Below are 219,883 nucleotides of genomic sequence, written 5' to 3'. Positions count from 1 at the left end.
GCGATATGAAGGGGATTGATGTGCCTATCCACACCCTTTTCTTATCATGTGATTAAGTGGAATTCCACTCGAAGGCCCAGGCGGGCTGTGAAGTCATTAACATCAGACCCTACATACCGAACCCAATCCATTGATACCAACGCCAGCATTATAACCATACTCGCATGTTATGAAAAAACTTAGCCAAATGCGTGACTTGTGGCAGTGATTTTCACGAGGGAGATTGCCCACCTCTTCCTCCGCACTGCATCAAGTACACTATCAACTATGCCACTTCATCTCTTGAATTGCCCGGTGTACCTCGATGAGTGAGTCGTTCAGGTGATCCATATGAAGGAAAAGGTACCTATCAATGTTGCTCGCAAAATGTTAGTTAGCCGAAAGCCTTGCATACCACTATGTGGCAGTTACAGTACCTTTGTTGCTATGTCACGTGAAAATTATGGCCATGCAGACATGCAACTTCCATTTCAGTGCTGCGGTTGTGAAATCACCTAGTGATAATGTGACGTCCTTATCTCCACCTACTACAGCTGTTCAACCCAATAAAAACTTTTGCCTACTCATATGTAGTCCCTTCTGATGCAACCAGGCAAAAAGAAATTCCAAAAGGAATACTCCAGAGATGACTTTTTCCACACCTCAAATCAGCAAACATCTGGGTCCGTGTCTGACAAACGCAGAGGTACTGGGAAGGCAAACGTTCTTCCCTTCTCCAACTCGGAGATCCTCTACAACAGTGAAACTGTGCGACATCTCTGTCCAGCCAACCTCCATTTCACTGGTGAAAGTTACCAACCGATCCTCCACCCTGGTGTCATGTGACCAACCCGGGTAGGTTACTTGTACCTCTGACAAAATTTGGAACAAGATCCTCCGGCCCCAGAACCCTATACTAGTATGCAACCAAAATGTGGGGCTCAGCAGCCACTGAAGTAATTAGCCATTGCAAGAGAAATATCTCCTAGTGTCTAATATGGCTGTTCTCCAACGGAACATTTGTGGCATCAGATCCCACAGGGCAGCAGGGAAGACTTACAGCTGCTATTGCGATTGTAATGCCCAGTTGTTTTATGCCTTCAAGAAGCAAAGTTACGCCCTCAAGATCCCTTTGACCTCTTCAATCCACTCCAGTCCGTTCCCAGAGGAGTCATGATGCACATTCTGGATGACATCCATAGCCAAAACATTTCATTGAACACAGAGCTACAGCTGTTGTGTCTATCTTTATTTCCCCAGTTATATCTATTCTCTTCGTAATATCTACATACCCCATCATTTTATCTCACCAGGACAGACATGATGCCTTACCGCTCAGCTCCCTCAACCCATATTGCCACGTGGAAACTGCAGTGCCCACCATCCCATTTGGGGCTCTATGAGAACCTGCCTGAGAGGCTCTCTGCTACCGGATATTCTCTGCCACCTTACTCTCTTTTCTCTTAACACTAGTGAACCACATTTCTTTCAGATTCCACACATACTTTCATGCATCTGGATCTCTTGTTCTGTATTGCACGGCTTGCACACCATCTAGAGTGGTCTGTACTCTCAAAACACATACTCAAGTGACCATTTCCCATGTGTAATTCATGTGCTAACTCGTGTCCCATCTGTGCGCAAGACCAACTAGCAGCTTTCTAAAGCTGATTGGAGGCTCTACTCTTCAGTGGCAACCTTTGATGAACATTTCCACAGCAGTGATGATCAGGTAGAGTACCTTACGAATGTTATCCTTTCTGCTGGAGAATGTTCCGTCCCCCAAACATTTTCGATACTGTGACGTGTCCCAGTCCCCAGGTGGACTCAGAAATGCCATGATGCCATTCGCATTCAAAGTGTCGTCACGTTATCAGAGGTAGCTAAAAACCTAGATGGATTTCTTTTACTAATTCTTTTAACCATTTTACTCTCTCACCTGTTTGCAGTAAACTACATTAGATTTCTGGAAACAAGGTACAGCTCCTCATTCCTGGATTGACTGCAGCAAATGATGCCCTTGTGGACCCTATTGATATTTCTAACACCTTGGGTCGATACTTTGCAGTGATTTCAAGCTCTGCCCATTACCATCCTGCCCTCCTACCTCGAAAATGAGTGGGGGAGATTTGGGAGATATTTTTCTTCCGTCAGAATCGTGAATGTTACCATACCGTTTTTACCATGATGGAGCTCAAACATGGTGTCACCTCGTCATGATCCTCTGCTCCAGGACTGGAGGATATTCACATTCAGATGTTGCAGCACCTACCTCTTGATGACATTGGTGTGAAACTAGTGTAATCTCCATACCCAAACCTGATAAGAACAAACATCTTCCATCCAGCTATCACCTAATTTTCCTCACCAGCAGTGTCTGCAAGTTGATGGAATGCATGATCAGTGGTCGGTCGGTATGGTGGCTTGAGTCTCGGAATTTGCTTACAGATGCTCAGTGCGGATTCGTAGGCATCACTATGCAATTGGTCATCTCATCAACCTTTGTAATGAAAAATTTTCTATGGAAATGCCGGACTGTAGCTTGGTTTTTTGATTTGGAGAAGGCTTACAGTAGCTGTGGAGATGGGGTCCTCCGTACAATGCACATGTAAGGCTTCCAAGCCTGCATGCCTCATTTTATTCAGGTGTTTTTTAAAAGACCGGGTTTTCAACGTACATGTTGAACTCTTTTATTCTGGCGAACGAATTGCCTCAGGGCTCTGTGCTTAGTGTAGTCCTATTTGCCATAGCAGTCATCCCTATCACGAACTGTCTTCTGTCCGGCATCTCAGGCTTCCTTTTCATCGATTACTTTACAGCCTTCTGCAACTCTCAACTGGTCCACTTACTTTGTTGACTGTCTTTACTCATGGAGTATCAACAAATGTTTCGATTTTTCCACATAAAAAGCTCTCTCTCTGAACTTCTGGTGGTGTAAGGAGTTTGTTCCACCGTCCTTACCGTATTTACTCGAATCTAAGCCACACTTTTTTTCCAGTTTTTGTAATTCAAAAAACCGCGTGCGGCTTAGAATCGAATGCAAAGTAAGCGGAAGTTCTGAAAAATGTTGGTAGGTGCCGCCACAACTAAATTCTGCCGTCGAATATATGTAGCGCTACACAGGCATGCTTTGCAGGCACAAAGATAAATACTGGCGCCAGAACCTCTGCCTCAGTAAATAAATTAAAAGAAGAGGTAGAAGAATGTAAACATTATGCCATGTATTCTTTCGTGTTTGCTGCTATCTCATTTAAATTCTGTCTGCCTAATAAACTACGAAACTAGAGTAAGACAACAGCAAATGTGGAAGAATATACATATCATGTCATGTTTACATTCGTATTATCCTTATGCTGAATAGTGATACAGTCAGAAATGAAGCATGGCAACTGACTAGATTTTTAAATCTAAGATGACTCTAATTTCTGTGCAGAATGTAATGTACTAAAGAGGCGTCTGCAAAGATTTTCAAACGGAGAAAATTTTTTGCTAAACTCTCGTTCAGAACGCCTTCAGCAGTCTATTATTTGGTTCTTGTTGGTCATTATCAAAGAAAGCAGCAGTGTAAGTAACAAAAAATAGCATTCTCTTGCCATTGTTTTGCTTATGAGACAATTCCTCTCTTTTTTTTTTTTAAATTGTAAGCCTTGGTAGCGTGCACAAAAGCAAGCCGTGCCGCAAGCGGCAACAGGTCGTAAACACTCATTATCAGAATGCGACAAACAATGCATGACACAGTACAATAATGCATTTTCATCTTAGAGTGACTTAAACACCTATAACAAAGAGAATGGCACTTATCAGATCAAAGCAAAATAAGCAATTGATTCAAACCAGACGAAGCACGTGAAAAAGGTAGGGTACCTGTATAAATACGGACGGAGCGCCTGACACATAGCAATGAATTTTTAGACAACATAGTTGCGTGGAGATAGCAGCGATTTCTTGTACATGATTACTTACTAATATCATAACTTTACAGTGTAAATTGCCCTGAAGATGACCCCATCGCAGGTTGAAACCGGTTGGCGACTAAATAAATAATGTGATTGTGACTGTCATTTTGATTAATTGACATAGAAATGGCTACTTGGTAAAGCTTAAGTGTTAAACTTATGACTCGGACCAAACTACTGTAGCTGTATCTTCATCCATTCGACCTCAATTGTGTCTCATGTTAGGGTGGTCTAAAACTTTTCTCTCCCCTTGAATTTTGAGTCTCAAATTTCAGGTGCGGCTTAGCTTCGGGAAAATTTTTTTCCCTTGATTTTGAGTCTCATTTTTCAGGTTCGGCTTAGATTCAAGTGTGGCTTGGATTCAAGTAAATACAGTACATCTTGGTCCTGCTGCTCTTCCATTTGTCGAAACTGCAAAGTTCTTGGGACTCACGCTCAGTGGAAAACCCTGTTGGTCCTTCCACATATCTTATCTGGCAGTACGCTGTAGCTGATCCCAAATTATCATAAAAGTTTTAAACGATACTTCATGGGGAGTGGTTCGGAAAATCCTCCTCCACTTATACAATTCATTGTCTGCTCAAAAATGTACTCAGGATGTCTCCTCCTCAGGGGCTCAGCATTCATTTGCTAAGTACGGGCTTGGTGACCCTGGGGTTCCTGAGCTGGGGATTGGTAAGCACCGCAAGTCCTCTGTCACCATAAGCTCTGGGCATGCTTCAGCGATCACCGTTTGGTACAGCAGTAGAACGTTGTGCGTCACAGGGAACAAGGATCTTGGCTTGACTGTCTGGATTGTAAGAATGATAAAAACCTCTTAAAAAAAAAAACCTCAATCCTAAGGTGTGTTGCGTGCTGACGGCATGTGTGGCTGTTGAGGCGGAACAGTCATTAGTGGGTGACTCTGGGGTACCTGCTGCACCTCAGTTGTACAAGGCTTATCCTGGCAAGGGGCACTCTATCTTGGTGGACATTTGTTCCCTAGCTGCACTTGGGACGACAATGGAGCCTCTTCATTCTTCAAAAACTTCTCAAAGTGGATCAAGTGGGCCACTGGTGAGCACTGTTACCTATCCCAACAAGAGAAGCTACGAGGGTACCTCTCCTGAGCATACTCCTCAGGAATGCAGAATCAGTTAAAGTAACAGAGACTTCTGTGTTGGGCGACTACCCTATTACTGTTGAACAGCATAAAACCTTAAATTCCAGCCGTGGGGTGGTAATGTGTGAAGACCTCATGGATGAGGATATCAGTGCCTTATAACAGGAATGGGCAGACGACAGTGTTACAGAATTTCAAAATGTGAAGAAGAGAGTGAATGGACAGCTTTTACCTTTCCATACGTAAGATCTGCCCAGCCACATTAAGGCAGGTTTGTTACACTTACTGGTTCACCCTTTTTTTGCAAATTGTATGTGATGTTTCAAGTGTCCAAGGTCGCTCATACAACCATTGTGTGTAAGGGTCGTGCTACCTCATGGAACTGTGGTCAAGCAGCTCATGAACCAGGTGTGCAATATTCATCTCCATCAGTGTGTGTGAATTGCTCTAACTCACATCCAGTCTGGAATAGAATGTGCCCCTCTGTAGGGACGACAAGAAAATTCAAGAACTTTAAAGAGTTACATGTCACAGGTCATATGTCGAAGCAAAGAAGCTTCTTAAATCAATGCGGCATTGATCATTCACTACCTCATTTGCATCAGCTGTGAAACAATCCATGTTAAAGTTAGTGTGATGACACAAACAGATGTGGCAGCTGCCACTACCAACAAGTGTTCCTGTTGCTGCACAAGCCAACAGCGAGGCTCCGGTAACATTGCTCTTGCCAAAGGCTCAGTCTCACAAACTTCTCAGAGTGACGCTGTGGAGCCATTGACCCCCACAGGAAATGTCACACTGGTGCCAACTGGTACACTCATTCAAGGATCTTCCCATGTTTCATCTCAACGAGAAAAAGCTACCACAAAGACCAAGTCAAAATTCAGTGGAACAGTCCCTAAAGCACCGGCAGTGAGACCAGCTGCTGCTATTGACGATTTGACAACGGATGTGGTTTCAATCGGCGACCCACCTAGTCCTACTAGTCCGCCACCAGTGACCTCACGTTCCCCACCAAGGTGCAAAGAGAAAGTGAAAACAAGCTTTCCCAATCGATAATGGACCTCTTGCAGTGGAATTTAAATGGTTTCAAAGTTCCCGTGCATGAACTAAAGTTCTTCACACAGACCAGACCCTTATATGTGTGTGTCTTCAAGAAACACATTTCAAGGAATCCGATACCCCTGTGTTTAGGGGTTATTGTCTGTATTGAAAAGATGATCTTCAAGGTGGGAGAGCTCAGGGAGGACTAGCAGTGTTTGTCAATAACACAGGTTACTCCTCCTCTGTAACCCTAATTGTGAGACTACAGGACGGTTGCTGTCACTGCATTTTGTGTCCTTTCAGGTAATCTGTTCCCACTACTTTCTACTACAGGCCCCACTAAATGGTGAGGCACTTTCCGAGCTGATCGGCCAGCTTCTGCCCCCCCCCCCCCCCCTTTCCTCTAAGGGGATTTTATTGCCCATAATATTCTATGTGGTAGTCTCTCCACCTGCCCAAGAGGACGAGCAGTTGAAAGTGTATTCCGATTTTTACACCCTGTGTCTCCTGAATATGAGGGCCATGACACATTTTTGCACAGTAACAGGGACATTCTCTGCCATTGATTTGACAGTTTGCTCTCCTGCTCCTGCGGACTCTGTTGAATGGAAGATTGGAGACAACCTCCAATCCAGTGAACCACATTCGTATTACAATCTACCTTTTATAATGAATGGAGTGTAGGGGAACTCCACCCTAGTTCCTGCTGTCCAAGGCGAAATGGATGCTTAATAGCCAGCTGGCTGTGCTTGAGCACAGGGACAGAGTGCACGACTGGGTGGGTCACATTACTGATATAATCCATGCTGCTGCTGACGCATCTATACCTAAATCATCAGGCTGTCACAGAAGGCAATCTGTTCCTTAGTGGAACGATCAGTATCATTGTGCTATAGGAGACAGGTGGACATCGCTGCGCAGGTTCCGGCATAGTCCAACAGCAGGGAACCTTTGAGCCTCTTGGTTAGCGAGAGCCGAAACCTGACGGACAGTGAAGGAGAGCAAGAAGCAATCGTGACACGAGCTTCTGAAGTCCATTAATCGGTCAACTTCCGCCACTGCAGTATGGGAATCTGTAAGGAAGATATTTGGGAAACAGATGACCTATCCATTTGGTGCCATAAAGGGCAATGGAGTCCTGAAAGTAACACCCGCCGGTATCGCTAACACCATGGCGTGATACTTTTATGATGTAACATCATCCATGAGTCCAGTTCTGGGTTTTCAAGCTTGTCTCAAAGTTCGAGAGAGGGAATGTCTTGCTTTTTTTTCTCCAACAATGATGAGGCCTATAACTTCTTGTTCTCCATGTGGGAATTGGACACAGCATTAGCTGCAATTTGCGAGACCGTTCCTGGAGCAGACTTTATACATTATAGTATGATACAGCATCTTAACCCTGCATCTAAAGAAACCTTACTTGCTCTATTTAATAAGATATGGGGAATATCCTGTCCTTTGTAGAGAATCCATAATGGTCCCCATTCTTAAACCAGGGAAGGAGCGCACACTGCTAGGCAGCTATCAGTGTGTCGCTCTTGCCAGTAGAGCGGATGATCAATTTCCGCCTAGTCTGGACTCTGGAATCTCGAAATCTCCTCAGTCGTTTCCGATGTGGATTTAGAAGATACTGTTCCACTCGTGGTAACCTCATCCTACTTGGAGATAGCTATACAGGAGGCATTCCTAAGTGAAAACAGCATTTAATACCCATCTTTTTTGACATTAAAAAAGCATACGACACTTCATGGAGACACAATATACTTTATCAGGTACACGAATGGGGCTTTCGTGGCTGCCTCCCCATTTTCCTGCGCTTCTTTCTTGCTGAACGTTACTTTCGGTACAGAGCCAGTAATACTCTTTCCGATAGACTTCCTCAAGTTCGTTGTGTCCCACAGGTGAGTGTTTTAAGTGTGACTTTGTTTGCAATTGCGATCAATGGCATATAGTCTGCAGTGAGAAGTCTTGTGCACTGCTGATTGTTTGTGGATGATTTTTCTGTTTTCTGTCCCACTTATAGTCTCATATCTTCCTCTCTTCAGTTACAGCTGACACTTCAAGCAACTGGAAGAATGGTCTACTCAGACAGGTTTCAATTTCTGCCCAGAGAAAGCCGCATGTTCTGATTTTAATCGATATTGTTCTCTTTTTACACCTCCAGGACTAAGGCAGTGGGACACTGTTTTACTTTTTAAGGAGGTGGTGTGATTTGTAGGTCTCTTATTTGATAGCAAACTTACTTGGCTGCCACATCTCAAGGAGCTCAAATAACGAGCCCTTAAAGTGCTTGATATCATGATGTGCTTGAATGGGAAGAACTGGGGTGCAGATATCCTGTTTGTTGCAGTTCTATAATGGTTTCGTGCAATCGTGTCTCGATTATGGCTGTACGGTCTACGGCTCGGCACGACCAACATATTTAAAGATGCTGGACCCGGACGCCACGAGGGCATCAGATTGGCCACAGGTGCCTATAGGATGAGCCTTATACCAAACTTGTGTGCAGGGGCAGGAGAGGCGCCATCAGCTGCTCAGCGGCGGTTCCTTGTGGCTAAACAGGCGCTCAAGCTCCGGTCATTTCCAACTTCACCCTGGTTGTTACTGAAACTAGAATGATTTTAGATTTGACAGAGTGCAACAAATTGTTCACTCCAGACTACAATTTTAGGAATAAATTTCTTATCATTATAAATGAGCCCCAGGACTGGAACGTGGTATACATAGGTGGGTCCAAAGTGGGGGATGCTGTCAGTTGTTCTGTCATTTTTCCTGCCTATGTCTTTCGATTTCATCTGCCTTGTGCGGTTACTATCTCTGATGCCAAACTTTACCAATTCCTCATCTGTTCTGACTCATTTAGTGTACTGCAGACAATCCGGTCTATGTACCCAGCAGATAGAAATGTCCAAAATATCTACGACACCATCCTGTACTTACGACTGCAAGGAAAGGAAGTCTCATTCTGCTTGGTACTAAGACATGTGGGAATGAGTTGGCCGATACCACGGCCGAGGGGGCATGTGTGCTTCCCGACTTAACTGACTGCCCTATCCCTCTGTACACTGCACTGTTATTTCTGCGGAGATCTGTCATGCGTGTTTGGGAGGAAGACTGGCTGGGCGTGACGGAAAGTAAGCTGCAATCAATAAAAGTGACTTTGAGGCCATGGTGCCCCTCCTTCCATCTAGTTAGAATTGACGAAGTCTGTTTAACGTATCTTCGGATAGGATACAACAGCCTGACCCATGGCTTCCTTCTCAGACGTGAAGAACCGCGTGTCTGTGGCACATGTGGTGTGCTGGTTAAGGTTCGCTACATTTGCACCGACTGTATTTTATATAATGACGAGAGGGTTCAAACTGGTTTACCGACAGACCTGCCCTCAGTTTTAGGTGATAATGAGCTGAATGTGGAATGAGTTTTACAATTTTCTGTTCATCTTCACTTCTACCTAAGCTCTTAGGTCAATGATTTTAGTATGTTGGAGAACAACTGGCTCATCCCGTTGCTTTTTTTATGATCCGCTGATCTTCTTTTCTGGACTTGCCTCTCAGTGGCCGTCCAGATCAGATGTCATTGTTTGTAATGGTCTTCCTTGACTCACTTGCTCCATTGTACTGTTCAGAGGAGTCGTGTGTGTTCGTGTACAAAAGGGTACAAGGGAGCGTATGCGGTCCAGTGTTGTGTTTTGGGCAATCCTCATTTTGTATGCTAAAGCCCCATTCACCTCAAACAGTCAGCATACGGGCGCTAATGAATGTGATGTTGAGTGCCCTCCAGATGCAGCCCCCCCCCCCCCCCCCCCCCCCGCCCTTACACACACACACACACACACACACACACACACACACACACACACTGGTGTCTCATCTGCACGACAGTCTACTTTACTCCGTCTCAACATAATCTACCACGAGGCATACATTTGCCCACTGGAGCTTTCTACACTAGCCCAATCATGTGTCTCTACACAGATGTTGCCGAACTACCTCTGTCATTCCAGCGTGATGTTCTCCTCAGCATCTGTCCTCTATGCCCAACCATGAATTCTAAGTGTCCTTACTTAATGGCTCCTTTGACCACCAATATGCGGTGAGCGCATCATCTTGTTTGCCTCGCAGAATTTGCTTCCATATGCTGTTTGGAAGTTTAACCTTACACAACTTGCCACATTCCCGATGGGTGGAGCCCTCCATTTCCTTGGCTTTGTGCAAAGGTCCATATTCATCTTGGACTTAGTCAACTTCCCAAAGACACTATTCTGGATTTGAACTACTGCTGTAAGTTTCTCGAACTAACACGCTTTTTGGAGGCAGCAAATTTGTCTACACTGATGACATGAAGACCGACTGTAGCCTCAGATGTGCCTTGTTCACTGGCAACAAGCATACTAGATATCCGCTTCTAGAACAATGCTCGAATTTTACTGCAGAGCTTTCCACCCTCTATCGGGCCACACAGTACATCGAGGACACAGGCTTCTCAATTATGTATTATGTTCTAATTTACTTGGTGCCCACCAGAGCCCGTGTCTACTACACGCATGCCACCCCTTAATACAATGAGTCCAAGAATGCCTTCACTGGCATGCTGACAATGGAGATAACGAGATTTTCACGTGGGTCCCTGGTCAGGAGAGTTTTAGGTACTAAAGCTGCGATGCTACTGCCAAAGCTGCAGTGAGATTACATAGGCCTCTTAGCTATTCGGTTCTGGCATGAAAACAGGTCTTCTCTATATGAGAGCAAACTGCTTGGATGACTTCCTCTGGCCCCTCTCAACAAGAGGAGATACTTTTAACTAGGCTGTGTGATGGGCACTGTCATTTCAGTCACCATTATTTGTTAAGTGGAGACCCCACACCACTCTGTGCTTACTGCAAACAACCATTAACAATGCACAGTTTTCTGAGCCATTGCCAATTTTATGAGATGGAATCAAAAATTTTCAGGACTGGTGCTGCATCTAGAAAGTAGGAGTAGTAGATTTTTGGACTGCTAGGTGGCGAAAGCTGCTTATCTGATGGGTCAGTGTGCGGAGTGGCATTCAGCTGGGAGGACATGTTGCATGTCCACAGAGATTTCCATAATACTCTATGTTTGGTGTGTGGCGATTTTATGATGGATCCACGAACAGAACAGCGCGTGTGTGTCAAATTCTGTGCGAATCTCCAACCTTCTTGTGATGGGTTATCACGAGGGACAAGAGCTGGATTTACGGTTATGACCCAGAGACAAAGCAGCAACGTCCCAGTGGAAGAGCCCAGGCTCTCTAAGACCCAAAAAAGTGAGACAGGTGAAGAACATTGATCATCGTTTTCTTTGATACCAAGGGAATAGCGCACAAAGAATTCATCCCACCTAACCAAACAGTGAGTTCTGCATACTACTGTGACATTTTGTGATGGCTCTGTGAAAACATGCGGCGACGACGGCCCGAACTTTGGCGTCAAGGGAACTGGCTGCTGTATTACGACGACACGCCCTGTCACACATCCTTGGTCACCAGGACTTTTCTGGCAAAAAAACAACATTGCAGTTGTACCCCACCCACCGTACTTGCCAGATTTGGCACCTTGCGACTTCGCGCTATTCCCAAAACTAAAACTCAAGTTGAAAAGCCATCAGTTCGACACTCTAGAGAGGATTCAAGAACCATCGCTGGCTGTGATAAACACACTCAAAGTACAGGACTTCCAGAACAACATTTGACCAGTGGTAGAAGCACTGGGACTGGTGTGTACGAGGGGATGGGAACTACTTTGAGGGTGATGGTTAGCATTAGTCCAAAGATAAGGTTTTCAACAGATGGCTGCACCAGTCCCGAAAATTTTGGATAGCACCTCGTATAACCATTTATGTTTTATTATTATTATTATTATTATTCGTTACAGTCAACTTTGGACTACGCTAAGCATCAGTCATTTCTTGTGCTTTTTCTTGCGTTCTTCCCAGTACTTCTTCATTTTTTCTGAGTGGGCTTCTTTACGTTCTTGCGACCAGGTTGTTCCCGTCTTCTTTGATTGCGTTCGGTCTTTGAATCCCTGTATTTTGTTGATGGCATTCCTATATTCCATTCTGTTGTAAACTGTCTCTGGTATAATGTTCATTTCTGCAATGTCTTCTTTTACTTCTTTCAGCCAGTTAATTTGTGTCTTTCTGCTTTCCATGTATTCCAGGATTTTCTTTGCCGTTCTTTCTGGTGCCATTCTTTTGACATGCCCATAGAAACTCAGTCTTCTCTTTTTAAAGGATGTTGTCAGTTTTTCAATTTTCTCGTATAACTCTTTATTGGATCGCAATTTATAATCCTGTCCATCCTTTTTAGGTCCTAAGATCTTTCTCAGTATTTTTCTCTCTTTTATTTCCAATTTCTCCAACAGACGTTTTCTGTTCAGTGGGATGCATTCAATCGCATACAAACTTTCTGGTTTTATTACCGCATTGTAGTGCCTGAGCTTGGCATTGATGGAGATCGACTTTTTGTTGTATACATTTCGGCATAGCTGGTATGCCGTTTCCATCTTTATTGCTCTTTCCTGTAGTGAAACATTTGGTAACCCTGTCGGTGTAATCCATTCCCCTAGATACTTAAATTTATGAACTCTCTTAATTATTCCATATTTAGTTTGCAATGTCTGTGTTGGGTCTGTTTTGTCCTGTATCATCAGTTCTGTCTTTTCATACGATATTTGTAGACCTGTCTTCTCAGCGATCTCATGCAGCATTTCTATCTGAATCTTTGCTGTTTCGATGTCATCTGCCAATATTGCCATGTCATCAGCAAATGCCAGACATTCAATTTTTGTTTTATTTCTTCCTAACGTTATCCCATTTTTCACTCCAGCTTCTGCCATCTTCTTTCTCCATTCCCTGACCACTTTTTCAAGGACAATGTTAAACAACAGCGGGGAGAGCCCATCCCCTTGTCTAACACCTGTTCCAATTACAAACGGCTGTGACAATCTACCCAAAAACTTCACTTGCGATTTTGTTCCCGTAAGGGTTTCCTGGATTAGACTTCTGCTTTTATCATCAATCCCAAATTCTTCTAATGTGTTAATCAGAGTTGGTCTATCAATAGAATCATATGCTTTTTTGAAGTCTATGAATGTAATTACTAGATTTTTCGATGTGCGTGCGCGAAGTTGTATTATGGAGAGTAGACTGAATATCTGTTCACTGCATGATCTTCCTTTTCTAAACCCAGCCTGATATTCACCCAGTTCTTTCTCTACCTGATTTTCAATCCTGTTTTGTAGTGCCTTGGATAGGATCTTATAGGCCACTGATAACAATGAGATACCTCTGTAGTTATTTGCATTTGTCTTGGCACCCTTCTTATGTAACGGATGAATCAATGCTGTCTTCCATTCCTCCGGAATCTTCTCTGTATTCCAAATCTCTTCAAACAGCGCCTCGAAATTATTTATTAAGTTTTCTCCTGCGTATTTCAGTAGTTCCGCGACTAACGAATCTTTACCAGATGCTTTATTGTTTTTCAATCCTTTCAAGATCTCTTTAATTTCTTCTTTATTAGGTGGTTCAGAGTCTGGTAGCTTATTCTTAGGCTTCTCAAATGTCAAGGTTTCATCAGGTCTTTTGCAGCTTAGCAGCGTTTCAAAGTAGTTCGCTAGGTGTTGGCAATTTTGTTCCACGCTGGTGATCAGATTTCCTTTTTCATCTTTGAAGCAGAGTGTCGGTGGTTTATATCTTGTTATTGTAGTTCTGAATGTTTGAAAGAAATTGCGTGTATTATTCTTAGAAAATTCATCTTGTATTTTCTGTATTTGTTGTGTGTCATATTTCCTTCGTTCACTTTTAATGATTTTCGTCGTTTCACGTCTTTGCGTTTTGAACTGCTCCCAGTCAGTTGGCCTTTTGGTTGAGTTGTATTTCTCCCAAGTTCTGGCTCTTTTCTGTAGTGCTTTCTCACAGACCTCATTCCACCAGGGATGCTTTTTCTTTTTGGTTAGTAAAATTGTTTGTTCTGCTGCGTCTCGTATTGAGGTTGCAATTTCTTCCCATTTGTGACTTTTGATTTTATCTGTCTTTTCCTTGTAGTCGTCTAAGACTTGCTGATTGAGCATTAAGTCCTGTACTCTGTATTTGGCTATTTTTGTTTCGTCACTCTTGTGACTTCTTTCTGGTGTTAATTTCATCTTAATTTTGGTCAGATAATGGTCAGAATCAAAGTTGGCCCCTTTCACCACCTGTACATCTTGAATGTCCCTTGAATTATCATAACTTATTGCCACGTGATCAATCTGGAACTCGCCAAGTAATTTGTTCGGTGATTTCCATGTTGTTTGTTTTTTGGGATTCTTCTGGAATTTAGTTGTCATAATGTTCAATTTGAATTTCTCACAAAACTCTACTAATCTCTGGCCATTCATGTTAGTTTTAGTGTGTGCTGTAAACCTCCCTGTGCTTTTTGATAATTCGTTTCTTCCAATTTGTGCATTAAAGTCTCCTAACAGAATTGTGGTGTGTTGCTCAGGGATCTTCCCTATTGTTTCTTCCAGTTCCTCCCAAAATGTCTGCACTTTCTCTGGATTTTGTTGGTTGTCTTTATTTATTGGTGCATGGGCATTTATAAGTGTGTACTTTTTATTTTTATTTCTGAATGTTATCAATGATATTCTTGGTGATTTAGATTTAAATTCTAGTACCTTAGTAGAAAATGAGTTATGTATCACAAATGCTGTGCCATATACCTGAAGACCTTTTGTATTCTTTACTATCTGTGCTGGTTTCCCTTTATAAATCCTGTACTGGTCTGCCTGTACTGTATCCTCATCTGGGTATCTTGTTTCTTGTATAGCCAGAACTTTTAGTTTGTGTTCATCCATTAGTTTTGTCAGTTCTTTTTGTTTACCTGTTCTCAGCATTGAGTTCACGTTCAGTGTTCCTATGAACGTTTGATGTCTGTTCCTATGTTTAGCGTTAGGGATCCTAGGACCCTCCGACTGGTCTGTTGCGCAATGATGCTGGGCCCCCGGATCCGAATGCCCAGCTTCGGCGGTATTACCACCACGGGGAGGAAACTTTCTCATTGCACCTTCCATTTCTGATACTTGGTTAAAGCTGTTGTTTCCAGAGGTATACACCTCCTTCCACTAAGACTTAGTTCGCTACACTAAGAAGTTAATTCAGGCCGCTCCTCTGGAGTACAGACGCCTTTCGCAGCCGCTTCTCTGAAGTACAGACGCTGCTGATTGAAGATAACTCTTCTGCTCCAAAAGCCGTTGGGACATATAGTGTCTTCTTCCGCCTTCTGGACCGTTGGTTAATCTTCACCTCTTCCGCCAGTTCCGCCGTTCCGATGATCTTCATCTCCGCCTTCACTGCCGTTGAGGTCTTCACCGTTACCCTGGCAAGGGACCCTTACGAGGTACTATCACCCGGGCCAGGTGAACCAAGGTTTTTTAACGAGGTTGTTACTCCTCCCCCTCCTCCTTTTTCAACCGGGCTTGGGACCGGCTTTGGCGGAGTTCATTTATGTTTTAATATATATTAGGCATCTAAATTATCAGATATTTTGGCCGATACAGTGCGTGCTGTAAATCACATTTTACTTTTTATTCGTTGCACTAATATGGCAACGAAAATTTAACTCTCAACTGTTTAAGCAAACTCCTCAAGGAGGAAGTGATAGATTTTAGCTCTCCCTCTACTCTTAGTCAGTTAGTCTCTTGAGTACAGGATGTGATCAATAAGTAATAGGACTGAATTAATTTAAACCAACTGATACAAATCCTTAGTGTTCCTCAAAGTAGCACCTTTGCGCTTTGGCACAACACGTATAACGTGATTCTCACTGCACATATGCCTGTTCCAACACCTGCAGCATGCAGTGGCACAGCGCGTTGTCAAGGTGCAGCTTCCAACAAGTGATGATGTCTGGCTGTACTCGGAGGATGCGTTAGTGCAACCTTTCAAGCAGTTCCACATAAAATTCAGGATTCACAGTTTGTGCAGGGGGCACAAACTCCCGGTGAACCACAACGACGGCCAGAAAAGTAGATGAGCATAGTTTCGACCCTTGAGTTGCTCATTGTGGCTTTCTTCAGAGACAGAGAATTGGCGGTGAGCCACTCACCGCTCTGGAATTTGGTCTCCGCGTCGTACTCAAAACAACACAATTTGTCACCGGTAATCACATTGTGAAGAAAATTTGGGTTTTCTTGGAGGACACAGTTCAGAATTCCTTGGGAAATTTTCATACGATTCATTATTTGTTCGTAACTCAGAATTTTTGGCACAAACTTTGTGCACACCTTTTGCAAGACCAAATCCTCGGCAACAGTTTTTTGGATGGTACCGTACGAAATCTCCAACTCATCAACCATCAGATGAATATTTAAGTGCCATTTGGAGCTCAGGAGTGCCTTTACTTTGGCCACATTTTCATCAGTATTTGAAGTTGATGGGCGACCAGCGTGCTGGTCGTCTTGACGAGCTTCTGCCCCTCCCGGAACACCCTGTGCCACTAAAACAGTGTTGAACGCCTCACGGCCGCACCCTCATAGGCGTCCTTAATCAATCTGAGGGTCTCCGTTGGGGTTTTTCTGAGTTTCATGTAGAATTTGATGGCGTAGTGCTGCTCGAGATTTTTCCCCTTCTTGAATCTCATTCGGGAGGGCGACGATTCAATCCCGCGTCCAGCCATCCTAGTTAGGTTTTCCGTGATTTCCCTAAATCGCTTCAGGCAAATGCTGGGATGGTTGCTTTGAAAGGACATGGCTGGCTTCCTTCCCAATCCTTCCCAGATCCGATGAGACTTGATGACCTCGCTGTTTTGTGTCTACCACCAAATCAACCAACCCATCTTGAAACGCGACTGCACTACTGAATGGACGACCACAAAAATCGACTAGCTCACTCTCTGCTCCGCTGCAGGTGATTGGAAAAATGTCTGTCTCTCCGGAAGGCTCCCCACTATCACATGCAGGTGGTCCAACCCCCCTCCACCGCTCTGTTCATGCTACAGAAATTCAGTTCTTCCACTTATTGATCACACCCTGTATGATTACACAGTCAATTACAGGTGCTTATGACCTCATCTGGTTTGCCCTTTAAAGCAACAATAAATTAACCACAGTTTCCAGTTTTTGAGCCATGTTATAGTCAGTTTAATTGAAACTGCACTTCCCAGACATCTTGTAAAATTTATGGATCAACCACTTCAGTTTTCAGTATCTGAAATGAAAAGGCCATTAACAATAGGTTTGTAAAAAAATGTATTCATGGAAACCTGTTAATTACACTGCATGCAGTTGATCCGTGTGCAGTTAGCAGAGGGCTTAGGTTTAACCTGTCACCGCGTAAGCATGGAAAAATGAACAAGACTACAAATTCCATTTTAATGGAGAGGGATAACCCTTTCCCAGGAATAAAGTAATTACCATAAACTGGGGCTACTTTGGGACTAATGGGGTAATATTAGGACAGTGACACTGCAGTTCAATTTTAAATCTCCTGCGGCTGCCGCTTGCGAGATCCAGGGTCTCTGCAAGCTCTGATCTTTGCTGCCATCTATTGGCCATCTCTAAAGTTTCCACATACCAGTTGTGCTAGGCAGTGGCGATTTTCATATTCGTGCCAGTGGTGACAAGTGGTAAGTGTGCTGCAAACTTTCACACATGAAAGCGGAACCACATTTGGACCATGAGACACAGGTAAGTATAACAAATGATAAATGTTTTAGCTAACATTTCTATGAATGTGGAAAAAAATCTGATCCCTGTAACTGGTTTGTCTGCTTTTGTCAGTAATGAGATTTTCATGAGGGCAACTTACCCCACAGATATGTTTAACTAATTTTGATTATCTCTTTTGTTTTAGGAACCATCCAAGTATAGTACAGAAATATAGACAGGTTCTGGGGTTGAGAGAATACAGGAATTATACTGAGGAAAATGCAATTAAAGTGAAAACCCTGGTGTACTGGTAGGTGTCTCAAAGGTATGAAATCCAAAAGTACACAGTTCTAGTTAAAGTTAAAGAAAGGCATGGAGGAACAGTTGACAGGAATTGTGTATTTAGAGTCAGAAGAGGAACAGTGAGTGCTTTGAAGTTTGGTGTATCCGGTTACCACTGCCTACCTTGAGATCAGAAGGTGGTGTTAAGCTTATTATAGGCAACAACATGAGCTCACATATCAATCTTGAAGTGCAGCAGTTGTGTGAAGAGTACAGCTTTAAGCTCATTGCACTGCCACCAACAACTTTTGGATTTCCCATGCAGACATTCAACCTCCGGTGTGCAATAAAAGTGTACCTTGACGGATATGGCAGGAAGGAAGTCAGATTTAAAAGCAACTTCTCAGGAAGAGACTGGGTAAGACAATTTATACAAAAGCACAATGCTCATTTGACACACAGCGTGGCGAAAATATCACGTTTGCAAGAGTATCAAACGACAATGGAATTTTGAGTGCATTCTTTGACAATTTAGATGAAAGATGTTGCACCTGAGAATGTGTGGAATTACAATTAAACCAATTTTGTTGATGATCCAGGGTGTGCAAAAGTAATTGCTGAAAGGGGAACAAAGTACCCTGAACAAATACGGAAGTCGTCAAAAGTGTAAAATCCCCTAACTGTGTGTGGTACTTCAGTGAGAAAACTCGCCCACTTTCACGTAAATTACAAAACCAACCAATCGTGGGACACATGGATGGAAAACAGGCCACTGGGAGCCGGGGATGTATGTATTTGTCACATATGAAAGCAAGCTGTACCAAGGAGAAAAAAAAAAAAAAAAAAACAACAAAGGGTTACGTGGTGTCCGTCATGGAAAAATGTGGAAACAAGTGAAAGGATCATCCAGAATATGTTGCAGATGATGTCCAAATCATCATCCCACCAAAGCGGTATTTTTTATGTTAAGGAGTTTGGGCTGTATACTCTGGACTGTTCGTAGTTACTAATTTCTCAAATTCTGTAATGTGTTTAATCTATCAATTTTTCTCAGAATTTATATGTTGTTATTACTTTTATGCCAGTACTGGTCCAAACAAGTGTTAGTAGTCTAACAGTTGGACATTTTTTTAAAAAAAAAAAAAAAAAGCCTGAGGAATGACTTGTCCCAATGTTACTCCAACCCATGGGGTAAAATTGGGATAAAATCTGAGAGACTCATATTGCAAAGGAATAGTTAAAGAACAAAATTCACTTCATATTCAAAAAGAGGAAAGTTAAATCTATCAAACTAAGTTACATTTAATGTCATTTAATATCCAAAAACTTTTCAGAAATCCAGGAAAATTCTGTAACACATCCCAGAGCAGACCCAGTTTATGGTAAATAATACTTTTTTTTGTTATAGACACTGTTTTCACAGGATTTAGCCTATCAATGAGCATCAGTATGTCATAATGCCCTATGCCTGGATTATCAGAGTATCTTAAATTGCATAAACTCTGTACTGCCATTGCAGAGTACTGAATAATTAGTGAAATTATCAGCGAATTTTTTAAAGTGGTGGTGAAGGAACTTTTTGCAGCAACTATGAGGGTCGTTTGAAAAGTTCTCGGCATCACCACGAGAGGTCAGCACTAGCGCAATGATTTTTTCACGTGGTATTCATTGGATTGTTGTCTGTAAACACATGCCGTGTCAGTGCTCTTCGAAGAGAGCTGTGGCAGTGATGTGGCTCTGTTGTTCCCGCGCAGTGATTTGCAAAGATGTAAAAAATCAATATTCAAGCAGTGATAAGTACTTCTTAAAGAAAGGTATGAAAGCAAAGGACATTCATGCCGATCTCCAGAATAAACTGTGGTACTCTGCTCCCTCATATTCAGCTGTTGCCAAGTGGACAAATAAATTTAAATTTGGTCAGGAGAGCTTAGATGATGATCCGCGCAGTGGTCAGCCAAGACGTGTCACTACTTATTTCAAAAGTGCACAAAATGATCATGGAAGAATGCCGATTGAAAGTACATGAAATTACTCATGCTTCCCAGATGTCATCTGAAAAGATATATCACATTTTAACTGAAGTATTAGAAATGAGAAAATTATCTACATGATGCGTGCCGTGACTCTTGATGCTGGATCATAAACACATGAGAATGGACAGAGCGGAACATTGTTTTACCCATTTAAGGTGAAACAAACAAAATTTTTTGTGCCGGTTTGTGACCACAGATGCAACTTGGATGCAGTTCTATACCCTGGGGTAAACAACAGTCAAAGCAGTGGAAACATACTGATTCTCTGCCACCAAAGAAGAACCAAAGGCAATTCCTTCGGCGGGAAAGGTAATAGAGGATTCTGTTTGAAGAGTATTTCCCCACTGGGCAAATAATTGCTGGAGAACACATGATAACCTCCTGGACAAATTGCAACAAAAGATACACGAAAAAAGGCCAGGTTTAGCAAGGAAGAAAGTTATCTTCCGTCAAGACAGTGCGCGCACCCGTGTGCCAATGCCATGGAAAAATTACACAAACTAAGGTATGAATTGTTGCCACATCCACCTTATTCACCTCCGTCAGACTTCAGTCTCTTCCCAAAACTGAATATTTTTCTTGGTGGACAAAGATTCACTTCAAATGAAGAATTGATAACCAGACTTGACAACTATTTTGCAGGCCTGGAGGAAACTCATTTTGGAGATGGGATCGAGGCACTCGAACATTATTGGACCAAGTGCATTAATCTACAAGGAGACTACATTGAAAAATAAAGAGTGTTTCAGTGATGTAAGTACTTTTTTTCTATTCCGTTCCGAGAACTTTTCAAACCATCCTCATATTATCTCAAGTTTACCATCCATCATCCAGAATATTTTGACGCATAAAGTTTTTGTAGCATGGGGATTTTGGGTGGAAAGAATTTGGGACACACTTTGCATTGTATTCTTAAAAGGAAGCAAGATTGTTTCATAGGAACCATCCCAGCATTTTCAAGGGAAATCTAAGAAAATCTAAATGTGAACGGCTAGACATGAGTCCATTGATGGAGCTTTTTTTGTTGTATCGTTCTGCCAGGTTCTTGGTTTTTCTGGTTATCAACGTTGGTACACATCATTTATTTTGTATACAGTGTGTACCAAAAAGAATCATCCAATTTGGCTCATCTATGTTTCTGAAACTAATAAACAAATACAATGAATTTTGTTTTTTGATGAACAGAAAAAACTGTTGTATTTTTCCCCCCATAGGTGTTCAATGCACCCTCGCTTGAGATTCGCAGCATATGTCGCTGTGGTATTCAGATTGTTCCCACACTGCAGTGAGCATGTCTTGAGTTACAGCTTCCACAGCTGCTGTTATGTGATGTTTCAGTCCATCTTATATAAACCCCTACGAGGAATAATCACATACAGTCAGGTCCGGTGACTGGAGGCCAGTAATGTAAGACTGAATTGTTTGGTTCAGTACGACTGACCCATCATTCAGTAATTCTTTGATACAAAATTCCCGTACTTCGAATTGCCATTGTGGCGGTGCCCCATCCTGTAGGTAAATGAAGACGTTTGAACCAGTCTCCAACTATGGGAAAAGAAAGTTCTCAAGCATATCGAGATACATGCATTCTGTGAAGGCAGATGCATTCGACATCTGTGTCAGACACTCAGCCAACAAGCCACCTTCATAGATGTTGATATCCACCTCAAAGATGGCTACATCAGTACCTCCGTCCATATCAGACTTACTAACCACCGGCAATACCTTCACTTCGACAGCTGCCACCTGTTACATACTAAGAAGTCCCTTCCGAACAGACTAGCAGGGACGAGCAGTCCCTCTTGAAATATGCCGAGGGTCTCACTGAAGCCTTCACTGACTGTAATTATCCTCCCAACCTTGTACAAAAACAAATATCCCTTGCCTTATCTTTCCAGTCTCCCACCACCACCCAAAGTCCCACTGTCCGGCCACAGAGGAGCATTCCCCTCGGTAACTCAGTACCACCCAGGACTGGAGCAACTGAATTACATTCTCCACCAGGGTTTCGATTACCTCTTGTCGTGCCCAGAAATGGTAAATGTCCTGCCCACTATCCTTCCCACCCCTTCCACAGTGGTCTTCCGCCATCCACCGAACCTACACAATATATTTGCCCTTCCTTACACAACTCCTGCTCAAGGCTCATACCCCTGTAATAGACCTAGATGCAAGACCTGTCCCATACATCCTCCCACCACCACCTACTCCAGTCTGATCACTGACATCACCTATTCCATCAAAGGCAGGGCTACCTGTGAAAACAGTCACGTGATCTACAAGCAAAGCTGCAACTACTGTGCTGCATTCTATGTACGCATGACAACCAACAAGCTATCTGTCTGCATGAATGGCCACAAACTGTGGCCAAGAAACAAGTGGATCACCCTTTTGCTGAATATGCTCCCAAACACGATAGCCTTCATTTGAATGACTGCTTCACAGCCTGTACCATATGGATCCTTCCCACCAATACCAGGTTTTCTGAACTGCATGGGTGGGAACTTTCCCTGCAATACATCCTTAATTCCCGTAACCCTCCTGGCCTCAATCTTCAGTAGTCAGTGTCCTCAACCATCCAGCCCCTTCCCTGTTCCCATTCCAGCACTACACAGCCCTCTATTCCACCACCACAACCAGTCTTTTTGTTCCTCTCTTTTTCCACTGCTCCCCCCCCCCCCTTCCTCCCACCTCTCCCCTGTCCTTCGTCTGACCTGCAGCACTTCACTGTTTGCCTCCCCCGCCATCACCATACTATCCCTACTCACCCCAGTCTCTTCCTTACCCACACCCAGTCGCCACTCCCATGATGCATTGGTGCTGCTGCTCACAGTGTGGTTTCAGTTGCCTGAGACTGCGGTCGTGTGTATGAGTTGCATTTGCTTGAGCGTGTGTGTGTGTGTGTGTGTGTGTGTGTGTGTGTGTGTGTGTCTAGTGTTGACGAATGTCTTAATGGGCGAAAGCTTTAATTGCGAGAATCTTTTTCGTTGTGCCTATCTGCGACTTAGCATCTCCTCTGTATGGTGAGTAGCAACTTTCCTTCTCATAATATTGTTACATTCCATCCTCGATTTTCCGTTGTCTGATCATCCTTAATACCTTTTAAATGAAGTTAAAATTGCAACAGTTTTGTGTTACTAAAAATTTAAACAAAAATGCCTTTCCAAAAAATAATAGGGTTGGGGGTTAGAGAGATTTAAGTAGATGATGGGGTGAATAGAATTAATGTAACAGCTCTTCTAACTTTTACTGGAACCAATCTTTAACTGCTTCTTGCACCTTGTCATCTGTTGCAAAGCACTTGCTGCTGAGGAACTACTTTATATGTAGTGAAACAAGTGAAAATCACTCGGCTCCAAGTATGGACTATACAGTGGGTGGACAGTCAGTTCCCATTCAAAAGATCTGATCAGATTTTGGGTGTGAACGAAGAACGGGGCCTGACATTGTTATGCTAGAAGAAATCTCCAGACATTGGAGAAGGACATGTAGCTTATTCTGTATTGCCTGTCGAATGTTAGTCGTAATAGCATGGTAAGTAGCTGTGTTTATCGTTGTCTCTTGCTGCATAAACTCAACGAAAAAGACTCAATATCTGTTCCAATAAGTGCCATAACCATGCATGTTGAGACAGTTTGCATGTCCTCGATTTTTAACTGGTATTTTTGTGTGGTAGCATTCCATTGAATGACGTTTAGACTGTGGAGCTATGTGAGAAACTCACATCTCATCTCTTGTGATAATGTTCTCTAAAAATGGATCACCTGCCTTATGATATAGGTCCAAAAATCAAGAACACAAGCCATTCTTTCTGTTTCATGTTTCTGAGTAAGCAGCATGGGAACCCAGTGCGTGCACAGTTTGCAAAACTTCAGCTCTCTGGAGACAAAATTTTGGCAGTGGTGTTCTACCCACATTGGGCAATTCCAGGGCTAAAGTTGAAATTGTGTATTGCCATGTTCACCAATCGATTTGTCCATGGCGTTGACCAGCTCTTACATGATCACTGACGGTCAGCTTCATAAAAGTGGTCCATCATGGACATTTTGCTGTCCATCCTCGAAAGCCGCTTCTACACTTTGCTATCACTCATCACATTGGGGCCATATGCCTCATTTATCTGTCAATGAATTTCTGCTGGTGCACTTCTCTTGCTGTCAAAATCTGAACCACAGTCAGCAGGCTGATCAATTGTTTTAAACATTTTGAACTGAGACTGTGCTAGCTTTACAGGGGTTGGTGTGCATGCATGTTTTCAATGTTAGCACGATATTCAATTAGCTACAGTGATTCAGAGCTTATTTTCTGAATAACCCTTGTATAACCTCCTGAGGCCCATGGTCCAGTATACTGGACTTTGATTTATAATATTTTTTCCGCCAGATGTCACAACTGTACCATGCATTGCCTGTTGTGGCAAGGCAGACCTGACATCTAACGGTCAGGCAGTGAAGTTTATGGAACTCTGAAGTCACATTCTGGATTATTTTAGAGAAATAACATCACAAAGAAGGAAGTTGATGCATGAGCACATAAGAACTAAGTAAAATATAAGTTATTTCAGGTTGAAATTGTTATGTTACTGCACACACAATTACAAAATGTATATGCTTGTTTTGAGTTACTAAAACAATTTTTATATATGAAACATTGTCCCTGGTAACAGGCTACATGTCGAAATCCAACATCATCATCCTGTTATTCTTAAATGTTGTAAGTTATAGTTAGTAATTTATTTGGGGAATTTTGTAAACTGATTCCAATGTTCAGTAAACTTTCAGTTGATGATATTGAGAAAATGCATCTCAATAAATATTATATTTCACTTTTTGACAGAGAATAATTAATTGATCCAGATAACCCAGAATATAACACATCCATTATTGCTGACACTCCATTTCCTGTAGATGAAAGTGATTATGATGATGATGATGAAGAAGAAGAAGATACCTCTCACTGCATTAACAACACCAACACTGATCCGACAGCCAACACCATGAACATCAGCAACTTCTTAATTACAGTGGAAACGGAAGAGATGTTTCCCATTTGAAAATCCAGAGATTTCCCAGCCAACTTTATCTCCAATAGACACAAGTGAATTTAACTCTTTGTGAACAGTACATTGATGACACAATTTTGGAATTAATAGTTGAAAAATCAAATCAAACATACATATTAAAGAAAGACCACCCTCTTAAGTTAAACCTCACAGAACATAAAGTTTTCGTTGGCCTTAGTTGATAATGAGTTACTTACAATATTCCCACATCAGAATGTACTGGGAGAATAGCTGACGTGTTTGAGTGATTAGTGACAACTTGTCATGCACAAGATTTTTCACACCACAGACATCTCTGAAAGTGGTGTTTGATGAAACAGTTCCAGAGATTGAATGTAAAACGGATTGTCTTTTGGAAATTATGACCATTTTTTGACAGACTCAGGAATGGATGTCTGATGTGAACCAGGGAAAAATGTGAGTGTGTGTAGATGGGATGGTGCCTGTTTCTTATGTGTGCAATCTCAAACAAACTTTTTCTGAACAAACCCAATTGGGCTGAAAGTATTTGTTTTAACCAATCCAGATGGGATTGTATTAGATTTTATTTTCTACCAAGCCAAAAGAACTTTCCCTGAATTAATAGCTTCTGAGTTTTCATTGGGAGGTGCTTCTGTACTCAAACTTACTGAAGTCTGACACCTGGTCACAGTGTTTACCATGATCACTATTTCACAAATGAGAAACTAGTCAGTGAGTTTCTGAATTGAGGATGTTAATCTGCGGTACAATAAACAACCGTAGGTTTCCAAAAGAAGCATGACTAAAAAGTGATGAAGAAATGAGAAAAAAAGGTAAGAAGTTCCTGTGATATGTTGGGTTTGACAAGATGAGAAAATTGCGTTGTGAAGCGGCTGGATAGAAGAAGTGTGACCATGATGTTGTCAGTTCATGGAATTGAACCCGTGGATTCTTGCACAGGATATAATAAGAAAGAAAAAAAAGAACTGAAGTTAAAAGACCAGCTGTTATCAAGAAATGTAATAGAAATGTGGGTGGAGGGGACCTTGCTGACAGAATTGTCTCATTGTCCCACGCAAGCAAGAACTGGAAAAAAAAGAGGACAATTAGGACCATGTGACATCATCTGGATCTATGTATTGCCAGTTCACGGCTGCAACATTGACAGGACAAATGGCGTCTAGGAGTTTATAGAAAGAAGATTCCACAAATGAGAAAATACAAGCGTTCTTTGGGAGAAATGCTAGCTACTGCAATGAAGAAAACACCCTCGAACCAATTGAAGATCCAGAAAATGAAAATGGACTTCAAGAACCATCAGCCAGAAAGAGGTGTAATCCAGTTCCTGTGCCATGTGATAGCAAAGAAGTGGTATGGATCATGTGCCAGAAACATCCGATGTAAAGGACCCGAAAAAAAACAGGAAACCAGGCTATGAAGGAAAAACCTGACCATAATGCCAAAGGTGCAGAGTTTTTCTGGACTGGTATTTAAGTGAAACTTCTTTGCGGAATTCCACCTGGACAATTGAGTGTGATTTGAACTGCAATTGAAGTTCCAATAGTTTATATTGTAAGCATTTTTTCCTATGATATCATTTGTTCATGTAATATTTGAGTAGTTTTGATTAATTTAGATTCCAATATGGTAAAATGTTAAGAAAAATATGTTATTTAAGTGTACGTGTATAGAAATGTAACTGTCAGCATTTCTGATCATAAACAATAAATTTAGTACAAAAATATTTTTTCTGTGTAAATGGCATCTTATTCTCTATCATTGACTGGATGAATGTTACTTAAAAGGTAAAGACTTTATTTTGTACTTACCTGAATGTAAAATGTATGTGCACTATGTAGATATATTTCCTTAATACGCAGAGAAATATTGTTTGACTATTTAAAAGTTTCTTGCAGAGCTGAATAATAGTAAAGCGTTTGAATGGACATATCAACACTTGATATCTTGTTGTCTCTTGACTATTTTAGTTTTGAAGCTGAGGAAAAGGATATATTACCGTAAAGATGACACATTGAGTTGCAGACAGGCACAACTGAAAGACTGTTAAGATTTAGCTTTCGGCCATAACCTTCTTCAGAAAAGAAAACACACACACATTCTTTATTAGAAACATGCACCAGAATAGCTGCTTATAATAATTAATTTTTATTAACGATGGACTGTTTTGGCATTTATTGCCTTTGTCAAGCACATCTAGAATGACGTGACGTCTATTACATCATTAATGAACTGTCTTATAACTGTCAGTGTTTTGATTGGATTGCAAATGACGTGAATATATTGAAAGTAATACATTAATTGTAGTTTGACAAGGCAGTGGTGCACCCACATTCTGGACGATACCTCGGATCATATGTGGATGGATGTTGTAGTAGTTGTTGTTGTTGTTGTGGTCTTCAGTCCTGAGACTGGTTTGATGCAGCTCTCCATGCTACTCTATCCTGTGCAAGCTTCTTCATCTCCCAGTACCTACTGCAGCCTACATCCTTCTGAATCTGCTTAGTGTATTCATCTCTTGGTCTCCCTCTACGATTTTTACCCTCCACGCTGCCCTCCAATACTAAATTGGTGATCCCTCAATGCCTCAGAACATGTCCTACCAACCAATCCCTTCTTCTAGTCAAGTTGTGCCACAAGCTCCTCTTCTCTCCAATTCCATTCAATACCTCCTCATTAGTTACGTGATCTACCCATCTATGGATGGATGTACACAGAACATTAGGCAAGAACTTTCTTTTTGTATAGATGGATCTTCCCCAACCATTATCCTGGACTTTGCTCATGTGGATCGGCCCCAAAAAATATCCTGGACAATGTTCAATGCTGGATTCAGCCTGAACCATATTCCATGACGTACTGCATGCTGGATCCAGTTCATACAATATTCCTGTATATAGCACAGGCGGATCCACATTTCAGATGCTGCTCCGAACCCATCACGGGACACTGTAGCAGCTGCTGCTGCCTCTGGTGTTGGTGGAGGGAGGATCAGAGCACGCTTACCTCTATACTCATCGAGAAAAACTACGGACTCCAAGGGTGTTGTGGTATAAACAATTTTTACAAATAGATCACTGCATCTATATCTTGAGCCCTGGAAACAGCAATGTATTTACTACTACACTGATCACATGATCATTAACTTGAAATTCTGTAGGTGGCTCTGTACATGGGAGTGGCATCAGATGCCTCGCTTCTTTGCCCGCTTCACACCTAAGTTGCTACACCATTGGATACAATGGGTTGTACCAGCATGCCAGGATTAGATGTTTACTACCTATCGTTAACAGAGCATAGATTCAAATGGGTATGCTGGTTGCCTGACACATGACAGCTCTATGAGAAAATGACACACAGTAGTGCAATTAAGCTAGGAGTTTACAATTAGACTGCAAGTACAAGCAAATTTAGAAGGAATGAGCAGAAGATTGCACGATCAGAAGTGGTGCCGTTTGTGATAAAAAAGAATGTAAAAGGAGGCTTCTATGGTAGCGGAAAGTATTAACATGTCTTCCTACCATGTGCTAAATGCACCTCAGCTATTAGGGAGGAAGAAGGGACCAACTGAGCAATACTGGTTTGTGGTTATTACTCAAGAACATTAACAATCTTGTTACTGATATAGGTAGTATAAATTACACAAAAAGTGGCACACTTCTTAGCAAAAAGAATTTAAGGGTGTTTACAACTCTTACAGAACTGTTTTGTGCTAACATTATTGTGGTTAAAATCAACAGGACTTTAGAGAGCAATTGGAGGAGGAGCAGTCTGTAATGTTAAAGAAAGAGATGTGCAAATCATTTAACTGTTATCTCCAAGTTCGCAACTGCGATACATGGCGTTAAGGCGAAGCTACCTTACTGGAAACCTTTTTGAGGAAGTGACTGTATCATATAAAGTGGAATTAGGCGACATTAAAATGGGTGCTCTAAAGGAAGAACTGCCTAGAATATTGCAGCAGCTTAATGAAGATGACTATTACCGTTTGGATTTGAGAGGAGATTGTCAGGGAAACAGAGGTGCGATTGTGGACAACAATAAGACAGTGGGAATAGATTACTTAACTCGACTGACATCCAATTCTAGAGTCAAGATCTATAATAAACTTGTATGTCAAACTACAGGTCTGGGAGTAAACAAAGGTATTGGTAACCACCTTATAGGTTTTACGATGTATCTGTACACATGACTATCGGAAACTTTTACATCTTGTGTGGCTAAGGGGCACGTATTACCCAGACTGGTGACTACAGTATACAAGTACGGAATGGATTGTGTGTTTGACCCTGCAGTAGACTGTTTAAGTGTGCTGGTATTAGGCGCTAACAAACTGTGTTTACAATGTGGTCCCCTGCACTCTGTGCCAATCTGGTCCATGTGGTGCCAGCTAACTAATAACTTTCAGAACAGTGCTGAGTGGTGTTTAACAACGTTCTGCAGTTTGTCTACTGTGGTAATAAACATACCTGAAAATTGACTGGTGTACAAATAAGTTTTTCCTGATACTTGAGGCAGAAATAAGCATATAAATTATGCTCTGTTGGCATACAATTTTAATTATTTACCCGGAAAATACATGGAGATTCTTAATACTTGACTCCAACAAAGAAATTGGAAGTATTACACAGAAGTGCTATACTAAAGCAGGGGAAACGCATTTGTCTCAATTCAGGAAACTGTTCTCCACAAATACCGTCAGATATAGATATCACTCCATTAGGGGCAGAGCCTATAAACCATGTTATCCCCCAAGTCCTAAGAAAAAGAGTAAATACATTACAAAGATTAAATCATTCCCCATTATACAATTGAAAATAGAAGGGCTGTAGTCGAAAAACAAAAACTGGAGTATATGGTGAAGACAACTGCCGTAAAAGAAGAATATAAACTGGAATTGGAAAAAGAAAATGCTATTGCAAATCTGTAGGCAAGGGCTACACATTGCTTTAAACACTATATGAGGCTCTTTGCCTGCAACTGGGAAATATAAAATAACCGTATTTACTGTCAACAGCACAGGTAAGTGGTCGTATGTTGGAGTTCAAGCCGAAAATGATGGACTGGAGCATGTTTACTATATTAAAGGACACACCAAAAATCTGTTTACAAAGATCCATTCCTACATGTGTTTGCTTACAAAGTATGGTTACATTTGTGGCGTTGATGAAATCACGAAGGTAGAATTTTTACCTCCATGGATGAAATCGACACCAACATCGATTCATTCATCTTTGAACTAAGCTAAGATTATCTTTGTCCTCTTCCGCCATGTCAGTTCTTTGTGAGCCTTGCTTCTGTAAAGTGGTGAATAAATTAAATACTGCTAAATGGGGGTTGTTTGATGTAACTAACCCTAACTTCTCCCTCACTGGTGACCCCGAGTTGTAATGTCTTCCGTTTTTGCTGTTTTACTGTGTCCGCGACCTCTGCGTCATTTCTTTTCGCGTGTATTACATCGACACAGCATTCGAACAATGACTTCGGTCCACGCCTAACGCCGGATTTTGTGATCGACATGCATCGTGTTGCGGGCGATGAACACTCGCCAGGACTGCAACAAGATGCCTCTCACTCGACGATTACGCTGATTTCGCTGGACGTTTTCGAGCCTGCAACAATAAGTGAGGTTAGGAGTGCGCATGACTCCGGCTATCAAACGCCTTTGTTCCGACCACATGGGCCCTCCCTCTTCGACGGTCTCTTACGGGTCTCTGTGCAGTGCGGGATCAATGCCGATTTCTGCAAATGCTTCATTGGGCAAAGTACCACCACCAGGACAACGATTTTCCACGTCGCAATCTGTGCAGTACCACGCGGATACCTGCCATGTGGCCGGAACTACTTCGTTCACAAGTCAGCTCCTCAGCATCCGACCACGCCCGCGCCTGCCTCGGTTCAGTATCAGCACATGCCTTCCTACTTCGATACCTCGGCCTGCAACAGGAACAGTAACTTGTTATCTGTGCCTGACCTCCACCTCCGTCCCACTGCTAAGCCTCAGTGTTTTGTGCCATGACATTCACCTTATCTGCACACCGTTTTGAGTGGAGTGACTATGAACAGTGAACATTCACACATTACGTCCCACATTCGACATCATTTCCCACACCGTGCTTCTGGACAGCCCGCACCTCCGCAGCCTCCCTGCAACACAGGTGGCCCCGGATCTGATCATACGCTGAGCTTTCCACAGACTGACACATGTTCTCTAACTTTGAAGTTCTTCTCACCTGTCGCCCCCGCACCGGCTCCAGTCAACCTTCCGCTACCATTCTCGGCACATCTCGGTGCCTCATCTGTGTCGGTCATCCGTGACGTGTCAATCCGAACACTCGCAATGTGTAGAGCTTTCGCAACCGCAATCGACACATTACGGTGTCTCACCCGCGTGACAGATCGCGCTCAACCACAACATGTCACCTTCATGCTGCCACTCGACAGCCGTCGTTGCCACATCCCCTGGAGGCACACATTCCTGGAATACTACAGCAACAACAGCTTGTTTCAGGCAGTGCTCCAACCAACTCAACTCAACCTGTTCTTCCGAACATTCTACTACGCTTACCGACGCTGCCGCCGTTTAATCCCGACAGAGCTACAACCTGGTTCAAAATTGCGAAGTGTTTGACAATTACAAACTCGACGAGTCAACCAGGTTTCTGTGCCTCATCACCCACCTGCACGACCAGGAGGACTTGATTGCTGACCTGGTCGACGCTCCGGCCTCATCTACCGGGTACACTCTAGCCAAAACGACAGTCATGCGTCAGCTTGCACGCTCAACTAAGGCAGCAATACGACAAGTGCTCCACGTCGAGCAACTAGGCAACGACACACCTTCCCAGTTCTGGAGACGGCTACGTGCCCTGGTCAGAGCCGATCTACTCTCTGACACAGCTCTCCTCGCCATCTGGTCAGATAAACTATCTCCTCACATCCTCTTTGCTCTGGCTCAAAGGTCTCCTGAACCTATCGAGCAAAGAATGACATTTGCTGACAAGCTACACGATGCATCACTGTTCTATTTCGCCAGCTGCTGCCTATCTGACAAGTCTCAGGTTCAGGCTTATCGTCCTGCAGCCAGGGCAGCACTGCACCAACTGCTCTGCTCGCTCCAGGAAGTAGTAAACAAGCTACTGGGACGTCACCGGCTCCGCCCACAGTCATGGCCCCTCCTGCAACCGAACCTGCTGCAGCCACCGAACCTCGGCCACTGCCACTGACAACGAATGTTCCATAGGAAGTGCAACTGCACTACCCATACTGTTAGTTCCACACATGGTTTGGTGAAGTGGCATGGAACTGCAGACCACCCTGCTACTTCCCAAACGCCAATCGCAGGTAGGTCCGGGTGCCACCTCCTGCACACAACATGACAGGGAGCCCCCCAATGCTCCATTCTGTCTGGGAACGACCAGATAATTGCGGACGACTTTACATTAAAGACATTTCGTCGGGATACCTTTCCTAGTGGACACAGGCGCCAATGTTTCACTGCTGCCTACGTCCTTAGCGTCCTCAAACATCCGTTTTCATACTTCACTGCAGGCCGTTAATTCAGCTAAACTACAATGCTTGGGTTCAACTTCCCACGTTTTCTCACTATCCGCAAACTGCAAACTCGAGTGGACTTTTTTAGTGTGCGAAATTGACAAACCTATACTAGTCATTGACTTCTTGCGACACCACAAACTTTCACTGGACCTAGTGCGAAACACTGTTTCATCACCCATCGAAGACTAGCTTCCCCTGTGCTCTGTCGAGCATAAACCCACCCATGACACATCGGTTCGGGCTCATCTCATCGGTACATGCTCGTCTCTGTCGACGATGTTACAAGAAACAATGCACAAGTGCCTTTTCGAGCTTGAAAACGTCGCTCGCCTACACAAGGAAAACTTCGAGCTATCCCCCGGCTCCACGAAACTCAGCCCCAGCTCTCCGATGCAGCAAAGAAATTAGAGTCAGCCCCCAGCTCTCTGATGCAGCAAAGAAATTACAGACAAGGCAAGGTCAGTAAGTGCGCCGAATCTGCTTGCAGTCCCAGCAATCGAGCCTCCGTGTGTTTACCTCCCAGTACCCGTCGCAACTGTGCTGTCAAGACTGTCGTAACATGTACTGACAGCTCCGCAGGGTCACACCCTCCTAACACGGCAACGTTTGACACTCGGCCGGACGCAAGTGCACATGTGCGATGAGCGTTAGGTGTTCCTGAACTGACAGCTCCTACCCTACCCCTCGTGGACAGTACCTCAAACTATGCAACTTTGGCTGCTACTCGCTACCATGCAACTGCCACTGACAACACAAACAGTGCACTCATGCCAAATGTTTCGTCTGCAACCATGCTGCCACAGGCCACACTCTCGGACAATGGACTCACTAATGTCTACCGAGCTCACCCGACCACGGTGCCACTGCTTCGGGCTGGCGGCCATCTAGTCATGTTGACTCCGGGGACACAATGCCGCCTCGGCTCTCGTCGCATCCGCCGAGTGGCTTCGAACACGATGACTATGCCTCGCCTGCCCCACCCACCACACATTGTAAAAAAACCGCCTCCCGTGCTGCCGGCAACATTTCCGTCATCACCAACGGCACAGTTCACAAGCTTCGCCTCACGCCAGGTCCCCCAATCTCCAGTAAACCACTTCGACTTTGTTCCGAGCGCCTCTCTGATCTTAAAAAACAGATTTCGGAACCAGTAAGCTCCGTGTCATTGAACCCTCTGCCAGTAGCTGGTCTACGCCCAAACACGACACCCCAAGAAAGACGGGTCCTGGCGCATGTGCGAAGACTACCGTCAACTAAACGCACAAATAATTATGGACACCTACACCATACCCAACATTGCCGACTTTACCAGTTCCCTCGCAGGTGTGACCACGTTCTCTGTCACTGATTACAAATGGGCCTACCACCAGATCCCGATGGCTGCTGAAGACATCAAGAAGACAGCAATCACCACCCCAATTGGGTTATTTCAGTTTCGATTCATGCCCTTTGGTCTGAAAAACGCAACCCAGACCTGGCAACGCTTCATCAATGAAGTGCTATTCGAACTAAAATTCTGCTTTGCATATCTTGATGGCATTCTTGTGCAAACTGTTATGGACGCTCTCGGAGCAGCAGGCATCGAGACCAACCAAGACAAATTGCAGCTACATCAACCCGCTGTCACTTTTCTTGGTTTTCGGGTCTCTGCCGACAGCATTTCACCGCCCCCTGAGAAAGTACAAACAATACTAAACCTACCCAGACCTTCATAATTCAAAGAGCTCCGGCACTTTCTGGCGACGGTTAATTATTATTGCCATCATCTACCTCAGACTGTGGAGATTCTGGCTCCACTGACGGATGCCTTGGCAGGCACCAAGACTTCTGTATCTCGGCCTGTTCCATGGACCCCTGCTATGACTGACTCTTTCACTATTTCATCACCACAGATGTGAGCGATACTGCCATCGGCGCTGTCCTTAGCCAGGCGGTTGATGGCCAAACTTAGCATCTGCAGTTCTTCTCGCGCAAGCTCACCAATACACAACTGAAGTATTCCCCGTTTGACAGGGAGTTGCTCGCGGTCTACGAAGCGATCAAGCATTTTAAGACCGACATTGAGGGACGCCCTTTCTATGTTTTAACAGACCACAAACACCTGGCTGCGGCCATTTCAAACCCGACAGCTGACCCGCCTCCTCACTGTTTCAGATACATGGACTTCATATCTCAGTTCACCACCGATGTCAGACACATAAAGGGTGCTGACAATTTAGTTGCTGATTTCCTTTGATGAGTCGACGCTGTTTATTCGCTGTTAGACCTCTCTGAACTGCCTAGCCTCCAACCCGCTGACGAGGACACACAAAACCTGATTTCAGACTACCTCTTCACTACACTTCGTCCACACCACATCCCTGGCATTTCTGATGAGATCTGGTGGGACGACAGTAGGGACACGTTACACCCCCTCATCCCAACCACGCTCCGTCGAGCTGTCTTCAACGCACTGCATAATTTAGCCCACCCCGGTGTTCATGTGTCCGCCCGCCTCGTAGCGGAGCGCTTTGAGTGGAGAAATGTCAATGAGGACTGCCAGCAGTGGGCATGCTCGTGTTTCGCGTGCCAACACTGCAAAGTACACAATCACACTTCAGCCCCCATCGGCGCCTTTTCGATCCCTCCTGGACGTTTTCAGCATATTCACATTGACATTGTCAGCCATCTCCCCCCCCCCCCCCCTCTAATGGCTTTCGTTATGTTCACTCGTCTATTGACTGAACAACTCGCTGGGTCGAGGCTGTCCCCCTCCCTAATATCACAGCAGAAACTATTGCTCGAGCTTTCGTCGAGACATGGGTACTGCATTCCGGATGTCAAGCTATCATCACGACGGACCAGGGCAGACAATTTGAGTCGACCCTGTTCAATGATATTTGTAACATTTGCGGCATCCGGTGCATCCATAACACAGCACTGGCACCGCACTTTTCAGGCGGCTCTTCGATGCCATGACTCTCTTTGGACAGAGGCCCTTCCCCTTGTGCTACTCAGCATTCATGTGATCTATAAGGAAGACCTCTAAGGCATAATAGCTGAGTTTGTATATGGCCAGAACGTTGTTCTCCCTGGCGAACTTGAGCCCTTCCACTTCTCTCCCGCAGTCTAACTTACCTTCCTTCATGGACCGCATCAGACGCCACTTCATCAACCTCCACTTCCCTCTGCCTGCCAGCCATTCCCGCCCTAAGGTTCACGTCCCGAAATCTCTGAACAATTGCGAGTACGTCACGCTTCGAGATGACAATGTCCGTGCTCCCTTCCAACCTCCATATACCGACCTGTACCGAGTCCTCCGGAGCTCAGTCAACACCTATGACATGCAGATAAAAGATTCAGCTATTACAGTCTCTCTCATCAGACTTAAGCCTGCTCATGTCGAGCCCGCTTCAACCCCCCTTCAGGCCATGACCACGCCACCCACTGTCGTGGCTCACGACACTCCGACCATTCCCTCCATGTCGGACTTGCTCACTCAGTCGAGTGACTTCCAGTTCCAATCGTTGAGCTCTTCTCTGACCTCGCCCTCTACTCCGGTCTCACGCACTCCGTCGAATGATCAGAAGCTCCCCATGTTGAGCTTACCTACGATCACGCCCTCGCTACCGGGCCCTTCGCCGGTCCCCTTTGACCTCTGGCCCATCGCCTGCCTCACCCTGTCAAGGTTTCTCACGTCCCCCCATCTTGAACGTACCCTTGCTCGAGGTGTTTGTGCCTGTCCCCCCGGACATAATCCACGACATCTCTATTATACTATGCGATGACACACTGTTCGTTGTGTGTTTCCCTTCATCCAGTGCTCATGACACAACCTCCGCCATTCCCTGCCACCTGGTGAAATGTGTTCCCCTCTCGCCCGACGTCGACCTGGACATGCTTCGTGTGTTCGCCACACCCACCAGAGAGATTGTCGTCATCGCTCCGTTCCTCCCGCAAGCCCACCTGTCGCCGCACGAGCATCATGCCCAGTACGATGCCCAGCGCGCTTCAACGACTTCCAGGTTCGGTGGCCGGACCTTCCTTCACGACATCTACCCACAGAGCTCCTCGACGACGCTGTCGAGTTGACCGTGGTTCGGCTCCTGCGGACCACCCCTGCCGACGCCATAGTCATCCCCCCCCCCCCCCCCAGCCTCTCAGGAGTACTCCATCTATGTGGCGCTGATGAGATCAACACCAGTATCGATCTGAGCATCATCTTTGAACTGAGCAAAACATTATCTTTGTGTAGTTCCGCCATCCAGTTCTGTGTGAGCCTTACTTGTGTGAAGAGGTGAATAAATTAACTCCTGATTATAAGGTGTTGTTTGGTGTATCTTACCCGAGCATCCACCTCAGTGTGAAATAGAATGAGCACATCAGGTTCGTAGTATGGCAAGTGAATGCTAAACTTCATTTCATTTGGAGAACTTTGGGAAAGTTAGCTTTTATATAAAGGAGACAGCATATAAAATACTAGAGCAACCCATTCTTGAGTATTGCCCAAGTGTTTGGGATCCCTACCAGTTCTGATTAAAGGATTGAAGCAATTCAGAGGTCTGCATCTAGATTTGTTATTGGTAGGTTCAGTCAGCACACAAGTATTATAGAGATGGTTTGTGGAAACAAGACGACGCTCTTTTCATGAGGCACTATTGTGGAAATTCCCTCACTGTGTTTGCGAGTGTAACAGGGGAGGAAATGACTAGCAGTGGTACGTGGTACCCTCAGCCATGCACTGTACGATGGCTTCAGAGTATTTATGTACATGCATATGTAGAAGAAGATAAAACAAGTAATTTATGTACAGTCTATGATCTGAGCTTGTTGCTAAGTTAATATTAGTTATTACCACAAAAAGTAGCAAAATATGCATAAGAAATGAAGAAGCCAGTAGGCTCATAGGAGGTACAGCATTTGCTCTTGTGATTTCCATTTGAGAAATGCCTTTTCTATTACAGGAAATGCAATGTAGAGAGACCCATTGGACAGTGCTGAGATAGTGGTAACAGATGACTTTGTTGTGTTCCACTTTGGGAGTATCTTTTACATGGGAAAGACTTCCCTGCAGCCAGGCTGAGAGGGGCAGAAGCAGCCAGACACCAGTGACAGTGAACAGTTGTGGTTTTTGGTACGCTCCATAAAACGTGTCACTTTTTGCTAACATCTGCACAAAATATTGGAGGAAGACCTCTAATAATACTCCTGTATTAAACAAAGTTCTTTCTAGTAATTATTACTCATGGTTGCAAGAATAACAGGCTGAATTATGGGTTTGTAGGAGTTGCACAACTTTTCTTCAAACATGCCAAATATGTGTAGCCTTGATAATGCCACTGTCATATTGTTTTAACCAGAGATGTGAAGAATTTGCAGGAGTGTTTTGGCACATCATCATCAACTGCACTGCAATTAATAAGGCAAGCTACAAACTTTTTAACTGTCATTAATGTTAAGGAGAGTCAGACTTGATTCAACTCTTTATGTTATCAACTGTGTTTTGTTCGATACATTGTCATTTATAGCGATAGTATTACTGTTGGATTTCAAAATTGACTTTGTTTTCTTAAATCTTACTTTCAAATGTAAATTATAACAGCAGCTGCAGTGTTTTTAAAGTTAAAGCACTGGAACATTATGCATTTTTGTTGGTTTGCTTTGTTACATCACTTAAGTATAATTCATTGGCATAAAGACAGTTTCTTAAAGCTTCCAGAGTAAAATTTTATCCTGGTTCTCAAAAGCAAATTAACTTTATTTAAAAATAATTTGAATAACTGTTCTACATTGAATGAACATATTTAATTTCCAAATTAGTTCCTTCAGAATGTGGTGACTGTATACCATAAACTGAATCATTAATTTCAGGATTAATTTCACAAAGGTCAATATAGTCACAGTTCCTATTCCAGTAGTAATTGCAGTCACTATGTTTGGTGGAGAACTGAAATCAACGTGAGCAGTGAAGTGCATCAAATACTTCGTAGCTACTTTGTTTCTACTAAACACTTCAGAAGTTTGATAGACAAATTAAATTTCAGTTAGATAAACATGTGGTCAAAATTAGATGAAGAATGTAGTGTTGAAATACAGTTAAGTAGCCCTATAGTGTTCAAAGTTGTTTGGGTTTGTGATTATGCTTTTAGACCTTATGTCAAAGACCAAAGTTGTAGCAAGATTGTGCTGCTTCACAGTTGCAAAGTGACCTTCCATGAGTCCATCTATGCCCTGGAACGGTCCAATCGTTCAGTGGTGTTTGTCTGGACCCCAGATCATGTCGGAATCCCAGGCAACGAACTTGCCGACAGGCTGGCCAAACAGGCTACGCGGAAACCGCTTATGGAGATCGGCTTCTCTGCAACTGACCTGCATTCAGTACTATGCCACAAGGTTTTGAGGCTTTGGGAGACGGAATGACATAACCTCAGTATGCACAACAAACTGCTTAAGGATACTACGAATGTGTGGAAGACCTCCATGTGGGCCTCTCGCAGGGACTCTCTGGTTCTCTGTCGACTCTGAATTGGCCACCTTTGTGTGACACATGGCTACCTTTTGCGCCCTGCTGACCTACCTCAGTGTCGGTGTGGCACCCGGCTGACAGTGGCCCATATCTTGGTGAGCTGTCCTTTGGCTGCCCTGCAATGGACTCTTCAGTTGCTGAACTCGTTGCCATTACTTTTAGCTGACAATGCCTCATCGGCTAATTTAATTTTACGTTTTATGTGTGACGGTGGGTTTTATCATTCTATGTAAATTTTCGCGCATGTCCTTTGTCCCTTTGTGTTCTCCACTCTAATGCTTTTAGGCGGGACGTTTTAATGTGTTGCAGAGTGGCTGGCTTTTCCTTTTTATTCTCGTGGTCGGCCAGCCACGGTCATCTGCTGTCTTGTTTTTATCCCTTCTACGTGTTTCTTGCTTCTCTCTGTGGTTTTCTTTTCCTGTTTTATCCATAGTAGTCCTGTTATTGTGCTGTATGTCTCCTTTTTCTTCTTTCCCTTGTGTAATTATTTTACCGGGAACAAGAGACTGATGACCTCGCAGTTTGGTCCCTTCCCCCCCTCCCTTAAACCAACCAACCAACCAACTTATGCAATTTAGCAGTAGAAAACGTTTTATTATGGGAAGAGAATGATGTCTAAAATGACAATTTTTATCACTGTGTATACAAATAAGTGACATCTTGATAGACTTGGATACAGAAGCCCAAAGTTTTAGTCATGAACTCTTGGTGGTACTGGACTAAATCACGAAAATAATTTTGGGGATTATGTGTCTCATTAAACAACAAGTTGAAATTGACTGTGGTAGAAAATAAAAAACTTCTGTTGTAAAGAACCAGTCATTAAAGGCGTAATTCGGTGGAATAAATGAAAGGGACGTACATCAGAATGATCCAATAACGGTTATTCGTTATTCATTCTATTGTGAATGATGGTATAGGGAATGTTCAGAGCAAAACCATGTATGTAAGAACATCAAAAATGATATCTGAACTAAAGAAAATAGTCACACAATGCTTGGACTGTTGTCGATGGTTCATATAATCTGCCCAAAGAAACATCCAATAATTTTGCACACAGCAAGTTGGTTGCAGCCTGGCAACAGGCCAATGAATTATGATATTGTCAGTTGAAGATAAAACTATGCAGCATATTATGAACCGGAACATGTCAAAAGAAATGTGGGACAAGCTAGTGTATATTTATAAACAAAAATCCGGAGGCGTTGTTTACATATTACTGCAGATTGGCATAGCTTGCAAAAGAAACCAACTGATGGTGCAATGACACATATTGCTAAATTTGAAGATTTCACACATTGCTTCCAAATTGTAGGTGAGCAACTACCTGAGCAGATGGTTGTGACAAAAAATCTGATGACTCTTCCAGTGTATACAAATATTTTGTCAGTGCATGGGAATATATGCAGTCATGCTGAGGGGGATGTTCGGATTAGTTACACCAAACAACCCCCATTTAGCAGTAGTTCATTTATTCACCCAAACACAAGCAAGGCTCACAAAGAACTGGACATGGCCAAGGAGGCCAAAGGGCCAAAGATATTCTTAGCTTAGTTCCAAGATGGATGCATCGATGTTGGTGTCGATTTCATTGGTGCCACAATATCGATGGACGCTTAGCAATACACAAAGCTCCCCCCCCCCCCCCCCTCGCAGTACTAAGTACTCTTGAGAGGCCGGGGGAGGGGTGACTATGGCGTCAGCAGAAGTAGTCTGCTGGAGCCGGACCACAGTCAACTTGACTGCGTCGGCAGGGAGCTGTGTGGGCAGATGTCGTGAAGGAAGGTTCGGCCACTGAACCTGGAAGTTGTTGAAGCGAGCTGGGCATCATACTGAGCATGCTGCACATGCTGGTTGTGCGGAGACAGGTAGGCCGGCAGTCTGGGGGTGGAACGGAGCGACAACGACAATGTCTTCGGTGGGCGTGGCAAACAACTGAAGCATGTCCAGGTCAACGTCAGGCGCGAGGGAAACACATTTCACCAGGTGGCAGGAAATGGCGGAGGTTGTGTCATGAGCACTGGATGAAGAGAAACACACGACAAACAGTGTATAATCGTGCAGTATTATTGAGATGTTGTGGATTATGTCCGGGGGGACAGGCACAAACACCTCTAGCGAGGGCACGTTCAAGACGGGGGAGGGGGGGGGTGAGAAACCTCGACAGGGGGAGGCAGGCGATGGTGGAGAGGTCGAAGGGATCGGCAAAGGGCCCGCTGGCGAGGGCGCGATCATAGGTAAGCTCGACGTGGGAAGCATGTGGTCACTCAATGGAGTGTGTGAGACCGGAGTAGAGGGCGAGGTCAGAGGAGAGCTCGACGATTGGAGCTGGAAGTCACTCGATCGAGTGTGGAAGTCCGATGTGGAGGGAGTGGTCGGAGCGTCGTGAGCCACGACGGTGAGTGGCGTGGTCATGGCCTGAAGGGGGGTAGAAGGAGGCTCGACATGAGCAGGCTTAAGTCTGTTGAGAGAGACTGTAACAGCTGAATATTTCATTTGGATGTCATAGGTGTTGGCTGAGCGCCAGAGAACTCGATACGGGCCGGTATATGGAGGTTGAAGGGGAGCACGGACAGTGTCATCTCGGAGCATGACGTACTCGCAATTGTCCAGAGATTTCAGGACGTGAATCTTAGGGCGGGAGTGTCTGGCGGGCGGAGGGATATGGAGGTTGATGAAGTGGCGTCTGACGTGGTCCACGAAGGAAGGTAAGTCAGACTGAGGGAGAGAAGTGGAAGGGCTCACAAGTTCGCCAGGGAGAACAACGTTCTGGCCATATACGAACTCGGCTATTGTGCCTTTGAGGTCTTCCTTATAGATCGCACGAATGCTGAGTAGCACAAGGGGAAGGGCCTCCATCCATAGAGAGTTGTGGCATCGAAGAGCTGCCTTGAAAGTGCGGTGCCAGCGCTCGACTAGCCCGTTACTTTGCGGGTGATATGCTGTGGTACGGATGCACCAGATGCCGCAAATGTTACAAATCCCGTTGAACAGGGCCGACTCAAATTGTCTACCCTGGTCCGTCGTGATGATAGCTGGACATCCGAAAAGCGATACTCGTGACTCGACGAAAGCTCGAGCAACAGTTTCTGCCGTAATATTGGGGAGGGGGACAGCCTCGACCCAGCGACTTGTTCGGTCAATAGACGAGAGAACACAACGAAAGCCGTTAGAGGGGGAGAGAGGGCCGACAATGTCAATATGAATATGCTGGAGACGTCCAGGAGGGATAGAAAAGGCGCTGAGGGGGGGGGGGGGGGGGGGGTGAAGTCTTGTGTACTTTGCAGCATTGGCACGCGACGCAGAGGAGTGTGCCCATTTCTGGCAGTCCTTGTTCACATTCCTCTACAAAAGCGCTCCGCTACAAGGAGGACGGACGCACAAACACCAGGGCGGGCTAAATTATGCAAAACGTTGAACACAGCTCGACGGAGCATGGTTGGGATGAGGGGGCGTAACGTGCCCGTGCTGTCGTCGCACCAGATCGCATCAGAAAATCCAGGAAGGTGGTGCGGATGAAGTGTAGTGAAGAGGTTGTCTGAAATCAGGTTTTGTTTGTCCTCGTCAGTGGTTTGGAGGTTAGGCAGTTCAGAGAGGTCTAACAGCGAATGGACGGCATCGACTCATGAAAGGAAATGAGCAACTACATTGTCAGCACCCTTTATGTGTCTGACATTGGTGGTGAACTGAGATATGAAGTCCATGTATCTGAAACAGTGAGGAGGCGGGTCAGCTGGCAGGTTTGTAATGGCCGCAGCTATAGAGAGGGCGTCCCTCAACGCCAGTCTTAAAATGCTTGATCGCTTCAAAGACCGCAAGCAACTCCCTGTCAAACACGGAATATTTCAGTTGTGCATTGGTGAGCTTGCGCGAGAAGAACTGCAGAGGCGAAGTTTGCCCGTCGATTGTCTGGCTAAGGAGACCACCGATGGCAGTATTGCTCGCATCTGTGGTGATGAAATGCTGCACATTGGGATGGGGATGCACAATGGTGCAGGCCACAGAAAGAAGATTTTTGAGGGCAGTGAAAGAGTCAGTCATAGCAGGGGTCCATGGAATGAGCTGAGATCCAGAAGTGTTGGTGCCTGCCAAGGCGTCTGTCAGTGGAGCCTGAATCTCGGCAGCCCAAGGTAGATGTCAGTGATAATAATTAACCGTCCGCAGAAGGCACCGGAGGTCTTTGAATGACTAAGGTCCGGGTAGGTCTAGTATTGTTTGTACTTTCTCAGGGGGCGGTAAAATGCCGTAGGCAGATACCCAGAAACCAAGAAAAGTGACAGCGGGTTGATGTAGCTGCAATTTGTCGTAGTTGGTCTCGATGCCTGTTGCCGCGAGTGTGCTCATAACAGTTTGCACATGTCGTATGTTGGCCTTGACGGAGGAGTTGAACACAAAAATGTCATCAAGTTATGCAAAGCAGAATTTTAGGTGGAATAGCACTTTGTTGATGAATCGTTGCCAGGTATGGGTTGCGTTTTTCAGACTGAAGGGCAATAATCAAAACTGAAATAACCCAATTGGGGTGGTGATTGCTGTCTTCTCGACGACTTCAGGTGCCATGGGGATCTGGTGGTAGCCCTGTTTGCAATCAATGACAGAGAACGTGGTCTCACGTGCATGGGAACTGATAAAGTCAGCAATTTTGGGTATGGGGTACGTGTCCATAATTGTTCATGCGTTTAGTCGACGGTAGTCTCCGCAGATGCACAAGGACCCGTCTTTCTTGGGTGTCAAGAGGGTAGACTAGCTACTTGCAGAGGGTTCAATGACACCGGAGCTTAGTAGTTCAGATATCTGCTTTTTAAGGTCGGAGCGGCGCTCGAGACAAAGTCGACGTGGTTTACTGGAGATTGGGGGACGTGGCGTGAGGTGAAGGTTGTGAACCGTGGCATTGGTGATGACAGAAATGTTGCCGGTGGCACGGGAGGCGGTTTGTTTACAATATGTGGCAGGCAGGGCAGGCGAGCCGCGGTTGTGGTGTTCAGAGCCACTCGGCGGATCCAATGGGAGCTGAGGCAGCGAAGTCTCAGGAGTCAATGTGAGTAGATGGCCACCAGCCCGAAGCAGTGACACCGTGGTCAGGTGAGCTCGGTAGAGCGCATGCACGCACTTGTGTCTGGCTGAGTGTCAAATGCTGCCGTGTTAGGAGGGTGTGGCCCTGCGGAACTGTCAGTACATATTATGGCAGAATTTATAGCACAGTTGCGAGGGGTAGTGGGAGGTAAACACAAAGAGGCCCGATTGCTGGGACTGCAAGCTGATTCGGCACACTTACTGAACTTGCTTTGTCCTTGCTGTAGTGTCTGTAATTCCTTTCCTGCATCGGAGAGCTGGAGCTGAGATTCGTGGAGCCAGAAGGAGAACTCGCAGTTTTCCTTGCGTTGGCGAGCAACGTTTTCAAGCTCCACAAGGCACTTGTGCATTGTTTCTTGTAACGTCGTCGACAGAGACGAGCATGTATGGATGAGATGAACCCGGACCGATGTGTCACGGAGGGGTTTACTCGACGGAGCACAGGGGAAGTGAGTCTTGGACGGATGATGAAACACGGTGTTTCGCACTTGGTCCGGTGAAAGTTTATGGTGTTGCAAGAAGTCAATGCCTAGTATATGTTCGTCAATTTCGCCCACTAAAATATTCCACTCGAGATTGCAATTTGCGGAGAGTGAGACGACGTGGAAAGTTGAACCCGAGCATTGTAGATTAGTAGAATTCACAGCTGCTTGCAGTGAAGTATGAAGAGGGATGTTCAACGACACTAAGGACGTAGGTAGCAGTGAAACATCGGTGCCTGTGTCCGCTAGGAAAAGGTATCCCGACGAATTGTCTTTAATGTAAAGTCGTCCGCAATTATCCGGTCGTTTCCGGACAGAATGGAGCACGAGGGGGTGGATGTCATGTTGTGCGCAGGAGGTGGCACCTGGATCTACGTGCGATTGGCGTTTGGGAAGTAGCAGGGTGGTCTGCAGTTCTGTGCCAACTCACCAAACCGTGTGTGGAAGTAACAGTAAGGGTAGTGCGGTTGCATTTCCTGTGGAAATTTCGTTGCTAGTGATGGTGGCCGCAGCAGGTTCGGTTGCAGGAGGGGGCGTGACCGTGAGCAGAGTCGGTGATGTCCCAGCTACTACTTCTCGGAGCGATCGGAACGGTCAGCACAGTACAGTCCCGGCCGCAGGGCGATGAGCCTGAACCTGAGACTTGTCAGGTAGGCTGTGGCTGGCGAAATAGAGCAGTGATGCATCATGTAGCTTGTCAGCAATTGTCATTTTTTACTCGACAGGTTCAGGAGACCTCTTGAGCCAGAGCAAAGTGGATGTGAGGAGATAGTTTATCTGTCCAGATGGCGAGGAGAGCTGTGTCAGAGAGTAGATCGGCACTGACCAGGGCACGTAGCCATCTCCAGAGCTGGGAAGGTTTGTCGTAGCCTAGTTGCTCGACGTGGAGCACTTGCTGTATTGCTGCCTCAGTTGAGCATGCAAGCCAATGTAGAACTGTCTTTTTGGCTAGAGTGTACTGGTTAGATGAGTCCGGGGTGTCGACCAGGTCAGCAATCAAGTCCTCCTGGTCGTGCAGGTGGGTGATGAGGCACAGAAACCTGGTTGGCTCGTCGAGTTTGTAATGGTCGAACACTTCGTCCACAATTTTGATTCAGGTTGTTGCTCTGTCAGGATTAAATGGTGGCAGCATCTGTAAGCGTTGTAGAATGTTCGGAAGAACAGGTTGAGTTGAGTTTTTCGGGGCACTGCCTGAATCGAGCTGTTGTTGCTGTAGTATTCCAGGAGATTGTGCCTCCAGGGGATGTGACGAAGACGGCTGTTGGGGTGGCAGTGTGAAGGGGACACTTTGTGTTTGAGCGTGATCCGTCGTGACGCAGAAGGCCGACGCGGGTGAGACACCGTAATGTGTCGATTGCAGTTGCGGAAGCTCAACAAGTTGCGGGTGTGTTTGGATTGATGCGTTGCAGAAGACTGATGCGGATGAAGCACCGAGATGTGCCGAGAACGGTAGCGGAAGCTCGAATGGAGCTGGCGCGGGGGCGACAGGTGAGAAAAAGTTCGAAGTTTGAGAAAGCGTGTTAGTCCACAGAAAGCTCGACGTATGATCTGAGCCAGGGCCACCTGTGTTGCAGGTAGGCTGCAGAGGTGCGGGCTGTCCAGAAGCACAGTGTGGGAAATGATGTCGAACTTGGGTCGTAATGTGTGAATGTTCACTGTTCATAGTCACTCCACTCAAAATGGTGTGCGGATAAGGTGAATGTTGGGGCACAAAACACTGTGGCGTGGCGGGACGGAGGTGGAGGTCAGTTACAGATAACAAGTCATTGTTCCTGTTGCAGGCTGAGGTATCAAAGTAGGAAGGAATGTGCTGATGCTGAACCGAGGCAGGTGCGGGGTGGTTGGATGCTGAGGAGGTAGACCTGTGATTGAAGCAGTCCCAGCCGCGTGGCAGGTATCCGCATGGTACTGCCCGGATTGCGGTGTGGCAGATCATTGTCCTGGCAGTAGTACATTGTCCGATGAAGCATTTACAGAAATCGGCATTGGTCCCGCACTGCACGGAGATCCGTAAGAGGTAACTGCACAGTCGATGATGGAGGGCACATGTGGCGGGAACAAAGGCTCTTGATAGCCGGAGTCATGTGCACTCCTAACCTCACTTATTGTTGCAGGCTCAAAAACGTCGGCGGAATCATCGAGTGAGAGGCATCGTGTTACAGTCCTGGAGGGTGTACATCGCACGCAACACGATGCATGTCGATCACAAAATCCAGCGTTAGGCGCTGGGCCGAAGTGTTTGTTTGAATGCTGTGTCGATGTAATACACGCGAAAATAACAGACGCGGAGGTCGCGGACACACTAAAACGGCAAAAACGGAAGACGTTACAACTTGGGGTCACCAGTGAGGAGAATAACCAGGTTGGTTCCACCAATAATCACATCCATTCAGCAATAGTTCATTTATTAACCTTAACACATACAAGGATCACAAAGAACTGAACTGAACATGGCAGAACAGCCAAAGATAATGCTTAGAGTCCAAAGATGAATGCATATCGATGTTGGTGTCGATTTCATCGGCATCACATACCTTTCCTTTCAGGTCTGTCTTCTTTAATAAGCGTCCTTTCGTATGATCATTTTGTGATCAGTCTACTTTCTTATTATGTGCTTACTGCTTTGATGGACCTATGGGTTTTTAATAAGTTTCACTGCTCTTAAATTGTCAATTTTCAAAGTTCTCTCTATTTAGTTGAACAAATCACCCAAACAATTTCTCTCGCTATTTGATTGGCTGCAGTAAATACTGCCACAGTTGCAGAAAGCACTATCACTTTCTGCGTTGCTGAACCTCATGTAATAGTGAATTCACTGAGCTTTAACAGCACACCACTTGTGGATCTTCTGGTTTCCACATCACCAGTGTAATCTGCATCACTGTAGGCATGATGGTGATTTTCCAGCTTTAGGGAAAAAAGAAGTCCATAGTGCCTTTAACATATTTCTGGATCCTTTTTACAGCACACCAATGTGTTTTCATTGGTTTTTCAAGGTGCTGATTGGCACTGCTGACTGCAAAAGTAATGTCTGGCCATGTTCCTATCAACAGATACTTACTGGATACATCCTTCTCCCTCCTTTTATGCATATCAACACACATCTGATGGTGGTGATCTGCAGGTACTGTTATGGAGTTATTATCCTCCATCCTGAAGCAGCATAGAATCTTCATGGCTTAGGCATCGTTGCGTAGAAAAATAGAACCATCTGCTAATTGTTCTGCTTGCAGGCCCAAGTAGGTACCCAATTTTCTGTGTGTGATGCCAGATTCATTTTGTACTTCAAACAGCAAAAAGTTAATGGTAGCTGGATATTTAGCAGCCATCATACAATCAGCCACATGTACTAGCAAGAGTAACAGATTATTTGTGCTCTGAATGGTGAATACATATGGAACTGCATTCATTGGCTGAAATCCAGCCTTACATTAACTGCTGTGAAATGTTGGTTCCAACACCTGAAAGCTTGTTTTCAAGACATACAAGTTTTGATTTAGCTTACACACATGGTTAGTCCTCTCTTCAAAACCGTTTGATTGGTTCATACAAATGTTTCCCACTAAAATTACCATAAAGAAAAGGAGTCTGGACATAAAATTGTTCAAGACACATGTTTCTGGATGCTGCTTACAAACTGAGTCAGATCTAATCACTGGACTGTAAGTTTCCAGATAATCTATACTTCCAACTTGCTTGAAGTCTCTAGCCACAAGTCTAGCTATGAAATGTGGAGCATCATCACTTTAGAACAAATGAACGTAAACAATCTCACTTGCAATAAACCTTTATTTTTGTGATTACCAGTTTCAGTCAGTTGTTGCTGAGCTGTTGACATTCGTGGAGTTCATAATGCCACTCCGTTCACCACCACTGCCTACCAATATGTCTACATCTACATCTACATTGATACTCCGCAAGCCACCCAACGGTGTGTGGCGGAGGGCACTTTACGTGCCACTGTCATTACCTCCCTTTCCTGTTCCAGTCGCGTATGGTTCGCGGGAAGAACGACTGTCTGAAAGCCTCCGTGCGTGCTCTAATCTCTCTAATTTTACATTTGTGATCTCCTCGGGAGGTATAAGTAGGGGGAAGCAATATATTCGATACCTCATCCAGAAACGCACCCTCTCGAAACCTGGCGAGCAAGCTACACCGCGATGCAGAGCGCCTCTCTTGCAGAGTCTGCCACTTGAGTTTGCTAAACATCTCCGTAACGCTATCACGGTTACCAAATAACCCTGTGACGAAACGCACCGCTCTTCTTTGGATCTTCTCTGTCTCCTCCGTCAGACCGTTCTGGTACGGATCCCACACTGATGAGCAATACTCAAGTATAGGTCGAACGAGTGTTTTGTAAGCCACCTCCTTTGTTGATGGACTACATTTTCTAAGCACTCTCCCAATGAATCTCAACCTGGTACCCGCCTTACCAACAATTAATTTTATTGATCATTCCACTTCAAATCGTTCCGCACGCATACTCCCAGATATTTTACAGAAGTAACTGCTACCAGTGTATGTTCCGCTATCATATAATCATACAATAAAGGATCCTTCTTTCTATGTATTCGCAATACATTACATTTGTCTATGTTATCAGTTGCCACTCCCTGCACCAAGTGCCTATCCGCTGCAGATCTCCCTGCATCTCGCTACAATTTTCTAATGCTGCAACTTCTCTGTATACTACAGCATCATCCGCGAAAAGCCGCATGGAACTTCCGACACTATCTACTAAGTCATTTATATATATTGTGAAAAGCAATGGTCCCATAACACTCCCCTGTGGCACGCCAGAGGTTACTTTAACGTCTGTAGACGTCTCTCCATTGATGACAACATGCTGTGTTCTGTTTGCTAAAAACTCTTCAATCCAGCCACACAGCTGGTCTGATATTCCGTAGGCTCTTACTTTGTTTATCAGGCGACAGTGCGGAACTGTATCGAACGCCTTCCGGAAGTCAAGAAAAATAGCATCTACCTGGGAGCCTGTATCTAATATTTTCTGGGTCTCATGAACAAATAAGGCGAGTTGGGTCTCACATGATCGCTGTTTCCGGAATCTATATTGATTCCTACAAAGTAGATTCTGGGTTTCCAGAAATGACATGATACGCGAGCAAAAAACATGTTCTAAAATTCTACAAGAGACCGACGTAAGAGATATAGGTCTATAGTTTTGCGCATCTGCTCGACGACGCTTGTTGAAGACTGGGACTATCTGTGCTCTTTTCCAATCATTTGGAACCCTCCGTTCCTCTAGAGACTTGCGGTACACGGCTGTTAGAAGGGGGGCAAGTTCTTTCGCGTACTCTGTGTAGAATCGAATTGGTATCCCGTCAGGTCCAGTGGACTTTCCTCTATTGAGTGATTCCAGTTGCTTTTCTATTCCTTGGACACTTATTTCGATGTCAGCCATTTTTTCGTTTGTGCGAGGATTTAGAGAAGGAACTGCAGTGCGGTCTTCCTCTGTGAAACAGCTTTGGAAAAAGGTGTTTAGTATTTCAGCTTTACGCGTGTCATCCTCTGTTTCAATGCCATCATCATCCCGTAGTGTCTGGATATGCTGTTTCGAGCCACTTACTGATTTAACGTAAGACCAGAACTTCCTAGGATTTTCTGTCAAGTCGGTACATAGAATTTCACTTTCGAATTCAATGAACGCTTCACGCATAGCCCTCCTTACGCTAACTTTGACATCGTTTAGCTTCTGTTTGTCTGAGAGGTTTTGGCTGCGTTTAAACTTGGAGTGGAGCTCTCTTTGCTTTCGCAGTAGTTTCCTAACTTTGTTGTTGTACCACGGTGGGTTTTTCCCGTCCCTCACAGTTTTACTTGGCACGTACCTGTCTGAAACGCATTTTACGATATGGTAGGAGGTCTGAAGATATTCAGTAACAGACTGAAACTGGTAACCATAAAAATAATGGTTTCTTTTGGTCGAGCCTAAGAAACGTTCTCAGAAATTATTGTTAGAATACTTGATTTTGAACACCCAATGGTTACCAGTGACTTGGTGAAGTGCAGGTAGATCCACTAATGTCCAGGTTTGGTTAACTTGCAAGGAAGAAATCATCATTCACTGTAGTTTTCCATTTTTCTGCCTCATGTTTCTGGTTCAACAATATCTAAAACAGATACCTGACTCTCTTATCTTGCTGGGAGCCATAATGATCTTAACTATAAACTGACACAATCGAACAGTTTCATTAGCTACTGCCTACTGTTCACGGATATCATCAGAATGTACATAATTTTCTCTATCTTCACACACTTTTGTAGAATCCTGCATCACAGGAATATTCTGAAGGTTGCCTTCTACAGACGATAACTTATTTTCAGGTAGGAAAAAGTACACTGCCCTCGGTGTTGATGTTTCATGTGTGCTGCAGTTGTTGTTAAAGAATTTTCCTATAAAAGCATCATCTCTGTGGAGTTTTACTTCTCATTGGTCTAGAAATCACACACAATAACATTTTGTGTTTTGACCATAACCAACAAAATACCCCTTTTCTGCCTTTGCATCCCATTTTTCTCTCATCTCTTTAGGGACATGGGCATAAATTTCTTCACCAAATGTTGTGAGGATTTTTAAGCCTGGTTTCTTCCCTGGCTACACCTCATATGACACAAATTGCCCTTCTTTACTTGTTCCAGTCCAGTCCAGTTGAGTGTGAATACTGCATAATTCACAGCTTCTGCCCACATTTCAGCTGGTACACACTGCACTCTGTTATGGACTGCATGGCACTGTTTTCTGGTGAAAAATTCGAAGCTAGCTAGTGAAATTGTTAATTTTTTGATTCCAAAACTCTACTCCATTATCTGTTCTTAATGTTTTTATGTCTCTGCACAGATGTTCCTTATTCAGTTTAAAGAAATTTCTGAAATGTTCAGCTGTGTCTGATTTATTCTTGGTGAAGTACACCATTCTCCAGTGACTACAGTCACGTTTCAACATCACAAAATATTTGCATCACCCACAGAGTCTTCTTGCATTGTACCACAAAAATCTGCACATATAAGCTCACCTATTTGTTTTGAGTTTGTGTAACTGGATGGAAATGACAGTTTACAAATTTTACTGATAATACACTCCTCACACTGAAACTTCTGATGTCATAGCTTTTTAAAGGGCTGTACCCAAGGAGAAGAGATTGTAGGTTAACTCGAGATCACACAAAGTCATACTTCTTCTTCCATTAATTTCCAGTGTAGGCCAGAATTTTAACTGTCTTCAGATCCAAGATCATAAACGTATGTTCCATCACCTTTCATGAACAGGTTTCATCTCTGGAAATTCTGCATAGCCTGTGAACCAAGAATATGTATTGGACATGTGATCAGTTTCTTCTGAACCCATATGCCATGTGTCTCTAGTTTTATCTGAATCGGTTGCACTGAACATTGCTTCTCCAACAAGAGCTTCTCCGTTGGGTGAAGACTGGTTTGCAGGTGTTGTTTATCACTTTTTGCAGTCATGGATCCAGTGACCTAGCTTGTGACAACAGTGATAAATGCCTGATTTTGCAAAATGCTAGTGTTTTTTTACCACCATTTTAATGAAAGCTGTTGCATGTTGCATATGCTGACTTTTACCTTCATCACTATGTTCATTCTATTTTCCTTAGTGGCAAGTATGGAGATTGCTAAGCATTCATTGACATTGTGGCGCCAATGAAATCAACACCAACATCGATGCATCCACCTTTGAACTAAGCTAAGATTATCTTTGGTCTCTTCCGCCACGTCCAGTTCTTTGTGAGCCTTGCCTGTGTTTAGGTGAATAAATGAACTACTGCTAAATGGGGGTTGTTTGGTGTAACTAACCCAAACATCCCCCTCACTGGTGACCCCGAGTTGTAACGTCTTCCGTTTTCACCGTTTTACTGTGTCCGCGACCTCCGCGTCAGTTATTTTCACGTGTATTACATCGACACAGCATTCGAACAATAACTTCGGCCCAGCGCCTAACGCCGGATTTTGTGATCGACATGTGCATGGTGTTGCGGGCGATGTACACCCGTCAGAACTGCAACACGATGCCTCTCACTCGTCGATTACGCCGATTTCTCCGAACGTTTTCGAGCCTGCAACAATAAGTGAGGTTAGGAGTGCGCATGACTCAGGATATCAGACGCCTTTGTTCCCGCCACATGTGCCCTCCCTCTTCGACGGTGCAGTTACCTCTTACATATCTCTGTGCAGTACGGGATCAATGCCCATTTCTGCAAATGCTTCATTGGACAACCTGTCGAGTAAACAATGACAGTTGCTGACAAGCTACACGATGCATCACTGCTCTATTTCGCCAGCCACAGCCTACCTGACAAGTCTCAGGTTCAGGCTCATCGCCCTGCGGCCGGGACCGTACTGTGCTGACCGTTCTGATCGCTCCGGGAAGTAGTAGACAAGCAACTGGGACATCACCGACTCTGCTCACGGTCACGCCCCCTCCTGCAACCGAACCTGCTGCGGCCACCGTCACTAGCAACGAAGTTTCCACAGAAAATGCAACCGCACTACCCTTACTGTTACTTCCACACACGGTTTGGTGAGTTGGCACAGAACTGCAGACCACCCTGCTACTTCCCAAACTCCAATCGCACGTAGATCCAGGTGCCACCTCCTGCGCACAACATGACATTCACCCCCCAGTGCTCCTTTCTGTCCGGGAACGACCGGATAATTGCGGACGACTTTACATTAAAAACAATTCGTCGGGATACCTTTTCCTAGCGGACACTGGCACCGATGTTTCACTGCTACCTACGTCCTTAGTGTCGTTGAACATCCCTCTTCATACTTCACTGCAAGCAGCTGTGAATTCTACTAATCTACAATGCTCGGGTTCAACTTTCCACGTCGTCTCACTCTCCGCAAATTGCAATCTCGAGTGGAATATTTTAGTGGGCGAAATTGACGAACATATACTAGGCATTGACTTCTTGCAACACCATAAACTTTCACCGGACCTAGTGCGAAACACCGTGTTTCATCATCCGTCCAAGACTCACTTCCCCTGTGCTCCGTCGAGTAAACCCCTCCGTGACACATCAGTCCGGGTTCATCTCATCCGTACATGCTTGTCTCTGTCGACGACGTTACAAGAAACAATGCACAAGTCCCTTGTGGAGCTTGAAAACGTCGCTCGCCTACGCAAGGAAAACTGCGAGTTCTCCCTCTGGCTCCACAAAACTCAGCTCCAGCTCTCCGATGCAGGAAAGGAATTACAGACACTACAGCAAGGACAAAGCAAGTTCAGTAAGTGTGCCGAATCAGCTTGCAGTCCCAGCAATCGGGCCTCCGTGTGTTTACCTCCCACTACCCCTCGCAACTGTGCTATAAATTCTGCCATAATATGCACTGACAGTTCCGCAGGGCCACACCCTCCTAACACGGCAGCATTTGACACTCAGCCAGACACAAGTGCGTGCATGCGCGACGAGCGTTACATGTTCCTGAACTGACGACTCCTACCCCACCCGTCACGGACATCACCACAAACTATGCAACTTCGACTCCTGTGCATCGCCGTGTGACCGCAACTGACAACACAAACAGTGCACTCACCCCAAGCGTTTCACCCGTGACCGTGCTGCCACAGGCTGCACCCTCGGACAATGGACTCACTAACAGCTCACGAGCTCTACCGAGCTCACCTGACCACGGTGTCACTGCTTCGGGCTGGTGGCCATCTACTCACATTGACTCCTGAGACTTCGCTGCCTCAGCTCCCATTGGATCCGCCGAGTGGCTCTGAACACCACAACCGCGGCTCGCCTGCCCTGCCTGCCACATATTGTAAACAAACCGCCTCCCGTGCCACCGGCAACATTTCCGTCATCACCAATGCCGCGGTTCACAACCTTCACCTCACGCCACGTCCCCCAATCTCCAGTAAACCACGTCGACTTTGTCTTGAGCGCCTCTCCGACCTTAAAAAGCAGATTTCTGAACTACTAAGCTCCGGCGTCATTGAACCCTCTGCAAGTAGCTGGTCTACCCTCTTGACACCCAAGAAAGACGGGTCCTTGTGCATCTGCGGAGACTACCATCGACTAAACGCATGAACAATTATGGACACGTACCCCATACCCAAATTGCCGACTTTACCAGTTCCCATGCACGTGAGACCACGTTCTCTGTCATTGATTGCAAACAGGGCTACCACCAGATCCCCATGGCACCTGAAGTCGTCGAGAAGACAGCAATCACCACCCCAATTGGGTTATTCAAAGACCTCCGGTGCCTTCTGCGGACGGTTAATTATTATCACCGACATCTACCTTGGGCTGCCGAGATTCAGGCTCGACTGACAGACGCCTTGGCAGGCACCAACACTTCTGGATCTCAGCTCATTCAATGGACCTCTGCTATGACTGACTCTTTCACTGCCCTCAAAAATCTTCTTTCCGTGGCCTGCACCATTGTGCATCCCCATCCCAATGTGCAGCATTTCATCACCACAGATGCGAGCAATACTGCCATCGGTGGTCTCCTTAGCCAGACAATCGACGGGCAAACTTCGCCTCTGCAGTTCTTCTCGCGCAAGCTCACCAATGCACAACTGAAATATTCCGTGTTTGACAGGGAGTAGCTTGCGGTCTTTGAAGCGATCAAGCATTTTAAGACTGACGTTGAGGGACGCACTTTCTATGGCTGCGGCCATTACAAACCTGCCAGCTGACCCGCCTCCTCAACTGTTTCAGATACATGGACTTCATATCTCAGTTTACCACCAATGTCTGACACATAAAGGGTGCTGACAATGTAGTTGCTGATTTCCTTTCACGAGTCGACACCGTCCATTCGCTGTTATACCTCTCTGAACTGCCTAACCTCCAAACCGCTGACGAGGACAAACAAAACCTGATTTCAGACAACCTCTTCACTACACTTCGTCCGCACCACCTTCCTGGCATTTCTGATGAGATCTGGTGCAACGACAGCACGGGCACGTTACGGCCCCTCATCCCAGCCATGCTCCGTCGAGCTGTGTTCAACGTTTTGCATAATTTAGCCCACCCTGGTGTTTGTGCGTCCGTCCTCCTTGTAGCGAAGCGCTTTTGTAGAGGAATGTGAACAAGGACTGCCAGAAATGGGCACGCTCCTGCGTCGCGTGCCAATGCTGCAAAGTACACAAGCACACTTCACCCCCCCCCCCCACCCCCCCCCTCAGCGCCTTTTCTATCCCTCCTGGACGTTTCCAGCATATTCATATTGACATTGTCGGCCCTCTCTCCCCCTCCAACGGCTTTCGTTGTGTTCTCTCGTCTATTGACCGAACATCTTGCTGGGTCGAGGCTGTCCCCCTCCCCAATATTATGGCAGAAACTGTTGCTCGAGTTTTCGTCGAGCCACGAGTATCGCTTTTCGGATGTCCAGCTATCATCACGACGGACCAGGGTAGACAATTTGAGTCGGCCCTGTTCAACGTGATTTGTAACATTTGCGACATCTGGTGCATTCGTACCACAGCATATCACCCGCAAAGTAACGGGCTAGTCGAGCGCTGGCACCGCACTTTCAAGGCAGCTCTTTGATGCCACAACTCTCTATGGATGGAGGCCCTTCCCCTTGTGCTACTCAGCATTCGTGCGATCTATAAGGAAGACCTCAAAGGCACAATAGCCGAGTTTGTATATGGCCAGAACGTTGTTCTCCCTGGCGAACTTGTGAGCCCTTCCGCTTCTCTACCTCAGTCTGGCTTACCTTCCTTCGTGGACTGAATCAAACGCCACTTCATCAGCCTCCACTTCCCTCCGCCCGCCAGACACTCCCGCCCTAAGATTCACGTACCGAAATCTCTGGGCAATTGTGAGTACGTCATGCTCCGAGATGACACTGTCCGTGCTCCCCTCCAACCTCCATATACTGGCCCGTACCGAGTTCTCCGGCGCTCAGCCAACACCTATGACATCCAGATGAAAGATTCAGCTGTTACAGTCTCTCTCAACAGACTTAAGCCTGCTCATGTCGAGCCTCCTTCTACCCCCCTTCAGGCCATGACCACGCCACTCACCGTCGTGGCTCACGACGCTCCGACCATTCCCTCCACATCGGACTTACACACTCGATCGAGTGACTTCCAGCTCCAATCGTCGAGCTCTCCTCTGACCTCGCCCTCTACTCTGGTCTCACACACTCCATCGAGTGACCACATGCTTCCCACGTCGAGCTTACCTATGATCGCGCCCTCGCCAGCGGGCCCTTCGCCGGTCCCTTCGGCCTCTCCACCATCGCCTGCCTCCCCCTGTCGAGGTTTCTCACCCCCCCCTCCCTCCCCCGCCCTGAACGTGCCCTTTCTAGAGGTGTTTGTGCCTGTCCCCCCAGACATAATCCACGACATCTCAATAATACTGCGCAATTATACACCATTCGTTGGTGTTTCTCCTCATCCAGTGCTCATGACACAACCTCCGCCATTCCCTGCCACCTGGTGAAATGTGTTCCCCTCCCGCCTGACATCGACCTGGACATTCTTCGTGTGTTCGCCACACCCACCAGAGAGATTGTCGTCATCGCTCCGTTCCTCCCGCAAGCCCACCTGTCGCCGCACGACCAGCACACCCAGTATGACACCCGGCGCGCTTCAACGACTTCCAGGTTCAGTGGCCGAACCTTCCTTCACTACATCTTCCCACACAGCTCCTCAACGACGCTGTCAAGTTGACTGTGGTTCGGCTCCCGCGGACCACCCCTGCTGACGCCATAGTCATCCCACCCCCCTGTCCTCTCAAGAGTACTTAGTACTGCGAGGGGGGGGGGGGGGGTGTGGTTGCTATGTGGCGCCAACGAAATCGACACTAACATTGATATGCATTCATGTTTGGACTCTAAGCATTATCCTTGGCTGTTCTGCCATGTTCATTCTTTGTGATCCTTGTATGTGTTAAGGTTAATAAATGAACTATTGCTAAATGGGTGTGATTATTGGTGCAACCAACCCGGTATTCCTCCTCAGGTACATAGTTAAATTTGGGTTCAAGATGGGGCAACGTAATTAACAAAAACAGAGATGAGGTATATTATCATGCTGAAAAATGTAACTCTTTTTGTATAAATTTAACAAAGTGTTCATAGTTTTTATAAATGTCTAGTTAAGTAAGGTAATATGTAACTTTTAAGATAATTAAAGAAAATTAGTTATTTATGTGATTAATACAATGCAAGTTTACAAAATGTTACACTGAATAAAAAGAAAACACCTTCACCTCTGAATGTTGTGTACACAAAGATACTGATGTATAAAGTTTGTGCATTAATAATTAATGTCACAATTCTATCACAACACTACTATCAACATGAGAAAAACATTTTTTTGAAGCAAGCCTTATAGAATATTTCAAGAAAATAGGGGCATGTGTAACAGAATAGTGTTATTGTGCATGTAAGTAGAGTGCTTATTTAGTATACTTTGTGAAATTTTAATTACAGTGATAAACACACAATTATATTATTGTTCTAAATTTAAGACGGAAAAAAAATGATTTATAAATGGCCTGAGTTGTCTCTAACCTAATGATATTTATTATTGCAAAAAAGTAGCTAGACACGCATAAGAAAGAAGGACACCATTAGGCTTGCTGGAGAACCATCTTCTGCCTTGTTGTTTCCATTTGGGAAACACATTTTCTGTAAGAGAATAGGCAACCTAACATCTGCACAGAATATTGGAGGAAGATCATTATTAATACTTCTGTATTAAAAAGTTGTCTCTGGTAATTATTACTCTTGGTAGCAAAAATTACCAGGCTCAGTTATAGGTCTGTAGCAGTCACATCACTTTTCCTCAAACATACCGAATATGTGCAACCTTGACAATGCCATTGTCATGTTGTTTTAACCAGTGACATGAAGAATTTGGAGAAATGTCTTTTGGTACATCATCAACTGCATTGCAGTTAATAAGGCAAGCTACAAACTTTCGCACTTAAAGCTTTCGGCCAATAGCCTTTGTCAACAGTGAATGGGTGGGGGGAAAGGAGGAGGGTGGGGTGGGGAAGGGAGGGATAGTATGGTGGGGATGGCGGACAGTGAAGTGCTGCAGGTTAGGCAGCGGGGAGGGGAGAGGGGAGGAAGTAGCAGAAAAGAAGAGAAATATAGAGAAGCAAAAAAAATAAATAAATAAATAAAAATACAAGGGCTGGACAGGTGAAGACAGCAACTAACGAAGGTTGAGGCCAGTAGGCTTATGCCCGGTCCACACGCAATGATCTATCTGCGCAGACATCGGCGCAGATGTCTGTACATGCAAAAGATCGCTGCAAATGTGGTGTGTTTGCACGACACAAACCCCAATCTACTACTCGCCCGCCATCTGTCGGTGTAGAAAAGAAATATCAGTGGCAAGAGACTACGCTCCCCGTAAACGTCAAAAATTTAATTAACTTATTTTGAAATATAGAAATGCAGGAAGTTCTGTTGTGGTCTGTGTTCACAAATTGTGTTGCAAAAAACATTCAGGCCAACCGCAGGAAACAGGGAACGCGGTCAAAATGGTGTAGACAATGGCTGGTAAAGCGAAAGCAGTTTTCTCAGGTAAATTTACTGCGAGAGTTGCAGGGCGAACCTAACGACTGGCGAAATTATTATGGATGTCGATACTTATAATTATCTCTTTTAAGAAAGCCAAGCAGATCAAAATACCATAACGTTGGCTGGTATACTTGATTTACTCCTACACCAGATCTTCTAGATTTCTGAACTTTGGATAACTCTTTTCGGTAAACAGTTCGCAATGAATTTCTTTCTTTCTTTTTTCTTTTTTTTTTTTGCCGAGGTGTCAACTGCCCGCAATTTTTCAATTAGAGCATTGTATGCTGCTTTCTTTTTGTCTCAGTCACTATATTCTTTACTTTTAATCTTCCACAAACATGGGTGTTCCTATATATTTCAATGAATTCACTTACAAACTCTCGAGAACACTGACGAGTATCAGCCATTTTAATGCCCTGTGTGCACATATACAAACACTAGACTGAGCAAACAGCTGCTTCGTGCCAGATTTGTGGCGATCTCCTGTCCACACGCTCCAACTTGTCTGCGCAGATGTGGTTTGAACCCACAGATTTGAGAGGTTTCACTCAAACCTCCAACTCCAACTTCCAGGTTTGCACACACCTCAGGTTGGTGCAAATCTTCTGTCCACACGCAACAATCCATCTGCACAGATGTGATGTGTGTAGACATTTGCGCAGACAGGATCGTTGTGTGTGGACGGGCCCTTACGGGAATGTAGGATGTATTGCAGGGAAAGTTTCCACTTGTGCAAATCAGAAAAGCTGGTGTTGTTGGGAAGGATTCATATGGCACAGGCTGTGAAGCAGTCATTAAAATGAAGGATATCGTGTTTGGCAGTATGCTCAGCAACAGGATGGTCCACTCATTTCTTGGCCACAGTTTGTGGGTGGCCATTCATGCAAGCAGACTGTTGGTTGTCATGCCTACATAGAATGCAGCACAGTGGTTGCAGCTTAGCTTGTAGATCACATGACTAGTTTCACAGGTAGCCCTGCCTTTGATGGGATAGGTGATGTTAGTGACCGGACTGGAGTAGGTGGTGGTAGGAGGATGTATGGGACAGGTCTTGCATCTAGGTCTATTACAGGGCTATGAGCCATGAGGAAAGGGATTGGGAGCAGGGGTTGTGTAAGGATGGACGAGTATATTGTGTAGGTTCAGTGGATGGCAGAATACCACTGTGGGAGGGGTGGGAAGGATAGTGGGCATGACATTTCTCATTTCAGGGCATGACAAGAGGTAATTGAAACCCTGGCGGAGAATGTAATTCAGTTGCTCCAGTCCTGGGTGATACTGGGATTACGAGTGGAATGCTCCTCTGTGGCCGGACGGTGGTACTTTGAGAGCTGGTGGGAGACTGGAAAGATAAGGCACAGGGGATTTGTTTTTGTACAAGGTTGGGAGGATAATTACGGTCAGTGATGGCTTCAGTGAGACTCTCGGTATATTTCAAGAGGGACTGCTTGTCACTGCAGATGTGATGACCACGGGTGGCTAGGCTGTTTATAGGTAATACCTTAAAAGGAGAAGTAATTATGGGTGAGGATATAGTTGATCATGGTGACTAGGAAGGAGGTTGTTGGTTTGGAATCTATCGGGCGTTGGGAACTTCTCATTTGAAGGCATTACCTACAAACAAATTCAGGGAACGGCTATGGGTACTCGCATGGCACCATCCTATGCCAACCTATTCAAGAGCCATCTAGAGGAATCCTTCCTAAACACCCAGAATCATAAAACCCTGAGGTCCTCGCAAAAGCTCAGTCCCCACACTAGCTCAATTACATCAGGACCCAAATTCCGACCTTGTCCTTCAGCTCCACCAGGTCCCCGGCACAGACCTGCACACTTGATGTGACATGCTTTCTAACTCTGCGCACACTGACAGCATCTATCCTTACCACTCACTCCCCCCCCCCCTCCCCCCCCCCCCCCCTTTCCCTTTTCAGTGTCCCCTGCCCTTGTCCAGGAACATTCCTGGCCTGGAATTGAAGGAGAGTGTCACACTTGGGTCCTCACCTGCTGTGTACTGTGCCAGAGCACTAAATTGGGCAGTCATGGTCACACGCCCATTGTCCCAATTCTGCCTGTCGAGCACCAGTTCTTCTATGATCACATTGGCATTGTTAATCCTCTCCCGTCCTCAGATGGGTGCTGCTATCTTCTCACAATAATAGATCAGTTTATGTGCTGACTGGAAGCTATGTGACATTCCCCTACTTTATTTCCTCATTGATTGTCCTCAGTGTCAACGTACTGTGTGTAAATGGGAGGGGGGGGGGGGGGGGGGGGGGGAGTGGAAGTTCAACACTGACTACTTTAAATGATGTAGCCGACAGGTGCACATTTGTGTTTCACAGTTCTTTACTTTTACTGTTCACAACCTATCAATAACACATAGTTACGTGGCCAGCACACTATTGTTTAACTTTCGATAAGCCTCATTACTGCTACAAAGTTTACTGTTGAACATCTATGAGCAGTAAAAACCTAACCACACAATTCTTGCTGCATAATACAGTACGTATTGAACAAACACTGTCACTGTTTTAGCACAAGGTCTATTACACTTATTTCACATTTAAGTAGATACATTGTTGTTGATCTAATCAATATGGGTTCCTTGTCTGAAGCTTGGCTGTGGACAGAGTGCCTCGAGACCAAAAATCTGACCATTATATATCATCACAATGATAGGCACAGAAACTACACATTGTTTGATGTTTACTTTACAGAAATTACAATTAAAACATAACTCATTAAATTAGCAGAATACATCGAAAAATTCCTTCCTCCTTTTAACAGTTTCTTCTACTACAAGGGTTAGGACGAATTATTTGTTTGAATGATGAAATTAACAGATATAGTTACGTCAACAATACTTTTACAAAAATGGTAATTACTTTGGAATTAAGGAGGGGCTAGCTTTGCTAACATATTTTTGAATAGAGCCAAACAGATACCTTAAGATTACTAGTATTTCGTCTTCCACATGTTTAGAATTAGTACAGGATTTATATTTGTTTATAAGTCAACAATAGAATTTAAGTTACGTAACAATTACTGATTTCACCCTATAACAAAAGATATGAACTAGGCATAGTGAAAATAAATTAGAAAATCAATTACATACATAAAACTAAGCATAAAATTAGATATGGTGTTATCTTCTTTCAAACTGAGGGCCAACTTTTCTCTTTCATGAAAATGCAATGATATTCATGTATGTTAATGTTAATGAGTCAAACATGAAAAAATGAATTTTAAGGAGGCGGATGGCAAAACAAGAGGGGAAGTAAAAATATCCGAGCTTGCTTCGTCGCATGTCCCCATGCCGGACATTTTTGTCAAAACAGTTTCCGTCGCATTCATCAACACCAGGGTTTTGCGTTTTTTGCTGCCCCAGCCACATAACATCCAACTGCAGGCGCCAATTCAATTTCTGTTTATTCAAAACCCTGTCTCAGACCTGCTGCACCCCCATTTATTTTACCACCAGCTACCTCCCTGCAGCCAATGGCATGGTGGAACATTTCTGTCACAGCTCAAAATCTGGCCTTACCTGCTAACACACAAAATGGTCCACCATTCTGCCACTGGTTCTGTTAGGTTTGCAACTGGCCCACAAGGCCGACTTGGAAGCATCTGCCACTGACCCGGTATATGGGCAGCCCCTAGACCTAACAGGTGACTTTATTGAGCCGCAGCCTCTCCTCACTGCTCCCTGTGTCCCAGCTTTCATCCAGCAGCTTCAAGACTGTATGGACTGTCTCCAGCTTCAAGACTATGGACTGTCTCCAACCAATGCCATCACAGCACCATGGTGAGTGCAAGACTTTAGTGCACCGTGACCTTATGTCATGCACTCATGTAAAGCTACACATTGACACCTGCCAGCCTCCATTCCAACCCACAACACTTGGGTCCTCACTTAGTTTTACAATGAAATGACAAAACTTTTACTGTGTGTCTCCACGGTGCTCCATTGGTTGTGTCCATTGATAGGTTAAAGGCAGCTTACATCCACACCCTCGACAGCATCCAGATGCTGCTGATAGCTGAGGTCTCCCTGGCCTTTGCTGAGGCCACACCAACACCAGTGACACTGCAGACGCCACACCTGACGCCATCCCTGCCAGCACCGCAGAACGACAGGTTGGCCCCTGGGACACAGGCGCAGCCCCCATCACTTTCCCTCCTGCACCTACTTCTCAGCATTTGGAGCCCAACACTGAGCACGCATCACCTGACGCCGAGCCTAAGGCCTTATCTTGTCACCAGATGGAGTTGCAGGCAACGCTTCTCCAGCACCCTGTAGTCGACTTCACACCCTGCCACTACGCCACCTTCTCACTAGGGCATATGGCAGACAGCAGCAGGAGCACTCGAGGCAAGTGCACTCCGGTGTATGCTACATCAGATGTGTCAGCCACACAGTACACATCCATATGTGACCTGCCTGCCAGAGTGCCCATCCCCCATCCCGCACTCGGCGAGCCAGCGCTGCATCAGGATTCCTCATGCTTCTCGGCTCCTCCTCTGCACCTGTCGCTCTGCAATGCAGCAGTTTCTTTCCCAAGTTTCAACTCCAGCCATGTTGCACCTCACCAGGTGCTCCTTCGTCCATGCAGAACAGTGTGCTGCCCTGCCATATGTGTGTCAGTCACGTGTTCTGGACTGCCGCCTGCCTCCACACACAGACAAACCAGCATCATATGCCACCACTGATGCCGCACTACCCTTGCACAGCCAGCCATTTTCACCCACTGTACACTACACCCTGCTGTCAACACGGCGGCTGTTAGGCAATACGGACCTTGCTGCCCACGCCATTGCCACCAACACTCACCTCTGCAGCACCTCCGATAGAGTTGAGGGAGGAAGGGGCAGGGGCTGTGTGGTACCTCCCTAAATTCTAAAATTTTGTTAGTCCCACAGTCTGCCATGGCAGACAACTTTCCCCTTGCAGTTGCACCTAGACCATCTCCAAAGCACCTGTGCCACAGTGGACACCTATCGAATGGAATGTCTTTTCCCCCACTACTGCAATATGCCTACTGGTGCTTCTGCCTGGAATTCCTGTCTGTATGCGAGGTAAGCATTCTTTGGCATGTGCTAGTGATGAACAGTTGATGCAGCATCAGTGCAAGTGCTCCTCCTTTCATTTATGAACCAGTGCTTCCATTTTATGCTTTCAACAAGGACTTGTCGCACAATGCTTTTTTGAAGACAAATCTGCTGAATCGGCCTTGTGCACTGCTTCGGGCTGATAGCTTTTTGAGCAGGTCCAGTCACAATCCAGTGATTTATGGCATACGCTCCTTTCCCTGAGTCTGTCTGGAGATCTGCCTTCAGATTTCCGGAGGTATTTAATTCTACGTGCAGTGACACACACAAATGTAATGTACATTGTGTTGCTTTGTGTCAGTGCTGAGTACCCACATGGACCATCCCATTTAATTATCATACAGCTTTGCATCTTCCTTCATGCACGACAGTGCCTCATCACAGTGTCCCCGTTACTTTGTCATTATCTGCGGCCTCTGTTGAGGACAAACTTTTGAGCTTGTATGGTCCTTAGTGAAGGCTCCTGCTGAACAACTTTAAACATGTATTTGTTCCTGTACCGGAACTAATAAACTGAGAACTTTCGCTGTGCAAGTCGGACATACAGATTGTAAATTTCACTTTTTGGTTTTGTTAAATAAAATGTAGTAGTTTGTCAGCCTTAATAAATGAAAGCATAGGGAACAATGCCATCATCAAATTGAAGGTCAATGAATATGTTTAATTAACACATATTCCTATCTGATTTTCCCAATAAGTAGGTTGGGGAAAACTTCCTTTAGGATAGCTGAAACGTGGCATCTTCTCACCTGGCTCATCTTTCAAGTCTGAATTCATCACTTTTCTAATGAAATCATTCCATAATTTCATTCCTGATTTGCAGGTTGTCAATTGTACTATATCCATTTCTTAATAAATACTTTGCGTTGCCAAAAATTTATTGCTTTGCTTTTTTGTTGCTTCACTGGAACATGCGGTCCATGTCGTTTCCTGCCTTCTCATTCTTTTCTCTTTAACATCTCTTGCCCAAAAGCTGTGATGTGCATTGCGCAGTGAAATATTTATGGCGCTGCCAGTGTTACCACAGGCTTACCAATGGTATATTTTAAGTGCTATGTGATCATTATTCTAAAAAATCAAAGACTATTAAAAACTTGAGTTTGCACATACTGTTGACTGCACCAAGCATTTGGAAATGGTGTAAACACGAAACTTGTTTGGAAAATCTAGTCCTTTACTTGCTCTTAGGCCAAGTCAGTGGCAGCCAGAAACACTTTCATTTCAATATCATCTGTATCCCTCCACCTTGGGAGGAATTTTTTGACACTAGATTTAATAAATAAGTGAAGGAAAACATTTCTTTCAACTCTTCACAGTCGTTCAGGCAAACATCATAGCCAGACAAGTGATTCACCACATCTGCACTGATTATCTAGATATTATGATCAATCATCACTCTGGTTTCAGAATTTTAGCTGAGCTCCATTCAGCTATAATGGAAATGAAGTGGCATTGTTTTTTATGTTCTTTGGAAAGACACCAGATATATTATTTTGATTTCTGCTTCAGAGCCAAGAGACATTCTTTTTTGAGAAACGTACACCCACCACTTTTTCTCCTCGATGTGAGTCCTGAGAAATGCAGACCTTTATTTTTTTGATCACAGTTCACACTGACACCACCTCTAGGTGTTGATGACCTGCTACCAGCCTTCAGCAGGCCACAGGACACAAGGGCCCACAGTGCGCTTCTTGACGGCCTTCCCATTCTCATCTTCCTCTCTGTGACTTTTCAACAACTGGCTGGAGGGGTGATAGGATGTTCAGTGATGTCAGAACCATGATGGATGCCACACTGAGCCCACAATGCGGTTCTTGATGGCCTTCCCATTCTCATCTTCCTCTCTGTGACTTTTCATCAACTGGCTGGAGGGGTGCTAGGATGTTCAGTGATGTCAGAACCATGATGGATGCCACACTGAGCCAAGACTTCACTTTGGAGGCAGCAGCATGACATTGACAGTCTCGTTCAAACCATGACTGCAATACAGTGCACGTCACATTTTTGTGTTCCATTGCCTTTTGTCGTTTTTTTTCTGTTGTTCTTGTTATCATTGCTGCTTGTTCTATCTTCAATCAGGAAATAGGGCAATAATGTGTGGAAGAGTGAAGCTAACAACACAGGGGGTAGTGCAGCACCTGTTACACAAGGCAACAGGGATACCCACAACCCTTCTCGTCCCTCCCGAAGTGGTATTCCACAGTCCACTCAATCTATGCAATATCCTAATCCATCCTTGTGCCACACTCACTCCTAACCCTTTGCCACAAGGGACACAATCTCGTGGAAGATGTAGAGACAAGACCTATCAGATATTTCCATCCAGCACACCCCATCACAAACTTATTCTATCCTATCAGAGGCAAGTCAACCTGTGAAAGCAGACACGAAATACACCAGCTCTATTGCAAGAATTTTATTTGCGCATGACCACCAACTGTGTACCAGAATGAATGACCGCTGTCAAACTGTGGCCATCAGTTGACTGCAACATGCTCAATTTCAATGGTTGATTCACAACTCGTGTCTTCATTATCCATCTCCCCCATGACAGCCTCTTCGAATTACACAGATGCGAGTTGTTTTTGCAACATATCCTTTGATCCCATAATCCTCTTGGCCTTGATCTCTCATAGCCCTCTACCGCACACTCGTCTCCACCTTGCCCCAGGACCCTAACTTTACTCAGCCTGCACTCACACCCTTTTCCCTGAAGTCTCCCCTTCCTCTGTTCTGTCTCCTCTCCAAATCTATTCCTCCATGTCATTGTGTGCTCCACAAATTCACCTACTACAATGTCTGTTCTACATTTCTATCCTCTGTATTTGCTACCTCTTCCTTCCAGCAGCCGACCACCCTCCCCCAAGCCTCCCTCCCAGTCTTCACCTCACTTCTCCCCTTGCCCAAGCTAGTGAACATAACCCCTCACCCTAGTTGAGCTGCAGTGCCAAGTCAGCTAGCGTATTGCAGCCATACAGTCTGTTGTGTGTGTGTGTGTGTGTGTGTGTGTGTGTGTGTGTTTGTGTGAAGGGGGAGGGGGGGGGGGGAGAGAGAGAGAGAGAGAGAGAGAGAGAGAGAGAGAGAGAGAGAGAGAGAATTAACAGTGGCAGTGTGAAAAGTGAGGTGTTGGTCTCTGTTTACATTCTGGTGTACGATACCCAACAATCATACAAGCTGATATGTATTAAATCTGATTTCACGGCAACCAATAGGATATTTAAATACAATGCCATAAGGTTAATGCATAGATCTCCACTAAAATTATCACAAACTATGCAGAAGAAAAATTAAATTTTAATATAAAAAAAGGACAAGCTGGCCTTGGAAGTGGATATAATGCAATTGGCAATCTGCAAATGAGGAATGAAATTATGGAATGACTTCATTCGAAAAGTGATGAATTCAGACTTGAAAGATGAGCCAGGGGAGAAAATGCCACATCTCAGCTGCCCTAACGGAAGTTTTCCCAAACCTATGAATTGGGAAAATCAGGAAGAAATATGTGTTAATGAAATATATTCATCCACCTTCAATTTGATGATAGCATTGTTCCCTATGCTTTCAACCATGAATGAAAGATCTTAACAAAGTCAGAAGGAAGCCTGAAAATAAATTATACTAAGACTAAAATATTATATAACCACCATATCAAAAAGGAGATAGAACAAATTCATAAACGAGTCATAAGACCATAGCTGCTACCCTCGAAAACAGGCTGTCAGTAATCCCATTGCAAATATGGATGAGGATCTCGGTCGCCCTATTTCCACCCAGAAAATTTTAAAAGTTACATTTAGGCCTTTAAATGCTATATTTCAGACATTTTCTGACCCTAAGTACAGAAAATATACTTAATTGATCATATAATAATTTTTTCATATTAAAATTAATCCAAATTATTATTTTCAATGAAGTAAATGTCTTCGCCCTCAATGCCCCTCACACTTCCAATGAATATGAAATGGGAATGTGCAGTTGATGATCGCCTACTGACTGGTGCATCCTACACGAATTCATTTCTGCCTCACTGAAAGCCCCTTTTTTTCTTTTTTCTTTTCACCATCTGTTGATGTGGTGGGAACTCATTAACTTGCAGACAACAATTTTTTCCAAACTCAGATATTGACTTCTGTTGTTGCTGCGATGCTGAAAAATGAGGGACTTAATTGTTTAAATGTATTTCACTGCTGCTGGTGCAAAGCAACACAGCATTTTTTTGTAGACAGTCATGCTTCTGTTTAATATTTTTATAACTATGACTTTGAACATTCAAGAGGCAAGTTTATAAATTGTTCTTCTTATCCATTCCATTTTGTAAAGGAACTCACGTAGACAATGTACAATACTACAGAGACAGCAAAAACAAACACCACTGCTGCTACACAGTGATAGCAGGCTGGGAACAATGTTTGTTTGATCTGTACCTTCACAGCTGTGGAACACTGGTTTTGCATTGCCAAGATGTTGACAACATGTTTTGAATATTGGTAATCCAGTACTAGCTGTGAACAATGTTGCAAACAGTCTTACAGAACATGTTTCAAACTCAGTGAAACATGCCTTTAGTAAGCTGTGGTGACAAAATCATTCTTAGATGGGTTTACTGCATACTTGGGAAGGAAATCATTACAATTTGGGGGACATCAGTACTATTGATGTCACAGACCAAAGAGTCGCCGCTCTGAAGTAGGACTTCCGTGGGACTGGAGATCAAAGACAATCTAGTTTCAACCTATGTGTTATGTAGATGTCTTATAGGTGTTCTGTAGTAATAAAGTGGTGTTATCTATTGATAACCATGTCAACTGAATCATTGGTATGCACACCCACACCTGTAGATCGATCTACCACATTGGTGATGCAAATTTTTCTATCAAACCTTGTGTGACAAATGGAGTGGTTGTCGTAGAAATCTGAAGGAGGGGGTGTTACGGTTTCATTGAGGCAAATGTAGCGGTGAGGAAATGGGGGTAGATAATGAGGCTCTTCCATGGCAATGTAGGTTATGTAGAAAGGCCAGAAAACTCGCTGAACAGCAAGCAAAAATTTTTGCCCTTAAGGATGAATTAGAAAATGAAAATTTGGAATTATGTAGGCTAAGGGAGGAAAAAGGGTGAAAAAGGGAACTGTTGAAAAAACTTTTTAAATTGAAATTCAGTTAGTAAATCAGTTCGGCTTGCTATCTGAAATAGATTAGATTAGATTAGATTTACTTTCATTCCAATTGATCCGTAGTGAGGAGGTCCTCCAGGATGTGGAACATGTCAGAAAAACAACAATACATGACAAATATTTACAACTAAAACAAATAAGCTAATGTACCATTCCACAGGTCCCAAGTGGAATGATCGTCATTTTTTAATGAACACTAAGAGTCATTTTACAAATACTATTGCACTGAATTTAAAATAAAAAAGTTTTTTATTTATTTATAAGGTAAGAAACATGTAATACAACTACTGTAATACTTATTTACAATGAACACATTACTGCACTGAAATGGTGCAGAAGTTAGATTATACTTACACACTTACACACACACAAGCACACACACACACACACACACACACACACACACACACACACACACACACACACACATTTTCAGTGAACACATTACTGCACTGAAATTGTGCAGAAGTTATGTTGTACTTATATACAAATCAGTTGGTTTTCCTAAGAAATTCATCAATGGAGTAGAAGGAGTTGGCCACCAATAAATCCTTTAGGCTTCTCTTAAACTGAATTTCATTGGTTGTTAAGCTTTTTATGGCTGCTGGCAAGTTATTGAAAATGTGTGTTCCTGAATAATGCACACCTTTTTGTACAAGACTAAGTGACTTTAAATCCTTGTGAAGATTATTCTTATTTCTAGTATTGATTCCATGAATTGAGCTGTTGGTTTGAAAAAGTGATATATTTTTAATGACAAATTTCATTAAGGAATAAATATATTGGGAAGCTGTAGTTAGTATCCCTAGTTCCCTAAACAGGCTTCTGCAGGATGTTCTTGAGTTCACACCACATATAATTCTTACTGCACGTTTTTGTGCCCGGAAAACTTTAGCTTGGCTTGATGAATTACCCCAGAAAATAATCCCATATGACATTATGGAATGAAAGTAAGCATAGTATGCCAGCTTTTTCATTTTTATATCCCCTATGTCTGACAAAATTCGCATTGCAAACAGAGATTTGTTAAGACGCTTCAGCAGTTCTGTGGTGTGCTCCTCCCAGTTGAATTTATTATCAAGCTGTAATCCCAAGAATTTAACACCGTCCACTTCTTCTATCTTCTTGTCATCATATGTTAGACATATACTCTTGGGACACCCCTTACAAGTTCTGAACTGCATGTAGTGTGTTTTTTCAAAGTTTAGTGACAAAGAATTGGCTAGGAACCAGTGATTAATGTCCACAAATATTTTATTGGCTGATCTTTCTAAGACTACACTTGATTTGCTATTTATTGCAATGTTTGTATCATCAGCAAACAAAACAAACTTGGCATCTGGTAATGTTACTGATGACAGGTCATTGATATACACAAGAAAAAGTAAGGGCCCCAAAATGGAACCTTGTGGGACCCCACATGTAATTAGTTCCCAGTTGGATGATGCCTGATAGCTTGATACATGTCTCTTTCCTAATAACACCCTTTGTTTCCTGCCAGAGATATAAGATTTGAACCATTTTGCAGCATTTCCTGTTACACTATAATATTCTAGTTTACTTAAAAGGATATTGTGATTTACACAGTCAAATGCCTTTGACAGATCACAAAATATACCAGTTGCCTGCAATTTTTTGTCTAATGAATTAAGTACATTTTCACTGTAAGTGTAGATAGCCTTCTCAATATCAGAACCTTTTAGAAATCCAAACTGTGACTTTGACAGTATGTTATTTGAGATAAGATGGTTATAAAGACGACTGTACATTACTTTTTCGAAAATTTTTGAGAATGCTGGCAACAGTGAAATTGGACGGAAATTTGATGCTATTTCTTTATCTCCCTTCTTAAACAGTGGCTTAACTTCAGCATATTTCAGCCATTCGGGAAATATTCCACTGATAAACGACTGGTTACACAGATAGCTTAATATGTTCCTTAGCTCAGAATCACATTCTTTAATTAACTTTGTTGATATTTCATCATACCCACTAGATGTTTTTGATTTTAAAGATTTTATGATGGACGTTATTTCTGTTGGGGTAGTGAGGGTCAAATTCATATTATGGAAGTTACTTGAAATGTCTGGTCTAAGGTAATCCATAGCAGCATCTACCGAACCTGACAACCCCATCTTTTCAGTAACAGTTATAAAATGTTTGTTAAATAGTTCTGCAACACTATACACATCTGTCACCAATGCATCATTTACTCTTAATGCTATTTGTTCCTCTTCATGTCTGGTTCTACCGGTCTCCTCCTTCACTATATCCCATATTGTCTTTATTGTGTTATCTGATATGACTATCTTTTCCTTGTAATATATTTGCTTTGACATCCGTATTACAGTCTTTAATATTTTGCAGTATTTCTTATAATGTGCTATAGCATCAACATTGGAAATGTTTCGGATTGACAGATACAGTTTTCTTTTTGTTTTACAAGATACCCCTATTCCTCGAGTAATCCATGGCTTCTTTGTAGACTTTGCTCTAACCTTGGTAAGTTTTGGGGGAAAGCAGTGTTCAAATAAGGTAAGCACTTTATTAGCAAAAATGTTATATTTTTCATTCATGCCATGAGCACTGTAAACATCAGTCCAGTGAATGTCTCTGAGGAGTGTCCTAAAATAATCAATTTTTGGCTTACTGATTACCCTCTTGATCTCAGATTTAACAGATTTTATATCCTGTTCAGTATTAACATTTAACAGAAGGAACTGCATGTCATGGTCTGAGAGGCCATTGACTATTGGTTTTGTAATATAATTTTGTTCATTTGACTTTTCTATAAAGATATTATCAATGGCTGTTTGTGAGCAAGTGGTTATCCTAGTGGGGAACTTTACTGTGGGAATTAAGTTGAATGATAGTGTTACTAACTCAAATAGGTTCTTATTGGGAGAGTCTTTAAGGAAATCTACATTGAAATCACCAGCAACCACTATTTCTTTGTTTTTGGTTGTTAAATGGGCCAGTACAGCTTCAAGGTGGTTTACAAACAGATTAAAGTTACCTGCAGGTGCTCGATATACACTTAATATTATGAAAGATTTTTTGTGAAAATCTAATTCTGTTGCACATGCTTCCATATGCTGTTCTAGGCAAAATTTATGAATGTCTATGTTCTTAAATTTATGACCGTTCCTGATGAATGTGGCAACTCCTCCTTTCTCCATTTCTGATCTACAAAAATGAGATGCTAACCTAAACCCTGTAACACTTAAAAGTTCTATACCAGTGGTCACATGATGTTCAGAGAGGCAGATTATGTCAGCTGGGTTTGAAGACTCTAATTCATCTATGCAGATAGTTAATTCATTAATTTTATTTCTCAGTCCTCGAATATTTTGATGCAATAAAGATAGCTGACATTTCACATTGACTGACTTAAAATTGGGTGGAGTTAAAATATCTGCTGACAGTTGAAAATTCTTAACCAATGGCTGTTTATGTTGATGTAATAAGCTGGAATTATGTTTTTTGATTTCTTTCTCAAACTGAAGGTTTGTCTCAGTTCTAACCTCTCTTAAAATTTGTTTTCTTTCTGTCCTCCCTACCCTAAAAAAGGGTCTTTTCTGAATCCTATAACCACTGGTATTTTACCACTCATGACAGTGCCTCCCCCCTTTAACTTTCTTGCTATTTCCCCAGCCAATTTACCCTTCCCCTTCCTGTTGAGGTGAAGGCCATGCCTAGTATAGTGGAGGAAGAGACTCATCCAGATGTAGTTGAATGCAGAATATTAGCTTAAAGAAAAAAAGACAGGTCAGGGTCAAATCAGAATAGGAAAAGAAGAATTCTGCATCTAGGTAGCAGTCATGAGACGGGTATAGGCCAGCAGCTTCAGGAGGAACTACGTGCAGGGTACCAGGTCACATATTTTGTGAAACCAAGTGCTAGCCTTAGCCAGGTGACAGAAAACTTAGGTCAGCTATGCAGGGACGTTGAGAAGGAAGATCAGGTAATTATAGTCGGGGGAGCAGGAAACAGCCCAACTATGACTACAAGATAAGAGTATTAGTAGTGACCTGGATAAAATAGGAGCAGAAACTGGGCACACAAATGTGAGGTTTGTGGAGGTCTTTCAGTGCCACGATTGACCCACCGTAAACACTGCTGTAAGGCATGTTAACACTGAACGGGATGCTCCAAACATCGGCAAAATCCCACATAAGTGTTGTTCCACTTGATGCTATTGGTAGGTGGGGATACACTACACATGGCCTACACCTAAACAGAGAGGGGAAAGATAAGTTACTTCCTTTGTATGCTGCTAGCAAGGAAAGGCAGTTTTATTTACAAAAGAAGTATTTATAGGCTTACTTCCGAGGATGGCCAGACAAACAAACTTGTTAAAGATAAGTTAGCTTCTCTATTGGCAGATACTGTAAAGGGGACCACAGTCACACAAGGGATGATCCCTGTAGTTAATGGGACGAGGCGGATAGGATTTTTTAGGTTAAAGCCAAAGTCCAGTCATACAACAATCAAGAAAAAAAAAAAAAAAAAAGAATAAAAGAAGCTTCACATACAGTAAATTGGGATAAAGTTAAGACTGGTATCAGCTTACTTCATCAAAATGTCAAGGAAATAAGAAGTAAAGTAGATGAGCTATTAATGACTTTAGATGGTCTCAAAAATAAGAATGAGATTGATATACTTTGTCTGTCTGAACACCATGTACCTTTGGGGATGGAAAGTGTCAGTATAAATGGGTATAATTTAGCATCTTACATTTGCAGATCTAGCATGGATAATGGAATTGCCATTTACACAAAGCAAGGTTATAAATGCAACGTTGTAGAAGTAAGGCAAATTTTGGGACGATCAGCACTTTGAAGTTTGTGCTTGTGAGCAGTGTTGATATTAGCAACAGTGTACAGGTCCCTATTAGGAGACTGGGAGCTATTCACAAAAAAACTTTGACGCCCTATTATGCTGTCCGTCAGACAAAAAGAAGAAGTTATTAATCTGTGGTGATTTCAGTGTAGACTTTCTAAGCAATTATGATATGAAAAGTGGGCTAGAATTGTTATTAATGACATTAACTTAGAATTAGTGATCCATTTCCTTACACGTATAGCTCAAGACAGTAGCACTCTAATACAGCAAGAGGATGTAAAACTAACACATGCTTTCCCTGTGATAAATGGATCATCAGACCATTATGCACAATTGATTAACTTGCAAAACCTAATGGGATGTACAGTTCAGAAACCATTATGTAAAAGTGTAAGGTTGCTCAACCTGGTATCTATAGAGCACTTCCGAGAAAGTTTAAGAAATGTTAATTGGGGAGATGTATATAATGGACCAAATGCTAATCACAAATGCAACATATTTCTTGATAAATTTATATCCCTTTTTGAACATTGTTGCCTAAAAAAATTACTAAGTTAATACTAAACAGTTTTCAAAGAAACCTTGGGTTACTTCAGGTATTGGACTGCCTTCAGAAAGAAAAAGAAAACTGTATGAGATAGCAAGACCCAGAAATAATTTTACACTACAAAAATTATTGTAACATACTGAGAAAAGTTGTCAGAAAATCAAGAAATATGTATGTTAGAGATGAAATTAACAACTCGGCCAGTAAAATCAAATCAGTATGGAAAGTTGTTAGAAGGGAGACAGGAAAAGTAACTGCTGGGGTAGGTAGTATTACTATTAAAGAGAATGAAACCATCTTAACCAACAGTACACAAGCAGCTAATGTATTTAACAACCATTTATTGAGGGTAGGTGAAAAAATTGGTGAGAGCAGTTCAAAAGATGAAGCCAAGCAGTGCATGGAAGTGTCAGTTTTGATAAATCTTAGTCAGATTAATTTTCACCTAACAACCTCTTGTGAAATAAGGAAACTCGTTAAATCTTTGAAAAATAATTGTTCTGATGGGGTAGATGACATCTCTAACAAGATATTAAATCAACGTGGAGCAGTTACAGCTGATGTTCTGAGTCAAATATGTAATGCATCACTAACTCAAGGTATTTTCCCAGACAGGTTAAAATGTACCATTGTCAGGCCTCTCAACAAAAAAGGGGACACCACAGATGTCAATAATTGCCAGCCACTATCCTTGCTCACAGCATTTTCAGAAACCACTGAGGAAGTAATGTACTAAAGAGTGGTTAGCTATCTCAACAGTAATGGGATACTTAGTAAACCACAGTTCGGATTTCAGAAACTCTGTTCTGCTGAGACAACAATATACAATTTCACTGCCCACGTAAGAGAGTCTTTAAATAGTAAAATGTCACCACTAGGAATTTTCTGTACCTTATCCAAAGCATTTGATTGTGTGAACCATAACATTATGTTACAGAAATTACAATTCTATGGTATAAATGGAACAGCATATGAGTCATATCTACAGAACAAGAAGCAAAAAGTTTCTTTATTTGGTTTAAGTGATTTAAGGAAGTTTACCGCTTCATCTAACTGGGGTGAAATTAACATTAGGTGTTCCACAAGGTTCGATCATGGGTCCCCTTCTGGTCTTTATATATGTGAATGACCTTCCTTCTTATCTGAAACAGGAAGCTAAACTGACATGATGATACAAGCATCACTATCAATCCAGTAAAAGAACCTCCAATAGGAAATGATACAAATGGAAAAGTTGTTAATTGGTTTTCTGCAAATGGGCTTGCTCTGAACTTTTAAAAAACACAGCACACCCAATTTTCTGCTGCAAGGAATGCATTTTCTTTAATAAATATAACACATAAAACAGAAGTCAGTAGCCTGGGTAGAGGATACTACGTTTTTGGGTGTACATATAGATGAGAATGTTAATTGCAAAATTCATATTTTGGATCTCCTAAAGCAACTAGATTCAGCAACTTTTGCAGGATAATTGCCAATTTTGAGGATATAGAAATTAGTAAGCTAAAGTACTCTGCAAACCTTCACTCTCTGATGTCATATGGAATAATTTGGGGTAATTCAACTTTAGGCAAAAAGTATTCACTGCTCAAAAGAAAGTGGTTAGAATAATGTATGGGGCTCAAAGCTGCACGTCATGTAGGCATCTGTTTAAAAGGTTAGGAATTCCTACAACAGTCTCACAGTACATTTACTCAGTAACAAAATTTGTTCTTAACAACATGGATCAGTTTAAAAACAATAGTGACATTCATGATTATAATACCAGAAGAAGGACTTACAGTATCTCTTACTTAACCTCTCTCTGGCATAGAAAGGGGTAAAATATGCTGGTGTAAAATTCTCCGATAGATTACCAGATGAAATAAAATGTCTGACAGACAGCAGTAATAATTTCAAAAATAAACTGAAATCATATCTCCGTGACAACTCCTGTACCATAAATGAATTCTTTAATAGGAATAAATAAATCTGTAGGTATAATATATGCCTTCTGTGCCATTTAAGGGAATAATAATAATAATAATAGGGGTAGGTAATAATAATAATAATAATAATAATTAGCCTATAAATATCTAGGATACAGACAAAAAATAGAAATAGATAATACAAATATTAAAGAAGAAATAAAAGAAAAATATAGACAAAGACTAACAAAAATACTGAAAACAGAATTGACAGCAAGAAACAAGACAAAAGCTATAAATACCTATGCTATACCAATATTGACCTACTCATTTGGAGTAGTGAAATGGAGTAACACAGACCTAGAAGCACCCAATACACTTACTGTGGTGTCACCGCCAGACACCACACTTGCTAGGTGGTAGCTTTAAATCGGCCGCGATCCATTAGTACATGTCGGACCCGCGAGTCGCCACTGTCAGTGATCGCAGACCGAGCGCCACCACACGGCAGGTCTCGAGAGACGGACTAGCACTCGCCCCAGTTGTGCGGACGACTTTGCTAGCGACTACACTGACGAAGCCTCGCTCCTTTGCCGAGCAGAAAGTTAGAATAGCCTTCAGCTAAGTCAATGGCTACGACCTAGCAAGGCGCCATTAGTAGTTTATTGCCTGAATCTGCAGAGTCTCACTTGTATCGTCAATAGCGATGTACAACAAGGATGGATTAAAGTTAAGTATTCCAGCAGCTACGTACTTTTCTTTATAGCATTCATTACGTATCCTGTTTCAGACCTATCTCTAGCCTGCATGAGTTATAGCGTGCCTTTCGGCTACTTCCGAGTGGTGTGGCTGTTAACCTACGCCACAACAGTTGGCGACGAGGCTTAAAAGAGGATTTCGCTTTCGTATTGCACTACTTTACTTGTCATGGCTTCGCCACAATCTCCAGATGTACTGTCCGAATTTTATCGCTTGCAGAATCAGCAGACGCAGGCGTTATTGGATGCCCTTGGACAGCTCGTTCAGGGTCAACGTGCGATGCAAAACGATGCGGCAGCCGCCGCTCCACCGCTACCGCGGCCACAACATGCTGTTGCACCCCCGTTCCGGCCATTTGACCCAGCTATGGAAACATGGACATAGTGGTCAGGGTGCAAACGTACCGTGTGATAGTGAAATTATTTCCCCGACGCGACGTAGCAACTCTGTCCTACGACGAAATTTTGTCTGCTTTAGATGCCTATTTGAAGGAAACAGTTAATGTAGTTGCAAAAAGGTATACTTTCTTTCGTACAAAACATACGGCCGGTCAACCTAATCGGGAGTGGGTTGCAACTTTGCAAGGCCTTACAAGGGATTGTGCTTTTGAGTGTGAATGTGGACTCCCTTATTCAGATACTATGGTCCGTGATGCAATTGCACAGAACGTTTCTGATGTTCGTATACGGGAGCAAATTTTGAAACTTGTCAATCCCTCCCTTCAACAAGTGATAGACATATTGGATAGGAAAGACACACTTGACTTTGCTCAGGAAGCATTTGCAACTTCGCCAGCTGTGTGTCACATTAACCGGCCCGCCGGGCGAGCTGCACGGAACTGTAAACAGCCCTCGCGCACGTCCGTGCAGCCACGTGTGCCGCGCAAGCACGCAAATGCAGTGAAATCATGCCCGCGGTGTGCTACTAGACATTCGCGTGAGAATTGCCTGTCATGCCAAGCTATTTGCTTTTTCTGTCATAAAAAAGGACATGTTCAGAGTGTTTGCCAGAAAAAGCTCAGATCGGACACTAAAAACAACGATTCCAGGCCCTTTGCTTCGCGCCGGAATCGAACCACGAATACTCAGGCTCGTGAACCTTCGCCCATGGACATTCATGTAGTTAATTCCACTCCGTCCAGTGCCACTTTCTCTAACAGTGACTGTGTGCGTCCCACAAAAAGTGTGCGTCGACGTCGCCGGAAATCTCGTCAGGTCGCAAGTGCTTATGTACCTGTATCAGTTCAAATTGCACGAGAAGGTCGCTCTTGTCGTCGGCAGGACAATAAACTTTTTGTAGACTTGGACTTTGAAGGCAAAGTGATACAATTCCAGCTCGATACCGGAGCTGCAGTTTCATTGATCAATCACGACACGTACAAACAACTGGGCAAACCTCCGCTGCGTGCCGCAACTGTTAAGTTACATAGTTATTCAGGACAGCAGATCCCTGTGTTAGGACAGTGCACTCTCTTGCAACATACAAGGGACAAACAAAACTTGTGTCATTTTACGTTCTTCGTTCTTCTACTGCAGTGAACTTGTTTGGTTTAGATTTATTTCAGTTGTTTAACTTGTCAATAGTCAATCAGGTCCTCTCAGTGAACCAGACTGTGCCTTCCGCCAGTGTTTCTCGTCTATGTGAAGAATTTGCAGACATTTTTGCACCGGGCCTTGGTTGCGCTAAGAACTATGAAGCACATTTCGAACTGAAAGTAAACGCGCAACCGAAATTTTTCAGAGCGCGCAATGTTCCCCACGCATTGCGTGATGAGGTCGCAAGAACATTACACGATTTAGAATCACAAGGTGTGACTGAACGTGTGCAAGCTTCTCTCTGGGCATCACCCTTAGTGATTTTGCCGAAACCTTCCGGAATACTGCGACTTTGTGTGGACTTCAAGGCCACAGTGAATCCACGACTAGTGATTGCCACTTTTCCTTTACCCCGCCCGGAAGATCTTTTTGATAAACTGTGCCCGGGTAAATAATTTTCGAAGTTGGACCTAGCAGATGCGTACTTGCAAATACCGGTGGACGCCGAATCCCAGCGCGTCTTGGTGGTTAACACGCATCTTGGTTTGTACCGATTCAAAAGACTGCCATTCGGGTGTGCATCCATCCCTGAATTGTTTCAGCAATATTTACAAACTGTTTGTGCGTCGGTCCCTACTGCTGCGAACTATCTGGACGATATTGTGATCTCCGGAAAGACAGCAGATGAACATTTAGCAAATCTTCGAACATTATTTCAGGTATTGTGACAACATGGTCTTCGCTTGCGGAAGGACAAATGTGTGTTTTTTGCTCGTGACTTACCATATTTGGGACATGTAATTAATGCCCAAGGCATACATCCCAGTCCAGAGCACCTCCGTGCCATACAAGACTTGCCTTCGCCACAGAATTTGGAGCAGCTACAGAGTGTGCTGGGAAAAATTAACTATTATCATAACTTTGTCCTGCATGCCTCTTCCATTTCAGCTCCGCTTCATCGATTACGCCGTAAAGGTGTTCCATTCGTCTGGACGACGGAATGCGAACGCGGTTTTCGCCAGTTGAAATCGGCGTTGCTTTCAAATACTTGCCTTACGCCATTCGATCTCCATAAACCCCTTTTGTTGATGGTAGATGCATCGGATTTCGGGATCGGTGCTGTGCTTGCGCACAAAGATGGGTCGCATGATCGCCCTATTGCCTTTGGGTCAAAATTGCTCTCGTCAGCGCAAAGAAATTATTCACAAATCGAGAAGGAAGCTTTGGCTCTCGTGTTTGGTGTTACTAAGTTTCACGATTTCTTGTATGGTCGTCACTTTACCACCATCACAGACCACAAACCTTTGACGTCGCTTTTTCATCCGAACAAGCCTCTACCTCCGCGTACAGTGCAGAAATTCATTCGCTGGTCTATTTTCCTCTCGCAGTACCGCTACGATATCGTGTATCGGTCCATGGCTAAGCACGGAAACGCCGATGCGTTGTCCCGTTTGCCTGTTGCTGAGGATAGAGCATTCGATTCTTCTGAACTTGCTTGCATGTTCATTGATTCGGAAACCGATGACGTGGTCGAATCGTTTCCGATTGCTTTTCGTCGTGTAGCTACAGCCACAGCTGCTGACCCTGTCCTTGCTACCGTTTTGCGTTTTGTTGCTACGCAATGGCCTTCGTCAAAGTCTCGGATCGAGGATCCATTGGTTCGCCGATTTTTTGCTCACAAGGAGAGACTTATTGTTCGACGTGGTGTTTTGTTGTTGCGTTCTGATAATGATCAGTCCAGAGTCGTGGTCCCACGTTCGTTACAGTCCTCTGTCTTACGGCTTCTTCACCAAGGACATTGGGGTATAGTGCGAACGAAACAACTTGCTCGTCAGCACTGTACTTGGTTCAGACTCGATGCTGCGATTACGAATATGTGCTCTTCTTGCATGGCGTGTGCCGATCAACAATCCGCACCGCCGTGGAAATTCTTTGCATGCCCAAAAGCCACTTCCCCTTGGCAACGCTTGCACATCGATTTTGCTGGTCCATTCTGGAATGCTAGATGGTTGGTTGTGGTAGATGCCTTCAGTAATTTTCCTTTTGTTGTCCGGATGTCTTCCACGACGTCATCTGCCACCATCCAAGCGTTGTCTGCTATCTTTTGCATTGAAGGTCTTCCACAGACTATTGTTTCCGACAATGGCCCACAATTCATGTCCGCAGAATTTCAGTCATTCTGCAAGGCCAATGGTATTCAACATCTGATGTCCGCGCCGTTTTTGCCTCAGTCAAACGGTGCCGCTGAACGATTGGTCCGGACTTTCAAGTCACAGATGTTGAAGTTGAAAGAGTCGCATTCTCGGGAGGACGCATTGTTGCTCTTTTTGTCTTCGTATCGCTCTCAGCCCCGAGATGGTCGCTCGTCGGCTGAGTTGCTCCACGGTCGTCCTCATCGAACCTTGATGTCTTTGCTGCATCCGCCGCATCAGGTTCCTGTGCAGCAGCAGACTCCTGCTTTTGCTCCAGGCGACGTTGTATTCTATCGCGTTGGCTCGCAGGGCGCATTCTTCGCTGCCTCGGCCGTGCGATGTATTTGGTTTTGGGGGCCTCTGGTGAGGTGCGTCGGCACCTCCATCAGCTGCGCCTCTGTCGTCGCCTGGGTTCTGCCGCTCCCCATCTGCTTTCAGCGACGGTGCCGTCCGGTCAGCGCCCTGGGGACCCATCTACTGGCTCGCCTCATCCCCAGGTGTTACCGACGCTGCCTTCCATTTTGCCCCATGGTGACGCGTCACCGCCGCCTGTTCTCTCGCCGACGCCGCCCGCAGTGGACGCGTCGCTGCAGCCGCCGGGCGCCTCCCTGGGTCACGCGCCGCTGATCGCTTCCCGTGACCAGCTGTCCTCCGCCATGGAACTCTTGCCCGCTCTGGACCACAGGGCGTCTTCGCGCGTCGGGTACCCCGATGCAATGGAGGTCGACCCTTCAGCCCCTCCTGTCTCTTTATGGGCGCATACACCGCATGTTGATGTGCACCCTGGACTAGGTTTTCGGGCGTTTCCTAGCTCCCCTCGGACCGAATGGCCGGGTGCGGGTGGCACAGCCTCGCCTGTTGTTAGGCTCCCCACCTCATCGCATACGTCAACATGGGGTCCTCCCCACGGCGGGTGGAAGCCTTATAACACGACCGTTCGCCGATTTGCGGGGGAGGAATGTAGTGTCACCGCCAGACACCACACTTGCTAGGTGGTAGCTTTAAATCGGCCACGGTCCATTAGTACATGTCAGACTCGCGTGTCGCCACTGTCAGTGATCGCAGACTGAGCGCCACCACAGGGCAGGTCTCGAGATACGGACTAGCACTCGCCCAGTTGTACGGACGACGTAGCTAGCGATGCACACTGACGAAGCCTCGCTCATTTGCAGAGCAGATAGTTAGAATAGCCTTCAGCTAAGTCAATGGCTACGACCTAGCAAGGCGCCATTAGTAGTTTATTGCCTGAATCTACAGAGTCTCACTTGTATCGTCAATAGCGATGTACAACAAGGATGGATTAAAGTTAAGTATTCCAGCAGCTACGTACTTTTCTTTATAGCATTCATTACGTATCCTGTTTCAGACCTATCTCTAGCCTGCGTGAGTTAACGCGTGCCTTTCGGCTACTTCCGAGTGGCGTGGCTGTTAACCTACGCCACAACACTTACACGATCACAATGCCACAAATATAGAATACATCACATACATTCAGCAACAGAAAGATTCACATTAAGCAGAAAGGAAGGAGGAAGGGGATTTATTGACATAAAAAACCTACATTATGGACAGGTAGACAATTTAAGAAAATTCTTTATAGAACAAGCAGAAACTAGCAAAATACAAAAAGCAATTACTCATATAAATAGATCAGCAACACCATGGCAATTTCATAACAACTTCTACAACCCTTTAGATCACATAACATCAACAGATACGAAGAAAGTAAATTGGAAAAAGAAAACACTACATGGAAAGCACACGTATCACCTAACACAGCCACACATTGATCAAGACGCATCCAACACATGGCTAAGAAAATGCAATATATACAGTGAGACGGAAGGATTCATGATTGCAATACAGGATCAAACAATAAACACCAGATATTACAGCAAGCATATTATTAAAGATCCCAATACCACAACAGATAAATGCAGACTTTGCAAACAACAAATAGAAACAGTAGATCACATCACAAGCGAATGTACAATACTAGCAAATACAGAATACCCTAGAAGACATGACAATGTAGCAAAAATAATACATCAACAGCTTGCCATACAACATAAACTAATAAAACAACACGTTCCCACATACAAGTATGCACCACAAAATGTACTGGAGAATGATGAATACAAATTATACTGGAACAGAACCATTATAACAGATAAAACAACACCACATAACAAACCTGACATCATACTCACCAATAAAAAGAAGAAATTAACACAACTAATCGAAATATCCATACCCAATACAACAAATATACAGAATAAAACAGGAGAAAAAATTGAAAAATACATCCAACTGGCTGAGGAACTCAAAGACATGTGGCACCAGGATAAAGTTGACATCATACCAATTATACTATCAACTACAGGAGTCATACCACAGAATATCCACCAGTACATCAACGCAATACAGCTACATCCAAACGTATATATACAACTACAGAAATCTGTAATTATTGATACATGTTCAATTACCTGAAAGTTCCTAAATGCAATGTAACATATACTGTACAGTTAAAAGGAAGTTGCGCTTGATCAAGGTCCGTGTCATTTTCCATTTTTAACCAGACATAACGTCTGGGACAGGAAAGAGAAATAATAATAATAAAAGAAAAAGAGAACCTTGATTCATGCGTGCATTTCTTATGCAGTTGACATGTTCCACATTAGAATGGTCACTTAGAATGGTTACTGTGAGATTGATCAATGGAACATGTAACTAACTAACTATGCCAGATGTCGCACTTTTTTCTACTATGCACTAACAATGCAGCCATCTCCTGCTGAGCCATACACATCAGGTGCTCCACGAGAGGACACCGTATTGACTGTCTCCATATATGCGCTGTTAGTGCATGGAGTCCTTTCATCAACAAACAGTGATTAAATTGGAGCCATGTTTGTGCACGCAAATGATGCAGCCTCGAGCTCTTGCAGCTGCCACGCTACAACAGTGCCTGCCATCATCCAACTTATTATTATTAGACTTTGCACAAGAGCCAGTGCTGCACATGTTGCTTCTGGGACATGCTCTTTAATGTTCAAAAATTGTCCAATTCTGAGCCGACTGTGTCAACCATGCCAGCTGCACCGTGAATTTCATCCATGCACACTGCTGCACTGGACAATATATGACACCAGTGTTCTCATCTACCATACACTGTTAAGTGTTCTACTTCCACTCCGCTAGTGCTCCAGGATACTTACACAATCATTCTGCTTAATGTGTTTCATGGACAATCACAACTGGATGTCATAACTGCCATCCAAAGACTTTCTAACCAACCTAAACTGCCTCCATTCAACTCTGAGCAATCAGCCCTATAATTCGCGTTGGCAAAATGCATATTTGCATAACTAGGTATATTGGACGATATTTCTAAATTCATCACATTAATCTTACACCTTGCCAAACACGCTGACTTCATTAGCAGTGTCATCCTCATGCCCCCTGTGCATTATAAATAACCTAGAACAAAATCTGACTATGATTGACACGTACCCAGAACAGTAGTTGCGACAGACCGTATGCAATGAACATCTGGAAGATAAAAATTCATCACAGTTGTGGTGCTGACTGTGAACTTTTTACATGCAAACCTTATGCCACACAATACGTACACTCTGATAGACAGAAAATTTGCCCCAGTGGACAGGTTACATATCAACAGCAGCACTGTATGAAGTTTCCAGAAACTGTACCACCACAGCACATCAGAATGCCACAACGTAAGAAGACATGCTCCAGTCCGCCTCGAATGGAGCTGAGAACAGTCGACAGTGACATCACCACCACAACCTTGGGCATTCCCTGGCCAGCTGCAAACAGCACCACTGCTGCGGCTCACAACACTGTGACACCCAGTCTCACTGTCACTATTAACACAGCTGCGCTGGCACCACGCACAATTTGGTGACACTGTGCGCAATTGCTGAATTCCCTACTTGCACTCAAAATGCCACGTGCAGACTGCACTAGTCGCATTGCGCCACATCGTGGACAATAAGCTGACTTTGCACATATCGAACTTTGGCATGCATACTCAACAATGGATAAACTATCACACGGCCGACTTTATGTACTAGATCACATCTGGAGCACAACTTCCTCATGGATACTGGTTCAAATGTTGGAAAAGTTCCCATGGAAATTTTCACAAACTTTAATAACTCATCAGCAGTTCAACCTCCACCTACCAACGACCCTGTGATCTCAGTACACAGAATGGTTGATCATGCGTTCCAACTTGGCAAAAATATTCACTGGCCTTGGATATTCCTTGCTACCAACATAAATGAACCGGTATTAGGCATGGACTTTCTTTGACATTTTTGCCTGTCGAGCAGCGTGCCTCTACCAGTGCACTATCTCTCAGGTTCAGCTGGTCCAACTAACAACGTTAATGATGAACCCTCAGCTATTATCTAAGATTGTGAGACAGCCATCGACACGATCACGGTGACACAGCAACAATATCTCGACACTCATCAACAAGCAGAGATTCTCTGAGGTATAATGAAAACCTATTTCTTCATCTTCACAATGTTTCGTGAGATCTCATGCACGTTCTTGAGCAACAGAAGACGCTAGGGGTCAATCCACCCACATGATGTCCCCACCCTGCTGGATATCCCCACCAAGCAGATGTGCTGCCAATGCAAATAACTCACCATTACAAACACAAGATAGTCCGGTGCTTTTGGCCTCACCTTTCAGTTCACCAATGCTGCAGTCCACCTTCACCATCACGAGGACAAATGCTCACCTATGAGCCATTCACAATGGCAGAATGTATACCATCAGCACACCACAAGGCATGTCGATTAGCTCCTACTCTCCTGCAAGCAGGCAAGATGACAATCAGTGACCACTTTCAGTCAGAGATTATTCACCTTTCTGACAGCTTGTGGGCTTGCCCATTAAACTCATCCTGAAAAAGATCGGTTCTCTCTGACTTCGTGATGAATACAGATGGATTAATTCTCGAAATATACAAAATAGTTATCCCATCGCCAACATACAAGATTAAACACACTCCTCGCAGGTGTGATGGTCTTCAGATACTGATGCATCTAGAAGACATTGATAAAATAGTGATCATTACCTTGTTCAGCCTGTTAGAATTTCCGTTCATGCACTATGGTCTGCAAAATGCTGCACAAATTTGGCAGAGATTTGTTGATGGTATCCTCTTTAAATTAGACTATTGTTATGCATTATCTCAATGAGATCTTGATTTTCTCCCACTAAATGAAGACCATTAGCGTAACCTCGAACCAGTTGTTACTACTCTTCAAGGTACTGGGGTCATCATAAGTGAAGAAATGTTTCAATTGCAAAAATCAAAGGTAGCCTTTCTAGGATACACTCTAAACATTGACGACATTAAACCCACCCTAGAACAGACTGAATTAGGGCAACAGCTACAGCCTCCAAAAATGTATCAAGATTTACAATTCCTTGGTATTCTGAGTTTTTACCAATGCCATCTGTCACACACAGCAAAAATTCAAGCCCCATTCACCAATGCTCTTGCCAGACCGAACACACATGGCAAGAAGTCGGTATGGATACTGCAAATGCAAACTGCATTTGAGCAAGTAAAAGCTGATCTCACACAAGCAGCAGTGCTTGGCCACCCCCGCTCCCAGATGCACCCCTCACAGTCATGACATATGGGAGCAAGACAGCTATTGGTGCAGTCCTTCAGCAAGTAGTAGACAGTGAGATGCAACTCCTTTGTTTTCTTCAGAAAAAACTTAAAATCTCACAGTCAAAGTGGTCCACATTCGACCGAAAACTCTACACCGTGTACGAATCAGTATGATACTTCCGCGAAGACATCAAGGGAAGACAAGTAGCGCTATATGGAACATAAACCTGTAGCAGATGCAATATGCAGCCTGTCCAAGGACATCAGCCCCTGTTGTTTCTGTTACCTGGATCTGATCTCTCAGTATGCTACAGACATTTGATATCTGTAAGGAGCTGATAACATTGTTGCAGATTACTTATCATGCATTAACACTACACTACCCTCGCTCATGACCGTGTGCTCTAACAGCTGATTGCCAATCTCATCAACAACAAAACATCAAGCTTACACAGTGTGCAGCATATTTTGCCCGGCACCAACATTCGCTTACTGTGTTATGTCTCAGAAAATATAGTGCTATCCCTCATACCAGCCTCCATGCACTGTGCACTATTCAACCAAATTCACAACTTGGCTCACCCAAGTGTCTAATCAACAATGCGACTGATGACCAAATAATTCATGTGCCTAATATCAAACAGAACTGGGTGCAGGCCTGTCTGCCATGCCAACACAACAAGACAAGGTGTCATGTACAACTGAGACTCGGGTACTTCAAGATACCATGTGCCTGATTCCAGCATTTGGATCTGATATGCCCACTTCATGAATTGAAAAGCTATTATTACATACTCTCAGTATTGACTGTATATCTCACTGGGTTGAGCTGGTACCCATCAAAGATATTGTGACTGAATCCAAAGTCCATGCATTCATCAATATGTGGGTATCCCACTTTGGCTGTCCCTGAGACAATTATTACTGACGAAAGATGCCAATTTGAGTCACACACTTTGAAGCCCTGTCACCTCTGCGACATGACAGAAATGCTGAAGACCATACTCATGTGCCACATGGAAAATTGGACGGAAATACTACCCTGGGTCTTGCTTGGCACCCATACAGCCTTTAAGAAAGATCTTCAGTCTTGTCTGGCCAAAGTACTGTATGGGGAAACCTTCATCCTTCTAGCAGACTTTTGTACTAGCAGCAACTACATATGTGCTCTCCGAACTCCCAGCTCTGGTACAACATGTGAAACAACACATCTGTAACTCTCAAGTCCCATCCTCAAATGCACACACAATATCGAAAAAATTTGTGCACAAACTGCTGTCGGAGTGTGAATTTGTGATGTTCCATGATGATAGCGTTTGACCTTCATTACAACCTCCTTACATGGAACCATTCTGAGTCATCAGACAAGTGCCGCACGACACACCAAGGTAACTACAGTATCCCTCCACAGACTTAAGCCAACCTGGATGTTGTGGGAACTAGCTGACACTGACATGGAGAATGCAAATGTGCCATCACTTCACAATGTTCACACACTATCAAAATCTGCACATTTCAGCCAGAGGACCTCACTGTGAAAATAGTCAACAATGATCTCATTACTGATGCATGCCGAGATCTTCCAAGCACATTCTCGATTCACTGCAGTCATCTACTATCACAATGCTGTCAACAACCCTCTCATGTCAAGTGCAAGGCCCGCTTATTGCGCCAGTCCTTGAATGGCATCTTCACCTACCCACATCCGCAACACCACCAACATTGCTCTCCTCACCTGGAGTATCTCAAAAACCACAGCAACAACCACTGACATGAACTGCTCCACCGCATTTGAGGCTCGGCTGCACACTGTGACCACTGGCCCCTGTGGCTCTGTATCAAGTACATGCTGCCTCCATCACATCAAAGACACAGTGAGAAAAAGTCCTGATAGCACATCTGGTCGCGTGCAGCTGCACCCACAGTCAATGTGGGCCAGTCACCTCTCCCTTTAGTGCTTCGCCCTAGGGGAGGGAGGGAAGGGGGGCTCTGTGGGGACAACAGCACTATTGATGTCAGAGACTAAAGAGTCACAGCTTCAATGTTTGACTGGAGACCAAAGACAGTCTGGTTTTGGCATTTGTATTGTACAGATGTCTTGTATGTGTTCTCTAGTAATAAAGTGTTATCTATTCATAACCATGTTGACCGACTTATTGTTTCTTTCTCCCATATCCGCATCGGAGATCTACCACTCAATCTATAGCACATTCTAGCTGCATATGTTTAGTGAAATGTAAACAGTTACTTTTTCAATCTTTCTTTAAACATCAAATTGTTAAATGGCTGCTTGCATAATTTTTAGTAACTTCCTGTAACTCTGTAATTAAAGTGACACATCCGTAAAAATTATGGACAATCCTTAATAGTTGGCAGCCATGTAAGACCAGAGAAAGTCAGAACTGAAAGACAAGTCAGGTGACAAAATTTCACATCTCAAAAGTTCTAAAGAAAGTTTCTGACCATTAACACACATTTCATCCTGATTTTTCCAGTTCTAGGATGTGAAATAGGAAATGAGACACTTAAAGTAGTAAAGGAGTTTTGCTATTTGGGGAGCAAAATAACTGATGATGGTCGAAGTAGAGAGGATATAAAATGTAGACTGGCAATGGCAAGGAAAGCGTTTCTGTAGAAGAGAAATTTGTTAACATCGAGTATAGATTTAAGTGTCAGGAAGTCGTTTCTGAAAGTATTTGTATGGAGTGTAGCCATGTATGGAAGTGAAACATGGACGATAAACAGTTTGGACAAGAAGAGAATAGAAGCTTTCGAAATGTGGTGCTACAGAAGAATGCTGAAGATTAGATGGGTAGATCACGTAACTAATGAGGAGGTATTGAATAGAATTGGGGAGAAGAGGAGTTTGTGGCGCAACTTGACAAGAAGAAGGGACCGGTTGGTAGGACATGTTCTGAGGCATCAAGGGATCACAAATTTAGCATTGGAGGGCAGTGCGGAGGGTAAAAATCGTAGAGGGAGACCAAGAGATGAATACACTAAGCAGATTCAGAAGGATGTAGGTTGCAGTAAGTACTGGGAGATGAAGAAGCTCGCACAGGATAGAGTAGCATGGACAGCTGCATCAAACCAGTCTCACTACTGAAGACAACAACAACAGGATGTGAAACTTTCTATAGAACTGCTAAGATATGAAATTTTCTTGCTTAACTTGTCTTTCATTTCTGACTTTTTCTCTTTCCTAATGAGGTGATCTATACTTTCATTCATGTGTGTTGCCAGTTTTGGTGCACAGCAGTGAGATTTGGACATTGCGAAAACCATTTAAAAACTGGGTATTGGTCCATAAGGTATGGAGAGATGTGTTACAAATTACTAGGAGAGTTAGAAAAGCAAACAAACAGATCAAGGAATGTACATGAGTGGAAGGTATAATTATGACTCTAACAAAAATGGAGTGGAGATGGGCAGTGCATGCCATTTGAATGGATAGAATGGATGAAGAACATTATTTATGGCATTTCAAGGGATAAGAGAAGACTGAAATGGTGAACCAATTAAAGGTGAGCAGGTGACAGGAAATGTATGGGAGCAACAGAGATGCATATGACTGAACACTGTAAAACATGGATAATTCTAGAGGTAGATTTTGTACAGTAGTGGATATCAAATGGCCATTGCTGATTATGTTTCATAAGTGGACACACATCTTGCTGCCATTGATGACCATTTGTATAAATGCCCCACCAACTCAATGAAAAAGAAATTGCTTGTACAAGTAAGAGTTGTTTGTACTCAACCGAATTAAAATTTCAGTTTGAATTCCAAAATATGAATAATAATCAACATATTTTATAATGAACACATACTGCAATTATTAAGATAGCTTTCATCTGACAGGTATGTATCTTCTCTTTCAGAAACTTCTACCTTTTATTCTGGATCACTAGTGAAATATCATTGATTTCTGGTTCAGCTTACTGCTCACAATTTCAAAATCGTACAAAGCTGCAAAATATGTACAAAAGTATTACTACTTTTGCCATTCTGTGAACTGTGGACAGACTCAAGTGGCTTATTTGTGCTGTGATCTAATGGCATAACAAAATAGTTCTCAAGGCAGGCTTCCCCAAAAAGCCTATGAAGATGCAGTTGATATTTTACAACTTAACACCACAGATGAGAGTAGTCTTTATGTCTTACTCAAATGTATATAAGCCATATGCTTGTCTGGAATTCCAACGCATATTCACTCATATCAGCATCATGTTGTAAGTGATAAAGAACATATACAGACTCCAAGGACCAGTTTACAGTACAGTCACATTAAAGGAAACAGCAGACTGTAGTGCCTAATAATGCTGTGATAATCCACACACAGAAACTGAGATTTATAAAACATATCTTTTTATTTATTTATTACCAATGTAGCATGTTAGTTATTACCTGTAAATGTGATTAACTGTAAAAAGAAGCATAAAATAAGCCTTTAGTTATAATGACAGTTTATCCATAGCTCTGTTTGATGCTTTACCTAATATTTTGTTTTCTCCATCTTACCTCACAATTCATGCTCTCACTGTGATCAGTGCTGTGCATTCTGTTAAAATAATGAAAAAGAGGAAAGGCAATTTATATTAAGTATTGTTGGAAAGCAGTGTAGATTAGTGTGGACTAATATGACACTATTTTACAAAAGTCAAGACTAAGTCTAACATTATTTTATTAAAATGTCAAATATAAAACTACATGCACATTAAAAATTATACAGTATAAAACTTTACATTTTGCACATAAAATACAGTTAGTTCCTGAGAGATGCATGGAGAGACAATTTTATCTCAAAATGGGTTCCATCACTGAATTTTAAACATTGCATCTGTTGCATTTTTGTCGTGACTTCTCAGCTGAAGAAGGTTGAATTTTCTGGAAACCTGAGCAAAATTCCCATGTCAACAGTTTAACAAACAAACAAGCAAATGAAAAACAAGAAAATTTTATCTAATGTCTGAATGTGAAACTTACCATCAAGGTCTGTGCCACATGTAATCATCCTACTTCTCACAGACTCTTCAGACTTTACAGAATTCTCAAATGCCATACATGCTATCCTGTAGAATAACTCTTGAATACCTTCACCAGTGCTTGACGAAACTGCCCAAAATTCTGCTTTCAGATCCGTGGCCATTTTGATTGCATATTTCTCAACTTCCTTATATGCAATGGCTGACTGAAATAAAAAATAATAGCCCTGGATTAGTCAGAATGAAACTAAAAAAATAGTGATAGACCTCTAGGTAAGTGGAAGATATGACCGAAGTTAGTGGGTCATTTTTTCTAATAAAAAAATGGACCCACAGAGAGAGAGAGAGAGAAATATTTGTGGGACAAACAGAGTTTCACACCATTAGATTTTGGGAGAGGAACCAACAAAAAACATGGAGTCTGGTTCAGATTTTCAGCAGCAAATATGGTTCAGTACAGCTTATATGTCAGGCAAGAGGCAATGACAGCTTGTTTGAATCCTAGGGATGTGCTCTTGGGATGCTACATCCAGTATTCACTTTGCTGGATGGTGTACAGCATGCTCCATGCACTTCCTTCACTTGGGCATGTCCCTAGAGTTGACAGTGCATACACGAAGTTTCTATTCATTGCATAGTGGTTGTTCATGGAAGGTAGTTTGTAAAATAATTGAGGATGTAATTTATTAAATGTGTGATGTTATTCACTTTACAGAAAGTATAATTAAAGAAGCATTATGAAGTGATTTTTTTTCCTTCTTTCAAAAACAGCAAGCCGGTACTGTTCGGTTCAATGTAGATGTGACTGCAACTATATCTTCCAATTGGGCATATAAGGTGTGTATGCACAGTTTTCTGCCCCTAATTATAGGGAGAGGTGGTAATTCAAAGATCTACAACATAGGTACGATTGAGGGGCCTAGTGAAAGAGACAGCTATCCCACACATATGGGGGAAAATGTGTTTTTGGGACACTTAGCTCTTCATGTCATCAGTTAATAAATGTCAAAATACATAGTTAGTTCTATATCCCAGCTGCTATACATATCCAATTGTACTCATTTTGAGTTGGTATGACTCTCTGTCCCAGATGGACTTATCTCACCTCTAAGGGCCTGGATTGTAAACTGTATTTACAACGATGGACCAACATTTTGAGCTATGGTATTTATTATCAATTCTTTAACATTAAAATATACACAATATGTTACAATTTCTTCATTTCAACATTATTTTAGAGCCTTAATGTAATTTCCATAATTAATCATATCAGTGAAAGCTAGAATATGCACATGTTAGTTTGTGTGTATAAACTGGAAGTAAATGCTTTAGTAAAAATGCAAAGACAAGAAGTCTTACTCACAAGCAGGATACTGGTTATGTGTGTAAGATTTATGGAGCTAGTTCTAATGTCGACTGGTGCTGTTGTGCTTCATTAGATAACTGAATGGGTATAATACTCAGAAATAATTTTTATCAGGATTGATTTTACAGACAGAGGTACTCATGATCACAAATGTGACTGTAGTGGTCTTTCAGTAAGGGGACAATAGTATTCTTTTTGTGCGTAAGGAGAAACTACAAAATGATGAATATGAGACAGTCTCCGTGAAATATTTTGTATTTTCAGCATTTCAAAAAAGAAACTTTCCACAATTACCAGGTCGTGTGAAAATGATAGACAGGATGATAATCTTGGTAATGAATAATGAGGAAATTTCACATCACCTCACTTTTATCAGAAACATAAACACGCACACATAACAAAAGTGTCTTGGAATCTATATGGGATCGTGTAAAAAGTTCCCATTGCACATTGGTCATTATTCTTGAAGTGACATTACTAACAGTGTGTATACAAAAATACAATGAATTCTGTAACTGAGACGTATCGTCTATGGGAAATGGAATGCGAAGACAGGCATAAATACTGCATTATTGTATACAGCCCACAGTCTTTAGTACAGATTTCACTTAAATTATTTTTGTCTGAAACCTGCAAAGGATGCAATGAGTGGGCTGCTTCAAAAAATGAAGGCTGAAGCTAATGCAGCTCACGCCTTACTGAAGCAGTTGTAACTGGGTACAAAAAGTAATGAATATTGTTACTGCTTGGTAAGGTATGAGTTACAGCAAATATTACCCAAAATTACTGGCTGAAGCAGTTTATGATGCCCAACACTTTTGTGCATACAATCTTGGCATTCATGTATGAAAAACAGACATTGTGTATATTTGTATCTGCCCACAGAGTACAGACCCATATGGTCTTCTGACATGGTGTGGTGTTTGCAGCAGAAAATGTGTTTCATAAATGGAATCTGACTTTATTTCCAGATTCATGTTCAGGGCAAAACTAAAATAACTGTTTTCATCCTGTACTAAGAGCTTGTTGGCTTGGGTATGAATGATATGGGGCAATATTTCTTCATATTAGGGCACACCTGCCTTTCTAATGGGCAGTAATGTGTGTTTGGTGCTGCTGCGGTAGTGTACGGGAAAGTGTCATCACTGAATGACTGTAGGAGGATACAGAATGACTTGGATAGAATTTCTATTTGGTGTCATGAATGGTAGCTTGTTGTAATTGTGAAAAAATGCAAGTTAATGCAGATAAGTAGATGGTTAAAGTTTCAAACACATGAAACTGAAGAAAATGCCTTCAACCTAAAAAATGAAAGAAAAAAATTCACACAAAATATTAGAAGAATCAATAGAGGATTCCATAAAGATATTATAAACTCTATAGAAGGTAATTATCATTAAACCAACTCCAGGAACTACTATAAAATCTTTGGGGAACAACTACAACAAAATGAGGCCCCTACACTAATACTGAAAGACGAAGATGGAAGAATGACACACAGTAACAAGGAAAATGCAGAAATCATGGCAAAAGCATTTAACAAACTTTTGAATTGCGAGGAACCCAAAGAACCCTTACAAATCAACATAAATACACCAATAAAAACTTTCCAAGAAACAGAAAAAATTCTTAAAGAACAAAAAAATTATAAGGCATGTGGAGAAGATCAGATTTTTGTTGAAATGTGGAAATATGCAAGTCACACAGTCAAGACCTCCTTACACGTGGCTCTAACAAAAATTTGGGTAACAGAACGATTCCTCGAACACTGGACCACAGCTATCATCCACCCACTGCACAAAAAGGGAGATAAGAGCAACCCAGACAACTACAGAGGAATCTCTCTCCTAGATTGCACATACAAAATTCTATCCAAGATCCTATATGAAAGAATCAAGGAGCAATTAGAACAGGAGTTAGGGGAATATCAGGGAGGTTTCAGACCATGGAGAAGCTGTGCAGAGCAGATAATTGGTTTAAAATTGATTATGGCATACTACAAGAAATGGAGCAAACCTCTGGTAATAACATTTATAGAGTTTAAGAAGGCATATGACTGTCTCCACAGACCTTCAGTATTAAAATTTTTAAGAAATCTAGGACTCCATCCAAAACTAATTAAAATAATACAACTAACTCTAACCAACACCAAATCAAAAGTGAAGTTTAGAGGAGAAATTTCGGAACCATTCCTCATAAAAACAGGCTTAAGACAAGGTGACTGCCTATCACCATTACTGTTCAACTGTGCACTGGAATACATAATGAGAGAATGGTACAAGGACAATCCAAAGATGATAAGGATTGGAAGTGCAAAAGATGATATTAGCTTAAACTGCTTGGGATTCGCTGATGATCTTGCTCTCCTAGCCAACACCATTCAAGAAGCCAGGTAACAAGTGAAATCACTACAAGAAATAGCAGAGAAAGTAGGCCTTATAATTTCATTTGAAAAAACAGAGATTATGCTAATTGATCCACCACTTGCAAACAAAATTACAATAGGAGAACAGGAAATCAAAATTGTTGATAAATTTAAATATTTAGGTGAAATAATAACATACAATCTAAATGAGAAGTCATCATGGCAGAATAGAATAAAAAAATGAACTACACAAATTACATTACCAAAACTACATACAACAAAAAAAGCCTATCTATAGATGCAAAATTAAAACACTATAAAACAGTTACACAACCAGAAATAATGTATGCATCTTCAAAACAACTAATACAGCATAAACTGACAGAATACTAAAACAGAAAGAAGAATAATTAGGACATGTATAAATGAACAGTATAAAATAGATGGACATTGGAGAATAGCATCAAATGAAACAGTATATAAGAAAATAGAACCAGTCATGAGCACAATCAAGAAGAAACGCATCTCATTCTTTGAACATCTGATGAGAGCTCCAGAAAACAGAATTAGTAAAAAAATAATACAAAAATTGTGGAAAAGCAAGAGTGACATTAAATGGACCACAGAAATTAAGGATGGATACAAAATAACTCCAAATTACAGTAGATGACCTAAAAAACAAGACAGAGGAAACCAGAATACTGCAAGACCCGCAAACCAGACTACAACCGAAAATCAATAAAAGGAGTACAGAAAGAGTGGTCTCAGATGAAGAAAGAAAGAAAACATCTGAAAGAATGAAGAAATATTGGGCAAATAGAAGAGCAAAACACCTTTCATATAAGAATAGACTCTAATAATTATATTACCTAAATATCATATTATGTTATTGTTGAGCCAAATTGTATCACTGTGTAACAACTTGTTTACTACTTTGTATTTTTGACTAGAGTGGTCCAATGAAGGCCATAAAATAAATAATAATAATAATAATAATAATAATAATAATTAAAGTAGGAAAAACAATCTTGTAATGTTTGAATGCAGTATTTGTGGTGTTTGTTTAAAACAGTCACATCAATTAAATATCTAGACGTTGACTAGAGTGGTCCAATGAAGGCCATAAAATAAATAAATAATAATAAAAGTAGGAAAAACAATCTTGTAATGTTTGAATGCAGTACATGTGGTGTTTGTTTAAAACAGTCACATCAATTAAATATCTAGACGTAACACTGCAATTACATAAATTGGAATGAGTACCTAACATCAGCTGTAGTGAAAGTGAATGGTTGATGTTGGATTATTGGGTAAATTCCATGAAGGAGTAGTGCATTTATTAAGGAGACAATATACGGAACACTCATGCGACCTGTTCTTCAGTACTGCTCGAGTGCTTGGTATCTCCACCAGGTCAGACTGATGTAAAACATCCTGGCAGATTCCATTAACATGTGTGCATTACGGAAATGTTCCAGAAACTCAAATGAGAATTCCTGGAGGGAACAATTTACTTTTATGAAACAATTTTGACAGAATTTAGAGGACCAGCATTTGTGACATACTGCAGGAGAATCCTATTGCCAATGAAATACACCTCACCGAAGGCTGGAAGCATAGAGACAGTCATTTTTGTCTAGAGCCATCTGAGAGTGGAGCAAGAAAAGGAAAGACTAACAGTGGTGAAAGGTACCTTATGGTTGCCAGCAGAGTATATATGTATGTGGACGTAGAAAACTTCTTAAACAGTTTAATGATTTATTTTTGAAATTATCCATTTATAACACTAATTTGTTGTTTGTTGTTGTAGTTGTTGTTGTGGTCTTCAGTCCAGAGACTGGTTTGATGCAGCTCTCCATGCTACTCTATCCTGTGCAAGCCTCTTCATCTCTGAATAACTACTGCAACCTACATCCTTCTGAAACTGCTTAGTGTATTCATCTCTTGGTATACCTCTACGATTTTTGACCTCCACACTTCCCTCCAATACTAAACTGGTGATGCCTTGATGCCTCAGAACATATCCTGCCAACTGACCCCTTCTTCTAGTCACGATGTGCCACAAATTCCTCTTCTCCCCAATTCTATTCAGTACCTCCTCATTAGTTATGTGATCTACCCATCTAATCTTCAGCATTCTTCTGTAGCACCACATTTCAAAAGCTTCTAATCTATTCTTGTCTAAACTATTTATCATCCATACAAGTCTACACTCCATACAAATACTTTCAGAAAAGACTCCCTGACACTGTGGGGCAATGGATGGAAAATTTGTTCTATTGTTGCCATTCTCAACACAGGCTCTCTAACTACAATGTTGGCAACCAGAAAGTGATTAGCAAAAATGTGATGCCTGTAATTAAAGTTCACTGTGCCCACTCTGATGGTGAAATAAAGTTACTGATCATTGAAGTTCATTACACTGAGGATTTAGAATGATGTCTGGGATTCACAGAAAATGCAGTTTACTATAACAATTTTCACTATATTCTGAAAACGATAAAGTGTAAAATTTCAGACAAATGTTTACCCAAGCCATGCTACTATCAGCTATTGTACTATCAGAGCTGTTCAGAGTCTATTGCGCAGATCCTATTATCCCTAGGTAACGAAACTGTTCAATAATCGTTATCGATGTAAATGTTCAAAGTGAATGCTCGCCAAAATTTGATGTTAATACTCATCAAATGCCATGCTAGTAATGGTACAAGATCTGTCCTGCGGTGACACGATGAAAATACGACATACACAAACTAAGAATAAATCACTGAAGTCGTTTCGCAATTTACACTTTACCACAATACGAACTCATTGTTATGTGCATACCGAGTTACATAATACAGCATCCTAGGCTGTACCTTGCAACTGCAAAGATGCGACGCGGCTTCCGACATGGAGTGCGCGCTGATACGAATCTAGAAGAGAACTGGGGCCTGACTGTAGCTCGCAGCACTCTTATTTATACAGCTGCGCTGCAGACTGCCGAAGCCGCAACCGACAACATTTGCCTTCCTGACTAGCCGCTGGGGTTACTAGAGTACCACTTCAAGTTACTAAATAATTAATTGCTTCATTCGCTGAAGGCCAATGAAGCTCTCAATTTAATTCCGCTATCAGCACACAGGTAAGTATCTGTAATAAAACTTTGATGTGGCTAGGTTAAATACTTTTGGCGAGAGAATTATTTTAGTTGCACTGCAAGCAATAGATGAGCTCTGAACTTGCCCTTTGGAGAGACACTACAACTTCTCAAATCTTTGTTATTATAGCATATCTCCATTCTACCTAAATATAAACATCCTAGCTTTATTTAATCACTTACTTAATCTATCTTGCTTCTGTACTTTTAGGACACAAAAAAATCATGAATTTCAACCAAAATATTACTTTGAGATCCAGCATGCTGTTTCCGTTAACTTACAGTGAAAAAAGGAATCGGAATATAAATTTTGAAGTTGCACCGATGATTTTTACATAAAATGTCCAAATTTCGAAAACTGTTAAAGTTACTAAACTGAAACTTAACACATTATTATTTTAGCATCATTCCTGACATGCTATTAATTTTTCAGATCACTTACTTTACTTTTAAGGTATTGTGCAACATTCGTGACGTCATAGCTAGTTACAGCAGACTAGGCTGGCACACAATGGAATGCATATGAATTCTATATGGCATGAGTAGGCTGCTTCCATACAACACTTAAATCTACACTTTATGTTAACAAATTTCTCTTCTTCAGAAGTGCTTTCCATGACATAGCCAGTCTATATTTTATATCCTCTCTACTTTGACCATCATCATTTATTTTCTCCCCAAATGGCAAAACTTATTTACTACTTTAAGTGACTCATTTCCTAATCTAATACCATCAGCATCACCTGATTTAGTTCAAATACATTCCATTATCTTGTTTTGTTTTTGTTGATGTTCATCTTATATCCTCCTTTCAAGACACTGTCCATTCCATTCAACTGCTCTTCCAGGTCCTTTGCTGTCTCTGACAGTATTACAATGTCATCGGCAAAGTTTTTATTTCTGCTTCATGGATTTTAATTTCTACTCCAAATTTTTCTTTTGTTTCCTTTACTGCTTGCTCAATACACAGATTGAATAACATCGGGGGCAGACTACAACCCTGTCTCACTCCTTTCTCAACCACTGCTTCCCTTTCATGCCCCTCAATTCTTATAACTGCCATCTGGTTGCCGTAAAAGTTGTAAATGGCCTTTTACTCCCTGTCTTTTAACTCTGCCACCTTCAGAATTTTAAAGAGTGTATTCCAGTCAACATTGTCAAAAGTGTTTTTTAAGTCTACTAATGTTAGATACGTAGGTGTGCCTTTCCTCACCTTTCTTCTAAAATAAGTCGTAGGGTCAGTATTGCCTCGTGTGTTCCAACATTTCTATAGAATCCAAACTTATCTTCCCCAGGGACGGCTTCTACCAGTTTTTCCAGTTGTCTGTAAAGAATTTGTGTCAGTATTTTGCAACCATGGCTTATTAAACTGATAACTCAGTTATTTTCACGACTGTAAACACCTGCTCTCTTTGGGATTAAAATTATTACATTCTTCTTGAAATCTGAAGGTATTTCGCCTGTCTCATACATCTTGTTCACCAAATGGAAGAGTTTTGTCATGGCTGTCCGTCCTAAGACTACCTTATATTCTTAAAAAATCTCAAGCTTGTAGTACTACACCAGTTTTTTAATGAACAAATTTCCAGCAAAATGTAGTTTTTCTCACATTTAATAACATGTTGGGTATCTCCTTTTGGCACTAGCCCCCTCAATTTATGTCAAGAAAAAAATATTTTGACTATTAATAATATGTGAGATTATCTGTGGCTGTGCTGGCATATCAGCAGTTTGTTATGATGAGTGAAGGTACATTACTGGATTCCTCACTTGGTTTACAGTCTAGGAGCATCACTATTTTTTAATTTTATCCTGCATTTTCTCTTAATATCATCAGCGAACCTCAAAGTTTTTATTTCTTCTCCATGGATTTTAATTCCTAGTCCAAATTTTTCTTTTGTTTCCTTTACTGCTTGCTCAATATACAGATTGAATAAGATCGGGGAGAGGCTACAGCCCTGTCTCACTCCCTTCCCAACCACTGCTTCCCTTTCATACCTCTCGACTCTTATAACTGCCTTCTGGTTTCTGTACAAATTGTAAATAGCCTTTCACTTCCTATATTTTACCCCTGCCACCTTCAGAATTCGAAAGAGAGTATTCCAGTCAACATTGTCAAAAGCTTTCTCTATGTCTACAAAGACTAGAAATGTAGGTTTGCCTTTCCTTAATCTATTTTCTAAGATAAGTCATAGGGTAAGTACTGCCTCATGTGTTCCAATATTTCTGCAGAATCCAAACTGATCTTCCCCGAGGTCGGCTTCTACCAGTTTCTCCATTTGTCTGTAAAGAATTCGCATTAGTATTTTGTGGCTGTGACTTATTAAACTGATAGTTCGGTAATTTTCACATCTGTCAACACCTGCTTTCTATGGGATTGGAATTATTATGTTCTTCTTGAAGTCTGAGGGTATTTCGCCTGTATCATACATCTTGCTCACTACATGGTAGAGTTTTGTCATGACTGGCTCTCCCAAAGCCATCAGTAGTTCTAATGGAATGTTGTCTACTCCTGGGGCCTTGTTTCGACTTAGGTCTCTCAGTGCTCTGTCAAACTCTTCACGCAGTATATCTCCTATTTCATCTTCATCTACATTCTCTTCCATTTCCATAATATTGTCCTCAAGAACTTCGCCCTTGTATAGACCCTCTATATACTCCTTCCAGCTTTCTGCTTTCTCTTCTTTGCTTAGAACTGGGTTTCCATCTGAGCTCTTGATATTCATGCAAGTGGTTCTCTTTTCTCCAAAGGTCTCTTTAATTTTCCTGTAGGCAGTATCTACCTTACCCCTAGAAATATGCACCTCTACATCCTTACGTTTGTCCTCTAACCATTCCTGCTAAGCCATTTTGACTTCCTGTCGATCTCATTTTTGAGACGTTTGTATTCTTTTTTGCCTGCTTCATTTACTGCATTTTTGTATTTTCTCCTTTCATCAATTAAATTCAATATCTCTTCCAATACCCAAGGATTTCTACAAGCCCTCGTCTTTTTACCTACTTGATCCTCTGCTGCCTTCACTACTTCATCCCTCAAAGCTACCCATTCTTCTTCTACTGTATTTCTTTCCCCCATTCTTGTCAATTGTTCCCTAATGTTCTCCCTGAAACACTCTACAACCTCTGGTTCTTTCAGTTTATCCAGGTCCAATCTCCTCAAATTCCCACCTTTTTGCAGTTTCTTCAGTTTTAATCTACAGTTCATAACCAACAGATTGTGGTCAGAGTCCACGTCTGCCCCTGGAAATGTCTTACAATTTAAAACCTGGTTCCTGAATCCTGTCTTACCATTATATAATCTATCTGAAACCTTCTAGTATCTCCAGGCTTCTTCTATGTATACAACCTTCTTTCAAGATTCTTGAACCAAGTGTTAGCTATGATTAAGTTATGCTCTGTGCAAAATTCTAACAGGTGGCTTCCTCTTTCATTCCTTACTCCCATTGCATATTCACCTACTACGTTCCCTTCTCTTCCTTTTCCTACTATCGAGTTCCAGTCACTCATGACTATTAAATTTTCCTCTCCCTTCACTAACTGAATAATTTATTTCATCTCATCATACATTTCATCAATCTCTTCGTCATCTGCGGAGCTAGTTGGTATATAAACTTGTACTACTGTGGTAGGTGTGGGCTTCGTATCTATCCTGTCCACAATAATGCGTGCACTATGCTGTCAGTAGTAGCTTACCCGCACTCCTGTTTTTCATTCATTTTTAGACCTACTCCGCACTACCCCAATTTGATTATGTATTTATAACCCTGTATTCACCGGACCAGAAGTCTTGTTCCTCCTGCCACTGAACTTCACTAATTCCCACTATATCTAACTTTAAGCTATCCATTTCCCTTTTTAAATTTTCTAACCTACCTGCCTGATTAAGGGATCTGACATTCCACGCTCCAATCCATAGAATGCCATTTTTCTTTCTCCTGATAACAAAATCCTCTTGAGTAGTCCCCGCCCCGAGATCCAAATGCGGGACTATTTTACCTCCGGAATATGTTACCTAATAGGACGCCATCATAATTTAACCATACAGTAAAGCTGCATGCCCTCGGGAAAAATTACTGTGTAGTTTCCCCTTGCTTTCAACCATTCGCAGTACCGTTTTGGTTAGTGTTACAAGGCCAGGTCAGTCAATCATCCAGACTGTTGCCCCTGCAACTACTGAAAAGGCTGTTGCCCCTCTTCAGGAACCACACATTCGTCCGGCCTCTGAACAGATACCCCTCTATTGTGGTTACACCTACAGTACAGTACAGCTATCTGTATCGTTGAGGCACGCAAGCCTCCCCACCAATGGCAAGGTCTATGGTTCATGGTGGGATTTATCTCTTATGTTTATAAATTAACATACAGCATTATTTACAATGCACTGTATTAATACATATTAATTACAGTTTATCATAACAAAAGTATTTTTAATAAAACAAAGTATCCCAAACAGTCATGAATTAGCAGAATTATACACTTATGTCTTCAAAATAGACCGTATTATGTTCAGTCCACAGTAATACTGAAGTACTATATTTATTAAATTTCATGTGTGTTTTTCTGCTTAAGATGTTTAATCTCACATTTTTGTAAGTGTAAGCTCATTCACTCTATAGCACAGTAATTGCTCATTTGTTTTGTTTTGTTTTGAAGGCAACCGTCCATTTGTAAGCCAGTCAGTCAGGCTCCTGCTCTCAGCTGATATACATCTACAGAGCAGCAAATTAACTGTTTATCTGCAGCACTGTTCCCAGAGTTGTTTGGAGCCAAGTGAAGGGTCTCAGCCAAAGGCTTCATCAACTCTGTGACATTCTTGGCTGCAGATTTCTAGACCTGCGCTATCATGTGGGGATTTGTAGGACTCCTCTTGGTAGGTCAGGGGTGCACTACACAAAGGAAGCAGTTAATCAAGTACTTGTGGAGTGCAGTAATGTGAGATGCTCTGATGAGCACTTGCCAGTCAATGTGAAGCAAGGAAAGTCAGACAGTGTTCAGAATAAAGACACTTTGACTGAAAATTTTATTAGTAAACTGTCAAAGTACTCATAATAAAGTTCCACAATTTACTACCCTCCAAGAACGATCTATTGCCCAAAATATTTTTGGGACTGAGGGCTGGCTGAAACTCATGGTGGAGAGCTCTGAGATATTTAGCGAGTCATGGAACATATATTGGAAAGACAGATTAGAGGCCACAGGAGTGGGAGTGTTCATTGTGGCTGACAAATACACTACCTCATTGAGGTTGAAGTTGAGTGTGACAGTTCTAGAGTCATTCAAAGAAAGTCTAAAGTCAGTAAGCATGTAAATACCCATATCACGAACCACTACATGGAGGTGACTTCAATCTACTGAGTACAGGCTGTGTTGTCTATGCGAAATACTTTTGAACACTTTTCTGAAAACTGTCTTGAGCAGCTAGCCATTATAGCAACTATGTTTACGAAAGTTAATAAATCAGTAAAGATGGCTAGGACAGTGTTTCTGCTGGATAGAGCAGATAAGCACTTGTAAGTATCTCACTTAGAAATGAATTGACGTCACTTAGCTCCAGTAAGATGGATGCAGAGGAATAATGGACAAAGTTTTAAGCAGATTATAAATCATAGTCTGGAGACTTATGTGCCTAGTAAGTGGATAAAGGATGCAAAAGATCCACCACAGTTTAATGATGAAATCTGGAAGATGCTGAGGGAGCTGACGCTGTTGCCTTCTCAGTTCAAAAAACAACACAAAATGATGACAAGTGAAGGTTAATAGAGATTCGTGCATCTGTGAAAACATATGTGTACGAAGCATACAGCAGCTACCACCATCACACCTTAGCAAAAGATCTGGCAGAGCACCCTAGAAAATTCTGGTCCTATATAAAATCGCTAAGGAGACCTGAGGCTCCATTCAGTCCCTTGTTGACCAGTCTGGTGTGGCAGTTGGAGACAGCAAAACAAAAGCCAAAGTTTTAAATTTCACGTTCAAGAAATCGTTCACGCAGGGGAATTGTGCAAACACAGCATCATTTGACCATCGGACATACTCCTGTATGGAAGACATAGTAACAATCATCCCTTGTGTAGAGAAACAACTGAAAGATTTGAAAGCAAATAAATCTCCACGTCTGGATGGAATCTCAATTCAATTTTACAAACTATAATGTACAGCACTGGCCCTTTACCTAGCTTGCATTTAATGTGAATCTCTTGCCCAGCACAAAATCCCAAGTGACTGGAACAAACTGCAGGTGTCTCCAGTTTATAAAAAGGGTAAAAGAACTGACCTGCAAAATTACAGACCAATATCCCTAACTTCAGTTTGCTGCAGAATCTTTGAATGTATTCTCAGTTCAGTTATGATAAACTTTCTTGAGACTGAGAAGCTTATATCCACAAATCAGCATGGTTTTAGAAAGCATCACTCGTGTGAAACTCAGCTTGCCCCTTTCTCACATTATATATTGTGAACTATGGATGAAGGCAACAGGCAGATTCCATATTTCTAGATTTCTGGGAAGCATTTGACACGGTGCCCCATTACAGGCTGTTAACGGAGGTGTGAGCATATGAAATAAGCTCACCGGTATGTGACAGGCTCAAAGATGTCTTAAGTAATAGAACCCAGTATGCTGTCCTTGACATCGAGTGTTCATCAGAGACAAGGGTAGCCTGGAGTGCCCCAGGGAAGCGTGATAAGACCACTGTTGTTCTTTATATATAATCAGCAGCAATATAGTATCCCAAATTATATAAAACAGTCTGACAATGCTTAATTAGTTTTTTGACTTCATGCCTGTTGACAGAATGTTGGTTAGGTAGCACTTCATCGTCTTGCAAGTTATGCTGCATCAGAAACAGCAAAGTTGTGCATTTCAGCTTAATGACAAGGTGAGGGGTCTCACGAATTCCGTCAAGGACTGCACATTTTATGTTCTCCAATTTTATGTTTTTCGTGATTCCACTTCATAAATTTGTGGCGACGATGAAATTGACACCAACATTGATATGCATCCATCTTTGGACTCTAAGCATTATCTTTGGATCTTCCCCCCTGTTCAGTTCTTTGTGATCCTTGTATGTGTTAAGGTTAATAAATGAACTATTGCTGAATGGGTGTGATTATTGGAGCAACCAACCCGGTAATCCTCCTCACTGGTGACCCTGAGTTGTAACGTCTTCCATTTTCGCCGTTTTACCGTGTCCGCGACCTCCACGTCGGTTATTTTCGCGTGTATTACATCGACACAGCATTCAAACAATGACTTCAGCCCAGTGCCTAACGCCGGATTTTGTGATCAACATGCATCGTGTTGCGGGCGATGTACACCCACCAGGACTGCAACAAGATGCCTCTCACTCGATGATTCTGCTGATTTTGCCGGACGTTTTCGAGCCTGCAACAATAAGTGAGGTTAGGAGTGCGCATGACTCTGGCTATCAAACGCCTTTGTTCCCGCCACATGTGCCCTCCCTCATCGACTGTGCAGTCACCTCTTAACGGATTTCTGTGCAGTGGGGGACCAATGCCGATTTCTGCAAATGCTTTGTCAGACAACCTACTACCGCCAGGACAACAATTTGCCATGCTGCAATCAACGCAGTACCACGCGGATACCTGCTACGTGGCCAGAACTGCTTCGTTCACAGGTCTAACTCCTCAGCATCCGACCACGCCCACGCCTGCCTCGGTTCAGCATTAGCACATGCCTTCCTACTTCGATACCTCGGCCTGCAACAGGAACAATAACTTGTTATCTGTGCCTGACCTCCACTTCCGTCCCACTGCTACGCCTCAGTGTTTTGTGTCACGACATTCACCTTATCTGCACACCGTTTCGAGTGGAGTGACTATGAACAGTGAACATTCACACATTCCATCGCACGTTCGACACCATTTCCCACACTGTGCTTCTGGACAAGCCGCACCTCCGCAGCCTCCCTGCAACACAGGTGGCCCCGGCTCTGATCATACGTCGAGCTTTCTGCGCACTAACATATGTTCTCAAACTTTGAAGTTTTTCTCACTTGTCGCCCCTGTGTTGCCTCCAGTCAAACTTCCGCTACCGTTCTCGGCACATCTCGGTGCCTCTGCGACGCGTCAATCCGTACACAGCCGCAACGTGTTGAGCTTCTGCAACCGCAATCGACACATTACGGTGTCTCGCCCACGTTGGCCTTCTGGATCGCGACGGATCACACTCAACCACAACGTGTCGCCTTCATGCTGCCACCCGAACAGCCGTCGTTGCCACATCCCCTGGAGGCACAATCTCCTGGAATACTACAGGAACAACAGCTCGATTCTGGCAGTGCCCCGACAAACTCAACTCAACCTGTTCTTCCGAACATTTTACAATGCTTACTGACGCTGCCGCCATTTAATTCTGACAGAGCAACAACCTGGTTCAAAATTGTGGACGAGACCATTACAAACCATTACAAACTCGACGAGTCAACCAGGTTTCTGTGCCTCATCACCCACCTGCACGACCAGGAGGACTTGATTGCTGACCTGGTCGACACCCCAGACTAATCCACCCGGTACACTCTAGCCAAAAAGACAGTTCTACGTCGGCTTGCACTCTCAGCTGAGGCAGCAATACGGCAAGTGCTCCACGTCGAACAACTAGGCAACGATAAACCTTCTCAGCTCTGGAGACGGCTACGTGCCCTGGTCAGCGCCGATCTATTCTCTGACACAGCTCTCCTCGCCATCTGGACAGATAAACTATCTCCTCACATCCGCTTTGCTCTGGCTCAAAGGTCTCCTGAACCTGTCGAGCAAAGAATGACAATTGCTGACAAGCTACACGATGCATCACTGCTCCATTTCGCCAGCCACTGCCTACCTGACAAGACTCAGGTTCAGGCTCATCGCCCTAAGGCCGGGGACATACTGTGCTGACCTTTCTGCTCGCTCCAGGAAGCAGTAAACAAGCAACTGGGACAACACCGGCTCCGCCCACAGTCACGGCCCCTCCTGCAACCGAGCCTGCTGCAGCCACCGAACCTCGGACACCGCCACTGACAACGAATGTTCCACAGGAAGTGCAACCACACTACCCATACTGTTACTTCCACACACGGTTTGGTGAGGCGGCATGGAACTGCAGACCACCCTGCTACTTCCCAAATGCCAATCACAGGTAGGTCCGGGTGCCACCTCCTGCGCACAACATGATAGGCACCCCCCAGTGCTCCTTTCTGTCTGGGAACAACCAGATAATTGCAGACGACTTTACATTAAAGACATTTTGTCGGGATACCTTTTCCTAGTGGACACAGGCGCCGATGTTTCGCTGCTGCCTACGTCCTTAGCGTCATCGAATATCCGCCCTCATCATACTTCACTGCAAGCCGTGATTTCAACTAAACTACAACGCTCGGGTTCAACTTCCCATATCGTCTCTCTCTCCGGAAACTGCAAACTCGAGTGGACTTTTTTAGTGTGTGAAATTGACAGACCTATACTAGGCATTGACTTCTTGTGACACCACAAACTTTCACCGGACCTAGTGCGAAACACTGCATTTCACCACCCGTCCAAGACTCACTTCCCCTGTGCTCCGTCGAGCAACCCACCCATGACACATCGGTCCGGGCTCATCTCATCCGTACATGCTCGTCTATGTCGACGACGTTACAAGAAACCATGCACAAGTGCCTTTCGAGCTTGAACACGTCTCTCGCCTACGCAAGGAAAACTTTAAGCTCTCCCTCTGGCCCCACGAAACACAGCTCTATCTCTCCGTTGCAGCAAAGAAATTACAGACACTACAGCAAGGACAAAGCAAGGTCAGTAGGTGCGCCGAATCTGCTTGCAATCCCAGCAATCATGCCTCCATGTGTTTACCTCCCGCTACCCATCGCAACTGTGCTATTAAGACTGCCATAATATGTACTGACAGTTCTGCAGGGCCACACCCTCCTAACACGGCAGCATTTGACACTCAGCCAGACACAAGTGCGTGCATGCGCGACGAGCGTTACATGTTCCTGAACTGACGACTCCTACCCCACCCGTCATGGACGTCACCACAAACTATGCAACTTCGACTCCTGCGCGCCTCCGTGTGACCGCAACTGACAACACAAACATTGCACTCACCCCAAGCGTTTCACCCGTGACCGTGCTGCCACAGGCTGCACCCTCGGACAATGGACTCACTAACAGCTCACGAGCTCTACTGAGCTCACCCAACCACGGTGCCACTGCTTCGGGCTGGTGGCCATCTTCTCACATTGACTCCTGAGACTTCGCTGCCTCAGCTCCCGTTGGATCCGCCGAGTGGCTCTGAACACCACAACCGCGGCTCGCCTGCCCCGCCCACCACATATTGTAAACAAACCGCCTCCCGTGCCACCGGCAACATTTCTGTCATCACCAATGCCACGGTTCACAAGCTTCACCTCACACCAGGTCCCCCAATCTCCAGTAAACCATGTCGACTTTGTCCCGAGCGCCTCTCCGACCTTAAAAAGCAGATTTCTGAACTACTAAGCTCCGGCGTCATTGAACCCTCTGCAAGTAGCTGGTCTACCCTCATGACACCCAAGAAAGACGGATCCTGGTGCATCTGCGGAGACTACCGTCGACTAAACGCATGAACAATTATGGACACGTACCCCATACCCAAAATTGCCGACTTTACCAGTTCCCATGCACGTGAGACCACATTCTCTGTCATTGATTGCAAACAGGCCTACCACCAGATCCCCATGGCACCTGAAGACATTGAGAAGACAGCAATCACCACCCCATTCGGTTTATTTCAGTTTTGATTCATGCCCTTCGGTCTGAAAAACGCAACCCAGACCTGGCAACGCTTCATCAATGAAGTGCTATTCGACCTAAAATTCTGCTTTGCATATCTTGATGACATTCTTGTGTTCAGCTCCTCCATCAAGGACAACATTTGACATGTGCAAACTGTTATGAACACTCTGGCAGCAGCAGGAATCGAGACCAACCAGGACAAATTGCAGCTACATCAACCCGCTGTCACTTTTCTTGGTTTTTGGGTCTCTGCCGACGGCATTTCACCGCCCCCTGAGAAAGTACAAACAATACTAAACCTACCCAAACCTTCGTCATTCAAAGAGCTCCAGCGCTTTCTGGGGACGGCTAATTATTATCGCCGACATCTCCCTCGGGCTGCGGAGATTCAGGCTTCACTGATGGACATCTTGGCAGGCACCAACACTTCTGGATCTCGGCCCGTTCCATGGACCTTTCACTGCCCTCAAAAATCTTCTTCCCGAGGCCTGCACCATCGCTCATCCTCATCCCAATGCGTAGCTTTTCATCACCACAGACGTGAGCGATACTGCCATTGGCGCTGTCCTTAGACAGACAATCGACGGCCAAACTTCGCCTCTGCAGTTCTTCTCGCGCAAGATCACCAATGCACAACAGAAATATTCTGCGTTTGACAGGGAGTTGCTCGTGGTCTACGAAGCGATTAAGCATTTTAAGACTGACATTGAGGGACCCCTTTCTATGTTTTAATGGACCACAAACCCCTGGCTGCGGCCATTACAAACCCGCCAGCTGACCCGCCTCTTTGCTGCTTCAGATACATGACTCTTCATATCTCGCCGCTGGGCCCTTCGACCTCTCCACCGTCGTCTGCCTCGCCCTGCCGAGGTTTTCACGCCCCCCCCCCCCCCCATCTTGAACGTGCTCGCTCGAGGAGTTTGTGCCTGTTCCCCCCCCCCCCCCCCCCCGCCCCCCCAGACATAATCCATGACATTTCAATAATACTGCACAATTGTACACTGTTCATTGTGTGTTTCTCTTCATCCAGTGCTCATGACACAACCTCTGCCATTCCCTGCCACCTGGTGAAATGTTTTCCCCTCCCGCCCAGCGTCGACTTGGACATGCTTCGAGTGTTCACCACGCCCACCAGAGACATCGTCGTCGTCGCTCCGTTCCACTCGCAAACCGCCGGCCTACCTGTCGCCGCACGACCAGCATGTCCAGTACGACGCCCGGCTCGCTTTAACGACTTTCAGGTTCGGTTGCCAAACCTTCCATCACGATATCTACCCACACAGCTCCCCGACGAGGCTGTCGAGCTGACTGTGGTCCGGCTCCTGTGGACCACGCCATAGTCAACCCCCCCCCCCCCCCCAGCCTCTCAAGAGTATTCCGACAGTAGGGGGAGGGGGCGGCGGCGGCTATGTGGGGCCGATGAAATCAACACCAACATCATCGATATGCATCCATCTTTGGACTCTAAGCACTATCTTTGGCTCTTCCGCCATGTTCAGTGTTCAGTTCTTTGTGATCCGTGTATGTGTTAAGGTTAATAAATGAACTATTGTGAAATGGGTGTGATTATTGGTGCAATCAACCCGGCAATCCTCCTCAAATTCATAGCCTCTGTGAAAAACCCACAAGACCAGTGCTAAAAAAAATCCCCGATTTTAATTTCTTCCTAGCAAGGTTTACCTTGTTCTTACTCGATTCTTATTCGACTCTCACTTGAGTTTGTTCTGTTTTCTTCCTATTAACATTTTATGTGACTGAACAAGTTATAAGTGGCACAAAAGAAAGATGGTTTGTACCACGAGTGGTGGCGGTATTAAGGGAATAATTAGGCCATTGTGAGAGAGGAAATGCTGACATAATCCATGATAGACCGAATGATTTATCTGCTCCACTTTGCTTTGAGTTGTGCTTGCTGGTTGTTTCTTTTTCTTATTTTGAAATGAGTGTAGAGAGCAATCTTGTTCTGTCACAGGGTTTGAATACGACTTTCACAACACCAGATGGAATCAGTGATCCAAATGTCCTTTATTACATTGGTTCTGCCTTCCCAAGAGTAGAGCTTCAAAATAAGTAGCAGGAATGGTATGAGAAATCCATTCATTGCTCCTTTTTGTTGGCAAATAAATCTGTCACTCTCAAATTGAAATCTTCAATTTTACACATAAATGACTTTTCACAGGATAGCATCCCTAAGGCACTCAGTCGTTCTTCTTTCATGTTGCTTCATAGGAACTTTTTAATTCTCTTGAGCATTCGAAAGCACCGTGCTCAGATTCTGATGTCAAGATAGGCGTCGTGATCAGCAGTTTCAAAACTTTAACAGTCTCGTCGAATGTGTCACAAAGTTCATCCTCTAGAATTAGTGAAAGAAACGGAGCTGCAACAGAAACTGCTCTCAACTCAGGCCTAGCATAGAAGACGTGGAGCTCACCCTTCACCTTTCTTTTTTTCCAGATATATACATACGTCTGTAATTTCAAGGTATTTGTCTGGAAAACTTGTGATGTATTTGTCAAACTGATTTACATAAAATAAGTTGGCTGCAATGAGGTGTCCAGTGAACTTAAAACATAGTTTTATTTCAGAAAGGATGGCATTGCACACTTTCAAAGCATCTCTTTTTTTTGTTCATCGAGAATCCATGTCTTCTTGGCAAGCATCGTTTCGTCATTTTCTAAACAAATCTTGTTAAGGATGGAGTCAATGTCGCCTCTGTTGTTTTGCGTTACCACTTCAAATTTATGGTTGTCTTGCTTTGCTTTGGTTGGTTCAGTTATCTTCTCCTGAAGATGATTAAAAAGTATGTCTGCATGAGCCAATATCTTATAGAAAAATGAAAGCCAGAAAATTAATTAGTTATCTTGCAGTCTTTGTTTGTATGAACCAGCTTTTTCAATAGTAGAAGGTAGTTTTATGCTCTCACTTACTTCAATGACTTCCACAACAGTAATAAGATTTTCCCTGTTTTCAAAAGCATCTTTTACTACTCATGAATGGTAATTCCATCTTGTGACATACACATGGGGCAAGCTTTTTTGAATAAGGCTATCCAACACTTTTGACCACTGTGGCAAGTTTGAAAAGAAAGAAGAAATACCTGAAAGGTGTGCAAAAAAGATCCGGGCTTTGCGATTAACAGAGGCTGCCGTAGACATAACAATGGACGTAGTTTGCATTTGGGTATTTTTCTTTAGTTAATTTCTGAACCCCATTCGACTTGCCACTCAAAGAATTTGCACCGTCATAACTCTGAGCTTTTAGTTTTACTCGGTCATCACCAATTAATGGTTCAGTTTCTTTCAGGACACTGTCAGCATTAGTATGAGCATTCTGACTTTCTGGATAAATGAAGTTCCAAAATCTTTCAACAGGTTTTTCCTCAACGACATAACGCAAAACAATAACCAACTGAAATTCACAACACACATCTGTGGTTTCATCTGCAATTATTGCAACACAATCAGCACATTTTATTTCTTTAACAACTTCATCATGATATGCTTCCAACATGCATTGCAGTAGTTTGTTCTGAAGAGTATTAGAAATGCCTTTGAACACTGACGCTTGACTGAGATGAACTTGAAGATTTTTATCCAGTTCTTGTTGTGGCTGTCAATACTTTGTCTATATTGCAAATCTAATTTCCGGTGAATGTTGGTTTTGCCTACAAATGAAAGACTAAGCATGTTATCCATGTGTCACTTTGACATTTCATGTACTTTCATTTTAGACCACTTATGCCCGATATGAGTTAGTCTGGTCTTACACCAATGAACATATCCTCCAAATAACACACAAGGAAAACAAAAAACAGCATTGCTTTCTTCACGGCCACAAATACATTTGTTCTTCTGGTAAATTTCTGGACTGAAATCACGCCATCAATTTTTTGTTTGCTGCTGAAGATTCAGATTCGGGAATGGCCTACATAGTGTGTTTTGTCTGAATTTTTCCCCCGAGAGTCCTGTTGCTAAATGACGTTTTTAATAAATTATTTATTTTGTTCATGTCTGCTGTTTTCACAGTCAACTGAATTTTCCCTTACAGATAACACTATGCACACAGCTATATACGGTCATTTACCTTACCGCACTATAAGTACAATGTTTTACTGTATTACATGTACATAACGAGTATAAAGAGAAATACTACACTGCTGCTTGGAAAACAGGTGCTCAACACGTAGTGAACATGTTAGTTTTTTTGTTCTGTAGCAATAGCCTTGCTGTTGTGAAATATACCAATATTGAAATAATGCCTCTTACTTTCAAAATATAAGACCATAACTATATTTAAATTATATATAGCTCTTTGTAGCGATATTTATGTGTATTATTACTATATTCATTTAGGAATGCATTAGCATTAACTTGCAGAAAGATTGCAAAACTGGATTACACCGTTCTGTTAGTCGCGTCAAGGCTGCTGTGATGGCGTTGAGTGTAACAGAACGTAGCGCACAGTGCGAGTGGTGAAGCTAGTAAGTTTGTGTTAACGGTGTCGCACCCCTCAGTTGTAACACGCATCATGGTAGTTGGAATGAAGTCACAGACGATTGGTCGGAGACCATTGCTGCGTGGGATGTTTCTGCGGTGTGCCCAGAGAATTAGCAGTGTGTTGTGTAAGCATTGTCTGCCGGAAAAATTCATGGTAGATTGTCGGCCCACGTGGTGTGGGGTTCACTGCAGGCATGGCGGTGATGTCTGGCTCAAACTTGACGCACTTCATTGTCAGTGTGGGTGGTGTAGCAGTCATGGCATAATTCTGATACCCATTTTGTGGTCGTGGTGCTGTTGATGCATCTTTTGGTGGCATAATTGTAGCTGTTGATGTGTGGTCATGGTAAAAGTCGTGTCGTGCATCCGTACCAGCATGCGGTAGGCATCAGCATATCCTGGTGTGAGCTGGGGTGTGGGGAGTGGTGCAGCCGGTGGGGTCATGACACCATGCCAGAGGTGTACCGTGGTATGTGGTGTGGCTGCCGTGATGTCACCCGCGAGACGTGAGAGAGCAAAAGCCGTTTGCAGAAATATGCCATTCTGTTCAAAATCACTGTTAACTGGCATTATCTGTCCCTGAGACCACCAAATACACTGACCTGCACGTTTGTTTGTTTTCAGTGATTGTTCGGCATTTGTTATGTCACTGTGGTTGGTGTCTGTAATTAGCCTATCAATGCCTGAAATCTCAATCATGGTAGAGTCACTCGGTTGATAGGGAGACTTGTGAGTAGCTAGCTGAATGCATATCAATTGGAATATTGCATTCGAGGATTGTGGGGGTGGCAGGGTAGCGCCATTATTCATTACCGCTGATCATCATTGCCCCTTCGTTATGTAGTTTGACGAGGTTAGTGTACACATAAGCACTTGTAAGTTGTTACATAAACATTCACAACACTTGCTATCGTTGACTGTATCTGGCTGACTGCCGGTGTGTGTTGGAACAATGTTAGCAAAGCAAGGTGTTGGATTCTCATGTCAGATTGAGGTGGAGCAATGTGACACACAAAACGCGGCTCGTTTGTCAAAAAACTCTGGGTCACCAATATAGGAACTGGGTAAAGAACATGATGCTCTTGATCTGTAATGACTGTCAATGTTACCAACTGACATACACAATATTTATTAATGTGCATTATATGGACAGATAACACTTAAACACTTGGTGTCTCAGAACACACTTCCCTGGTCCAGAGATACTGTTCTTGCAGCAGTATTCTTGCGGACAGAAGTCCGTAAAGCTTGTGTCCCCACAATGTATTTTCCACAGTAATCTCCATCAGGGCTAAGTATATTTCAGTAAATCTCTTTTCATCACTATAATCTTTACTGAAGAGCTGCTGAACATAGATTCCTTAAGAATGAATTATATTTCCTTGGGATTACTCCAATAAATCTCAATCTGGTGTCTGCTTTTACTTTAACTAGTTTTATGTGGTTGTTCCACTTTACATCACTCCTGACACACATTTCTAAGTATTTTGCAGTTGTTAATGATTCCCATTATGTAATTGAAAAATAAAGGATCTCTCTGCCTATGTAATTACAGGGTGTTTATAAATGAATATCAGGGTTTTAACACTTTATAATATTTATTACATTAAACATACCATTATAAGTGATATGTCAAATGAAAGAGCAATCAAACAGTTGTGTTTGGCACCAGTGCGCACATGCAGCGCACAATGTTTCCGCTGCAATCCGCTAGATTGGTTTAACTTCACTATACCCAAGCACTGGATAGGCTGCAAGGGGCCCAATGACAGGGCTTGCTTTGCATGGCCTCCACGTTCACTCGACCATGTGATTTTTTACTTTGGGGCTTCATCAAGGATCGTGAGTATGTGCCTCCGCTACCAGCAGACCTTCCTAAATTAAGAAACCGGATTGAAGCAGCTGTTGCTACAATCACTGAAGACACACTTATCAACGTTTGGGAAGAACTCGGCTATAGACTTGATGTGTGCTGTGTGACAAATGGTGCTCACATTGAACATTTATAAGGTTCTTGGTAAAACTGTTTGAGTTGCTCTTTCATTTGACATATCATTTATAACTGTAGTTTAATATAATAAATATTATGAAGCATTAAAACTGCGATATTCATTTATAAACATCCTGTATATAACTTTACATTTTTTATGCTGTGTGGCAACTGCCTGCCCTGCCTCAATAATCAATTCTCTGCAGGTTGTCTTACATTTTGCTACAATTTTCTAGAGTTGGGACTTCCTTATATGAAGCAGCATCTTCTAAAAACAGCTGCATGATAGCCAATAACCAAAGATGTGAAGGAAGCAGTTAAAATGACATTCTTGATTGGGGGTTGTCAAGTGATCTTTGAGCTGCTGCAATAACGTTTTAGTTTTGATTAAGGAAACAATGGTCCATTAAGATTACTTGTAGAGATCAGATCAATGAGCACTATTAGTATTTCAGAGAGTTGATACAGGCCATTACAAGACATTCATACATATTATAAAAATGTATGAATGTGTGTGTGTGTGTGTGTGTGTGTGTGTGTGTGTGTGTGAGCGCGCGCGCATGTGTGTTTGTAGAAGACATTCATATATATATATATATATATATATATATATATGTGTGTGTGTGTGTGTGTGTGTGTGTGTGTGTTTTCCATATCTCCTCGTAAACCACTGGACCAATATCAACCAAACCATGTGCTACACACATGCCTTACTGTCAGGTAACAATTGCTGTTGGGGTAAGAACCACCTACCTTTCATAATCCAGAAGATATGATGTCATAAAAAATGAGATGCGTGAAAAACTACCACATCATCCATGACATTTAAATGTATTGCTTCCGTGTTACTAACTGCATTCACAATAAATTTCAGAGGTAATATCCACAAACGCTGCTCATTGGACCTACACAAATATAGCATTGTACAACGCATAGTTCAAGATGTGTAACATGATAAACACTGTATCTGGGAGGAGTGGGGGGGATGCTGCATCATACTTTAGGTTTTAATACGTTTATTCTTTACTGTTAAGACACTCCTACATTCAAGTCAACTTAAGAAAATCACTGACACGTGGCAGCACTTTTGACAGCTTCAACTGTGAAGTGCAAACAGCTGTAGGTGAAAACGATAGCCATCTATAGAGCTATGAAGAGGCGTTGCCATACAAAATCACATTGTGGACACGTGAAGCAGCTGTGCCCAGTATACAGATACTAGTCGGGATCATGTTCCTCAATTTGGATATTGTACTTATACACTTGTACATTATGCATCTCTCTTTGAATGACTGTTTCATAATTTCAAAGGTGTTCTCATGAATACAAGGAACTGAAATTTTTTCGATACTTCATTACAAAAACAGTTTTTTTTCCTTTCCTTATATAAAACTGGCAAAATGAATACCAGAGCAATGCTGGGTTTGTCAACTAGTCTTACACAAATTGGAATATTTAATATTTAAAATATCTGTCAATAGCAGATATGGTTATGAGTCACTGACAAATTTACCTGATCGACAAATGACAAAAGTATACAGCTTTTCTGGTAGACAATTAGAATATTATTCAGGTGATGTGAGGAAAGACTAACTGTAGGTCATTATTCAATCATTTTCAAAATGAAACTTTTAGGTTGGACAGACAGTTACTTATCCTGAACTGCGCACTCTCTCTACTGTTCTTCATGTTTGTAACTCAGTGTAAATGTGTCCTTTTACCAAAACTAGATTCAGAAAGTGATTGATAAGAGCCAAAATTTACACAATTAGCCAATAACCAAAAGAAGCAGGAAGTAAGGTGAGAGCTTCAACTTCCTGTTGTGGTTATCAGAGATCAAACATGATCATGTGTTGGATAAGTGGAGGCATGTTTGTTTTACCAAAGAAATTTTTGTTTGCCTGTTTTCAAGCTCATGACACTTAAGAAAAAGATAATAAAACAGATAATGAACATTCACAAATTCATTGAGTTTCCAATATTCCATAAAGTGGAGAGAAGATTTCTATTTCCCTAAAAGAGAAATAAAATTTCTAAATGAGTTCTGTGAAAAGAAAGAAAATAAAGATAGTGTTATAAAATGCAGAAGTTTGGCTACAACTCAGTTTGTTCATACAGCATCTTGTTGTGGGATATACATACACAGATCAAGTAATTTATTAAAATAACAAATGATTTTAAACATAGTTGTTACAGAAATAGTTCTTACCATCAGATCTCTCTTGGTTCCGACAAGGTATCTCTGTGGATTGCCTGAATTTACCTTTGTTGCTTCCTTGAGCCATTCAGGGCTATGTGATAGTGACATGAGACTTGTCAAATCAAATACAATGACAATAGCTGAAACACAATCAAAAGAGATGTAGTTCCGAAAAACCATTACAATTGGTTTATTTGATAAAATATGCATGTATTATCAATTATTGTGTAAGCATTTCGCTAATGTTATGTAACCTATTAATAGAAAAAACAGCTTATATTTATTGACAAATAAAATAATTTAGTGCAAGCATTTTTTTCATTTCCCTCATTGCATACTACAGAATGTGGAAGAAATATTTCCCTCTGTCTAACAACATGACTGTTTTGTCCTGAGTTGTGTAACCATTTGATTAATAACACGATAGCAAAAAGGTGACAGAAGCTACAGGATCACTAGTAACATGCCTATTCTAAATAGAATCAGTGTGAAAACACTTTTTCTATTAGTAGAATACTTCTGATTGTGAGGCTCTGAGTCAATAACTAAGCTGAATAACACAAAAATGATAGAATGTTTAATGCTGCACAGGAAAATTGAAAATCTATAACATAGTGACAGGAAAAAAAAAGCTACACCAGACACTGCTGTAACCTACAACAATAAATAAACACTTTTACTATTACAGTATTTACTGGCCATTTAATATTAATACAGATTAAATTGCTAGACTCCTGTATCTAGGAAAAATGAAAGTCAACAAGAAAATAAACAAAGTAGAAGTAACTGACACCTGAGGTTTCACAATTTTGGCATCTCTAATGGAGTGCAACTTGTGACACTTGGTAACAATAGCAAGTTCTATATATTCCACATGACATAGGCTGTAGTTGCACAGACATCTAAGCAAATGTTTCTGAGTCTATCACCTGTAGTCAGGCACAACTGGCAGAGTCAGAGGCCCCAGGCAGTACAGTTGGGTGGGACGACAAATCTGACGGAGTCTAGTGGAGAAGAGCAATGTCATACTTGGAGTCCAGTGGCAGCGGTAGAGAGAAGACAGCAGCTTAGTGTGGCTGGTGATAACCTGCATGAGTTGGCTGCATGAAGAGAACTAATGGAGGACATAGTGACAGACATCACTGGGGTTGTGAAGCAGCTGAATGGGTTGAAAGTAAATAAATTGTCAGGTCCTGATGGGATTCCAATTCGGTTTTACAGAGAGTATTCTACAGCATTGGCTCCTTACTTAGCTTGCATTTATCGCGAATCTCTTGCCCAATGTAAAGTCCCGAGCGACTGGAAAAAAAGCGCACGTGAAGGGTAGAAGGACAGATCCTCAAAATTACAGACCAATATCCTTAACATCGGTTTGTTGCAGTATTCTCGGACATATTCTCAGTTCGAATATAATGAATTTCCTTGAGACAGAGAAGTTGCTGTCCATGCATCAGCACGGCTTTAGAAAGCATTGCTCCTGCGAAACGCAACTCGCTCTTTTTTCACATGACATCTTGCAAACCATGGATGAAGGGTATCAGACGGATGCCATATTCCTTGACTTCCGGAAAGCGTTTGACTCGGTGCCCTACTGCAGACTCCTAACTAAGGTACGAATGTATGGGATTGGTTCCCAAGTATGTGAGTGGCTCGAAGACTTCTTAAGTAATAGAACCCAGTACGTTGTCCTCGATGGTGAGTGTTCATCGGAGGTGAGGGTATCATCTGGAGTGCCCCAGGGAAGTGTGGTAGGTCTGCTGTTGTTTTCTATCTACATAAATGATCTTTTGGATAGGGTGGATAGCAATGTGCAGCTGTTTGCTGATGATGCTGTGGTGTACGGGAAGGTGTCGTCCTCGAGTGACTGTAGGAGGATACAAGATGACTTGGACAGGATTTGTGATTGGTGTAAAGAATGGCAGCTAACTCTAAATATAGATAAATGTAAATTAATACAGATGAATAGGAAAAAGAATCCTGTAATGTTTGAATAGTCCATTAGTAGTGTAGTGCTTGACACAGTCACATAGATTAAATGTTTGGACGTAACATTGAAGAGCGATATGAGGTGGGATAAGCATGTAATGGCAGTTGTGGGGAAGGCGGATAGTTGTCTTCGGTTCATTGGCAGAATTTTGGGAAGATGTGGTTCATCTGTAAAGGAGACCGCTTATAAAATACTAATACGACCTATTCTTGAGTACTGCTCAAGTGTTTGGGATCCCTATCAGGTCGAATTGAGGGAGGACATAGAAGCAATTCAGAGGCGGGCTGCTAGATTTGTTACTGGTAGGTTTGACCATCACGCGAGTGTTATGGAAATGCTTCAGGAACTCGGGTGGGAGTCTCTAGAGGAAAAGAGGCGTTCTTTTCGTGAATCGCTACTGAGGAAATTTAGAGAGCCAGCATTTGAGGCTGACTGCAGTACCATTTTACTGCTGCCAACTTACATTTCGCAGAAAGACCACAAAGATAAGATAAGAGAGATTAGGGCTCGTACAGAGGTATATAGACAGTCATTTTTCCCTCCTTCTGTTTGGGAGTGGAACAGGGAGAGAAGATGCTAGTTGTGGTACGAGGTACCCTCCGCCACGCATCGTTTGGTGGATTGTGGAGTTTGTATGTAGATGTAGAACTTCCACCTCCCTGCAGCCAGTTGAATTGCAGATTTGATGACCAGCAGTCAAGTGGCATAGATAACGCTGCTTGTGGTAGAGCTGCTAAATCTGTGCTGTCCATAGTCCCTGCCACTGAAGCATCTTCATCCATTAATGGCAAAGATATAAGATCTCACAACCCCAATGATGCTGGCTATGGCTGGAACACTCATCATGTTGCATGTAGTTGATGCAGTCTGGAGTATGGAGGTACTGGCATTGGTATGGCTGCTGGTAATTAGTGTGTACTGCTGTTTTCCATTGATGCTAGTGTTGCTTTATCTTCCACTGGGAGTGGTTATGGATGGGTGCGGCTGCTTCTGCCATCCACGTCTGGACACATGAAAATCTCCCATGCTGCTGGAGCTGATGGGCTGGTTTCTAGGTCCAGTTGCAATAGTAATGGTGGTGGTTATCATGCTGTTGCTAGTAGGGACAGTGACTTGTCAGGCATGGAAACCCTTTGACAACACATCTGGTGATGGGTCTCCAAACCATTGCTGCCTCGGTTTGTACAATGACCAATCACTGTACCCTACAGCTTAATGACCATGCCCAGGGGACAAAGAGATTGACTCCCAAACCCATTGTCAAAGAATATATCTTGATTGGGGCTGAAATGCCATCACTTGTTGTCTACCACAAAGCTGGACTTCTCCATTAGTAGTTGCAGTATGATACATACTTAAAAATGTGGTCAATATTGTCCCCCAATTCTCCTCATACATGGTTTGGGCAACGTGTGTCTTGAACATTGAGATGGTTATTCCTTGTTGTGGGTTCACTTTAAGTGATAGATATGTTGCAAGATGCCTAGTCTTTACTTGTTCCCATGAAACAACAGTTACCTTCTTTTCCTAATTTACCAATCACCATCTTGTTTTCTCTTGATGTCGTGGTCATGCTATGGAGTGCAATGCACTTAACCATTGACTTCATCTCCAATTGTAGTGGAGCAAGGACTATAGGAGAGGTTCTACCTTTAAATAACTAACTTTGAAATCACAAAACACTGCTTCCATAATTCTTGTATATTCAAATAAGTTATCAGCTCACAACATCTCATAATTAACAAAGCTTTTTAGACAACATGTTCATTCATTATGCTTCACCAAAACCATGAGTTTGTATTTAAATCGAGATAGCATGGCATATAACAATTTTTTGGTGCTTGACCATTCTTGGCAGGTCCCTTTCTTCTTTGGAGTCCATAGCACTCTCAAAACATGATTGCAAAGTGCAAGTCCACATTATGCAGCTGTCGTCGCTTTCTGGGATGTGCCCGCATTTTTCTTCTCATATCTGCAAATAAATTCCAACAAACGTGGGAGCAGTAGGTGCTCTGTACTCTACTACCAATTAAAGCCACATTCTTCACATGCACATGTTTCATTGATCTAGTAAAAGGAAAGTGAAATATGTTGTTATGCTTTGTAGCAACCTCTACCACTATAACATCCGTACCCCATGTCCTACTGGGGCAATGGAAGGAGGTTGTAATGGAGCAAGTAGAAGGTCCTGTATGTCACTGACAACAGAAAAGTTTGAAAAGTTTTGGGATGGGAATTGGGGCTCATTGTCCTAGACAGTGACGTTAGGGAAGCCTTTTATTCCAAATATGCGGGCTTATGCCTGATTGGTGGCTTCTGCTGAGGTGAAGGACATTTGTCCCACACACGGGAGGTATGAATAGGCATCCGTTGCTACCATCCACATGCGTAATACATATAGTGCCACAAAGTCTATGTGGACATGGTCCCAGGGATCCTGTAGTGGTGGCCAGAAATGAAACTGCTGATACAATGCTGTCTGGAATATGATGCATACCTAAAAGCCTTCAAACATCTTAATGATGTGTTGATTTATACTACGCCAATATACATACTGAGATGTAAGTTGTTTGCATCATGTTACACCCGAATGACCTTGATGGAGGACTACTAGCACCTCTGACTTCAAGACTTTCAGAATAATCACCCAGATGCCTTCTGCAGCTGCTAATAAAAGAAGTACTCTCCTCGGTCCATTTTAAGATGGTGGTGGCCACCCAATTTGTTTGAAATCCCAAAAATGCAATAAAAGGGGCCTTTAGCCATCAAAGCTGTTAATGATACGACTGTTAGTAGAAAATTGGTTAAAGCTGGTGGTTATATATATATATATATATATATATATATATATATAGGGAAACATTCCACGTAGGAAATATATATCTAAAAACAAAGATGATGTGACTTACCAAATGAAAGTGCTGGCAGGTCGACAGACACACAAACAAACACAAACATACACACAAAATTCAAGCATTCGCAACAAACTGTTGCCTTATCAGGAAAGAGGGAAGGAGAGGGAAAGATGAAAGGATGTGGGTTTTAAGGGAGAGGGTAAGGAGTCATTCCAATCCCGGGAGCGGAAAGACTTACATTACGGGGAAAAAAGGACGGGTATACACTCGCACACACACACATATCCATCCACACATATACAGACACAAGCAGACATATTTAAAGACAAAGAGTTTGGGGAGAGATGTCAGTCGAGGCGGAAGTGCAGAGGCAAAGATGATGTTGAGTGACAGGTGAGGTATGAGTGGCGGCAACTTGAAATTAGCGGAGATTGATGCCTGGTGGGTAACGGGAAGAGAGGATATATTGAAGAGCAAGTTCCCATCTCCGGAGTCCTGAGAGGTTGATGTTAGTGGGAAGTATCCAGATAACCCGGACGGTGTAACACTGTGCCAAGATGTGCTGGCCGTGCACCAAGGCATGTTTAGCCACAGGGTGATCCTCATTACCAACAAACACTGTCTGCCTGTGTCCATTCATGCGAATGGACAGTTTGTTGCTGGTCATTCCCACATAGAATGCATCACAGTGTAGGCAGGTCAGTGGGTAAATCACGTGGGTGCTTTCACATGTGGCTCTGCCTTAGATCGTGTACACCTTCCGAGTTACAGGACTGGAGTAGGTGGTGGTGGGTGGGTGCATGGGACAGGTTTTACACTGGGGGTGGTTACAAGGATAGGAGCCAGAGGGTACGGAAGGTGGTTTGGGGATTTCATTGGGATGAACTAACAGGTTACGAAGGTTAGGTGGACGGTGGAAAGACACTCTTGGTGGAGTGGGGAGGATTTCATGAAGGATGGATCTCATTTCAGGGCAGGATTTGAGGAAGTTGTATCCCTGCTGGAGAACCACATTCAGAGTCTGTTCCAGTCCTGGAAAGTATCCTGTCACAAGTGGGGCACTTTTGGCTTCTGTGGGAGGTTCTCGGTTTGAGGGGATGAGGAAGTGGCTTTAGCTATTTGTTTCTGTACCAGGTTGGGAGAGTAGTTGCGGGATGCGAAAGCTGTTTTCAGGTTGTTGGTGTAATGGTTCAGGGATTCAGGACTGGAGCAGATTCGTTTGCCACAAAGACCTAAGCTGTAGGGAAGGGACCGCTTGATATGGAATGGGTGGCAGCTGTCATAATGGAGGTACTGTTGCTTGTTAGTGGGTTTGATGTGGACAGATGTGTGAAGCTGGCCATTGGACAGATGGAGGTCAACATCGAGGAAAGTGGCATGGGATTTGGAGTAGGACCAGGTGAATCTGATGGAACCAAAGTAGTTGAGGTTGGAGAGGAAATTCTGGAGTTCTTCTTCACTGTGAGTCCAGATTATGAAGATATCATCAATAAATCTGTACCAAACTTTGGGTTGGCAGGCCTGGGTAACCAAGAAGGCTTCCTCTAAGCGACCCATGAATAGGTTGGCGTACGAGGGGGCCATCCTGGTACCCATGGCTGTTCCCTTTAATTGTTGGTATGTCTGGCCTTCAAAAGTGAAGAAGTTGTGGTCAGGATGAAGCTGGCTAAGGTGATGAGGAAAGAGGTTTTAGGTAGGGTGGCAGGTGATCGGCGTGAAAGGAAATGTTCCATCGCAGCGAGGCCCTGGACGTGCGGAATATTTGTGTACAAGGAAGTGGCATCAATGGTTACAATGATGGTTTCCGGGGGTAACAGATTGGGTAAGGATTCCAGGCGTTCGAGAAAGTGGTTGGTGTCTTTGATGAAGGATGGGAGACTGCATGTAATGGGTTGAAGGTGTTGATCTACGTAGGCAGAGATACGTTCTGTGGGGGCTTGGTAACCAGCTACAATGGGGCGGCCGGGATGATTGGGTTTGTGGATTTTAGGAAGTAGGTAGAAGGTAGGGGTGCGGGGTGTCGGTGGGGTCAGGAGGTTGCAGGGGGCCTAAGGTTCTGAGGATTCCTTGAAGCTCCGCCTGGACATCGGGAATGGGGTTACCTTGGCAAACTTTGGATGTGGTGTTGCCTGAAAGCTGACGCAGTCCCTCAGCCACATACTCCCGACGATCAAGTACCACGGTCGTGGAACCCTTGTCAGCCAGAAGAATGATGATGGATCGGTCAGCCTTCAGATCATGGATAGCCTGGGCTTCAGCAGTGGTGATGTTGGGAGTAGGATTAAGGTTTTTTAAGAAGGATTGAGATGCAAGGCTGGAAGTCAGAAATTCCTGGAAGGTTTGGAGAAGGTGATTTTGAGGAAGAGGAGGTGGGTCCCGCTGCGACGGAGGACAGAACTGTTCCAGGCAGGGTTCAATTTGGATGGTGTCTTGGGGAGTTGGATCCTTAGGAGTAGGATTAGGATCATTTTTCTTCGTGGCAAAGTGATATTTCCAGCAGAGAGTACGAGTGTAGGACAGTAAATCTTTGACGAGGGCTGTTTGGTTGAATCTGGGAGTGGGGCTGAAGGTGAGGCCTTTGGATAGGACAGAGGTTTCGGATTGGGAGAGAGGTTTGGAGGAAAGGTTAACTACTGAATTAGGGTGTTGTGGTTCCAGATTGTGTTGACTGGAATTTTGAGGGTTTGGAGGGAGTGGAGCTGGAAGTGGGAGATTGAGTAGATGGGAGAGACTGGGTTTGTGTGCTATGAGAGGAGGTTGAGGTTTGCTGGAAAGGTTGTGAAGGGTGAGTGAGTTGCCTTTCCGGAGGTGGGAAACCAGGAGATTGGATAGTTTTTTGAGGTGGAGGGTGGCATGCTGTTCTAATTTACGGTTGGCCTGTAGGAGGATGCTCTGAACAACCGGTGTAGATGTGGGAGAGGAAAGATTAAGGACTTTTATTAAGGATAGGAGTTGACGGGTGTGTTCATTGGCTGAGTTGATGTGTAGGTGAAGGATTAGGTGGGTGAGGGCAATGGATTGTTCAGTTTGGAACTGGTATAGGGACTGATGGAAAGAAGGGTTGCAGCCCCACAGAAGAACCACAAAAGTGCCCCACTTGTGACAGGATACTTTCCAGGACTGGACCAGACTCTGAATGTGGCTCTCCAGCAGGGATACGACTTCCACAAATCCTGCCCTGAAATGAGATCCATCCTTCATGAAATCCTCCCCACTCCACCAAGAGTGTCTTTCCGCCGTCCACCTAACCTTCGTAACCTGTTAGTTCATCCCTATGAAATCCCCAAACCACCTTCCCTACCCTCTGGCTGCTACCCTTGTAACCACCCCCGGTGTAAAACCTGTCCCATGCACCCTCCCACCACCACCTACTCCAGTCCTGTAACCCGGAGGGTGTACACGATCAAAGGCAGAGCCACATGTGAAAGCACCCACGTGATCTACCAACTGACCTGCCTACACTGTGACGCATTCTATGTGGGAATGACCAGCAACAAACTGTCCATTCGCATGAATGGACACAGGCAGACAGTGTTTGTTGGTAATGAGGATCACCCTGTGGCTAAACATGCCTTGGTGCACGGCCAGCACATCTTGGCACAGTGTTACACCGTCCGGGTTATCTGGATACTTCCCACTAACACCAACCTATCCGAACTCCGGAGATGGGAACTTGCTCTTCAATATATCCTCTCTTCCCGTTATCCACCAGGCCTCAATCTCCACTAATTTCAAGTTGCCACCCCTCGTACCTCACCTGTCATTCAACAACATCTTTGCCTCTGTACTTCGGCCTCAACTGACATCTCTGCCCAATCTCTTTGCGTTTACATATGTCTGCCTGTGTCTGTATATGTGTGGATGGATATGCGTGTGTGTGTGCGCAAGTGTATACCTGTCCTTTTTTCCTCCTAAGGTAAGTCTTTCCGCTCCCGGGATTGGAATGACTCCTTACCCTCTCCCTTAAAACCCAAATCCTTTCGTCTTTCCCTCTCCTTTCCTCTTTCCTGACGAAGCAACCATATGTTGCGAAAGCTTGAATTTTGTGTGTATGTTTGTGTTTATTTGTGTGTCTATTGACCTGCCAGCACTTTTGTTTGGTAAGTCTCATCATCTTTGTTTTTAGATATATTTTTCCCACGTGGAATGTTTTCCTCTATTTTATATATATATATATGATCTCACAGTGGTAAGTACTGAGAGACAGTGACCAGCACTACAGACAATGGGCTGTGCGTTTTGGGATGTGGCACTCGGGTGCAAATATTGCTAGCAGTGGCTTTTGGACTGTGACCAACTCAAATACTCTTCTGAAAACATTCTTGAGAAATTTTTGTGTACCACAGATAATAGAGAGAGCTTCCTCTTCAAACTGTGATTAATTTTGTTGGCCATGTTATAGAGTTTTAGATGCACGCAGAATTGGATGTTCAAGCCCATTGTTTGTGCTGTGACAAAAATGGGAGGCATCGCTTGCTGGGATGGAGAGCATTCAGCATAAAAATGGGTGGGGCATGGAGCTTACACTAGACAGTGCTGGTGAGTGGAGAACATTTGCTTACATTCAGAAGTTCACATACTTGGAGGGAAGCCGACTTTCCAGAGTCTGTTCAACAGTGCACTTATCGTAATAGCATTTGGAATTATTCATCTGTAATATTTTACAAGTATTGACTGATGTTCTTTCAGATTGCTTGGTCCATATAGTTTCAGTAAGGCTTGTAGATGTGGTTCTACTGGTCTCTCACACTGTCTTATCCTATAATATGTCCAACATACTTTACTTCTGGCTGAAAAAATAAGCACTTTTGCAGGTTTCAATGGAGGCCTGTTTGCTCCAACGGTGTGACCACTGGCTGGAGGCCTTCTTTATCAATTTCAGTTATATGATGTTCAAATAATTTGAGCAATGGGATATATGTCTGCAAAAATTTCTCCATGAACCTATGAAATTGCTGGGGCACTTGATACACCAAATGACCACCTACAGTACTAGTGTCATACAAATGGTGTATTTCTGATAATGAAAGTCTGAGACTCAGTATCAAGGGGAAGCTTGAAGAATGCTTCAGAGATATCAAGCTTTGGGGTGCGACCACAGACTTGACAGAATTCAGTGCAGAGTATTCTGGGCCATGTGGCAACTGAATATGTTCTGTAGAGATTATTTGATGGCATAAGATATAGGACAAGCGTGTCTCAACATATGATGAAAACCATTTTGCATATCCTAAACCTTGCTGAAACAATAATGGAAGATTGTTAAAGATGTTGTTGATTTCTTGGAAGGGAATGATTTCTGATATCATGCGAATGGTGTCTATAATCATGAAAAGGAATTATTTAAGAGTCAATGCCAAATACATTTGGGACATACTTCAATATACAGCTGAAACAATAACTAGTAGCCAGCATTGTGAATGTGTTTTGGAACCCATCCTGCATCTTGTGGACACAGTCCATCTTATGGTTTTGTAACAGATGGCAATGCAGTCCATGTGAGCAAAAACTACTAAACAACCCTGCGATGGGGACAGGTGTTGTGGCTGTGGTGGCATAAACACTCTAGGCAGGAGGGCAGCTCTTTTCAAAGCTGGCGAGCCAGGCTAGCTACCTGGTGGATGGTGATGACAGTTGTAGTTTGAGTTGGGAAGGCTACACCCATCCAATACAATGTCGAATACTGCATTGTCTGTGTTATTTCAAATGATTGTGTAATGGCTAGGACTTCTTCCAAAGTAGCATCTGTTAACTTCAGAGTGTTGATCTGAACTTGATGACCTGATGCACCTTGAACTCATCTATTTTGTATGAGTTGAGCACAAGCCTCTGCTGTACAAGTGAATTATAGTGTTGACTAATGCCTTGGAGTTTTATGGTACATTGTAAGTATGTCTGCCCTCAATGTTTAGCACAGCGAAAGAAACACAGTCATTCTGATATTACATACACTTGGTGGTCATAATACTGGGTCAGTTTATCCAAGAGCTCATGCAGGTGAAGGCTAAAGGCCCTAGCAGAAAAGTGATCTTCTGTACCTTCTGAAACACTTTGAGGAAGTAGTCCTGGCATCAAACAGTGCCAGTAACTTGTGAGACAACGGAGCAGATGTGCTGCATATGAACACCATTCCTTGTGGCCATTGTTGGACACAGGAAATGGGTCACTGTGGGCTACACAAGTGGGGCCATCTTGGAGTGAAACAATAGTTGCTTAATACAATGCATTTTTTGCTGTTGGATTTGCTACTGCTGGTACTTCTGCAGCTAATATCATTTTGCATGTAGTTTCAGTTATTTTTGCTGTTGTTTTATGAGTTTAACAAATGTCACCTTCATCTTTGACACACTACCTTGTCCTAATGAACTGGCTATATCTAGATATTGCTCTACACAAATAGTGTTTGTGGTAACTGATATTGTAGCTGTCTTACACACATAATGTATTATTGCCATTTGCTGTAACTTATAGCAATAAATAGCTAAGTTACTTTTACAATTACAGTATATATTGGCCATTAAATATTAGTACAACTTAAACTGCAGGGTACTTGTATCAACAAGAAAATAACCAAAGTAGAAGGAACTGATACTGGAACTTCCAGAAGTTCAGCATCTATCACAGGATGTAATCAGTCATACCTGACAAGTTCAGAGTTTTCCACATGACATAGGCCACTGCAGCATAAACGTCCAGAGAAAATGTTCCCAAGCATATCACCTCCAGTCTGAAAGAGCTAAGGCCCCCACAGCACTGAGGAGTGATGAATTTGGCAGAATCTGGCAGAGTGGGGTGATGCACTAAGAGTTTGGTGACAGTGGCAGTGGTAATGAGAAGATGGTGGCTTAGTGTATCTGGTGATGTAAATGATTAATGGAAAATCTCATATAAAGATGTGAAACAAATACTAACAATGAGATAGAGGGGCTGGCCAGTACTTCCTCAGCTCAGTACAGCCGATAGATACACATAAAACAGAACCGAAAATTTACGTAAATTTTCGGTTCTGTTTTATGTGTATCTATCAGCTGTACTGAGCTGAGGTAAGTACTGGCCAGCCCCTCTATCTCTTTGTTAGTATTTGTATCTGGTGATGATCTGTTTGACATGGCTTCTGGAAGAGAACACACTTCTGCTTGCACTGTGATGTGATATACTGCATATTCATAGTTCCTCAGGTGGGCCAGTTGCATGGCCGGCAGTCAAGTGGCATAGTAACTGCCGGTTGTGGTGGAACTACTAAACCTGCACTGTACATGGACTTTGCCAGGGGTGCATTTTCATCCGTCAATAGCGAAGGTGTAAGACAGACATGATGAATGTATGTCTGAATTTGATAATGCAAAAGCTCATAGCAATAATTTCTTTTTCTAACACTGCATGATCTGAAATTTGGTACTAACCTATAAAGAACTGGACCACAAATTCTGGGAGGGAAAACAAATGGAATTAAGGTAAACTATCCAGGTTTTGCAGACAATTTTGCAATGTATTTAGGAAATCTGACAGATGAAATTGAGTCTTCTGGAAAGAGTAGCAAATAAAACTGGTCTCACAAATTCAGCTGAAAAAACCAAAAGTCCATGACAAATACGAAAAATGCACCAAAATACACAGAAACACAAACAGGTAAAATAGGGTGAGCTAGTAAATTTAAATATCTTGGAGAAAATATACAGCAGAAAAGACTAGAAAACTTTACATTAGCTGCAACAATTAGTAAGATCAAACAAGCAAACAGTTTGACATACCTGGAGAATCAAAACTAAAACACTATACCACAGTAGTAAGACCAGAATTTATATGCACGTAAATGCTTGAAAACTAACTATAAGATGAACAGAAACTGGAAGGATAGATTACTGGAAAAATAATGGATGCAAAACAAAATATAGATGTTGGGAAATTAGAAGTAATAAGAAGGCATATAAAAGTACAGAGAAAATTTGAGAAATAATGGCAAAGCAGAAATCTGTATTGTTTAGGAAAGTTGGAAGGAGTATATAGAATGTCTATACAAGGGAAATGTACTTGAGGAAAATTTATAGAAATGAAGAGGATGTAGATGAAGATGAGACGGGAGATATGATACTGCATGAAGAATTTGACAGAGCACTGAAAGACCTAAGTCGAAACAAGGCTCCAGGAACAGACAACATTCTGATAGAACTACAGATAGCCTTGGGAGAGCCAACCATGACAAAACTGTTCCATCTGATGAGCAACATGAATGAGACAGGTGAAATACCCTCAGACTTCAAGAAGAATATAATGATTCCAATTCCAAAGAAAGCAGGTGTTGACAGATGTGAAAATTACCCAACTATCAGTTTGGTAAGTCTTGGGTACAAAATACTACCACTAAATCTTTAGACAAATGGAAAAACTGGTAGAAGCTGACCTAGGGGAAGATCAGTTTGGATTGTGGAGAAATGTAGGAACATGTGAGGCAATACTAATCCTACGACTCCTCGTAGAAGATAGGTTAACGAGAGGCAAACTAACATTTATATCATTTGTAGACTTAGAAAAAACTTTTGACAATGTTGACTGGAATACTCTCTTTCAAATTCTGAAGGTGGCAGGGGTAAAATACAGGGAGCGAAAGGCTATTTACAACTTTTACAGCAACCAGACAGCAGTTATAAGAGTCAAGGGGCATGAAAGGCAAGCAGTGGTTGAGAAGGGAGTGAGACAGGGTTGTAGCCTATCCCCAATACTATTCAATCTGTATATTGAACAAGCAGTAAAGGAAACAAAAGAAAAATTTGGAGTAGGAATTAAAATCCACGGATAAGAAATAAAAACTTTAAAGTTTGCGAATGACATTGTAATTCTGTCAGAGATAGCAAAGGACCTGCTCAAAAGGAGGATATAAGACCAACATCAACAAAAGCAAAACGAAATTAATGGAATGTTGTCGAATTAAATCAGGCAATACTGAGGGAATTAGATTAGGAAATGAGACACTTAAAGCAGTAAATGAGGTTTGCCATTTGGGCAGCAAAATAACTGATAATGGTTGAAGTAGAGAGGATATAAATGTAGACTGGCTATGACAAGGAAAGAATTTCTGAAGTAGAGAAATTTGTTAACATCAAATACAGATTTAAGTGTCAGGAAGTCTTTCCTGAAAGTATTTGTATGGCATGTAGCCATGTATTGAAGTGAAACATGGGCAATAAACAGTTTAGACAAGAAGAGAATAGAAGCTTATGAAATGCAGTGCTACAGAAGAATGCTGAAGATTAGATGGGTAGATCACATAACTAATGAGGAGGTATTGAATAGAATTGGAGAGGAGAGAAATTTGTGGCCAACTTGACTAGCAGAAGGGATCGGTTGGTAGGGCATATTCTGAGGCATAAAGGGATCACCAATTTAGTATTGGAAGGAAGCATGGAGGGTAAAAATCGTAAAGGGAAACCAATAGATGAATACAGTAAGCAGATTCGGAAGCATGTAGATTGCAGTAGTTACTTGGAGAGAAAGAGGCTTGCACAGGATAGAGTAGCTTGAAGAGCTGCATCAAACCAGCCTTTGGACTGAAGATAACAACAACAACAACAGACACCTCTACTGAATGGATTATAACAGGCTAATGAAACAAATATTCCTATTTTTCTGGAGAAAAAAAACTGACTATATTTCAATGATCACAGAAATAAGAAAATAACTAGAAAAGAAACAACATTAAAGAATTGTAAATAGTAGAAAGGAACTGTTTTGAGAATAAAATACTAAATTTAGAAGGCCTTCAAATCAGAAGAAATAATAAATTAGAATACACATAAGAAAGGAAAAGACAACACGAAGAGAAAGAAAGAAGAGGAACTGAAGTTGTTACATTATCTTAGTTGGTCAAGATATACTTCCATGAATATGCCCTACCTCTACCAGCACCAAAGTCACTAAAATTTGTTTTCACATGGGAAAAAAATATCCTCTGCATAAATATATTATATTGATGAGTATTACTAAGATAAAACAATAATGCAGTAGCCCTAAGATTAACACATCCAGTGTTCAACTATTACTTCCCTCCACCTTACGCTTCATATGACCCTCTCGGAAATCTGTGTAAATATTAATGAAAATATCAATTTTTGAAAATATATGAAATTCTATAGATAAATAACTACGCATCAAGTGCTGGAAGGAGAGACACTTGAAAAAGCTAAGGAAATCTACATCTACATCTACATGATTACTCTGCAATTCACATTTAAGTGCTTGGCAGAGGGTTCATCGAACCACAATAATACTATCTCCCTACCATTCCACTCCCGAACAGCGCGCGGGGAAAACAAACACCTAAACCTTTCTGTTCGAGCTCTGATTTCTCTTATTTTATTTTGATGATCATTCCTACCTATGTAGGTTGGGCTCAACAAAATATTTTCGCATTCGGAAGAGAAAGTTGGTGACTGAAATTTCGTAAATAGATCTCCCCGTGACGAAAAACGTCTTTGCTTTAATGACTACCACCCCAACTCATGTATCATATCTGCCACACTCTCTCCCCCATTATGTGATAATACAAAACGAGCTGCCCTTTTTTGCACCCTTTCGATGTCCTCCGTCAATCCCTCCTGATAAGGATCCCACACCGCACAGCAATATTCTAACAGAGGACGAACGAGTGTAGTTTAAGCTATCTCTTTAGTGGACTTGTTGCATCTTCTAAGTGTCCTACCAATGAAATGCAACCTTTGACTCGCCTTCCCCACAATATTATCTATGTGGTCTTTCCAACTGAAGTTGTTCGTAATTTTTACACCCAGGTACTTAGTTGAATTGACAGCCTTGAAAATTGTACTATTTATCGAGTAATCGAATTCCAACGGATTTCTTTTGGAACTCATGTGGATCACCTCACACTTTTCGTTATTTAGCGTCAACTGCCACCTGCCACACCATACAGCAATCTTTTCTAAATCGCTTTGCAACTGATACTGGTCTTCGGATGACCTTACTAGACGGTAAATTACAGCATCATCTGCGAACAACCTAAGAGAACTGCTCAGATTGTTACCCAGGTCATTTATATAGATCAGATACAGCAGAGGTCCCAGGACACTTCCCTGGAGAACACCTGATATCACTTCAGTTTTACTCGATGATTTGCCGTCTATTACTACGAACTGCGACCTTCCTGACAGGAAATCACGAATCCAGTCGCACAACTGAGACGATACCCTATAGGCCCGCAGCTTGATTAGAAGTCGCTTGTGAGAACGGTGTCAAAAGCTTTCCGGAAATCTAGAAATACGGAATCAACTTGAGATCCCCTGTCGATAGCGGCCATTACTTCGTGCGAATAAAGAGCTAGCTGGGTTGCACAAGAACGATGTTTTCTGAAACCATGCTGATTACGTATCAATAGATCGTTCCCTTCGAGCTGATTCATAATGTTTGAATACAGTATATGCTCCAAAACCCTACTGCAAACCGACGTCAATGATATAAGTCTGTAGTTCGATGGATTACTCCTGCTATCCTTCTTAAACACTGGTGCGACCTGCGCAATTTTCCAATCTGTAGGTACAGATCTATCGGTGAGCGAGCGGTTGTATATGATTGCTAAGTAGGGAGCTATTGTATCAGCGTAATCTGAAAGGAACCTAATCGGTATACAATCTGGACCTGAAGACTTGCCCGTATCAAGCGATTTGAGTTGCTTCGCAACCCCTAAGGTATCTACTTCTAAGAAACTCATGCTAGTAGCTGTTCGTGTTTCAAATTCTGGAATATTCCATTCGTCTTCCCTGGTGAAGGAATTTCTGAAAACTGCGTTCAATAACTCCGCTTTAGCGGCACAGTCGTCGGTAACAGTACCATCAGCACTGTGCAGCAAAGGTATTGACTGCGTCTTGCTGCTTGTGTACTTTACATACGACCAGAATTTCTTCAGATTTTCTACCAAATTTCGAGGCAATGTTTTGTTGTGGAACCTATTAAAGGCATCTCGCATTGAAGTCCATGCCAAATTTCGCGCGTCTGTAAATTTTAGCCAATTCTCGGGATTTCGCGTTCTTCTGAACTTCGCATGCTTTTTCCGTTGCCTCTGCAACAGCGTTTGGACATGTTTTGTGTACCATGGGGGATCAGTTCCATCTCTTACCAATTTATCAGGTATGAATCTCTCAATATCTGTTGCTACTATATCTTTGAATTTGAGCCATATCTCGTCTACATTTGCATAGTCAGTTCGGAAGGAATGGAGATTGTCTCTTAGGAAGGCTTCTAGTGACACTTTATCCGCTTTTTTAAATAAAATTATTTTGCGTTTGTTTCTGGTGGATTTGGAAGAAACGGTATTGAGCCTAGCTACAACAACCTTGTGATCACTAATCCCTGTATCAGTCATGATGCTCTCTATTAGCTCTGGATTGTTTGTGGCTAAGAGGTCAAGTGTGTTTTCACAACCATTTACAATTTGCGTGGGTTCATGGACTAACTGCTCGAAATAATTTTCAGAGAAAGCATTTAGGACAATCTCGGAAGATGTTTTCTGCCTACCACCAGTTCTGAACAAGTATTTTTGCCAACATATCGAGGGAAGGTTGAAGTCCCCACCAACTATAACCGTATGAGTGGGGTATTTATTTGTTACGAGACTCAAATTTTCTCTGAACTGTTCAGCAACTATATCATCGGAGTCTGGGGGTCGGTAGAAGGAGCCAATTATTAACTTAGTTCGGCTGTTAAGTATAACCTCCACCCATACCAATTCACACGGAGTATCTACTTCGACTTCACTACAAGATAAACCACTACTGACAGACACAAACACTCCACCACCAATTCTGCCTAATCTATCTTTCCTGAACACCGTCTGAGACTTCGTAAAAAATTCTGCAGAACTTATTTCAGGCTTTAGCCAGCTTTCTGTACCTATAATGATTTCAGCTTCTGTGCTTTCTATTAGCTCTTGAAGCTCAGGGACTTTCCCAGCACAACTACAATTTACAACTACAATTCCGACTGTTCCTTGATCCAAGCACGTCCTGTATTTGCCATGCACCCTTTGAGATTGCAGCCCACCCCGTACTTTCCCAAGGCCTTCTAACCTAAAAAAACTGTCCAGTCTACGCCACACAGCCTCCGCTACCCGTGTAGCCGCCAGCTGAGTGTAGTGAACTCCTGACCTATTCAGCGGAACCCGAAACCCCACCACCCTACGGCGCAAGTCGAGGAATCTGCAGTCAACACGGTCGCAAAACCGTCTGAGCCTCTGATTCAGATCCACCACCTGGCTCTGCACCAAAGGTCCGCAGTTGGTTCTGTCAACGATGCTGCAGATGGTGAGCTCTGCCTTCATGTGCAAGCTTTTGGAGCCAGTGGCCCCCTCTTCTGGCAGAGGAGTTGATGGGGAAAAATAATAATGTATGGAAAGTTCTGGTTGAGAATAATGGATTATTTAGAAATAAAGGTGGCGACTCACCTAAAGGCACAAGCGCTGTGTTGTATCAACAGATACACACACAAAAGGTATACAGGTTTACTTTGTTAGCTTTCGGAATGGAATTCCTTTCTCAAGCTGCAGGAGAAACTGAGAAACCTGCACACACACACACACACACACACACACACACACACACACACACACACACACACTATTTGGTGGGGTCTGGGGGGACAACGAGTTACCTTAGGTTTAGGCCAGGGAGGTTGCGGGAGCAAAGGATGTGCCCAATATGTGTCAGCTAGCTGTGTGCTGCCATCTCACGGTCTAGTCTATGAAAGCGAACGCAGCCGTCTACCTCATGCCTCTCTACCTGCACCCCTAGCTAGCCCACGGACAGCTCCAAACTATCTCAACCCCCTCCTCACTTCCCCCACCCCCTCCCTGCCTCCCACCTCTCTCCCCATCCCTCACCCCACCCTCACCCCAGCACACTCATCGTGGGCCAGGAAAGAGCTGGCAGCCAAATGAGCACAATGTAGGGAGACAGGTGTGTGTGTGTGTGTGTATGCATATTTCTCCTACAGCTCAAGAAAGGTATTCCATTTCAAAAGCTAGCAAAGTAAAGCTCTGTATCTTTTGTTTGTGTATCTGTCGATGACTCAGCACGTCTCGTCTGCCTTTAGGTGAAGGGGAAGAAAGATGGATGAAAGAAAAGGACTGGTGAGGTATAGGGAGTGGAGAGTGTTGTGGAAAAGTCAGCAAGGACCCCCAAGTCAAGGGAGACTTATTGCCCGGGATGAGATGGAAAGACTGATTGATGGGGACTGCACCAGATGAGATTTGAAAAACTGAGAGCTTATAGGTGGAAGATAGGGTAATAACATAACAGAGATTACTGACAGAGCAGTGTGCAAGATTTAATTGGACCAGAAAGCTAAGTGCATTATATGGGGTAGACATATGAGGGGACCGGTGCACCAAAAAATTGACATGTCAGAAAATGAAAGATATAGAAAACTAAAAGGGTGCAAAGAAAGGAATAATTACCCTCAGTGGGAACTGATGGTTCAGCATGTATGTGGTTCTTGCCATCCACATGGCTTTAATTTACATTAATTTCTTCAGTCTCAGCATTTCTTTTCAGTAACTATTTCTTTCCTCACTCAGTTTTAGTTTTCTATACCTTTTGTTTTCTGACCTGTAGTTTCCCCATCCTCACATTTCTACCGAGAGTAATCCACTTAGCTTTCCACTCTTGTTAAACCTTGACAGTGTTTTGTACACTATTTTCCACCGTTAAGCCCCAGGTTTTCAAATCTCATCTGGTGCATCTTCAACAATCAGTCTTTCCTTCTCATCCCATCCAGTAAGTCTCCCTTCACCTGGAGTTGTGGGTGACCTTTTCAATTTTCCTTCACTCCTCTTCCTTAATCTTTGACCCTTCTGCCAGGAGGGACCACTGCCTTCAAAAGCTTGTGCATTTCCTTAATTTTCTGATGCATGTTTTCTCTTGCCGCCACTTGGTGAGCTGATTTCTTATTTATCCAGTTACATTGTGTATATATTAAATATTATGCCTTGGACTTCACATTGGAGCTTTGGCCCCTCATTTAATAACTTGTTGAGATTATTTTGAGGTTAAGGAAAAGAGATTTTCTTGTCTTATTAAAACTTACTTGGATTCACTGCTCCATCTTTGAAAGAAGTGCAGTTTATTAAACACATGTAAGTTAAAATAAATGTAAAGTGTTGAAATACAGAATTATGATAGATGTGCCTCACAAAAATGGTATTTGTAGATCAACAGAACTGATCTTCGGAAATACAGAGAAAAAAATTACTGTTTTGACAGTATCCTGAGGAAGCAATGAAATAAATGTGTTTAGTTAATGAAGGTATACAATTGTTTCTTTGCACAAGAGACTGCATATTTTAATATAACTTTCACAAATGCACTCTTGTGATAAGAGATTGAATGACTTGTAGATGACTAAAGGCAATGTTTATTTTGACAGTGCCCATCTAAATGCTTCTAGGAATGGAATAGCCAAAATACTTCTTAATGCAATGTGAGATCGAGTAGCTCATTTCTTTTCTGGGTAATCATTCCTTAAATTAAAAGGGAAATAGAAGAGGTAGAACTGGATAAAGAAGAGACCCACCAACTTTCAATGCCAAATAGACAATTTTCTTTTTTATTTTAAAAAATCTTGCTTTATGAATGTTTAAATGAAAACTACCACCACCAAACTATGGGATTCTTCAAAATTAGAGCAAAATATATCCTCTATGTCTGTGAGAAGCCTGAATTTCTGCTCTTAGCACATCAGCACTTCTAACGGATTTGGTCCATGTCTGTAGTTACTGACAGAGTGTTTGGCACTTCTTCTGTTCTTCATTCTCTCATCCATACATGTCAGCCTTTCATCTATTTACTACATTTCAACATATATCTATCTTTGCCTTACTTCCAATGAATAAAAATTAACCAAAAATTGCAATATACATACTCTGAAAGTAATACGAAGAACATGCCACGGTTTCATAATAATGTACAGTAACAAACAGATTTTTTAAAAATGAAAATGTTTATTGTTGGAATTGTTCCAGCTTCAACCTACAGGTCATGCTTGAAATGAGCCAATGGTTTGTATAATTCTACATCATTATTAATATAAAGAGCATGGCAGAAGACATTTTTATTGTATGATACATTAGGGCTTCTTTCTATTCCATTCATGGATGAAAAGTAGAAATAGTTATTGTTACAGTACTTCTATGCAGTTATATTTTACATTACATAAATAATATTCCACATATTCAATGAAAGGATTCTCTGGATGTGGACAACAGAAATATGTATTTCATTTAAGTGCAATACAACAGAACGACTTTGATTTATGAGGTGACACCAGTATATGTATAGGTCAAATAGAGAGCTCAGTTCTGCCTGCTTTGCACTTAGAAATCTCTGCAAAACAAGCAGCTAGAGTACTTCTATACATTCACTCAATACTGTCCTATGGTACAAAATTCAATATGACTAGCAATGCGATGGAGATGCTGACACCTGGAAATATCCCACAAGAAAGTGTCATAAATGTGCCAAAATTAGTCTATCATGCATATTAATGTAAATATAATGTGAATGAGACTGTTGGGTAATAAAATTATAATGTAATTTTCACTGGAATTCCTAGTTCGTATTACTTTCCATTCATACATTCTAATTTTATCTCATAGACCTGTGAGGATTCAGGAATTGTGAGTGTTGAATTTTGTGATGAGATCTTTTTAGTATCATTCTAATTGACTGGTAGACAGTCCCACACAAAATGCTAGTTAAAAAATTGGAAAATCCATTTTGGAATGTCAACAATGTGGGCAGAGATAATGGTTATGTGTGTGTGTGTAAGCTTACTTGTGTGAATATGTATGCATTTTTCTTTTTTTTTTTTCGTTTTTTTTGTTTTTGCCGAAAGCTTATCTATAACAGTCTCTTCATCATGTCTACCTGCAACTCAAAAAGCTAGTTCATTTTGAAATTTTATATTTTCCCCTTTTCTGTCATGGAAATGTTGGCATTAGTATGTCAGTATGTCATTCTCAACTATAGACTCAACATATGTTCTGGGTCTTCTGTTAGTTTTGTGTGGTTTAAAACATCCTGGCTTTAAATGTTGCCATCATAGTTTTCAGCAAGGTGACATTAGTGTGATATTACAAAATACCTTTGTCTTTTGAGAAAATGTCACATTGTGAATTGTGTTTTATTCATCTCATGGTGTACACTTGCAATCCATTTGGTTTGCGAACAGGAGACATATCAAAAATTTATAAAACAATTACAATGATTTTTACATTAATAAATAATAGCACTAAAATAAATAACGACACTATAAGGATAACACATTGTACCCAGCTCAAATTTCCAGTTTGTCACACATGAATTCATCCACTGAGTAATAACACTTCAGTGTCAGTACCTCATATAGCTTTCTTTTAAGTGAACCTAAATTCATCTGCATCAACTTGTTCCTTTTAATTTATTACAAATTTTCATTCCCATGTATTGAGGTCCCTGGGCATATAGTCTGAGGCAGTGGGTGGGGAGCATAAAATTTTCTTTGTTTCTGGTATCATGTGAATGGACAAAATGGTTTCCCTCAAATAACTGATGTCTGGTGTACAAAAATATAATAATCTCATATATGTATAAGGATGGCAGAGTTAATATTTTAAGTTTTCTAAATAATGGTCAACATGGTTCTTTGTGATTTGCAGTGCAACATATTTCATACAATTTTTTTCTGTATTTTTAGTATCCACACTATGTTTGTTGAGTTACCCCCCAAAAAAGTATCATACCTAATAATGGATTTGAAGTAGCTTGTATATGCTACTTTTTGTGTGTCCACGTCAGTTGCAGTTGACAATATTTGCTACTCAGTTTGTTTGCCAGGTATTCAATGCATGGCTGCCACCTCAAATTTTTATCTAGATTTAAACCTAAGAATTTGACTGAGTCAACTTCTATTGTACCTTGGTTGTTTGTGTTCAATCTTAATCTGCTCACATTTTGATTGTTTGGTTCTGAACTGCATCACGTGAGTCTTAGATATGTTTAGATTCAACCCATTTAGCTGAAACCAAGTTCCTAAAGTACTGAGGGTACTGATCACAGATTTGGGAATTTTTTCCGAGTCCTGATCTTCAACTAAGACAGAAGTATCATCTGCGAACAGAACTGATGGGGAGCTGATATTTAATGGTAAGTGATTAATATAAAAGAGAAATAGGAATGGGCCTAATATGGAGCCTTGTGGAACACCCTGAGATATTTTTTTTCCACTCAGAAAAATAATATGTGCCATTTGGAAAAATGCTAACTCTTTGCTTTCTGTTGGACAAGTAGGAGTTAAGCCAATGTAAGGCACTGCCGCTAATGCCATACTTCTCAAGTTTGTAAACAAGCAATGCATGGTTTACGGAATCAAATGCCTTTGTGGGGTTGCAGAAAATTCCTGCCACCTTATTTCTCTTGTCTAATGATGTACTTATTTTCTCAGCGACACTGTTTACTGCATCAATGGTGTTGTTACCCTGCTGAAAACCAAATTGATTGTTTAGAATAACAGAATATTTTGCAATGAAGTTTTGGATTTGAGCAACAGCAAATATTTTAGATAGGATTGAGAGAATAGAGATAGGACAATAATTTCCCATGATCTCTCTCGATACCTTCTTGAAGAGTGGTTTGACTTCAGCATATTTCATTACCTCTGGGAAACAGCCCTCTTCAAAACATTGATTTATTATCTGAGCTAGTGGGTTTGCAATTCTATTGTGTACCACTTTAATAACTTTGGTGGGCCATCCCAACCTGCAGATTTTTTGTTTTTTAATGTTAGAATAGCATTTTCTACATCCTCCACAGAAACTTTTGAGAATTTTGTAAAGTTTTCAGTTTTCGCCTAGGCCAAAGGGATTTACTTTGTTGTGATAATCTGTTACATCTACATCAGACTTTGCTACATTTATAAAGAATTCATTAAAGTACTCTGGTATTTGAGTTGGATTTGCAATAGTATTTCCTTCAATGTCAACTTTTGGAATTTCTTGGTCGCAGGCTTTAACACCTAACTCAGGTTTAATGACTGACCACACAGTCTTTGTCTTATTTTTATGATTTAAAATTAGCCTGTTATTTGCCAGTTGTTTTGCTGCCTTGACAACTCTTTTGCATATAGTTTTATAGAGTCTAACATATTTAATGAAATCAATATCTTTATTATATTTTAGTTCTCTGTGCAGTTGCCTTTTCCTTACACTGGAAATTTTTATGCCCTGGGTAATCCACTTTACTGTATTTGTTATTTTACTGCTGCCGAGTCTAGGGAGAAATGCTTCATTAAAGTCTCCAAGAAATCTATTTAGGAATTTCTCAAACTTTTCGTCACTTGAGTTACAATAATCAAAAGTCCATGTTTTCTCTTTTAGCTTCTCACTAAATGTTAGAAAGTTTTCTTTGCTAAAGTTCCTGCTCATATGGGTTCTCATACTGAAACGTTCCTGTCTGTCTGTGGCAGCTCAATGAACAATGCACAATGATCTGAAATACCTAGATCTAGACAAAATTTATACTCATCTTCATATACATAATTAGTTAGAACATCGTCAATGCATGTTGCTGATTGCCCATTGTCTCTGGTAGATTCAAAGAAATTCGATTGGAGACCACATTTCTTTACTAAGTCAGTGAAACTTGAAGCGTGGCTACTATCATATTTCATCAATTGAAAATCAATGTATCAACCGGCAGAATGTTACACAATATAAGAATTAATTATGATATTAAACTTCTAAAAATAAATTCTAATGGTGTATTTTCATATTAGAAAAAAATTACTGAAAACTTTGTTGGCTGCATTTTATATATCATTCTACTAATGCACATTTTAGATGAACTGCACCAAAAATGTCTTACCATGAGCACCACGAAAATAGGATGACGCAATTGCTTTGAATCTTTCTTGTCCAGCAGTATCCCAACTGAAAGACAAATTATTTAAAACAAAGATTTAGTCTTTTACTTTACACAGTATGCAAATTGTTCACATCACTTTTCTCCTAACCAAATGAAGATCCCATTTTGGCATTCACATCTGGTGTTGCATCTAAAATGTGAAAATATCAGAGAGAGAGAGAGAGAGAGAGAGAGAGAGAGAGAGAGAGAGAGAGAGAGAGAGAGGAGGGGGGGGGGGCAGGGGAGTGGGGGTGAGGGGAGGGAGTGTAGGGGGAGGAGAAGAAGAAGAACAACAACAACTTGTATGGACTGACAACAATCACCTACAGAATTATTTGTATTGTACTACTTTTGAAATACAAAGTTTTCATCTCATTACAAATGTACTCTGGTTATAGGTGTGCCAACAACAAAACAGGTGCCTCTCTTTTAGTACTTGCTTCTCCTATAATGCTGACAGTGGTTTATTTTCATATGAAGACCTACTGTGAGTTCAAAGTCTGGCAAAGTAACATATGTGCTATTGCTCATTACATCTGTAACTTAATTGATATTTAAGGTAAAGCAGTTGCAAATCATGTGCCACATTGAAACAAACAATTTGCATCAACTGCATGCTGTATTTACGTCTGACTCCTATATAGGTTAGCAGAAGTGTTTAGGACAAATGTAATACTATACATAGATTTGTACCATTCTAACCAAAAGAAATGCTCCCAAAACAGGTATCTTCTCTTTGAAGGCAGATGGGACATTTTTAATAACAAATGTTACAGCATCCTATATATATTTTTTTGGGAAATAAAAAAAGCCATAGTAATCCAGCTGTTACTTTACTACTGTGTTCTGACATGTAGCGGAACAGTAATTTTTTAGATGAATGTATTTTTCCTCATCAGTCAACATGGATTCCAGAACCAATAACTATGAATAACTAAATTTACTTTCATACAAAATATTGCATTCTCCACCCTTTCCGACCCCATTTTGCACTGACCAACCAGGATGAGTTCGTACTTCAGTTTATCTCTCTTATTTTTGTTCTGATCCTTTCAATATTCTCTCACCTTCTCTGCATATTGTCCCCCCCCCCCCCAAATCAATGTTGCATTACATGTTATCAGTGCACCTGCCACATTAATTTTCTATGAGGATCCGAACTTTCCACAGTATTTGCCATTGTCCTTGTCAGCTAAGCAACTTATTGTGGGAAAACTAACAGAATCACATGGATGTAAACGATGTACTAATGCCATATGTGATAAGAAATTATACTGATGCCAATGTTGAAACATTGTCTGCAGCATCTTCGTTTCCATCATTAAGTATAATATGGGACATACTGCTATGCAGTCTCTCAGTATAAATGCCTTCTTCCATGGACTGCTGAGTGTGTAAATTCTATTTCTATTAAATCTGTTGACACACATTCTCATTTCCACAACCTCTTTGATGATACTGAGTGAGATGATGCAGTGGTTACTACACAGGACTCGCATTTGAGAAGATGATGGTTCAGACCTGCATCCAGCCATCCAAATTTAGGTACTCCATGATTTTGGAAAATTGCTCAGCAAATGCTGGGATGCTTCCTTTGAAAGGGCAAGGCTGATTTCCTTCCCCATCCTGAACTTGTGATTAAACCCTAATCTTCCTTTCCCTTTGATGACTGAATCCCAGTAGTTCAAAGCGTGTGCCTGAATGTGTCTGTTCGAACAAGATTTTATGTTTATTTCACTGATTTCACTGGCAAAAGCAGATATTACATAGCCAAAAGATGGTTGTAATCCAATGATTTGCTTAATTTCATTAGATGTTGCTCTGCAAAATGAGAGGAACATAGTGTGCTGTTCTTGATGTGTTACCTGGTTGAATATGGGTTTGGGTTTTCCAAAGAGAGCTGAGTTTATTTCCAGTGCCCAATAGCCATTTCCTCTGAACACAGAGGTTAGATGGTTTATTTTGGCACCAAGAAAGTTTGCGTCCTACATACTTTTAGCTCTTTCTAACAGAGGGCTCAGTGCAGCCTCTTTTGGGAAAGATGGGCACTGTACCAAAAATCAGTGGCACATAAAATACAGAAATCCAGAAAAATCTGTTGCTGCTAAAGCCAGCCTTATGAACAAGCACAAGACCTTTTGAGAGGAGACATGGTGGATTTTGGCCGACACTTCAAACTACTGGGACACAATTATCAAAGATGCTGCGAAAATTAGAATGTGTGTCAACAACTTTTATGGAAATGTGAATTACACACTCAGCAATGTGCTGAAGTGGGCAGTTGATATCAAGAGACTGCATTGGAGTCCCATATCACACATCGTGACGGAAAAAAATGTGCTGCAATTTCACTGTTGATTTTAATGTAATATCTCATTACTGTGGACACCACTGTATCATTTACATATACGTGATTCGATTACTTCTTCAACAGTCCATTGCTTTCCTGTTGAAGAAAATGGTGTTGACTGTCGAAAAGTTGGCTTTTTATAGAAAATTAATTTGACAAGTGCACTGAGAACATTTAATACAGCAAATTTAATACACAAGACTTATTGGGTTGTTAATGCTTCTGTTATCTTGGCTTCCTTGGCTAGCAATCCTAAGTTCCAGCCTTTTTTCAACAGAAGTTTTCTTCTGTTATTTCTGGTCCATAAATATTACACAGACTACCCAAAAGTAGCCTATATTTGACTACAAGTAAAATACTGGAATAATTAAAGCAAATTTATTAGAAAAATCTTAAAACTTCTCTGCATGGCCAAAATTCAGACTTAAGCATTTGTCAAACATTAGCCACCACTTTCCCAGTTGATAAAGTTTGTTATGCTTTTTATGGGTTGTTGGACAAGGCAGTATGATACCACATCGTTGACTGCCAAAATTCCCCACATTAGCGTAAGAAACTTGTCTCTCATCACTGACAATGATTCTGTAGTATTCCTTCACCTTCTGCATCCTGACAAAAAGCAAAATCCAGAAAAGGAATTATGGAACCCAACGTGCACAGAAGTTGTGGCACCCTAGTTGTTTAATGATCTCCTGAAAAACACTCCAATAAATCTGCAGAAAGTGGTCTGACTGTGAAACAATGATTTTTCAAATTTTTTTTTTTCATAAATCTGCTGTGCCAGTTAATTGATGACTACAGATGAATAGCCACTTCTGTCATTTTTATGAACGTTCATCCTTCCACTCACAAAAAGATGATACCATTGACACACAACACCTTTACTCAACACGTTAAATCCATGTTGTTGTTGTTGTTGTGGTCTTCAGTCCTGAGACTGGTTTGATGCAGCTCTCTATGCTACTCTATCCTGTGCAAGCTTCTTCATCTCCCAGTACCTACTGCAACCTACATCCTTCTGAATCTGCTTAGTGTATTGATCTCTTGGTCTCCCTCTACGATTTTTACCCTCCACGCTGCCCTCCAATGCTAAATTTGTGATCCCTTGATGCCTCAAAACATGTCCTACCAACCGATCCCTTCTTCTAGTCAAGTTGTGCCACAAACTTCTCTTCTCCCCAATCCTATTCAATACCTCCTCATTAGTTACGTGATCTACCCACCTTATCTTCAGCAGTCTTCTGTAGCACCACATTTTGAAAGCTTCTATTCTCTTCTTGTCCAAACTGGTTATCGTCCATGTTTCACATCCATACATGGCTACACTCCATACGAATACTTTCAGAAATGACTTCCTGACACTTAAATCTATACTTGATGTTAACAAATTTCTCTTCTTCAGAAACGATTTCCTTGCCATTGCCAATCTACATTTTATATCCTCTCTACTTCGACCATCATCAGTTATTTACTCCCTAAATAGCAAAACTCCTTTACTACTTTAAGTGTCTCATTTCCTAATCTAACCCCCTCAGCATCACCCAATTTAATTTGACTACATTCCATTATCCTCATTTTGCTTTTGTTGATGTTCATCTTATATCCTCCTTTCAAGACACTGTCCATTCCGTTCAACTGCTCTTCCAAGTCCTTTGCTGTCTCTGACAGAATTACAATGTCATCGGCGAACCTCAAAGTTTTTACTTCTTCTCCATGAATTTTAATACCTACTCCGAATTTTTCTTTTGTTTCCTTTACTGCTTGCTCAATATACAGATTGAATAACATCGGGGAGAGGCTACAACCCTGTCTCACTCCTTTCCCAACCACTGCTTCCCTTTCATGCCCCCCGACTCTTATAACTGCCATCTGGTTTCTGCACAAATTGTAAACAGCCTTTCGCTCCTTGTATTTTACCCCTGCCACCTTCAGAATTTGAAAGACAGTATTCCAGTTAATGTTGTCAAAAGCTTTCTCTAAGTCTACAAATGCTAGAAACATAGGTTTGCCTTTCCTTAATCTTTCTTCTAAGATAAGTCGTAGGGTCAGTATTGCCTCACGTGTTCCAACATTTCTACAGAATCCAAACTGATCTTCCTCGAGGTCGGCTTCTACCAGTTTTTCCATTCGTCTGTAAAGAATTCGTATTAGTATTTTGCAGCTGTGAATTATTAAACTGATAGTTCGGTAATTTTCACATCTGTCAACACCTGCTTTCTTTGGGATTGGAATTATTATATTCTTCTTGAAGTCTGAGGGAATTTCGCCTGTCTCATACATCTTGCTCGTCTGATGGTAGAGTTTTGTCAGGACTGGCTCTCCCAAGGCTGTCAGTAGTTCTAATGGAATTCATTGAAAAAACTAAAATCTTTTTAGTTGAATAAATCTTGGAATTCTATTAATATTTTGCATTTGTGTATTTTAGTTTCACAAGAGGTCTGCCATCTGAGTGATTTCATAACCAGAAGCATCCATTCCCTGTGTAGTAACATTTTGCATGTTTGACAAATAATTCATTAACATGTTGATGGGCTGTTTGTGAGATTCATTCAACATGAAATGTTCACAAATTTTTTTCCTCCTGATACTCAACACTGTTTGTCTGCAATATGTGGAGCATTCACTGGTGAGAACTTCATGACTATGATGCATGTTCAAATACTGAAACCCAGTGAGGTGGTACAGAAGATAGCACAATGGACTCATATTTGGGGCAAATGAAGTTTGTAGATTGTATTTTATTGGTCCTGTTGTCTACATAGCAGCTTATGCATAAGACATTGGACAAGTCAAGTTATAAATATACAGGCTGAAAGTAATTTCAAGGCATACACATTTAAGCTTACAATAATACACTTTACACGTAAGTATTTATATAACACATTTCATGAATTTAAATATTCTTCAATGGACTAAAAACAGTGATGCTAGCTACAAAGAGTTATTTTCTGTGGTTTCTCTAAATTCATTAAGGTAAATGCTGGAATGAAGTTCAAACATCTACTAGCTACAAAGAGTTATTTTCTGTGGTTTCTCTAAATTCATTAAGGTAAATGCTGGAATGAATGAAGTGATGTGCACTGGCTGTAAAATACTTCCTAAAAGTCACAACAGGTTTTGCATCAACTGAAGATACGAAACTGGTTGTTAAGGACACTGAGGATTATTTCATCCAAAATGTGGAAATTTGGCTGCTGTTGCCTGCAATTTGAAATAAAATGTCGGAATGCTTTCATTAAAAAGAAATCAGCTGATTTTCCTTTGCCAACTTTGGCCAGGTTGAACTTGTGCTCTGTCAATAATAAATTCACTGTATATATGAAAAAAAAAAAAATCCTAATCTTCCCCTGGAGTGTGGAAGTCTGTCCAATGTGGCGATTGTCTGCATTATTGTACAAGCTACAACTACCATATCAATTGATGTCTGAATAACATTTTTATATTAACAGTCGAAATTGATTCCTGTAATTTTGAAAGCAGTGTGCCAAAGAAAGGTGATTACATGTCTTCCCACATCTGATAATATTAACTAATTAACTGATTTACAAATATAGCAGTTGCCGAGACAATGAACATGTGCCTTTGGTACTAAATATTATACATCAATAAACCTGTGGTATTGACGGCATCTTCCTCGACCGGACCAGACGTGCTGCTCACAGCTATGCTAGGGACGGCACTTTTGAACCTCTCAACAGTCTGTCTCTTGGTGAGATTGCTTTCCATCACTTGTAGTTTGCTGAGGGGTGGCACCAAACCTACATGTCACCAGAGGATGAATTGAGATGATCTCACTGCACGCAACTCCGAGTAGCTGGCACATCTTTTTAAGCAGCTGCAGTTCAGAGGTCCCCCAGATACAGTGCATCTATAGATTATCAACATTAGTGTGGAAAACAGCAGTGAGGATAATACACTCTCATAGCTCAACACCACATATGCATTGCTAATATTCAGAGTTATGTAAGTGTATTAGCATTCAAGACTATTTGGTTCTACCAAGAACATTGCTCACCTTATATAACTCAGGGCCACAGTATAACCTATGGGCACTGGAAGTTACGTATAACTCCATTACTATGTGTACATAGTTTAAATAAACTTACTAATGTATTACCTTTTTGTAGATGTATAATTGTATTTATTGGCCACCTCAACCACCGATACAACAAATCAATGGCATATAACCAAATATAAAGGACACTTCAGTGCTCAACAATTAGAAGAGTAACTGCAAAGCAGAAGCATGTGTTCTCTCTCTCTCCCTCCCTCCCTCCCCCCACCCTCTCTCCCCTCCTCTACTGCTCCCCCCCTTCACCCCTCCCCCCCCCCCCCCAGCCCCTCTTTCTCCCAGAGCTGGCTCTGCAATGTAACTGAGACGTGTCCCAAATGGGCTCCAGCAATGGGAGACAATATATCAATTGAGTATAAAATATTATAAAAATAATCAGTAAAGAAAAATAAAAAAAAAAAACAACAAAAAACACTACACTCTATCTTCTTTATCTATGCCTGGCTTTGAGCTTCTACATTTTCCAGTACCATATTCTTCTTTATTATATGCATTCTGCCCTCAAGCTACTAAGCTGCTGACACTTTCTGGCAAAGGACTGAAGATGTCTTCATGTGCTTATACATTCACCTTACAGAAAAATGTTGATGTAATTCCCAACTAAAGAAAATGTGTTTTTAAGGAAACTGAGCAAAACGTACAATCAAAGGGAAGATTTCTGGAGAGGTGTAATGCACCACATGGATGGCATACTAACCACAGATATCGATGTTAAGCCTACAAATATTTCTCAGCAATTTCCTAACATTACCGCATACTGATGATGCACACATCTACTGTAAGAAAGGCAGTTTGGGCTGATGCACTAAAAGTTGTATTCCAATGTCTCAATGTGATGTGTGATAACAGGTATGAAAAGTAGCAGTATTATTAGTCAATATTCCTGTTCCGATGACATATGATATGTGTACCTTATAATGCCAACACGAATCTATACAATTTTGCACCTGAGTTCCCTCACTGTAAGGAAGTTGGTAACTTTGGTATTAACTGTCACTGGCCATGGTGTTGATCAAACCATAGCTGGGGATGGGTTTTCAAAGTTTTGAAGGCAATGGAAGGCTGGCACAGAGAAAATGCAGAGGGGCCAGAGCAGCCATCCTTTTACAAACTCAGTAAGATCTGGTAACCCTGCTAAGTTTTGTGGGTTCAGAAGTGTGGCAGATGTGATTGTGAAGGCAAAATGTGTGTGAGAGAGAGAGAGGCATGAACATGTTGATAGATACGGGTGCTCGGGTGACCCTGGCCAAAAAGGAGGCACTGAAGGTGCACACTGACAAATTAATGGTTTGGGGACAGAAATGATAAATCCATTGGGGATTCGCCATGTTGAGATCACAATTGGTGGGAGAAGGTATGTTTTTGAGATGGTGGCATTAAGAAAAAGAAGACAGGGTTTTGATATCATTCTGTGTTGCTTTAAAGGTGTCACTGACTATAGGTCATACACTGTCCAATTCAATAACGCAATACACTGCTACAAAGATGTGAGAAACCCATGATGAATGACCTATTTACTGAATTTCTGTTGAACAGTGTATCTTGTGTTAAAAATCAGTGCACCTGAGACCATACCTGGCGGTTTGAGAAAGAGTTATTGGTGCCAAACAAAATTTGAGAACCCAGTACAACTATCATTCCAGATTATATGCTCAGCTAGAATGAAGTTTTAGATTGCCTCATTCAATAATTGGATTTCTGCCAGTTATTCGTGTCTTTCCTGCTCAATACTTCAACTGGGTGATTTGTAGTATCAGACAGTGCCTTAAGAAGACTGCGACTCAAAAACTTCAAGAATCACAGCTTATGTAAACATCGTAACTGACAACAAAAGCACAGATATTAAATAGCCCCATTCTTGGTACATATTCTTTGAATGTATTCTTGATGAAATATCATGTTTGTACCTGTATATATCGAGCTATGCATGGATGCATTAAAACCAATCTGCATATGATACCATTAGCTGTACATAGAGAACTTTTAAGTGGTAACAGGTTGGTGTTAATTGGCCATGATTTTTTATAAAGGAAAATTTGGTAAAGAACTATTAAGAATTTTTATAAAATGTTTTTAAAAAAAATTTAAAATGATATAAAAAGGTTTATGTATAAATTATGTTTTAATAATGTTGTAAACAATTTTATAGACAATTTTTCTTAAAAATGTGGAATACTGACATGGCTTATATGTTATGATAATAATTTAAGCACATGCAATTATGTGGAACAGTAGATCTATGCCTTAATCTAATATGAGATGATAATTTTGATTCATACTACCACTGTGCCATCTGCTGTACTTATGTATGTAGGAAAAGATAGATTGCTACTTACTGCAAAGGTGACATGTTAAGCAGCAGTCATGCTTAAAAGACACTTACGTAGAGGTTTTGGCCACAGTCTTCATCAGTAAAAGAGAGACACGCACCATTCACACACACAAGCAAGTACACATCATGTACACATGACAGCCACCTCCAGCATTTCAGGCTGGAATACAACTATCACACGTGATGCAAGCAGCAATCTCGATGGGGCAGAGAAGGGGAAGGGATAGTAGTGTATGGGCGGGGAGAGAGACAAAAATGTCTGGCTGAGTATGCAGGGACCAGGAATGCCAACGGGAACAGCGTCACGAGGTTGTGGGGCAGCAAGGCGGGGGAAATAGGAGCGAGAAAGGAGAGGAAAGGGAAAGATGGGCGAGTGCATTGGAAGAGGGCAGCCAACAAAAAGCGGGTGGGATATGAGATTGGGGAGGAAGTGACAGGACAGACGGGTGGAAACTGTTGGGTGGAGGTTGTGGGGACAGCATATTACCATAAGTTGAGGCCCGAATAGTTACAGGAGCTGAGAATGTGTTATAAGGATAACTCCCACCTGCACAGTTCAGGAAAGCTGGTGGTGGAGGGTAGTGAAGCAGCTGTTGAAGTGAAGCATGTTGTGTTCAGGTACATGTTGTGCCACAGGCTGGCCTACTCTGCTCTCGACCATAGTTTGGCAGTGGCCATTCATCCTGGCAGACAGCTGGCTGGTAGTCATACCAATATAAAAAGCAGTGCAATAGTTGCAGCAGAACTGGTAAATGACAAGGCTGCTCTCACAGGTGGCCTGACCACTGGCAGAAGGCCCCCGCCAATTATCTGACTCTTCTACAACCTCTGCCAGAGCGATCCCATCCCAGAAGTCCAACACAACCTCCAGTCCCTGCTTAAAGCCCTAGGCCCTTCCCAGAACATCTCCCCTGAATCCATTTCCCTCCTCATCCCTATGACACCCTGTACACTCACCTTCTACATGCTCCCCAAAATCCAAAAACCCAACAATCCCCATTGTGGCTGGTTATTGTGCCCTCACTAAAAGAATTTCGGCTGTCACTGAACAACACCTCCAACCAATTGCCCGTAATCTAGCCTCCCACACATGAAAGACACCAACCACTTCCTTCACTATTCCCACCCCTTTATCTCCTGGATCCGTACTCGTCACTGTTGATGCCACCTTGTTACACACAATCTCCTTAATACCCACGGCCTTACTGCCATTGAACACTACCTGACTCCAAACCCACTGCCTCATTCCTCACACAGTTTACTAACTTTATCCTAACCCATAACTACTTCTGCTTAGAAGGGAAGGTACACAAACAAATCCGGGGCACAGCCATGGTCACCCGCATGGCACCTTCCTAGGCCAACCTGTTTATGGATCATCTAGAGGAAACCTTCCTATGGTATCTTCATGACCTGGACTCAGGGCCAAGTTACCCTATCTCCATTCCTTCACAACCTCAACACATTCTCTCCCATCCATTTCAAGTGGTTCTCCTCAACCCAGCATGCCACTTTTCAAGATGTTCACCTGCTCCTCTCTGATGGTTCCATCCGCACCCACCAATCACCAACAGCTGTCATCCATTTCACACCAAAAAATCCCTCCCATAAAGCCTGACCACCAAAGGACTGCGTGCTTGCAGTGACAAGAAATTCCTAGCTCAGTATGCTGAGGGTCTCGCCAAGGCCTTCAAAGATACACATTATCCCCTGGACCTAGTCCGCAAACAGATCTCCTGTGCCAATTCTGCCCCCCCCCCCCCCCCCTACCCCCAATCCTCCCACCATTTCCAAGAACCAGCCACAAAGCAGTGTCCCTTTCTTCACCCTGTACCACCCCAGACTAGATCAGTTGCACCATATTCTTTGTCACGGCTTTGATTACCTATCATCATTCCCCAAAATGAGGGAGATCATACCCAAGATACTTTCCACCCCTCCTAAAGTGGTGTTCCATCACCCACCCCACCTCCCCAACATCCTAGTTCATCCCTATGCCACTCCGCAATCCCAATCCCTTGCCACAAGGGTCATATCCCTGTGGAAGACCCAGGTTAAAGACCTGCCCAACCCACCCACCCAGCACTTTCTATTCCAGTCCTGACACAGGTTTATCATACCCCATCAGGGGCTGGGGCACCTGTGCAAGCAGCCATATTATCTATCAGCTCTGCTGCAATCATTGCAGAGCTTTTTATGTTGTTATGACTGCTAACTAGCTGTCCACAAGGATGAACGGCCACTGCCACTGCCAAGACCAAAGTACACCACCCTGTGGCGCAACATGTAGGTGAACATAACTTACTCGATTTCATGGCTGCTTCACTGCTCAAGCCATTTGGATCTTCCCTTCCACCACAAACTTTTCCAAACTGCGCAGATAGGAGTTATCCTTACAACATATTCTCTGCTCCTGTAATTGTCCCAGTCTCAACCTATGGTAACATGGTGTCCCCATAACCTCCACCCAACAGTTTCCACCCCCTCTGAACTATCATCTCCTAGCTCAGTTGTGTTGTTAATTCTTTTTTTGATTAGAGCAAGAAATGTAGAGGAACTCTTGGCAGCAGGTGGAACAGGAATGCTAATAATTATGGCTACATGAGTTACAAGAGGTTTTAGTTTCTTCTATGCTGTACACAGTTTGATGTGATGGAAACAAGAAATGACAGGAAAACAACTGGTAAGCTAAATGCAGTTCATACCATACTGGAAACTTTTGTTGCTAACTGACAAAGTTTGTACAGTCTGAGTGAATTCACCACAAGTGTGAGACTGCTATGAACGGATTCAGTACATGCCCAATAAATCAGCTAAATATGGGATAAAAATATTTGCACTGTGTAATCAGTGTGTATACGTGGACGACGAAAAAAAAATCCCAGATTTCCCGGTTAAAAATACACTTTCTACCGGATGAAAATACATTTTTTACGTGTTAAGTAACAGTATACCTTTCCTCGAAACTGTAAAACTTATCAATCCTTTAAATGGTTGTGGTTTTATACACCAGCGTAGAATTTCCCGGCACTTTAGAAAATGAAACTCGTGGAAAAAACACGTTTTAGAAAGATGTCTGATGTGCAGCAACATGTACACTGCATATTTTCGTATTACAAAAGTATAAATTCGAATTCCACCAAACACTGCATGTTACTTTCCGAAGGACTGAAATCGAGATTGCGATGCGCTTTTGTAAGCCAGTTGTAGCTCGTTTCAAGCGATCTCACCAGCCGGTGACAGTGGATATTCAGATCATAGGACACGTGATGTAGTCAGCCAATAGCAACATCACTGTAAAGTAGCGCGAACACACAAATAAGAAAAGGTAATGGTTTAAATTAATATACATATATACACAGTGTTGCTACAAGAAATGAAAAGCTTTTTCGTTTAATATTGGTCACTAAGATTAATAAGCTGCAAGAGAAGCTAAGCTTTAACACATAATGATCATTTTTGTGCGTGTTACACTTTAAAGATACATCACAAAACTGTGACAGTAAATTTTTTTAACAACGACATAAATGTCTGATCTGGGCTCGAAAATATTCTAAATGGTCACCCTCAAAGATCTGATTTTTGAATGAGAGTCAAATGCTCTGTGATTTAAGAAATTCATCGGACATTCGCGCGCACAGAGTTCATATTGCGTAAAAGGATATTTACTTTGAAAGTGATGCTTTCCAAACAACCAATCACAATATTTTCCCGCAACCTGTTACGAAACAGAATCGTTTCACCAGTTGCCAGAGCGCGCCAAATAACAGGTGTCGCAGCGCTTGCACAGCTACGATGACACAGGAAGCCTGTACGTTCGTACGTGTAAAACATTAAAAAATCTTACATTATGTCATAAAAGAAACAAGACATTAGAGGACACTTTTCATTTGAAGTGAGAGCAATAAACAAAGAGGAAACAGCAAAATCATTTAACATAAACACGGGTCACGTAGACACTACCACATCCCACTACAACTCAGACTGCTCTGTAAATCAGGTGCGGATCTAGGATATTTCCAAACCGGGGCGATATTAGGTAGTGGCGCTCCCCCCTCCCTTGAGCATTTGAGGTAGGACGCCAAAAATTTAAAAATCCACTTTTCAAAAATATCTTCATTTTGTAGCAAACATCTTTCTGAAGAGTCTGATGTATAAAACATATATATTCGAGGGAACGTAAGACGCGTTATTTGGTCTTAAGTGTGGCAAAGTGCAGTGCCACGCCTCTCCTCACAGCATTCTTCCATTACACGTCTCTTGTATTTCGCTCTGTGGAATTCAAACACATAGTATTTTGTAATGGAATGGGTGCCACCAATCTATATTCAGGCCAGTGGAAATTAAAATGTCCTGTGGTGCCTCTCCTGCTCTCAGTCGGCCTGTTTGACATCCTGCTCCTCTTTATTGACAACCTGCTCCTCTTTAAAAAATTCTCGGAATTAATACTGGTTGGGATTATTTTTAACTGGGAGAACAAGAACTCTTCAGAAAATTTTCAGTCTTTACTGCCTATTAGCTAATAACTTGCTGATTTGTGTGACATAAAATTAAATATAGGCTACATAAAATGAGTAAAGACAAGAGACAAGCAAGACAGTACACGTTTCTTCTATCGTTAAGTCCTAGCTTCTTTTCTCTGTAATCTTGCCACAGCTTTATATGGCATACTTTCCTTTCTGGGAAAGAATCTACTACCTCATCAAAGTTCGTCAACGTTTTGCTACATGAAAAAACTAAATGTCATTGTCTAATATTAGAAAAGCTGTTAATACAAATTGTACCCAAGACTGGTGTGGTTTCTTGATCTGATTACGTGTATTTTGTCACTGCTATATAAAATGAAATAGGCCTGCCCAATATTGCAGCAGTTGTTACACACACCAAATAAATGAGATTGTTTTGGCACAAATGGTCATTTTTATAACACGAAGGAACATAATTCACGAAGTACCAATATCAAATGCCTATTCGGCCAACTACAAGCAAAACGTTTTGTGTTAGGAAATAGTTTTACATTTCATTCATACTCTCTAGCTTCTGAAGCATGAGATCGAGAAGTAGTAGTACTAAATTTTTAAATAAATTTCGAATCGTCATATTCTCCTGTAATTTGTGAGTCCCCGTTTCTTCTCCTTCCTCTTTCTAACAAACAATCTTATCATTAATTCTGTAACTATTTCTGCCAGTGTCAAAACTTATTCTCTGGTTAATTTCGTCACCGGTTTAGTTATCCGGTTGGGTGTTATTACGTGTTTGTACAACGCGTTTTCCATGTTACTCCCAGAATAGAACTTTAGCGGCTGCTAGCCACAGACTGTATAACTGGCGCTTAGCAGTGTAGCAGTCTGGCCAAACATTTTCTGTCAAAATTTCATTTTCTTGGACACACAGAGGAGACAATACGCTATCTTTGTTGCCTGTTATTCCTGTTAGCCGTTTTTTTCCCACTATGGTAGTCTGAATCTATGGAATTCACTAGTAATTATAACAACGCTGATCATTTGCAAACCCAGTCAATCACATAAACAGCGACTGGCATTCCTCCGTTCGGCTTTATTCCGCTCAGCTCATATAGACCCGTCCCCATTTGTCTGCAGGAAAGTTTATTTCTAGATGCGACGGGGATTCCCTTGGCAGAGACATCACGTACACTACGCACGCATTCAAAAATCAAATTTTTCCGGATAGCATCTGGCTGCTTGCTGCTATTGGTTATAAAGCTAACTGCCACACTTCTGTAACCAGAAGCAGGAGAAGGTACTACTCATACGAGACTCAACTGTACATGCGGATAAGCTCGCTCACAACCGCTCAAACGACCCTAATGTAAAGTTGTGAAGTTGTAACGCCGGAAATGCATATCATCCTATTTCCATCTATTGCACTGCAAATTTTTTTCCTATTTTGTTACCTGAAGATATAACATATCTGTGTCTTTGTATATTGTAATTGTTTTACTATTTGTATATATTTATGCATTTATGTCAATTTATAATTGGTTTGTTTTGTGAATATTATTTGTATTTATACGCTGGGTCTGGCCTAGGGAAAACTATGCTATCGAACGAATACATCGATAGGTCGTGTGGAGAACCCAAGTGTTTAGGATCTTTGGTAGTGTTAACTCTGTCACGTGGAGTGCGGGCAGAGGGGAGTCTGGCTGGGGTGGTGCAGTGGAGCAGGTGTGTTGTGTAACGCTCCCGCGAGTTGCCGCGCTTTCGGGGTTGGGCAGCATGTAATTGCGCTCGACTTGCTATGATAGTTTCTGACACGGTGTCGCGGACGGGAAGCATTAGCTGGTGCACATCAAGAGCCCGTATCGCCTGGTGACCGTGTCCAGCTTCTGCAACAGCGACGGCCAACAATGAGTGACTGTCGCCACCTCCTCGATCGACGGCTTCAAACCTTCAATCAACCAACAAGGAAGACTGGAAGCACTTAAAGTTTTAGAACTGTATGGCAGACCTCAGCTTTTCAAACTGTTCCATTTTCGTAACTATAATTACAGCAACTTAGCATGAACATTTGTTGCTCATTGTCCCAATTGCATTACCAAGCAGGGTCCCTTCCTTTTCCGGAATGAACTCGAGTGTCGTTGAAATTCAAACACCAGCATTAAAGTAAAAGCATTCGATTTCACTGCTTTAATTTCAAAGTTCAGTTAAGGTATTCATAGCTGGCTACAATATTTAGATTACACAAGCACAAATTAAGAGTGCGAGTTTTGTTACCGTATTTTAGCTTACCTGTGACTGCAGCTCAGCTTGGTACGTACTAAATCTTACTATTGTTAATTGTTCAGAATCATTTAATTCAAGTTCAAAGTTAAATCTCTTATTTCTAAATTGCGTAGATTCAAGTAGCTTTTGAAATGATTGTTGAGGTAGTCCAAGACTAATCTTGTTTTACTGAATTTCGTAGTGCTTCAGAAACAAATCTCACTATTAACTTCAGTCACTAAATTAACTTTCGATTTTCCGGTTTTATTAATTCTTTTACTAAATTACGTCAGAGTGTAGCGAAATTTATTACTTCTGACAAACTTTCAGTTTTCACACTACACGTATCAACCTTCAGTTGCCACGCTTATAGTGCTAATTATATGTGTAATAACCTTTCTTTTTCAATTACTATAGTAATTGTCCATAGGACTGGCGACTGTAATTTCCCCCAAATCTCAAATATCTAATTACCGCTAGTTAATTGTTCACGTAACGGCCGCACATTTACTTTCTTTATTAACTTTACCCCTTTTCAAAATTAATTTCCACCAGTTTCATTTGCATTTTTCCTTTCATTTAGATGTAACCCTTTCCTCCCTCTTTACCGACAGATTAACTTTGGTGACGATTTGCTTTTCCCAAATTTCCATTAGGTACACGCGGTTTAATATTTCACTGTCATTAAGGTCGATAAGAGAGGGGGAGGTTACAAAGTCACGCCCATCGGAGGCAATTTGTTGTTATGAAACATTGAATAGTCTACCTAAAGCCTTTGACACATTTTGCTGTTGGCAGACGCTTGTAAGAGCACTGTGTTTTGTTGTTGTATATGGTGAATTTCCTTTGCAACTTAAATTTTATTTTCGTTTCTTTTTCTCTCATTCGTTTTTTATTGCTGCAGTATTATTCTGCAGTAGCAAGATACTGTAATATTCTTTGTTAGAGTATTGGTTCTTACCAGTCAAAGTTACAAAAATTTAACTGAAAACTAAAACAATGAAAAATTCCCGGAATTCTAAAAAATTCCCAGGTTTTTCCCGGTTTTCTCCCAGATGAAAAAATTCCCGGGTTTTTCCCAGATCTCCCGGTTGTCCCGGGTCGTATACACCCTGGTAATGCAAAAACAGTTTATTGCAGTACTCTGGAGGTTTATTACGGTATACAACCAGAAGGACAATATTGAGTATGTAATGCTCCTGAGCGCACAGTGAAGAGACTTGTGGTGCCTATGCCTGCAGAAAATTCTAATAGGAAACTGACAACTGGTACACAAGCTACCTCCTTTCTGAACGTTTGTTGCAGAGGAAATCACCTTCATTGGAACAACGAGGAAGATCAGACATGAAAATTCTCCAGAATTTGTCCAAAACAAAACAAGAGAAATCGGAAGAGCAATGTTTGGATTTCAGAAGGGATAAGGCCTTAGTTTCATAAGTTCCTCATAACAACAATGCTATCAACTTCTGTCTGCTATGAATGACACAGTAATAGTTGATGAAGAAACACACAAACCTGAAATAATAATTGACTACAATGTGACAAAAAGTGGAGTTTACATCGTAGATAAAATGTGTGCCTGTAACTCCAGCCCAAGAATTACACAAAGATGGACATTTGGCTACTTTTTCCCTTATTTGAACATGGCTGGAATTAATTTACAAAGCCACAGAAAACTACACGAAGGCACATCTGTCTGAAGAAGCTAGCAGCAGGCCTTATGAAAGAACAACTCATAACTGGAGCTCAACTCAAATTGTCGCCAGCCGATCTCAACATATTTCTTATACAATTTTCTGCTGAACTATCAGCTTCTGAAGATCAGAGCCTTGAACCTCCAACGAAGACATGTGGGACCTGTATCTGTTATGGACATGACAATATTCATCCACTTCAATTAAATGTGATAGAAGTATGAACATTAGTTGTAAATGGCACACTAAGAAACAAATTGTCCATGAAAAGTGTTAGGAAACTGAACGTATGTCAGAATAACTGGCTAAAATGTTCCCGAAAGAACTAGAAGAGATAAAGTTTTTGTTATAATAGTGTTATGATAGTGGATGTGAACCGTTTTCTTCAATATATTTAATAGTTTCTTCAGCACAGGCTTGCTTTTGCTTAAAAATATACATGTTGTAAATTTTACAACACATGCCAACCTATATGATAACATTACACACACCTGCTACAAGGTTAATAATCTGAAAGGAACCTAACTGGTATACCATCTAGTCCAGAGGACTTCTCTCTATTAAGTGACTTACATTACTTTCCTCCACTGAGGGTACCTACTTTCAATTGGTCCATGTTGATGGCTGTTCATGATTCAAATTCTGAATATTTACTGCATCTTCTTTGGTGAAAGAATGTCAGAAAACTATGTTCAGTAACTCCACTTTAATAAACTTTCATTAGCAACATACCATTGCTATTGTGCAGTGAAGGTACTGACTGTGTCTTATGGCTGGTATACATGAAACCATAACCTCTGGATTTTCTGCCAGACTTTGAGACGAGTCTCCTTATGGAAACTCATAAATGATCTCACATTGGCATCTGCAAATGGGACGGGTGCAGTTCCTTGTAGAAAGAGAGAACAGGTAACAGTGTTCCTGGCTAATCCAAGCTACTGGAGTGAATATCTGTGGTCAATTTTACACACAGAAACTGGTGGATACTACCATGTCCATAGCTGCACAATGAGCAACACACTGGATAACATAATAATAATTCTGCAAACAATTAATCAACTGAATCTTTTACTCTTACTCTGGATTGTAGCTACAGAATATGCTAAGCACAGCATGCTAAGCATCTCCCTTTCCCCGTTCTCTCAATGAACATCTATATTTGTGGTGGTGGTGGTGGTGGTGAGAGGGGGAGTAGTAACTTATCACTAGTTCAGTGCCAGGCTCAGACAGACAATAAAGAATGAAACAACACATTCAAGTTTCAATTGTTAGTTTTAACCATTTCTTAAGTTCTTTTCTTTCATATCTGAAGTGAAGTGATTCCTAAACAATATCAGTTACTGTTATTCTCAGATGAAAAGTATTTTTAACAACCTCCACTATGGTACTTACATTTGTAGATTGAATGGCACATTCAGTATATCAAATCGTTCTACTTCAAAATCTACACCAATTGTAGACTTGTAGTTTGCATCAAATCGCTCGTGACAAAACCTGAAACATCATTTACCATGGAATGATTCTTAACACTGCAGAAACTTAACACTATTATCAGTACAAAAATAACAAGTTCATTTTTTATGAGTTACTTTAACTTTTTTTACTACATCTTTCAACAGGACAATAAACTCACCCACTACAATTTTTCATAGTCCTAGTGGAAAATTCTGTCTAAAACTATGTATGTTTTTGAGTTATCTTAAGAATATTATGGGTAGGTTTTAATTATTGATCAATACACAAAAGAATAATTTCAACTTTTTAACAAGGAGAGGTCGCCAGCAGAGCGATCAATGTTTTGAAACTATCTATATGGTGATGTAGGTTAAGATCCCTTGTATCACACACTGTGGCCATTCCCCCTGGTGGGCCCTCGATTGCGAGTAATCGAAAAAATCGGAATTTTGTGTGACTCAATAGCATTACAAAAAGTGTATGTTTTTTAGTCTGGTTGTGTGGTGTAATGGATAGAATAGGAGCTTTACAAGCAGGAGGTTGAGGGATTGAATCTTAGTAGCCACAGTTAGTTATTTTTGTTTTTAAAACTTTATTGAAATGGTTTTCATCATTATTTTTAATCAGTTAAGTGACTGAAATGTAATTTTAAATTCATTTCCTTTGTCACATAATTTTAATCATAATATCAACTTCTTCACTTTCTCTAATTGTTCTTCCTACAATTCTTTTTCCACTTGAAATCTTTGTTCATGTGTTTTTAATTAATTTTTATTTAATTTCTTTTGTTTTATCACCCTATTTTTTCCATCCGTCATTACTGTGTTCATTATATCTATTTCTCATTTTGCTAGAATATTGTTTTACTTATAAATCCATCTTTCATTTAAAATTTAATCTGCATTATATTGTCAATTGTGCAGTAAGTATTTAGATTATGTTTTAAATGTTTGTATGAGGATTACCTTGCAAAAAACCTGCATGTATGATAATAAAAATAGATTTGTCAAACCACTGCACAAATATAAACAGATTATTTTGTCTTTTGTTTTTTAACTGATACATCAGAACTGTAAAATAATTGAATATTGTAATATGACTATAATAGGGGGAAATATTCCACGTGGGACAAATACATATAAAAAACAAAGATGCTGTAACTTACCAAATGGGAAAGTGCAGGTATGTTGATAGACACAATAAAAACACACACAAACACACACACAAATTTCAAGCTTTCGCAACCCAAGGTTGCTTCCTCAGGAAAGAGGGAAGGAGAGGGAAAGACGAAAGGATGTGGGTTTTAAGGGAGAGGGTAAGGAGTCATTCCAATCCCGGGAGCGGAAAGACTTACCTTAGGAGGAAAAAAGGACAGGCATACACTCGCGCACACACACACACATATCCATCCACACATATACAGACACAGGCAGACATATGTAAACGCAAAGAGATTGGGCAGAGACGTCAGTTGAGGCCGAAGTACAGAGGCAAAGATGTTGTTGAATGACAGGTGAGGTACGAGGGGCGGCAACTTGAAATTAGTGGAGGTTGAGGCCTGGTGGGTAACGGGAAGAGAGGATATATTGAAGGGCAAGTTCCCATCTCCGGAGATCTGATAGGTTGGTGTCAGTGGGAAGTATCCAGATAACCCGGACGGTGTTTAGCCACAGGGTGATCCTCATTACCAACAAACACTGTCTGCCTGTGTCCGTTCATGCGAATGGACAGTTTGTTGCTGGTCATTCCCACATAGAAAGCTTCACAGTGTAGGAATGTCAAGGAATGTCAGTTGGTAAATCACGTGGGTGCTTACACATGTGTCTCTGTTTTTGATCGTGGTCACCTTCGGGGTTACAGGACTGGAGTAGGTGGTGGTGGGAGGGTGCATGGGACAGGTTTTACACCGGGGGGGGGGGGGGGGGGGGGCAGTTTCAAGGGTAGGAGCCAGAGGGTAGGGAAGTTGGTTTGGGGATTTCATAGGGATGAACCGAAAGGTTACGAAGGTTAGGTGGACAGTGGAAAGACACTCTTGGTGGAGTGAGGAGGATTTCATGAAGGATGGATCTCATTTCAGGACAGGATTTGAGGAAGTCGTATCCCTGCTGGAGAGCCACATTCAGAGTCTGTTCCAGTCCCGGAAAGTATCCTGTCACAAGTGGGGCACTTTTGGCTTCTGTGGGAGGTTCTCGGTTTGAGGGGATGAGGAAGTGGCTTTAGCTATTTGTTTCTGTACCAGGTTGGGAGAGTAGTTGCGGGATGCGAAAGCTGTTTTCAGGTTGTTGGTGTAATGGTTCAGGGATTCAGGACTGGAGCAGATTCGTTTGCCACAAAGACCTAAGCTGTAGGGAAGGGACCGCTTGATATGGAATGGGTGGCAGCTGTCATAATGGAGGTACTGTTGCTTGTTAGTGGGTTTGATGTGGACAGATGTGTGAAGCTGGCCATTGGACAGATGGAGGTCAACATCGAGGAAAGTGGCATGGGATTTGGAGTAGGACCAGGTGAATCTGATGGAACCAAAGTAGTTGAGGTTGGAGAGGAAATTCTGGAGTTCTTCTTCACTGTGAGTCGAGATCATGAAGATGTCATCAATAAATCTGTACCAAACTTTGGGTTGGCAGGCTTGGGTAACCAAGAAGGCTTCCTCAAAGCGACTCATAAATAGGTTGGCATACGAGGGGGGCATCCTGGTACCCATGGCTGTTCCCTTTAATTATTGGTATGTTTGGTCTTCAAAAGTGAAGTAGTTGTGAGTTAGGATGAAGCTGGCTAAGGTTATGAGGAAAGAGGTTTTAGGTAGGGTAGCAGGTGATCGGCGTGAAAGGTAGTGCTCCATCACAGCGAGGCCCTGGACGTGCGGGATATTTGTGTATAAGGAAGTGGCATCAATGGTTACGAGGATGGTTTCTGGGGGTAACAGATTGGGTGAGGATTCCAGGCGTTCGAGAAAGTGGTTGGTGTCTTTGATGAAGGATGGGAGACTGCATGTAACAGGTTGAAGGTGTTGATCTACATAGGCAGAGATACGTTCTGTGGGGGGCTTGGTAACCAGCTGCAATGGGATGGCCGGGATGTTTGGGTTTGTGAATTTTAGGAAGTAGGTAGAAGGTAGGAGTGCGGGGTGTCGGTGGGGTCAGGAGGTTGATGGAGTCAGGTGAAAGGTTTTGTAGGGGGCCCAAGGTTGTGAGGATTCCTTGAAGCTCCGCCTGGACATCAGGAATGGAATTACCTTGGAAAACTTTGTATGTAGTGTTGTCTGAAAGCTGACGCAGTCCTTCAGCCACATACTCCCAACGATCAAGTACCGTGGTCGTGGAACCCTTGTCAGCCAGAAGAATGACGATGGATCAGTCAGCCTTCAGATCACAGATAGCCTGGGCTTCAGCTGTGGTGATGTTGGGAGTAGGATTAAGGTTTTACAAGAAAGATTGAGAGGTAAGTCTGGAAGTAAGAAATTCCTGGAAGGTTTGGAGAGGGTGATTTTGAGGAAGAGGAGGTGGGTCCTGTGACGGAGGACAGAACTGTTCCAGGCAGGGTTCAATTTGGATAACCAACTTCCCTACCCTCTGGCTCCTACCCTTGTAACCGCGCCCGGTGTAAAACCTGTCCCGTGCACCCTCCCACCACCACCTACTCCAGTCCTGTAACCCTGAAGGTGACCACGATCAAAGGCAGAGCCACATGTGTAAGCACCCACGTGATTTACCAACTGACATTCCTTGACATTCCTACACTGTGAAGCTTTCTATGTGGGAATGACCAGCAACAAACTGTCCATTCGCATGAACGGACACAGGCAGACAGTGTTTGTTGGTAATGAGGATCACCCTATGGCTAAACACCGTCCGGGTTATCTGGATACTTCCCACTGACACCAACCTATCAGAACTCCGGAGATGGGAACTTGCCCTTCAATATATTCTCTCTTCCCGTTACCCACCAGGCCTCAACCTCCGCTAATTTCTAGTTGCCACCCCTCGTACCTCACCTGTCATTCAACAACATCTTTGCCTCTGTACTTCTGCCTCGACTGGCATCTCTGCCCAACCTCTTTGGATTTACATATGTCTGCCTGTGTCTGTATATGTGTGGATGGATATGTGTGTGTGTGTGTGTGTGTGTGTGTGCGCGTGTGTATACCTGTCCTTTTTTCCCCCTAAGGTAAGTCTTTCCGCTCCCAGGACTAGAATGACTCCTTACCCTCTCCCTTAAAACCCACATCCTTTCATCTTTCCCTCTCCTTCCCTCTTCCCTGATGAAGCAACCTTGGGTTGCGAAAGCTTGAAACCTGTGTGTGTGTTTGTGTGTTTTTAATTGTGTCTATCAACATACCAGCACTTTCTCATTTGGTAAGTTACATCATCTTTGTTTTTTATGGATAATGTAATAGATAAACATAATTACATTCATATTCACAAAAATTCTGATGGGAATACGAATGATGTAAAGAAAAATGAAACAAATGAAAAAGTTAATACAACGATTAAAATTATGTGACAAAAGAATAGAAATGAAAATTGCATTTAAACTAGTTAATTGATAAAAATAATGATCAAAGTAATTTCAATACAGATTCAAAAATAAATAAAAAAATTGCGCACATGATGAAATTTGAACCTACAACCTCCTGCACGTCAAGCTGTTTTCGTACCCATTATACCATGCAAGCATGCTAAAAACTGTAACTTTTTAATGGTATTGAGTATCTTAGAAAATCCCAAAATTTTTGTCCATTTCTTGCGAACGTGGGCTCATTGGGGTGAATGGCTGCAGTGTGTGATAACTTGGATCTTAACCTACATCCCTGTATAGATAGTTTCAAAAAGTCGATTGCACCGCTGGGGACCTCTCCTTGTAAGACCACACATCAGTCAGCTACATGTGAGCTGCTGATTTTCCTTTAATTTATGTATTGTTCCATTCAAGAATTTCCATTGTTATTACAGTTCACTTACATGCATTCAGAAAATGCTTGGACAACATACAACATCTTCACATGTAGTTTCAAACAGAGTTTGTTCTGTCTGAGAGAAAGTATCTGTGATTGTGTAAGCTAGGAGAAGAACCTCTACTAATCCTTGATCACTGTCTAGCTGATATGTTGCAATCAGATGATGGAAAAATAAAAACATTAACTCAGCTGCTCAAACAATCAAAGTGTGTGTATTTAAGGCTCATTACTGCTATAACTGCTCACTTCAGTAGTGATATCACATGAGGAAATGGAAATGTTCTTGAAATTTATAAATCTGAAGATTGTTGTGTACTCAGTACAACAGGATAAAGCATCAGCCTGGGCACTATTACGGACTCCTAGGACAAGTGTTCTAGTGAAGAAAATGTAGCAGATACACTGCTAATGACAGAAGTTGAGTGCATTATTGATCTTTAAGACTGAATTGCCTGGCAGTCATTGACAACAAGGAACTGAATTCAGAGATCATAGATGACAAAGACATCACTGATGCTGTATGGAATGAGAGTGGTAAAGTGTTTGGAGATGAAAATGAAAAAAGCATAAAAGAGGTGGATGTTAAAATCTTCACATCTTCTTTTTGGGAATCTGTATTCAAAGAAGCCATAGAAATTCGATTAGCCAACAATTTAATAAACAGAGACAATGGTTTTAATTTGGACAAAGCATGGAATCCGGCTCTTGGAGTAATTAAATTGCAGAGAAGTCGTCACCGTGTCACCGCCGCCGATCAAATATCGATAAGCACATCGAATGTCCGTACGCCTTCGCCACAGGCGGCGCAGCATCTGTGACCCGCATGCGCAGTACCGCCGCGGTGGAGCATATAAGTCCGCGCTTGCCACCTTGCCGTCAGTCTTGGAACTCGCTCTGAAGATGGCCGGACGATACGCGGCCGAAATATCAGTAGAAGAAATTTTATTTGCGCGGCTGCATGCCCGAAATTTAATGGATTATTCATTACGCCGCGAGAGGTTGAAAATGCACATGAACCTCCAGTAGTTTGCAGACAGCATTGTAAATATTTCCGTGTTTTGTAGTATTTTATATACTGTAGTGCAATACGATATTTCATTTGGAACTACTGTAGTGTTACTGTTTGAGTATAAGTTTATTTAATTGCAGCATTTGATAACTTTTTAAAATGTTTTACTTCTAATGTTCTTTAAATTTATTAAATTTAAATACTGTAAAATATGTAGTTCACTGGCTCATCAAATAGGAGATAATGACATGAGATATGATTATGATATTGATGGTGATGACAAAAAAACTTAGTACAATATAACATTGCATTACATGCTCTTTTAAATTTTCCATGTATAATTTTTCATTTCATGTCTCACTCATGATGTACAGTGGTAACAATACAAAGCAAGGGTGAAGCATACCCCAAGTTGAAATGTTCAGTGCAGTGCAAGAACACACACTAATCTAATTCAGCAAGCTTTCTTAGTATATTTTATGAGACAGTTCATGTGGAATATGTGTTGTATTGCTAAATACAAACTGTTTGAGGAAGTAAATTACCTATTAAATGCAATACTACCCAAAAGGGATTCCCCATATACTTATATGTAAGAAAGTCATATTTTCTATTTTTATAGTTTCTGCGCCCAGTTATAATGTTTCTGCGTAATGTTCAGGTTAACAGACAGTTTCTTATTGCAATAAAGTTAACACCAGTGCCTTCCTAAAAGTTATTCTGAATTATTCAAAATAAAGTGAAACACCACAGTTTTTGCTGCTTACGTAAAACAAGGAAAATTGATAAAAGCCCCTTTAACCTCTCAGTTATAGATACATCATATCCTTTTTTGTGGTTGCCTTATGGTGTACTTTCCAATCTTAAGTATTTTAAATAACTTTCCCTTGCCCTGGAGATCATTCTACACAGGAAAAAGTGCCAGTACACAGAACATTTTCTGCCAAAAGGTTTTAAGCCAGCTATTGAAGAAACACCACCTCAGAGAAATCCCAAAGAGTAATGTGCAGTAAAAATCTCACTGTAGAGTGTAGGAACTCTGAAAAACGTCTCTCCTATGAGCCATCAGGTGTATTTTCTGTGGTGTTTCAGCATATATTTGCACTTTTATTTTTGTGATGTGTAACTGTAGTCAGTCCAAACAAATACTACCCATCATGTCTTCCATGTGAAAACCCACTGTCAACAGAAAGCATTGGGTCGGTTGGTTGATTTGTGCGGGTTGGAGGGACCAGACTACAAAGGCCATCAGTCCCGCATTGGCTTGTTTCATGTTAACAACAAAATGATTTTTAAAGCAGACTTTCATATACCCATTCAATAGAGCAGTCCCAAATTTGACTAGGGCAAAATCATTCACTTTATCAATATTTATGAGGGGCATTCAATAAAACTCAAACACATTCTTTTTTCTCAGCCAATTTCAGTTGGAAAAAATGCAGAATTTGTTGTTGGACATCGTGAAGTATTCCTGCTTCAGCCTCTATGGCTTCATGAAGTGGTGGCACTTTACATAGCTTCGAAAATGGCTTCATAGTGGAGGTGATGTCACTGAGTTTCTTTTGGCAGAAAATCAGAGCATCACACAAATTCATAGGTGCCTGCAGAACATCTATGGAGACGTGGCAGAGAACAAAACACGGTGACTCACTGGGAGAGGCACCTGTCATCATGACGAGAAGGTCGCACAATCCTGTCTGATCTCCCGCGTGCCAGCCAGCTACACAATGCTGTGACTACTGCAATGTTGGAAATGATTTCAGCTTTTTCAGTGCGATAAAAATGCAAATGAACTCATTACCCATGACAACGCAAGGCCTCATACAAATCTGTACACCCAAGAGGAGCTTCACAAAACTTCATTGGACTGTTTGTGAGTTAACGGGAATTTCGCTCTCGTTTAAGTATATGGCTAAGAGAGTCAACCTTCAGGATTTGTGAAATGAACCCTGTCACCGAGAACCGTGTATCACAAAGGGCGCAGATTAACTATGGGATGGGGAAATTCAAAGGTGTCTATTGTCTATTCAGACCTAAGTGCTGTAGTGTGAGAGTGAGACAGATGAGTACCTACATCATAGGGAAACCCAACAGAAGGCTTTTGTGGCCAAGGAGATGTAGCAGTGTTAAACATTGCAGACCTAAGATCGACCATAAAGGGAAACATTTATGAAAACTATTTAATTCTGTAGTAGCACAGGGAATGAAGCCACAGTAATTTTTATCTCCAATCCTTCATAAAATTTCATGGTGATCCCAATAAAACTTGAATATTGATCATATCTATAATAGTTTAGGATTTACTGTCAAAGTGAAATTAACATGTTTTGTAACAAAGTCCTGAATGCTAAAATCTGAACACTTCGATCGATCTTAACAATCGACATTTCATATAGAAGCTCATCATTAAAATGATAAATGTTGTAAATATCAACTCTGTGACTTTATTTGTTTACAATATATAGTAAATTTAAATAATCAGTATTTTCAGTTAAGCATCAGATCATCATTTCCTCCACACAAAACACATTGAACGATGGCAGCATGACACCTTTTGAATCATTAGGTAATAGAATATTTGTTGTAAAGTTTACTGTGTAATAGTTACTTTTGTTCTTTATTTATTTATCAGAAAGCACACTGATGCGAGGCTACTGGCCATGAAATTCAAAGTAGAGAAGGAAACTGTATTCGTTTTATGTAAAAGAATGTAACATTTATTATGTAATGGATATTACTATTACTTTATTTAGAATGTGAAAGTGGTCAAACTTTGATTATTTAAATATGTAAAAATGTAAAGTAATGTAGAATAAGCTGTAGCCAATCAGTTGGATGGCTTCAGGAAAGGAAACTTTGCTAGTCAGTTGAGCCAAGATGTTCGGCATGCGGGAAACGCAGTTGAAGACGGGTAGGGGACAGTGCTGGTTGAGACACCCATGGGGACAGTTCTGGTCTAGACACCAAAGAGTACAGTTCGGATGTAGACACCAAAGGGTATAGTTCATTTCGGATTGAGATGCAAAAGCAGACAGTCAGTCTTTACGAAGCTTCACACAACTTAGAAAATTTCACATTGTGTGGTATAACGGGACTTAGTCTCTGAGTGGTGAGCAGCTGCACGCCTGGTGTGAACTCTAACATTTCGAGTACTTAATGAGGTGGACTTTTAATTCACGATGAGATGGTGAATGATCGAACTGTATCAAATGGATATACGCTCGAGTGCAACAGTAACTATAATGCCACCACTTTTGCTATTAGTTTGCTTTCTGAATAAACATTAGTCTAACCAAATTGCAACTGTGTGGCCTACATCATTTATGGGTCATTAATTTAGTTCACGATATTATTATTACTGTTATTGTATGTTATGTTAACACTGTATTTTGCAAACTTGCCATCAGCCAGACAATTCAACCAAAGGGTCACAAGTGTCTAATTTAGGGCATGTAATGCAACACGTGCGGTTCAACCCTTAGACGAGTTAGAGTTCATTTTGATGAAGAGGAACTGCAGAGCGGTACCATGTGGGAATAACGCTGTCGCTCTGAACGGAGATTACGCTGAAAAATAGTGTTTTGTATCCAAAAGAATGGGGAATAATATGATGTATTGGAATCCTGAATAGAACCAACCTTCTTTCAGAAAAAATTGTTGCATTACTTATTGAATGCCTCTCATATTAACAGTGACTGTTAAAAATGAATAATAACCAATACTCCAGCAGCAGTCCTTGCCCAATTTGATCTGTCTCATAACACCATGCAGTGCACTGTCTCTTACTACTATTCGGCAGTGCTCAGTTGCTGCTGATGTACTGATAATTCTTCATGTTTTACGGCCCCTATTAACATATATCGCTAATCCGGATATACGCCAGACTAAATTGGGACTGCTCTATCAAGTGGGCACACAAAATTATGCTTTAAAAATTATTTTGCTAGTACCAGGCAATACACTCAAGTTTTATGTTGAAACTAGGTGTGTCATGGAATATATTATGAGTGATATTTATTTGAGCCAATTCCATCATATTGCAAATATATGCCAAAACATCACAGAAAATTTGACGAGATTTTACTGGACTAGCAGGGTCCGCTTGTAACGCCGGAAATGCATATACTCCTATTTCCATCTATTGTACTATTATTTTTTTTCCTTGTTTTGTTACCTCAAGATATGACATTTCTGTCTCTTTATATATTGTAATTGTTTTACTGTTTGTATATATATATTTATGCACTCATGTCGATGTATAATTGGTTTGTTTCGTAAATATTATTTGTATTTTTACGCTGGGTCTTGCCTAGGGAAAACTGCTATCGAACGATTACGTCGATAGGTCGTGTGACGAATCAAAGTGTGTAGGATCTTTGGTAGTGTTAACTCTGCCGCGTGGAGCGCGGGCAGAACAGTGAGGGTCTGGCGGGAGTAACGAGTGGAGCAGGTGTGTTGTGTGACGCTCCCGCGAGTTGCCGCGCTTTCGGGGTTTGGCAGCATGTAATTGCGCTCGACTCGCGATGATAGTTTCTGACATGGTGTCGCGGACGGGAAGCATTAGCTGGCGCACATCAAGAGCCCGTTTCGCCTGGTGACCGTGTCGAGAAGAAGGCGCGCCAACATCCCGCTTCTGCAACAGCGACGGCCGACAATGAGTGACTGTCGCCACCTCCTCGATCGACGGCTTCAAACCTTCAATCAACCAACAAGGAAGACTAAAAGCACGTAAAGTTTCAGAACTGTATGGCAGACCTCAGCTTTTCAAATTGTTCCATTTGCCTCGCAAAATTACAGCAACTTAGCATGAACCTTTGTTGCTCATTGTCCCGATTGCATTGCCAAGCAGGGTCCCTTCCTTTTCCGAAATGAACCCGACTGTCGTTGAAATTCAAACGCCAGCATTAAAATAATATGATTAGATTTCACTGCTTTAATTTCAAAGTTCAGTAGCTGGCTACAATATTTAGGTTACACGAGCACAAATTAAGAGTGCGAGTTTTGTTAGCATATTTTAGCTTACCTGTGACTGCAGCTCAGCTTGGTACGTACTAAATTTTACTATTGTTAATTGTTCAGAATCAGTTAATTCAAGTTCAAAGTAAAATCTCTTGTTTCTAAATTGCGTAGAGTCAAGTTGCTTTTGAAATGATTGTTGAGGTAGTCCAAGACTAACCGTATTTTACTGGATTTCGATGTGCTTCAGAAAGAAAGCTTCTTATTAATTTCAGTCACTAAATTAACTTTCAGTTTTCTGGTTTTATTAATTCTTCTGCTAAATTAAGTCAGAGTGTAGCGAAATTTACTACTTCTGACAAACTGTCAGTTTTCACACCACACGTGTCAACCTTCAGTTGCCACGCTTCTAGTGCTAATTATATGTGTAATAACCTTACTTTTTCAGTTACTATAGTAATTGTCCTTAGGACTGGCGACCGTGATTTCCTCCAAATCTCAAATATCTAATTACCGCTAGTTAATTGTTAACGTAACGGCCGCACATTTACTTTCTTTATTAACTTTATCCCTTTTCAAAATTAATTTCCACCAGTTTCATTTGCATTTTTCCTTTCATTTAGATGTAACCCTTTCCTCCCTCTTTACCGATAGATTAACTTCGGTGACGATTGCTTTTCCCAAATTTCCATTAGGTACACGCGGTTTAATTTCTCACTGTCATTAAGGTCGATAAGTGAGGGGGGAGGTTACACGTGGCGACCTGGTGACAGGACAATCTTCAAATTTGAGGTTGTTCTGGACACGAATTTTGCATTGTGCAAATCTCGTAACAAAGTACTGGTTACGAAATGGTCGATACGTCAGCGAGAATATTCGTGTGAGGAATCCTAATTAGAATTGAGATTTGGCATTTATATTGAAAATTATTAAAATGAGTGAAGGCAACAATTGCCAAAATTTGGTTGACTTGGATACGGAACAATCGGTCGAACAGTGGGAAACGCGCACCGCGGTACCCATTGTTCAGGGGCAGGCGGCTAGGATGAAAGACGCGACCGCCGAAACGCAACAAAGAGCAGAAATGGAATTCCACACTTTAGAAAATGTTTCGGAGTCGGAAGTGAAAATCAAATGCGAATCCCTTGATGACGAATACGGGGGGACAATTAAAGAGGAAGCCGCTACGGAAGTAAAACCGGTAGTTTCCGGGAATTTAACTGATTTATTGAATGTTTTGATTAACGAAATCAAGAGTCAATCGGTCAAGCAAGAAGCTCAGTCTGAAAAATTTGAACGGATGCTAGACAATCAGAACAAAGCTATTAACGTTGTTAACAACAATGTTGGAGTTGTTAACACAAAAGTTGATAAAATCAAAGAAGATATTGTTGTAATTAATACCGAAATCGGTAATCTTAAACAGGAAATGATAGGCGTTCAGGCGGAAATTGCGAGCATAAATACTCGTTTTTATTCCGAAATTGGCAGAATCGAGAAAAGTGTAGGAGAATCAGTTGCTCCGATCATCGAGAATAAGGTGACGGAACAAATTCAATTAGTGAAAAAAGAGGATCAAAAGAAGGTGGAAACTTTAAAGGCTTTAGTATCCGAAGTAGATACCAAAGTGACGAAGCAGGCTAATACCTGCGAAGAGAAAAAGAGGGAAGTGGAAACGCTTGCGACAACCACTTGCCAAGTGATTACGAGGGTGTCGGAATTAGAAAGGAAACTTGACGGAAAACAGAGCTATGTGCCAATCTATGCACATAGTTCGGAATTGTTGACGAAAGAGGAGCGGTTCGACCCCTTGAAAAAAGGCGGTATACATGCGACGGATTTCATTAAAAATTGTGAAAGAGTTTTACCCAGATCATGGACTAATGAGAGAAAAATTAATGCGATTATTGATGTGTTGGCTGGTGATGCCAAGCGTTGGGGCTTAAAGCTCAACATTACGGACCTGACGTTTGACGAGTTTAAAAATTTGTTTCTGGCTGAATACTGGTCAGAGCAAAAGCAGCAAAGTGTCTGGCGCGAATTTGTCGTATCGAGGCCTTTCGATGCGAATTCGCGCGGCTCGATGAAGGAGTTTTGTGAGGGCTGGATCCGCAAGTTGGAATATTTGCGTGATCGCCGCACGGAATCCGAAATAGTCTGGGAACTCTACAAGAAGCTTCCAGATGATACAAAACGCTACGTAGGAAGCAATTACAGGACAATCAATGATTTCCTGGAAAGAGTTGAGGACGAGGACAATTGGCGCAATAATCGCGACAGTGGTAGAGGCCGTGGTAACAACAACGGGTACCACCCCAACCATAACAACGATAACCATGGGAATAATGCATACCGCAGCAATAATAATAATGGTTCGGACCGTAATAACAATCGGTACAATGCAAATAATAACAGGAATGACAGAAACCAGTATCATACTAACGTGATACTGGCTTCACAGAATAGTAATAACGCCAGAGGGTGTGATCAGCCGCCTCAGCAGCATCCGGGGAGCGTATCTGCTGGGACGAGACAGGGAAACCATTAGCCGCGCCGGTGAGGGGCCGAGCGGGCGTGGAGAAATTTTGGCGGCCCAATAACAAGAGAAAACCCAGGTGTCGCCGTTATGAAAATTCCGTATGGAATAATCAACGGCGGGAGAGTGTGCCAGTGTTAAGAGAAAGGAGTGCGCCCACAAGTAGTAGATCAGCAGTATACACGGCAGTAGGTAGTACATTCACTGTCAGTGAGAACAATTTAAGTAGTGTTCCGGAAATCGATTATAAAGTGGCAGCTGTAATACCCACAGCGGAACTGGAGATTGAGTTTAAGAATGATTCGCAATTGTTGAGAGAAGATCAGATGTCGGATAAAACGTCCGTCATCGAGCGAGGGGATGCAGAGAGGGATGAGGTCTGGTTAAGGCAGTTCGGTCGCTTATACGACGAACTAAGAGATTATAGGGGCCTGTACGGGAGGAGTGTTTATAGGGAGCGCGGGCAGGATTTGCCGCGTCTCGTCCCACAGGAAGATAGTATTTGTGAAGTGATGGAAAGTTCTGGCCCTAACCGGCAGACTTTACCAGAAATAATTGATGTTAATGGGGAGCACGAGCAAGATTCGTCGTGTTTCGTCCCGCAGGAGTTAGAAGTTGAAGTAGTAACGGAAAGTTCTGGCCCTAACCGGCAGACTTTACCGAAAGTTATAGTAGTAGAAGTAGCCGACCCATCCGACGCAAACCTCCAGTTTAAACATTGCGAGAGTATTAAGGAGAAAGATTACGAAAATTTTAGTGATAGCCGGACACGATTGGTAGAAAAGCACATAGATTACAGCGTGTATGAGGTTAGAGCTGACATTATACAGTCAGACGATAGCAGTGTGGGTTGCGCAGATCCAGAGGAAGTAATTTCAGATGCTACTGGGCACATTCCTCCAGGTAGATTGGCAGATGAGATCAATCTGACCAAAGTGGAATCAACGAAGGTGACAATTAGTGAAGTGATAGCAAAGCAGCACTCACTAGTTGACGAGTTACAGGAAAAGGTTTCGGTATTGGAGGCGAAGCTAGAGACTAAGCCTCAGGACAAACGTGTTGAAATTAAAACTGTATGTGAACAGAGGCTGAAAAAGCCGCCAGATAAACCGAATTTAGGATCAAAGCCGGATGGTTTTTTCTGGAATGATCTGGATATAGACGAGGATTTACTGTGGCAAAATAAAGAAACAGTCGAGGACAAGTGTAGACAGATAGTAGTGTCTGTTAATATGCACGGCCTACAACTAAACGTGTTGATTGACACCGGTGCAGAATTGAGTGCTGTATCTGGGAAAATATTTGAGTTACTGAAAGACAGACCTGGCATCGTAGTTATGCCAGTAACAGGAGTGAAAATTATCGGTGCTACTGGGAAGGCCAGTAAACCGGTCACAAAACAGGTTTTTGTCAACTTCGAGATATGTGGGGCACGATTTGAACAAGAGTTTGTCGTCGTGCCAGACTTAACTACGGAAGTAATTATCGGGTTAGATTGGCTATTAAAGTACCGTGCAGTGATTAACTGCGAAAGCAAAACTTTGACATGTATGTCACTAGATAAAACGATAGTAGTTAGCTTTGGCGAGGCAGGAGACGGTGTGCATAGGCAATACCAGCCTATACACATTGTTAACTGGCCGAATGGTATTGATGTAGGTATGAATTTGAACTACTGTAATGTGAGGAATCTCGGCATTGACAATAATGTAGAAAGTGAATTGGAAAGTATTGTAGAAGGTGTGTCAAACGTAACACACGAACAAAGACGAGGCCGACTTTCCCGTACCTACTGCCATCACAACCATAGGGCATGGGGCAAATATGAAGCAGAATTTAAGAGAATTATGAACACCTTGAGACATGAAACTACGGGATTTTCTCCAGAGGAAATCCTGTTGGATGACAGAAGTAAAAGTTTAGTGGAAGTGATAATCAAATTCCCTCCACGGATTGACATTAGTATTGGTGTGAAAAAAGATCGTTTGCGAGAAGTAATGAAGCTAAAAGCCGATGCTCGCATACGTCGTCATGACGCTAAAGCGCGTTTTGCTAAGTTTGCAATCGGAGACTTAGTACTTGTAAAAGCTCATGAGAAATCGAGCGAGATAGACCATGAAAACTCTAAATTTAAGTTTGTTTATAATGGACCATATAAAGTCATTGGTATGCCTCACACAAATGCTTACGGAATATTGTAGACTTGAAATTGTACCAACCTAGGGTCGATTAATACCACACAATGGGTAATTTATACAGTATGTAAAATAGAGTGTAAGATTTAACGATTTGCTAGATTGCCATGCTTTTGACTGACCAAGGTCATTAAAGAAGTTGTAATTAATAAGTAATTAATTTTGATTAATCAATTTAATTTTAATCAATTTAATCATGATCTAATCAACTGAAAAATCCAAGCTGCTAGTTTAAGTTTTCAGCTGAGTCACAGTAGATTAAGGAATGTAAATATGATTTTGTAAATAGCTGTAAGATTTCATAAATATGTGATTTACTAGTCATTGCCGATGTACTTAGACGCTGTTTTAAGTTTCAGGCTAGTACATGCGTGTGATGATGGACAGTGTTGAGTTATCCACTGTGATAGTATTAAGGGACTCCTTGAGATTACTCGGGAGTGAGTTTTTCCCAAAGAATTCAGTGAAGCGGACGTTCTGGAAATGCCGTTAGACAGGCGAGTGAGATCAAGCGTGCCGCACAGGCGGGCGCAACAATACTGACGAGGCGGGGCCGCTGTCGGCTCTTGTGCCGCCGTAGGTTCTCCGTGCCGTTCTCGGCATTCTTTGTACTTGCGAGTACGAAAGGCGGAATAGTTTTTCTTCCCGGACAGCTGATGTGAAAGAATTCTGCTGTCAGTATTTATGTTTTTTTCGATCTACTGAATATTATTTTCTTGTTTAGCGTTAAGTGGAATCTCATGACGAGATATTAATTATGAAAAGGTTATGTAAAAATGTGTATTCTATGTAATTAATTATTAATTTGCGTATTTTGATCTACCTGTTTTTATGACCATGTACTCTGATTAATTTTGCAAATAGTATTCCATTTCTCATAGTGTTACGAATTTTAATGATTTTGGAATAGCTAAACCATTTTCTATGTTTTCTATGAATTTTAATATGTTGTCAACCTGTTTTATTTTGTGCAAGATGACAGAGTGGAAGAAGATTAGGAGTGTCCCCACTCAATTATTATGGTCTAAAAATTGATTTATGATTAATTAGACGAATGCTAAATTTTGTTGATGTTTTGAGCATATGCATTTCCGCTGTTTCTTTTTTGGGACATTTTCTGAGTCTGTTTACGTTACACGAACATCCTCAGACAATGTGGGGCACGTGTAACGCCGGAAATGCATATACTCCTATTTCCATCTATTGTACTATTATTTTTTTCCTTGTTTTGTTACCTCAAGATATGACATTTCTGTCTCTTTATATATTGTAATTGTTTTACTGTTTGTATATATATATTTATGCACTCATGTCGATGTATAATTGGTTTGTTTCGTAAATATTATTTGTATTTTTACGCTGGGTCTTGCCTAGGGAAAACTGCTATCGAACGATTACGTCGATAGGTCGTGTGACGAATCAAAGTGTGTAGGATCTTTGGTAGTGTTAACTCTGCCGCGTGGAGCGCGGGCAGAACAGTGAGGGTCTGGCGGGAGTAACGAGTGGAGCAGGTGTGTTGTGTGACGCTCCCGCGAGTTGCCGCGCTTTCGGGGTTTGGCAGCATGTAATTGCGCTCGACTCGCGATGATAGTTTCTGACATGGTGTCGCGGACGGGAAGCATTAGCTGGCGCACATCAAGAGCCCGTTTCGCCTGGTGACCGTGTCGAGAAGAAGGCGCGCCAACATCCCGCTTCTGCAACAGCGACGGCCGACAATGAGTGACTGTCGCCACCTCCTCGATCGACGGCTTCAAACCTTCAATCAACCAACAAGGAAGACTAAAAGCACGTAAAGTTTCAGAACTGTATGGCAGACCTCAGCTTTTCAAATTGTTCCATTTGCCTCGCAAAATTACAGCAACTTAGCATGAACCTTTGTTGCTCATTGTCCCGATTGCATTGCCAAGCAGGGTCCCTTCCTTTTCCGAAATGAACCCGACTGTCGTTGAAATTCAAACGCCAGCATTAAAATAATATGATTAGATTTCACTGCTTTAATTTCAAAGTTCAGTAGCTGGCTACAATATTTAGGTTACACGAGCACAAATTAAGAGTGCGAGTTTTGTTAGCATATTTTAGCTTACCTGTGACTGCAGCTCAGCTTGGTACGTACTAAATTTTACTATTGTTAATTGTTCAGAATCAGTTAATTCAAGTTCAAAGTAAAATCTCTTGTTTCTAAATTGCGTAGAGTCAAGTTGCTTTTGAAATGATTGTTGAGGTAGTCCAAGACTAACCGTATTTTACTGGATTTCGATGTGCTTCAGAAAGAAAGCTTCTTATTAATTTCAGTCACTAAATTAACTTTCAGTTTTCTGGTTTTATTAATTCTTCTGCTAAATTAAGTCAGAGTGTAGCGAAATTTACTACTTCTGACAAACTGTCAGTTTTCACACCACACGTGTCAACCTTCAGTTGCCACGCTTCTAGTGCTAATTATATGTGTAATAACCTTACTTTTTCAGTTACTATAGTAATTGTCCTTAGGACTGGCGACCGTGATTTCCTCCAAATCTCAAATATCTAATTACCGCTAGTTAATTGTTAACGTAACGGCCGCACATTTACTTTCTTTATTAACTTTATCCCTTTTCAAAATTAATTTCCACCAGTTTCATTTGCATTTTTCCTTTCATTTAGATGTAACCCTTTCCTCCCTCTTTACCGATAGATTAACTTCGGTGACGATTGCTTTTCCCAAATTTCCATTAGGTACACGCGGTTTAATTTCTCACTGTCATTAAGGTCGATAAGTGAGGGGGGAGGTTACACGCTAACCAAGTGCACTGCACCTCAATAGTACCTCCCCCAAACCTTAAGAATGAGTATCTCTAAGTGGAGAAAGATATTTTGAAACTGACTCAGGAACTTTAATTTCGCATGGACTACACTCTTTCACACGGAGCAGATGACTTTATGAGAGGCAATACACATTGCATACGCACACTGCGGAGTGCCTACATCTTGCTGCCTCTTAGGGGCATAACCAATAGTAAAAGACAGCTTGTGTCATCACGAAGTGTCAGGAAACATTTTGTCTCTGACGAAAGTTGTTCTCCATGACATGATGTCTTTAGACATCTGATGCAAGCATGATGCACTGCAACAACAGACGGAACAATAAATGAAAATCAAAAGTGTTATAGATTTGTTTCAGTACATGGTTTGTTACTCAACTTAGGAAAAAACACATAATCCATTCAATTCCATACAAGGTAAAATATATTTTCATCAATAAGAATACATGATAGAGAAAGGAAATATATACAACTGATTATTCAAAATTTCTGAGTGTGAATACTGATCAGAGCTGATTTGAAGATTTTGGCGATGAAAGCATTACAAAAATTAACTCAGTTTGCATACTTCCACTGACTGTCCTCATATGGAATAGTTTTCTAGGGCAGTTCCACACATAGGTACAAAGTATTTATTCAAAAGAAATGGCAGTAAGGGTATTTGGTATCCATTCTTGAATTTCATGTCAGCAACTATTTAAAAAATTAAGCCTACTGCACTAACAACACCCTTTCAATACATTACTCCCTTATTAAATTTCTCAAGAACAATCAGGTACAATTTGAAAATAATAGTAGCTTTTGGAGTTGGTGGCTCCTTCTTCTGGTCGAAGGGTTGAAGTTGAAGGAAAAAAGATGAAGGAACGGCACTGGCACAGTTTAGGAAATGGAGAAAGTTATGGAAATGTTGCCCAGAGCCCTGGGTCAGAGGAGACTTACCCAACATGACGAGAAGGACAGACTGATGGAGACTGTACTGCATGAGATCTGTAAACATGGGAGCTTAAATGTGAAAGGCAGGGTGATAAGCAAGACCGAGATTACTAACAAAACAGTGTGTAGGAGTTAATAAGGGCAGAAAGCTAAGTGCCCTATATGTGGTAGGTGGGTAGGTGAGGGAGAGGGGGAGCGGGAGGGGATGGACAGTGCTGAAAACAAAGGATATAGAAAACTAAAAGGGAATGTAGGAAAGGAATGGTTACTGAAAAGAAATGCTGAGACCAAAGCAAGTAATGTAAATGTAGAACAGGTGGATGTCAGAAAGAACCAAGGACATATTGTAATACCAGTTCCCAAACCATCTCTAATGCTCGAAACCCTCCTTTCTTACTGCAATGAATCCGATCACATATTATAATCAGTCCTTTTGAAAACACACTTTTGCACTACGCAAACCAAGATCCCACATTCTGTTTCTTGAAACCGCTTGTCCCTGGGAGTTACCCCCAAAGCCCTAACATTGAAAGTCCCTGTTTCTGGATGTAACCCTACTCTTCACCAACCCCTTTTACAGTTTCAAATACAGCAATCTCCTGCACTTATCTGGCTAATCTGTGATCTATATACCTCATCTGCCAAATTACACTCCACCAGACTTGTCTTCTTCTACAAAATCCTGCAGTTATATGCTCCACGTGTATGCAGATGGTACCGTTCACCACGGCAACTTTAAACTGCAACGGCAGGCCAAACTTCACTGCAAAATGCTATCCTATCTTCTACTAAACTACTTCAACAGTGGTGTTTCCATTTCTGTCTCTGTCCCGCTCCTAAATGACCACATCATCAACCACCACTCCTCTCCTACTAATTGAACTTGACCAATCTCCTTAACACCCCCAGCCTTTAACACTGTCTCCCAGAACTACGGTAACTCATGATCACAAGAAGCAGCCACAACAGCACAGTGTTCTCAACCTCTCATCTAAGGTCCTCTCCCCTCCAGAGTTATCTGTATTATCCAAGCGTCTCACTTTCAAGGAGTCTGTAAGCGAGGGTCCACTCAAGGTTTCTGACACTTCTACAAACAGCATCTGCCACCGAGATCCCGTCCCTGTGATAACTGACATACAGTCCCTCCTTGAAATCTCAGGCCCCTGACAAGGACTACCACATCACTCCACATAATTTCTTACCCTACCCAAACCACACAATCCCACCTTTTACCTTCCTCCTGAGATCCAGAAACCAAAACACCCTGACTCTTCCATAGTCACTAGCTTCATAAAACACAATGAACGTATATCTGCTTTAATTGATCGACAGTTGCAACCTACAGTACAAAGACTTCCCCTATTATAAAGACACCAACTATTTCCTAGGTTGTCTGAAATCTCTGCCCGTTCTACTCCCACCATATACCTTGCTTGTCACCACTGATGCCACCTCCCTCTGCACCAACATTCACATGTACATGGTCTGTCTGCTGCTGAACATTATCTCAACCAACACCTATCTGATTCCAAAGCATGATGTTCTTCCTGCTTACCGTCACTAACTTCATACTTACGAACAACTACTCTACCTTTGAGGGGCAGACATACTAACAGATCAGGTGCACAGCCATGGGCACCAGGATGGATTCTTTCTATGCCAACCTTTACTGGATTACCTGCAGGGGGATTTCGTAGGATCCATAAGCCTTCTTCACCTGGATCAGTATAGGTACATTGATTACATCTTTGCCAGAAGCTGACTTGTTAAAATTTTTGGAATCTCTAAGTGCATTCTCCCAATTAAATTTCACATAGTCCTATTCTGAATCCCGTGCTACTTTCCTTGAAATTGACCTAATTTCACCAAGCATCAGTTATGCACTTCTGTTCAAATTAAACCTACTAACAAACAACAGTACTTACATTTTGTCAGTTGTCACCCTTTCCATGCCAAACGTCTCCTCCCTTGCAGACTTGGCTTTCAAGGCAAACATATTTGTTCACCACCATTCTCACCTTGGCCTTCACAGGACATAATTATCCCACCAGTCTAGTTCAAAAGCAGATTTCCTGGGCCATCGCATCCAATTCTGGTACTGCCAATGCCTCCAAAAAATAACTCGTCACTCAGAATTATCCTGGGTGTCGAATGTATTAATCAACTATTTTGATAAGGCTACGACTTCCCAAAATGATGCCCTGAAATAAGGTCCATTCTTCACAAGCGAGTTCCAATCAAAATGTGTGCCTACAAAGTATCATCTCAGTTGTGAGACTCGATTCCTGATTTCCTGTCAGTAATTGATAGAAAGTCACTGAGTAAAACAGAAGTGATATCTAGCGTTTCCCAAGGAAGTATTATAGTCCCTCTGCTGATCCTTATGTACATAAACAATTTAGGAAACAATTTGAGCAGCCCTCTCAGATTGTTTGCAAACGATGCTGTCGTTCATTGTGTAGTAAATTTGTCAGATCAAAATCAATTGCAAAATGACTTGGACATTATATCTGAATAGTGTGAAAAGTGGCATTGCCTCTCAACAAGGAAAAGTGTGATGTCACCCACACAAGTACAAAAAGAAATCAGTTAAATTCCGATTACACAATAAATCACACAAATTTAAAGCCAGAATCTAACAATGGAAGATTCAGGATGGAATAATGATGATATTAAGAAAAGGATAGATTGCTACTCACGATATAATAGGGATGTTGAGTTGCAGACAGGCACAACAAAAAGACTGCTAAATAAGTAAACTTTTGGCCAAAATGCCGCCTTCTGAATTAGACAACACACATACACACCATCGCAACTCACACACACATAACCACTGTCTCTGGTTGCTGAGGCCAGACTGTGAGTGACAGGGAATGATGGGAGAAGCAACCTGGCTAGTGGAGGTAAGGAGAGTGCTGGTGGTGGGAGGGGGGGAGGGGGGAGGGGAGGATAGTAGGGGACAGTAAAATGCTGCTTGTGGTGGCGATGAGGTGGGGAGAGGGTAGGGGAGCTAGGTGCAGTCAGGAGGTTATACAGAGGGTGGAAATTGAGAGAGAGAGAGAGAGAGAGAGAGAGAGAGAGAGAGAGAGAGAGAGAGAATACTACTATGGGTGCATTGTTGGAATAGAAGGCTGCGAAGTACTGGAGTGGGAAAAGGGAAGGTGATAGGTGGGTGAAGGACAGTGACTACATCTACATCTACATCTACATTGATACTCCGCAAGCCACCCAACGGTGTGTGGCGGAGGGCACTTTACGTGCCACTGTCATTACCTCCCTTTCCTGTTCCAGTCGCGTATGGTTCGCGGGAAGAACGACTGTCTGAAAGCCTCCGTGCGCGCTCTAATCTCTCTAATTTTACATTCGTGATCTCCTCGGGAAGTATAAGTAGGGGGAAGCAATACATTCGATACCTCATCCAGAAACGCACCCTCTCGAAACCTGGCGAGCAAGCTACACCGCGATGCAGAGCGCCTCTCTTGCAGAGTCTGCCACTTGAGTTTATTAAACATCTCCGTAACGCTATCACGGTTACCAAATATCCCGGTGACGAAACGCGCCGCTCTTCTTTGGATCTTCTCTATCTCCTCCGTCAACCCGACCTGGTACGGATCCCACACTGATGAGCAATACTCAAGTATAGGTCGAACGAGTGTTTTGTAAGCCACCTCCTTTGTTGATGGACTACATTTTCTAAGCACTCTCCCAATGAATCTCAACCTGGTACCCGCCTTACCAACAATTAATTTTATATGATCATTCCACTTCAAATCGTTCCGTACGCATACTCCCAGATATTTTACAGAAGTAACTGCTACCAGTGTTTGTTCCGCTATCATATAATCATACAATAAAGGATCCTTCTTTCTATGTATTCGCAATACATTACATTTGTCTATGTTAAGGGTCAGTTGCCACTCCCTGCACCAAGTGCCTATCCGCTGCAGATCTTCCTGTATTTCGCTACAATTTTCTAATGCAGCAACTTCTCTGTATACTACAGCATCATCCGCGAAAAGCCGCATGGAACTTCCGACACTATCTACTAGGTCATTTATATATATTGTGAAAAGCAATGGTCCCATAACACTCCCCTGTGGCACGCCAGAGGTTACTTTAACGTCTGTAGATGTCTCTCCATTGATAACAACATGCTGTGTTCTGTTTGCTAAAAACTCTTCAATCCAGCCACACAGCTGGTCTGATATTCCGTAGGCTCTTACTTTGTTTATCAGGCGACAGTGCAGAACTGTATCGAACGCCTTCCGGAAGTCAAGAAAAATAGCATTTACCTGGGAGCCTGTATCTAATATTTTCTGGGTCTCATGAACAAATAAGGCGAGTTGGGTCTCACACGATCGCTGTTTCCGGAATCCATGTTGATTCCTACACAGTAGATTCTGGGTTTCCAGAAATGACATGATACTCGAGCAAAAAACATGTTCTAAAATTCTACAAGAGATCGACGTAAGAGATATAGGTCTATAGTTTTGCGCATCTGCTCGACGACCCTTCTTGAAGACTGGGACTATCTGTGCTCTTTTCCAATCATTTGGAACCCTCCGTTCCTCTAGAGACTTGCGGTACACGGCTGTTAGAAGGGGGGCAAGTTCATTCGCGTACTCTGTGTAGAATCGAATTGGTATCCCGTCAGGTCCAGTGGACTTTCCTCTACTGAGTGATTCCAGTTGCTTTTCTATTCCTTGGACACTTATTTCGATGTCAGCCATTTTTTCGTTTGTGCGAGGATTTAGAGAAGGAACTGCAGTGCGGTCTTCCTCTGTGAAACAGCTTTGGAAAAAGGTGTTTAGTATTTCAGCTTTACGCGTGTCATCCTCTGTTTCAATGCCATCATCATCCCGTAGTGTCTGGATATGCTGTTTCGAGCCACTTACTGATTTAACGTAAGACCAGAACTTCCTAGGATTTTCTGTCAAGTCGGTACATAGAATTTTACTTTCGAATTCAATGAACGCTTCACGCATAGCCCTCCTTACGCTAACTTTGACATCGTTTAGCTTCTGTTTGTTTGAGAGGTTTTGGCTGCGTTTAAACTTGGAGTGGAGCTCTCTTTGCTTTCGCAGTAGTTTCCTAACTTTGTTGTTGTACCACGGTGGGTTTTTCCCGTCCCTCACAGTTTTACTCGGCACGTACCTGTCTAAAACGCATTTTACGATTGCCTTGAACTTTTTCCATAAACACTCAACATTGTCAGTGTCGGAACAGAAATTTTCGTTTTGATCTGTTAGGTAGTCTGAAATCTGCCTTCTATTACTCTTGCTAAACAGATAAACCTTCCTCCCTTTTTTTATATTCCTATTAACTTCCATATTCAGGGATGCTGCAACGGCCTTATGATCACTGATTCCCTGTTCAGTACATACAGAGTCGAAAAGTTCGGGCCTGTTTGTTATCAGTAGGTCCAATATGTTATCTCCACGAGTCGGTTCTCTGTTTAATTGCTCGAGGTAATTTTCGGATAGTGCACTCAGTATAATGTCACTCGATGCTCTGTCCCTACCACCCGTTAAACATCTGAGTGTCCCAGTCTATATCTGGTAAATTGAAATCTCCACCTAAGACTATAACATGCTGAGAAAATTTATGTGAAATGTATTCCAAATTTTCTCTCAGTTGTTCTGCCACTAATGCTGCTGAGTCGGGAGGTCGGTAAAAGGAGCCAATTATTAACCTAGTTCGGTTGTTTAGTGTAACCTCCACCCATAATAATTCACAGGAACTATCCACTTCTACTTCACTACAGGATAAACTACTACTAACAGCGATGAACACTCCACCACCAGTTGCATGCAATCTATCCTTTCTAAACACCGTCTGTACCTTTGTAAAAATTTCGGCAGAATTTATCTCTGGCTTAAGCCAGCTTTCTGTACCTATAACGATTTCAGCTTCGGTGCTTTCTATCAGCGCTTGAAGTTCCGGTACTTTACCAACGCAGCTTCGACAGTTGACAATTACAATACCGATTGCTGCTTGGTCCCCGCATGTCCTGACTTTGCCCCGCACCCGTTGAGGCTGTTGCCCTTTCTGTACTTGCCCAAGGCCATCTAACCTAAAAAACCGCCCAGCCCACGCCACACAACCCCTGCTACCCGTGTAGCCGCTTGTTGCGTGTAGTGGACTCCTGACCTATCCAGCAGAACCCGAAACCCCACCACCCTATGGCGCAAGTCGAGGAATCTGCAGCCCACACGGTCGCAGAACCGTCTCAGCCTCTGATTCAGACCCTCCACTCGGCTCTGTACCAAAGGTCCGCAGTCAGTCCTGTCGACGATGCTGCAGATGGTGAGCTCTGCTTTCATCCCGCTAGCGAGACTGGCAGTCTTCACCAAATCAGATAGCCGCCAGAAGCCAGAGAGGATTTCCTCCGATCCATAGCGACACACATCATTGGTGCCGACATGAGCGACCACCTGCAGATGGGTGCACCCTGTACCCTTCATGGCATCCGGAAGGACCCTTTCCACATCTGGAATGACTCCCCCCGGTATGCACACGGAGTGCACATTGGTTTTCTTCCCCTCTCTTGCTGCCATTTCCCTAAGGGGCCCCATTACGCGCCTGACGTTGGAGCTCCCAACTACCAGTAAGCCCACCCTCTGCGACTGCCCGGATCTTGCAGACTGAGGGGCAACCTCTGGAACAGGACAAGCAGCCATGTCAGGCCGAAGATCAGTATCAGCCTGAGACAGAGCCTGAAACCGGTTCGTCAGACAAACTGGAGAGGCTTTCCGTTCAGCCCTCCGGAATGTCTTTCGCCCCCTGCCACACCTTGAAATGACCTCCCACTCTACCACAGGTGAGGGATCAGCCTCAATGCGGGCAGTATCCCGGGCAACCACAGCCGTAGTCCGATCAGGGGATGCGGGGACGAGCTGGCCGTCCCCGACAAACCCCCATCCGGACCCCCACAGTGATGCCCATTGGCAACAGCCTCAAGCTGTGTGACCGAAGCCAACACTGCCTGAAGCTGGGAGCGAAGGGATGCCAACTCAGCCTGCATCCGAACACAGCAGTTGCAGTTGTCGGCGGCAGATGTGGTCATTTCGACGTCTTCAATTGTTTTATATATAGTCTGTCTTGCACGGCGACGGCGACTGTATCTTCTGTAAGGCATCTTGGCAGCGTTCAATGCAGTTGCCTGTGCAGCAGCAGCAGCGTGAATGATCCGCTCCGCGGGCAGCGCTCGCTTTTGTAGACGCGCAGTGGCGTGGCGAGAGATAAGGGACTTAGAAAATTTCACAGTGCCAGCAGAGCGTTATCCCGGACGCGAGCACTAGTCACACTAGGAGCTCGCGTCCGCTGTTTGTCAGTCTTCGGCTGCTGGCGCGCTGCCAAGATGGACTTCAACCGCCTTATCGGCGGGGTCAAAGGTCAAGCGCTCACAGAGCTGACGTAACATGCTGTTGCATACTCTATGTCGACAGATCCTAGATGTACCCTTGTCCGTTTTTAAGCTACGTTACAGTTCAATTTATTTGTGAAAATACAATGTACAATCTCCAACAAATTTAACATATTCACAGGTACCTTTACCTTTAATCCATATAAAAACAGTTTCATTGACTGATATCTTACGTCTATTACGTGTATACAAGGAAAAGGGTGAGGGTGACATATATGTTGATTTGCCAATGTCTTTATTTGCATTTTCGATAACATAATATGTTCGATAGGCTATGATGTCACGATCAACGAAGCTTTCCAGTCCGGATACATTGGGTACGCCTGTTCCACCACGTACAACAGCGACTGTTAACCATCCGTTACCGTGGGTAAACGAATCATTGATGTTGATGCTGAAGTTCAGTCTGCAACCACAAAACACTACTGGTCCGTCCAAGACAGACAATATGTAAAACAATTGAAGACGTCGAAATGACAACATCTGCCGCCGACAAGAAGAAAAATACCATAAAATCTGTCGCTGCACACTCTCTACTAGATGGACCTGCTGTCTTCTGTGGATGTAGACTGAATTTCAGTATTGATCTGAATGATACATTTTCTCATGGCAACGGCTGGCTAACCGTTGCAATTGTACGAGGTGGTACAGGCGTACCCAATGTATCGGGACTGGAAAGTTTCATCGACCGTGACGTCATAGCCTACCGCACATTCCACATATGTGAAAATGTCATTTCGACGTCTTCAATTGTTTTATATATAATCTGTCTTGCACGGCGACGGCGACTGTATCTTCTGTAAGGCATCTTGGCAGCGTTCAATGCAGTTGCCTGTGCAGCAGCAGCAGCGCGAATGATCCGCTCCGCGGGCAGCGCTCGCTTTTGTAGACGTGCAGTGGCGCGGCGAGAGGTAAGGGACTTAGAAAATTTCACAGTGCCAGCAGAGCGTTATCCCGGACGCGAGCACTAGTCACACTAGGTGCTCGCGTCCGCTGTTTGTCAGTCTTCGGCTGCTGGCGCGCTGCCAAGATGGACTTCAACCGCCTTATCGGCGGGGTCAAAGGTCAAGCGCTCACAGAGCTGACGTAACATGCTGTTGCATACTCTATGTCGACAGATCCTAGATGTACCCTTGTCCGTTTTTAAGCTACGCTACAGATCAATTTATTTGTGAAAATACAATGTACAATCTCCAACAAATTTAACATATTCACAGGTAACTTTACAGTCGCCGTCGCCGTGCAAGACAGACTATATACAAAACAATTGAAGATGTCGAAATGACCACATCTGCCACCGACAAGAAAAAGATTACTATCAAATCTGTCGCTGCACACTCTCTATTGGACGGACCAGCAGTGTTTTGTGGTTGCAGACTGAACTTCAGCATCGACATCAATGATTCGTTTACCCACGGTAACGGATGGTTAACAGTCGCTGTTGTACGTGGTGGAACAGGCGTACCCAATGTAACCGGACTGGAAAGCTTCGTTGATCATCTGTAAGGTTTACCGTGGGCAAACGAATCATTGATGTCGATGCTGAAGTTCAGTCTGCAACCACAAAACACTGCTGGTCCGTCCAATAGAGAGTGTGCAGCGACAGATTTGATAGTATTCTTTTTCTTGTCGGCGGCAGATGTGGTCATTTCGACGTCTTCAATTGTTTTATATATAGTCTGTCTTACCGTGGGTAAACGAATCATTGATCTGCTGGCACTGTGAAATTTTCTAAGTCCCTTATCTCTCGCCGCGCCACTGCGCGGCCATAAAAGCGAGCGCTGCCCGCGGAGCGGATCATTCGCGCTGCTGCTGCTGCACAGGCAACTGCATTGAACGCTGTCAAGATGCCATACAGAAGATATCGTCGCCGTCCAAGACAGACAATATATAAAACAATTGAAGACGTCGAAATGACGTAACATGCTGTTGCATACTCTATGTCGACAGATCCTAGATGTACTCTTGTCCGGTTCTCAGCTACGCTACAGATCAATTTATTTATGAAAATACAAAGTACAGTCTCCAACAAATTTTACATATTCACAAGTACCTTTGCCTTTAATCCAAATAAATACGGTTTCATTTAGAGATATCTTACGTCTATTACGTGTATACAAGGAAAAGGGTGAACGCTGCCAAGATGTGGTTGCAGAAGACTGAACTTCAGCATTGACATCAATGATTCGTTTACCCACGGTAACGGATGGTTAACAGTCGTTGTTGTACGTGGTGGTACAGGCGTACCCAATGTATCGGGACTGGAAAGTTTCATCGACCGTGACGTCATTTCGACGTCTTCAATTGTTTTATATATAGTCTGCCTTGCACGGCGACGGCGACTGTATCTTCTGTAAGGCATCTTGGTAGCGTTCAATGCAGTTGCCTGTGCAGCAGCAGCAGCGCGAATGATCCGCTACGCGGGCAGCGCTCGCCTTTGTAGACGCGCAGTGGCGCGGCGAGAGATAAGGGACTTAGAAAATTTCACAGTGCCAGCAGAGCGTTATCCCGGACGCGAGCACTAGTCACACTAGGTGCTCGCGTCCGCTGTTTGTCAGTCTTCGGCTGCTGGCGCGCTGCCAAGATGGACTTCAACCGCCTTATCGGCGGGGTCAAAGGTCAAGCGCTCACAGAGCTGACGTAACATGCTGTTGCATACTCTATGTCGACAGATCCTAGATGTACCCTTGTCCGTTTTTAAGCTACGCTACAGATCAATTTATTTGTGAAAATACAATGTACAATCTCCAACAAATTTAACATATTCACAGGTACCTTTACCTTTAATCCATATAAAAACAGTTTCATTGACTGATATCTTACGTCTATTACGTGTATACAAGGAAAAGGGTGAGGGTGACATATATGTTGATTTGCCAAAGTCTTTATTTGCATTTTCGGTAACATGATATGTTCGATAGGCTATGATGTCAGGATCAACGAAGCTTTCCAGTCCGGATACATTGGGTACGTCTGTTCCACCACGTACAACAGCGACTGTTAACCATCCGTTAAAAAAGCTACGCCGTCGCCGTGCAAGACAGACTATATATAAAACAATTGAAGACGTCGAAATGACCACATCTGCCGCCAACAAGAAAAAGAATACTATCAAATCTGTCGCTGCACACTCTCTATTGGATGGACCAACAGTGTTTTGTGGTTGCAGACTGAACTTCAGCATCGACATCAATGATTCGTTTACCCATGGTAACGGATGGTTAACAGTCGCTGTTGTACGTGGTGGAACAGGCGTACCCAATGTATCCGGACTGGAAAGCTTCGTTGACCGTGACATCATAGCCTATCGAACATATCATGTTACCGAAAATGCAAATAAAGACTTTGGCAAATCAACATATATGTCACCCTCACCCTTTTCCTTGTATACACGTAATAGACGTCGAAATGACCACATCTGCCGCCGACAAGAAAAAGAATACTATCAAATCTGTCGCTGCACACTCTCTATTGGACGGACCAGCAATGTTTTGTGGTTGCAGACTGAACTTCAGCATCGACATCAATGATTCGTTTACCCACGGTAACGGATGGTTAACAGTCGCTGTTGTACGTGGTGGAACAGGCGTACCCAATGTATCCGGACTGGAAAGCTTCGTTGATCCTGACATCATAGCCTATCGAACATATCATGTTACCGAAAATGCAAATAAAGACTTTGGCAAATCAACATATATGTCACCCTCACCCTTTTCCTTGTATACACGTAATAGACGTAAGATATCAGTCAATGAAACTGTTTTTATATGGATTAAAGGTAAAGGTACCTGTGAATATGTTAAATTTGTTGGAGATCGTACATTGTTTTTTCACAAATAAATTGATCTGTAGCGTAGCTTAAAAACGGACAAGGGTACATCTAGGATCTGTCGACATAGAGTATGCAACAGCATGTTACGTCAGCTCTGTGAGCGCTTGACCTTTGATCCCGCCGATAAGGCGGCTGAAGTCCATCTTGGCAGCGCGCCAGCCGCCGAAGACTGGCAAACAGCGGACGCGGGCACCTAGTGTGACTAGTGCCCGCGTCCGGGATAACGCTCTGCTGGCACTGTGAAATTTTCTAAGTCCCTTATCTCTCGCCGCGCCACTGCGCGGCCATAAAAGCGAGTGCTGCCCGCGGAGCGGATCATTCGCGCTGCTGCTGCTGCACAGGCAACTGCATTGAACGCTGCCAAGATGCCATACAGAAGATATCGTCGCCGTCCAAGACAGACAATATATAAAACAATTGAAGACGTCGAAATGACCACATCTGCCGCCGACAAGAAAAAGAATACTATCAAATCTGTCGCTGCACACTCTCTATTGGATGAACCAGCAGTGTTTTGTGGTTGCAGACTGAACTTCAGCATCGACATCAATGATTCGTTTACCCACGGTAACGGATGGTTAACAGTCGCTGTTGTACGTGGTGGAACAGGCGTACCCAATGTATCCGGACTGGAAAGCTTCGTTGATCGTGACATCATAGCCTATCGAACATATCATGTTACCGAAAATGCAAATAAAGACTTTGGCAAATCAACATATATGTCACCCTCACCCTTTTCCTTGTATACACGTAATAGACGTAAGATATCAGTCAATGAAACTGTTTTTATATGGATTAAAGGTAAAGGTAACAAACAATGAAGGTTAAGCCCAGGAGGATTATGGGATGCAGGACATACTGTGGAGAACAGTTCCCACATGTGCATTCAGAAAAGCTGGTGTTAGTACAAAGAATCCAGATGGCACAGGCTGTGAAGCAGTCACTGAAGTGATGAACATTGTGCTGGGCAATGTGCTCAGCAACTGGGTGGTCCTCAGCAACTGGGTGGCCCAGCTGTTTCTTCGACACAGTTTGTCAGTGGCCATTCATGAGGGCAAACTTGTTGGTTCTAGAATGAAATTTTCACTCTGCACCGGAGTGTGCTCTGATATGAAACTTCCTGGCAGATTAAAACTATGTGCCGCACTGAGACTCGAACTTGGGGTCTTTGCCCTTTGTGGGCAAGTGCTCTACCATCTGAGCTACCCACGCACGACTCATGACCCGTCGTCTCAGGAAGGCAAAAGGTCCCAAGTTTGAGTTTCAGTCTGGCACACAGTTTTAATCTGCTATGAAGTTTCATATCAGCACACACTCCACTGCAGAGTAAAAATTTCATTCTGGAAACATCCCCCTGGCTGTGGCAAAGCCATGTCTCCGCAGTATCCTTTCTTTCAGGAGTGCTAGTTCTGCAAGTTTCACAGGAGAGCTTCTGTGAAGTTTGGAAGGTAGGAGATGAGGTACTGACAGAATTAAAGCTGTGAAGATGGGACATGAGTCGTGCTTGGGTAGCTCAGACATAGAGCACTTGCCCGCAAAAGGGAAAGGTCCTGAGTTCAAGTCTCGGTCTGCCAGGAAGTTTCAACTTGTTGGTTGTCATGCCCACGTAGGACGTAGCACAGTGATTGCAGCTTGGCTTGTTGATCACACGACTACTTTCACAGATAGCCCTGCCTTTGGTGGGATAGGTGATACTTGTGACTGGACTGGTGTAGGTGATGGTGGGGGGATGATGTGTGGGACAGGTCTTGCAGCTAGGTCTATTACATGGATATGAGCCAAGGGGCAAGAGGTTGGGGGTAGGGGTTGAGTAAGGAAGGACAAGGAGATTGTGTAGGTTCGTTGGGCAGTGGAATGCCACTGTTGCAGGGATGAGAAGGACAATGTGCTCAGTAACTGGGTGGTCTAGCTGTTTCTTGGCCACAGTTTGTCACTGGCCATTCATGAGGACAGACAGCTTGTCGGTTGTCATGCCCACACAGTGCTCAACACAGTGATTGCAACTTAGCTTGTTGATCACACGACTGCTTTCACAGGTAGCCCTGCCCTTGGTGAAATAAGTGATGCTTGTGGGTGGACTGGAGTAGGAGATGGTGGGAGGATGTATGGGACAGGTCTTGCAACTACCGTATTTACTCGAATCTAAACCGCACTTTTTTTTCCGGTTTTTGTAATCCAAAAAACCGCCTGCGGCTTAGAATCGAGTGCAAAGTAAGCGGAAGTTCTGAAAAATGTTAGTAGGTGCCGCCACAACTAACTTCTGCCGTCAAATATATGTAACGCTACACAGGCGTGCTTTGCAAGCACAAAGATAAATACTGGCGCCAAAACCTCTGCGTCAGTAAATAAATTTAAAAAAAGGGTGTAAGACGAGCTTTTTTCTCCGCCCCGAGTTTCGACCACTGCATTTTCGTACATTATCCAACGAAGTAAATACAAATTCTGTGTTGTTCATCTCCGAATGTAGCATCATTTCAATGTACTACGAAAATCCGACTGGCAGACTGTTTGGGATGTTTGTCAATTTGGCCAACTCTACGTTCTGAATTTTTTCCTACCTGTGAGAAGAGATGGTTGCTAATAGGAACTTCTATGAATTGCGATTCACATGCAGTATTCTCTTCAACATAAGAATAATATAAATATAAACATTTTGCCATGTATTCTTTCGTGTTTGCTGCTATCTCATTTAAATCCTGTCTGCCTAATAACCTATGAAACTAGTGTGAGACAGCAGCAAATTCGGAAGAATATACATATTATGTCATGTTTATATTTGTATTATTCTTATGCCTAGTAGTGATACAATCAGAAATGTAGCACGGCAATTGACTAGATTTTTAAATCTAAGATGACTCTAATTTCTGTGCAGAATGTAATGCACAAAAGAGTCGTCTGCAAAGATTTTCAAACGGAATTTTTTTTAGCTAAACTCTCGTTCATAACATCTATCATATGCAGTCTAATATTTGGTTCTTGTTGATCATTATCAAAGAAATCAGCAGTGTAAGTAACAACAAATAGCAGTCTCTTGCCATTGTTTTGCCAATGAGACAATTCCTCTCTCTCTCTCTCTCTCTTTTTTAATTGTAAGCGGCGGTAGCGCGCACAAAAGCAAGCCATACTGCTATCGGCGACAGGTCGTAAACACTTATTATCAGAATGCGACAAACAATGCACGACACAGTACAGTAATGCATTTTCAGCCTAGAGTGACATAAACACCTATAACAAAGAGAACAGCACTTATCAGATCAAAGAAAAATAAGCAACTGATTCAAACCAGACGAAGCACGCCTGACGCATAGCAATGGCTACATGGTAAAGCGTAACTGCTTAGCTTAAGACTGGGACAAAACTACTGTAGCCGTATCGTCATTCGTTCGACCTAAATTGTGTCTCATATTACAATGGACCAAATTTGTTTCGATTTGGAGGTGCGGCCTAAAACTTTTCTCTCCCCTTGAATTTCGAGTCTCAAATTTCAGGTGCGGCTTAGATTCGGGAAAATTTTTTTTCCTTAATTTCGAGTCTCATTTTTCAGGTGCGGCTCAGATTCGAGTAAATACGGTAGGTCTATTACACAGATATGAGCCATGAAGCAAGAGTTTGGGAGCAGGGGTTGAGTAAAGATGGATGAGGATATTGTGTAGGTTTGGTGGGCAGCAAAATACCGGTGCGGGCGGGTTGAGAAGGATAGTGGGTAGGACATTTCTCATATCAGGGCTTGATGAGAGGTAACCAAAGCCCTGGTGGAGAATGTGATTCTGTTGCTCCAGTCCTGTGTAGTACTAAGTCACGAGGAGAATGTTCCTCTGTGGCCGCATGGTGGCACTTCAGGAGGTGGTGGCTGAGTGGAGAGATAAAAGCACAGGAGATCTGTTTCTGTACAAGGTTTGGAGGGTAATTATGATCTGTGAATGCCTCAGTGAGACCCTTGCTATATTTCAAGAGGAAATGCTCATCACTATCGATGCAACGGCAACTGGTGGGTAGGCTGTATGGAAGGGACTTGTTGGTGTGGAATGGGTGATAGCTATCAAAGTGGAGGTATACTGATGGGTTTTAGGTTTGATATGGATGGAGTTACTGATGTAGCTATCTTTCAGTTGGAGGTCAGCAACGAGGAAGGTGCTTGCTGGGTTGAGGAGGACCATGAGAAACGAAGGGGGAAGAAGGTGTGAGATTCTGGAAGGATGTGGATAGGGGTATCCTCATCCTTGATCCAGGTCACGAAGATATCATCAATGAATCTAAACCAGGTGAGGGGTTTGGGATTTTGGGTATGTAGGAAAGATTCCTCTAGATGGCCCATGAAAAGGTTGGCATAGGATGTGCCATGAGGTGCCCATTGCCCTACCATGGATTTGTATGTAGGTGATGCCATCAAATGAGAAGTCATTGTGAGTGAGGATATAGCTGGTCATGGTGACCAGGAAGGGGGTTATAGGTTTGAAGTCCATTGGGGACTGGGAATGGTAGTGCTCAACAGTAGTGAGGCCATGGGCATTAAGGATGTTAGTGTAAAGGGAGGTGGCATGAATAGTGAGTAAAGGAACAGGAACTGTTGAGAGTTGGTAGAGGAAATGGTTGGCACCTTTTATATAGGAGGGTAGGTTGCGAGTAACAGACAGAAGGTGTTGGTCTACAAGAGCAGAGTGTCTCTCAGAGGGGGCATAGTAACCACCCACAATGGGGCATCCTGGATGATTGGGTTGACGACGGGCTGAAGATCCTGATGGATTTCTGGAATGGGCCACTGTGGCAGACTTTGTAGGTGGGCAAATTGGACAGCTGGTGGAGTCCTTCTGACAGGTAATTCTTGCAGTTGAAAACCACAGTGGAGGAGCCTTTGTCAGCAAGTAGGATTATAAGGTTGGAATCAGTTTTGACTTGGGGAATGATGGTGAGGTGCAAGGTTCAGGGTTAAGACATTATGGAAAGTAACAGGGGGTGATCTGAGGGCAGGGGGAGTATCATGGTTGGATAGAGGAGTAAACTGAGTCGGGCATGGTTCAACATTGGTCTCTGGTTGGGTCTGATTGGTAGGGTTGGTGGCGAAAAAATGTTTCCAATGTAGGGATTGGGAGAAGGAGAGAAGGTCTGTAACAAGTCCAGCATGATTGAATTTGGGAGTGGGGTAAAAGGTAAGGCCTTTTGAAAGGATTGATACTGCCATGGGACTGAGGATTTTGGAGGAAAGTTTCTACATGAGCACGAGAACCAACAAGCTGTTTGTCCACATGAAAGGCCACTGACAAACTATAGCCAAAAAATAGCTGCACCGCCCAGTTGCTGAGTACATTGCCCATCACAACATTCTTCATTTCAATGACTGCTTCACATCCTGTGCTATCTGGATTCTTCCTACCAACATCTGCTTTTTTGAATTGCACAGGTGGGAACTCTCTTTGCAATATATTTTACATCCCATAACCCTCCTGGCCTTAACTTTTGTTAGTCACTGTCCTTCACCCACCATCACCTTCACTGTTCCTACTCCTGCATTACATAGCCTTGTACTTCACCAATGCACCCATAGTATTTTTTTTTCTTCTTCTCTTATTTTCCATTCTCCGTCCAACCTTTCATGTGCACTCAGCTGCCCTACCTTCTCCCCACCTCATCCCTGTATGGTACCACAAGCAGCATTTACCGTCTCCCACCCCTACCCTCCTATCCCTCCATCCTTACACCAGCCTCTTCCTTATTCCCACCACTAGACTGCTTCTCCCATCAAGACAAACTTTTTCATACTAATGCCAGATTCAAAGGTTGTGAATTTACCTAGATACTTAGAGATTATGCTCATGAATAACTTAAACTGGAACGATCACATAGATAATGTTGTGGGGGTAGCTCATCAAAGACTGTGTATTGGAAGAACACTTAGATTATTTAACACATCTACTAAAGAGACTGCCTACACTACACTTGTCCGACATTTTCTGGAGTACTGCTGCGTGGTGTGGGATTTGCATCAGACAGGATTGATGGAGAACATCAAGAAAGTCAAAAGAACAGGAACTCATTTTGTATTGTCAGGAAACAGGGAAGAAAATGTCACAGACATGATATGCAAGGTGGGGTGGCAATCATTAGAACAAAGGCAATTCTTGTTGAGGTGGGATCTTTTCAAGAAATTTAAAATATTAACTTCCTCCACTAAATGCAACAATATTTTATTTGTGCCCATCAATGCAGGGAAAATGGTCATTGTAATGTAATAAGAGAAATCATAGCTCATATGGAAAGATTTCAGGGTTCTTTTATCCTCCGCACTGTTAGAGTGTGGAAAGGTAGATAAATAACTTGAAGGGGTTGAAAAAACCCTCTGACAGGCATTGCAAGCTGCAGAGTAGTCATGGAAGTACAGGTGTAGATGTGACACAATGAATCTTCTAGAGTATATTGAGATCCATATACATAAGAACACTTTTCTTCGGCTAATTATGAGTGAGCAAACAGAGTCATCCAACATTGTTTAATTTAATATTTTTACTCTTTTGCGTAAAAACAATATAAATTGCCTATACCTTTATTGTAAAACCCACATTTATATGGTATTCATAGTCTGATATACAAAAACATAGCAACTTATTTCTTACATTATAAGTGGCCAATCAGTGAATTGTATCTCATTATTATTTAAAGCATAGGTTGCAACTTTAGACCTGATGTTCAAACTCATTTTTAACACTGTCCACCCCCCCCCCCCCCCCAAAAAAAATATCTTACTGATCTCTTTTAATGTATCAGTCATCCAATGCCCATGTTCAATCTGATTCTGTTCAGTATACTAAGATAGCACCATCTCTCATATGTTTTAACTGCAATCAGTATAAAAGAATCATAATGCTATTTATTTTATAGAATGCAACTTTAGATTCAATTTTTATACTCAGTTTTATTATTGCAACAACAAAAGATAAAAAAGTGTTATTGTGCTCTTGTATTTTACATAATGTTTGTCATCTGATGCCCAAGTTCAATGCTGGTTCCATTCAATCTACAAATACCTTATCTATTCACAATGTAACATATATTAGATCTGGTTAGATAGTTCACACAAACCAACCTTCCATTGTTTATACACAAGGTGATTATAACTAAAGTTAAACTTTCGAAATGCTGTAGAAATAACACCATTGGTCAGAATGATGTCAAACTGCAACGGAATATTATCGGAGAAGGGGGGGGGGGGGGGGGACTGTGAAAATTGGTCAATAGATGGTGCTGTGTGTAAATGAAAACACCTGTCATACACACGGCCCATTGAAGTTGGTATAAACATGCCGGTACACAGCTTTTTCTCTTTTCGCGTCTGCGACATTCGCCATGACTGTCTCAATGCAGGATCGTGCTCTGCTTGTAAAGCTGTATTACAAAAATGATGACTGTACACACATTTCTCTGCAGAAGTTCTGGACACTGGAGGGTTTGAAAACAGGTGTTGGTCCAATGACTGCTGTGGGTCTGGAGAAAATGATTCGGAAATTCAAAGAGATGGGTTCTTTTGGTGTGCAGCCTGGTAAAGGGAGGAAACAAATTGATTCAACTTCAGTGGAAGGAGTGGCCACTGCAATACAGAAGGAGATGAGGGGTGGCGTGCAAATGTGTAGTGCACGGAGAATTGCCCGAACATTGGACATACCCTTGAGCATGGTGTGTAAAATCCTACGAAACATCCTTCTTTGCTATCCATTCAAAATTACCCATGTGCAAGAGTTGCTTCCTGTTGACCTGCCAGCAAGAGAAACCTTTGCTTTAGAATTTCTTGCTCGCATGGAAGTGGGCAGTGATTGGCCATGGAAGATTTTGTGGACAGATGAAGCCCAACTCCATCTGACAGGATATGTCAATACACAGAATTGTCATATATGGGCAATGAAAAATCCATAAGCAAATCAATCAGTGCCACTTCACCCTGAAATGGTCACTGTGTGGTGGGTTTACGGCATCATTTATTATAGGGCCATAGTTTTTCGAAGAGACAGGTGCTTCTGATCCTGTTACCTGTACCATCACTGGTAAGTGCTATGAGTGTCTTTTGCACAACCACATCATTCTGTGATGAAGCAAGTTGGGATAATTTTACTTCCCCTCTTGTTTTGCCATCTGCCTCCTTAAATTCGTTTTTTCACTTTCAACTAATCGCTATTAACAAACACGCGTATAATCTGCATTTTCATAAAAGAGAAAGGTTGGCCCTCAGTTTTAAAGAATAGAACACCAGATCTATTTTGTGCTTAGTTTTATGTATGTCATTTGAATTTATAATTTAGGTGAAATCAGTAATTGTTTCATAACTTAAATTCTATTGTTGGTGTATAAACAAATATAAATTCTGTAATAATTGTAAACATTTGGAAGACAAAATGCTAGTATTCTTAAAGTATCTATTTGATTCTAGTCTGAAACATGTTAGCAAAACCAGCCCTTAATTAATTCCAAAGTAATTAACAGTTTTGTCAAAAGTGTTGTTTGCATAACTATATTTGTTAATTTCATGATTTAAACAAATAATTCAGCTTAACCCTTGTAGTAGAAGAAACTGTTAAAAAGAACCAATTTTTCGATGTATTCAGTTAATTTAATGAGTTAAGTTTTAATTGTAATTTCTGTAAATTTAACTTCAAACAATGTGTAGATTCGGTAGCTATTTTTGTGATGATATATAACGGCCTTATTTTTGGTCACAAGACACGTCAGTCCACGGCCGAGTTTCAGCTGAGAAACCTGTGTTGGTTAGAACAACAACAATGCTTCAACTTAACTGTGGAATAAGTGTTAAACAATTAGGCCATGTGTAAAAACAATGATAATGCCTGCTCCATATGTACTTTCTATTCTTCAAGAACTGTGAACTCTGTGGTTAGGTTTTTACTGCTCGTAGATGTTCAATAGTAAGCTATTTTAGCAGCATGTGGACATTCGCCTGCAACCTAATAAAGAGGTTTATCGAAAGTTAAACAATAGTGCATTGGCCATATAGCGGTGTGTTATTAGGGGTTTGTGAACAGTGAAATTAAAGTACTTGGAAATGCAACTGTGCACCTGTCAGCTACATTATTTACAGAAGTCAGTGTCGGAATCAACAACCCATTTTTCAGCCAGTGTAGCAATGCAGTATGTCGACACCAAGGATAACAATTGAAGACTTAAAGCAAGCAGAACCATCACAATTCCAGCTCTCCAACAGCGTGGATGTATCGATGGGATCATTTTTATGCAAGATGGCACACATCTGTACATTGCAAGTCCAGTTAAGCAGCTGCTGAAACGCCATTTGGGAAATGCTAGAATTATCAGCAGCCATTTCCCTACAGCCTGGCCATCCCAGTCACCTGATCTTAATCTGTGTGACTTCTGCATGTGGGGCTATTTGAAAGATGTTGTGTTCAGTGTTCGTAGCTGCATTGAGGGCACTCATTGCGCAACACGTTCATTTTGAACAGTTGTGGAACATGCTGTTTCTCGATTTCAACTTGTTGCAGAAAATGGTGGACAGCATACTGAACATGTTTTGTGCCTGTCACACGGAAATTAATAATCTGATTTGATTTCCATTGATGCTTTTTATGAGGCTTTCGGCCTCCAGACAATTAAAAACCGATGTGGTTGATGCTTTTTATGTGGTTTTTGGCCCCATGACAATTAAAAACTGATGTGAGTGATGCTCGAGGTGATATGACCTTCTCGTGGTGGATAGGCTTATGTAACTAACAGTATCACACCTGTACACCCATGCACACTGAGTAGTATAGTTTGTTTCAATGTCAAACATACACCTTAAGCGTTGTTGTACAATTCATTTGTCATTTGCAGTCGACCACTATTAAATTATGATGCTTACAGTGCCATCTACTGCTATATTTTGTAACTATTTATTTTTCTTCTGCCATATGTTTTCCCACTTCTCCAATAATATTCGGTTGCAATTTGATGTCATTCTGACCAGTTGTGTTATTTTACAGTGGTTTGAAGTTCAACTTTAATTATAATCACCCTGTATAATATTTGTTTTTGTAATCTTACCCATTCAATAGAATGCCATTTTGAACTTATTGTACAAAGTTTTAATCCTCCGTTTGACTTTTGAAATTAATGTCATCGCTCTAGCAAAGACTTATTTTACTGTGACTACACACTCTTTACTAGTCTAACATCTTTGAAACTATTGTCTATGTCACTCAGGTGAAGCTAGACAACATTTTGTAAATGGTGAGCATGTGTGCTGTCATAAAACATAAAATAATTCATGTTAAAGCACTTTACAGAGAATTAAACAGCACTCACATAGTGCAAATGAAAAAAAATGTGTTAATTTTAAAAGCATAATACACAAGTATACACCATATAAGTTAGGGCCACATTTAATGTTTCATTGACATGAAAATCATAACTCGATTGTTCTGTGAAAAAGGGAAAAGAAGAAGAGAAAATCTCTTGTAAGTTTATCAAATTGTGAATGAAAAATGTGCACCAAAACAGTAAATGAGTACAAATCAAGGCCCCAGTAGAAAGCACTTGAAGACGAATTTTTAATAATTCTGAAACCTGTAATGGTCTGATTTAAATAAACTTTTTAAAACTATACATGAAGCTAGTTGCTGTTTAAATTACAAACTTTGCAACTGAACTACAGCCAGTGTTCTCAATACACCAGCTTATCAACTTCCAGCAAGATAGCTGTGCTACCTTATTCCAACTCCTACTACTCAGCTAACAATTTCGCTTTGTCATATTTCCCTGAAAACATATACATTCTTCCACTTTCCCTTACACTGATTCCAAAAGTTATCTCAGGTAGATTCTCTCCTGTCATGCCATCCAAACATTTGAGGGACCAGGTGCAGTATAATGACGATGACACAGCTAATGACCCATCTCACATCTGTGTGGTATCTCAGCACCTTAATACGCTGTTTTGAGCCATTGCTGCATGATGAGTAGACGGTGAACCAAAACCATAAGATACTGTTAGAACACTGATTAATTTTTATTGGCACTGTATCATGGCTTTGGAGATAATGCAGTCTTCTCCTGGGGATCTGTTCGTTTTAGTTATTTTATGACCTCCTCTACCTCTGTGATAGCAGGCAGTTTTGTGTATGGATTTGGTACTTTTTTCATGAAGTGCAATTTTTCTTTAGGTTTGTTGCAGTTGATAAGTTTATCAAGGATTTTTTTTTTAAAAAAATTCCAGTTTTCTTTACTAATTATTTCTAGAAATAATCTCTTCTTTTGAAGCAGATATTTGAAGGATGATAACCCTCTGTGTTCTCTCTGAATATTCTGTAGAAATTTCTCATGTTATTTCTCTTGAACTCTTCTTCAATTTCATTTAGTCTACTTTTGTCATGTGCCCTTTTCACTCTTCTAATATCTTTTGAGGATCGTTTCTGAACTTTTTAGAAATTCTGTCAAGTTTCTGTTGTTCTGTTACTCCTAAACTACTTCTATGCCTGGGTTATATGTTCAATGGTCTGAGCCACGGGGGTTGGGAGATGGGGACAAAAAGAGGGAGACCAAGGGTTGAATCCCGTCAGCAACTTCAAATGGATATAGGTTGGGTAGATATGTGGAGATGAAGAGGTTTGCACAGGACACACTAGCTTGGAGAGCTGTATCCAATCAGTCTTCAGACTGAAGACCATCACAACGACAAGAAGCTAAGATTGCCCGTTATCTTTGCTAATTTGAAATTTACCAGCTCAGGGCTGAAGATGAAGATGTTTTGACTTTCAAGACACGATAATGATGGTCTACACAAGCAATGAAAATTGTTCACTCAAAAATGAAAGAAATTGGCACTTGCTATCAGTAATAAATTATATTAATAATTTTTCTCTTCATTTGGGAATGCTACTAGTCAACACCTTAATTATAAAACCACTTCCAGCAAATTATAGAGTACAATTCACTAAATATTATTTATCTTTTGTTTTTATACCACTACCCTTCTTAAAAGCAACACATAAATCACAAAATGTGTGGGAAATCAAATTTCATATTTAAAGAACATGCCACTAATTTTTGGAAAGTGATTCTTCAAGTAACGAAGTGTGTGTGTGCGTGTGTGTGTGTGTGTGTGTGTGTGTTTGTGTGTTTTAGGGGTGCTCAACAACAAGGTTTTCAGTTCTCATATGAAATTAGAAGAAATGAATGTAGTTAAAACGGAGGAAATGTGAGAAAAGACATAAAGAGCAATCTGAGATGAAATAATCGCACTCACTCTTCCCCAATCTCACTCATGATCACCTGTACAATCACACTAGCTCACATCATGGACAACAATGTTAACATTGTTTAGATGTTCTTAAACTGATAAGTAAATCTAAGAAAGATATGAGGAAAACTAAAATAGATTTACAGGAATATGTGGCTGACTGAACACTTGCAAAAAACATGGATAGCTAGCTCTCTGATAACATATTAAAAACATAGCTGCAATGTTTTAGGGAGCAAGTAGGCCAGTTCACAAAATCTTAAAGTCGCACCACCTTTGTTTAGTTGTCAATCAAAATAGAAGACAAATCTGTTGTTAAAAGAGCTGCTGAAACTAAAACAGTCTAGTAAAATGTGGTGCTTTGTGATCTGTAAACCACTAGCACCGCACATTGGCGAGTCCCCTCACCGAACAAGAAGCCACGAGGGCTGTGCCTATGTGAAGGCAAGCAAGGAGGATCTCATCCCACCTGGGTGGTTGGAAAGAGGTATGCCACGGCTGCATTCTGGACTTTACTAGACACAGCCACTCTTCCTCCCACCAACACTTGACTTTATACTCATAAGAACAGCAACAGCAGGTAGGAGGATGACACACTGAAGTAACTGAGGATCATATTGGACCTCCTTGGCTGCTACATCTGCCCTTTCATTCCCCTTAATACCCATGTGGCCTGGCACCCAACAGAAAGATACCTCCTTGCCCAGCCTTTGTAGATGAAGGAGGGCATCCTAGGTGTTCTTGACTATTTTATCTGCTGGGTACAAGTGTTGTAGAGAGTGAAGGGCACTCAGGTAGTCAGAACAGACGAGGAATTTAGCACTCTCAACACATCTCATCTGCTCCAGTGCTGCAAGTTGTGTATAATCCCACAATGAAGACAGTAAAATCTTGACGCAGTTGTATCTTGAGGACACGATCAGGGAAAACTATGAAGATTACCTATTATGTGTGACTTCTCTGCAGAATTTGGACCAAATACTGATGACATCTGTGACTCTCCTGTTGTAAACTTGTTTCTAGAGAAATTTATTTTGAAACTTGTATACCGGACTAATTTGTACGCCACCAAAAAAAGGAGGTAATACCAATTTTTCACCTGCAACAGAAGAGGAAATGAAGGTCTTCCTTGCACTTAACGCACTAATGGGAGTAAAAGTTCTTCCAAGCTACAAGGATACTGGTCTTCAGACCCTGTGCTATGAGACAAATATATTTCATTGAAAATGTCTCAAAATGGTTTCATTTGGTACTTATCAAATCTCCACATCAATGATAACAGCTGCCAGCCACAACATGGAAGTGACAACTTTAATACGTTATATAAATTTCGTCCCCTACTAGATGTGCTAGCTAGGACTTTCTTCAATTCCTACAAACCTACTGAATGTCAGTCTGTAAAAGAATCAATGCCAAAATTCAAAGGACATTCTAGCTTCTGCCAATATATGCCTTGAAAACCAATATAAAAATCAGAATTCCAGATTTATTCAGGAAAAACTGGTAAATGTCCAGAAAAACAATTGGGTCAAAGGGTAGTGGAGAAATTTACTCAGAAAGTGGTGAACAAATATCATGGATTTATTTTGACAGTTGTTACACTTCTGTTAGCCTAATGAAAAATCTTCATGATCATGGTGTGTGTACTTATGGGGGAGTAAAAAGAGATCAAAAGGACTTGCCCAAAGATTTGGAGCCTGTAAAACATCTTCAGTGTTGTGAATATGACTACAGATGCACAGGAGAAGGCATGTCTGCACTGATATGGAAGGACAGGAAGGGAATTTTATATCTGTCTAATTTTCATGATCCAAGGCAGTCAACAACAGTGTCTCAAAAACAAAAAGATGCATCAGTAATTGAGATCTCTTGCCCCACACTCGTGAAACAGTACATACATATGGAGTACATCCATAAAACAGACATGACAAAATCTGTATGAGAGATTGATAGGAAAAGTAAAAGACGGTGGCTTAGAATTTTTTACCATATGCTGGATGTCTGCATTGTAAATGCATTTTTGTTGTTCCAAGAAAGGAGTGATGGGGCAGCAATGTTTTTGAAGGAGTTCCGGATTGCGGTGGTCCATGAACTTATCGGCACAACAAATGGTACACCATCAAGAACATGCACGATTCAAATGCAAACAAATTCTAAAAGACGGTGCCTCAAGGACTGAGGGAAACCAAGTCTGAATACATGCCAATACAAGCAAGATCTCGTCGTTGTGCACACTGCAGCCCAAAAGCTGAACCCCACATAACAAAATGGCATTGCGATGTGTGTAATGTCGGATTGTGCCTGGGGAAAGTTCAAAACAGCTATAAAAAATGCCACTTGAAATTATACATGGTTGAAGACCATGTGTGCCAGTGGTCTGGCAGTGAAACCACCTCTATTAAAGAACTAATTTTTAAATTTTTTTTAAAATTATTGTATTCATCGCTTATGACACTAATAAAAGCAACTTTTGTGAAAATTATTACAAGTTTAATATGAATATAATAGAGGGAAATATTCCACGTGGGAAAAATATATCTAAAAACAAAGATGATGTAACTTATCAAACGAAAGTGTTGGTATGTTGATAGACACACAAACAAACACAAACACACACACAAAATTCAAGCTTTCGCAACCCACGGTTGCTTCATCAGGAAAGAGGGAAGGAGAGGGAAAGACGAAAGGATGTGGGTTTTAAGGGAGAGGGTAAGGAGTCATTCCAATCCCAGGAGCGGAAAGACTTACCTTAGGGGGAAAAAAAGGACAGGTACACTCTCACACACACACACACATATCCATCCGCACATATACAGACATGACGTCTACTTGTGTCTGTATATGTGCGGATGGATATGTGTGTGTGTGTGTGTGTGTGTGTGAGAGAGAGTGTACCTGTCCTTTTTTTCCCCCTAAGGTAAGTCTTTCCGCTCCCGGGATTGGAATGACTCCTTACCCTCTCCCCTAAAACCCACATCCTTTCGTCTTTCCCTCTCCTTCCCTCTTTCCTGACGAAGCAACCTTGGGTTGCAAAAGCTTGAATTTTGTGTGTATGTTTGTGTGTCTATCAACATACCAACACTTTTGTTTGGTAAGTTACATCATCTTTGTTTTTAGATATATTATTAGAAGTTTACTTATTTTTGATATATTGGGACTCAAAGGGTTAAAGTATAATGAAGTAATGCATTAAAAATATGCAGGAATGCAGCCTCTTCTGTGCTACACTAAATCTAAAATTACTCTGGGCCTTTGCAGCAACTAGGGTGGAAGGCGGTTAAAACCCTGGATTTGGGTTTGCGTTCACTCCACAGCAAGTGTTGCACACAAATTAAAAATGCCCTGTCGCTCGTGAACAACTGGAGCAAACACATTTGAGAGAGAGAGATGAGCAACAGTATGGTACATTGGTGAATTTGGAGCACAGAGGAACTTACAAGCCTGACATACCAGCTGCCACTCGATGGTGAGTGGTGCATCCCTAGCCTCGGCACAGAGACTGGGTATGAGGCAGGTCCTATAGGCGCCCATGACCAGCCTAATGCCCTCAAGATGGAAAATAATCTTCAGATATAAAGGCCTCACTGATCCATACACAGCACACCCATAGTATAGCTACAATCTCACGAAAGCCTTATACAAATGGGGCAGACATGCTCTGTCTGTTCCCTAAGACCTGTGACTAAGGCACTTTCAAGATGTTCAGTGCCTTCTGCATCCTGGCCTTTAGGTCCCTCAGATGTGGTAATCACAGCAGTATTCTTTGCAAAATACATTACTCCCAAAGATTAAACTTCACGAGTGTAGCTGCATTAACTTTATTTCTTCTTCTTCCAACAATTCAGTCATGTACATCTGGGTTATCTTCAGGGTGAGATGTCAGTCTGAAGCTACATAGTTGTTCCATCATTTTAAACCACAGAAAATGCAAGTGCCGGAGATGTCAATTGGTAGCAAAAGTATGCATAAGCTGAACTTGTGGCATAGTGGTTGATCCATGCTGAGACATTGATGTGCCAATACTAGTTGCACTGTAGCTATATTTTTATGAGTTTGTTAAAGCAAGCAGTTTAAATTCATTTGGCAAAGAATTAAATTAACAAAGACAGTGGCTTCAACCTAGACAAATCATGGAAGGGAGAAAGACAGCCAGTTGCGTTGGCAGAGGATGACAAATAAAAAAGCTGGCAGATGAGAATGGAAAGGAGATGATAGAACAGAGGGGGTATAAACTGTTGGGTGGAAGATGCGGGGACTGTATGTTACTGTAGGTTGAGGCTTGGATAATTACCGGAGCGGAAAATGTGTTGTAAAGAAGAGACAAAGTTTATGGTGGGAGCACTTCTGAAATTTAATGGATTAATTCTTATGCTACCAAAGCATCAAGATACACATTACTCCAGTTTATATGATTTCATGCTCATTAAACGTGTGACAATGTCGATAAACTTTGGTGCAGCCTCTTTTTGCTTTTCTTTTGAAGAAAATGAATAAGTAAACTATGTTCAGTTTTTGAAAACAAGGGTGTTTCAGAACAACATTTATATTTCATGTGTCAAAATAAATTAGAGGTTGAGGTCTATCGATAAAATCTTTATCTATTATTGAAATATACAGTTTAGGAATTTACTTCTTAAAAATAATATCATTTAAATGCAATCCAGCATGCTTGTGGCACTCATTTAGACAATGAACAAAATTTTGCATGACAGTTCAGCATGTAGACACTGGGATGGCTGCCACTTCGCTACAGATATTTTCTTTAAACTGCTCCAGAGAAGTCGGACTGTTGACAAACACCTTAGATCTGAGATATCCCCATAAGAAAAAAATCCATGGGGCTGAAATCTGGACTGTGTGGGAGCCAATTTATGCTCCCCTCCCGGAGATCAATTTGTAAGTGAAAATTTCATGAACTTTCAGTATAGACACATTGCACGTGTATGTTCTGTGGCTGCTTCTTGCTGAAATCTTACTCTTTGGTTATAATCGGTAACATTTTGCAATCCAGGCACAAAAAGGTATTTAACATTGTCTCAAAATTTTCCAAATTCACTGTAACTGCACAACTGCTGTCGTCCTCAGAAAAGTACGGCCAATTATTCCTCGAGCTGACATCACAGCCCATGCAGTAACTTTTGGTGAATGAAGGGGTTTCTCATGCTTCTTTCTGTTTACGAATCGTTGCATTCCACTAGCGGCAATTTTGCTTACTGATGTGACTTTTCAGGTGAAAATCAGCCTCATCAGTAGACAAGACGTTATCAAATGAAAGGCACTCAGTCACATCAGTAATGTCTAGTATCCTGAGGCTTTAATTCTTGCACTATTTGGATTTTTTAAGGGCACAGCTTAAGGTCTTTTTGCAGACTTTGGTGCAGTGATGATCTATACACATTTAAAGAACTTGCATGCTTAGGATCATCATGAGCAAAAAGATTTACACTTTAAATGGATTCACCCATTTCTGATGACCTTGGGTGCTTGGACTTCAGTGTGACCAGTGTTGAACTGGTCTCCTAAAATATTTTGATCCCTTTCTGGATACGGGGAAGACTTCAGTGTGACCAGTGTTGAACTGGTCTCCTAAAATATTTTGATCCCTTTCTGGATACGGGGAACACTTGGAGCATCATTTACATTACGCAATCCATGACCACTGCAAAATTTTCTCCATGCTGCAGTCACCAAATCACTGTTTCTGTAAAATTCTCTCACAAAGAATATTTGGAATGCTCCTGAGAAGTGCTCCATGTCAACTGAATTCTTATAGGCGAAGCAAGCAATGAACATCCCTACACTCCCCTCCCATTTGTTACGCATGCGCAGAGAGCTCTTCAAGCACAATTAAAGGACACTTACACAAAGCTTTCAGCCTTCGTCAGCCACAGAGAAACACACACCATTCATATCCACAAGTGAGAGCACTTCACGTACACATGAGCGCTAACTCCTGCAGCTCAGTCAGAATGTAACTATTATATGGGATAGCAACAGCAGTCTGGAGGGGATGGGGAAGGGATAGTAGTATACAGGTGGGGACACAGAGGAATGCTGTCTGGCAGAGTGTGGAGGGACTACAATGCCAACAGGCACAGTGTCAGGAGGTTGTGGTGCAGGGAGGTGGGGAAAAATGAGTGAAAAGAAGAGGAGCAGGGAAAGATGGGCAGGTGCATTGGCAGATGGCGGGAAATAGAGTCTGGGAGATGAGAATGGAAAGGAAATGATACGACAGAGGGGGGTGGAAACTGTTGGGTGGAAGATGTGGGGACAGTACATCGCTGTAGGATGAGGTCAGGATAACTACCAAGGCAGAAAATGTGTTGTAAGGAAGAAACAAAGTTTATGGTGAAAGCACTCCCGAAATTTAATGGAGTAATTCTTATGCCACCATAACATCGAGATACACAGTACTCCTGCTTATATGATTGGATGCTCTTTAAATGTGCGACAATCTTGACTAACTTCTGTGCAGTTCAGAGAAGCAGGTGGTGGAGGGGAAGATCCAGATGGTTCGCATAGTGAAGCAGCCACTGAAATAAAGCATGTTATGCTCAGCTGCCAGTTGTGCCACAGGCTGGTCTACCTTGGTCTTGGCCACAATTTGGCGGTAGCCATTCTTCCTGGTGGAGAGCTGGTTGGTAGTCATACCAATATAAAAAGCTGTGCAATGGTTGCAGCAGAGCTGGCAAATGACATGGCTGCTTTCGTACGTGGCTCGGCTCCTGATGGGAAAGTATCTCTGGTAGGATGTCCCTCACTTCAGGGCTTGATGCCAGGTAATCAAATTCCTGGCAAAGGGTGTGGTTCAGCTATTCCAGTCTGGCATAGTACTGGGTGATGAAGGGAGCACACCTTTGTGGCCAGTTCATGGCGTGTGTGTGTGTGTGTGGGGGGGGGGGGGGGGTTGAGGGGGAAATGACATGGAAGACCCGTTTGCAGAATAGATCTGGGGGTAGCACCTGTCCGTGAAGGCCTTGGCGAGACCCTCAGCATACTGAGCAAGGGAGTTCTTATCATTACATATACACCGTTCCCTGTTGGTCGGGCTGTATGGAAGAGCTTTTTGGTCTGAATGGGATGACAGCTGTAGGAATGAGGGCACTGTTGGTGCTTGGTGAGTTTAATGTGGACAAATATGTGGATGGAGCCACCAGAGAGGAGTGGGGCAATACCTAGGAAGGTGAGACGCTGGGTTGAGGAGGATGGGAGAGAAGGAGTTGAGGTTGTGAAGCAATGAAGATAGAGTGTCTTGGCCCTGGGTCCAGATCATGAAGGCATCATCAATGAACCTGAACCACACTAAGGGTTTGGCATTTTGAGAGGCTGGGAAGGTCTCGTCTTGATGATCATGATAGACAGTCATTGAAGAGTACTGTGATGAAAAATAAGAGGACGACAGCTGCAAAAGTCACTGCAGAACTGAATGTCACACTTGTGAACCCTGTCAACACCAAAACAACATGGAAGAAGTTCCATAAGCACAGAACGGCAGTGCAAGCTGGAATTCCAGTCATTCATCAGTGATGCAAATGCCAGTAATAGGAAAATGTGGAGCAAAAGACATAAAACCTAAACTATACAGCTATGGAAGAAAGTCATTTGCTTGGATGAGTCTTCTTTCACAATGTTTCCAACTTATGGCCGAGTTTATGTGCCAAACTTGGTGGGGGTTCAGTGATGACTTGGGCAGCCATATTATGGTATTCTGTGAGCCCCATGGTTACTCTGCAAGCTCACATTACTGCCAAGGATTATGTGACCATTTTGGCTGATCAGGTCCATCCCATGGTACAATGTCTGTTCCCCAGTGGTGACGCTGTGTTCCGAGATGACAGGGCCCCTATGCACACAGCTCTCATCATCCAGAACTCATTTTGTAAGCAAAAGGATGAATTTTGATGTTTCCCTTGGCCATCACAGTCGCCACAACGCAGAATTATTGAGCCTTTTTGGTCTACTTTGGAAATAAGGGCGCATGGTGGCTATCCACCTTCATCACCATTATCTGAACTTGCCACAATTTTTCACGAAGAACGATATAAGATTCCCCTAAACGCCATACAGGACCTGTATTTAACCACTCTGAGATGACTCGAAGTTGTTTCAAATGCCAGGTTTCCTACATTGCGTTAGGCATGGTAATGTGTTGTGCTTTCGGTGTTTTTATCCACCCCCGCGTTATGCTGGTATTTGGCTAACACTACACTTCATAGTTAATGAAAATGCTGTCACTGTTGCTCTCCACTAGCAACATGGCAAACATGAACAACCCCAAGCAACTGTAAGAAAGATTGGTATTACTGTAGAATGCACAAGATCCAAAGTGATGTACTGCACATGACTGGTGCTGACCTGATTGTTCCCCATTTTTAAATGTCCATTCAAATGAAGCAGGACATGGCATCAGCAATGGAAATGTTGAGTATGTTCAAAGAAAAGGAAAACAATGACCATGATGGGTTGAAGTTGGCTTCAGCATTAAGGCCCAAAACTGCAAGAAAGGACAGTCAAAGAAAATTCCCCTCCACCAAAGATACAGCCAACTTCTGGGAAAGTTACATTGTCTTTTTTTATGGATTGTAGATGAAGTATCTCCACTGACTATGCAAGAAATGACCAGACCATTACTGATATTAACAGTATCTTATGACCAACCTGCAGCTTGAGACAAGCAGAAGAGGTAAGGAACAATCGTGAAAGATGAGCAAATCATGCATGAAAATGTACCTGCTCCTACAGTCCACGGAATTGTGGCTATTTGATTACACCCATGCTATGTTTAATCTTTCCACATCCATCCACTTATTTCTTCCTCTTTTGGAAACTTTAGGGACAGCTGTATTGGCAATACTTCATCAGTGATGCCAAGGTAAGCAAGGTGAGGAGTTCAACAATCGTGGCACACAACAGATTGACATTAGTGGGAAAAACATATGAACTTATGGGGATCTCATACAGAGATGTACTACTGTACTAATTAACGTGTCAAAGTTGAGATTTCTATCTTTTTTCTACCAAATGGTACAAATTTCATGAGTGCTCCTCGTAAATATGAAGTTATTTACTACCTATATCAATTTGTTTTAATGAAATTTGCTAGAATAACTAATTGGCAAGTGAAATATTCTGTTAAAGTTAGCCATTTAGTTGCATCTTCCCTCTCCTTGTTTTCTAAGTATTAAACTTGGTCACAAATATCAGAATTAAACCTGAAGCCATGCAGGTTTATATATATATATATATATGAAATCTCAAAATATAATAATTACCTGTTGATCACACAAGTTTTACCAACTGCTACATCCCCAATGAAAATAGCTTTGGATATTTTCAACCCAGTAGTAATGGAGGCATTAGACTTGCAAGCTTCTCTTACTTCGAGGCTGAAGTCAGTCTGTCGATAAGGTGTAGCATCAGTATTGTACGGTGGTACAAACGAGTTTATTTGTCTGTCCTTGTATGCCTTATCACGTAACATTTTGAAAACAGCTGATCGAGATTCCAACATTTACCTGTAAAACAACCATTTCTTTAAAATATAACGAACAATCAACATAATATCTAGTATTCTACTGCTGCTAGCACAGCCTATATAGTAAGCCACATGCTCCACGGATTATTTTGCATGATAAATCATAATGACATGAAATGAGTCACTATACGTTTACATTGCAGATTAATTTTTAAATATGAACACATGCTGAAAATTTATATATTTTTTTAAACATACAGATGTGAGCTAGTAATTCCCACCTACCACCTTCTACACATTATAACAGAAATTCTTCAACAGAATAGGAGTTCTAAACGTGAAACTTTTTTGTTTTCAAATTTTACTTTGCTGTTTGTCAGGCATTTTATATCACTATTTAAGTGATCAGAATTTTTTGTTGCAGCACTGTGTACCCCTTTTTGTGCTGAAGACAATCTTAAAGTGGAGTAATGAATGTCATTTTTCCTTTTGATCTTGTAATTATGTATGTTATTGTTCTTTTTAAACAGCAGTGGATTATTCACAATAAATGAATACTACATCATCAAACTCTACAAATAAATTTCACTGGAATAAATATGGTGACCAATATTTCCTTACGATTTTTGCATATTTTAATAAATTTTTTTATGTGTCTATTTTTCCTCTTTTGCCCTGCTCTTTCGTCTTCATAAATTAGCTGCTTCAACAACTTCTTTTTATCCATTTTACTTTCCTTTAATTTAATGTCTTTGCATTATTATATGTTTTTCAATAGTTTTAGCTGCAATCTGCTCACAACACCACACGATCTGTCATTTCCTTCTCTCCAACAAACCTCTTCAGTTTTCTTTTTTCCTTGCTGTTTATAAACATGACTTTTCAAGAATTTAATTTTAATTCTCCCAATTTTTCTGTCCCCACAAGTTGTCTTATCTTGTTATGTACAGTTTCTCTAGCCTACAACTGCTGTACCACAGAATCATTCCTTTCCTCATCACACTTGCTTCTTAAAAACTGAACAGTTCATCTGCCATTCACACCACCCAGGAAGAAACAATAAGCAAGACTTAACAGTAGCATGATAATAAAAGCAAACACACCTACAGTATGAAAACAAACCTATCAAACGTAGCCAAGGCTACAGTTGTAGCGGAACATCAGTAATTTTTAGGAAACTATTTTAACTCTTACTAATCTCACTCCTTACAGTATAATGCAAACGTCAAAAACTAATAGTGACTTGTGAATATATCCCACTGCTCTTGCTCACCATATAGCTAATTCTTACTTCACTCTTGTAATTCTATTCCTCACTATACCCATTTTCACCATCAATCTTCACCTCTTTCAGTTTTTGCCAACTCACTACAGGCAAGACCACAACACACTCCCAGATCATAGTCAGGTGGGAGGGGAGGGAAAAGGAGGGGGAGAGTGAGGGATGTGTGTGGGGGAGGGGGTGCGCAAGCATGTGCATATGTGTGCGCATGCTATTATAAAATACATTACCATCAGCAATTGAGTTCTTTTTTTTTCTCCATGTAATTATATACAGTTTAAATCCTGATCTATACAGCAAGTAGTTGATCTTCTTCATATTAGAATTACACTGTCACTATAAACATGTGTAAAATTTCCTTTTATATGAGACAATGAACTGGTTAGCTTTGACACAGAGATAGTTCTCTCTGGGTTAACATGGAAACTAAAATAATACTACATATTTTGTATTTTCACTGCCTGTCATCTTACAAAATAATCTGCTGTGGCAAAACAATAAAAATCAGTATAGCTTTCGACTGTAACTGAGTGTCATGCTTCATCAAGAATTTTACTATTTCTTAATTCTTATAGCTTTACAATTATTCCTTTCAGGAGTTTGTCTGCCAACTATTAGTCAGCTAGTAATAAAAATTAAGTCTGGATCAACTTTGGCATGTATAATTTTTACAATGGAATTCATGGAATGTGGTGGTTAATGTGAAGAAAGTAGTAGGCTAGTTGCTATGTATTTGTGTCTAGTTGCCATTTTCTAACAGACCAGTGCCAGCAGTCCTCAAAACATAAGTACCATCCTAATTGTATTTAACGTGTGAGGCTCAGGCATATTTAATTTGGACCTAGCTCGCCCTCTTTTTAATCCGACAGTAATTGTGATTATTTAGGCTTAAGCATACCACACAGAGATGGAAGCTCTGAGGAATTGACGACTCCTTCATATATAAAATACGAATTATTCTCTGATAGGCAGAACCTTCATTCAATGTATCTATCTAAATTAACATGCATCAAATTGCGCACACATTTCTAAATAAAGATGAAAATCACACCATGTGCTGCCCAATTATTTACTTAATTTATTATTTGCGTAAGTAATTGTTAAACACATTAGAGAGATAATTATGGTATGTGCGAACGTTATGCTGATCGAAGTACTGTAAAAGTACCGGTACCGAACATTTGACCAAATTTAAAACAAAAGTTTTATTAAATGAGTAAATATTTTCACCTATTGCGCCGCCATAAACAAATAGGCATAATTCTATATTATGTCATTATTTCACTACTCGGCTTACGAATACATTTCATTACTGAATGCCCAGACAGGTGATGGGATGGTCCTGAAATTTCTGTTCGTGCCATGTTCTATATATTTACATTATTGTTGATATCAGGACATATTGACAATCATATGTCAACGCATTCCAAATTCTGAAACTGACTGTTAGAGCAAAACATAGCGAGTTTTTTTAGTGTTAAAATATCAACAGGTGATATGAAAAATCTATACCGTACCGTACTTACTTTTTCTGCAAAGAAAGCCTTATGAAAACTGCCGTCAGCTGATATAGATTATATGCATCTTCTGACCGTAAGCTTTCTGGTACAATTGCTATTTATTATCAAGTTAATTACTTTCAGTATGCGCCGATCACCATACAAGACCACCGCTAATCCCCTAAGCAAGACGCTGAAACCATGGCAACACGAGGTAAATAACCGTTGCCAACATAGATACGCTAAACAACAAATGCAGTTTCTATTCTGGACACTGTTCCGTTATTTAACTTTATTGTTATATCAGTGCAGAAAGTTTTTACAATAAAAAGAAAACTCTACTTTTATAAACAATTAGTAATCTGTATATTGCCTCATTACGAGCAGGCAGTGCCCTGTGGTCATGTCGTTATAAAATTTTAGGTTGCCTACTCTGAAACCAGAACAAAGCGGTTTGCTTGAAATGATGTCGGGAGAAACATTGTCTTTAATTGTAGTAGGCCATCATAAAATGGAACCGAATGTATACAGAATATATGTCATTACTCTCTGAATCGTTGTTGCCTCGTGAATCAAACTAAAATTAACAAATGTTAATATTTCTCGAGAGATTCGTAGCACAGCAGATTTCAACAGATTAGACGTAAAGGACGCTTCCGTAGTAACAACAGCATTTATACTGTTGCGTAAAAAAGTTAATACTGTTGCTCCGTGAAATGTTTCAAGCAATACGTAATCAACTAAAAATGGTTAACGATGAAAGTTCTTTCATCGAACCAGTAACAGGTGTAGTACCTTCTGAAACGAGCTACTTTTCATTGTAACTACAACAGTAGATTAATATGCAGTCGTGCTAATCTTTACTGCCAATAGATAAATTTAAAAGTTAAAAAGCTGTTTCTAAATTTCGGCACCACTAGTACCTTAATGGGGAACTGATAACAGCTCCGACAGCAAGGAATGTTTTCTTTTTTTTTTTTTTCCTCACTTTTAAATGTGTCTGTCGGCAGTGCCGGAATTTCGGTAACTGAAGGTAACTACGAGTACAGCCATTCAATCTTTTGTAATTCTATAGTTTTCTCAAGTGGGTATTCCTTTAATCTCTATACATATAATTATTGTAATTATGTTTGTGTAACTGTTTTAACTTAGTGTACTTTATAATTCTGTGTGTGAATGTAAAAAGAGTGAAGCATGCGACTTTTTATTTTAAACACTATTCTTGTGTAACAACTATTTTCCTTATGTTTAAGTATATATGATTACTATATATCAAAATTGAATGAAAGTGAGGATATATTTACTTCTTTGTACATTTACGTATAAGTATCACAATGTTGATTAAATCTTAAAATAATAATAAAAAGAACAATTTATGGAGTTGATTGGATTTCCTCCAGTATTTTTCTCACAGTGTTCTTAAAGGCATAGGCATAAATGTTTCCTGGAATAACAATGATTGGAAGGCACTTTGGTGCAAGTCTATATTGTGTATAGGCACATCCCTCTGTACACTTTTCTCATAATGACTGTTCCATTGTTGTATTGTTCTCTGTCTCCAATATTTCTGTTATTGTAGTGATGGTACCAGTACCTCACTATTTTTATGAAACTGGCAAATGGTTTTTTTAGTTTGACCTAAAATTTTATACACGCACATATTTCACATATCTTGTGGGTAAAATGTTTAACAACTTGAATTTCATTCTACATCTTTGCCGTTTCTCATTGTACACTACACGGATATATTATTTTCTGTATGATGGGTTTTGTCATCACACTTTTGAACCTCTCCATAGGTGGAACTCCTAAAATAAATTACTTCGGCCACATTTTCACTTAGAATCATTGCAAATCTTGCGGAGGGATGAATCATTAAGTTAACATATTTAGCAACTTTTCATTCCTTAATGTCATATGGAATAATATTCTGGGGTAATATGAAATTATTAAGGCTTTTGTGGGCATTTGTCGACAAACTGCCTGTTGGCTTCTGTTGTTTTTGGTTCTTCACCTGTCATTCGTGTGATGATTTTTCTGATGTTTCGCCAGCATGAGTGGCTGGCATTGTCAAAGCTTCACCTTCAGTTGCTGGTGGTGGACTGGGTCCGAGCGTCATGTACATATAGTCTGCGGCCGCAAGCTCGAACTTTGGCTGAAGAATCTGAGACAGAAGGCAACAGGCAGTTCGTTCTGGGGTAATTCTGGGAGAATAAAACAAACCTGAGCTAGTTGGAAGAGCAAAATTTTTGGTTCCACATGTAGATGATAAAACGATAGGGTAGAGCACATCAGTGGCGTAAGTCATTGCTTAAGAAAGAAAGTTTTCATCACTCATAAACGTGCTGTAAGAACAATATGGGGTGCTCACCCATGATCATCTTGTAAACAGCTGTTTAAGGAGTTGACATTGTGACTACTGCTTCTCAGTATATTTAGTCCGTCATGAAGTTTGTTGTGCATAATCCAGAAGGGAAAATGACATTCATTACTTGGCATTAAGGTTGTCTTTAATGCAAAAGGTGTGCCCAATGCTGGAACAAAAATTTTTGATTAATTACCTAGTGATATAAAATACCTGACAGACAGCAAAGTAAAATCTGAAAACAAATTGCGAAAGTTTCTTCTTGATCACTCCTTCTGTTCCATAGAAGAATTTCTATTATTGTGAAGCATACAAGCTAGTGAGTTGGATTCACTAACTCACATTTGTTTCTTTTTTTTCTTTCTTTTTTTCCTTTAAAAAAAGAGGGAGCACTTATAAATGTTCAGCAGGTAGCCATCTTTACAAATTAACTTGCAATGTGAATGTAAACTGACTCGTTCTGCATCATTATGATTTATAGAACAAAATAATCCATGGAACATGAAACAATTGAAGATTGAATTTAATTTATGACTTAAGATCCATAACCATGCCAACTCTGTGCTCTGTTCTGTCATGTTATGATCTATTGGCGACTCAAAAATTTTGCTCCTCCAACTAGCTCAGGTTTGTTTTATTCAGTGGTTTTTAAAGTCAACCTGTCTGAGTAGCTGTGTGTGTTACAGCATCTCTTCTGGGATGG

At 42.0% G+C, this 219,883-nt stretch overlaps 1 protein-coding gene across 1 annotated transcript; it reads right to left on the bottom strand.

Annotated features, from left to right (window-relative positions):
* Window positions 1–91,729: 91,729 nt before the first annotated feature.
* On the bottom strand, window positions 91,730–216,992 carry LOC124607112 (ras-related protein Rab-34-like). The gene is made up of 7 exons (XM_047139309.1): window positions 216,843–216,992; window positions 213,832–214,074; window positions 161,626–161,727; window positions 143,025–143,089; window positions 118,294–118,424; window positions 91,963–92,167; window positions 91,730–91,871 (listed from the first exon to the last, which is right to left on the bottom strand). The coding sequence occupies exons 2-7, from the start codon at window positions 214,068–214,070 to the stop codon at window positions 91,804–91,806; spliced, it is 810 nt and encodes a 269-aa protein (XP_046995265.1). The 5' UTR covers window positions 214,071–214,074; window positions 216,843–216,992; the 3' UTR covers window positions 91,730–91,803.
* Between the last annotated feature and the right edge of the window lie 2,891 nt (window positions 216,993–219,883).

The sequence above is a fragment of the Schistocerca americana genome, chromosome 3 (assembly GCF_021461395.2).
Source record: "Schistocerca americana isolate TAMUIC-IGC-003095 chromosome 3, iqSchAmer2.1, whole genome shotgun sequence".
Taxonomy (NCBI): domain Eukaryota; kingdom Metazoa; phylum Arthropoda; class Insecta; order Orthoptera; family Acrididae; genus Schistocerca; species Schistocerca americana.
Note: the sequence above shows the minus strand (reverse complement) of the source record. Positions and strands in the feature narration are given on the sequence as shown.

Bases quoted from the DNA above. Each gene is read 5' to 3' on its own strand.
- LOC124607112 (XM_047139309.1), bottom strand. From the start codon at position 214,070: ATGTTGGAATCTCGATCAGCTGTTTTCAAAATGTTACGTGATAAGGCA. The intron at 161,728-213,831 runs GTAATTATTATA...ATGATGTTTCAG, and splicing joins AAAACTTGTGTGATCAACAG to GTTTTGTCACGAGCGATTTG. The intron at 118,425-143,024 runs GTAAGACATTTT...ATTGTGTTTCAG, and splicing joins CTATTTTCGTGGTGCTCATG to CTATTGTCATTGTATTTGAT.